The 283,743-nt window shown below is 51.9% G+C and overlaps 5 protein-coding genes across 17 annotated transcripts; 2 read left to right on the top strand and 3 right to left on the bottom strand.

Annotated features, from left to right (window-relative positions):
- Window positions 1-100,911: 100,911 nt before the first annotated feature.
- On the bottom strand, window positions 100,912-189,458 carry DYSF (dysferlin). 10 transcript variants are annotated; one of them, XM_030492314.1, is made up of 58 exons: window positions 189,334-189,458; window positions 183,807-183,862; window positions 182,806-182,897; window positions 180,024-180,129; window positions 179,815-179,929; window positions 178,887-179,080; window positions 178,630-178,758; window positions 178,252-178,314; window positions 177,897-177,947; window positions 177,777-177,807; window positions 176,818-176,933; window positions 176,496-176,622; window positions 175,721-175,824; window positions 173,669-173,737; window positions 173,545-173,588; window positions 173,333-173,415; window positions 171,407-171,448; window positions 170,587-170,702; window positions 170,166-170,279; window positions 168,993-169,170; window positions 168,143-168,267; window positions 167,504-167,610; window positions 166,669-166,861; window positions 165,939-166,094; window positions 164,775-164,906; window positions 164,230-164,396; window positions 163,609-163,723; window positions 163,383-163,488; window positions 162,579-162,721; window positions 161,219-161,392; window positions 159,260-159,353; window positions 158,714-158,791; window positions 154,446-154,627; window positions 153,353-153,493; window positions 152,258-152,287; window positions 151,668-151,694; window positions 150,823-150,864; window positions 147,479-147,580; window positions 146,848-147,009; window positions 145,960-146,125; window positions 145,588-145,661; window positions 142,066-142,128; window positions 137,090-137,101; window positions 135,736-135,834; window positions 134,931-135,059; window positions 134,446-134,601; window positions 132,524-132,615; window positions 130,735-130,905; window positions 129,925-130,067; window positions 127,186-127,325; window positions 125,368-125,456; window positions 124,923-125,018; window positions 120,507-120,648; window positions 110,746-110,845; window positions 109,263-109,441; window positions 108,417-108,526; window positions 107,806-107,953; window positions 100,912-101,192 (listed from the first exon to the last, which is right to left on the bottom strand). In XM_030492314.1, exons 1-58 carry the CDS (start codon window positions 189,419-189,421, stop codon window positions 101,154-101,156), a joined length of 6,342 nt encoding a protein of 2,113 aa, XP_030348174.1. In that variant the 5' UTR covers window positions 189,422-189,458; the 3' UTR covers window positions 100,912-101,153. The 10 variants fall into 10 exon arrangements, with proteins under 10 accessions (XP_030348174.1, XP_030348175.1, XP_030348177.1 ...); XM_030492315.1 differs by lacking the exons at window positions 150,823-150,864; window positions 189,334-189,458 and adding an exon at window positions 186,592-186,685; XM_030492317.1 differs by lacking the exons at window positions 137,090-137,101; window positions 150,823-150,864.
- Window positions 189,459-192,117: 2,659 nt separating this feature from the next.
- ZNF638 (zinc finger protein 638) lies at window positions 192,118-246,254 on the bottom strand. 2 transcript variants are annotated; one of them, XM_030492312.1, is made up of 26 exons: window positions 245,939-246,254; window positions 227,673-229,302; window positions 220,571-220,632; window positions 220,279-220,317; window positions 217,841-218,139; window positions 216,607-216,935; window positions 215,112-215,258; window positions 213,822-213,953; window positions 213,206-213,264; window positions 212,998-213,035; window positions 212,129-212,200; window positions 211,762-211,929; window positions 211,595-211,666; window positions 210,364-210,428; window positions 209,465-209,599; window positions 209,200-209,328; window positions 209,017-209,058; window positions 207,829-207,969; window positions 206,758-206,883; window positions 204,289-204,338; window positions 199,208-200,624; window positions 198,558-198,623; window positions 195,969-196,923; window positions 195,266-195,358; window positions 193,406-193,524; window positions 192,118-192,405 (listed from the first exon to the last, which is right to left on the bottom strand). In XM_030492312.1, the coding sequence occupies exons 1-26, from the start codon at window positions 246,034-246,036 to the stop codon at window positions 192,358-192,360; spliced, it is 6,531 nt and encodes a 2,176-aa protein (XP_030348172.1). In that variant the 5' UTR covers window positions 246,037-246,254; the 3' UTR covers window positions 192,118-192,357. The 2 variants fall into 2 exon arrangements, with proteins under 2 accessions (XP_030348172.1, XP_030348173.1); XM_030492313.1 differs by lacking the exon at window positions 245,939-246,254 and adding an exon at window positions 241,104-241,256.
- Window positions 246,255-246,982: 728 nt separating this feature from the next.
- On the top strand, window positions 246,983-257,973 carry PAIP2B (poly(A) binding protein interacting protein 2B). 3 transcript variants are annotated; one of them, XM_030492365.1, is made up of 4 exons: window positions 246,983-247,073; window positions 254,627-254,779; window positions 255,472-255,648; window positions 256,374-257,973. In XM_030492365.1, exons 2-4 carry the CDS (start codon window positions 254,633-254,635, stop codon window positions 256,428-256,430), a joined length of 381 nt encoding a protein of 126 aa, XP_030348225.1. In that variant the 5' UTR covers window positions 246,983-247,073; window positions 254,627-254,632; the 3' UTR covers window positions 256,431-257,973. The 3 variants fall into 3 exon arrangements, with proteins under 3 accessions (XP_030348225.1, XP_030348226.1, XP_030348227.1); XM_030492366.1 differs by having other exon boundaries at window positions 247,032-247,060; window positions 254,624-254,779; XM_030492367.1 differs by lacking the exons at window positions 246,983-247,073; window positions 254,627-254,779 and adding an exon at window positions 254,967-255,232.
- A 692-nt stretch (window positions 257,974-258,665) lies between these two features.
- Window positions 258,666-262,352, bottom strand: NAGK (N-acetylglucosamine kinase). Its single transcript, XM_030492351.1, is given in 11 exon segments — window positions 258,666-258,819; window positions 258,821-258,915; window positions 259,006-259,084; window positions 259,179-259,276; window positions 259,359-259,446; window positions 259,974-260,086; window positions 260,183-260,293; window positions 260,379-260,520; window positions 260,604-260,702; window positions 261,296-261,380; window positions 262,293-262,352. Coding segments are annotated over 11 exon segments (1,035 nt in total). The 5' UTR covers window positions 262,322-262,352; the 3' UTR covers window positions 258,666-258,723.
- Window positions 262,353-274,796: 12,444 nt separating this feature from the next.
- Window positions 274,797-281,436, top strand: TEX261 (testis expressed 261). The gene is made up of 6 exons (XM_030492361.1): window positions 274,797-274,990; window positions 275,884-275,963; window positions 276,236-276,389; window positions 279,018-279,085; window positions 280,025-280,127; window positions 280,918-281,436. The coding sequence occupies exons 1-6, from the start codon at window positions 274,921-274,923 to the stop codon at window positions 281,031-281,033; spliced, it is 591 nt and encodes a 196-aa protein (XP_030348221.1). The 5' UTR covers window positions 274,797-274,920; the 3' UTR covers window positions 281,034-281,436.
- Window positions 281,437-283,743: the final 2,307 nt, after the last annotated feature.

Genomic DNA, 283,743 nt, shown 5'->3' with positions numbered 1-283,743 from the left:
TATGACTTGCATATAACATGAAGTGAACCCATACTGAACCTTATTTGAGGTTTGTAAAAGTTTGAATAACCTTTTTCTGCTCAATATTTTCTTTGTGCCTTGATGTTTTCCAGCTCAGGACAGCATTGAGAGCATCTGTGCCAAAATTCTGGAGAATGAAAACAAGAAAAGAAACCCAACCAAAAAAGAAACCACCCACAGAAGAACCCTGTTCTCTCCTGGGCATTCCTGGACCAGCTGGAACTGAAAACACTGGCAATTTCACAGGGAATGAAAATCTACAGACCCAGGAGGTTAAATAAACACCATCCAGGTTCTTGTATGTCTAGTTGTTTGCCAAAGCCCAGAAAGAAACACAATGGAAGAGTTCATCTTTACTTTTTTTCTAGCTGTTTACCTAAGTCTAATGCTGCTACATTGTCCTTGTTCCTGGAAATATGTTATTTTACTACATATTTAGTAAGAGTGAGCATGGATCTGGCTTGTAAGGAAAGACTCACCTTAGGGACCATGGTTGCTGATAGTGTGGGCATCCTGTCTAAGCCATTTGTCTGGGCCTGTTAGTGAGAAAAGGTCATCTCCAAAGGGTGGTATTTCTAATTCACGGATGCCCGTGTAGCTGAGGTCAGAGAAGTTCATAGAATCATAGATTCATAGATTCATAGGATGGTTTGTGTAGTTCCAACCCCCTGCCATAAGCAGAGACACCTCCCGCTAGATCAGGTTGCTCTAGGCCCTGTCCAACCTGGCATTGACAGTCCAGCCTACTGGACATACTTCAACTGGCCTTGAAGTTGTCACTGTTGTCTGTAGGTAAATTGGAAATTGCTATGGAGAGCAGCTTCCTTGACAGAGGAACCTGACCCAGGTCTTGGTGACCTGACCCAAGAGCTCACAAGATCAAGATCAGGTCCTCCTTAGTTCAGGCATGAAATGCACTGCTCAACATCTCATGAGCTTCCTTGGTGCACTGCAATTCATCCATGTTCAAAGCGTGAATGCAAAGAGTTCAGTGCTAGGAGGAGCAGTAGGGCCCCCTACCCTCAGAGATGGAAATCCCATGTGTGAAGGATGTAACAAACAGGGCAAAACATGCTTGTGCCAGGCACAAGCAGGACAGCACCTTGGCAGTGACAAGCCACCCCACACTTGCCTTTGAGAGCACCAACTTCATGATGCCTTGGACTGGGGCAAGTGTTGCCCAGTGTACTGCTACCATTCGTAGAGTCATAGAATGGTTTGGGTTGGAAATGACCTTAAGCTCATCCCGTTCCAACCCCCTGCCCCGGGCAGGGACACCTTCCACTAGAGCAGGTTGCTCCAAGCCCCTGTGTCCAACCTGGCCTTGAACACTGCCAGGGATGGGGCAGCCACAGCTTCTCTGGGCACCCTGTGCCAGCGCCTCAGCACCTTCACAGGGAAGAACTTCTGCCTTAGATCTAACCTGAACTTCCCCTGTTTTAGTTTGAACCCATCACCCCTTCGCTCTTCAAACACACATCCTGCTCCTCCAGAAGTGGTGCTGGAGACAACAGGCCACTTTTTTCCTCATATCTGACCATTTTCTAGTTTACATTTCTTTTTCTTTCTGTTAGTATGGCTTTCCTTGTTATTTTCCACCCATGTTTGTCCTCCCCATGAGAAACAGCACCGCCTCTTCCCTACCCTGAAACACAGGCGAATTGGACACGCTGTTCCACAGCAAGCCCCGAGGGGCAGTGGGACATTATTTTAGTACTGTTTACTCTTGTGATCATCAGGCCCAGCAAACACCCACAGGCTGGAAACCCATCCTGATTGTTGTGACTTGTTCTGAGTTTTTTCCCCTGGTGGAAAAAATCTGTTAGTGATTAATCATCACCAAAGCCTTGGTTTTCAGCAGCGCTGAGATGTCTATATTGCATCCAGGGAGTCACAGACATTGTGAGAAGAGGCTGTACCATGGGGATGCAACTGAGAACCTGGCTCCAAGAGCTATTTAAGTAGCTCAGCTCCTTAAAGTGCCCTGCCACACTGTTGTCAATAGATAAAGTCACTTCTGACCATAATGGTCCCAATGGGGATATTTGCTTCAAACGTTCCAGCCCTCCAGAAAATTCCGAATTAGCTTCTCCTCATCCTGCCAAAATCCAGTAAAACAAAGGTATTATTTATAACACAATATAAACTGGAGACTAAGTAATAAAGCACTACTCTAGCCACTGATGCACTCAGATTCTGTCATCCTTTCTCATGAATGCCCCATCCCTGGCAGTGTTCAAGGCCAGGTTGGACACAGGGGCTTGGAGCAACCTGCTCTAGTGGAAGGTGTCCCTGCCTGTGGCAGGGGGTTGGAACTGGAAGAGCTTTAAGGTATTTTCCAACCCAAAGCAGTCTGTGATTCTATCTATCCATTCATCTATTTATTCATCCATTTCTGTACACACATTCTCTGTTATCATTGTGTACTTATCAGCCCAGGTCTATACATACTAATGCACACGCTGTTTATGTATGTCCTGCTAGCCTTTGGAACAGCAGTAGACCTGACTTGATTCAATGCCATCCATCCCCATTGGAAATATTCAACAATGCAGAAAACACTTAGCTGTTACACACTGGCAGCACTGCCCAGGCTGCCTTGCTGTAGCATATATGGAAAAGTAGAAGGATGTGGGACCTACTGTTGTTTTAAATGCATCACTGAACCCCTGAACTGCAGAAGAAGCTGGTTTTCAGAAGGAGCTGCAAAAATAGTCTGCTCCTCCAGTTGCAAATCTGGTCAGGCAGGGAAGTGAGGAAGATGCTTTTGGTCCTAAGGACACACAAAGCCAACACCAATGTATAGTCCCAAGCAGTTGGAGGACGGAGTATTGCTGGTGTGGGAAATGAGCTGTGGAGGCTGCTGCACCAAGCAATGGGTACAGCTACCTGTGACCAGCACCCTGCAAAGCAGGAGTGAATGCTGCATCCCTGGCAGTGTTCAAGGCCAGGTCAGATGGGGCTTGCAGCAACCTGCTCTAGTGGAAGGTGTCCCTGCCCGTGGCAGGGCATTAGAACTAGATGATCGTAAGGTCCTTTCCTACCCAAACCATTCTGTGATTCTATGATCTGCAAAATATGCCTGCATCCATCCTTAAGTCATTAAAAAAATCCATTCCTCCCTGTGGAGTACAAGTGGCCACACTCTGGTACTTCCAGCAGACACATCCTATCATCCTAAAGGGCCTCCAGCTGAAATATAGCTCTGTGTCTGAAAAAAGGCCCAAAGCCGCACAGCTCCATGCACTAAGCCCTGACACATTGCTGGAAAGGTCCTCCTCACTTCTCTTCCAAGAATAACAAACCTTTGCAGTGTGCTCTCATATATCATCAACAATTAAGGACAGTAACAATCCAAACAGCCATCTCTCCAGGGATCGAGGGAGGGAAAGAAGACTTATTAGGCCCTCGAAGAAATGTAAACCCAGCACCGTGCTGGCCTTGGAGTTTCTGCCTGGTTTTGAGAGGCTCCACGTGATTGGGACGCCCGTCTCCTCAATGGCAGCATGGCTCTTGAGGGGGATGGATAGTGTACCCCAAAGCTGCCAAGAACATCTCCTCCTTGGAGAGAGATGCTGAGACCAGAGTCTGTGGCACCTCATGCTTCCTCCCCTTCTATTTTTTGGACCTCAGGAGGCACTGATCTCCATCCAGCCCATGTTGTGGAGAAGGTGCGATCTGTGCACTAGACATGGAGCTCTTTGGTGCACCCGCTTGTTGGGCTGCAATTCCCCAAGCCCACAAGCCAGGTTCAGGGGCCAAGCATGTTGTGCAATTACTTAGAAGCAGCTAATTGTGCCCCAGAACAGCTGAATGGGTGCAACGATGGTTTTCCCAGGCCTTGCCAGCCCTGCTGTCCTGTGATGTGGTTTACGGGAACAAGGAGCCTACTGGGAACAGCTCTGTGGTGTTGGCTCATGGGCACTCCAGGAACAGAGCAGACAGACAGACTCTAGTTTTCAGCCATGCCTGAAGATCTGTCAGCTGCAAACAGGGCTGTCTGGATGGGGTTTTGGTGGAATTGCTCCCATGGTTCTCCTGGAACAAATGTTTCATCCCCACTGCATGGGCTGTAGCTTGCTCTCCTCCCTGTCCTAAGGACGGCTTGGCTGCTGCCACATGTGAAGACATAGGACATCAGGGCCATAGCCTGAGGGGTGTGAGAACAATCTCACATCTCCAAATCAGCCCTTCCATGTGGAAATAAGTGCAGAAAGCTCATAGCAATGGCTTGTCCCACCCAGCACCCCTGCTGCTTCTCCCTTCCCAAGCACCTTGGGAACGGCAGGAAATCCGTCTGATCTACTTATAAGTCTTCAGAGCAAAGGTGAGTGTTGGAGGTGGTTGCTCTGCTATTTCATGTGTCTATTAACCTACCCAGGCTCATGCACTGGGAAACGTTTTGAAACCCGTTATTAATCTCCAAAGGGAAAAGTTGGATTTAGACATCAAACACATAGGATACAGCTCTGCTAAGGGCTAAATACTCACCACTCCAAGCAACACCCTAGACCAATCCTTTACCCATTTACCCTATTGCTCCAAGGTATTTTTTTGCTCATTATTGCACAAATCCTGCCCCATCCTGTGCTGTTGTGTGCTGTGGGACCATACCCACCGTGATCACATTCATCAGGTAGTTCCTCGCCAACCACAGCTTCGCAGCTCTGCTCCACAATGAGCACTTGAGAAGAACAACCTCTGTTAACTTTGTGCTTTTTGGCACATCTTGGCTGACCAAGTGGTTCCATATTAATCACACTTCTCTCTTAGGTCCCCGTTGGGCTTCCACGTGAGGCCAGGATCAGGCCCCAGGTTTCTTAAACCTGGCTCGTTGCCTATATGTGCTGCTGGGCCAAGGCACATTCTGAGCAGGCCTGGCGGAAGATTTTGGATGGGACAATTTTCCATTGGCAAATGCTGCCTCAATGAAACCCAAATATTTTGCGGGTGTAGCTCAATTTCCATGAAATTCTTGAAAAAAATTCTCAAGCCCCTTTCCCCCCCTCACCCCATTGCTGCAACTTTGAATTTGCCATTTCCACTTTCTCCTTTCCTTTCAAATCGCCAACATGATTCATCTGATAAGGTGAAGCCCACTGTGTGTAGACATCGCTGCTTTGGAGAGCCTTGTTTTGACTTCTAGAAATTGCATTTGGTAACAGCTTTACTATTTCATAGCATGCTGCTATTTTGATGTAAAGCATTTTTGTCTTGTTGAAATGAAATCTGCCACGATGTCAAAATGAAGTGATCGTGTACTATCAAACAGAAACAATTCGACACTGCTGAAATGCAACGAGTCGATGTCATTGACAAGAAACATTTCAGTATTTCCCACTAGAGCTTTTTTGGAAGTGCCATTTCACAAGAAGTTTCAGATTTTCGCTTCAGCGTTCCAATTTGGAATAAAAACAGGAGTCGAAATGCTGGCATTTCCCTTGGGAAGGAAATCTGATTTTCCAAAAAGTTTTAGTAATAATCTGGGTTTGAGAGAGACATTTTAAAACCTGTTATTAAAAAATCATTGTTCAGCCAGTAAAAATGGTGTGAAAGGAATGGATTCAAATATAGATTTGCAGGTTTTTTATGTTTCCCCTCCGTAACTAACATATCTTTTTATAGATATATTTCACCTTCCTAACACTCCTTCTTTGTTACAAGTACCAGGCATTTGCACTCTTAGATGCTCCGATTGACCTGATCAACAACTGTGAGCAATTGTTCTTATACTTTCATTTTGCTGAGACAATTGGTGCTTTGATTTCAAAACTGAAAAGGAATTTGTGTGTGAAAGCTTTTTATTTTCAAAATACATCATTAGATTCAATAAAAAGTATTACCTCTTCCTCCAAGCCTTGCATAATTGTTAATCTAAAACAACTGATGCAAGAAAAATGCCTGTTGTTCCCAGTGTGTGCAGAAGTTATGCTGAGGTTGCATCACGTCCAGCTACAGCACTGGTTTGACACCATGATAACAGCCACATCGAGTCAAACTAAAGGTCTTACCCCATTTCTGACAGTGACCAGCCCCAGATCCATAGGAAAAGTGCCTAAAGAAAAAAGTGAGATTAGAGCAATCCTCTGGGATTGTGCTATCCCAGGCATGGGGAATCAATGATTTTGGAATTTACTAAGATTAAATTTACATCTGGGCTATCATGCTTTATAGCCGCGGATGGATTTATCCTCCCTAATTTATCTGAGATCTTTTCAATTCAGTGGGCTGGGATATGTTAAAATAATTCAATCTGAATTATAATTCCTGGTTCTTTTTGTTTTGAAAGTTCAGGGGGGAAAATGTTGCTCACAGTCTCATTTTAACTTTTTCACATTTTAAATGACTTTCCTTTTACCCCTTCTATCACAGCCCAGTGAGCTGCATTTTATACCAGACAAGACTGTATAGTCAATTTAGATGGATAACCAATGATTGGACGCTTCTTTTAACTCCTTAATGCTTCATAATAGACCTGGAAACACCTCTTAGAGGCAGACCTTCTTTTGGTCAGAACACTGTTGTTTCTAACCCCCACCAAATAGTGGATTTTATTCATCTTGTATGTCATAAGTGTGTTTGTGGGGGAGTCGATTTTGGAAGAGCAGTTTTCTGTTACGCTGATGAAGTGCACCTATCGCATCCTCTCTCATCAAGATAATGATGCAGAGAAGACAGCATGGAAAATAACATGGTATTTTGTGGATAAATTGCTCTGTTATTATGCGTAGTCATAAGTAAGGCTGAAAATTCAGGTTCCCAATCCCAAAGAAGTTGTTTAATTGAGAATAGACCTGTTAGAAAGGAGAATGTTTAGACCAGGAAAAGTTTCAATGAAGAGATGCAGATAAGGAGCTGGGGCAGGGGGGGAGATTCTTGGTGAGGAAGTGGTATCTAATTCGTCATCACAGGAAATCTAAAGCAAAAAAAGAACCGTGAACTGTAATTTAGATGAAATTATTTTAGCATGTTACAGGCAGCGTCAGATGTTTTTCTCTCCTGTTCATAAACTCAAGAGCAGTCACCATAAAATATGGGGACGGCTCTTTATTAACTATATGCGAAAATGAGTGCATGTAATCTCTAAGGGAAACTCCTGAGTCCGGGCTAGCACTCAAGCCCGGACCCTTAAATCTTAATAAACTAAGACATGACTTCTTCTGGATGGGGATCAGGAGGAATCAAAGCCAATCGTCTTCTTCCTGGCTTGGATCTTAAATGCAGAGCCAGCCTTTGCTTGGGGTTAGCAAGCTGATTGTCAAGCCTTAAGTAAAATAACCCATAAAGTTAACCCTGCAACACATACTTGTGTTGAGGGGAGGAGCAGGTTAATCGACGCATTTGTTTGTTTGCTTCTTTTTAATACAGACAGCTCCAGTAACCCAAATGCGTTCCAGATGTTGCTCAGTTGACCCCACAGGGGTTATTTTGCATTGACTTTGATAGAGTCATGCTGGGGTGAATTCATTTGCAGGCCTGCCACCTTCCATGAAACGCTTGCCAAACTTCCCTGCCAAAGGGAAATCTCCCTGCCTAGCTGAGCTGCCTGGCCCTTCCCATTGCTGCCTTTTCCCAGAAGAGTGAGTTGTTCAAAGGCTCTCTGTGCTGCTGCTCTCATGGACCATCTCTACACCAACATGGGCTGCACCCCATCCCACATCCATGCTCCTTCAGCTTCTGCACAGCTCACACTCAAGGTCACGCATGGCTATGGAATAGGTTCAAACTCTCTGGAGAGGCAGAGACTGACCATGCTTGGAATAAAACAGTGATTCGAGTCCTGTACAGATTATGCCTGAGCATCTCTTCTCCTGCGCAGAGGTTAGATACCTGGTTATGTCTATACTAGTAAGCGAGGTGTAAACAGGGTACAGTCTTGTGCACTAGCATATGATACTCCAGACATCTTTTTTCATGCTCTCTGGCCACCAGCACTTTTCCAGGCATTTCCATGCACAACTAAGAGGATAGTAATGTGTTAGATAGCTCCTAACACATAGAATCGCAGAATCATTTAGGTTGGAAAAGACCCTTAAGATTGAGACCAACCGTAAACCTAACACTGACAAGTCCACCACTAAACCATATCCTTAAGTGCCACATCTACACATCATTTAAACACCTCCAGGCATGGTGACTCCACCAGTTCCCTGGGCAGCCTGCTCCCATGCTTGATGGGACACATGAGGTCACCATCTTTGGAGGAACGAGAGTTTAGCTGTGTGGACCTAATCCTGGCTAAGCAGCTTCACATATATGTAGCTTTGGGACTGTGACACCACCAAGCTAACAGCCTGGACAGACATTCCATGGATCTGGGGCTCAGCACAGTTTGGTCTGACCCTGAACTTGCTCCTTCACCTGCAGTGCTGGTATCTCCATCGACCCACTGGATGAGGAGTCAAGCTGGAAGCCATTCTCGTAGAGTAAGAGAATGCTATATCTGTAAGGAGCTAAGAGGTTTTTCAAAGCTTGACAGCTATTGCACTCATTTTGGGGCTGGGTGTAGTCGTATCCAGGCTGGGTTCAGATCCCGTTCAACCCATCACAAAAATAAAACAAATGTTTTGTTACCAGAACAAACCAGTCAGGACCAACACCCATCAAACTCCGGCCTCAGTTCAAAACAGAGTGTTGAAATGCAAAATTAAAGCTATTGTTTTGTGACCATTTGTTTATTTTCTGACTTTAACACCAAAAATTCCCCCAGTGCTTTTTTTGTGTGTTGTCAAATAAACACAGGTTTTTTTAAGAGCACTTTGTTTAGTGAAATAAAACAACATCTAATACATCCTCTGTCACACTGCGTGTCTGCAACAGAATGATAAATCTGAGGGCTGAAAATGTTCTTTCAGCAGACGCTTGTGTTGCTGGAGCTGCCAGATCAACTTTTGCTCGTTGACACAGCTCTGGCATGGCATTTTTGTGCTATTCCCAGTAGATTAATACGTCTTTTTTTACCCTCATTGAGACATGGCTCATCTGCAAATGAATCAAAACTTGGCCCAGTCCTTTTGGGAGCTTTCCTTCTTTCATATATCTCTTCTTATTTAGAGATCTCACAAGCTCTAAGAAGACATTCCAGACCTTCATCTGATCTTTCAACTATCGACACAGCCAACACTGATTCTGTGACACTGTCTTCTGCTTCTGTGTGAAATATTTCCATCTGCCTACTGATATTAATGAAAAAGATACACATGAAAAAGAGATTCCCCCCCCCCTTTTTTCTCTCCTTGGTTGTAAGCAATTTTTCAAAGGAAAGCAGAAAAGTTTCATGTTTCTCATTGATACAAGGAAACACCCAGCACATAATTCAGCTTTCAGCAACCTTCAGATACTGAAAAATGTTTGTTTTCATCTGAGCCTTTCCAAAAGATGATGACACATTTAACGGATCTTTATCCTCTTCTGGCAGACAGAGGAGATGGTTTGAGACATCCATCAGCAGCAAAAGCTCCTGAGCTCCAGGGGTCATGCAAATGTGTCAGTAGTAGAGTGGAAGCTCCATCAGAAATAAAGGAAATACTATTAGCAAGGAGGGAAATTATAGCATATGAGAAAGGAACATGAGGCAAATGAATCAAAATTAGAGGCAGTGACAAAGATGGGCACAAGTATTTCTTAATGCTCTGTCAATAGAGAGGACGAGGAGACAGAAGACATGTTGTATAGGCAGGTGGCAACTTCTCCTGGATTGTACCATGCTACCTGGAGGCCTCTAAACCAAATCTTAGTCCTGTGCTAATAGAGCTCTTTCCTGTAATTCCAGTGGGAAAAGAGTTTATGTTTTAAGAAGAGAAGAAAGAAAAAATTATGTACTCCCCTCGATGTCAGTGGTGGGGCTTAAGTGAGCCAACATAAATGCATTTGGGCAACAGAGGCTTTATTGTTCCCATGGCCCTGCTATTTTCTTAAGTGAGTGAATGTATGCTTTGGAGAGGAAGGTTTTGACAGTGCTGGTTAAAGACATCATACGTTAAAGAGAGTTTGGATGTTACCTCCTTAGTCACCCCACCTGTCACTAGGTCACCCTGCTATTCGTCAAGAGGAAAAATCTGTGTTTGCTAGGAAGCGGTCATGAGTTTGAGACAACTCCTGCAAAACTGCTGTTTTGTTTTAATAGGGGAGGAAAAGGAGCTGTAGTTGCTGTTATGTCATCAACAGGACCCTTCCATCTCACAAAATCTGCTGGAACTTGCTCAAGACATACAATCACAGTGAGGCTTTCAAGAAGTGATCATCTGGTAGAATTTAGGGCAGCTTCCAGTGGTCTGGTTTCAGAGGAAGTGCTGTCTGGGTGCAAATAGGGAAGAGGGATCCTGTACAGACAGAAAGAGCTCCTAAATATTCCTTCCTTGGAGACACAGGACTAGTTACAGCCTCTTTCTCGTTACCTCTCATTATAAAACTGGAGGCTCCATCCTCTACAAAACACTTCGAGGTGCTGCAAACATACAATCAGAGGATTGATCAAACAGGGTGAAATTCCCCTTGAAAGGAGACATAACCCAAAACTCAGACCACATAAGAATGGGATTTCCATGGTCCTTCATGTTTGTGCCAGCTCCTTGGAATTCCTCTCAGTGGTGGCTGGACGTGCTGGGATACAGATGTGGTTCCTGTAGGCACAGCAGCCTGCCAGCCATGTGCCACACCAGATGGTGACTGCTCTTCATGTTAACACATCACTTTAGAGACCTCCACATCGTCTGCAAAGAGGGAGGACAGAAATGCAGAGGGAATGGTGCTGCAGTCACGACCTTCCCTTTGACAGATGTGCAGCTGCTTCTTCTCCATTGCAAATGATTCCCTTCATCTCTGCAGGAAAGAAGAAATGTGTCAACCCATTTGAAGGTGTCAGCCAAGGAAAATAACATATGACCTGGCTCCTAATTCTACTGCACATGAAAGTGGACGGGCTGCTCTACCTTGTCTGGACTATGGTGTGCTGCATACTGTAAAGATGTAAAACATAAACCTGATCTGTTCAGGGCTAGGTCAGAACTGGTGCTCAGTTAGGTATGAAAGAACATTTGTTATCCCAGGAAGCAGGAGGAATTAATGTAAATTGATTGTAACAATGGCATGTTCTCCTAGGGTTTGAAGCAAAACCAGTGTCGTGTGTACATAGGAATTCAGTGTAATCTGTTAACTATTTCCATCTATTAGGAAAATTCACACCGCTGCCACAATAAAGTAAGGACACCCTAGAGAAGATGCATACAAGCTTCTTGAGCACTTAAGAGATCAAAGGTAGGACACATGGTTAGGATCCACTATTCCATCCATCTACAGTGGTAGTGTTACACATCCATCACTTTCCTTATTCCTATGTTCTTGCCTCCTTGTACACATCAGAGTGATCTCACCTTTGTATTTACTTATTTAGCTGAAAGCCAGGGGTGGTATCAACACATAGACTCAAACTTATAACACATGTCTAGAGGCGAGCGGATATTTGACCTACCTTTCATGGTCAGCGAAGATCAACAGTATGATTCCTTTGCCTGTATGCAGGTGTCTTAGTGGTGTTTGAGAATTTCTGGTGTATTCAAGACACCCGTTTGGGGTTGACAAATGCAACACAGGACCAGTAAGAGATTCCAACCTCTCTGCAGTGACTGCTACAGGCAGGGAAGGATTTCCTAGGGTATCTCAAATGGGAATAAGTGTTTATGTTTAGCTACTGACAACTTGCTTACATAAAGACACTTTAATTTTGGTCTCAATCTGCATGCAGAATGATGCCTTGGCTCTTAATCATAAATAGCCATTTAAATAGAGATGTTGTAGAGCCACAAGCCTGCAGACAGCCTCATCCACCTCTGATACAGCTACCTTAGGATGGGATGAAGCACCTTCTGTAGCTACCTACTTCTTTCTATTGACCACAGACAGACCCAAGGCAATTGTCTCAGACTAGAAAACTGGCTGGAATTACATTTATTTATATCCAGCTTGGTTAAACTTAGATGAAACTCCATTCTCCATCTGCATATCAGCATCTCCATGCCAAGAAAGGCAGCAATATTTTCAGCATTTGCTTTGGAATTTGGTGTGAAGAAATGTCCCTTTTGAAGCAGAATTGGCACAAGAAACCCTTCCAGGAAAAAAAGGCACATAATCCTAGTGGGACTGATAAGTGTCAGAAATCCCCATCAGGAGCATGACATCAGTAGGAAAGGCCATGACAAAACCCTGATAGTGGCATTTCTGAGAGCCAGGGTGTGTAACTTAAAAGCACAGGAAAGCAGCCAAGCAACACAAGACAACAGTCCTAGCTCAGAAATATCTCCAGAAAGGGATGTTTTGGACAGAATCCAAGGGGAATGCATACAACTCCCATAAAACTGCCAGATTAGAAAAGGGTATTTCGCATCTAAGGCCTTGATGGGAACAGAGACAGAAAACAGCAAGTTACCCTGGAACTGCTGCCTGGATGGGACCTTTTGAGGCAGAAAAACACTGCTCAGCCCTCCAAGCAAAAGCAAAATGTGGGGTGAAGAATAGAGATAGCACCAGGAGATGCTCAGTGAACAGAATGTGAAGGAGCAAAGGCACAAAGGAAAGCTCATACAGATACACAGGTAGTATCTCAGGACACAAAAGAGTACACAGAGGAGTTCAGCTTCTTCCAGAGTAGCACTTAAGGATGGAAGGAAATCACTGGCCTTTGCCACCAGACACCAGAGATTTCATCATAACACAGAAACGGCTGCGCTGCGGAACTGAAACTAATCCCAAATTCACACCTCTGATGTCTGAGTTATTGAGACTGCAGTGTTTGACCTTACTGCCTCTTGGGGAACATTGGCAGGGAAAACACCAGGAAAACCTCCCCAGCAATTCTTCTCTTGTACAGTGCCAAAGTGCAAAGCCACGGGAAGATCCACAGGAATGTGCTATCGCTGTTACCAGCATCGGTAAATCCTTTATCAGAAATGAGCTCAGTGACGATACAGCCAGTCCTGTATTTTACTTACTTCTTTTCCTGAAGAAACAACAAAGTCCCAATGATCTGCATAAAACCACAAGTTCCGCTGGCACTTGGAGAAGTCTGGAAGGGAATGAATCCCAGAGCTGCTGTACAGTATCAGCTGTGCTAAAAGGGGACTGAGCAGCGAGTCCAAGGAATGTGCAGCCAGAAATTCTGAGAAAGAGTCAGGAGGGACACGATGTGCAATGAGAAGGATGGGAGGAAGCATATTTTATCAGCTTGAGTAAATCTGCAGGTTGGAGTGATGGTCTGGGTTGCTGCATAGAATCATAGAATGAATTGGGTTGGAAAGGGCCTTAAGATCATCCAGTTCCAACTCCTTGCCATGGGCAGGGACACCTTCCACTAGACCACGTTACTCAAGGTCCTGTCCAACCTGGCTTTGAACACTGCCATCAAATACTGCCCAAGGTCAGTGAAGATCGAAATCTTGCCTATCTTAAGGAACAGGTTGGTGGGCTGAAGGACACCAAAACTCTTGGAGATGTCATGCCAAGATGCAGGAATCAAGCCTGGAAAATGCCAGCATGAGGTATCTGTGCTGCCAGAAACATCCCAGGAGGAGTAACACAGGATGGCCATTGCTTATGGGAGTTATCAGCACCTGAGGACCACTCCGTGATGAGGTTGTGTCTACTCTTGGTGATACCACACCTGTATTTAAAAGCAGCAGCCAGCACTCCAGATGGGCTGTAGACGTGAAACCTGGATAAGCCTTCTCAATGCTGCTTGAAAGCATTTTTCCCTTGCCTTTTCCTTCGCACCTTTTACCCTACGAGGGCTCGCAGAGGGAGATACTCTAGAATGGGTGCAATCAACTCATGTCCCATCTGTCACAAAACGAAGGTCCTTACGCCACCCTTGACCATTGACTGCTGATGGGCAGAAGCTGCCATGCAGAGCTTCAAAGCAGCACAGAGACCATGCTTAAAAGGAAAGTTAACCCCAGCAGACAGCATGACTGCCCTTCCTCCATTTCCAGGCTCCTCCTTCCATTTCCAAGCTATCTCCACACTCAAGCGAGGCGATGTTACATGTTCCCTTTCCTTTCCCTTCTTCTATGCAGCAAGGTCACCAGCTGCTCCCCCCCAGTCTGACCAGTGCTGCCCCGCACAGACACTGATGTGGTTGTGGAAATGGAAGGTGTGAGAGATGCCAGAGTTGAAAGAAAACATAGAGGTCCCTGGGTTTGCCTATTTATAGCGGATAGTTCAGAGCCTGCCACTTAAATATACATTCCTGATAAGTGAATAATCTCTGGCAGGGCATAAAAATAGCTCTGTGGCTCCAACCATAATTACACGGTCATGGTTCAGCATCCTGGCCTGTATCAAATAGACTACAACTGTAGCTGATGGGGAAGAACAGAAGCACTGAGGAGAAGAAGGACAATTTAAAGTTCAGAGTAAAATACAGTGTTTTAAAAGCTAAATATATGACTGTAAAGCTGCAGGGACTGGGCTGAGGAATGGTGCAAGAAGTCCTCTTGATTTGGAGGCTGAGGAGAGGCAGAAAGAGGCTGGACACTTTACATCCTGCTGGGAGGAAAATAACCTGTTTCTCTCCCCATAGAAAACATTGAACCTTCTTGACCTCACATGGTTTAGGGACAGTTGGTGGAGGCATCAAATGCATCTCCTGGTAGCCCTGACTGGAAAGATTGGAAGGAGATGTCAAAACAGGTTAGTCCCAAGGTCCAATCTGCCCAATATCCTGCCTCCGACAGCTGTAGAACCTTAGTGGTTTTTTGAGGATGATGTAGGAAATCCAGAGAAGAGAGATGTGGAGCATCAGCCTTTTTGGTTTGGTTTTTCTCTTTCACCTGGGAACTGCCACAGGAGCTGGACGAGCCATGCACACACCACTTGTTATTACAGTACCTCCCAGCTTCTCACCCATCACTGCACAAACCCACTGACATATATTACCCAGAGAAACTCTATAAACTGAAGGAAGAGGAGAACTGAGCTCTACTTGGTGCTCTTTCAAACCACAGCATCTTAAGTGGCACAGGGCAACATCTTAGATGTCAGATCATTGGACCACATGATTTATATTAATCACTTGATTACACAGAAAACCTCTTTGCTTGCTTCCAAACTGTGCTTTAACACAGAGCTTTACAAAGTGTAAGTTTAGGGAGGTGTCTGGTAGGAGGCAGCTTCTATTTTCCTTCCCTAAAGAAGACCGGAGCCAAATCAAATATTCCACATGAGCCTTGCTTACGGTGTTTGATATTCTTAGGATTGTGTGACTTGGTGTGATCACCACCGAGATCCCAAATGGCACTTCGGATGGGTGAAGTGCTGCGCACTCCCTGTCACTGACTGCTAAGTGAGTTCATTGCTTGTTTTGCAATGAACAGTGAACCTTAAATGTCTCCTCCTTGCCTCACTTAAGCACAGGCATCCACAGCTGAGCTCCCATGAAACGTGGCTGTTCCTCCATCACCCATGCCTCTCCTGGAGGTTGTAAATCAGACCATGAATATCACAGCTTGGGTCCATCTATGGGTGGATATGAATCATCCAAATGATGCCAAAGGCTGTTTGTGTCCCTATTCTCATCCTACATCCAAGCAGAGTAAAGATGCTCTAAAGCAACCATTGCCCACCAGCCCTAGCTGACATCTGACCAAACCTCAACTCTGAGCTCCCCCGAGGGTATCTGAATGTCATTTTCCCCCCATGGACAGGTCTCCAAAGCTTATGGGGCCCTTCTCCAAGTAGGGAGAAGGGATGGCTTCCAACCTTTCTTTCTACCATGGTACAATAGGGTAGATGTTACCACTCACTGGCCATTGTAAGACACTTTGCCAGTGCAAAGCACTGCAGGAGAATAAAATATTTGAAGAGTTTTAAAGTCCAGAGACCTCAGCTGGTGCTCAGAATCATTGTCAGAGCCAGCACTTGACCAGCCACTCAGTTTATTAAAGGAAAAGCCTTTTATACTCGACTCCATCCTGCCTTAAATAAGTACTGGCTCGGTTGTGCCTCACTACAAAATCTTTACTCACATCTCGTGCCTATCCCCAAAGACACCACTTGTGCTGTGCATGGACACACGTAGACATTTGGCATAGACACCTGCTTACCCAGTCAATCGAGCTCCAGCACTGCCACCTCTTGGCAAAGCCCTTGAGATCTGGCTACCACTGGACCTGGCAAACAGCTATTTCAAGGGAAGAGGAAAAGTGCCAATGTTACAACTGGAATGAAGGCATTACATCAATTTTACCCATAAGCTGATGGTGTGAGCCCCCTGCCCCATAGCTTGAAGGAAAGCCACAATCTCCCATGCCTCCTTCACACATGCAAACTGAAACCTCTCCCGCTTGTTAACTCCCATTCACCGTCTCCTCTTCAGGGTTGCATCGACGTCGGCACTGGGGAATGTGTTTGTGTTTGTTTTGACTTTTGCCCTGAGCCACCACAAATCCTCAGGGCCAGATTTCAACTCGACACTCTGTTCTGAGGAAGGCAGCCTGTCATCAAGGCCTTTATTTTGTAGGAGGGGAAACTTGTACTTAGCATTAGCCCAGGAGGAGGAGGAGGGAGAGCAGGGCAGAGAGAAGCTGCTGTTCTTTTTTTTTTGCCTTCTAATTTGGGGCCCTTTGCTCTGTCCTTGGCCTCCTTCTTTCCAGGTTCCTCCTGGACATATCTCCTCTTTGCCTTCCCTCTGGAGTCAGCTTTAAAGCTGCTGCAGGCTGTGCCCAAGTCCCCCACCTATGGAGGAAATCACAGCACTGTGTGCCCTGCCCAGGTCCGTGGACAGCAGCATCCCAAGGACAAGCCTCTCCTCCAATGCTTCTTGCTGTGCCCAGCCGAGGAGCAGCCATCAAGAGCACCAGGTTGCTGTTTCCCACTAAAAAGGATTTTTTCTGTATTGATTAACTTGATTTCTTTCAAGATGATAATTTTTCTTTCCTTACTGCCAAAGCCACTGGAAGAGGTTTTGATCTGCCGACCTCCGCGCCAGGTGGGAAGTATAATGTCCATTGAGCCTGAGCCCATGCATGGCCCATGTATTCCCACTCCAGGACCCAAGTGCCCAACCCAACACAATGGATCTAAAGCTTGGCTCTGCAGAACAAACGTAGGCTGAGGTGCCAAGCATTTCTTGTCTTACTCTGAGCTCATTTAGTCTATAGCAAATAAAAGGCTGTTGGCAGATGAAGGTTTGTTTGCTTTTTCTCCTCCCTTACATCCAATGACACTGTCTTGACCTGCCAGCCAAAAACTGGAGAGCTCACTGTTGGCATGGCGAAGATGGCAAAGGAGAGCATCCTTAGTGACCCAGCTCAGCTCCCCATGACCCCGAGCACTGTGCTCCTCCTTTCAGCAGTGCTGTGCAAGTCTAACAAAGAACAGAGCTTGGCCTTGGACCTTCTCATTTCTAGATTGCCAATTTGTCTGTATTCAGCAGAGAGCTCTTTAATTTAGCAGACAACAGCTTAACAAGCTCCAATGGCTGGAAACCAAAGCCAGACAAATTCAATCTGGAATAAAGCACACTTCTTTCTCTTTCAATACGATAATTAACTACAGGAACAACTTACCTAAGGCTGGTGTGAGTTCTCCCTTTGAAATCAAGACAGGATGTCTTTCTCAAACACATGCATGAAGTCCCTTGCGAGTTACAGCGCAGTAACTCTGGGGCAGGCAGCAGGATTTATGTGGGAGGTCAGAGATCTTTCCATGTCTTACATTCGATGAATCTACCATTTGCTACAGGAGTTGGATCCTTTTACCCTTTGAAAGGCTGCATTTCAGGTGATTAACGTCCAGCAGGATTCCTTTAGTCTATCGATCCATTTCAGGTTTTCTTTGCTTTACTCTAAGCTCTTTCCTCACAGGTAGAGGAGACCACCACTGACTTCAGTGTCAGTTCAATGTCCTTTTCACCACACTGCTTTGTAACTCCTGCTTTGTCTTGTAGTAATCATGTTACATTTCTCTCTTTGAAGAACCAATTATTCTCTGGTCTCTTTTTCTGCTGCACCCTCTGAAGCATCCATCAACATGGAAGGAAGTGCTTTGATTCCTTTTACAATGGTGTGTGTAGTGAGGTATCTGACACATCTACTCTTTGGCAGAACCACCAACTACCACATGATTTCTAGCTGCAGGACCTCAGTGCCTTTCTTTATTCTTCCAGAGCAGCTAGGAATTCCTGCTCAGCTGCAGACATGTATGGATTTCAGCAAGCCTGCAAGAACAGAGCTAATTTTTTATCCTTGACAATCAGACCTATACATTGGTTTAGGGCCATTCCTTAGTCCTGGGGTACTGTAAATCTAAATCTAATGTCTCACTTCATTCTCCAGCTAAATTAAGTCTCGAAGAGAGAGGTGGGAGCAGCAGAAGTGTTTATAAGACATTTCCTTATTATTTTCATTACTAGTCCTGAACCTGTATTATTCCAGAGGTTGGCTCATACATCCCTGCTATGGGATAAAGCCAAGCATGGTGTGAGTAAAGCTCTGAGTGCTCCCGGCCCCAGCTCCACATGTCCATACTGCTGCTGAGAGGTAGCCTGCACCTCCAGCTGCCAATATTGGTACTATTTAAGAGAAAACACTGCTTAAAGACTAGATTCAGATTGCCTAGAGATCACATCAGCTGCTTCAGTAGGAAACATCTGGGCTTGTCTAGGGATGGCCTCAGGCATCTCACCTGCCTGGGGTTTGAGTGGTGGTAAGGCTGGTTACAAGCCATGGTTCCACACTCTTGGAGACTGCTCTGTCCAGCCAGAGTTTAAAAACCTTCTTCTAGCAAACCAACCTGCCTTCTAACTCCATAGAGAGAAAAATAACATGGGTGTTTGTGGGTTCATCAACATGTGATGCTCCATGGCAGGCACCCTCATACCAGAATCTTATTGAGAGGATCTTAGACTCACAGACTGGTTTGGGTTGGAAGCAACCTTAAAGCTCCTCCAGTTCCAACCCCTGCCACGGGCAGGGACACCTCCCACTAGAGCAGGTTGCTCCAAGCCCCTGTGTCCAACCTGGCCTTGAACACTGCCAGGGATGGGGCAGCCACAGCTTCTCTGGGCACCCTGTGCCAGCGCCTCAGCACCCTCACAGGGAAGAGCTTCTGCCTCAGAGCTCATCTCAATCTCCCATCTGGCAGGTTAAAGCCATTGCCCTTGTCCTGTCCCTGCAGGCCCTTGTCCAAAGTAAAAAGAAAACCATTACGCTGCTCCCTATCCTGCCATAGGGCAGGTTCCTGCCTTCTCCACATCCAAGCATGTGTCAGGCAAGAAGGTAGCCCAAGAGGCTGCAGCCAGAGCACACATACACAGTGCCAGACTGTGCACCCCCAACACTACAGCTCTGCCAGCCAGCAAACTGCTCCTTGGCTTCCAGGATAGGGAAGAACCTACAAAACTGGGTTGAGGAGGAGGAGCAAGGACACAGGACCCAGCTGGGTGAGTCTCTCACATCAAGCACATGATGTGACTGAAATTCAGGAACCTTCCATCCACATCAGAGCTGTGCTGAAAGGCTGAATCCTGGGATAAACCCAAATCAGTAGCAAAAGCTTTTAGCCTATTAAGGTATTTTGTTGTCTCTACTGTGCCCAGCTCTCCCAAATGCCTTCTGTTCTTCTCTGCTCCCCTTCCTAGCCATTCATCCCACCACCATCACTGACTCCATAAGCCTCAGCCAAGGATGTGGGGAGCAGCAGCAAAGGGGTATCACTAGGAACCCCACAAGCAGAAAGCTGTAGCGAGTCCCTGGGGCAGGAGGGGAGAGGGAAGGTGTTTCACACCATGAGTGATCACCTCAGGCTGGCCTGAAAGTAGGACAAGCTTTTGGATGGAAGTGGGAATCTCACAGGGTTGGGCCAGCCAGTCACAAGATGCCATGAAAACAGCCTTTCCTGGCATGGATTTCAGTCATCCCAGCCAGAACAAGGAAGCACAGAAAAACAGTGGAGGAAGAGGAGAGAAGCAACCAAGTGTCTCAAAGCACCCACAAAGGCAGGTCAGTGCAGGATGAGACGTGGCCTGAAGCACAGGGCCACCTCAGAACATCCCCACCTCCCTCCTGTCCATGCCCAAGGGACAGGGGGGACGTGCAGACTGCAAGGATCCAGCGCCTCGCTCGGCTTTGATGAAGGGGTTTTGCTGAGAGCCAGCTCCCAACCGCAGGTTTTAGCTGTTAGAACCTTCCTCCTTCCCCTCTCCAATGTTCCCACTCACATCTTCACATCCCTGGGCCCATGGCGGCTGCCACCCAAACCACAGCCTAATTTGATGTGTCAACATGTCCCGCAGAGGCGCATCCGCCTGATGGAAGTGTTTATAAAAAGAAATGTTCCTACTATAAATGCCTTGGGATGAAATAAGGTTGTAAGAGGAGAAGGGATGAGAAGGCCACATTCTCCTTTTTGGGGAGTATCTGGCATCTCATTGTAGAAACCATTTAACACCAGGGTTTCAGACCTTCACCCAACCTTCATCCAGCACTTCAGCCATTGCAGTAGCTATGAACGGTCCATACCTCACCCTAGGACATGCTTCATGGAGAGGTAGTATCCTTGGGGCTGCTCAGTAACGTTCAGCAACAAGGATGAAAGCCTGGGAGCAAAAAACACATACATATGTAAACACATATATAGATCTCTGCTGGTTTAACACAGTAGCTGGCCCCCGATCCCCTGGTCTCCCAGTTGCCTCATGCAAACGCAAACTCATCTCTCTCTGCCAGCTGGGTCAGACTTAGGACACCACAAGCAGCCAACCCTCAGGCCCCACAGCCTCCACAGTTTCTGGGCTGTGACCCATGGTGCCACTGATTCCTGGTCCTCTGACACCTTTTTCATAGACTCACAGACTGGTTTGTGTTGGAAGGAACCTCAAAACTCATCAGCTCTAGCCCCCTGCCACAGACAGGGATACCTTCAATTAGACAGGATACCTTCCATTAGACAGGATCCTCCAAGCCCCATTTAACCTGGCCTTGGTTTTTCATGCAGCCAGCCCCTTCTGTCCCCTTATCCCTCTGTTTTCCCCACACTTGCTTCTCCCCAAACCACCTTGATCCATATCATTGCCTATCTTTGGTTTCTCCCCTAAAAGTCACTTTATACCCTAAACTTTATACCTAAGTCTTACGCAATCCTGAAATGCTCTTCCTCTGCATCTCCTTGGTCTGAGAGGTGCTCTGGAGGCCACCTCACCTTGAATCATAGTGATGGATGTTACCCCATCCCCAGGGCCAGCTGGGACAGCCCTAGGGTTGGTTGGACCTGGATTCTCCTTTGTGTTTGTGGAGATGAGCCCTTATTCACATAATCTAACACCCACAGCCCCTTCTTTACCAAGGAAATGCCGTTCTCCTGCAGTTTCCAAGGGGCATACGCTTCGGAATTCAGCCTGGAAGCCTTCTGCAGGTGAATGCCAGAGCGTGCACACAGCATCAGCACCACACTTCAGCCCATCTCTGCACAGGGACATCCATCAAGCAGCCAGATATACTGAAGAAAATCTTCTTTTGTCTCCTCTTCCTTATGATAGACTTTATAACTTTAGATACAATTCCCTCCCTGCCAGTGCTTTGCACTCTCCAGTGTCTTTCAGCCCCAAAGCTCTCCTGCCATTTGGATGCCTTCTTTGCTGCTTAAATACTTAATCCAGCCCTAGGGGCTGCAATCAGTGGGACAAACTGCTATCAATCACAGCTGTCATATGATAGGAGCCTCTGACCACTTGCACCACAGCCGAGTTACAGCACACTCAAGGCACTGAATGTCTTTTGGCAGGGCAGAGGAGGATTCTTGAATCAAGGAGCTTGCCTGAGCTTTAATCATCAGACAGCAAGAGCTGGGAGAGGGGCACCATCCTGAGCCTTCCGTTTCCATGGTACGAACCCCAGAGCAGCTCCTGAGACAACCTGGACACCCCCAAGCAATCAGGTGTGAAGTGCTCTGTGCTCAGCACATCATTTTTGTGCTGTGGGGTTTGCAACCTTTTCAATGCACAACCATCCCCTTCTCCCAGTGCTGAGGCACCGTGCCCTGGAAGCCACCGTGCAGAGAGCAGTTAATATCACCTCAACTGGAATACACCAATTTGCTCATACTCGGAGCATATTCCTTTTCACTAAAGCCTTTCTGTGGTTTTGGCTGGGCGCCGGCCCCGAGCCCCAGAAGCTGCCAGGACCAGCGCACACATAGAAACACACAATTGAAGCGGTCCCAGCGCGAGGCTGCTGGATGACAGCGAAGAGCTTGTGAATTTACCGGCTAATTAGGAGACAGGCACATTTGGAAAGTGAGGTGGGAGGTGGTGGCGGCGGTGACTCAAGGGGTGGCAGGTTTCCATCTCCTGATGGACCGTCCTCGCTGTACTAGAGGGCGCTGAGCCGGCAAGAAGACAGAAAAAGGCTTTGTCCCAGCTCAGGCATTCAGGAGGCTCCGGCTTTCCTGTGCTTTGCTTTGGTTTTCTTTCCAGGGGAAAGGTGTTAACCTCCTCCTCGTCTTCATCCCTCCTGGAAGCTTTCCCACTAGGGTAAAGCACTCTGCCTTCTCTGCTCCCTCATCCTTGTGGCATTTCCACTCCACAGAGAACATCATATGCCTTGTTGTCCTTGTCACCCTGTCCATGGAGGTGCTCAAAGCTGGAAGTACCCAGTTATATACCTGCTGCTTAATGGTTAGACTTGATGGTCTTAAAGGTCTTTTCCAACCTAATTGATGCTATAATTCTTAATAACTTATGTCTGTTCTCAACCCTGAATATCTCACCTCTGCAGATCAAGAGGCACTTTCTTGCTCACAGATGCATAAGTAATGCCTGTCTGTAATCAGTAGCCAAAACCAACCATTCTCAGCTCACATTTGCAGTTCATAGAGATCATGAGTCTGGTTCCTCAGATGGGCTACAGCAGCCCCAAGAAGCCTCACCGTCACAGTGCTCCTCTTATGTTCTCTAGCAGCTCAGAGATGCAATAGTTGTGATGCCCACCTTCAAGAATGAAAGAAGAGGGAATTAACCTCCAAATTACAACTCTAAGATGGCACAGAGGTGGCATTTCTGCCTGGGAATGTTCATCTTTTAAAAGTTTGGGTTGGTTTGGGTTTTTTGTTTTGTTTGGATCAAAACAATTTAAGTTTCAGTTGAAACAGCCCAACCTGGGCTCAAAACATGAAGGATTTTTTTTTTCCCTTTTCCTAGAAATGTTCATTTTGCAATTTAAATTGTTGCTGGTGGTCATCTTGTTGCCAGAAGACTAATTCTGGGCCTGAAATCTGTGCTTCTCACTCTCCAAACACTCTTAGCCACAGGCTGTTAAGAGGAGCAAAGCCATTGCAGTGGCAATTCAGTGATGATCTCCAAGGAAGCTGTGAACACAACTCTTCAGTATTACAGCTGAGAAATTGGCATCAAGAGGAAGCTATGGACTTGCTCACAGTAAATCTCTCCATGGAGCCCTTTCCATGATGCGCAAGGCCTTAAGCAAATCCAGGAATTAATCCTCTTGGAGGTATCTCTTTGGCAAGTCTCAATACTGACCAGACTATAGGAAGAGAAAAAGTCTCAACTGCTTGTGTTTGCAATTCAAAATCCTGCTTCAGGATTTTCTCTGTGTAAAAGTCCACAAATGTTTCTAACATTTGTTCCCATTTAAAATGCTTATTTAGGTGCTTATTTGGGTTCTACCCCCACAAACACTGGTGCAGGCTTCCTGGGAGTCGAGGCAGCACTATGACTCCCAAAGGACTGGTGGACAGTGGCCTGGCAAAGATCATAACTGGAAGGATGTGGAGAAATAGGGACTTCAGTCTGACTAGTAGCAAACAAGTGTCCTGTAGTCACAGACTGGTTTGAGTAGAAGGGACCTTAAAGCTTGTCCCGTTCCAACCCCCTGCCACAGGCAGGGTCACCTTCCACTAGAGCAGGTTGCTCCAAGCCCCTGTGTCCAACCTGGCCTTGAACACTGCCAGGGATGGGGCAGCCACAGCTTCTCTGGGCACCCTGTGCCAGCGCCTCAGCGCCCTCACAGGGAAGAGCTTCTGCCTCAGAGCTCATCTCAATCTCCCCTCTGGCAGGTTAAAGCCATTCCCCTTGGCCTGTCCCTCCATCCCTTGTCCAAAGCCCCTCTCCAGGTTTCCTGGAGCCCCTTTAGGCACTGGAGCTGCTCTAAGGTCTCCCCTTCAGGAGCCTTCTCTTCTCCAGGCTGAACAAGCCCAGCTCTCAGCCTGTGTTCTGGCTGTTGAACCCTCAGTCCCTCTCCTGGTTGAACAACATACACAGACATAAGCCAAATAATACTTGCTATGTCTAAGAGCTTGTTTTCTTTAAAAAACACTAAGATAGGTCAGACAGGTGAGACCTGAGGAGTTATGGAAGAAGAAAGAGAAACCAGAACAATTCTATATTCAGTCAGCAACCCCAACTTGCCTGACAGCTGAACACTGACTAAAGAAGCAAATTTCAAGTGTCCTTTCTTGGCTCTGAAAGTCCAGGCAAGAAGAATCACAGTGCACTTGCAAAGTGCAATTATCTAACGTGCTAAGGAAAAGAAAGAGGTGATCAATGCATGACTGAGGAGTCCACTCCCAGGAGCACACAGATCCCACAAGTATCTCAATCCTACACACCGAAGGGAAGGTGTCCTTTTTTGAGAAAGACACCATGAAATGCTCATCACCAAAACTGGATGCAGACTCTTGATGTAGTCTAACAAGCACTGTTTAGATATAAGTAATTGTTTTCCTCAAGCTCCTGGCTGTGCTAGTGCCAGTACAGCCCAGGATGCTGTTGGACACCTTTGCTGCCAAGGCTTGTTTATCACCAGGATGACCAGATGCTCTTCAGCAAAGCTCCTCCCCAGGCAGACCCCCCTCCAGCCCCAGTTTTCTCCAAGTCCACTCTTTTATAAAGAGCCTTTAAGGTTCTCCAAGTATAAAGACTCTTAAAAAAAGAACGTCGCTGGTTCTCCACTGCTTTATCACATGAGAAATTCTACACACATCTAGCTTCCTCATTTGGGATGGTTATAAACATAATTTATCACATAGTTCTTGGGGGGGGGGGGGGATGCTTTTTGGCCCAAAATAGTCCAAGACCTCATAACTTTGACTGTTCTGCCTCACATCCACTGTGATTAAAATCAGCTACCAGGTATCAAAGTTCAGTAGAAATGCATAATCAGGCAGAAGGATGTGCACGCAAGGCATGGCCACCTAAGCTTTATTTCTTTAGAAGGTCAGGCCTAAAATCCAAACTGCATGCAATCCCTTGGGAAAGGGAGCAACAGAACACTGGATTTTGGTTAATTGGGATTTTAAGATATGGGATAGCCTGGAGGAAGATGCAGTTGCTTGCAGAGCGTATTTAGTACATAGAGCTGTCTGCTCAGCAAAGGAGACAGTTAGATCCAAAGCACGAGGTATTGCGTAGCTCTTGTTTTTAACCAATTCCCCTCCTTTTGGGCATGTATCCAATGAGTTTAAACACCCAATGGTTCTACCACAGGTATACAGCAAGTGTAGGAGCCTCTGAAGGTCTCCTAGTGACAGATCGAGGCTCCATACGTCTTGGGAAAGACACTGCAGAGTCTGGGATGAGCTCAGCCTTCCACCGCACGTCCACATAATTCCCAGGGCAAGGGCTGAGCAGTGCTTCTGTTTCTGATCTTTTTTTCTTCGCTGACTGCAAGGAAATTTGTCTCTTAGCCAAGCCATATTAGAGAGCAAGAGTGGCAGAGGCAGGAAAAAGGCGGATTTGGCATCGCGCTTTTGAGACTGTTCATTAGGTAGAGCGCAGACATTGGATAACGTTCATGGAGCCTCGACACATCATCCAATTTCCTCTTTCTGCCCCTGAATGTGAACACTTCATGGAGAAAGACTGAGAATTCAGGCAATGGCTGACAGGGAAAAGGTTTCATTTCAGAAAGCAAAGGGCAAGGACAGCTCTTTTCCCCCTGTCTTGATACATTCAAAGCTCTCAGTCTCCCCTAATTGCTGCTGATTTAAATTGTACTGAAAGACACACCCTGTGCTGTAAAACACAACCCTCAGGAGGTAGAATAGCAGCTCCTTTCTGACAAGCATCTGGAAGGTAGAAGAGGTTGTGTCAAATTCTGGGCCCTTGAAGTGCTCAAGCTGGAATAAATATGTTCAAAAGGATAGTTCTCAGAATGGAAAATCGTGGGAAATTAAAGAACAAAACACTCCTTGGATCTAAATTCTCATGAAGCTTAAGAGGTTTTCATCAGTATGAATCCGAGTGCTGTGAGACCCTGGGAAAAGTCACCCACCTGGCAAGCCAGACTTTGTCATTAAGCACCATTTGGAAGGGAGAAAAGCCATCATCTGCAAGGTCATGTAAGGAACTCCTAATTAGTGTCAATGGAGAATGTAATGTCTCCCAGCTGAGACACATGATTTGGTTTCAATCCTGACAACTCCAAACACATGGAACCTACAATTATTTCCACTCTACCTTTCCTCAGTGTCTCCATACACAGAAATCACTGTTTGCAGAAGACCTGCACATAAACAGCATTGGGGATTGTTTACACTCCTCTTTTGGTCTCTGGAAAGAGATCATAGAATCACAGAGTGGTTTGGATTGAAGGGAACTTAAAGCTCCTCCAGTTCCAATCCCCTGCCACGGGCAGGGACATCTTCCACTAGAGCAGGTTGCTCCAAGCCCCTGTGTCCGACCTGGCCTTGAACACTGCCAGGGATGGGGCAGCCACAGCTTCTCTGGGCACCCTGTGCCAGCGCCTCAGCACCCTCACAGGGAAGAGCTTCTGCCTCAGAGCTCATCTCAATCTCCCCTCTGGCAGGTTAAAGCCATTCCCCCTTGTCCTGTCCCTACAGGCCCTAGTCCAAAGCCCCTCTCCAGGTTTCTTGTAGCCCCTTTAGGCACTGGGAGCTGCTCTAAGGGTTCCCTATCCTGCATAGAAAGATTTTCATAAGAAGTCTGGAAAGAACAAAACCCCAAAAGCTGAAAATACAGACTCTCCCTTCGACTGCAGTCTTCCCAAACATCATACCTTCATCTTAGCAATCAAAAGCAGTGGGAAGTCTACAGCAAATATTTCAGCTGAAGCAAAATAGAGTTGAAATTCTCCACAACTCTTCTCAGTTGCTTCTTAATACATTGATTTCCAAATGTCCTCTGCATGGTATTTACCTCTAACTTGAAGATATCTACATTATCCTCAAATAACTGCCCGCATTTTTTTCGCAAGGAGCTAGGAAGAAAATGCAGTACTTCATTTGTATCTCAGTAAAACCAGGGTAAAATATCACATGGGCAAAGAAGCAGTTCTTTTTAGTCTCATGACTATTCTGGTATATCAAAGGAGTGCTACACATAAGAGATCCCAAAATTTCACAAGTAAACCCACCAGATTTTACAATCACCTCTCACCTACACAGGGTAATACACTCTTCATGAGGACTCTGCTGTCTTCTTCTATTTAGAGAAAGCAGATGGCAGGTTGCTCTTCTGTTCAAGCTCTCCGCAATTAAACTTTAAGTAAATTACATTGAAGAAGTCATCCCCTCCACACATAGACTTACTTGAAGCATTAACAGACAGTGGAACTAATCAGCAAGACAGTTGCAAAGGGCAAGAATATAGAAAGATCCAAAAAGCTAGCAAGATGCCAGATATGAGTTAAAGGAATATGAAGACCGGATGGAGATGCTAAATGTTGCAGATGGTTTAATTACCTGTTTGGAAGAGTTCTGGAACAGGTTCAAATCTCAAACCATGCCACATATTATTAACTTATTACTTCACAAATTAACCTGCACCAGCCCTGTTGAGATATTTCTGTATTGCTATTTGAAGCTTTCACTTTGGGTCACCAGCATAGACAGTACACACAGTGGAGCCCAGGACTAGTCTACAACCATCATTCTCTTATGATAGGAAAACTCAGTGATCATCATCTCCAAGGAGCAAGTGATGAAGATAAGGATGAGAAAGTTGGGGCTGTTCAGCCTGGAGAAGTTGCATGGAGACCTCAGAGCAGCCTCCAGTATCTGAAGGGGGCCTACAAGGATGCTGGAGAGGGACTCTTCATCAGGGACTGTAGCGATAGGGCAAGGGGGAATGGGTTTAAACTGAAACAGGGGAAGTTCAGGTTAGATATAAGGCAGAAGTTCTTCCCTGTGAGGGTGGTGAGGAGCTGGCACAGGGTGCCCAGATTAGTGGTAAATGCTCCATCCCTGGCAGTGTTCAAGGCCAGGCTGGACAGAGCCTTAGGCGACATGGTCTAGTGGAAGGCGTCCCTGCCCATGTCAGGGTGTTGGAACTAGATGATCTTCAAGCCGTTTCCAACCCAAACCATTCTACGACTCTAAGATGGGATCAGGCTCCCAGGCCCCAGCACTCGCATCCCTGGAAACGTTATTAGCTTTGGCTCATTGACTTCGCATTCATGACTTTCCAAGTCCTCCTACCCACCTCTTCCTCCAGGGACAGCCCCACCCTGGCGATGGCTTTTACTGCCGCCTGGCCCAGCAAGTGACAGAGTAAGTGAGAATCCAGGAGGGAGGAAACACTGGAGCCGAAGACATCTCCTCAACCAGAGCAGACATTGCTGACTCAAGAACCTCTGAGCATAAGCCAACTGCAGCCAAGGCTGGATGCGCTTGCGACACTTCCTAGCCCAGCCCAAGGTGCTGGATAACCCAGGGAAGGGAGGGAAAGATGGAGTAAAAGACTGAAAATAGGGGAGTTGTGGGGAAAACAGCTCACTGCTCAGCATGAACAAATACAGTGTGAGTGTGACAGGCTGTGAGGTGCTGCTAGGAGGATACTTCATGCTCCTATCCCTACAGCATCATCTCTGCCCCAGCATATGCAACAGGCTGGTCAGCAGCTCCTCCCAAGAACTGCAGATGCTTAATGGATCTTGAGAAACAGCCAGTCCTGGGATGGTGAACAGCACTAAGGAAACCATCTCTCAACACATAAACCCTTCAACTCCGTAAGGTAGGAGGTGCAGCTAGTGGGAACAACAAGATCTTTTAAAGAAAGTGCTTTGTATTTATTCTGTGATATTTACTTTACCTGGCTTCCAACCTCCATGTCAGTCATCCAACCTAAACTCACAGCCCGGGCTTCCTCTGCCAGGAGAAAGTAACATATCTCAATGGTTGCTCATCCCATTCCAAGCTGAATGTTGAGAAGGATGTCCTCAGAAGTACGGCTCTGTCTCCAGTGACAAGCCCATGCAACTGATTTAAACCAATACATCTAACAAAAGTTACTTCCTCTCCTCTGCCAAACCTTGCATTGCCTATAAGATGATCTTAAGGTCCTTTCAAACCCTAGCTATTCTATGATTCTATATCCTTAAAGTCATCATGGAAATCACAGGATATTACTTGTTAGACTAGAAAAGTCACAAATATTTAATTTAAGTCAAGTAGGAAAGATGGAACCCATGAGCAACACTAAACTTTATCTCTGCAGAATAACGAGACCTTTTAAAGCTAACAAGATATTCTGACGGAAAGAAAGGAAACACTAGGTCTGATGTGTTTCTCCACAGGACACAAAAGCTGAAGAGACAGTTAAATTTCTGTCATTTGACATCATATCTAACAAAAATCAAAAACCTTAAGAAAAAAAGACACTTGTTTGAAAAGTTGATTCCAACTTTTCTGATAACAGAACTTAGAGAAATCAATTTCATGCAGTATTTAGGATAGAAATGCACATTCTGAGAAGAGAGACTGTTACAGCATTTCTGAGTTACTCTATTATGTATAAATCCAGAGAAAAACATCAGCTCCAGCAACACTTCCCTGCAGAAAGGGCTCCTTGCCTACCTCTACCTATCAAACCGTTAGCATCAGCATCTTTACAATTTCAGTTGAAGTGGAGTTGCATGTCAATATAAAGCTCAAAGGCCAAGGGAGAGTTTAAATTATCATTTTCATCACCATTACCCAGAACATCTTCCAGGTTGCTTTTGCAGTGACGGTCATCCAAACACATGTTGGGAGCAACAGGACTTTTGCCATTATCAGGGGCTGCATCACATCCCTGCTTAAAACATGTTCACTGTTTTCTTTCGAGATTATACATTTAAATAGGTCAGGACCCCACAGATCTCTAAGTCAATACCTCTAGAACTAAGAGAGCTGGATCCTACCCTGTGAGTACGTTATTTAAGTCAGTCTGGAACAGATTAAGACAACCTTCCCCCATTTAGTACAAGTTCATCAATGAGCAATATGGCTTTGTTGTATTTCTGGACCTTCCCCAAACAACAGTTCAGAATAAGGATTGCTTGCTCCAAAACCCCTCTGGTTTTGATTTTGTGGGGGAAAGGATTGACTGATATTTACAAAACCAAACCAAGCCCAGTTTTCCCATTCTGCTTTCCGCAGGCCCAGTGGTTCTGCTAAAATAGCCATCCCTACAATATCCCACTCTTCTGCTTTTGATCTCAGCTGGAGCCAGGAAACACCAAAGAAGCCACAAAACAGGATGGGGGAGGGAGGAAGGGGGAAGACTGAGCAAGAGAAGTTAATTGGACTTTTCTGAACCACAGAAAATGTTCATGGGATGATCTCATTTTATGGGTCTATAATCTATGTGCCAGTCCCTCAATCATCTTTAAGGGCTGAAACACATCAACAGTTTTCCTTGGAATTTGGCAAACAAGGGAAGAGACCATGAAGTAGTGGGAGAAAGATACCTTTCATGCATTCAGGGTTGTAGAAACTGCAAGGATCAAAGCAGCATCCAAGAGTCTCTCTATCAGTGGTCTATTGAGCTACTTCTGACATTGCCAGCGGTCTGCAAGAAGAGATATTTCCCTCTTACATAAACAACCCAGGGTTATTTTAAGCACAGGTTTCTATAGACAAGGTGGATTTAAATTTTTTCCAGCTCCTCCCTCCATTAGCTGCTCTCTAGCTGTCCTGCGTTCAGCATGTCTTTTAAGTCTGGATCCAATATCATATGAGGGCTTAGCCAGTGTTTAGGTGCTTCAAAATGGCTCACAGCCATTTTCAGCATCTGCTGAGATGCAACTTCTATGAAGCAGGATGGACTTTCAGGGTTGTAGGATTATCAACCACTGTTGGTGTCAGCTGCTACAGTAAAAAGGATTTTTAGTAATCATAGGATGGTTTGGGTTGAAAGGACCTTAAAGCCCCTCCAGTTCCAACCCCCTGCCACAGGCAGGGACACCTTCCACTAGAGCAGGTTGCTTCAAGCCCCTGTGTCCAACCTGGCCTTGAACACTGCCAGGGATGGGGCAGCCACAGCTTCAACCTATTCCAATGTCCCACCACCCTTGTTAGTATAGAACTTCCTTGTATCTCATCCAACTCTGCCCTCTTCCAGTTGGAAGCCTCCTCATCCCATCCCTCCATCCCTTGTCCAAAGCCCCTCTCCAGGTTTCCTGGAGCCCCTTTAGGCACTGGAGCTGCTCTAAGGTGTCCCCTTCAGGAGCCTTCTCTTCTCCAGGCTGCCCCAGCCCAGCTCTCTCAGCCTGGCTCCAGAGCAGAGCTGCTCCAGCCCTCGCAGCAGCTCCGGGGCCTCCTCTGGCCTCGCTCCAACAGCTCCACGTCCCTCTTGTGCTGTTGCCCCAGAGCTGGATCAGGGCTGCAGGGGGGGTCTCCTCAGAGCACAGCAGAGGGGCAGAATCCCCTCCCTCGATCTGCTGCTCACGCTCTGGGGGTGCAGCCCAGCACCGAAGCTGGGTCATGGGGACCTTCTCATCAACTGTGCTGGAGAGAAGCTGCAGAAGGTGGTACAAGAGCAGGTACCTTATCTGCAGGGAAGAAACAAGAGTCAGAAGACCCACACTGAGCTCTGCAGGAGAGCCCAGGGAGAGCCAGAGGAGACATAGTAAAGACATCCCTGGAATTGCATGGTGCAGTAATGCATCAAGACCTGACCTGGGCAAAAATTCAACTAACCAGCCCAAATTCAGCTTACCCTTCACGAGCCATAAATCCAGACCAGTTCCATCAACTTCCCATCTAGATGACACCAGATTATTCCCAATTTAACCTTGCAAACCATCACTGTGTGCTGACAGGACTCACCCTGTATATCATACAGCAGTATTTGCTATGAGAGTCTTCTTCACCTTAGCATGATGTAAAAAAAAGCCTCCTAGGGGGAACCCCAGCTGTGTATCTTTTCAATGACTGTTCACTGTCTAATTCCTGAGCCTCATTTCTTCCCTTGCCACTGAGAAAACAAAAGGAGAAAAAGGGAAGAGAAAAATGAGTCTTACAAGCCAGCAATGGAAGTGATCATCATTGATTTTTCACAGTTGTTACTCAAAGGCCAGGATTACAAGTTCACGGGGAGGCCACTGGCACTAACCCCAGTCTGCAGCTAATGCGTTCCACCCAGAGACTCCCTTGCAAAAGCCATCCAGCTCCTCTGGATCTCAGTGATAAGTTGAAGCTACCCCAGCAGATAACGGGAAAAACATGTTCAAAATACAATGCACCTGCCCAATTACACAAAAGCATTACCAAAAGAGAGGGATGCAGAACGTATGTGTGCATAACCACTCACTGGATCCAACTGTCCTTCTACATAAAGCTGTCTCTCTGACCTTGGTATCATTGGCCTTTCAGGAAAGAATGAGGGTCCTTTCTGTTGTGATTATTTCCCCAACAAGAAGAAAGAGATGCTTTCATCTTCCTTAGGGACTGTAGTGGTAGGACAAGGGGTAATGGCTTCAAACTCAAACAGGGGAAGTTTAGATTAGATATAAGGAAGAAGTTCTTTACAGTGAGGGTGGTGAAGCGCTGGAATGGGTTGCCCAGGGAGGTTGTGGATGCTCCATCCCTGGCGGTGTTCAAGGCCAGGTTGGACAGAGCCTTGGGCGACATGGTTTAGTGCGAGGTGTCCCTGCCCATGGCAGGGGGGTTGGAACTAGATGATCTTAAGGTCCTTTCCAACCCTTACTATTCTATGATTCTATGATTCTGTCTGGAATGTAGGAGGAGCTGACATGTTGTGGGCTTTTTTCTTTCTCCCTCCTGTTGATGGTGCTGAAATCAGAGTTCAGTTGTTTCACTTGTACTCATCATCCCAAAATGTACTTATTTTGTATTAGAATTGACTCAAACATTTGCATCTGGAAAAGGGGAAAAAAAGGCAAAAATAAGAATTTCCAGTAGCCTGGTTTGGAAAGCTGCAGAATAAGATTTCCGCCAATTGCCTGCAGTAAAACCCTGCTTTAAAAATAAATAAGAGACCAAACACCTATTGGATCAACCCTTCCACTCTCCCAGCTAACATGGATACCTGCCCCTGGTTATATTGTCCATTTTAATACCAAAATCAGCAGCCAATGTGGCTTACACACATACACACCACCCACCTCCCCAAGGACAACTCCAAGCCAAACAGATTTCACTGATGGTCTAAATGATCGTCTTCATCTCATCCTATTACCTCATCATTATAACCTCATTAGACCACGCTAAGCAATACATAACCCTCCACAGTGTTGACATCTTCGTTATTGCTAAGCTATTATCATGTCCCAGATTTAGCTGGGATCTCCTTTCCAGCTCACATTCATCACAGGCCCCAGGACAGATGGTCCAGTGCAGGATGTTGCACTTTAAATCTTTCTTCTTAAAAGGAGTCCCATCAGCTCTTCAGTGACAGCTGTTTCTCTCAGCTCTCTCCAATTTGTCCACATATTTCTGGGCACATGTTGCACAGAAGTAAACACAGCAAGTCAAATTTACTGAAGTATTCACCCTGGTTTAGGCCAAGGCAGCTTCAAGGTGCCAAACCCTCCCCAGGAGACCAAAGACCAGATGGAACATCTGGTTTCTTCAAACAAGAACCCAGCTCCCTTCACCTAGCTTGGCTGGACCAACATATGGAGGTAAGGTATGTGCCCTAAGGTAATTCAACAAGCCATTTAACAGAGCAGCTGATGGGCAAGAGCAAGTCCAAAAGTGGGACACATCTGCTCAACTTCATGTTGCCTCCTTGACTTAGTTGCAGCTTTCATGGCTCTATAGCAAGACCTCATTCATTTCCTGCTCATTGCAGGGGGATTGGACCAGATGACCTTTGAAGGTCCCATCCAACCCAAACTATTCTATGATTCACATGGGGCAGCAGGCTGGAGGGATGAGGTCTTGCATGAGAATAATACAGTATAATGTATTTAGTGATAAGATAGCAAAGGAGGTCATACTGCTCCATCCTACAATTAGTTTTGGACCAGTTGATGAGAACATACATGTATACTCACAGATATATGTAGGTGTATCATGGATACACAGCCGGCAGAGGGCAAAAACCCTGTGTCAGCTACAACCTGCAGAAATCCTTCTGCAGAAACTGGTATGACCCAGCCAGAAATGCATGTCTGCTTCACTCTAGCAAACACAGCAGACAACAGTGTTTTGCTTTGCTGTCAATATACAATCATCTCAGGTTGGTCTAAAATACTTGGTTCTTACCAGGTTATTTTGCCTTTTCTTTCTTTTTGTTTTTAAATCTTAGAAAGCCACTTGCCCATGGAAAAGATGAAGGGCTTCAACTATGATTTTCTTTTCCCTTCCCTATCTCTCATTTCCACCTGAAATAATTCCACTGATTTCCAAAACAGCATTTTTCCGAATGGATTTGACTCTCCCCAGAATTATTGCCTAGCTTTATTCTTCTGAAGCTGTGGTTTTAGGCAACCTTGAAAACATTTAAATATGTAATTATCATAATTTACAATTCCCTCAACTACCCCCTAGACAGCAATTGCTAAACAATAGCCTTTCCCCTTTCTCCTACTATTCCCTAGCCCCTCTATAAGAGTGGGGGAAAACAGTGTACTGCAGAGCACAAATCATAATATCTAACAGATTTCTGGACCACAAGTCTTGTCAGACCCGCAGAAATATATCATATTAATTACGTCTAATATCAACTATTGCCTGTTAGATAACATTTTATGTGTACACACACTAGTTTTTTATAGAACCACAAAGATGACTGAAAGCCAACAGCACTAACGCTAAACTTTTGCCTGAAGAGCTCTTTTGCACGCATGTCACTCTGATTGAAAACAAACAACACTACTAGTGCAGTGAGCTCTCCCCCACCATAATTGCAATGGGGAAGCGATTATACTACATGCACATGCCTCTGCTGTGATCTCAAAAGGGAATCTGCTCTTGATCTAACATAACTCAACATTTTTACCGCTGATGTAAAAGAAAATATGAAATAATTGCTGTTAAAGATGACACAAAAAGGAGGTGAAAAAAATATATTGCGTTATTCTCCTGGCATTTTCCATATAAACTGGAAAAAGAATGTCTCCCACCACTTAATATCCAGTTTATATGTCTAAGGTAGTGGGTGCTGTTCCATTCTCACCTTCTCTGCTGCGTATGTGCTATTTTGGGTCACCCTTTTGCACAGCCAACAGACAAGGGAGTAAATGAGATTAATACTAATTAGGCTTGAAGGCACCTCAAGAGGTTTGTGGCTGCTCCAAATCAGAAACATACATGTGAAACCCACGTGAATAACTCAGAGTTGAGACCTCAGAGGGCTTGGCTGGGCTTTCTCCAGGAGCCTCTGGGTCACATCAAGCACTCATTTTCTGTCACAACCAAGGACTGGCTTTCCCCTCTTACAGGGCTGTGATTCCAGGAACAAGGAAACTAGGTCACATTCAGCAAGTACATTCCCAAAGAGTCTGAAATCCCAAGACACACCTGAGGTCACAGATGATGAGCTGGGACCCAGAGTTCACCCTTGGGTGCGTACACAAGCAATGAGAAGGAACATGGCATGTTCTTTATGTATGGTATTCATGAGACATGACCGGACAGATGGCCACGTTCTGGTGTCCACATTCCATAAAGGACATTGGGGGTGGGGAAATAATAATTGGAAATGGTTCAGGAAAGAGCTATAAGTGCAGTTTGAGGTCTGGGAAACCTGCCATAAGTACCTCAAGCTAATAGCATATCCAGGAGAAGGTTAAGAGGTGACTTGATCACAGCCCACAAATACCTGCATAGGGAAGAGATTTCTGATAGCAGACAGCTCTTTAATCAGCCAGCTGATGACTACATAATGAAAACCAAGAGTCAGAAGCCAAAAGGAGGCAAATTCAGGCCTGAAATGAAATTGAAATGTTCTGACAGTGGGGGGAATTAACTTATGGAAGTGCCTCCCTCAAGATTCCCTGAGCTTTTGGTTCCCTGAGGCTTTCAGTCAAACCACTTACCTTTCAAAACACTGGGTGGGATTCACAGCACCTCTTTCTGCAACTGCTAAGGAAGAGTCCAGGTATTTGGTTTAATAACCCCTAGAGAGGGGAAACTCCAGAGGACAGTTTGGCCCCTGCTTTTTACCTTTTCTTCTTTTAGAAAAAAGTATCTATCAGTGTTTTCCCTTCCTACAAGTTGCATTAATATAGGGAGATGTCAACAGTTTTTCCACCTCTCAGGAGGCAATGATCAGGTCATGGCATACATATGATTTACTCCTGAGAGCTGCTTGGCCCTATCTCAAATGTGAGGCCTTTAACCCATCTGGCTCATGGAACAACTGCATGTCCACATTGATCAGTTACTTGGGTTGAAGGCTACAGCTCCACTAGGCTTCCTGCCTTGCTGTCACTATGCCTCAGTGACGACAACCCAGAAGAGCTAAAGAACAAGAAGGGACCATTCCCTGGTGCTCCAGACATGTACGTAAGTACAGAAGCACACCTTCCCTGCTCCAGCACAAAGGCAATCTGGAAAACCTAAATCACTGCTGCTAGTTCTGGGAATTTCTACATGGTTTGCAATCCAAACTACATTTACGGGAAAGATCGAGCAATGGTAGCATCCAGCTCCTTGAAGACCTGCAAGCACACTCCAAGAAGGTGTCAGGGGAAGGCAGGAGTCTCAGTAGTTGGGATCATTTCCAAGCAAGGGTTGAAGCTTGGATACAATCGGTAGCTCAATGAACAGCATAAATATCCCTTGGGTGGAACCAGCATTCATCTACCATAGCCGATGGCTCTGCATGGTTGCTGAAGGATTCATTCCTTTAATTAGTGTTTGAGAGACACTCGAACACAGCAGCACCGAGGGCTGTAACAGCAGACAGATGAATGCTGGGAAGCATTGGTAAATGGTGTCAGGAGAACAAAACCCTGCCCTTTCCTGCTGAGCTTCTGGCTTTGCAAGTTTAGCCAGAGCAAGACAGTCTCCGCAGGCAGAGCCTGGGGTTGTTACAAACCAAACTGCAAAGAGAGACCATAAACTTGACTCCCTTTCATCTCCCTCACCCCAAATAAATCTTGGCCATTTACATTTAGTAGCCGGTGAGCTATTAGGAGACAGTAGACTTTCCAGGGCATGTTTCTGAACTGCAACACCAGACAGAGCAATTGTTGCTTGGGGACTCTTTAGAGTTTTTACAGTTTCCATAGAAAACTGTGAGGGTTTGTTGGGCCTTTAAGTTTGCTTTTTAGCTGAATTCCAGCCCAGTGTCTGTTCAGACCTGCCTCCAACATCTCTCCTTCCTTCTTTTTACTGTGCAATAACTTTAAGACAACCCAAGCTCACAGCTTGCTCAAATCTATCTCATTCTCACAAATTGCCTCTAAACTGCTTGATCTGGCAACAACTCACAGCTCCAGAGCAGGCACGTGTGTGCTGGCCTCAGCTCAGCTCCCCGGCCGAGCAAGGCTTCAGCACTCACAGCTCTCCCCACTTGCTTATTGATATCTGTAGGGACAAGTAGGAATAGGAGGGAGATACTGCAGCCACCTCTGGTCAGTATGGCTGGAGGATTACTGCAGTAGAAACCCATCATGGACTCTCTAAGGGCTTGGAACAGCACCAGAGAGTTTCAAGGAATTGGGAGACTAAGCAAAGCTAAAGCAGCCCATGCAAGCAACAGTTCCCATGGACTTCAGGAGAGCAAACCAGATTGGTTTGAAGGCCCTGGGGTGCTTAAGCAATAGTGTTAAACACCATCATGTAAGATGGCCAAATGACTCAGTTTCTAGTGATTTCTCACAGCCACATCCATCAGAAACAGAACCCCATTTTCTTGCTGCATGCTCATCCTATAAAGCTGGAGGGGTGGGATGAAACCATTCCTCAAGCATGTGCAAAACCCAAAGACTCCTGGACTGTGGAAGTTTACATTGGACTCTGAGTTACAGGACTGGACCCCAATCCAGTTTCAACATTAATCTACCAAAGAGCTCCTGTTTGGAGCTTCTTTCTCAGAGCAAAGTCCAGCTCAAGACAGTGACTCAACTGACCTTTTTAGTTGCTATATCAGACGGCATCTGCTGCCATGCAGGAAGAGTTGCTGTCTCACTGCGGAGCGGTAGATGCCAACACCAGACAAGACCAGCTTTTGGTTTTGTCATGATCCTGCTGGCACTGAGCAGAGCAACCAGTGCTGTTATTTTCTGCAGATCTGAGAAACTGGAAAAGAGATTTGCTTCAGGTCAGACCAAACCAGAAATACTTCAAGATCTTCAGCAAATCAGAGAGCCATAAAAGTGTCAATGTGGGGTCAAACACAGCCCATCACCAGGCTCAGAATGAAATGGCTTGTTTCCTCCTTGAGCTTATTAAAAGCTTTTATTAAAAATATAAATGAACATAAATTTTTAAAGAAAACTTCACTTCAAATCTAAAGTTGGAAGGTTTTGGTTAAAGACTGAAATCATAGAATTGTTTAGGTTGGAAAAGACCTTTAAGATGACAGAGCCCAACATTAACCCAGCACTGCCAAGGCCACCACTAAACCATGTCCCTAAGTGCTACATCTACATGTCTTTTAAATACTTCCGAGGATGGTAACTCCACCAGTGCCCTGGGCATCCTGTTCCAATGCCTGAGCACCCTTTGGGGAAGGAATTGTTTCTAATCTCCAGCCTAAACCTCCCCTGGCACAGCTTGAGGCCATTTCCTCTTGTCATAGAATGGTTTGGGTTGGAAAGGACCTTAAGATCATCCAGTTCCAACCCCCTGTCATAGGCAGGGACGCCTCACACTAGACCATGTCTCCCAAGGCTTTGTCCAACCTGGCCTTGAACACTGCCAGGGATGGGGCAGCCACAGCTTCTCTGGGAAAAGTCTGTGCCAGCGCCTCAGCACCCTCACAGGGAAGAGCTTCTGCCTCAGAGCTCATCTCAATCTCCCCTCTGGCAGGTTCAAGCCATTCCCCTTGGCCTGTCCCTACAGGCCCTTGTCCAAAGCCCCTCTCCAGGTTTCTGAAGCATCAAAACCACAAGCATCAATGCATTGGGAGCTATAGAAACCCCTCTCACACCCATGGTTAAAGAGCAGAGGTTGTATCCATAAGCAGGGCGTGCAGACAAGCTGTGGCATGAAGTTGCATTAATTAATATAATTACCCCCTGATATGGCACACAACTGGCAGCCCCATCCCAGGCTGTGGAGTTACAGCAGAGGAGTGACGCTGCACCAGTAACACCCAGTCCAGCAACCACTGCCAGGAGGAGAACTGCTGGACTCAGCTCCAGCCAAGCTGACTTTCCTGAAGCCATGTCAGTGCTTTAGCACAAGGAACAAGGAAAGTTTTCTGAATCCTCCCCAAAAACACTTAAGAGCAAAGCACAGTTAATGGGACTTGTGCTCCAAAGTCAGCTGGGGACATTTTAACATCTCTCCTTCTACCTAGGTGACAGACTAAGTCTCTGTTACAAAGCCAAGATGCTAAATTTAAGAAACGCTGATTTTTCCCCCGCCCCTTTAAGCAAATCCTGTGCAGCAGGATATTGTGAAAGCCAGACAGGGGCCACTGTTAAAATGAAATGCCACAAGCACAAAGGATAGAGCTTACAGCAGAGAGCCCGAGCGGCTCCATCCATTCTCCTACACTATCTGTACACACGCATTCTATAACTTTCCAACTGCTCTGATTCTCTGCCAGCCGCTGTAAATTTCACCTGGAGAAGGGGATCAAGTCCAGGCCTCATTAGGTTTTTATATCCTTTCTGATTGCTTTTGCAGGCCTCCAAACCTGCCTCCGAGGGACCCCAGGGTTCAAAGATCAAATAAATTGTCTGGCAGATTTATCAGGTCTCATGGTAGGTAGCCATGTAGTAAGCTTCCTTTGCTTCTCTCCCCTTCCCCCTCAATGCAACAGCAGGAAATACAAGGGACATTATGAAGATGATGGGATGGCATCGCCTACTTTGTCACCTCTCTGGTTGTAGGATGCTGAGAGCCTGATACCTTCTGTGCAGCCTTCACTGGCAGAAAGCAGTAGCAGCGCAGGAGGAGAGCAGGCAACAGCAGCACAGTCAAACAAGCCAGAAATAAAGCTGTTAGACTGAACATTAAGGATAAAACCCCCCAAAAAAGGCATTTGCAAAACCACCACACTCTTTCTCACGGAGCTTTCCTCTGAGTATGCACCCTGGAGTATTCCCGCAGAGGCTGTTGCAAGCAAGGTGTGAATCAGCGCTGCCAGATGCCTGCAAGCTGCTCTGGTCCCAGCAGATCATTAGGTCCAAGAACTGCTTTTACCCTCATTACACAGCTTCTAGCCCTGTGCTGGCATGCAGCTGACCAGGAGGAGTACAGGCAACTCATCCCCATATCTGCCTCCAAAAGACCATGTACACGCAGGGCTTGGGCTCTCCCCAGAGCTGTCATCCCCCACCTCCTGCTGCACTCCTGTAGCTAAAGCAGAGGGACAAGTTTTCTTTGTTCCCAATTTTCAGTGATTAACTGAAATCAAGAACAGACAGAATTGCTCTTAGGGTCTCTTTGACGAAATTTCATGTTACACGTTCTAAGCCTGCAGCACAGTCATTCCCATTCCTGGGGGATGGCATAGCCCAAAGGTCCTGGTTAGGAGGAATAAGCCTGAGAACTTGGGACAACACACAACTTCCAGGCAGTGATTAGGAAAAGCAAATGAGGGAAAACAGAGGGGTTTGAGGAGCAGCAGTGAGGTTTCAACTGTGATGGGCTGAGGATACAGGAGAGGCAGTGCTCAGATATGATCAGTTATGTGGGCTGGTGTTGGTCAGGAAGAGAAACTCTTGAAGCCTAAAGCATAGCCAAGGCAAGGGGGACATGGCTCTGAAGTCTGTCATTATGGACAAGGAGCCTTCGTACCACAACAGACCCTTTATGCCTAGGTCACCTCCAACAGACCCTTGTCCTGCCATTAGACAACCTCCATGAGATTTTTGAGTGTCAGGAAAGCAACATATATATTTACATCTACACCTCCCCATCATCCTTTCTGCCTAACAGCATCTTCTGCCAGCCAGCATGGGGTAATCTATGCAGACATCATCCTCAGCATTGCCTCCCATCAGCTCTTCACCCTAGAGCAGCAATACAGGGTAGAGCGTCACCTCTTAACATCAGCAGGGAAGCATGTGTCAAGAGGCATGGCTTTTGCACAAGGAAGACAGGAGCTCCAGTATTTAACATGAGGGTAAGCAGGTTGTAAAAGCAGATGAAAACCCCTCAGAGGCACAAACATGAGCAGCTCACAAGACCCAGGGATGTTCTTGCATCAAGCTTTGACCAGTCAATGTCATGATTTCCAGATTTATTGCTGCAATTAAGAGGGGTGAATGCACAGGGCCAGAGTTAGAGACGTTCATGTGCTGCCAGCAGAAATTTGGGGGGGGGGGGGAAATGCATCCAAGTATTTTGTTCAGATAGAGAGAGGTTTTGTACCACAGGACTCCCAAAGCAGACTGACAGCTCTCTTGACCAGTATTCACAAGACAAGCCAGGAAAGAAAAGCTTTCACACAGCAGCTGAGCCAGGAGCAGAAACAAGGTGGAGATGAGCAGAAACACAGGACTGGGCAAGACCAACTGCCCTTTTTTCCAAGGAATAATGGACTCGAGGGGGTCACTAAGTCCCACCCAATCCACCTACCAGGAGGGCAGCCCATACAAACGGGAACTCCCAAAGCTCCACTGATGCTTACTCAAAGTCAAAATGACTCCCTAGTATTAGCTCCATCCTTAGACTCCATGCACAGTTATTATATCTCATGGTGGCTAGTAAAGACATCCTGGAGGGACTCAATTTGAGGAACACCTTGGTCCCTAGCCAGCATACGCAGAAGGCAACACCAGAAGACCTCAAGAAGGAGCACTGACTCCTCCAAAGGGCTGCCTCCTGCCTGAATCAGCCACTTCAAGCCACATCTAGTGGCCTCCAATCCATCTGTTCAGCTCTGTGCAACTACAGAGTCTCCTGGAAGACCATCAGGGTCACCCACAAGTGCCAAACCATGGAGACTGTGCCAGGTTTGGCCTCAGCACCACATTAAGTAGTCTGTGGTCAGCCAGAGCCAGCTGGACTAAGCTTTGTCCTCTGCTAAGCCCTGAGATGGTAACGCTGAGCCCAGTTAATCAACTGTAGCGTTCCACCCCAGAGCTGGCTGCTCTTAGGGGAGGAGGGAAATGATTTCTATATATAGGTCAGTGAGTGCTCTGGGAATGAAAGATGCTTTATGAAAAGTCCTCCTCGACATACAGCATCAGCTGTGCTTCCCAGGAGGGGGTTGGGGGTTTTCTTCTCCCCCTTTTCAAATGATTTTTCCATGCACCAGCTGATCTGGAGTTATCGAAATGAATTTCCACAGGCATAAAGCTTAATCTGCTCTCCTTGCAGACTTCCATATATTTTTAATATGTCAAGCAGTGGAAATTTCTCAGAGCGAGTCAAGGGAGCTGTGAGGTTTATACTGCTCTGGAAGATCAGAAATAGCTTATCCATCTAACAGACTTGCATAGGAAAGCAGTGCATTTGAAATGGGATGTTTAAAAACAAGCAGGAGGTATAGAGCAGTCACCGAGATGGAGCTCCATAACAGTGTCCATGCAAAATTGAGGTTAAAGCAGGCAGAACATTTTCCATTGATTTTTGTAGTGTTTTTCCCCCTACTTTAGTAGGACTTTCCCCCTACTTTAGTGGGACTTGCACTAAAATACTAATTTGTTTTGATGAAAGCAGAATTCAAGTCCTAAATTGAAAGCTTCTTTTTTTCCCTAGCAGGCAGCCCATATTTCATCCTTCACATCCAGATTTCACACTGATGGTTGTTCATTTCCTGGCAATACCACTTGTGTTAAACTTTTGTGCACAGGTCTCACAGAGCAATAGCTCCTGCCTGAACAGGCTACAGAAAGGAGAGCTCAGGGAAAGATGAGGTGATGCATAAGGCACATAAGAACTGGGGTTTTCTTCTGGGCTTGCCTGTCCCATCTGCATTGGACCAGGCATGTCAGAACCTATGTTAGGACCTAGCATTTCTCCAAATGCCATTCCCACACTAAGAGCATCATTGAATAAGGCCATAGAGGTGTCATGAAGCCATACCTTAAAAAGGGAAAGGGCCATCTCACACGTCTATTACTGAGCAATGTGAGGATGCAGACCACTGCCTTGTGAGATGCAAGTGAACACGAAGGTCCCACAGGCTCGAGTTTGCAATGGCTATAAGGTCCCATGGCAGAGCTCATAACACAGCAGAGCTCATTCTCTCTCACTATGAGCAGCTTAAGTTTGGGTCCTAGAGTAATTCAGCAAATTCTTGCGCAAATGAATCCAGCCTGGTGTAAGGAAAAAGGGCTCCACTGTGAACCCTCGTCTCTCTTCTACTGTGCCTGGTAACTGACTTCCATTAGGGCCTCTACCACTACACCAGTGTGCTCCGTAGCTTGCAGGTCACTCTGTGTTCAGGAGATCTGATGAAGACTAGATACCCATGACATTAATGGTGAGAGTCCACTAAACCCTAATTCAGCATTGCGTTTTTAAACCTGGAGGAGAAAAACCTTCTCTTCCCCCAAAGCTTATAGGATGTAGGGTTCTCTTTGTCTACTCATTACAATCTTAAGTACAACTGTCTCCATTTCAGGTTGGAGGTCCAGTTTTATCTTTTTAATATTATTTCTTAAATAACCAATGGAAAGAAGTGCCTCCAGAGTGAGACTCATCTCATAAAGTAGAATCCCACCCTAAACCCTTTGGAACCTCTTTTGCCTTATGAAATCCTAGTGAAATGGCCCCAGAATTATTAGGGAGGGTGACAAAGAGACACTGTAATTGCATTAGAATCTCTGGCTAAGAAAACCCACTACAGAAAACAGAAGGGTGGAGTTTCTCTTCCACTGCCCAGGCCAATTTCAACACAGAGAAATCCCACCCATGCTCTTTTGCTCACACAGAAAGCTTGCAGTATGCCTGCTGCCTCTCCAGGAAGGAAAGTGGGTGGAAAAACTACATCACGATTAGTTTCTGCCCCCTTACCCTTTTATTTAAAGACATTTAATGCTAGAAAGTGGCCTTTACCCTTTTATTTAAAGGGATCTAATGCTAGAAAATGGAAGGAGCAGCCAGCATCATGGTTACAGACAGCAAGGAGATGACAGCAGGGGAAATCCATCCAGACAGCATTCAGTTGTTTCATTGTGCCTGCCATAATGAAGGCTTAGGGGCACCTCATCACGGTTTTCTAATACCTAAAGGGCAGCCACAAAGAGGATGGAGGTTCTCTCTTTGCAAGGAGGCACATGCACGGGACAAGGGGTGACAAGTACAAGTTGCAACACAGGAGGTTTTGATGTAATAGCACAGCCCAGAAAAATGAAGCCTTCCTTAAAATGAGAGCTGAATCCAGCTCAAAGTTTCTTCCACGGCTTCCCTGAAGACATGGAAACATAGAATAGTTTTGGTTGGAAGGGACCTTTTAAGGTCATCTAGTCCAAACCCCCTGCCACGGGCAGGGACACCTTCCACTAGAGCAGGTTGCTCCAAGCCCCTGTGTCCAACCTGGCCTTGAACACTGCCAGGGATGGGGCAGCCACAGCTTCTCTGGGCACCCTGTGCCAGCGCCTCAGCACCCTCACAGGGAAGAGCTTCTGCCTCAGAGCTCATCTCAGTCTCCCCTCTGGCAGGTTAAAGCCATTCCCCTTGGCCTGTCCCTCCAGGCCCTTGTCCAAAGCCCCTCTCCAGGTTTCCTGGAGCCCCTTTAGGCACTGGAGCTGCTCTAAGGTCTCCCCTTCAGGAGCCTTCTCTTCTCCAGGCTGCCCCAGCCCAGCTCTCTCAGCCTGGCTCCAGAGCAGCGCTGCTCCAGCCCTCGCAGCATCTCTGTGGCCTCCTCTGGACCTCATCATTAGGACACTCCTCAGGCAACATTTCCTTTTTCAAGTCTTTTCCCTATTCATCTCCTCATTTTTGGACTCCTATCTTCCAAAATTACCCTGGTGTCTGCCTGCTCTTCCTCCAAGCTGGTGGGCATTCACCTCCAAACCTCACAAACATGCAAGCAAACCTGCTAACAAATTAGCTTTCCATCATTCCTCCAGCCCAGCAATCAGAAGGAAAACACAATGTTTTCTGCATCAGGCACTTGAAAGAGCACAGATCACCTACAAGTATTTTTATTGAGGGAGTTTTGTTCTTGTTCCGAACTGTAAATACTTTATGTCTTCCAGGTGTTGGCTCCTCAGCTGGGGATGAAGTGTGTTTCAGCAGCACACATCTGGAACATGCAGGTGTGTGCAACTGGCAGCCAGCATGAAGCTAAACAGCTGTTGGACTGGGGGAAACTGGAAGTAATTCTCAGTCCTAATGAAGATGGTTTCTTATTAAACTCAGAGCCATGGCATGAAGTTCCACAGGCCTGGAGCACATTTGCATCTAGGAGCAATTCCCTCACAAACACTTTTGGAAGCTTAAATAATGGAAGACAGCAAGCAATTGGGGGTAGAGAAGTGACAGAAAGCAGCAGTGGAGAGTCTTTGCATGGTCAATAGACAGCAGCTTTCAGACACAACACAAAGCTTCTCCACGGATGGTGAAGGACTGGGAGGTCTCTGCAAGGGCAACGCAAGACATTAGACAGCACAAGGTCAGCACATTCCAGAAATCAGGATGAGGAAGGGAGAAGACTGTATCTACCTGTAGTTTTAAGAGGTATTTAGAGTGGCAGAAGTGTTCACTTGGGTTGGAAGAGAGGCCACACGCTAAATCACATAAAAGCACAGGATGATCCAACAGCCCACCCAGATAGTTGATTCCACCTCTCATACACTTGGTGATACCTCTCTGGTAGTTCAAATGCAGTCTTAAGACCCAGAATATCTTCAGGATAAAAAGACACCAGTTATCCTAGAAGACAGGATAATCTCCCAGTGGAAGTGGTGACTCCCCACCATTGGGCACTGTTAAGATTGGGTTGGACAGGGTGCTGGGACATCTAGTCTAGGCCATGCTGTGCTTAGAAAGATTGGACCAGATGATCCCTGAGGTCCCTTTCAACCTGAGATGCCATGATTCTATGAAGGCAGCAAAAAGATAAGTCAAGCACCAGGGCCAACTAGGAGCACATGGTGGGGATGGGGCAGGGATAAGGTCAGATACATCAGACTTAGTCCAGAGAAGAAGTTTAACAGCTAATAGCAGACAGCCAGAAAACCCTGATTTGTCTTTAACATTCCTTATATCCAAGTGGAAATTGGGCACCTTATTCTTCGCAGCAGGCAGCAAATGCCTTTTACACAGCTTCATATGTGGTTCAAGTCAACTGGGCAGCACTGCCACAGAATGGCATAGTTCTGGTTTCCCACCACCCCCAAGTATATTCACAGGGCCAGTTTCCCAGTCTGATTTACCACCCAGTGTTGGATATTTGTGCCATTAAAAAGGATCCAGCAGCCAGGGCAGGCAGTCCTGCTTCTTTTGGCTGTGGCCCTCGCTTAATCATTAGGTTAACTTACAGCACAGACCTTTCTTGGTAGTAAAAGTGAACCAATTCAAATTGCATGTAGAATTTTGAATACAGAAGAACTAACAGCAAACTTCCTTGCTGCCTGGAGTGGAGAGGCAGAAACTGGACCATTTGGTGAATGTGTCTTTGAAGCATGAGTTCATTTCCTAAGGAACAAATAATCACTCATTGCCCATGGGCAACTATCAGGTTAGAAGCTCTTTGCTGTGCATCTTAATCCTCAAATCCATAGGTAAGAGCTCTGAGCCTGTTCCTAGCAAAGCTAGAATGAAATCAGTGTATCAGGGAAAGATTTAATCACCTTCCAATAAAGATCTTTCTGCTTTTGAAAGGGAAATTACTTCTAAGAAAAGCCCAATCTGTTCAGTTTAAGAACGTGTGAAAACAAACCCTTGGCCTTAATCTTTAAATTTCCTGAACTTTAGGACTTTTTGCAGTGCTCTTAATTAAAATTGGTTGGGTTTATGTATATACATTGCAGCAATAAACCAAGCTTTAGGTGCCTCCTCTGTAGTGGAAAATGGGCTGTGGTGGAGAGGGAACATCTGCGGCCCCTGGGGTCATCCAAGGCCTGGCTGCACACGGTTATTAAGATGTCAGGCTTAAAAAGCAGCAAGCAGGTTAATTTCCAAAATTTCCCCTTTAATACTGGACAGGTTTGGACCATCTGAAGACAGAGGAGTTATCACATTCTTCTCCCTCACTGAGATTGTTTCCACCAGCTCCACAACACATGGACTGTGCATTCACCACTCCACACATCACCACCTAGCAGGTACATGGGGAAAGGTTCAGCTTTCCTGCTTTGCAATACATCATGTCTTAAGGTTAATTTCCAACCCTAACTATTCTATGATTCTGTCATTCAATGTTCTGTCTTGAGACTGTTTTACTGTAGGCTTGGGGGTTTTCACTAAAAACAGATCTCTATTTAAACTAAGGTCATATTTTCCACAAGAAGTACTGACTTATTAGAACAGGGACTCTAAAATGCTTTGAGCCAACTACCAACCCCTCAAATTTGTGTTTTTCTTTGCTAATCAACTGAATAGCAACTCAATCTCCCAAAGTTCATTATATGAGGAGAGACCCCAAAAGGGAGACAATCCTGTTGTAGGAAGGGCATGATCCTTCCTGGGCAATGCAGTCTGACCTGAGAAGGCAAACTATAGACAGACAGGACTGGAAAAGATGCCTGACAGATAGAAGTGGCAGCAGATGCTGAGGAGCACAGCAGCTACTACATCATCTTGTACCTCCAGCACAGGGTCCAACTCCATACATGCAGGTGTGCCTATATCAACAGGCCATTTCCAAACCATACCACAGTACAGATCGTGAAGTATCTAATCTATAGTCAGGACTCTGCTGTAACTAGCTTTTGCTTGAACTGAAGGGCAAAACTAGCTTCAAATAAAACCCACATCACCCTGACATTTGCAAACATATGGTATTGTTATGGCCCTCCGAAGCTGTGGCCTTTATTCTGTGCATCAAGTCATTACTAAGCTTTAATTAAACACGCAAATTCCACAAAGCAATGAGTTCTCAGTTGGGTCACACTGTAGTCTTAAACTCCAAAGATTTAACTTAATACATAGCTTACCATCAGGACTCATATTAGACAGAATCTAATGAGTGGAGAGAAGACAGCATTTCTGAAGGGTAACCCAGGGGACCTCAGTGAGATGCTTTGCCTCTTTCCAGCAACCCCACAGTGCTCTGGACTCCTGAAGGTACTTCAAGCCCCCAGAATGGGTGGTTTGAACACCAAAATCAAGGGTTTGTCTGCACAGACACCTCAGCCAAGCTTGCACAGTGAGCTGCACCCAAAAGCTGGGATAAAGCTCTCTGAGCACCAAGAGTAACTGCTGTTGGTGTCCAAAGGACGGCAGGAGCCAGCAGCAGCCATCAGTCCTTTTGCAACCCTGGGAGACCCAGACACAAGGCATTTCCCAGCTTGGAGATTAAACCATGTCATCTCAGCTCCCAGACACAAGGTGGAGCATCATAGCCATGAGCTTCCTGGGGCAGGAGCTGTTTCTTCATTACACACCTGAATATCACCCACACATGGGCTCCAATCCCCAGTTTTGGTTCTGGATGTAAAGCCATTTCCCCAGGGAGCTATGTCTGCCAAGAGGCATATTCGAGACCATACTTACCTCATACATGAAATGGGATCATATCAGCACAGGCTATTGTCTTAGATGGGTCACAGCAGCTTGAAAAGACAACATTTCAAGTGCACCCTTTGCCAAGCATGAGAAGCCGAGTTAGAAAGACCAGTCCTGAATTGTTTGAGCACATTATAATATATAGAAGAAGACAAAGTGTTTCATTTTATCACATTCACATAAAATGTTTAGGCAGATCTTTTTCCTCTATTTAACTTAATGGGTTAAAGTCTTTCAAAAAGCCCTTAGCATCTGATAATGAAGGCAAACAGTTCTTCAGCAGAAAGGAGACTTGCCCTGTAGGTCAGGCTTAAAAGGTGCTTCATATTTCTTCTCATTCCTCATCAGGCCAAGAGGTAAGCTCTGTTACTTGCAGTGTTCTCCTGGCAGGTCATTGTTTCTCATAATTGAGCACCCTGAACAGTTCCTTACATTTTAAACAGCCTTTTAACAATGGACTGAGAGCAGTTCTAGACCTCAAAAGTATGTTTCCAATATTCATCCTATTCATTTAGGATAATAACCTTAATAAATTTGAGCTCAATTTAAGGAGAAATTATTCCATTTTATTAAGTTACTGATTGATGACTCCAACATACTTCTGTTAGGATTCCGCTATTCAGTAGACTAGCTAGCTTTGACCTAAGGCAGCAGAGATAAATATAACCTTCCTCCAGGCTTTTCAAGCTGGGTCAGAAAGCTTTTACCCCCAAAATCACTCAGGGAACCTCACCAGGCTTCTCTTAGTCCCAAGAAAGCAGGAGAAGCCCACTGGGGCCAGGGGGTGCAGCATAACTCATAAGTAGCACCTGCCTCTGTGTAAGAGCTATAAGACATCTCTGTTCCTCCACAGACCACAACTTCATCCACAGCAAACCATTTCACCCCACACATCATCCCCATAACATCTACATGAAGATTTGTTGACATGTTGAAGAAGATGGATGCTGACCCTTAAGGTGTCCCTTAAAAACATTGAGCAGCTTCCTCTCCCATCACCTCCCATGGTCAAAGCTTGGACAAGACCACATGAACTTGTACAACCTCAGGAGCTACTCTCACTGCCAAGGCATGAGGTAGTGAGAGGACAATGAGCAAAGCACCAGCTACAGTGAACTGATATAGCTCATACTCCCTGCAAGACCCAGGATTACAGTGAGAAGGAAGGGGGACAGACACTAAGAAAAGGAAAAGGCAACCAAGGAAGCAATATCACAGCATAGAAGCAGCAAAGGAACCAGATTCCAGTAATGAGAGACTGAAAAAGGCAGGCAAAAGTTTAGGAGTTGCTGATATATGGGAGGGCAAATGGGTCCCTTTGCTACTGCAACCCAGTAGTTATCACCAGCAGGTAGCAGTAACCTCCCTGGAAAAGAGATTCAGTGTAAGATTCTACTCTAGGCAGCCAGAAAGTACACACATACACCTAAGATAGCCACCATAGACATTCACTCAAAAAAGACTGTTAAAGATAACTTCTCATTACATCTTGGCAAAGTAGCTAAAGCCTAAAACGCATCAACAAACTATTGCCCCAAGAACCAAGGTGAACCAGCCAGAAGAAAACACTCTTACCTCCCCATTACTCCTCAGAACTCTTCTATTACCTCTCTCCTACCTCTCACCCTTCTTTAAAAGTTATCATGGTCAGCCCTACCTTATATAGCCTCCACAGCCCTCCCATTTCCAGTCAAATCTGGGACCATTAAGGGCTTATTGGGCACAGCTGCTGGAAAGGGTTCTGTTCTTGTTGTATCTGTAAGTTGGTTTTTCTGTTCTTTCTCTGTTTCTTAGGGATGCTTGTATTTTGATGATCTTTAAAGTTGTCATTATTTAGCTGATGTAAGGCTGCTCTCTGAGACTTCCTTCCTCATCCTTATGCACTTTTAATACTGCTTAAGTGCTGTAGTGGAAACTGGGTGTAAAGGTAGGTCAGCCTATGCTATCCATTATATGTTCTCAGCTGGAGCCTATGCTGCTAGGGATGTTGCACACAAACAGAGCAGGGCTCAGTCCTGCCTTGGAATGCTAAGAGAGATTCTCCTTCTACCTGGAAATCCTAAGGCTTGAAGCAAAAGGTTGAAATATAAACCATCCTACTGCAATGGTGTCAAAGGAGGGCTCTATTCTGTTCCAGGGGCCTTTTTTGCTGAAGTGAAAGAGGGACTGAAGGTTTCTAGAACATGAACAAGGCCTTGAATCACTGGTGAGAGGTGAGGACACAGGAATTAACACTAACTATTAAACACTGCTTTTGTTCATTGCAATGTGCTAAAGATGCTTGGCACTTCATTTTGGACCAAATTGCCTTCATTTCTGTAGGAAATAAGAGGGGGAAATATACTGTGATAGTGATATTAAAAGACTATTTCATTTTTAAGCTATCTCTAACTGCCCTTCTTCTGAGCCACTGCAGCTTGGCTGCTGGCATGGGCAGAATGGGATGATGCTTAAATGGCAGTGAGTAGTGGTTTTGTAGGGACATGGGATCTGGTCCCTGAAAATGGATTATTAATGCAGGATTAGGAGGGAATTGGAGGCAGTGATTTGACACTGAACTGCAGGGGTCAGCATGTGGAGCTTCCCATGGGAGGCGGGGACAGGAGTGAAGGAGTCATTCCATGTTGGGTGAGTCTGGCCGAGTCAAGGGTAAAGAAAGGTACTCTGGCACAGGAGAGCCAGGAAGAAGCTTGAGGGTGGTTGAAAAAAGCAATGATCAAATGAGCTGAAAAGAAGGAAGAAATCACAGCTGAAAGGATGTGGGGTTGATGGAGGAGCAGGAGCTGGGCTAAATGAGAGAGGTAGTAATTAGAGCTGAAAGAGCAGAATGAAGGAGCCTCTTATGGTGCTTGAAGTCCTCCCACTGACTTCCTCAGATCTCCTTGAAAAGCAGCCTGTGGATAGGTGAGCTGAAGCAATTGAAAAGGTAAAACTCTGTAAGTAGCCTGTGTTAAAGGGGTTTTGTGTGTGGTTAAGAGCTCAGCATCATGTCTTTAGCCCAGAAGATCCCTGGTTAAAGATTTAGGGATTCCTTTGGAAAGCATTACCTATTTCAGTACCTAAAGGGTCTACAAGAAACCTGGAGAGGGGCTTTGGGCAAGGGCTTGTAGGGACAGGACAAGGGGGAATGGCTTTAACCTGCCAGAGGAGAGATTGAGATGAGCTCTTAGGCAGAAGTTGTTCCCTGTGACGGTGCTGAGGTGCTGGCACAGGGTGCCCAGAGAAGCTGTGGCTGCCCCATCCCTGGCAGTGTTCAAGGCCAGGTTGGACACAGGGGCTTGGAGCAACCTGTTCTAGTAGAAGGTGTCCCTGCCCATGGCAGGGGGTTGGAACTGGAGGATTTTAAGTTCCCTTCAACCCAAACCATTTCAGGATTCTATGATTTGATTTAAACCAGTCCACCTTGGTACCTAGCACTTGCTGGGCTTTAAGGAGGGATCACAAATGCAGGAAGATTGTGGTACCAGGGCAGTCGTTCAGCGAGAGCAGTGAATCCATGGGCATTCAGGAAGCAAGGTGGCAGGGCTGAAATGATAAAAAAGAGTTGTATTCCACCAGAAAGATTCCCAAGCTGTCTTAGGTAACTTTCCTCCACCCATAAGTTTAGTATTTCAGTCATCAAAGACTGATGAGCGTGGAGGCAAGTTAGATTTCTGCTTACTTCCTTCAGGAGATTACACCAGAGGGAACTGCACAAGTAGGACATGTTCTCCTGGTGATCCCTGGAGTCCATCCATGTCCCCAGCCTTGTCCCTAAGTGCCTTGTGCTCAAGCAGGAGGAGCACAGAGAGGGATGGAGATGGCAGAAAGTCACCAGATATTCTTTGTCCAGTTGTCCCTCTTGACTGCTGTTGGGAAAGGCTGTGTGCAGCATGGAGAACCCACAGAGGTTAGAATCAGATGCTACTGTGTGGCATTTGGACAGCTCCAGCACCTGCAATGCCCTTTCCAAGGAGATAAATTTGCTGACTTCCCTCCTGCCTATCCCAGGTTCCAGGAATTCCTCTGCTTTCAGCTGAGCTCCCACTCACCCCCTCCCCTGTTTCTCTGTCAACCCAATAAATAACCTGAATTGCTCCCCAAAAATACCCAGTGTTTCATCTGGCATTAAAAGAAATGATGCGCAAGAGAGGCTAGAAATGGCTTTAGATGCTGGAACTCTAGGTGTTAATGGGGAACATGCAGGCTGGCCAGCTGGGGTTTGAAGGCAGGTAGACCTATGAATGTGGTTTTTATCAACTCATCTAATTTCCGTGACAGATGTGGGGGGAAATAAAATCACTCCTTGATTTCTGCCTCCGAGCCAGACCTGGAGGATGAGAAATCTCAAGCTTTCAATAAATGTTTAACATGGACAAAAACTCTGTTTTGGGTTCTGCTGTGTAAAAACAAAAGAAAATGAATAACATTGTCCCTGCTGGAGTCAAGCTTTGTTTCTCCTCTGTAATTCTTTTTCCTTTCCATGCTGTGAAGGGAGCACGCCAGGGGTCAGGCACAGTTCAGGAATACATACAGTCCAGGCAGGGTTTTATGATTCCCCTCAGCAGGAAGATTGGTTCTTCCCTGACTCCCAGATCCACAAATGAAATGAATTTCTTCCGTAATAATGAAATCTGGCCTGTTCCAACACAGAAATGGCACCGGTACAAGGTAGAAATGAGTCCAAAGAAGATGGTCTTGAAATATCTGCTACTGCTTGTTCTTCGATTTCCTGCAAAAGCTACAATCTTCCATTAGGAGTTTTATATCAAGGAATAGCTTTGCCAGCAGTCGAGTAGAGCACAGTGAAATGCTCTAACCTGGCTCGCTTTCCCCTACAAGGGGATTAAAACAGATGAGTGAGTTCCTATAACGCTGAATAACTATGAGGAAAACAGCCTATGGAGGAATAGAGCAGCTCATGTGATGGACAGGAACATAGCAGGAAAGACAAACAAGTCTCAGTTTCATTATTCATCCCTCTCTGATTTGCTATTTCTATTCAGCCACCCATAAGAGAAAGTGGAAGAGCATCATCTAGACCTCAATAGTAGTTCCAGGACAAGAAAAGAGCCCAGGGGCACTTGGAGGAGAAGCATCTGGCCACAGGGCTGTACCAGGAGAGCTGCTGACAATGTGATAATGGAGGAAATCATAGAATCCATGAATCCCAGGTTGGGATGGACCTCAGGGATCATCTGGTCCAACCTTTCTAGGCAAAGCATCACCTAGACTAGATGTCCCAGCGCCCTGTCCAGCCAAATCTTAACAGTGCCCAGTGCTGGGGAGTCACCACTTCCCTGGGGAGATTATTCCAATGGCTGGTTATCCTCATTGGAAAAGATTTTCCTCTTGTGTCCAGTTGGAATCTCCACAGGAGTAACTTGTGCCCATCACTCCTCGGCTTTCCCATGGGGCTCCTTGTCCAAAAGGAGTCTCCATCTTCTTTGTAGCCACCCTTTAAATCCTGACACATGGTGACAAGGTGTCCCTGAGCCTTCTTTCTTCCAGGCTGAACAAGCCCTTTCCTCACACAGCTTCCCAGCCCTTGGATCCAATTTGTGGCCCTTCTCTGCATCCTCTCCAGCCTCTCCATATCTTTTTTTTTTGTGTATGATGGGGTATCTCCTTTTTCACCTCTGGATGGGAATGGAAAGAAATACCCCCTCCAGAATACCCATTTACTGGCAAGAATGGTTCTGTGCTGGCCACAACTGATTGTTGTGATGAGGGAAGACCCTTGGCTGAGGTTGGGAGAAAACCCTTGGGCAGCCTCAGTACTTCCCTTTGTGCATGGTCCAGGCTCTGCTTGCTGTGGAGGCTGGACACTAATCCTTCTCTCATTCCCTATTCTACATCATCCCATTTTTGGGGGGTGATGTGGGTACCAGCTCCCCACAACCTCCCTACCCCCCTTTACCTCTTGGAACAGGTACCACTAGTGTAGCCTGGAGGCATCCCAATAAAATAGGTGTAGCAGCAAGAAGGTGGAGAAATAGGATAATCCAGCCAACTAGCAATCCAGGACCGAGCCATGGCCCACCTACAGACTCCCCACTGTCCAGCATCCAGCCTTGGATCTCTTTCCAGCTGATACCATACTCAGGCAGTCTATTTAAGAGCTTGCCTTTGGATAGAGCCTGCTGGAATCTGTGCTGTTTTTTACTACTTCTTCAGGCCAGTTTTTCCTCAGTCTTGGCCAGCTCCCCTGATTTCCAGCCTTGTATCACACTCTAGTATCATTCCATTTTATTCTCAGCAGCTGCTTGAGCTTCCAGGCAGGATAGACTGGAACTGAGTCTTTTCTTGGAGAAACCTCTCGCTTCAGGGGTGGGTAGTGGTTGTGCAGCCAGCCTGAGTTTCATCAGGAACAAAGAAACTAAAACCTCACACCAAGTTCTGCATTGCTTCATCCTCAGGCTAGCCACCTGATGGGAAATAAGGGGGAAATGTGGTCTCCTGAAGCTAGTTCCTTTCTCTATCCTTCTTGCCTTATTTTCCTACCTCAAACAAGGTATTATACCTCCCTTTGCTACTGCTATCCATGAGGCTCTCCCTGGATGAGAGGGGATGTTGGTACCACATTAAGGAGCTGGCAGGGCTGTGTGTGCTGGGCATGCTGCCTGCATCTCCTGTTGGAAACCTGCCTTTCATAAGCCCTGCTGCTGCTTCAGTCCTCAGCTGGCAGCAGCACGAGCATCTCTGCTTGTGCTCTTTTTCCTAATGTCACCACACCTTGAGCATGCACTGTTCATGTGACAGTGTTCCTATGAACCACGAGGAAGCATTGTATCAGAACAGGACTCATCCTCTCCCAGGGAAGCTCAGGCTCCTTTATCCAGCCATTCGCTTGCTTAGTAGTCCAGCAATGAGCTTGTGTATGTGTGAAGAGGGACAGATTGAGACGAGCTCTTAGGCAGAAGCTCTTCCCTGTGAGGGTGCTGAGGCGCTGGCACAGGGTGCCCAGAGAAGCTGTGGCTGCCCCATCCCTGGCAGTGTTCAAGGCCAGGTTGGACACAGGGGCTTGGAGCAACCTGCTCTAGTGGAAGGTGTCCCTGCCCATGGCAGGGGTTGGAGCTGGATGAGCTTTAAGGTCCTTTCCAACCCAAACCGGTCTGGGATTCTATGAGAAAGGATGGCAGACCACTAGTTAATGGTCTCTCCATTTCAGTAGCATGTTGTTGTCTCCCCTGATCCATGATATATGATGCAGACATCGCTGCCAACCCCAGCACATGCAGAGGGAAACAATCTGAGGAAAATCCTGATCCCCCAGGAATGAAACATGGAAGCTGTGCTCAGGCAGTGCTTGGCTCTGTGCATCTACAGGAGAGCTCTAATCTTGGAAGCGAGAAGGGGAAAATGTTTCAATGACTGTCAGATAGAGAGACCAGCCTTCCTGCAAGACACAGTGCCTTGGGAATCTTCTGATTAACCTGCACTTTGGAGATAACTTCTGCATAACAGCAGTGGAGACTGAAAAGAAACTGCAGATCCAGTTGAATCTGAAGGGGAATTTGGTGCTTGGAGGATAAATATCCATTTTCATTTTGGAAAGAAGACCAGATCACCCACAGGCTCTGGCAGAAGCTCCATGGGAGCGGGGAAGGGGGTCAAGGCTTTGGTTTCACATTTTGATGGAAATATGGCACTCACCCCTCATTCCTTCCCCCGGCAACAGTTTGCTTCATCCTGGCACGGGGGAACGTCCCCTTTCAGGCCAGCCCCTGTTTTCCTGCAGCATTGCAGGTTCTCCAGGTTGGCTGCCCAAGAAGAGGCCAAATCTCTGCAGGGGCTGCTGAGAACACAGCTGCAGGTGGCAAGCCTTGCAGAGATAAAGGAACTTGCTGACAGAGTTCAATTAAAGAGGGGGTTTTGGCCTTCTTTTTTGGTGGTTGTTCCAGGTCCAAGGAACTCCCTGTTCTTTGCACTCCAGAAGCTTCTGGCATCATAAAATGTAGAGCCAAAAGCCATGCATGGGAGCTGGCAAACAGAGGAACAGCAAATCAGGTGGGGTCCTGCAGGTCTATTCCTTTACCTTCTGGAGAGAACGTTCATGTAGGGTCCTTGAGGGAGTTGCTGATGCTTGGACGTGAAGACAAGGCTGAGACACCATTAGAAGCTTTTTGCTGCAGCCTGAGAGAAGAAACCTTTTCCCTCGATCTGCTGCCATGAGCTATTCCCAGCATGGCTGAGCTGGACAGGCAGTCTGGGAGCAGGAGAAACCTGGAGTCATTGCTCCTGGAGCACGTCCGTGCCTGAGATGTGCTCCAGCAGACTTGGATAAAGCTTGCTCTGCTTCAGCTGCCACTGTGGATCAGGTTTTTGTGGTCAGGTCACACATTTTCTTCTCCAAACACATCTTGCTTCTATATAATCTATTTAAGTGCAAGGGGACGGTGCCATAAAGAAGTGATGTGTAACCCTTGCAATCAACAGGCTCCATAGCTTTGCGTGTGAGCTGAAAGACCTTCCTCTGTCAGGACACTTCTGAAGACCAATGCCTTCAGGAAGGCATGGAGACCAACTCATCATGCCCAAAGCTTGTCCTTCCCTGCAGCAAAGCATCTCTGAAAAGCAGCCCGTGTTGTTTTAGCCACCAAGCCAAAGCCAAAAGCTATAAAATGTTGTACAGTAGAACCTCAAGCTGGTGCCTGGTCAAAGTACAGAGGATGGGAACCTTATGAGGAGCATTTCATGCTTGTTTTCTATTTGTTTCACTGTTTTTCCAGATTGGGCAGAGCCTTGGGTGACATGGTCTAGTGTGAGGTGTCCCTGCCCATGGCAAGTGAGTTGGAACTGGATGATCTTAAGGTCCTTTATGGATGTGGCATGAGGCTATTTACCTTTCCCAGTTTCACCCTGGGTCCAGTCTGAGATGTTTTTGTGCGCCCCCATTTGTTCTGTTAAAATCTTGATCTAAAGTCCATTTCACATGTATTAATATGGATGATTTTAGAGAAGATCTGGAAAATAAATAGGATTGCAGCTTTTTATTATCACACCAACCTTTTATTATTGTCACATATAAATAGCACTTCCTTTGGGTCCTGTGAAGGTCATCGCTCTCTAATTTGGGTAACAATGTTCACTGAAAGCCCAAAACTGGATATTGAGCTTTCTTGTCTATAACTTCACTTCTTTACCTTTTCACTTGTTGAGAATTCCCAGGAAATCCAATAATTCAAATTTTCTTCTAAAAAATCCACAAAAGATGTTTGCTGACAAAGCCATTTATCTCCCAGCAAATGAAACCTGACCTAGCCCAGCCTGACGTGAAAGCAGCCTTTGACTCCGTAATGAAGACTAAAAGGGCTTTTGTTTAAAGAGCTGCTTTTTCAAAGTGGTCTCGAAGGCTCATATATCAGTAGATTGGCCTGAAAATTGCTGCAGTGCCTTTGTAGCTGAGGTGGGTCTCGTGGTGCAAATCTGGAGTCACTGTCTCTGGTGGATTGGGACAGATCCTTCCCCTGTCTACATATTTGGCATTTCTAGCCTCCAGATTTTACTAGTTCTTCTCTCAAGCTGTAGACAAAACAAAACAGGTGGGACTTGACCCAAAAAATGAGCTCATTGTCCTCCTCGGAGCCAGGGAACGGCATGGAGAGCATTCCCTGCTCGTGGCAGTGTGAGAGTTCCCCTCTGGTCCCGTCGGGCTGCTGCTGTGTCCAACATCTGGCTCGCAGCAATGGAGATATCTGAGCAGACGAAGCTCAGGTCTCTTCTTCAAAGCCACACGGCCAGAGAAGCTGAAGCCTTGGCTATAGCTGACATGAGCACCTCTCCAGGCCCTCTGGGTAAAACTGGATTCATGTCCCATGCTCACAGGGGAAGAGAAGCAATGCACAATATCTGCAGGGTGAAGTCCCACCTCCAGGACTGGGTTTTGACATCCCAGATCCCCACAGGCTGGGAGGAAACCTCGGGCAAGGGATGTCTAGGGATTCAGATGAGCCCAATTGTCTTCTTGAGAGGCCCTCCATCACAGCTGAGCTAATCTGTGGTCTTGTGACAGGAGGGGACTGAAGAGTTCAGGACACAAATCCCTCGTCGGACCTTCTCCAGAGAGGAAAGCTTTAGTTTAAATGATGACACTTCAGGAGTGGGAATGGGTAACAAGCCAGGCAATGGTTCAAACCAGTGGAGAACACTGTATGGGCCACCATTTTCCCCACTCTGTCCCAAGATGAAACCAAATAAATAAGGACAGAAACATCAATCTTGTCCTCCAGCAGGGATTGAGCCACCAGGATGCTGGGCCATGATGGGGACGGAGACACCATTCACCTCCAGGAAAGCTCATTTACCAGCAAGGTGTGTGTCTGCTTCGTGAGCACGGAGTAGCTTTGGCAGGATCTCCGCTCCTGACGGCTTTAAACAGAGCACAAAGAAAAGGCTGTTTAGGGGAAGAAAAAAAAAAAAAAAAGAAAGAAAGAAGAAAAAAGTCCTTATTTTAAGAAAAGCAAGAAGAAAAAATTGTTCACATTTAAAACTCTTTTTATTGCCCTCACTGCTTAAGATAGCGTTACCATAAATCGACTCGACCATAACAGTATTTGGAAACCAAAAGGATTACCACATCTATTAGAATATTTAAACCATATGTGTGGGGCTGGGAGCTCCCAGTCCCACAGAGCATGCACACACCGGCCAACACGGCTTCTGCTCCTGTTGGCAGGGAGCTCCTCACTGAGGGGAGGACTCTGTCCCTCCATTGATGTGGCAAATTGGGCATTTCTTTGTTCTTTGAAGGCAGCATTTAGCCAGGGCCATGTTGGAATTCATTGATAAGGTCAAAGCCACAGAACTCCAGCATCCCATTGGAGCCTGCTGCATCCCACAAGGTGAGTGACTCCAAATTAACAGGGGAGAGATCACACAAATTCATCTGGTTCCTCTAGGCTCCAGAGGAGACCTGAAGTGGACCATTCCCCAATGAACCCACTTGGAGCACTGTGTGCAGTTTGGTGTCCTCAACACAATGGAACAGTTGAAGCAAGTCCAGAGGAGGCCACAATGATGACCAGGGACTGGAGCACCTCCCCTGTGAAGACAGGCTGAGAAAGTTGGGGCTGTTCAGCCTGGAGAAGAGAAGCTGCGTGGAGTCCTCAGAGCAGCTTCCAGTATCTGAAAGGCGCTACAAGGATGCTGGAGAGGGACTCCTCATCAGGGACTGTAGCAGTAGGACAAGGGGTGATGGGTTTAACCTGCCAGAGGGGAGATTGAGGTGAGCTCTGAGGCAGAAGTTGTTCCCTGTGAGGGTGCTGAGGCGCTGGCACAGGGTGTCCAGAGAAGCTGTGGCTGCCCCATCCCTGGCAGTGTTCAAGGCCAGGTTGGACACAGGGGCTTGGAGCAACCTGCTCTAGTGGAAGGTGTCCCTGCCCAGGGCAGGGGGTTGGAGCTGGAGGAGCTTAAGGTCCTTTTCAACCCAAACCAATCCATGATTCTGTCTGTCTTCAGGAGTCCAGGTTGTGAACAAAGTGACTTGTCTTACAGGGACAACAAATTGGTTGTGAGTAGAAATCAGACAGATCTCTCAATGCCAGTTTCCCCATGAATAACATTACTTTTTTGTCTCAGAGCCAGTAACAATCCCCAAAACACCTCACCTTCTTCCATCCTTGGATGCAGTTCATGGTCAGCCAGGGATGTGTGGAGATCCTCCCAGCAGAACACGTGAATCTCAAGGAGACAGGGTCTGCATCTTCAGCATCTCTTTCTGCTGACACAGTGGGCTGTGAAGCTCCAGATCTTCACCCCTGCCTCTACAGGAGGATGATAAATAGCCATAAACCCTCTGCCCATCTGCGCTGGTTCTATATGGTGCCAGATTCAATGACAGTATGTAAAGAGCAGATTCTTTGAGAAAGAGCAAATCACTCTTGAAGTCTTTTTTCCACAGCTGGTGCAGAGAGGTGGCCACATTCAACTGGGATTTTTAGGCAGTGCTTTCAGCATGTCGTGCATATTTTAACCCATCCTCACTCAAAACTGGCTAAATGAATTATTTCACTTAAAAAATTTAAAAGATCTGCTTTCTTTTAGCAGTGTTGAGTTTAAACTACATTATTATAGACTGGCTTGAGACCATGCCCATACAAACACCTGAACTGACATAGCCAGGGTTGGGAGAGCAAGGATGGAGCCTCTGCAGCAGGCACAGAGGGTCCTCCCTAGTGAGGCTTGGTGAGGAAGGATTTGTGTTGTGGCACCCAGCCATGAAGTCTAACCCACTGTGAAAACCACGTGAAATGAAGCATCTTGTAGGATTCAAGTTATGATGATGTTCAGCAACACCTGGAGTGAAGATGACAAGACCAGAGAGCATGTAAGCAGTGGAAAGGCAGTGAAATAGCAGATTAGATGATCTGTAATTGACCTATAAGAATCGTACTACCATCTAAATGAGGTGAGTCATCACATCTCTTTCTAATGCTCTATTTCAATAGCTGACAAACTAGTTTTCAGACATGATGGTGCCATTTTTAATCTCTCTGTTCTGACCATTTTCCCATTGTGTCTCCCCAAAGCAGAGTTTTTCTAGTCAAGTTCCAGCAAAAGTGGTTCTATCATTTCTGAAAATGGCATTCACTAGAACTAGGCCATCTCACACACCAGGGAAAGCAAGAACTTACAGCAGTTTCACCAAGAAATTCCACCTGGAGTGAAACGACTTGAAGCCGGGTTCACCCCATTCATAGATACTTTCTGCTCTCCTAGTTTAAAAGTAATTCAGGATGGCTGAGCTATAAATCTCCCATTCACTCCTGCTTAAAGCTGATGTCCCACAAGGAGAGTGCTCCAAATCATGTCCATCATATCCTGCAGGGCTTCCCCATGTGGGGTTCCCCTGACCAGCGTTGTTCCCAACATCAGGAAGGACTATTTACATTCCCACCACCAAGGATGAACAGGTCAAGGGAAGACAGCTGGGTCTGAGGAGGGATGAAGTAGGCGATGAGTAGGGTTTGCAAGAGAAATAAAGGGACACTTGGAGAGGCTGGGAAAGGACGCTGGGACAGGGAACAGGAGAAGGGCATTAAAACAAGAGCAGGTGGAGCTTTCAGGCACAGAGATGAGAAAAGGGCTGGGTGGAAAGATCTTGGGATGGTCTCAAGGTGAAGGCAATCAAACATCATCCATGAAAAACAGATTCCTCTGATGGAAGAGATGGATCCACACATGCTTTAACAAACCTGTTTGGAGGGTTTGGCACATCTTAAACATACACGGAGTAAGAATGTCACACTGTAGTGCAAACAAGAGGGACTGGTCAGGTACCCCCCATCTTTCCCTCCCAAGGATGCTCTTTAAAAACACTTAGCAAAGTCCATGAAATGGTCCCCAGTGCTTGAGCATGTGGGAAAACTGACTCCATCCCGCTTTGTCCAGGTCCCAAAGTAGAACACAGGCATCTTCTTTCTCACTTAGATCTGTCTTCAGTTAGCATCTTGGAGGCAAAACAGTCTCATCTGCAAAGTACAAGTATCTGGATTTCTGTGCAATGAGGCCCAGAAAGGGAATCCTTGGAGAAGCTCTGAGGGGACAAAGGGTCTGCGTTCAACAGGATCACACTCAAATGCCTGTCCAGCACCCATGAGCTCTTCTCTGCCCTGATGTGGCATCTTCAAGGATGGCCACACACCCAGATCTCAGTAGGGGGTGGGAAATTGTGCATCTTGGCTCCATTTGTTACCTTAGGAGGATAATTTCCAGGGTTAACTGCAGGGGGTCTTCTCTCCAATCAGCCTCCGAGCCTTTTTCCAGTGTTCCCTCCAGCCTGGCAAGCAAACTGAGAGTGTCCTAGTGGGGTGGAAACTGCCTTGAGGGAGGGGAATGGAGAGGAGATGCTTGAACAGGCTGAGGTGGAGGGATTTTCCAGCCAAGATATAAGCTGGGGGTGGGGATAACATTATATCAGAGGCTGCCTCGTCCTCAGAATCTTGGTGCCAGGTTGGTCTGTCCAGTTCTTGTCAAAGGGACAGTTAATAGTGACACCCCTGGATGGGGCTGGGGGGGTCACTGTCCCAGTTCACACAGGCTGGAAAGAGCTGGAAAGTGAGACCAGGGCTGCAGACACTGAGGTTTAGCCTCCAGCTCCAGCCTGAGCCTGGTTCCTGCCTCATCTGCAATGGAAGGGCTCCCTCTAGTGCAACCAGGAATCCTCTCTGCCTCCCTGTTTTCCTCCTTTTCTTTTTCCTTCTTCAGGAAAGGCACCTTTGCTGCCACGTACGTGTCTGCTCCAGAAGGGAGGACAGGGCTCACTCACCACGTCCTCTTCTTCAGAGGCAAGAAAACACAATTCCTCATCCCCGCCATGCACCACTGGGATATCCTGCTCATCCATGGCCACCCCAGGAGAGACCAAAACACCAGGAAACCTTCGCCAGGGGAGCAGGGCAGTGATCACCCAAAGCCTCGTAGCCCTGTGCTTTGAAACCATCCAGTCACTTGTGGTTGTGTCCAGTGAGATGTGAGCCCAGGTTAAGAAATGTCCCGGTGCCTGGGTACCAAATCCAGCATCCTGCATTACTCCCGTTCTAGTCCTGTTTCTAACTGGAACTGGACCCTTTCCCTCTGCGTGAAGTGGGAAAAAGTGGGAAAAGCCTCAGGAGCTTTGGGATGGGGCAGGTTGCAGAGCTGCTTTATTATCCACGAGAGCTCTGTTAAGGCAATCTGCAGCTTGAGGTGTTGTTTTCCCACTGAATGAGCAGCTCTCCTGGACTTTTACAGGCTGGGAGGACAAGAAGTTCTTAAGAAGGACATGGAGCTGTTGGATCAAGTCCAGAGGAGGGCCATGAGGATGATGAGGGGCTGGAGCAGCTCTGCTCTGGAGCCAGGCTGAGAGAGCTGGGCTGGGGCAGCCTGGAGAAGAGAAGGCTCCTGAAGGGGACACCTTAGAGCAGCTCCAGTGCCTAAAGGGACTCCAGGAAACCTGGAGAGGGGCTTTGGACAAGGGCCTGTAGGGACAGGCCAAGGGGAATGGCTTTAACCTGCCAGAGGGGAGATTGAGATGAGCTCTGAGGCAGAAGCTCTTCCCTGTGAGGGTGCTGAGGCGCTGGCACAGGGTGCCCAGAGAAGCTGTGGCTGCCCCATCCCTGGCAGTGTTCAAGGCCAGGTTGGACACAGGGGCTTGGAGCAACCTGCTCTAGTGGAAGGTGTCCCTGCCCGTGGCAGGGCTTGGAGCTGGAGGAGCTTTAAGCTCCCTTCCAACCCAAACCAGTCTGGTATTCTAAGAGAAGGGTCTGAACTCTGCTTCTCTAGACCTGGCAAAAAGCCATCAAATAGATGTGGCCAGAAGATGCCACGGAGCTAGAAAGAGCCAGGAATAGACTTTCATCTCCACCAGCTCTGCACTGCTGCCTATCACCTTCCTTATCTGCTCCCAGACACCAAGTGAGGCAGGAACCAGCCCTCAACCTCTTCACCCATCCAAGGGCTCAATGCACTCAGTTCAGAGCCAAACACTTGCCTGCAGGTTTCCATCCTTCCAGGGTTTTGTATGTTCCCTCCTGCTCGCAGGCCCTCCCTTCCCTAGGAATCACTGTGCTGTTTTGCTGTAGCCAGGGGTGGCTGGAGAGTGGTGCTGAGCAAAACACATCCTCATGAAATAGCAGGGAAAGGGGCCTGCGAGGCAACAGGGATCAAAGGTGTGCTGCAATATAGCAGCTGCTGTCACGGATGTCTTACAGATGTGGAGGAGCACAGCTCCGTCCAGGGCTAATTTATCTTTCCCTCACAAAACCGATCTGGCAAGGGAGAATCTGAAAGTTCCCACATGATTTTTGTTGTTTGTTTCATCTTTGCCTCCTTTTTCTTATTTTTTCTCTTTTAATTAAGTTTCTCCTGATTGCAAAACCAAATGTAAGAACCTGCGAGGCTGGATGGCCCCAGGGAAATGAGCACTCACAAAGCTCTTGACAGAATTAGAATTCCTGCCTCGCTGGTGCACTGAGGGAATGTGCTGGATGTGAAGGAGTTGCACGTATTAATTATGGCCGTAGATGGCACCAGGATTTAAAAAGACAGGAAAGGGATAATTGCCGTTAATGTCATTGGAACGGAGCAAAGGTTTTGGAGGTGGAGCCCAATGCAGTCACAAGAGGAAGGAAGCTTATATAACCTTAATAATATTTAATAACTGTTTAATGAATTATTTAATAATTGTACATAGAAACATAAAATCATAAATGGTTTGGGTTAGAAAGGACCTTAAAGCTCATCCAGTTCCAACCCCCTGCCATAGGAAGGGACACCTTCCACTCTAGAGCAGGTTGCTCCAAGCCCCTGTGTCCAACCTGGCCTTGAACACTGCCAGGGATGGGGCAGCCACAGCTTCTCTGGGAAAAGTCTGTGCCAGCGCCTCAGCACCCTCACAGGGAAGAACTTCTGCCTTATATCCAACCTACATACATATTTTAACCTGGTTTTCTAACGAGATCAATCTTAGGCTGTAGCTTTGGCTAATTTTGCATAAGCTGACTAATTGCTGCATAGGCAGGGGTGTGAAAATACTGATTTCACTATAGATTAAGGTACAGCTGTCCCCCGCAAAGGGAAGGAAGGGAAAAGCCAGTTCAAGAGCCCTGTTGTGAAGTAGCTTGGCCTGGGAAGGACCTGGAGGGGCAAAGCAACCAGGGCTGGTGCCAGACTGAGGATGAGGATGACTGTGAGATACACATCTTTGTCCAAGAAAGCAAAAACTGAGTGGAACCAAAGGGCCAAGGATATTTTAGTGTTATCCTCCACACTCTGGCTAGTCCCTGCATGTGGATGAACATTGTGGTCTCCTTTTTGAAAAAGGACAAGCAAGTAACTCCAGCCTGGGCTGTCAGCTTGCCCAGTCCCCACACTGCATCCTAGCTCCATGCCCCTGTGTCTTCTCCTGGTCTGCACTCACTGTTTCCCTTGTTTCTAACCTTGGCAGGAAGAGCAGAGCTTGGCTGGGCCGTGGTGCATGAACCTCCTTATGGCTTGAATTCATCTCTCCAAAGCTACACGGGAAGGAAGCTGTGATGGGAGACCTGAAAGGGCGCTTGCTGTGCTCTGGCCAAGGGGAGAACTCCAGTTTGGCAGAGCTGCCAAATCCATAACCAAATGCATTGCAAAACAGCAGCAGCGAAAGGCCCAAAGCTCCCTCCAGCTTCTGAAGCTCCTTTCTTGACGGTATCCAGCCAGCTCAGCATCCTTCCTGGGGAAATGGGCTTTACATTCCAGCCACGCATCTCTGGCCTTAGGGTTTTCAGGCAGAGCTGTGCCTCTCCTGTTCTATGCAGCCCTTTCCTCCTACCCCTTCCCTCTCAGACCTTCTTCTTGCTGGAAAGGCCAATTTGCTGCAGGGAATGCAAACAGAAGCTCACCACAGAGGTGGGTGATGTGTTACACAGGGGCTTTGAAGTTTATTTCCTTTAACCATGGAAAACCAATCCCAAAGATGTCATAAAATGTGCCAGAATCCAGTATGGAACGGGCAGTGGAATAAGATCTAAATATGGAAAATATGGGTGTGTTCAGAGAAAGAAAGAAAGAGGGAGAGAGAGATATAGAATTAGAAAAAATAATGAAAGAATGAAAGAGAAAAAGAGACAAAGGAAAAGGAAAAAATAAAGAGAAAGGGAAAGGGAAAAGGAAAGGGAAAGGGAAAGGGAAAGGGAAAGGGAAAGGGAAAGGGAAAGGGAAAGGGAAAGGGAAAGGGAAAAAGAAAGGGAAAAGAAAAAAGAACATAGAGGGAGGGAGAAGGAAAATAGAAATAGAAGTAGAAACAGAAATAGGGAAAGGAAAGGAAAGGAAAGGAAAGGAAAGGAAAGGAAAGGAAAGGAAAGGAAAGGAAAGGAAAGGAAAGGAAAGGAAAGGAAAGGAAAGGAAAGGAAAGGAAAGGAAAGGAAAGGAAAGGAAAGGAAAGGAAAGGAAAGGAAAGGGAAAAGAAAAGGAAATAGATATAAGAGTAGAAGTTCTAATGAGACTGCAGTAGATTTTTAACAGGAGAGATTGTACATGCAATTATTATATGTTTGGGGACAATAAAAACACCCTGTGGGACCTCACATGGAATCACATTGGGGTTCAAAGGCTCAGATCTGTGCTGAGAAGCTCACAGGTGCAAGGCAAAAGGCATATGGCTCCCTGGCGCAGTGGTGGGCTGCTTTCCTTCCTACAGAAACAAGTGGCAAAGAGCTTGCATGGGGCCACCTCACCATCTCAGGGCAGCAGAACATGGTCTGGATGAAGCCACCATCACAAATGCCGTTTACCAAGGCAGGGAAGTGCAACCACCAGCCCCTGCAATACAACAGAAGAGCAGGTGGAGGCTTCTTGCAAGACAGAAAAGAGAATCTGGATTTGCTGAACCCCTTCATTCCTCCTCCTCAAAGCCCGCTGGGATTCATGTTAGTGAGGGCACAGGAAAAGTGAAGAGATTTAACCAAGAAACACTCAGGAAGTCAGCAGCAGAGAGTGAAAAAGCTGTCTGGGTTCTTCTGGTTTGCATCTTGCTGAAGTTGCTCCTTCTCTTCATTGAGTGTTCATTTTGAGCCATGAACATCGAGACGTGTCATCGGATCCCAAAGTCCAAATCTCAGCACACGAAAGAGGGGACTATGCACACCTAAGGGAATTATCTCAGCAGTTCTCAGACCTGGTTTCAGCTCTTAAAATAAGGTCAAACCAGGGTAAAAATCATACCCAGGTCCTCAAATGTAAAAATCATACTCAAGTCAGCGTTGGTCTCTGCATCCAGGCAGCAATGCACCACTGAATGATGCACTTTAACCAGCAGTGATCTAGAAGCCATCAAACAAACAGGCTCTATCTGAACCAGATCTTCTGCCCTTGGGATGTGTTTGATGCAAATGTCCAGAACTGGCATCAGCTTTGTTAAAAAGAGTAAAGAAAACAAATATAGATCCCAAGATCCTAAGTGTCAAGCTTTGGATCTTGATTTCTGTGGCAATTCAGGAGTTAAGCTCAGTCTATGGGGTAGGCAGGACCTTGAAGTATTTTTCCCTGTGCCGTGCACCTGGAATCATCTCCCATCACAAGTTTTACAGCTGACAGACCACTGGATTAACCTTTCTAAGGCAGCCGATAGCCCCCTGGAGACCTTGCACTCTGAAAGGTGTATCTGCCAAGAAGGCTTCCAGTTGGATCAAGCACAGGATACGACCACAGTCCTCAGAGCATCATGTTCTAATAGGTAATTGCTGTCGCCGCTGGAGAAATGAGAAGTGCTTTATTTCCACACCAGATTTGTGGTGGCTGCTTGTGACCAGACCGATCCAGCCGTGGCGTGTTTCTTCTCTTATTTATCTGTTTCACACTCGCTTTGAGAAACTTCATCTGGGCTGGGGCCCCACTGTGGTAGGCAGGCTATAAATCCAGCTCTCCACTGCTTAAAGCCAATTCTAACCACCCACCAGCCTGGATGGAAACTCCATGACCTGCTCCCTCACACCTGCAAAATTCCTCTGGCTTCGGAGCAGCCCGTCCTGATTTCAAACAGCCACAGGGACATCAGCTTCAAACGGGGACGCCTAAACCTTACATCCAACACCAGCCATGAAGAGGGGTGTCCTGTGAAGGAAGAGGTAAAAAGGGAGGAGGAAAAACAAGAGTCAGGTCAGTGGACGAAGCTGTGGTTCCTCCACACTTACCGGTTTTGCTCCATGTATTTCATTTATGGCTTGCTTTATTGACCAAAGGAAGCCCTGGAAACCTTGTTTTCCTTTACGCCGCGGTAACAGCAACCCGGTGAGACGTGGGACTGACCACAGGCACATCTGAGCGTAATTCACTACAAATTCCAGTAAATGTTTTTCTAGTATGAAAACTAATAGTAAGTAAGCAAACCCACCTCCCCCCGGGAGCAACTAACCTCGCTGTTACCCGAGAACATCCTGCTGAACTCCACCAGCTACTCTGCCTCTCAAGTGGCACCTCTGGGCTTTGCTGGGTTCAGGTTATTGTTGGCGTAGCAATAGGACAAGGGGTGATGGATTTAAACTGAAACAGGGGAGATTTAGCTTGGATATAAGGCAGAAGTTCTTCCCTGTGAGGATGCTGAGGCACTGGCACAGGGTGCCTGGAGAAACTGTGGCTGCCCCATCCCTGGCAGTGTTCAAGGCCAGGTTGGACACAGGGGCTTGGAGCAACCTGCTCTAGTGGAAGGTGTCCCTGCCCGTGGCAGGGAGTTGGAGCTGGATGAGCTTTAAGGCCCCTTCAACCCAAAACAGTCTGGGATTCTGTGATTCTATGATGTTTGGGTTTTCATCTGCCTCCCTGTAAGCATGGGACTCACTGGCTGCTGCTGGAGATAGGGAGGATTTTGGGGAGCAGCCACCCACCTTGGAGCTGGTGTCTCCATGGGTTTGTGGTGACCACGTCTCTGTGTGTTTTGGGTTTCCACGGGTGGAAAACAGCCACTCTGTGGTACTGTCTTCTGTGTGATTGAAGCCATGTGATTTCGGAGAAAGGCGAGTCTGCAGAGCTGCAGGGAAGAGGGAAGAGAGAGGCCAGATGAGATGGAAGAAGATGGTAAGGAGGGATGCTCCTGCTCTGCTTTCATGGGCCTTCGTAAGAGACATCAGTGCAACCCTGTGGAAGGGAAATAGGGGCAAAGAGGCCTCCAGTCCTTGTCTACAGTCAGTGAAACCCTACACAGAGCTGGAGCTGGGTGCAGCACCTTGAGCAGGACCTGTCCATCCCACTCCAGCCCAGGCTGATATGGAAGAAGCAGGGACTCTCTGCCTGTTGGGCAGTTTATCAGCAGAAACAAGGACTCAGCGAGGCATCCTCAGCATCACTTCTGCCCTACATGGCAAGAGGCATCCCTGGGCAGCAGAACCCTTCAGAGGGGTAAGTAGCTGGATTCAGACATACTCAAGAGACAGTTTTCAATGAGCTGTCCTTACTCATTTGGTTAAAAATAAATGCTGACTGCATTGTCAAAAAGCTCTCAGGAACTCAGAGGTGCTTGAGCCTTGTTGAAGCTTTCTGAAAATGGCTTCTTTTCTGTCTAATTAAAATAAGAATTAAAACAGGGCAAGAAACAGCTCTTGAACAAAAACCTCTGGCTGTGGAAGCATCCTGCTGTAGAGCATCCAACCCTTTGACAAAATATCACTCATTCGTAGCTTCTTCCCTTGTTTTCCCTCTTGATCCGTATAAAATGCATCTCCTGTTTCTTGTTTGCCAATGCATCAGGAAGGGAATTAGTACAAAGCCTTTTGAAATGATTTAGTTAAAAGGGTCATCTTGTTATCACAGACAATTCATTTAGAAGATGCTTCCTCCATGAGGCTCTTGAACTCATTAATTTGCTTAGCGAGGTGAGTCAGTTTGCAGGAAGGATGTACTCTCTCCTGTGGCATCTTCCAGCATGGGATGGATCTGGCAGCATCCTCTCCAAGGCAATGGCAGAGTCAACACTATGGGAAACTGCAGGGCTACAGAAATCTGTCCATCGACATCTTCCAGCTTTCAAAGTTGCTCCCACTTCATCACCTTCAAACTGAACCTTCTCAATGATTTTAGGTGGCTTTTTACCCAAAGCCTTCTTCTGAAATTCAGTATTTCAGAAGCAGAGTTTCAGAGTAGAAAATGTGGGAGTGTTTTGGCTTGGAAATTCCTGAAATAATAAGATTTCAGTAATCAGATTTCTTCCTCATGAAGTACAATTCTTCAGAGAAAAGGGGAAAATGCTCTCTTCTTGCCCCGATACAGATAAATCCTTGCTGAAAAAAAGCTGAACTTCAGTCTGTGTGGTGTTTTGCCATCAATAAGGAAGCAGTAGAAGAGAACAGAAGTCTACTGAGTTCTTCTACCATGCTTTTCCCCATTAGAAGGCAGAAATCATCCCTCACTCTTGGGAAAAGGTAAATCAAGGCAGGCGATGGAAATGTTTGCAACCCCAGGTCTATTCTGAGAAACTGCAATCATAGGAAAGAGGTTGCCCTGAAGCATTTGATTTTGATAGTTCTAGTAGTGGTCTTATTTGCTTAGAATCTTAAAAGATTGCATCCTCCCCTCAAAAAAAGAAAAGAGAAAAATCTCTATTTTTCCCCCTGTTCTTCCTCTCATAAGGAGAAAAATTTTTGTTAAGAATAGGCAGAACAAAGTTATTAAACCAGGGAGATTTATCATTGTTTATTACATAGACCAAACAAGTGTCAAAGCTTATGAGCAAGGACTCTACTGAGGAAGGGGCTGTGTGAGCACAAGACAAAAAGATGGGTTCCTGCACCAGAAAGCTTAAAATAAGAGTGATCAAGGAGTGGGAAATGGAGGTAGAAGGTGGGAATTGTGCTCATGGACAAGTTGGGGATGGGAAGATTCAATAGTGAAAGGAGGACAGAAGAAGAGGATGAAGGGTGGGTGGGATTCAGAGACTGGGGCAGGGAAAAAACAGAGACAGGGCTCACACCAGCTATCACAGCAGGCAGCGTCTGTGATGGATGGTTCCTGTCAGGGGGAAGGAACATGGTAAGTTTTAGCCTCTTTTCCTAAAGCAAGAAATGAAATCCAGCAGCACTTTCTGCCTCCTGGAGCTGTTGAACTCGTCCAAATTCAACCCAGTTTGCCGGAAGGGTGAAAGTCTCAAAACCAGCTTTGTTTTGGAAAAACTTACACAAATCAGTACCTGGGTAGAGGAGGAAAAGAGCCAAAGGGTGGTCCCAGTGAGGGAAGGATGAGGAAGGCGCTTCCATGCCAGGAAAGGGGAGCGGGAAGGATGTTCACGCTGGGTGGGAGCCCACTCAGGCAGCACCTTCCTCCGTTTTCCAGCCTTGCCATGTACTCCCCAGTGTCTGGTTTGTGTTGTGACACAGAAGCAGAGAGCATCTCGGCGAGGGTTTGCTATGTGTGCACAGCTCTGTGTGTGTGTTTGCATGTTCTTTTTCCATTCTAGAGGGGGGAAAGGTTAAAGCAGCTGTTTACATGGAAAGGAAAATCTTGGATTAAGATAATGGTCAGGAGGCAAAAATACTTGAGGTCCTGTGATTTGTTCTTCTGGTTCTCTAGTTCAGGACATTGCACATTAACTGCTTAGAAATTTGTGTCCTCCCTCATGTATTTGTGCAGAAGCTGTGGCTGCCCCATCCCTGGCAGTGTTCAAAGCCAGGTTGGACACAGGGGCTTGGAGCAACCTGCTCTAGTGGAAGGTGTCCCTGCCCATGGCAGGGGGTTGGAGCTGGATGAGCCTTAAGGTCCCTTCAACTCAAATTGTTCCATGATTACATGTGTGTGTGTGTGTGTGGATGTGTTTCCCACGTGTATATAAAGCATAAGACCCATGGTAAAAACACAACAAGAGGGCAGGGGGGCTGCAAAATCCTTTCACATTGTGGTCAATATTTCATGTGCTCTATTCGCCCCCCCAGAAAGGATGATAAATCAGGAGTGGTTTATAGTGGTGGGACCTGGCACCAGGAGAATCATAGAATCATAGAAGCAACTAGGTTGGAAAAGACCTTTGAGATCATCAAGTGTACTTTGCCTTGTTGAACCTCATACCAGTGAGGTTCAGTACAGGAGGGTCAATACAGAGCCATCGTACTCACCTGTAAGAGCCAAACCAGACCTTGACTGGTGAGGTCCATACACCAGAGACACAGACCTTTTTCCCTCAGATGGCAAGGAGAAACCAAGGAGCTGTGAGAAGAACTGAGTGCAAGCCAAGGAAGAGCAGCAATCATCTGGAAAATGTTGGCAGTTCCCTGTATCTGGGTTTCGAACCTCCTGCCTTTAAAACAGAGATCCAAGACCCACATGCTGGGAGAGTCACTGTTGTAGGACACCCAGCCGCTCTCCTGGTCCTTCTGGGTGTTCTTCTGGCCGTTCTTCTGGCCTCCATCACATTGGGTGGGAGTTGTTGTGTCCTGTTGGACATCCTCGTGTCAGCAGAGAAAAATAATCAGTGACATTGGCTGGAGCCACAGCCCAGATGCATCCAAATCCTTGGATTTTGGAAAGGCTCCTGTGGACAGGAGAAATCCCCCACAGCCATGAGTCACTGGCCAACAGCAGGAGATGTTGCCAGACATATGAAGTCCACATGAACCTCTGATGATGGCACGCAGACTCACTTAAACCAGATGCAGGCACCAAGACAAAGAGAGATGGAGCCAAACATCCGCTACCCCACAGGGAGTGAACCCCTTCAACTTGGCCCAGCATAGCGGGTGACAGCTCAGCCTCTCCATGCTCCTTCCCAGATGAAACTGGGATCATGACTGGAGCATCCCTGAATCCCTGGGTGAGATGAGACCCATTACGTGTCCATAGTTCTGTGGGATGGCAGGTTGTGGCTCACAAAACACCAACAGCTTGAAGGAGGATCAGAGGAGACAGGAAATAGGAGTGGGGAAATCAACTGGTTGTCCTTGATTAAGAGCTTAATCAAAGCCTTAAGGATATAATGACTAGAGTTTGGGGTTGACAATGTACTCAATGGAGTGGTAGGAAGATCCCTAAAGCCATGTTTTCCCTAGGCACTGAGAGGTGAGGTTTCACCAACCTCAGGAGGTTGCCCCTTGGGGACTCTCCACTTAAGGCTTGCTCAAGCCAGTGACCACAATCCTAATATCCCCCTCAGCACCAGCATGCATCCCATACTTGGGTCTCCATAGACTCTTAAGACTCTAAGCTAAGGCAGCTTGGATGGTGGAGGTCCACAGACTACAGCTGAAAGACATCATGAGATCAAGTCTCACTGAAGCTGAGCAGCAACATGGTGAGATGCTGCAAGCAGAGCTTTATACAGTTGGAAAGGCTGGATAGCCTTTGATTTAAGGCTACGGTGGGTCACCTTGGCCACAACCAACCCAACCCAACTCCAAACCTACAGCTGTGCTGTGAGGGCAAGATCTCACTGGGGGACACTCTGCTTTCTCTGAGCCTTTTAAACGGAGAACTGAGTTCCATGCAAAGTCATGGAAGGGATAAATCAGTGGCAGAGCTGAGGCTCTGGTTACTCCCAAGACATAATACCTCAACACATCAGCTCTCTGGGTGGGTTGGCACATTCCCAATGCAGATGACCTTTATATAGTGATCTCTAAAGGTCCCGTCCAACCCAAACTGTGACTCTACGGTGATTCTATATGCAGTGGATATTCATATGCATCACCATGGAGGAAAACTCAGGTCTCTCTGGAGCAATCTCTTCTTTTACAGTGGATTTTATTTTCCCTCTCTAAATTTCCCTATGCAGGCGGATGGGAGAGCTGAGGTGGGTTGGGAAGGAGAGGAAGAGGGAAGCTGACTTTTGTTATCCAAGAAAACGTGTGTAAAAGGGGATATTAACCAAGTTATAAATATAGAAATGAAAGCAAAAGTGTCACCTCCCTGAACAATGGGGGCATTTATGGGATAAAGTTACCGCAAATTAGGGGCTGGCACGAGCTGACTTGGGATCATAATTTATAGCGTAGCCTAAATCCTGGCTCACAGACAAGTGGGATAAAGTTGAGTTCATCATGAAAGCTTCTATTTCCATAGCACAGGCAGGGTGAGCCCAGCGAGCGGTGGAAGAGATGACTTGAGGGACCTGGGGGAGGCTGTGCCTACTTTGCAGTATTTTCTAGTCCTACCTAGAACCTTCCTTGTAAAGAGGGAAGCCCCAGGTTGAATTGAGGCTGGATGACCTTCCTGACCAGCTGGGATTTGAGGAATGTGGAGTGCCTCCATGCACCGGTTTTAACCCAAGGAATTGCATTTAGGAGCAAGGAACTTCTTACCTGTGCTGTCCAATGTGACAAATCTTCCTGGGAATGTTTATAGAATAGAATCATAGAATGGTTTGAGTTGGAAAGGACCTTAAGATCATCCAGTTCCAACTGCCTGCCCCGGGCAGGGACACCTTCCACTAGAGCAGGTTGCTCCAAGCCCCTGTGTCCAACCTGGCCTTGAACACTGCCAGGGATGGGGCAGCCACAGCTTCTCTGGGCACCCTGTGCCAGCGCCTCAGCACCCTCACAGGGAAGAACTTCTTCCTTATATCTAACCTGAACTTCCCCTGTTTAAGTTTAAACCCATCACCCCGTGTCCTGTCACTCCAGTCCTTGATGAAGAGTCCCTCTCCAGCCTCATCCAGCATCATGGTGACATCCTCCACAAAGGAAAGGATGGAAATGGGGCTGCAGGCTGAGCTCAACAGTGTTGCATGGATGTACAGCAAGAAACAAGAAACTGCTATTTCAGGTGGGAATTCGCTCAGCCCAAATTCCACCAGGACAATGGGGATGGGGCAGGATTGCTTGGCAAATACTACAGAGGAACTAGATGAACAAAACTCCTTCTCCAGGTGCTCCCACTGCCAATGTGAGATGATGGACAGGCTAAAGGAGGTGGCACATGGTCATGGATGAGGCCCCGTCGTGCTTGGTGCCATATAAAAGCTCTGCCCTGAAGACAGCTGAGTCTACATTTGAGATAAGAGATTTCAGCAAGGAGAGCAAAGACCATGGTGAAACAAGGAGAGTGCATTAGCCAGCATGAATAGCAGTTGCCCAGCAACCCATGGGCTTCCATAGGAAACACAAGGTTGACAGAGGGATTTTAGGGCATTAACTAGGGGAATTATTGGAGCTCCACCTCTGGGAAAGCTCCTCACACTCTCTCCTGTGTTCTCCACAGAGAACATTACCAGCTCCACCACTGATTTGATCAGCCCTTTGGCTTCAAGAGGGGTGCCCACTTCCTAAGTCTGCATCCCTTGGTAGCAGAGGTGGGCCATCACTTCTTCAAGGTGTAATGGGATTTCAGCCCATTTCAGGTTTAATAGGCTTGTGGGGCTGTAGCTATAAAATAACATCAGTGGTAGGAACATCAGTGCCTTTACATGTTCCCTCCTCATCCAAGGTACTGCCCTTGCCTCAGTTATCCCTGCCTGTGACAAGAGAAGTGGAGGGCAAGCACTGAGTCCTCTATGGCAGGTTCGGATACAGGTGCAAACAGCTCTCCACCCTGGTTCACAGTTATTGCCTTTACCCTCCAGAATAAATATGAGCAAAGGCTTTTATATTATATAAACCATAAAGCACTAATCAGAGCAATTTTGCGGCTTTGCTTTTCTTTTTTATAATGCAAAGGTAAAATCTTAGCACAGATTTGTAGCAGCCAGATGTGTGTGTGCAGGGCTTTTATTTAGCTTCAAATCAAGGCTGATTGAAGCATGGCCACTTGCCAGGGGTATTAAAAATCCTAAAGCCAAGCTCAGCTACTGGGCTCTAAAAATAGCATTTACTGATAAATTCCAAACTTAATACTAGCCTCCAAGGGGCTGTTTCTAGGCTGTTGTCTGCCTCAGGACAGGGTGTGTGGGGTTACCAGGCTGGTGAGGTGATGTCTCATGGTGTAGACTTCTCACTGAGCTCAAATGGCAACTTCAAAGGTGGGTCTGGACGTGGCTCCCAGCATTCCTGAGGGTGTCAGACACAACTCCTTCTGTTCACAACAGCAGAAGCCAGGGTAGAGTTACAGTAAGAACCATGTACCCCCAGGGGTGGTGGAGAAGGAGAAAAAGCAGATTGTGTCTGGAATCTGACCTCAAAGAACAATTATGGTTTGTCAAACTTCATGGATGTCCACTGCAGAGATAATGGGACTGGAGGTTGCTGTGGGAGCTGGGATTCTTAGGGAAACACTCCATCAGTTTCATCTCTTAATACTGCTTCAGGTTAGGAATTAAACAGGCTTGAAGGTCCCATGGTCCTGGGTAGAACTGTCCAGGAATTGCTGGTCAGGGCAAAGGAGGAGGAAAGAAGAGATGTTGTCTTCTGAAGACCTTCCCTTACTTGCTTTGCTAGCATAAGATCAGAGCTATAATGGTTTGGACCAAATGTTCACCTACCTGAGCATCCTCTTTCCTGCAGAGGCTAGAACAGATGCAAGCAGAGAGAATCGAAGAAGGTGGCATATATTGCATGGGTTTTCTTCTGGTTATGTCCTCCACCAACCTGGCTCTCAGCAGGTGAGGGATTTATGAAGCAAGAGTTTCCATTTAGACCATGGTCTTGTTGCCATCTTCATTCCATACAGAAAATCGGCCAGTTGACTGTTGGAAGTAGGAGGAAACTCAAAGTAAACCAAGGAAGTGGCCCTTTATATATGGTAGAGTCAAGAGGCAGAGTGGAGCTCTGAAAACCAGAAGGTTACATGGCTTCTGGGGATGACAGGATGAGCTCATGAGGACAAAAAACCATCAAGGTCTGTTAAATACAAAGCTGCAATCTCTCCCATAGGAATTCCCTGATTTTCAAATCGCTGGAGTCAAGGAGATTATTCTGCAGATATATTCCTCTGTGCTTACCCTGTTATTACCTTCATACTGGTTGGTCCAACCTAATACAGTTGCACTTTTGTCCGTAGGAAATGCCATTAAGCTTGGCAAATCAGCCCTCCCCATGTCTCATTCCCATGTGTCATCTCAGAGCTGTAACACTTCCCTGCCCAGGAACAGTGATTTATTGGGGACTCCAGAACAGGGCAATGACTCAAGGCTTGAGGAATGCACCTTGCATGGCCAGGAAATCAAACACCCAACCCTTTTCATTTAGTCAAGATGACTGGTGACTTTTCAGCTATTTTAAGGATCAAAAGTAGTCCAGATTAGCTGCCTGGCCTCCATCTATGGACAGTGGGAGAGATCAGCATCTCCAGAGGGCCAAGGGTTTAAACTAGATCTGCAGCTTTTGTTCCTACAGCTTCCAGACAAGAGGAACCAACTGTTGCATTGGGATGGCTCAGAGTCTGGTGGAGGTCAGCCCTCTCCTCCTGAGGTTTCCTACACCAAGCAATCCCTTCTGCAATGGATCTTTTCTAAATGATTTCAGGGTGGACAACTCGAAGCTCCATTTTGGGTTTGCAAACAAAATCAAGGTTTTCCAGCAGAGTTAGTTCCACAATCTGAAAAGAAAAGGGAACTTTTGGTTTCAAGTCAAACCCAAATGTTGTGTTACATTACACACACACACACACACACACACACACACACACACACACACACGGGTTTTCTTTTCCTGTTTTGTTTTGTTTTCCACACCAAAGATTCTTTGTTTTCCACACCAGAAAATCACATTTCCTCATCTACTCCAGGCCTCAAGTTTTCAGGTCATTTGCTGAAGAGAAAGATCCATTATTCACCTATCTCTGGGTGCTATAGATCAACTCCACCATTGCTTGGAAGAAAATGAACATTCTCAACCTGCTTCAGAATTGGGCATTTGCACAAACTCTTGCACACAACCTGTGTCCATGGCTGCTTCTCTCAGGAAGGCTGATTTTTCCCATTGTTGCTTGATTTGCAAGCAGGATACTCCAAGCTGGACCAGGCTCTCCCCTTACTAGGAGTGCACAGGCTAGTTTTAACCCCACAGCAGAAGGGAGAAGCCCTAGCTGCATACACCTAACCTGGGAGCACTGTGAACTCCTCTTGTTGCTCTTCACTGGCTGGGCAAATAAACCCACCCATGGCTGTGGCACCTACATGGAGTGGGAAGGAATGGTGGGAAACCACTGGAATGGCAGGGGAGGACCAGGGGGTGGAAGAAGATGCAGCGTTAGAAGCTAAGAGCTACAAAGATATGAAAGGTGGAGGTAAAGGAAGGGAAACAGCTCAGAAAATGCTTTCAACAGCATATGACAATCAAGTATTTGAAAAGAGAATAAAACTAAGAAAAGAATAAGAAATTAGAGGTTTGGCTGCTCTGTAATGTCAAATTTTGCCCTTTGTCTCTATTCAGAGCTCCCACTCAGACCAGAGCTGCTGTTCTGGCTGTCTGGAACCTCCAAGGCAATAAAGTTGGATAAACTCCTCAGCCAAAGTCCCTGGCTGGTAAACCAGAACTAAAACACCAAATAAAGAGGCAGAGGAGAAGGAAAAATGTTATTGGCGTTTTCTCAGCTGAAAGAAAGAGGTACAGTGAGCAGGAATGACAAAATTTTGGAATAATTTTGGCAGTCTAAAAGGTGGGCATTTAGATTGGATTGGAACTAGATGACCTGTGATGGTGTCTTCCAACCCACCTATTCTATGATTCCCAAAAGCAGCCCTGAATTCTGGGATCGTTGATCCCGTGGAACTGGGGACAGGATTATTTCAAGGACCACTGGACCCATCCAGTTGGGATCCTCTGGGGAATTAAGTCTTTCCAGCTTCTTCCTCCTGCCAAAATGACGGGAAGCACCTGATTCTGGCTCAGCATCCTTGTCCTATACCTCTGAGACAGTGCAAGGGGCTCCACAGATGTACACCAAGGTCATCAAGCCATGGTACCTGGGATGCATTCCTGCTTGCAATGGCATGTTTCCCATGGTGGCACACAGCCTTGTGCACAGCCTATTACCTTCACCACTGCATTACAACAGCCAGAGTCCAAAATGCTGTAGTGTAAATGCCAAACCCTCCAGAAATCATAGGCAGATGAAATGTGAAAAGGGCTGTGGTTAGACAGGAGATTCTTGGACGTATCAGTCACTCCAAAAAACCTATTCAAGATGCTGTAACAGCAGCAAATGATGGATTTTTCCTTCTTTTTTTTTTCCTCTCTTTCCTTAATCATAGCATTGAAAATTCCCTGCCTGAAAGCTTTCTGATGGCAGCATGACGGGAGCTGAACGTGCTCTTTATGTGACAATAATGGCTGTATTTCCACCGGATTAAGTGGCATTAAACTGGCTTATCCAGCCTTTTTGTTTAGCTGCAATGAACCTAAACAGTATGTTCCTTGCACGATAGGTCAGGAAAAGAGCAGGGATGGCAGAGCCAAGAGCTGAACCTAGCTCCCATTGAGGACAACCCGGAGCCTCTCTGATTTTGGATGATGGAAAACACCCTTCCAGGCTAAACTCTTGTGCAAAAGGAGAAGAGCTTTAGTGCCTGGAAGAAAGATTCCATGGGAAAAGCAGAGAAGGAGTAGGAGACAGAAGGAATTCATGCCTTTAACCCATGCTGGTTATCACCTACAGCTGGTCAGAGATGAGGTGGTCCGGGTGGCACAGAGCATCCCAGGCTCATCGCTCTCACACCAGAAAGGGCACAGTGCTCATAAAGCAGGTTAATCCCCAAATGTGGAGGCTTTGCCCCAAAATAACTCATGTTTTCCTTCCATTCACAAGTACACACCTTGCCTGTGTGCAGCACCAGCAAAGAAGCAAGTGGAAACATTTCGGCATCAACATCCCTTCCACATGGCCACGGGACATGAGACAAACAGAAGCCAGGCTCGGAGGTAAAGACTAAAACAGGCAGGGGGACTGTGGCCTATATGGCAACAAATGTTATTTGTTTACCTTCCCTGGCCATAAAATCCCACCATGGAAATAACGACTGGAGCTGGCAAATTAGGCACGAGAAATCACTTCACTCGTAAAAAATTATGAGCCCAGAAACAGAGGTTTGGAGAGGAAAAAGGTGAAAAAAGCCAGAGGAGCTCTTGTCTTCAGACAAAGTGCAATTAATGGGGGTCGTGTCAGGGCATAGAAACCATAGAAAACAGAGCAGAGAGGGTAAAACTCTTGCTGAGGAAGCCAAGATGAAGTGAAGTTGGATTTAGGTCAAGTAAGCATTAAAACACTGTCAAGAAACCCGCCTTTTTAGCCAAAAAATCAAATTCCAGATAGAAGCACAGATAGAAAGAGGTTCTGGTTTTTTAAAGGCAAAATGCAGCAGGAACAGACGATCCCCAACCATGGCTGTGCTATTGCAGGGCTATAAATAGCTTCCTTGTTAAACCTGTCTCAGATCTGGAGTTTTTCTTAAGCATTGCAAGACCGTTCATACGAAAGATCCTTAAGGAGAGGCTCACCTATGCTCTGCTCCTCTGTGCCTATTGCCCCAAGTGATTTGGGGGCATGATCTCTATCTTCAAGCATAATTTACATGCATGAGTACCTTAACGGTGTAGGAATGAGGTTGGAGCATGGCACTGAGCGCTGTTGGATTTCAGTTCCCTGGTGGCAAAGTCAGGGCCTAAAATGGGATGTGGATTCATGACTCATGCAGGGAGATGTGGAACACTGACTGTGCCTTCACGAAGGAAAGAGGTGGAATCATAGAACAATAGAATCATAGAATCACGGAGCGGTTTGTGTCGGAAGGGACCTTAAAGCTCATCCAGTTCCAACCCCTTGCCAGATGCAGGGACACCTTCCACTAGAGCAGGTTGTTTTCCAGCACTTCCATTTAATTTATTCTTTGAGGTTTGGGTTATTTTTTAAGGCAGGGGCAGTACAGGATGAAGCATTAATACACGAACACACAGACCTCAAAACCATCCTAAGCTCCATCAGTGATGAAGCCAGTCCTGAGCAAGCCTGCTTAACATGATGTTCCATGATGACTTAATATTTCACTCATTTTATTAGGAGAAAAGCTGGGGTTTTCTCTCTATTATTCTCTTACTTTTTTCCTTTTTCTTCCCCTTATTTCCTCTTTCCTCTTCCCAAAGGTCATGCTCAGGGCATGGGAAACAGCCTGAAGGTGGAAATTATCTCAACATGCCTCTTGAGCAAGTTTACCCCATAATTTACCTTGCAACAGGTATTTATGAAGCAGCAGGGAATGGCACCCAGGCTCCAAAATGGGCCGGATTACCATGGTATCCAACTGTGAGTATTCACAAGTTACAACCCTTCAGGGGAAAAGGAAAAGGAGCGAAGGGAAAAGGAACACATTTAAAACTCCATTACCATACACAATTAAAGATACCCATTGCCACAGGTTGTCTGGGCTGGATCTGGCCTTTCATATGAAATCACAATTACTTTGAGAGCACATTCTTCTCTTTTTCTGGGGGGATGAAGGGGGATAAAATTGCAAGCAGGCCTCCAAAGCTTGCTGCACCATGAGCCTGTTTTGAAACTTAAACCCTCTACACCAACAACTACCTACTGTACCCAGAGGCACAGATGCCTTATGGCTATGATTTAAATCAAAGCCAGGCATTGCTTTTCATTCCCATCTTCAAGCCCCTGCTGCAAATTGACAAACAATGGCCTTTGCCAACAGCTGCTAACAATGCTGCTAATGAACATTCATCAGGAAGGAATAAACAGAGGGAGATGAAAAAGCTTTGGGAGGGAAGAGAGGAGAGGGTGTTTGCTCTGGGGGTTCAGTTGCTTCTTGGCATCATTAGAGCTCATCATTTTAACTCCAAATCAGCAGCTCTCCTTTGCAAGAGCAAACTGGACAGAAAGTGTAGCTGTGCTGAGAAATCCTGGGGGCACTCAGTAGCCTTAAGCTCTTCCCCTGTTACAGGTAATGATGCCACCTTGCAGAGACTTCAGGTGGCTTCAAGGGGTTTTGCTGGGTCCCCTCTGCTCTCATGAGACCCCACTTGCAGCACTGCGTGCAGTTCCAGTGTCCTCAACATAAGAAGGACATGGAGCTGTTGGAGTAAGTCCAGAGGAGGCCATGAGTATGATCAGTGGCTGGAGCACCTCCTGTACGAAGACAAGCTGAGAAAGTTGGGGCTGTTCAGCCTGGAGAAGAGAAGCTGCATGGAGACCTCAGAGCAGCTTCCAGAGTCTGAAGGGGGCTACAAGGATGCTGGAGAGGGACCTTCATCAGGAACTGTAGTGATAGGACAAGGGGTGATGGGTTCAAACTGAAACGGGGGAAGTTCAGGTTGAATATAAGGCAGAAGCTCTTCCCTGTGAGGGTGCTGAGGCGCTGGCACAGGGTGCCCAGAGAAGCTGTGGCTGCCCCATCCCTGGCAGTGTTCAAGGCCCGGTTGGACACAGGGGCTTGGAGCAACCTGCTCTAGTGGAAGGTGTCCCTGCCCGTGGCAGGGGGTTGGAGGTGGATGATCTTAAGGTCCTTTCAAACCCAAACCATTCTACCATCCGATGTGAATATAAGTCTCCCGATGCTTTTAGAAAATGAGAAAACTGAAGCACTCCATGTAGTTGGATCAATATTCCAAAAGAATCCCTCGTACCTGAAGCCTCATTTTTTGGACACCAGGATCTGAAGCAACATAAAGGTAAGTGTGGATGTGTTTGTCAAACTGAATGTCTTTTAGTCCAGTATTTCGCCTTTCATTGTGACCAAAAGCAGATTGTAAGACCAGGGCTGATGTAAAGTGATGCCCCTGAGCAGACTCAAGGCCAGGCTGACATGAATTCCCTCCATGAGCAGCCTCAGAAGCCAGCTCTGGGCCTGCCCAGTTCATAAGGACGTCACACAGGGCTGATGTGAAGCAAAGAGTATGGTTATGGGTCCTTTCCAGAAGAAATCCCTGTATTATCCATTGGGATTTGATCAAAGCATCCCTTGCTCTGAGTTTAAAGGTACCCTACAAAGCATGAAAGCTTGTATCTGAAGACTGCTGTGGGATTTAGGCCATCAGATCCACGTTGGATCTGGTGAAAACAGCCTACGCAAACCCTGTGGATGTCCTAGAGGAACAGCAATGGAAGGACACTGGTCTCAGAAGGACCAGTGGTCTCTGCTATTTCAAGCACCACATCACAAAACCCCATTCCAGATGTATCAACCACTGGCTTTCTAGCATCCAGTCTGTGCTGCTTCATGTGTCCCTCAAAGGGTCTTCATTCCTGTGGCGTGGGCAGGTGAGGACCTGGAGGACCAAGCATCACAACCCAAAGGTTGTGTGGAAAGATACACTATCAGTCTTGTGATGCCTAAAAACACTTTCAGCGGGCTCATGGCAGATGATCTCTTTCAGAAGATACTATCACTTGGGAGGTCATTTGTTCAGAAGCTCTGAGAGGGATTGTCCCAAAGCCTGAAGAGCTGAAATGAGTCCCTGGATGAAACCCAGCTGGCAACAGCCAGATAGGGCTGGTTTTGTTGCTATGGTGTGTTCCACACTGTGCTTTACTGGGACTCCCAGTGAGTTACCAGTAAACCCATGGGCCTTGCCTGGGACATCTCCTCCCACAGCTCCTGCTTGTTCCATTCTGGTGAAATCTATCTCTAATCTTCTCTCAGGAGAGAAGGATTTCTCTCTGTGTGCCATTTTTCCCATTCCTCTGGCAGTATCTACCAAGCCACAGACTTTAAATGCTGGCTGGATTTTTGTGCTCGTTTCCAGAGGCAAAAAGATTTACAAGGAGCACTGAAGAACTGGTAATATCTCATCTGGGATGATAGCGATTTGAAAGGATGTTTCTCTTGTGCTGTCTCCAGCAGCCATGTAACTCTCAGCCCTTAGGGTAATGTAGGTTAGAGACTTTCTGCACAGTTTGATTTGCATTCCAATATCTATATAAAATCCACTTATCGAGGGTGATTTTGCGTTCCATCTCCATGGGTGAATGTGTTGGCAGGAACAGTTGAAGAACAGCTACTGGAAAGTCTTGTCTGCAATGAAATTTCTGGGGTTTCCTGTATTCCACCTAATCATGTTACAACCCCCTCACTAGAGAATGGATCTGTGTCCCCCTTGTGTTGTGGTGATGAACTTCCCTTACCGCGTAACCCATAAACCGAAACACTGAATTACTTGGACCCATAGGACTCGTGCCACAGAACTTGGGAAACGGGGAATATCTGAGCCTGAAAGAGGTCCCAGTCATATGTCATACCCTTGGTCTGGAAACTGTCTATGCCTGACCTGCATACAAGCCAGTCCTGACCATCCTGATCCATCTTCAAGACTATAAGTTGGGGTATGAAGAGCAACATCATCACAGAAGCAGCAGCAAAGGCTTGAAAAGATGCTCAGTATCATGTGGAGCAATTACACAGGGTCACCACGTAGAAGGTGCACCTGGGTCAGGCAACCCCTGCTATCAACACAGGCTGTTGGATGAAGGTTTTGAGATGAGAACTTGAGGGTACTGGGTGACAAGAAGCTCCCCATGACCTGGCTTCAGTGTGTGCTTGAGCCCAGAACCCCCCCATGTGCTGGGCTGCACCCCCAGAGCGTGAGCAGCAGCTCAGGGAGGGGATCCTGCCCCTCTGCTGCGCTCTGGGGAGAACCCCCTGCAGTCCTGATCCAGCTCTGGGGCAACAGCACAAGAGGGACGTGGAGCTGCTGGAGCGAGTCCAGTCCCCTGCTCCTAAAATGGTACTTGGGTACAAGTATGACTTAGGGAGCTGCTCCTGCGACTGAGGTGATGCTCAGGGCTTGCTGATGCTGTGGATCTGGTGAGCTTCATGTGATGGTGACTGGACTCTTCAATCACATCAGGATGCATCACCTCTGGAGTGATGGTTAGAGTGGCTGGAGGAGGAGCCCAGGGAACTAGTTCACATGGGACCATCTGCCCTGTAGATGTTTAAAACTGGGTGAAACGACCTATTTTTGGTGCTAAGGAGTCTGTGTCATGAGAAACCTGAGCAGTTTCCATCTTACAAATCGGCTATTTTGACATAAACCGAGTCTGGCTGCACAAACTAAGCTCCTCTTCTATATCTGCGCCATGTTCTGCTTGGCCACGTATCTGCTTTTGGGTGCCTGTCTCCCAGCTGTTGTACCAAGGAACTGCCAGCACCTCTCGAGCTGGCAGGGATGGGGTTTACACGGGGAAGCACAGTCTGTTCCCACCTCTTTCCCACAGCAACTTCTCCCATTCCGTGCTCCAAGAAGAGCAGATTTCCCTTCTTTCCCTTCAGCAAAGCCCTTGGAAGAGCCGCATGCAGCTCTTTTTACAGCATCTATTTTTAAGCCTCCTGGGGACCAGCCTGTGTAAGGAACTGAAGCCCAGCTGTAAGGGGAAACCAGGAGAGAAGGTGCCAAGCAGACTTTGGTCTCAAATTCATGCATAAGAATCCTTCAGAAATTGGTTCCAGATAAGGGGTGACCTACTGGGTTTGGTGGCTGCGCCTCAACCAGCTGCCACTGCACCAGCCCCAAGTGCATCCAGATGTGCCACCACCACCCCCCTACACACTGGAGCCAGAGCTGTGAAACTTTCCACCCTTACCGTGCTCCCCAGCGCCAAGAGGAGCTGGGACTAGATGTGCTAACATGATGGATGGTTTGCTGCTTCATCCCAGCCTCTGGGGAGGTGATATTTTTGGGTGTTGGGAATGACTTGACAGCTCAGTTCTCATTATCATGGTGTTAACGTCAGCTATCTGATTGCTGCAGAGGGAAACAGGCCAGGCGTTCAGAAGGCTTGCACCATCTTTGCTGCTAATTGTGCTGAATGACCACTGTCAAGTCCCCTTGCTCCTTATTGCCTTGGTTCTTCTCCTTCTGTCTCCTCTGGGTGGACCTGCAAGCTCTTTGAGGTCTGGATCTTGCACCAAGCACTTGGGAGAGCTTTGACTTGGGTTAGAGCATCTAAGAGCTCTAGAATAGAATAACATGAATGAACTCAACTGGAGGGCAACTACCATGCAGCAGTGGAAATAAGCCTGTGTTTAGGACATTACAAATATATTTGTGGTTAAAAATCAAATAAACACACCATAAAAGACAGCCCATCAAACAGTCATTGCTGGAGATTTCTGCCATCTAAGAAATGCTGCCTATTGCTGATCTGTCTCAAAATGCTGCCTCTTTCCTGAGATTTATTTCATTGAGAAGTGTATGAATTAAATGTATTGGCTTCAGGGCCACCCAGCACCAAATGTCACTAGAGCAAGAGCCTCTACAAGTTTGGAGGTGGAGCTCTTCTTCCCCAAATTGCAAATGGGTAGAGCATCTGAGTGGAGGAACAGCAGTCATAAGGGTAGCAGATACCAAAGGGAAGGTAAGCCATAGCTTGCAGCAAAGTACTTGAGCTATCAAAATCTTTGGCTTACAAATAGCAGTTTTCCTGATGCACGCTCTCAAGCCATTTCTACTCACACTCCAACCTGGCCTTGAACACTGCAGGGATGGGGCAGCCACAGCTTCTCTGGGCACCCTGTGCCAGCGCCTCAGCACCCTCACAGGGAAGAGCTTCTGCCTCAGAGCTCATCTCAGTCTCCCCTCTGGCAGGTTAAAGCCATTCCCCTTGGCCTGTCCCTACAGGCCCTTGTCCAAAGCCCCTCTCCAGGTTTCCTGGAGCCCCTTTAGGCACTGGAGCTGCTCTAAGGTCTCCCCTTCAGGAGCCTTCTCTTCTGCAGGCTGCCCCAGCCCAGCTCTCTCAGCCTGGCTCCAGAGCAGAGCTGCCACAGCCCTCGCAGCTTCTCCCTATATATAGATAACTCCCATTTCCCTACCCAGTGACTGGACTAAGAACATTTAAACTCTGTAGTTTGAGGACTTTCACATGCTTTAAAACTTCCCTGCCCACAGACTGTGCTACTTTTCGTGTTTCTTGCCCTCATGGTGGCAAATGTACCTTGAAAATGTGAGCTGGTGATTGTAAGCAGAGGGTGCAACAGCCCAGAAACAGGGGTTTAAGAGGTGTGAATGAACCCAGTGAAGCCTGTTCACAGCTTGCTCATACCCACTTTGTTACTGGTAGCTTGAGCAGAGAAGTCCAGCTCGTAGGTTTCCCATGAGATCTCAGGTTCTCTCCCACACCTTCTCAAAGGCCAAAACACACACCTTTTCCCATCTCCACAATATTCACACAGCATTCCCAATTAAAACCCAGAGACCGCGGCACGTTCCAGAATGATGTGTGAAATATGCTGACTTTAATATCACACTCACTAATACAGGGGCTGCTGGGCTGGTTCCTCCCATTCATAATCTACCCGTGGTGGGTGCAGAACTGAATTTCCCCTTGAGCATCCCCAAGGACCTCAGTGAGGACATTGGCTCCCACATCTGAGAGAGCCTAAGCTACAGCCTAAGATTGATCTCCTTAGAAAACCAGGTTAAAATATATATGTAGGTTGGATATAAGGCGGAAGTTCTTCCCTGTGAGGGTGCTGAGGTGCTGGCACAGGGTGCCCAGAGAAGCTGTGGCTGCCCCATCCCTGGCAGTGTTCACGGCCAGGTTGGACACAGGGGCTTGGAGCAACCTGCTCTAGTGGAAGGTGTCCCTGCCCGTGGCAGGGGGTTGGAGCTGGATGAGTTTTAAGGTCCCTTCAACCCAAACCAGTCTGGGATTCCTCTGCATCATTTTTAAAGCAATGGGGGGGAAAAGCGATGCTGGGGGATGGAGGGGGTCACCTCATCACAGGGCTCCCATCAAAACTGCTGGGGGAGATCAAAGAAACATTCCCTAATGTGCTATATGGTTGCATTGAATTCTGGAACATCCCCACTACCACACAGGCCAAAGCCAACGCCCCAGACCCATCAGTATGATACTGATGATTATTATTATTAGTTAGTGAATGGGATGGAAACGATTAACAGATTTTTAATCATGGATTAAAAACCTCAGGGTATTAGTAGTATTGTTACTATTACTACTACTACTATTACTATTACAATATAAGGAGGCAGGAGAGCAGAACGGACCCCCCCAAATTTCGGATGACACAGCTTGACCTCAGGGGTTTCTATTCACCCCAAAGAGCTGAAGAGCAAGATGCGCCAAGCAGCCTGGTGAGGACAGCAGGGCAATGCCTCACCTCCGAGCTTAATCCATGGATCAAAACCCTATATTCCCAGCTGATGTATTTAACAAGGATTTTGACAACATGAGCTCAAGTCCCAGCTCTGACAGTCGCTGGATGAATTGATTCATGTCCCTGGCCTGGGTTTTCCCACAGGGACAACAAGGCAAGTCAAACAAATAATGATTTTTCCAGTTCAGCAGCCCTTCTAAAACCCCCACTCTTTCAAATGAATTCTCCTAGAAATGAAATGTTTTCCTTTCAATCTCAGGACAGCTTTTTCTTCATTTCTTCTTTAGTGTTCTTAAAATAACTTGGAGGAAATTTCAAAACAGGGACTTGCTTCACATCAGGACATCAAAATGTTTTGTTCCCAAAAAGGTTGAAGCAAAGTGATTCCACATTTTCAACTGGGTTTCTTTGTCTTTTCTTGGTTCATTTTTAAGTAGTCTGGTGACACCAAACTCGATTCACAAAAAGTCTGTATTTTACCAAATTTTCAGTAAATTTGTTACCGAAAAAAAGGACGAAGAACCCAGAAAATCCCAGTGTTTTGCCTGGCAGTGGCTGAGGCTTTCCCTCCAGGAGGGATGGGGGGAATTCATCATTCGTGAGCCTGAGCTGCTCCAAGGAGCCATAAATGAGTTCAGAGACTTGGAGGCTCTTCTGCAAGCTGCCATTTACTCTTTGACCCCTCCAGTGAAGATATCCATGTGCTCCCAGCATGTTTCCAGTGGGAAACAGTGGGAATCCCATTTGTAGTGCTTGCGCTCAGTACCACAGCCCAGCCCATCAGGGAGGTGGTACCTCCATGGGTACCACACACAGAGCATGGGGATGGCTGGATCATGACAGCGAAGTACATTCCCAGCATGGTCAAGCCAGCAAGGGTGTTTTGTCATCTGTAGTGATGGATGGATTGTGTAGTCACATTCTGCATATTTGGGGTCAAGTCAAATCTGCTTTCAGAAGTATTTAAGAGCTGGAGACCAGACAAGGTGAGCTGTGTCCCTGTTAGACCCTGCTAGCTCCTGGTGATGAGCAGCTGAGAAGCTGCTGAGCTGCGTTTTGGCAGAACATGAGGTAACAGAGAGCCCTGGCATCCCACAGCAGTCAAGCTGTCACGATCACTCAGGCTATGAAATGTTTTCGTGCAGACCCGACAGACAGAACACCAACCCAGATGGTAAAATGGGCACAAAAAAATGAGCACAAACCCAGCAGTGGTTCACGTGTTCCAGACCACTCCCATGCTGAAAAGTGGACCATGATAGATGTGGAAAACAAAGCCAGTGGCCTGGTGAGGGTCTTGGAACTACCCTCCCTGGCATGACAACAGGTTTGCTCCATCCCCTGGATGAATCCTAGAATCATAGAATGGTTTGGGTTGGAAAGGACCTTAAGATCATCCAGTTCCAACCCCCTGCCATGGGCAGGGACGCCTTCCACTAGACCAGGTTGCTCCAAGCCCCGTCCGACCTGGTCTTGAACACTGAAGCAATGAAGAGAAGCAACAAGGCAAAGGGAAGAAGCCACCAGCGACAACCAGTGGTGCTGCAGTCCTGGGAAAGGTGAAGAACTGGCAGAAACATCTTCAGCACATCACCAAAGCTGTGGTCTTGTGCAATCACCGGGCCCCAGGAGCTTGAAAGAGCACTTTGCTCTGCGGGGCCTGACCCTCTGCCCATCACATTCTTCTTGAGTCTGGTCACCCATCCTGGTTCCCACAAACTGACCCAGAGCTGTTCTCTTTGGGCTACAGATGTTGGGAGAGGGTCTTTAAAAAGAGGGGAAGAGGAAAGGAAAAAGGAAAGGGGTGGGGAAGGTGAAAGGGAAAGGGAAAGAGAAGGGGAAAAGGAAAAAGGGGATTGGAAGGAGAAAGGTAAAAAGCAGAAGGAAAATGTGAAAGGGAAGAGGAAAGCAAAGAGGGATAAGAGAAAGTGAAGAAGGGGAAGGAGAAAGGGAAAAAGAGGAAGGGGAAAGGAAAAGAGGGGAAGGCAAAAGGGAAGGGAAAAGTGAAGGGAAGGGGAGGAAAGAAAGAAAACAAAGATGATTTTTGTTGGAAATTAAACCATACAGAAATGGATTTGTTCTTATTAGACCATGGAGCAGCTAATGGTAACCAGACACCCAACCTCTCATATCATTTCAGACTGGGGATGGGAGCGCTGAGCCAGGCCTTGTTCCTGCCCTAGGTGAGCATCCCAGGGGATTCTCCTCTCCCTGCTTCTTCTGCTGTCTCCTGTTGTTTCCACACCTCAGGTCATGGATCTCCACCTCCCAAACAAAGCTCAGACACTGGAGGGGCACAGACCACCTCCTGCTCCCTCCTGACCCAGTGGGAAGCACCACAAGGTCTTCCCAAGGCTGCAACCACCGCCTGCAGCAGCAGGGTCTGTCCTGGGTGGTATCTGCCCCTTTTTATCTTCCTCCAGCAATATTTTGCTCCTCTTCACAGTACCTTTTTGCTACCAAGGGAAAAAACCCTTTCCTCCACCAGCCCCTCAGCGGTTTCCCTCTTCTAGGTCCTCTTCCAGGAGCCAACAAGACGTGTGTGCGTGGCTTTCACATAGATCAAAGCGATGGGTATACGTTTTCTTTTCTTCATTAGGGAGTTCTATTGTTCCTGTAAAACACACCAGGGTTCAGGGCCCCCCAGCTCTCCTTTTGGAGGTCCGGGTGCCAGTTGTGTTGGCAGGCCATCAGCAGGAACATGGACCTCATAAAGGAGCTCAGCGCAGATCTTCATTCATGCATTAACTTGGCACACCATTCATGTAAACGCAGACCCAACTTCCATTACCCCAAATCCCAGCTGGAGCAACTGGACTCCTATCGTGGCAATTAGTCTTTTGTCCAAGTTGGCAACTCTCTTCCCGTCAAGGTTTGGATGATTTACTGTGCTGGAATGGGCTGGTGAGGAGGTGCTGGGAAGGTCTCAACTGTTTAACTCTGTCGGCAACAAACCTCCTCTTTCCTTGTCCATCCTCATCCCCTCCTTTGCTTTGTTCTCATTCTCTTGCTGCCAAAATTGACCAAGCTTTTCCCTTGCCATTGAGTCGACTGGGTGGTTCTGGTAGGAAAGTGGGAAGCAAGATTTGCAAGTCCACAGCTAGCCCATGCCCTCCTGCTCCACCAGGCTTATGGGATGGGGACAGAAGGACACCCTGAACTGGAGCTGAAGAGCAGATGAGCAGCAGGTTGAGGGAGGGGATTGTCCCCCTGTGTCCAGCTCTGAGGCAACAGCACAAGAGGGACGTGGAGCTGTTGGAGCGAGGCCAGAGGAGGCCACAGAGATGCTGCGAGGGCTGGAGCAGCTCTGCTCTGGAGCCAGGCTGAGAGAGCTGGGCTGGGGCAGCCTGGAGAAGAGAAGGCTCCTCAAGGGGACACCTTAGAGCAGCTCCAGTGCCTAAAGGAGCTCCAGGAAACCTGGAGAGGGGCTTTGGACAAGAGATGTAGGGACAGGACTAGGGGGAATGGCTTTAACTTGCCAGAGGAGATATTGAAATGAGAAGAGCTGTGGCTTCCCCTTGCCACCAAAGTGCTGTAGCATCATTCAATCAGTGCTGAATCCTCAGATATTACCCTAAATAATGCAGCCGGTCACAGCTTTGGCAAATGGGAACAGAGAAAGTAAAAATATTTTAACAAAAATTGAAACTTTCAACCATTTCCTTTTATTTCAGAATTTGCCTGCAAGCAATTTGTAAAGGGTTTTGAAACGTTTTGCTTAGAACATTACCATTTTGAGTTATCCCTGTTAAAGTTTATAATGGTTTAAAGAAGTTTAATCAAGTCTAAAGTTTAGCTGTGATTTTATTAAGTGGGAGTTTATCTTATTGTTATTTATTCTTTTCCAGTCAATCTGAATCTCCGGTATTTGAGGGGGTTTTCAATCCTGTTTTTCACTTCACTGAGAGAAATGTTGAGTTTACTGTTTGGCCAATGTGAAGTGAGGTTTAAAGTTCATATCCTTTGGGGTTTTTTTCTTGATGAAATAATTTCAGCTGCAGTTGGAAAAGCTGATCAAGTACCATACGAAGAGCAAGGACTGCCTGGGCAAGAGAGAGGTTTGGTCTGACTGCTTTATCCTCATTTTTCAGATGGAAAATATAGGAAAGAATATTAGTAGTTGCACTAATAATGATAACAATTATAATAACCATAATAATAATTATAATAATGAAATAATAATGTCAGTAGCATGTTTGATTTGGCTAAAATAAGAATAGCTGCAAACAGCTCTTATTCAGTTGCACATTTTCATTTTGAGGACACCCTAGAAACATAAAATCAACCAGGTTGGAAAAGACCTTTAAGCTCATCAAGTCCAACCATTCCCCAGCACTGCCAAGGCCGCCACTAACCCATGGCACTGAGGGAACCCTTCCAGGGCCGGTGACTCCAGCACTGCCCTGGGCAGCCTGTTCCAATGCCTGAGCACCCTTTGGGGAAGGAATTGTTCCTCAGCTCCATCTAAACCTGCCCTGGTGCAGCTTGAGGCCGTTTCCTCTTGTCCCATCCCTTGTTCCTTGGGAGCAGAGACCAGCCCCCTCCTGGCTCCATCCTCCTGTCAGGCAGTTGCAGAGAGCGATAAGGTCCCCCCTGAGCCTTCTCTTCTCGAGGCTAAACCCCTCCAAGTCCCTTAGTTCTCCATGGCCTTTCAGTTTGGGTGTAATAACGACAGTGGGGCTGGTCCCAGTGCAATCAGTCACAGCCACCTCAACCTCCCTGTGATGGTTTTCAGACTGGAAGGGTCCGATGGGTTCTGCTTTGCTAGAAGGAGGTGAGCACACAGTTAAATTTGCTTTTACTCAACCCTGTTGCATGCCTGGGACCGGATTTGTGGTGATTTATGGCGTCCATGTTCAGCAGAACATCTTCCCTTTGCAGTCATGAGCATCCAGGGACACTGAAAGGAAAACTGGCAGCTGGAGCTGTTGAGCAGCTAAAAAGCAGATCCTAGTACACTGGGTGAACCCAGCAGGAGCTGAGGGCTTTTACAGATCACAGCTGAGCCTCAAGCAGCAAACCTTTTGTGGTGGAAAGCCTGAGGCATGGGAAGATGAAGCATCACAGAGGAGGGTCCAACCTTGAGGGAAGGTCAAGACCCAATGAGACCTTAACTGATGCTTTAGATGCAGTAAGAGCCTGAATGTCTCCACAGTCATATTCTCTCTATTATATCTCTATGTTAACATTATCTTTTAGCTCTTCTCCTTGGTTGGGGTTTACTCCAGTCTGTTTTGTGGTTGTCAGACAGAGTCTTCTGAGTCTGCTTCTTGCTGAGCTAAACAAGCCTACATCTTCTAATCTCTTCCTACAAGGAGTCTCCATAGAATCATAGAATGGTTTGGGTTGAAAAGGACCTTAAGCTCATCCAGTTCCAACCCCCTGCCCCGGGCAGGGACACCTTCCACTAGAGCAGGTTGCTCCAAGCCCCTGTGTCCAACCTGGCCTTGAACACTGCCAGGGATGGGGCAGCCACAGCTTCTCTGGGCACCCTGTGCCAGCGCCTCAGCACCCTCACAGGGAAGAACTTCTTCCTTATATCCAACCTGAACTTCCCCTGTTTCAGTTTAAACCCATCACCCCTTGTCTTATCGCTACAGTCCCTGATAAAGAGTCCCTCTCAGGCATCCCTGTGGGCTGAGGTTGCCCAGAATGGCCTCTACACTTGGGACAGGTCCCCACTTTGTGCTAATTCCCCCCATCTCCTGGTTGAGATGGGTCGGAGAGGTAGGAGGGACGGGATTATCCTTTCAAGGTTTCATTCTTTACGAACCTTTTGAGATTTAGTAGAGGTCTCCAACATCACTGCATGGTTTCCTGTGGTCAAGCCATGAGGAAGGTGATACCAGCTGCCTCCATTGCCCATGACAGTTGTGTTTTCTGGTATTTCTTAACAAAGCTGGTGCTGGAGTTGAAGGAAATGTCAGAATGGCAATTCTCATGCAAAAATATTTATATTTTTAGGTTTTTTGCTGAAAATAAAATCTTGGAATTTCAAATCCCTGCTTACTCAGCCAGCCAGGAAAAGAAATGAAAAAAACCAGCTTTTATATTGTTCTTCTCTTTTCTTTTCTCCAGATTGCATAATTTCTAAAAAAGCAATGGTTTTGAGGCGCCTGGCTCCAGATTGCTCAAAGTCCCTGGGGGGATGAAGAAGGGATGGGCAGCTCCACCAGACCTTGGTGGCATCTCGCCCAGCTTCCAGCACTGAAGAGGTAGACCACAAAGCCACACCAATGACCTTCCTTGTCCCTCCAGAGCCATGGGGCAGCTCCACATCCCAGGACAGACCCATCCCACCACTCTGAGCCGGTGTCTTCAGCTGCAGTGACTCATCCCCACAGGTGCCAATTGTTCTCTGTTGACTATAGAGGAAGACAATCAATTCAGGCTTTGTTTTCCAGCCTACAGCCATCTACATTGCAAGCAGATGACTCTCCCCACTGTGTTTTCATTGGCAAACAGCAGTTGTAAATCTTGTGCTTGTTCAAGAGGGTTTTTTTCCCCTTTTCCATATCCACCAAATCCTATTTGTCTTTATTTGCTTCTGACAGAAGCACAACCTTGAGCATGCTCCAAAGGACAAAGCAAAAGGGGATAAAACGGCTGCTGCCTCCTCCAGCGCTACAGAGCCAGGCACTGGATCCAGTTTAAGTGCCCTGGCTTCATGCTTTTCATAAACATGGGATTATGCTGTTTCCAGAGAAAACCACCAAAAGGTCCCATCATCAGGAGGTAGGAGAAGAGATGAATTCCTTTCACACATGTTCTGAGGAGAAGGACGAAGAGGGAGAGGAAGGTTGGCTATGGAAGAGCTGGGGCTTTCCTAAGTGGTGAGGCTGTAATTCTCCACTTCTCCTGGGCTGGCAGTCCTTGATGAGGTCTGGGCACACACTGGTGGCAAACCACAAGTAGGAAAGGAGGTGAAGGTGGAGTAGAGAGGGGTAAAAGCGCAAAGAGTGAGGGAAAGCAAAGGGAAGGTAAAGTCTGGTTGCAGATGGCTTTGAGGAACACTTCTGTTGTCATCAACCAAATAGATCTGTGATTTGAAGGTGACCATATGGCCACAGCCCAGTGCACATCCCAGCACATGGTCCTTGAGACTCAGTGGGCAGACATTGCTGAAGACAAGGAGAGGAGATGCTATGGCAACCACAGTGAGACAGAGGTGGCTGAGACCTTTCTGTGCCTTAAAACCTTGTGATCTTGATGGAAAGATGGCACAAGGCACCTCTCCTTGTTTTGGTACTAATTTGGTTCAAAGCCTGGGACCTTCTCACAAGAGCCTGTAGGGCCAGGACAAGGGGAATGGCTTTAACCTGCCAGAGGGGAGATTGAGATGAGCTCTGAGGCAGAAGCTCTTCCCTGTGAGGGTGCTGAGGTGCTGGCACAGGGTGCCCAGAGAAGCTGTGGCTGCCCCATCGCTGGCAGTGTTCGAGGCCAGGTTGGACACAGGGGCTTGGAGCAACCTGCTCTAGTGGAAGGTGTCCCTGCCCGGGGCAGGGGGTGGAGCTGGATGAGCTTTAAGGTCCCTTCAAGCCAAACCAGTCTGGGATTCTATTATCCATGATTCTATGATTCTATAAGACACTGACTTCGCCTGGATAATATTAAACCAAGAAATTAGTTTTAGGTACCCAGTAATCACCTTGAGTAGTTCTGATCTGGATCTTTCCAGCTGAAAACCTTGTCAAGGTTCACTTCTCCCTCCTCACCCTATCAGGGACTTGTGCAGGACTCAAAGGCTTTGATAGAAACAGTCTCTAACACTCTAAACTTGAGGCCAGGGCAGAGTTAAGCCATCCGCAGCACAAGAGATGCTTGTTGTCACCTAGTGCCAAGGAGCTGAGCAGCCTGGAGGTCCCCCTGGAGTCAGCCCAAAGGCCAAAGCAGAGACCAAGTTGCACTCAAAGGTAAGAGAGAGTTTGCTGTGCTGCAGAGCGTGTTTAAAGCATTGGTTGTTTGAGGAGGCTGGGATGTGAATGGGAAAAGCAGACGGGGCAAGAAAAGCTCATTTTCCTTCTGGAAGCTAATGCGTGGTAGAGAGGAAGACACGGTAGTTTCACGCCCCATTGCTTGGGTGTCTCCATCCTCACTTGATGCAGAGCAGAGCCATGCACAGATCAACTCAAATCACCCCCTAAGTCCACGGAGTTTGGCTTGTCTGGGAGGAAGACAGGCTGCAGCACAGGGATGAGGCCGGTGGCTGTCCTGGCAGTGATGGCACGGGGCTATCCATGGAGGAGCTGATAGGAAGCTCAGGCAATCAGGCCAGGGGCTCCAGAGCCAATGGAGCAGCCTTTACACTCATCATAACCCTCTCTACCAGGAAGGACATTCCAGCAAACACCATTCTGCATCTGGGAGTGTTTTAAAGGGTCAGACCTCAAGTGAAGACTGAAATGAGTTGTGTCACTCCAGGCCAGGCCTATCCCCACCTTCCCACCTGAAGATTGATGGACTTGGGGGCCAGGAGGCCACAATGTTCTTCTTTACAGACCATCCTGTTAGGTCAGCTCCATGTACCAGACGTGTTCCCTTCCTGTCAGCAGGTAATGAGCAAAACCAACCGCAGGCCCCCTCCACAGGGGTTAAACCAACAAACACGGCTCCAAGCAGCTCCACAAAGCAGGTTTATGGCAGTGCCTTGACCCCGTTCCCACCCTCATCCCCCTCACCCTGCACCACCTCCCTCCCCTTGAACCGCTTCGCTGCAAGCTACCCTTTTGGGTGGAAACCTCTCGTTTCTGAGCAAATGAATAGAAAGCTGTCATTATTGAAGAGGAAAATCAGTGCAGCTCTTTTAGCTGGGCTTTGTTTTGCGTGAGGTTAAGGGAGTTCAGCCCCTCTGTGCGGTGGCAGAGTTCCAGCTCCTCTTCTCGCTGCCCTCCAGCTCGTGGGGCTGAGCCCAGGCGATGTGAAACACAACGGGGTGTTGTCAGGGTGTCCCCAAAGGAGCTCCCACACTTCATAACTCCAGCCTGAAGTTACACACAGCGTTGAGCTTGGAGGCTGAGGAATAATAGGAAAAACATCGCAGGAGTGTTCTGAGCAGGGAACATTTTGCTATTAACTTTTGTGCATCCCCATGCACAGGCAAGACCTGTCCCCTCATCCCCTCTGCCTGTTCCTCCTCAACAAGGAGGAACATGCCTTCGTGCTATGCTTGGTCCCCCTCTGGGGCTCCCCATTGATGTGTGGGTATGAGAGGCTGCAATGGGGCTGGGCAAATTGGGTTTGGACAATGCCAGCTCAGGGTGCCTGCTTGAACCCTCAAACGAAGCCCAGAACACTCAGGTCTCCTCATCGCCTGTGTCCTGATGCCAGGCACCATCCCAAAACATGAGGCAGTGGAGGGGGTCTCCTGGGCCAAAGCAATGGAAAGGCATTTGGGGATCCAAGCACAAACAGCCCCAATCCCGCCAGCAAATCTTTCTGCATAACTGGAGCATCCCCGGGACACAGCCTTTTGGTGTTGAACAGCTCCAAAAAGGTGTCAGAGAATTAATCCTGGGGTCACTCTGGGTGATGCCTGGATAAGACCTTCTCTTTAGGGAAGAAACAGACCCAGACCCAAAGGGGCTTGCTGCTCTTTGAGCCAAGTCCAGAAATCATAGAATCAGAATCAATCAGGTTGGAAAAGAGCTTTAAGCTCATCAAGTCCAACCATTCCCCAGCACTGCCAAGGCCACCACTAACCCATGGCACTGAGGGCCTCGTCTACATGGTTTTTGAGGAACAGAGACAAGCAGGGGAAGGGTCTTGCCCTCAGTTGAGAGCTGCCAGGGTCAAGTCCTGTGCAGCATCTGGACATTCACATTCCAGCAGCCCAGGACCATCCTAATGCACATCTGCACAGGGATGTGTGCACATGCACGGAGCAGAGGGATGGGGTGAACTCCTTCTGCCTTCCCCACTGCAGCAGGAGGGTAAAATCTGTGGGATCCTTGTCCTCTGTCCCATTCCCAGCCACCCACCTCCTCTCCAGCCACCCCTGGCTTTCAGTGGGTCCAGTTTGGGTGTTCATGTTTATAAATGAAATGGGCATCAACCTCTTCCAGGAAGATGCTGGAGGTTGGCTCCCCAAAGCCAAAGCCAGCACAAGCTTCCCATGCCTCCTTCACCCGTCCCACTTGCCTCACAGGATGCTCCAGATCATAGATCAGCCTTGCAAACCAGCATATGTGGTCAACCAGCTCATGGGATGAGATGTGACCCCACATAAATCCTTCACCATGTCCCAGGTCAGGGCATCGCTCACAAAGAGGGAAGGTGCCATAATTCCATCCACACAATAAAACACACCAGGGACAAGAAGGTTTCAGAGCGTTTCATTTGTAACCACAGTGCATTTTGCATTATTGTATATAAGGCAGAGAGAGGTGATACGGACATCTTTGAGCCATTTCAAACCCCAGAACAACAGGGAGCCACAGGGAATACTTCACCCAGGTCTTACCTCCTGGCTGGCTTTGGTGGAGAGACATAATCAAGCTATAGAAGGCCCACAGTCTGGCAAAGAGATGGATGTGGCTGTTCAATGCCAATGGGATTGAGTTGGTGTTTCCAGCCTGCTTTTACCCACCACAGTCCCATGGAGCCTTCTTGGCCCTGCAGCTGGACTGGGAGCACAGAGGATTGCACTGCATTTGGACTAGCTGAGCTTTGAAGGTCCCTTCCAACCCAAACTGTTCTATTCCTCATCCTTACAGAACTGGGTCCCCTGGATCCTATTCTCCCATGACGGATAATCGATTTGGTTTGTCAGGGGAGAGCTGTTGGTAAGTGCTGGGGAATAAGGTGCAGTTTCTCACTGGGAGAGGCTTGGAGAGGTAACACACAAATGTGTTTTGGGAGGGCTGCTTGTCTCAGCTGGCGTAGAGAGTGGTTGTTGTGATTGATAGGATGGGTGGTGAGCATCCAGACATAAGCAGTGTTGTGCATGGAAGCATGGGTCACTCACCTCTTTGGGGCTCTTGGCACCAGGATTTTGTTCCTGAAACAGGATGGGATCCCAGAGCAATAATGCCAGGATGGGAAATGTCGCAGTCTCTGCAAACCAAAGCAAGGAAGTGGAATAATGGGCCTGATTTCCCCCTGTGGATAGGAGAGCAAGGGATGCCAGTGCTCCCCAGCAGAGCTGGTCATCGTGGGAGATGTACAAGGATCAACCATGAACACCCCAACATTCATTAAGGAGCCAACACAGGCACCCTTTGTCCTCAACTCATCAGACCCTCAGGGGGAAAGCATTTAGGAAAAGCTTTACCAAAACCTGGTAGTTTGATAGTGGGTTTGATATATGGATGGGAATGAAGCATTTAACTGTGCAGGTCAAATGGAACACCCACCCTGGGGTGCACAAGCCCAGAACCAACTTCATCACTCAAGCTTTTGGGGTAGGGATACTTGAGCAGCCAGGCCTCAGCAGCAAGGACAGAGCTTTACAGCTGCATATTGTCCATATTCTATGATTCTATGGCTGTGAGCTGCCCTGTGCAAGCTGGGTGCTGTTACAGTACTGAGTAACAAGGGATTTCATGCTCAATGCAGGACATCCCAATCCAGCAAAGCAATTAGGCATGTGCCTGGCTTTTCTCCCTGCCTTCCACTAAGCCCAGGCTTAAGTGCCTTGCTGGAGCAGGGCAGGAGCTGACATTAGCACAGTTTGTCCTGAGAAACTCTGATCCCTCAGGATCACTTTCCACTGCTACTGCTCTCACATGTCATGCTGAGCAGCAACAGCTCCAGGAGCAAATGAAACCAAGGGAGATGTGTCTCATCCTGCTGAAGTGCAGGAGGGGAACACTTCAAGGAAGAAATCCTTTACCATGAGGGTGCTGAGGCGCTGGCCCAGGGTGCCCAGAGAAGCTGTGGCTGCCCCATCCCTGGCAGTGTTCAAGGCCAGGTTGGACACAGGGGCTTGGAGCAACCTGCTCCAGTGGAAGGTGTCCCTGCCCATGGCAGGGGGTTGGAACTGGATCAGCTTTAAGGTCCCTTCCAGATGAAACCATTCCATGATTTGTGATGCCAGCAGACATAAGGGAGCAGCTCAGAGCAGAGGGAGCAGCAGAGGGAAAACAGGCTCCAAAACCCACAAGCCAGAGTGTGAGGTCCTTCACAAGCACAGAATTCAATGAGAGTTTTGGTTTAGCAGTTCCCACCAGCTCCTGCCTGGGTTTTACATCTCGGCCTTTTCCCTGAGCCCTGTATCCCGTGATGTTCGCTCTCGCTTTGGAAAGGCAACGTGGCAGCCCAGGCTTTCGGGCTGTGCAGCATATCTTGTCTTCAATAGACTTTACACATCTATAAACCAGGCAATACGCATCGCACAGGGAAGGAAAACAGGGTGCAAAGGGAAGCGTGCTCAGAAGCTGAGAGGGTTTGGCTTGCACGTGCTGCTCACACCAGCAGCCCATGACTCGTCCTCTAAGGTCTGCAACGTGTCTCCATGCTCACAGACTGCATGTGAAAAGATCCCTTTGTCCCCCACCCTCTTCAGTTCTGCTTAACCAAAAACAACCCCAAAGAGACGACAGACAAGGAAGTAAAATAAGAAGTATTTGAGAGTAGGTATGGTTGGGATGAGCTTCCGAGGCGGGTGCTGGAGGTGGGATTCCTCATGCTGCATCAGCATCAGCTGGATTTTCATTTGGGCAGCAGCTTAGGGCCTGAGTGAAGCTGTTCCTTCTCCGTCTCCATCTGCAGATGGGATCCAGTGCAGAGCCACGGAGTCTTTCCAAACCACCCAGGCAGGCGCTGGACCTTGCAGGCATTTCTCAGCACAGTTTCAGTTGAAAGGCTTCACCAGTTTCATAGCAGCATAGTTCTGCAGGGATGGAAGAACAAGGGAGATGAGCTGGTTTGCATCAGGTACAGCAGGGTGGCTGTGGAGGTTAAAGCATCTTTAGGGGCACAGAAGTGCAGACTTAGTTGCCTTCAGGGCAGGAGTGATGCCAAGCTCCCAGCCCAGAGACAAGCAAGTAAAAGTGGATTCCTATGAGCGAAGATGGTAAAAAGCCTAAGACACAGGAGGGAAACAGGTCTTGCCTGCTCCTAATATAGGCTACTGATCACAAGCCCCGAGCAAAGAGCACCAGGAGTCATTCCTGGGTTTTGTTTGCTCCTTGCACCAGTTTTGAAGGTAAATTCCCACCTCTTCATCCCCTCATAAGAAATGTGGCACCTTCCCATCAGCTCCATCCCACTGCTCTCATGCTTTTCTTGCAGGTGAGGAGAGAGCATCCAGCTCTTTGTTGAGTTGCTCCTGGTGCCCATTCCACTCCACTGTCTATTTGTACTGCTCCCCCCAAACCCTGAGGCTCTGTTCTCTAGCCCAGCCTTGGCCTCATGTCCTTACAGCTCCTTCTCCCCATGATCCCCCCAAAATGGGTAACCTCATAGAATGGAATCCCAGACTGGTTTTTGTTGGAAGGGACCTTAAAGCTCCTCCAGCTCCAAGCCCCTGCCACGGGCAGGGACACCTTCCACTAGAGCAGGTTGCTCCAAGCCCCTGTGTCCAACCTGGCCTTGAACACTGCCAGGGATGGGGCAGCCACAGCTTCTCTGGGAAAAGTCTGTGCCAGCGCCTCAGCACCCTCACAGGGAAGAGCTTCTGCCTCAGAGCTCATCTCAATCTCCCCTCTGGCAGGTTAAAGCCATTCCCCTTGGCCTGTCCCTCCATCCCTTGTCCAAAGCCCCTCTCCAGGTTTCCTGGAGGCCCTTTAGGCACTGGAGCTGCTCTAAGGTCTCCCCTTCAGGAGCCTTCTCTTCTCCAGGCTGCCCCAGCCCAGCTCTCTCAGCCTGTCATCTCTCTCATCCTTTCTGCCTGTTGGGTTGGACCCTTTGGAAACAGGTCCCAGGCATCCATCACACCATGCCGTGATGTTTTCTGGAGAGTGCTGCTTTCCATGAGTCAAAACCTGCACCCAGGATCACACCACCTGGGTCAGAACATCAAGAGGATTGTTCTCAAGCTCTGCCCCATCCTGGTTTAGTATAGACCCAGCCTGCAGGTCCACGGACTATCTCCAAAGCATCTGCCAAAGGCAACCAAGAACAGCAAACCTATTGCTGAATCTTTGTTCTCTGCATCCCTCAATGCCTCAACCACCTCCTTCAGCATCAGCATTTGGTGTGGGGTTTGCTCCTCAGAGCAGACACCCCAGGCGAGACCTTCCTGTGCCTGTGTTCTGGGATCTACTGTCCGTGTTAGTGCACAGTGAAGTATGGGGCTCATGTCAAATGAGGTGTCACAGCATTTTAGCCTATGGAATGTGCAATTCCTTCCTTAAGAGAAGATGACAGCACTGGGAAAAGCATAAGCTGTGTAAACTCTTGCTTATCAAGACCACAATGAAATACAAAGACTCCGGCTTAGGTCATTTGGAAAGAGCTCTAGTTAAAGTAGCTCCAATTCAAAGCCCCACAACCACATACCAGCCAGTTTGGAAGTCCCTCCTCAGCATATTGAGTTTAATTGGTACAGGATGTTCTATCACCCTGTCACTTTAAAGCAAAACAAGTTTGGAAACAGCTCATAGTGCTTGTTACCCATAAGGTCTTTGGAGGAATGGGGGAAATAGAAGGGAAAAAACCCCCAAAACACAACAAAAGTCAAGTCTGACCAATGGCATCTTGATAAATTACAATGTGTAGCAAATGAGGAGGCAGTTTGCCAACAAGGATTTCTAATAATGCCATAAATCAAGCAAGCAACGTTAGGGCACTGTACCAGAAGGCATTAGAAAGGCCTCCAGTGACATATAACCTTCAAATTCATTATCCATCCATTTGTCTCTCAGAGCCTATCCTCCAAACCACTCCTCGTTGGATGCTTTGACTGGTGGTATAATGAAGGGTAGCAAGTTGTGTGTCCAGCTCAGGCTTTGTATTAAGAAAGTGCTGAAAGCCAAGCAGGATTATCCATCAACACAGGGAGAGGGCTGTAATTGGAATTGATGCCAACGGAAGCAAGGCTGGGCTGGCAGAACACAAACAGAGCTTTAGAAGGTAGTAAACATTCGCATGGTGCTGCAGAGCAGAGCTGGCTCCAGCTGGAAGGAGAAGTACATACTCTTATGGTGGTAGCCACTAACATCTTTACAATAAGCACTGCTTTGGGGACACAACTTTGCTGCCGTGTTCCTTGTGTGTTACAGAGGCAAAAACTGCTTCAAACTCAAACAGGGGAGGTTTAGGTGGGATATAAGGACAAGTTCTTCCCTGTGAGGGTGCTGAGGCACCGGCACAGGGTGCCCAGAGAAGCTGTGGCTGCCCCATCCCTGGCAGTGTTCAAGGCCAGGTTGGACACAGGGGCTTGGAGCAACCTGCTCTAGTGGAAGGTGTCCCTGCCCGTGGCAGGGGTTGGAGCTGGAGGAGCTTTAAGGTCCCTCCAACACAAACTGTGACTCTATGATTCTAAACACCCGAGTTTTACAACCTTTCCATCTGACCTTGTGTACACCAAGACTTTCACCCAACCATCCCCACAGCAGAAGGCAAAGCTCTTCTCAGCTATGGCAATGTTGGATGAAAAGTCCATCAAAGCCACTGTCCCTTCCCAAAAAGCCCCACAGCGTGCTGTAAATGAGCATTGCTGGACAGGAGCATAAAGTGGAACTGGAGCATATCTTGTAGGAGGACATTCAATCTCCATACGTGGACGCCTCGAGCAACGATGCATTAACCACAACCTTCAGCACATTGTTCCAATGGTTCATTAACCTTCATCTCCCAAATTAGCATCCTATTTCCACTGGAAGAATTCCCCTCACTTCAACATCCAGCTACTGGAGCTCATTAGACGTTCATCTGTTGTTTAAGGAGTGTTCTGATGTCAAGTTAAATCTAAGGATAAGGAAATCATATAGGAAATATCCAGGGAATGCTGTTCCAAGAGTCCTAGCTTGTATAGACCATAATGACAACCACTCTGCAAGGCAAACCAGGAGTAACCTGACACTAAGACTGGGTGGAAGAGCCCAAGTGAAAACATAAAGAACCTCAGAATATCAGATTTTCAACATTTTTTCCCATTTTTGTAAAACTAGACAACTAATTTTTTATGGAAATTCGCAATACCATGCAGTTTTCCACCCAAACCCAAAGGTTTTCCAGTTGGAAATGGCCTCTCACCAACTCAGAGGAGTTGCTCTGTCAACAGTTGTGCTAATGATGACTGATTTCTTATGGACTTGTGCCTAAGTTTCCCATACTGCTGTACTCCCAGCTCCCCACAGATCCTGATCACCTCCTCTTCGCCCCAAAGCACTTCCAGACCCTTCCCAACTCCTGCAGGTCTCCTCCTGCTCCCTCCAGGGACCCCAGATCCCACCAACGCAGCCAATGCACATTCCCTGGCTGGAAAACAACTGCTGGTTGCTCAGAGCTCTCCTGGGAAAGAGGCTTTGAAGAGGAGCTGAGATGAGGGATGGGAAGATCTTTATTCCAGCCCATGATCCATCACATGTACTCTGTGTCCTGAGGACAGCAGAAGCACAAAGGCACCACATTTTGAGAGGTTTCTGATTCCATGTAAAGGCTATTTTGGGAATATTCTGGAATACAGCCTTTAGCAAATACTTCCCTGGGGTGTAAAGCATCTCTTGGTGGGTAATTGAACAAGACCAAGACATCAGCTTCATCATTCACTGAAAAGCTGGAGCTTTTGGGGGGAATAAGTGGTTTTGAGAACCACAGAAGCCCTTTGCCATTCTGGGTGGAAGCACACAGCTTTCAAATGGGACATTTGCTCTTACTTTCTGACCACAAAGCTGGGTCTGTGGTCGGAAGCTTTCAGCACTGTATGCAGAATAGGAATGAATAATAATGAAATCCCATTTTTATACCAAAAGCCAAGGAAAATGCCCTGGGTTTGTGTTCAGGGGAGATTCCTGTCTGCTTGGGATGGAGGTGACCTATCCAGGGTTAGCTTAGCTCATGGTGCCCTCAGGCAGAGTCCAAACAGGACAAGGTTTGGAGCCAGATTTGGGACACAATGGTCCCTAGTGGAGCCTGTAGGCAGGCAGGGATTTGATCTGCAGCAGGGATTCGATCTGCAAGCAGGTCCTTGGCTTCCATGACTGGAAGGACCCTGGAGGTCACAGTGAAGATCCCAACAAGCAGAAAGCTCTTCATGTAATGCCGTAGGCAAAAAGGGCAACAGAAGCAGGAAAATAGTAACTTCACCTCTGTATGTGCCCCTTAGCATCACTGTATCCCTGTTCCTTGCCCTCTGCCTGCTCACACTGATGGTACACATGCCCTAACAGGATTCCCATGAGGTTTGCCTCCCACCACCCACCCCTTTGCCAGGATGAGAGGGGCAGGACACACACAGAACCCTCTACCTGCAGCGTGGGACCTCAAAACTGTGGAGTGGCAGGATTTACATATAAAAGCAGCAAGGTCCTTACTTTAAACAGGTTCTGGCGGTGCTCCTGCCACGCAGATCAAGAACAGAAGTGAGGAGGGTTTGGTTTTCCATGCCTTTAATCAGGGGTGTGATGGTGAGCCCTGCCAAAGGTCAGGATGCCAGGGGCATCCTTCATAGCAAAGCATCACCAGCGCAACAGCCAAGCTTAGTGCCTGATGGAATGGGAAAGGAATTAAATCTCCAAGTAAATGCAGAACCAGTGACCTCAAAAATCTAGGGAAAGCTGGCCAAATAGACATAAACCCAGGGAAATTCCATGAAACACGGCCTGACTTTGTCAGAACACAACTAAAACCTGACCTGACCAAACTGAAACTGAATAAAACAACATTGAGCTGGAAAAAGGGACTCATCCCAAGTGATAATGAGTGTAAATCAGGATTTAGAGTTTGCAAAGTTTTCTCCTCTCAACGTTGGTTTTATATGATCCCACTGGAATGGCTGCAAAGCCACTTGCATCTGCAGGGAAACACTGAGTTCTCGGTTGAAAAGGTTTGGTTTCTGCCACTTGACATGGAGGGAGTCTCCAGGAATGGCTCCAAGCACAGGGCATGCACAATTATTTCCTCCTTCATACTCCTTAGCACCTCCAGAATTGTTTCTACAGCACGAGTATCCAGCTTTTCCCGTGGATACAAGCATATAGAGGTGGGGAAAGCCTTGATCTAATCCCAACCCCTATTTTCTCAATGGGAACAATGGAACATGCACGACTTCAGATCATCTGAAAGTGATTATGATGGCGAGAAGAAATTCCACACCTCGCTCTTCGCTTGCACACTGCAAGCACACAAAGGCATCTGCAAAAGGCAGCCACGTTCTCTCACATGAAGTTATAAATTACCCCAATGAGTTCCTATGTAAAACAAAAAAATCCTATACTAGGAGGAGAATTTGTTAACTGCTGGAAGGAGAGAAACGGGTCATTTTTCTTATCAGTCTGAGAGGAGGGGAAATGGCATCCAAGAGCCAGCATGAATTATTCCAGTGCTGTAGAAACAGAGGAGGATATAAACCCCCATCCATGGCCAAAGTGGAAGGCAAAGGGCTCTGTTATTTATTTATTTAGGTTTGCCAGTTTCAGCAAGGCAAGAAAAAGCCACTTTAGTGATGAATGAGGTGAAAACCCTTCCCCTCGTTTCAGATATTACATTGGTGTAACGTGCTCCAAGCCTTGATAGTGAGAGACAGGGCTGCCCCAACACCTACAGACTCCCTGCATCTTTAAGCTCTTACTGACCAATGTGGGTTTTGCCACTGCTCAGCCCAGTAAAATGCTCAGTTTCATTCCTAATATATGAAAATAGCAATAAAACCTAATAATGCCAATACCTAAAGGGGCTACAGGAAACCTGGAGAGGGGCTTTGGACAAGGGTCTGTAGGGACAGGCCAAGGGGAATGGCTTTAACCTGCCAGAGGGGAGACTGAGATGAGCTCTGAGGCAGAAGCTCTTCCCTGTGAGGGTGCTGAGGCGCTGGCACAGGGTGCCCAGAGAAGCTGTGGCTGCCCCATCCCTGGCAGTGTTCAAGGCCAGGTTGGACACAGGGGCTTGGAGCAACCTGCTCTAGTGGAATGTGTCCCTGCCCGGGGCAGGGGGTGAAACTGGAGGAGCTTTAAGGTCCCTTCCGATCCAAACCAGTCTGGGATTCTGGGATTCTAATTAGGAATTAGGTTCATTCCTAATTAGGCTGCATGTTTGTCAGGGATTTTCGCACCAACTTGCACCACTTCCAGCATCAGCTGCTGGAACCTCTTTGAAGACCATCAATTAAACCTCAGCATCGTTACGCACAAATTGAAACATGGGCACAAAGAGGTGAGCACCTCACAGTGAGTCTGCAGCAAAGCACAGAAACACAAACTCTCTCTTTGACCCACCATGGTCCACCACATTGTCCCTCAGGGACCACCATGGCACTCTGCAGTCACCTGCACTAGGACCATCTCTGTCACCACAGAGCCAACCTTGGTCAACCCCCACATCCTCTCCCACACCCATCATACCGGGAAGGCGTAGATGAAGATTCCCAGGAAGAGCAGCAAGATGAAGAGGACGATGGCCAGGATAACCACCCACTTGTACCGCCGCCACAGGATGTACTTCAGGGTCTTGTATGGGGAGGTGAACCAGAGGAAGGAGGTTTCTGGGCGCCTGGAGTCAAAGTTGAGGTCACTTCTGAGTTTCACAGTACTTTCATCCTCCTGGATCCCCAACCCCACGAGCATGACCTGCTGTAATGGGCTGGCTGCTCATCCCAGAAACCCATACCCAAGGCCAGGTTGGACACAGGGGCTTGGAGCAACCTGCTCTAGTGGAAGGTGTCCCTGCCCGTGGCAGGGGGTTGGGACTGGATGATCTTTAAGCTCCCTTCTAACCCAACCATTCTATGATCCCTCTGGGTAGACTATGCCAAATGCCCTCCTTGGTGGTCCAAACCAGCCTCCCAGCCACCCTGGATTGTCTCAGTTCCTACAGTCTGAGCATCAGCAGTTCAGCAATGGAGCCTACACAGGAGCAAACCCATTGCAGACCCCAAACTGGGAACCCAGATTTTCAATTGCTCCTTGAGAAATCTGTGCCCTGGTGGTTACTTTCCCATTCAAGATGCTCTTACTTGGGGTCCTCCAGCTTGGGGTTCATATTTGGCTCATCCCGACCCATGCCAGCTGGCCGCTCCTCGTGCTCTTGTTCTGCCACAATTTCCAAAGTCATTTCCAATTTGCCCTGTGTGGGTTAAACAAAAACCAAACTTAGAAACAAAACCAAACCAAAAGAAAAGGGAGAGGTGAGAAATGAACCTATGATACAAAACACTGATTGGAGAAAGAAAAACTACCTTGAGCATAACCCATCCACCGCCAACAAGGATCATGAGGAACCCAGTAAAGTAGATTTCATACAGATGTCTCATTGCCCACTATAACGTTCTCAGATACTCTAGGACATCTCAAATATCACCAACACCCAAGTTCAGGCAACCAAGTCCAAGGTCTTATGTTGAATGACTTAACTCACTGCCTGGACTCCTTTACCTGCATTGAACAGTTGCCAAAGACTTGAACGGGAGCCCAGATACTTGCACTTAAATAGATCAGTTTGCCAGCTGGAACCTTTCCATGGTACTTGTCACAACACAATGTCATTAAGAATAGATGAGATACGGAGTCGAATTAGGTGGCATGTTCCAAAAACCACAGCAAAAAACCTACAGAAGAAATCATTTCTTCTGAGGCATTTGGATGGTGCTGGAAAAATCATTTCTTCTGAGGCATTTGGATGGTGCTGGACAAGTCCTGGAGAACATCCAAGTGCAAAAGCTGGTGCAGTCTGTAAAAGGTGCAGCCCAGCACTGTATTTCTTGTCCTGGCCATGGCATCCTGCATGTGCTTGGCCTGGCCACATACCTCCTCAGTGCTTTGAGTGAGTCCCCCCAAGAGAACATGTCAAGAAGCCACCTTACCGCCAGGATCTTCTTCTGATCCTGCTCAGCAACACAGGGCCACCATCCCTTGACTGTTTTCTGCTCAAACAGTGACACAAAGTGGCTTGAAGACCAAGTGTCATCTACTAGCTCCAAGGAGCACTTCTCAGCAGTCTTGGCAGGTTTGGGCATCCTGTTGAGATCCATCTGAATGGAGCCTGCAAGGAGGAAAACACTGGGTAGACATTTCTGTGCAACAAGTCCTTAAAATGTGGATTCTTTCCCAAAAGAAATATTCACTGTGGCACCCTCCTGACCTCAGGGAGCTTGGGCAGACCCCCACATAGCAAGGGGGAGAGAAGGCTTAAGTGTGGCTTGATTTCCAAGCATAGCGCTAGTTTTAGCTAGTGGCTCTTCCTAGGAATTCAGCACTTGGGATCACCAAGCCAAGTTGGGCTTGATCAGCCTGGAGAAGAGAAGGCTCCTCAAGGGGACACCTTAGAGCAGCTCCAGTGCCTAAAGGGGCTCCAGGAAACCTGGAGAGGGGCTTTGGACAAGGGCCTGTAGGGACAGGACAAGGGGAACGGCTTTAACCTGCCAGAGGGGAGATTGAGATGAGCTCTGAGGCAGAAGCTGTTCCCTGTGAGGGTGCTGAGGCGCTGGCACAGGGTGCCCAGAGAAGCTGTGGCTGCCCCATCCCTGGCAGTGTTCAAGGCCAGGTTGGACACAGGGGCTTGGAGCAACCTGCTCTAGTGGAAGGTGTCCCTGCCCATGGCAGGGATTTGGAACTGGAGGAGCTTTAAGGTCTTTGCCAACCCAAACCATTCCCTGATTCTATGTGCAGAGCCAGAATGGAAAACACACCTTGGAGAGGTTATTCCAGCGCTCAGCCTAGGTAGTTCATCAAGGACAGGATTTGAAAGGATCTTGATCACTTCCTTCCTCAGCGAAGCCTTTGATGTTTGAAGTTTTTTAATGGCAAAAAGAAAGGTAGAACAAGATCCAGCCAAAAACCACTCATAATGCTGGAGCCTGCAGCTTCTGCACAGATAACGTGCTGCATGGCTCTGCTGTCCTTGCTATTAGAGGGGTTTGGTTTATTCTCTCCTTGACCTAATCCTAGATCTCTGAGGATGATTACCAGCACTGAAAGGGGCAAGCATTGAACTGAGTTCTGTTCATGTCTAAACATCCAGGTGAGCACCACATCAATGATCCTCAAATCAGGTCAGTGGCCTCAGCTCAAACACACATAGCTCTGATGAGCACATTTCAGCATGGACTCAGACAAGTCACAGAAGAAGGTGCTGCAAGGTGATGGCTCTGTTGGATTCAATGATCCTCTCAACATTATGTCAGCCCAGGAACTTATCATCAGTCTTGAATTCATCCTGACACTGAATCCTGTTCAGTGGCTTAAACTGGTCTTGTTAAACTTCCTTCATATCCTGAGAGGACTCCATAATTTTTTCCTTCCTGTCTGCATCAATGGAGATGAAGCCAAAAAACATTCCCAACTTACCCAAATAATCATCAAAAGAGAACTTGTCGTTGTCCCAGATCTGGAAGATAAGCTGCGGTGGAATCTTGTTTTCTGTCTTGTCCAAGCTCCAGAAGTGCTCCTAAAATCACACCAGAGACGAAAACAAGGAAGAATAAAAGGCTTAACAGTAGAAGTGGGCAGAGCCTGGCTACTCCCATCCTACAGCAGTGGAAGACCTGTAGGATAATGCTGTTGTGGGTCTTGCTCCAGTTCTGCAGGACCAAAGCCACAGGGGGACAACATTGCCTCTGGCCAGTTCTTGGCCAAAGCTGCTCAGTGGAAAACTCAAGATGCTTCTGGAGGTGAGTTGGTACCAGTTTGTGCCTTAATTTAGTGACAATACTTGGGCAAACAGGCACCATGACCTTGCAAACAGGAGCTTTTGGAGTGAGAGCATCATATTCACATGATTTATATGAGGGTGACTCTTCAAGGTGGAGAGAGCAATGACTGCTGAGTGATAACACTGCCAACTTCGCCTTCCTCTGGAAACTATAGGAATAATACTTAAACTACACTTGTGGTAGGCAATTCAAATGCATCCCTTCCCTTCCTGCCCATCTCTCACCCCAGCTCTGCAAGCCAGAGCCCTGCACAAGTGTGGATCCACTTCTGCTCTGATCTGCTGCCAGGTCTATCATAGGCGGTTTGTGTGCAGTTGGTCAACTCTGGCCCAGCAAACACCTCTGCTACTTATAGTACCTGTGGCTCCAAGTTTACTTACTAAACATGAATATGTAATGAAAGAGAACAGTGTGTTCAAGGCCAGGTTGGACAGGGCCTGAGGCAACCTGCTCTAGTGGAAGGTGTCCCTGCTGGTGGCAGGGGGTTGGAACTGGATGAGTTTTAAGGTCCCTTCCAACACACACAAACCATTCCATGGTTCTATGATTCCTCAGTGCTCATCTTTTCAGCACATCCTCCAGGTTTTCATTCTCAGGACAGGTGAATGCCAGAGCTGGACATGATACCCAGTAAATCTGCTGCTAGTATTACCCTGGGTGCTGCCAGGCTGCACATGCTTGTCGTATTTACTACTACATCTACGTTCTAGAAAGGAGAGATTCAGAGCACCAGCAAGTCATGACTTTGGTCCAAGCAGTGGCACTGTGACGCTTGATTTCAGTCCTTTACCATGTGAGATCTGCCACTGTCTGTATACCCTTCTCATTTCTATTAAATGGGTAATTGTTTGTCTATAGACCTCTGTAGAGCTGCTGCGACAACCCATGGAAAGGTTTTGGAGCAGCCCCAGAAGCCTACTGGCAAAGTACCTGGAATGAAAATTACACCATGAGCATCCCCTCTGATTGTCATCATTGACCCAGCCGTTGTGCAGTGCAGGAGCTATCACCCATCCATTCTTCAACCCAGCCACAGTACTAAATAATAGTAATAATAATAGTAATAGTAATAATAATAATAGTAATAATAATAATAATCATCATCATCCAAAGCCCCTCTCTAGGTTTCCTGTAGCTCCTTTAGGCACTGAAGCTGCTCTAAGGTCTCCCCTTAAGGAGCCTAATAATAATAATTATTATAATTATTATTATTATCTGCTTGTGAGACAGCATCCATGTGGGAACTCAGCAATAGGATGAGGCAGCAATTTCTGCTTCCTGGAGAGAAGATGATTTACAGAACACCCATGAGAAGTCTGCAACTGCAGTAGCCTGGTTACTACGGTGAGTGGGTGAACAGCAGAGCAGATGCTCTGCCTTCTGGATGGTCACACCAACATTCCACAGAAAGCCAGTCAGGGGGGATTAAAAGTTAAACGTAGATTTAAATCAGACTTAGTCTAACAAGGAGGGTTGAAATCCCATCACTGTGACAATAAGTTTGTGGTCGCATTAATGTAATCTAGGGTGGATTTGTACCCATGCCACAACATTTGCTATTTCTGTGGTTGCAGGCAGTGACATTTCCCACCAGGATCTAACACCACTTTGGGGATGCCACAAGATGCCTGAGAGTTAGGGCTAAGAGGTGTGAGGACAGAAGGAGAGAGGCAGAGACACAAAGCCAAGGTCTTGTTATTCCTGGCTCCAGCCATGGCTTGCAAAGGGGAGGCAGAGGCACCACCAGTGTCCCCTGACACAGCTCAGAGGTGTGCCCTGCGGGCCATGGCTCCTGCCACACGGCACCATCATTAATGGAGCAGGTTTCATTAAACCCAGGAAATTCAGCATTATCCGCCACACATTCAGAGCTCCATAAATTCACTGTGGTGGCTGCAGGACTCTGATTCATTCTATCGTGCTATAGTCAATAAAAAAGGGGGAAAAGACTCTGTCACACCGCATAAGAACATAAATATCCGAGCAGGGAGGCTGTGGGCACTTAAAGCCCATTGAGACTGGGTTCACTTGAAGAGATCACCCTGGATGGTTGTATTTCATTTCAGCTCCATTCCCTGCCTTGCTTTGGAGAAACCTGCCAGCATTTTTGCAACAGAGCATTTTATTTATGCATTTTAGATATTTTATAAGCTAGAGAAAGAAAATCAAGTCAACGGAAACTTCCATCTCTCCCCCTCTGCTCATTGCAATGTATTAAAGTGTGTGTTTATGCAAAGGGGGGGATGATTTCCCAGGTAATAAGTCATTCTAAATTAAAACTGCTAAAAGGAGAAAGAGCTTGTGGTGGTTCTGTCCTTTCCCATGTGTTGGCTGGGTCCCGTGCTGCAGAAGGGTTGTTAGTCATCCAGAGCAGAAAGCCCCCAGGAACCATGTGCCCATGCCTAAAGAAGAAGCTGGTTGGATGACTCACCATTGGTTATCATAGAATCCCAGACTGGTTTGTGTTGGAAGGGACGTTAAAGCTCATCCAGCCCCAACCCTCTGCCATGGGCAGAGTGGGTTACTCAAGCCCCTGTGTCCAACCTGGCCTTGAACACTGCCAGGGATGGGGCAGCCACAGCTTCTCTGGGCACCCTGTGCCAGTGCCTCAGCACCCTCACAGGGAACAGCTTCTGCCTCAGAGCTCATCTCAATCTCCCCTCTGGCAGGTTAAAGCCATTCCCCTTGGCCTGTCCCTCCATCCCTTGTCCAAAGCCCCTCTCCAGGTTTCCTGGAGCCCCTTTAGGCACTGGAAGCTGCTCTAAGGTGTCCCCTTCAGGAGCCTTCTCTTCTCCAGGCTGCCCCAGCCCAGCTCTCTCAGCCTGGCTCCAGAGCAGAGCTGCTCCAGCCCTCGCAGCAGCTCCGGGGCCTCCTCTGGCCTCGCTCCAGCAGCTCCACGTCCCTCTTGTGCTGTTGCCCCAGAGCTGGATGCAGGACTGCAGGGGGGAAAGGTCTATCTAGGATCTGCGAGATGGAGGAAGACCCTTCTCCCATGGCGTGCACCGCAGTGAGACGCCATGGGCTCCTTCCAATTGCCCCTTACTTGGCAATTCAGGCAACCCCATCCATGCTCAGCTGGGGAAGGATGAAACATGTCCTCCAGGTGCTTCTTCCTCTCCAGTGATAACAAATGTCCCTGGATTAGAGGAAAGTTTAAACTTAAACATGGGATGTTCAGGTTAGATCTTAGGCAGAAGTTCTTCCCTGTGAGGGTGCTGAGGCGCTGGCACAGGGTGCCCAGAGAAGCTGTGGCTGCCCCATCCCTGGCAGTGTTCTAGGCCAGGTTGGACACAGGGGCTTGGAGCAACCTGCTCTAGTGGAAGGTGTCCCTGCCCGTGGCAGGGGGTTGGAACTGGAGCTTAAGGTCATTTCCAACCCAAACCATTCATGGGTATGATTCTATGAAGGCTGTGCCCTCACTCAAAGCAAACAAACTCCATGCCCTGGCCAAGCAGATGCTCCCTGCATCCCCTGGCCTCCCCAGCTCCACTGCTACCCTTGGAGCAACATCCCCTTGCTGGGGACCCCCTGCCCGATGCAGGATGACTCAGGCAGGATTCAACCCTTTCCAGGTGGCACCGTGGAACTTGCTGGCCTTCCTTGTGGAAAACCCCTCTACATGTGGTTTGGCTGGTGGTGAAGTTCCCTCCTCGGAGCCCCGGGGAGCTGGGGACAGGGCAGAGCTGGAAGGGCAGGCAGGGGAGGAGGAATTCGATGCTGAGCTAAGTTTATGGGTCCGTTTCAGGCAGTGTGAAATTGCCCTAAAGATTAAATCTGCCTTCAAGAGTTCACTATAAAAACAACCCAGGGCAAGGAATTTATTTCCCAGCCTTTTGTAAGGAATGGGAAGGAAGGGGCTTGAGTTATCGTTTGGGGGTTTGCTTTGCAGGGCTGGGGGGAGAGGGGAGGCTGGTGGATATTTTATGGTTGTGAATAATGCAGCAGGGGAGGCAGGGAAAAAACAAGCTCATGTCACTAGGAAGTGCTGACAGGGCTGCATTTCTCCTGGAATGCTGTGGAATACAAAGTAAGCAGCAACTCGGCTTTTCCGGGGAGGTGGGGAGGCCCCAGCGTGTTCACACCCAAGGAAACCTGTCCTATCCCATGGGCATGTGGAAGAGCATCAGGTCCCTCATCCCACAGCAACTGGGGAGCCCCAACCACACTGGATATCCCCTTCATAGGATGGCCAAGAAGAGCCTCCTCTCCTGCCAGAGCCAGAACAATCCTGCTGGGCCATCCTCTGGGGTATTGAGAAACTGCTCCTCTGACCCTCATTCCATTGGGATACTTCGTGTATTCATAACAAGCAGACAGTCTATAGCACTCACTATTGCACTTTTACTGCACTAACTCCCCTCTTTGATCTCCCTATGGTTGCCAACTCTGACAATGGCATCATAGGTCTCATGGCACTTGGACTTCTGCATCCTCCCATCATCAGGATGGCAGCTGAGCGAGGTCCCAAGTGTACAGCATGGGCTGAACATTCAGGCACAAGCTTGACAATACCTGCAGGAAGACTCCAGGCATCACCGCACCAGAAGAGTGAAATACTCATAATATTCACTTTGGGGCACATAGTCTCATTTCGGTCTCTGGGATCACTCACTGTAATGCTATGTTCTCAGCCTCCCATGCCTTCCTTGTGGCAGAGTTCATCAGCTTTGCCAGGGATGTAGAATCATGAAATGGTTTGTATTGGAAAGGACCTTAAAGCTCATCCAGTTCCAATCCCCTGCCATGGGCAGGGACACCTTCCACTAGAGCAGGTTGCTCCAAGCCCCTGTGTCCAACCTGGCCTTGAACACTGCCAGGGATGGGCAATCCCATTGCCATGTAGGGAGCTCCAAGCTCCCAGTCCTGGCCAGTTTATGAACCACACTGTTGGACCTTCAGTTCTCAAAACAGCCAAGCTTTGCTCACCCCTCTCCATACATACATTGGAAAGCAAAGTTCACATCAGTAACTCCTGCCTGAATATCACAGAGGTTGTCGGCACATCCCAGGCGACAACTGCTGCCTTGTCCTATTACAGAAGACATTATCTGCTTGTTGCAGTGCCATTAAAATATATAATACATGACAGCCATGTCTAACACTGACTTCCTCTGGAAAAAATACTTGGAGTCCATTCAAAACATTGCATTTTGGCTGAATGTGGAAGGAAAAGGAACATTTTGTGTTTCACTTTGCTTTCTGATGTCACCAAGGAAAACAGGGACAAAGGACAAGGCACGGGAGAGGGAAAAGTCCAACATTAAAAGACAATAACCTTTTCTTTTAGCTTTGTGACACCAAAGAGGAACGAATATTTCAATCTAATAAAACATGAACTGTTTTTAACAAAAATCAGTGCTTAATACTGAAGATTTCAAACTAAAACCAACTGGAGCACAGAGATTTCCTTGTACACCCCGGCCCACTGCAGGTCAGAACTGTCAGTACCAGGAAGATGTCAGGACACTGGAAGGACTTTGTAGACAGAGTAACCAGAATAGATGGAAGCAGATGGAGATGGGAAAGCTTCAGTGCAGGAAGGGGAAAGCTTATCCTCTGCTCAGCAATAGAACAAAACAAGCTGTGAGTTACAGCCCCTTCTTTTCCCTCATTAAATGCCTTTACACTTTTCTTTCTAGGTGGGTTTAAGACCCCAAACCTCCCTCTTTCTCATATCAAGACCTATCTCTAGTAGGATTTAGAAGTGGTAAATGCCCCATCCCTGGCAGTGTTCAAGGCCAGGTTGGACAGAGCCTTGGGCAACATGGCCTAGTGTGAGGTGTCCCTGCTCATGGCAGGGGATTGGAGCTGGCAGGTCCTTTCCAACCCAAACCATTCTATGATTCTATGATTTCTGAGATGCCACCAGTTGATCAGTTATAGAAAAACCCCTTCCAAATGTCAGGTTTGCTGTTATATTCAATGCCAGAGCCAGCAAACATGGAGACTTCAGCTCCACCTTGCAGAAACAGGGGCTCAGTTATTCAAAGAGATATGTGCAAGCATCACTGTGATATCTCACAGCCACATTCCAGGGATTAACCTATGGGACCACCTACTTCTAGCCATGCCAAATACCAGATATCCAAAGATCTCCAACTCAAAGTCAGTGTGGTTTTGTGTGCCCAGATAGGTTGCAATTCATCTGCTTGAAACTCAGATGGGCCCCCTTAGTTAAGAGCACCAAGTGGAAGAAATGAAATGAATATAAGAGCTCCTTGAAAAGAGTCTCACCACAACCACCCCAACCTTCCCACTGAATAAACCAGGCAGTTTCTTCTACAGTAGTGGGAAGGATCCTCTTCCAACAGCTCTCTTTGTCTCCACAAAACAGAGTATTTTGTGTTCTGGCATCAATACTTCATTTTCTTGTTGACACCTAACACCATAGTCTAGCAGCAGAACAAGCATGAAGACAACAGCTCTGTTCCTTGGTCTGTTTTCTGCCACTGCCATGGCATGACATGGGTTTGAAGTTGCCAACAAAGCTCCCATTTGAACTCATTATGTTCATCTCCTGGAATTTGTTTTAGGCAGCACTTCCCAGATGGTATCACATAAACAACCCGGCCAGGTCTTGGAAGCTCCAACCTCGTGGTTTCTTGCCAGGTCTGCTCAAGCACCACTAGTTTTTAACTTGTCTATTGAGATGCTCTTGAAATTCTACCCTGAATGTTCATTTCTGCAGATGGCATTTGCTCAGACATCCAGTGTTAGGCTTTTTCTGCCCCACAGGACAGCTAGAATGGGGCTTTGGCAGCTCCATCCAGCTACTGCTGCAACTGGCACTTGAAGCTGAACATTCCAAATGCAATTTCATGCATTTTCCACCACCACAGCACCCATGAGACACGAGAGCTGAGCACCTCTTGGACTGAGTGCCCAGCGAAACGTGATCCACATCCAGCCTGTCTTGGCATTGCTCTTGGTGGACCCTGGTTGGACCATGACCATCTGATAACGCTGTCTGCAAGTCAAGACATGCCAGGCTTAGACCTGGGGGTCTCAAGTTTAAACCCTGCTCTTCTCTCTGCTGGTTGGCAGCAGAGTATTGCACTCATCTGGGACCTGGACCTGCCTGTTCCTCCCCTACTTAAGTCAACATACAATGTCATGCAAACCATGACATACCCCAGATCCCCCTGTGAAATAAGAGCACTCCAACAGGCAACGTGGATTGACCCTGCCACCAGAATGACTGTGATTTGCAATCTGAGAACTGTGTTCTTGCAGGACTTGGCAAGCTGCAAGGGTGCTGTGGCCACATAAATGACATGGCTTGATTTGGCCATGGCTGCGAGACAAAGATGGCACAAGAAGAAGTGAGAACAGAAGGAGGAATAAATGCTGAGAGGGAGTGTTAAAGAATCATAGAATCATCATAGAATGGTTTGGGTAGAAGAGACCTTCAAGCTCCTCCAGTCCCAACCCCTGCCCCGGGCAGGGACACCTTCCAGTAGAGCAGGTTGCTCCAAGCCCCTGTGTCCAACCTGGCCTTGAACACTGCCAGGGATGGGGCAGCCACAGCGTCTCTGGGCACCCTGTGCCAGCGCCTCAGCACCCTCACAGGGAAGAACTTCTGCCTAAGAGCTCATCTAAACCAGGGGCATCCTCACTCTTCTGGGAGAGTATCTGCAGTCTGGGTTGGGGTGACCCGTTCCTGCAGTGCTAAAGGGAGCTCCCGGTTGCGAGGAGGTGAGTGGAGCAAACAAAGGAGAGCAAATGGAAGCTGCTGCAGGGAACTCCACTGGGTGCAGGTGGCTTTTAGCAGCTCAGCCTTTGCCTTCGGAGCGTTTTGATTTAAGCCCCACTTTTCCTCACTCGCGTTTTAAGTCGGGCGCATGGGCTTTTACAGCAGCAGTAATGAACCTGGAGTTCAAACAGCACATGGCGAGATCAAATATTGCCAGCAAGGAATGTGTCCCACAAACACAGAGCATGGCTTTCCCATTCATTAGTTTTGCCTTTACAGAGAGCTTTTACAAGCTGTTTATTTTCTGATACAGTGTTGGCAGACATGTGGTCGGAGGAGAAGCAATATCAGCACAGTGGGATGGATTTTCCTAAGCAGTTTATAGGGGGGTCTCTGCTTTTTCAAAGGGGGATAATTGAATGTAGTACACACTGTACTTTTGATTTGTTTAACATGAAGCGTGAAATGGGCCCAGCTCGGATCCTGTCCATCACTTTAACTACCCAGCCAGTCAGTTTGAAGCTAGCAGAGATCGTCTGGCTCAGGGGATGGGGAATTTGCTCAGCATCTTCCCTGCATATACCCCAGCTCCAACCCAGGCCATGCTGGGACTTTTCTGGCCCCATGAAACAATTGGGATGGGGGGCCCAGATGTGGCTGCAGATGGTCCCAATGCAATGAGGTGTCTTTGGGCACCCCGTATTCAATGAACATTGAATGTTCATGGTCATGTTCACAGCAGCAAGGCAGGGAGAAGGGATGAAGACTTGGGGTTGGGTGGCTGAAGGGGTTTTAGCTTGCAGGGAGCAGACTGTCCCTGCTGTGCACACAGACCCAATGATACTCCTCTTAATCTCCAGGTGATGAGCAGGAAATCTAAGTGACAAGATCTCCCTCCCCTAAAGCATTCCGTAAGAACCAGTCCAGTTTTCACCAGCATTATTCCATGGATGTACCCCACCTCCATCCCTGTTTCCTTCCCTCCGTGCATCTCCCAGTCCACATTTGATCACCACATGCACTAACTTATTTGAGGACACCAGAAGCAATAGCCAGCTTTTGTAGCCATCCTATAGATGTAGGAATGAGGGAGCCAATATCACACCCACTTTTAACTCCCCAACCAAGCACACAGCTCTCTTTTAAACCAAGGACACCTTCACCCTGAATCCCAAACTAAAGCTTTTCTTCACATCTCTGCATCAATGGCACACTCCTGCATGTCCCTCATCTAGGCACTTGGAGGCAGCTCCTTCCTTTCTCCCCTCTTTAGCCCTTTTATGAAGCTATTGTACAGCACGATTACCATTATGCCATGCTGGAGACCAGAGGTGCACACCCAACCATCCCCATGGAGATGCCATCTCCACTTTTGGAGTAACCCTGTTGTCGAGTTGGCATATTGGAAGTCCCATGCACCAACATTCAGCTGCCTCCAGCCCAGAGGAGTCTTTCATTGCAGGGTCAGTCTCCAGTCTCTTTACCCAAAGCCACCTCTAATTCTAACCCCACAAATGTTGCATTCAAAATGTGGACTTTTAAAACCCATTTCCCCATCAATCCACAACTTTGTGTTTCAAACAACACAACTGGAATGCTGAGCCTTGCACAGCTCTGATAGTTGTGCAGGTCTTGGATCATGCAGCACATTTCATTCCAGGGTTTCTATGAGAAGGTAGAAACATCTCTCCATGGACACTCACCTTTTTTGCAATGTAGCACATTTGCTCAGCAGGGAGATAGTCAAAGGGGAAGATGAATCTCCAGTTGAAGTTGCCCTCTCCTCCCATTGACCTGTAGTGCACATCTGTCTTCTGCTTGTTCTCCTCGTGGCCAACCAGCCATCTGCAAAGTGCAAACACGTTGCATGAAGAACTAGGACTACACCAAGGGGTTTGGAGCTCACTCAACATCACAGAGGCCATGAGCAGGCAATGAAATGTCTCTCATCCCTGTTGCTGATATCTGCAGGGGTAACCTGGAGCCCATAGGAGATGAGAGGGGATGCAACAGTCCCTGCAGTGTTGGGAGGTGAACCAGTGCTGGTGGTAGCAGCCTCAGAAGCTCTACAATGTCTTCTTCTCCCCTGAGTTTTATGGATGTTTTAAAGACTCAGCAGTGCCTTAACTGCTCAAAGTTGTCACTTACCATCCATAAGCCCACATCATCTTCTAACCTGCCTTGGTGGGAGCTCCTGTCCCCTTTGCACCCACCCAACAAACTGACCTTGTAGTTACCCCTAAAGCCAGCCCTGTTGAAGAGGCAACCACGCTAAAGGACCGAAGGGCCATTTTCCCCTTCTATTCTCTGCTGATTTCCCAAAGACTGTTATTTGAAAGTCCTAAATGGCCAAGAAGTTCTTCCCCAGGAACATCCCAGAGTGGCCAGACCCTGATGTGGCTATGGAGGTCCCCATCTGCTCCCACTGGAGACATCTCACAGCACAGCTTCCTTCCTGGTCTATAGGAACTTGCTGTGGTCACTCCACAACCATTCCAGGGGCAAACTGAGACCTTTCCATAACAACTCCTTTATTCCAGCTGTGAGTTTTGCAACTGCCAGCATTTCATTCTGCCCCATTCCCCTGTCCAAGATGTTTCAGTCTTCAGCAATCAACACAACTAAACACCAGAACACATCCCTTTGTGTATTTAGAGCCTTTCTGGAGGCAAGCCAGGAGATTCAGAGAGAAACTCTACTGAAAACCATTATCTTGTTTGATTGTTTGCCACTTAGATTGAAAACAAAGGGGTTTTTCCCAGCTCTACAAATGATTCCCTCTTCTCCAGTGCTTCAGAGGAGCAAATGTGTCATGGGAGGCAGGGAAGGGAGGTGTACTTAAGTTCATCCTAACGGGACGCATCCCATGCACATATGCTGCACAGACTTGGTGGCAGTGGGAATTGTGTGAGGAGGTTACACTAATCCTCAAATTGCTGCTGGATTGTGTGATTTGATGTGTTAGGATGTGAATGGGAGGGCTGTGTTCACCCACACCCTTCCAAGCCTAGCAAGAACCCCTGGAGGATGCGGTGTGAGCGCCCTCTCCTTGCAGCAAACACAGGGACAAAGACGTGGTTTGATTTAGACTCATGGAATCAACCAGGTCAGAAAAGACCTTCAAGATCATCAAGTCCAACCATTCCCCAGCACTGCCAAGGCCACCACTGACCCATGGCACTGAGGCCTCGGCTACACGGGGTGTGAACACTTGCAGGGACGGTGACTCCAGCCCTGCCCTGGGCAGCCTGTTCCAATGCCTGAGCACCCTCTGGGGAAGGAATTGTTCCTCAGCTCCATCTAAACCTGCCCTGGGGCAGCTTGAGGCCGTTTCCTCTTGTCCCATCCCTTGTTCCTTGGGAGCAGAGACCAGCCCCCTCCTGGCTCCATCCTCCTGTCAGGCAGTTGCAGAGAGCGATAAGGTCCCCCCTGAGCCTTCTCTTCTCCAGACTAAACCCCCCAGGTCCCTCAGCCGTTCCTCAACACACTTGTGCTCCAGGGCCTGCACCAGCTCCATTGCCCTTCTCTGGACCTGCTCCAGCACATTTGGAGACCTCTGGCATGTGTTGAGTTTTCACTGCAGAATTTGCTGCACCCTCCCCACCACAGGAAGGAGATGCCAGAAATCAAAAGTATTCAAGTCACAGTGCCCCAGAATCAAAAGCATAACATAGGAATGACCATGGTGACCAAGCAAAGGCCCATCTTGCCCAGCATCCTGCCTCTGAGCAGGACCATCAGCAGATGATATGTGAGATTAGGGCGAACACATCCCAGAACACCTCTCCAGCCTCCAATAATTCACAGCTCAGACATTTCCAGAACTATAGAAAATGTTTTGGTACTTAACAGAACTGGATGGACTTTTACCCATCACTTCATCCAGTACTTTTCCAATCCATGTGGCTTAAGCTGTCTGCAGTATCCAAAGGCAACATTAGGTTCTTGAATCTAAGAGGTGACTTTGTTCTCAAGACTCGCACACCTCCCTCTCTGCTCAGCACATTGTAAGGTTCTGGAGGACCTGGGTTTTATTTAGGAACCCAAAAGGGGATGCAGGTGACTTTTAAAGATGCCCCATAGTACCAGATGGATCTTAGTAGTCCTGGTTGGTTGGAAGGGGGCTCTGGAGACTTGCTCTGGAGCCAGGCTGAGAGAGCTGGGCTGGGGCAGCCTGGAGAAGAGAAGGCTCCTGAAGGGGAGACCTTAGAGCAGCTCCAGTGCCTAAAGGGGCTCCAGGAAACCTGGAGAGGGGCTTTGGACAAGGGATGGAGGGACAGGCCAAGGGGAATGGCTTTAACCTGCCAGAGGGGAGATTGAGATGAGCTCTGAGGCAGAAGCTCTTCCCTGTGAGGGTGCTGAGGCGCTGGCACAGGGTGCCCAGAGAAGCTGTGGCTGCCCCATCCCTGGCAGTGTTCAAGGCCAGGTTGGACACAGGGGCTTGGAGCAACCTGCTCTAGTGGAAGGTGTTGCTGCCCAGGGCAGGGGCTTGTAACTAGAGGAGCATTAAGGACCCTTCCAACCCAAACCAGCCTGGGATTCTATGATTCTGTAACTGAGTTCTGCCTCAGGCTTAATAGAAAAGCTCCTATTTCATTTACCTGCCTGATTCAATGATAATTCACATATGAGGTAGAAGATAATGTCCAAGAGGTTCCAGCCCTGGCATTGCCTAATGGGTGAAGTGAGAATAATCTGGCAATAGCCTCAGAGAAGCACTTCTGAAGGACAGCCAAAGGTAAAAGCTCCTTATCTATTGAGTTCACCCTAGAGCAGGCTCCAGCCCCTGCTCAGGAGGCAGCAGTGGATGGAAGAAGTGGTCCCCACCAAAGCAGCACCACACCATGGTGGTGAAGGTCACTTTGCCCACTGGATCCCCTGTCTGTAGGGCAGATGCTTGAGCACAAGAAGGGCTGTTTCCTCCTTCCCGATAGGATTATTGAAGCCTTATCTAGGGATGCTGATGATGCAGCCATTTGGTGGGAAGGTGAGGAAGTTGAGCAAGGTCTTTAACTCATTTCCAGCACTGTGAGGTTTGGTTGGTCATTGGGGATGCTGAGAGCCAGGAGAAGGACATTAGCAAGCGCTGGATGCTCTTGCTTTCCCCATAACAGCCTGCAAGCACTATTTCAGTGCCTGAAGTGCAGCTGAGCTGGAGCTGATAACAAGGCACTTGATGGGAATAGCAGGTAAGCAGTGCGCATGCTGGATTTACAGGAGGAAAATTGGGATTGTAAAAGAGGGATTTACAGTCTGTTTCAAAATCCTACCTCTTCCTGTCCATAAATCCAAGGAACGCACAAAATCAGTAATTCCCTTGGCTGGGATTGCAGCATTTTACACAAGATAAAACACAAATGGAGGCTGCAGAGAAGGGAATGTGCCAGACGAGGTACTGCTGGTTGCCACATTTTTGTGTGTTTCAAGGAATAAAAGGGAATTCCAATGAAAGGAGCTATGCAAACCAGCCAACCTCTGCATATGGAACGAGGCCATGGCTGTTCTGGGAGAGGAGGTGGGAAGGAGCTGGCACTGGAGATGCAGACTACGTGCTCCTCTTTCCCATGGTTATACTGCGTCCCCACATCCTATCTCTCTAAATGTGAATATCATCATGTGAGCCTCCTAGAGACGCAAAGAAACACTCAACATCATGAAGCAGTTGAGCCCAGCAGAGAGATGTCTGCCAAGATGCTGGATCCATAGTGGAGAGATGCAAACGGCCCCTTCATCCCAGGGGGTTCATGTAGGGCAAGGGGTGGTGGGTTTAAACTTAAACAGGGGAAGATCAGGTTAGATATAAGGAAGAAGCTTTTCCCTGTGCGGGTGCTGAGGCGCTGGGCAGGGCGCCCAGAGAAGCTGTGGCTGCCCCATCCCTGGCAGTGTTCAAGGCCAGGTTGGACACAGGGGCTTGGAGCAACCTGCTCTAGTGGAAGGTGTCCCTGCCCGTGGCAGGGGGTTGAGACTGGATGATCTTAAGGTCCTTTCTAACCCAAACCATTCTATGATTCTATGTCTACCACAGCAGTGTTGATGCAAGGGCCGTGTTAACTCCTTCACTGCTGCTCTGGCACCTTTGGGCTATGGTACCCGGAGGATGCAGAAGAGGGGTGGCTCACCCTTTGACGTAGATGTCACTCATCTTCTCCCCAGTGATGCTGAGGTCATCGAGGATGACGTCCTTGGTGTTCCAGATGATGCAGCGCAAGTAGAACCTGGATATAAGAAGGTGGAAACCTTCGTCTGGAGCCCACCTAGACAGCCTCGTTGTGCTACTCAGCTACTTAGCTGAAGGAGCTAAGACATGGGGCTTGAAGCAACCTGCTCTAGTGGAAGGTGTACCTGCCCGTGGCAGGGGGTTGGAACTGGATGAGCTTTAGGGTCCCTTCCAACACGAACCATTCTATGAGTTATCTTTCGCAGAAGATGAGCCCACAGAGATGTTTCTCATCTTGGTGAGTGAATCCCTCCCCATCTGACATCTCCAAGCCCTCTCCTCTCCCCTCCCAAACAGAAGGTGCTGGAACCAGCACCACAATGAGTAAGAAATGTGAAACACGTTACCTCTTGGCTTTGCGTGGTGTGATGTTGAATGGGGGGCCAGGCTGACCCAGGGATTTGGGAAACAGGTCCACCCACATCTGTAGCTTGCCCTGTATGGAAAGAAAAACACCCGAAGCCTCATGAGCCTCCTACTGGGTTAGTAAGTAAGACCTAATAGTGAAGAGAGAAAATACCAAGTGCTCCACTGTTCCCTAGTTGAAAACTAAGGTTTCCTTAATGGAAAAGTGTCATTAAATATTATATTGAACTTAGTTTAGTGATAGCTGGGTACATGTTCATGGTTTCCCAGTTGTCTGGATAAGCTGAAGGTGCGCTCCAGCTTTACGTTCCATGGTTGACTATCTTTGTGTAGAAACAGACTAAAGACTAGGTCCATGGGAGGTGTTGGAGAAGCCAACAGCTCTCTTGTTTCCCATGGTGCCAGCAGCTGGAACGCTGATTTATGGCTTTCTGACCATGGGATTAGAGGATGAGATGAGGAGAGGGGAATATAATTCCACTTTCCCAAAGTCCTTCCAAGGGAGGGAGCAGCAGAAACACAGCTGAAATCTCAGGGGGATGTTTTTAGGTGGTTTCCTTTAGCGTAAAACGCCATTAAAATATTTGATCGTGCAGTCTCAAGGGTTGAAAGAAGGAACAAGAGGCAAAAAAAGCCACCCTTTGCCAACCACCCACCACAAAGAGGTTTGTGCTTTGCTTGCCTTTGGCAAGAAAAGCTTCTATTTCAGCAGCAGGGCTGGAAAGCTCCTGAAGATCATCTAGTTCCAACCCCCTCCCATGGGCAGGGATGCCCCATGCTAGACCAGGTTGCCCAAGGCTCTGTCCAAGCTGGCCTTGGACACTGCCAGGGATGGGGCAGCCACAGCTTCTCTGGGCACCCTGTGCCAGCGCCTCAGCACCCTCACAGGGAAGAGCTTCTGCCTCAGAGCTCATCTCAATCTCCTCTGTTTCAGTTTGAACCCATCACCCCTTGTCCTACCACTACAGTCCCTGAAGAAGAGTCCTGGAGACTGTCAGTGGAGAGCAGCCACTTCCTGCCTCCCATCATCATTTTCACTGGGTCAATGAGCAGGAGAAGCTGTTAGAGGAGTTGCCAGTGCACCTACTTCTGCTGGCAGCTCTCCTGTGCCACCACTGGAGGTGATCTGCTTAAAAGTGAACCACAGAAGGGAAAGGGCTGAAGTGGTGCAGACCAGTGGAGCTGGGATCAGCCCAGCTGCAGAGCCAGCCTCTTGAAACTCCCTCTGAATGCAGCTGAACGTGTTTGACACATGATAATTCATCGCTTTGCTCTTCAGGAATCAGCAGTTTGTGATCCAAAGGCAAGTCCTTGTTAATCAAAGAGAAGGGGTTGGGCTAACCTGGGTTTTGACTGGCTTTGGATGGAAGCCCATTTAGCTTTCATTTGGCTTAAAACCATCCAGAACCAGCCAGTCTCCAACAGTACTAACACTTTACACCTCCAAGGGCGGGTTCATGCTGCAGAAATCATGCTGCTGCTTTGCCAAAGCAGCCCGTGGTGTCATTACCACTATAGGGGAATTCTGCATTAAGGCTTTGATATCACAAATGGATTTTCCCCCATCAAAAATAAGAAGAAATAAAAGATTGTGAGCAAATGCTGCTGGAAACAAGCCCAGGAGGCTGGAACTGACCTCCCCAACACCCTGAACAAATCATGGAGCTATGTGTGATGGCCAGTGCTCTGTCCCACAAGCTGACACCCTTCCATGGGAAAAGCCCATCCCCTGGGGCAGGTTAGTGTTGGATCAAGAGATGATGCTCTTGGACATGTCCTGGACAGATCATAGCACCCACCTGCTCGATCTCTGGCTGCAGAGGGCTGTAGAGAGGCCTGGTCTCCACGTGCTCTGGCACCAGCCCTTGTTTCCGCAGCACGTACAGGGCGAGCCGCTCCTCCACCGGCCCCAGGTGAGGGTTCGGGGCTTTGCCATCCTCTGCGCAGAGCATAGAGCAGTGTTACAGCGTGCCATGGGTGCGAGGGGCTGGATGCCACCCACCCCATGGGAGCAAACAGGAGCCCACCAGCCTCCATCTGCAAATCCAGCATCACCATAAACCCTCCTGGGCACTGGGCAACGCAGCGGGACATGTGGGCAAAGAACCATGCGATGGGATGAGTCCCCCGTGCAAGTCCCCCTCAAATCATGGAATCGTGGAATGGTTTGGGTTGGAAAGGACCTTAAAGCTCCTCCAGTTCCAACCCCCTGCCACGGGCAGGGACACCTTCCACTAGAGCAGGTTGCTCCAAGCCCCTGTGTCCAACCTGGCCTTGAACACTGCCAGGGATGGGGCAGCCACAGCTTCTCTGGGCACCCTGTGCCAGCGCCTCAGCACCCTCACAGGGAAGAGCTTCTGCCTAAGATCTAACCTGAATTTCCCCTGTTTCAGTTTGAACCCATCACCCCTTGTCCTGTCATACCCAGTGGGAGCAGTGAGAGGCTGCCCCATCCCTGGCAGTGTTCAAGGCCAGGTTGGACACAGGGGTTTGGAGCAACCTGCTCTAGTGGAAGGTGTCCCTGCCCGGGGCAGGGGGTTGGAACTGGAGGAGCTTTAAGGTCCCTTTGACCTAAACCAGTCTGGGATTCTATGTGTGGTATTTCATCAAAACAGGCCAGCACACAACAGCCACAGCAAACACTGAGCCATTCATGAGCAGACCTGAAACCATCTGCACCTCCTCACCCCCTCCACACCAAACCCCAGCCCCTATATAGATGGACCATATCAATAATGGATATTTCTGCCTCCTCTGCCCCAGTATTTGGGATCCCTTACATCCATCCAGGTATGGATCATGGCCAACTCAGCCTTGTCACAGCCTGCTCCTGCTCCCCACCCCACATGCCATGCTGGGGCTGGTGGAGGACATGCCCCCCAAGACAACCACAGCATTTCAAGGCCGTGTACCTTCGAGGACCTCTGAAATGAAATGTGCTCCATAAACATTATTACAGCTCGGCAGCGTTCAGGTGATATATCCCAGCTCCTTCCTTGGCAGTACCTTGAAGTGGTTAACTTCAGACATATGGGCTATTTCCCAGGCAGTGGAAACCTGGCTCTGTGTGTGTGTGTTTATGCACAGGAAGAAGAAAAAGCCCCTCTCAGAACACAGCAAATGTGGAGGTTATGGAATAATGGTCGGGTGCAGTGCTTGTAAAAGCCCTGCTCTCGTGTTTAATGGCTCCACTTTATATGGCCAGGTTCAGATCTGAGGTTGCTCTGTGAAGCAGCTGCTTTCCAGATCTCCTCCAGGTCAAGCATCAGGCTTTGTTCTGGGTTTGAACTGATTGCCATGAAAGCAGAGAAAGGTGAAAGGCAGGGGCTGGCAGAGGGGGGAGTATCCCGCTCCCCTTCACACCTTGCAGCCCCTCTCCCATAGCAACAGGCTGTAGAGGAGCTGTTGCTTCCCCATCCTCCTCCTCCTAGGGGAGAACCATGACTTTGTGCCTTGATTCCCAGGTGGAATCAAGGCTCAAATCAAAATCAAGGCCCAGGGATTTGATTCCCAAGGCCTTGATTCCCAGGGAGTGGGATCAGTCCCAGGTTGCACCTTGGGTCTTCCTCAATGCATCTGCAATATGGTAGTCACCTTAATAAATCAAACTGCAGCTCCTGAGCCATGTGCAAGGGGTTCACCTCCTCCTTGGACCATAACACCCCTCCCATGCTTTAAAGCAGAGTTCTCACTTAAAGGCAACTCCTGCCTCAGGGATGTTAGATGGGCCCGAGCTGATGCCCTGGATATTGGAGGCGGGTTCTGTGTGAACCAGAACGTGCCTCCCGGCACTGGAGGATGTTCTCTCCTCGCTGGCAGAAGCTGATTTGGGGTTTCCAGCTGGAGCTCACCTCACCCCCCCACAGTCCCCTCTCTTCGAGGCTGGGCACCTTGTGCATGATATTGTCTCCCTCTAGTGACTCCAGCCCCAAAACGCAGAGATGCAAACACACAAGTGCTCCTCCAGCAGCTGGAACATCAGGATGGAGCCTCTCAGCTGTGATGGACCCTGCTGCTCCCAGCCTGCATGGATCTCGTAGAATGGTTTGGGTTGGAAGGGACCTTAAAGCTCACCCAGTCCCAACCCCCTGCCACGGGCAGGGACACCTTCCACTAGAGCAGGTTGCTCCAAGCCCCATCCAACCTGGCCTTGAACACTGCCTTTTCTTCCATCCTTGCAGATGCTGGACCTCTATTTCTATCTTGCTTTGTTGTGGAGGTTTCACAGCATTTACAGCCTGATCTGGTGAAACCCACCTAAGAAAACCACCTGAACATAATGTGGAATAGGGCTTGGCCCTGTTTGTGCTGAAGCAGAACCCCCTACATCTAATCCCAGCTTGTCCGGAAGACCAAAGTCCTATTGACACATGGAGGCTGAGCACCAGGTATTCCTCCTTCCACTTTCCCTCATCCATTTGGTGCTTCCCAGCTCTGATGGACACCCTCATCTGAAAACATTATCTTTTGCCTTTTGTCACCTTTGTGGCCCTACTTCAAGGCAAACAACTCAACCCAAAGCAGCCCCATCACCTTACCCAGCTCAGAGAGGACGTATTCCTGCTCCCTGAAGATGACCCGGTCAGACTTGTAGGTGGGAGCCTTGTAGTTGTGCTGCAGGGAGAAGAGGTGGAGCAACTGGGAAGGACGGAGCTGGTCCCGCCACTGGTTGGGTCCAGAGCTGAAACCAAACAGGAGGGAAAGAGCAGCTCAACATGGGATGAAGCATCTTCCAGCCTCAACAAGGGGCAGCAGCAGTGCTAGGGCTTGGAGCAACCTGCTCTAGTGGAAGGTGTCCCTGCCCGAGGCAGGGGGTTGGAACTGGAGGAGCTTTAAGGTCCCTTCAACCCAAACTACTCTGGGATTCTGTGATACACTAAAATGGGTGGTGATGAAGGAGCAGCTCACCCTGGGTCTGTGTTCACTGGTGAATGGAGCTGCATGACCCACACTCACCCCACCTTGCAGGGCTGGGTTGCCCTGATAGCCCCCCCAGACCCACCACATCACCTTCCAGCTGGCCCTGTGCATGGGGGTGTCCTCACCATGGTGTGCCCAAGAGGCATCGGAGTGTAACAGGGTCTCCCCAAGGACATTTATGTTACTTGAAGCATTTCAGACTTCTGGAGGAGAGCCAAGGCTAAGGGAAAATCCTCAAATGTGGGGCCTCTCTGGTACGAATCTATTTCAAGACACATTATGAGGTGAAGTACAGCACTGCTTTGGTCGCCTGGGACAGCCCTGAGACAGAAGATGCCTGGGCTGAGACCCTGATCCCATGGCCATCTCAGCACCACAGAGTGCTGCAGTGTCAGAGACCCGCTGCCCAGGCCCACAGAGGTACCCACATGCAGTAGGTTTGGGGGAGGCCACAGCGTGCCCCATATTTTGACAGGAACCGGTTCTCCAGGTCTATGATGGTCTCCCCGATCTTCTCATCCTTTGAGAGGAGGTCGTAGTCGTAGAGTGTGATCTTCAGGTCCTTCTCCAGGGGCAGAGTGCAGCTCAGCTCGAACATCCTGCAAACAGGAGATGAGAAACATCCATGAGGTGGAGGTTCATGGTGCTGAGAGCCCCATGGGAAGCAGACCCACACCCCATCCCAGTGTGCACCCACTGCACGTCGCTGTCACACTGGTCCAGTAGTACCAGTGCTGTGTTGTACTGGCTTAGCGTGAGGAAGTGCAAAGCCTCCCTAAAGCAAAAATCATAGAATCATGGAATGGTTTGGGTTGGAAGGGACGTTAAAGCTCCTCCAGTTCCAAGCCCCTGCCACGGGCAGGGACACCTTCCACTAGAGCAGGTTGCTCCAAGCCCCTGTGTCCAACCTGGCCTTGAACACTGCCAGGGATGGGGCAGCCACAGCTTCTCTGGGCACCCTGTGCCAGCGCCTCAGCACCCTCACAGGGAAGAGCTTCTGCCTCAGAGCTCATCTCAATCTCCCCTCTGGCAGGTTAAAGCCATTCCCCTTGGCCTGTCCCTACAGGCCCTTGTCCAAAGCCCCTCTCCAGGTTTCTTGTAGGCAAATGTCCAAACCAAGAGTCAAGCCTGCCTGGGCCAAGCCTGTGGTCAGAGACTGACCCTCAAAGCCTCCTTGTGCTCTCCTCATGATCCTAAGCACCTTCCTCCTGTGCTGTCTCCTCTGCCATCATTATACCGCAGTCCCCACACTGACACAAACCAGAGGAAGAGCAAACCTTCCTCTTCCTCCTCAGATAAAGGACAGCAAGAGACAAAGCACCAGGACCCTGCCAAAACACAACACCCTGATCCAGACCAAGCTGGAGCTCATGGATGTTGGTGATGGGGAAGGTGGTACAACTGGGTGAGGAGGACGGTCCAGGTCTGAGCCAGCACCACCAGGAACCCACCTACCTGCTGCTGAGAGGCTGAGGAGAAGCACATCCCATTCCCACCACCAGCATCCACCCCAGGGCAGCTTAAGGAGGGGAAGTGAGCGATTATGCCACCGATGAGGAGAGCAGGAGGACTGAGATCAGCAGGAAGCAATGAGATGGAGATGGACAGTAGCCCTGGGAGCTGCTCCTGAAGCAGGAGTTTAAGAGCAGCCAGGACCTTGGGGTTCCATCCTGCTTGGAGCAGGATGTACAGCACATTGTCCAGATGGGCTCTGGACCCAAGCCAGGCTTGGCAAGGGAGGACTTCCCAGCCCAGCTGAGCTCAGAAGTGTCTGGTGGTGGGCTCTGAGACAGGGAACTAGGTCCCTGACTCACTGGATATCAGGGCTCCTTCATGCTACATGGGGATCAAACACTGCATTCACCATAGGAAAGGCAGAGCTGCCATCTCCAGTTGGCATTAGACGAGAGAAGGGCTTGTCTAATGCACAGTGCCCTCTGAGGTCTCACCAGTATCACCATCACCATCCTTCTCCCTTTTCCTCCATCCTTGCAGATCACAGAATCACAGAGTGGTTTGGGTTGAAGGGACCTTAAAGCTCATCCAGCTCCAACTCCCTGCCATGAGCAGGGACATCTTTAACTAGGCCAGGTCACTCAGAGCCCATCCAGCCTGGCCTTGAATGTAGGTTGGAACAGGAAGCTCTGGCTGGCCCAGCCCCATTCCCTCAAAATGACATAAAGAATCACACGGACACCAAAGCGAATCCAAACTTACTTCCCAAAGACAGGCTCCAGCGTACAGGGCAGGTAATTTTCTTGGTCATTTATGGATTTCTTCCCCACTGAAATCTTCACGTAGGGATCACACTAAAGATGGGCATGAAAACAAATGTAAGAGTCATTGCACAGCAATATTGGTGGCAAAGGAATAACTCTCATTCTCCTTGTCCCAGCAAGCAGCATCTTCCACCCTTAATGCCTGCTTTCAATGATAGAACCATTCTGACCATTAACTACAAGTCTGTGACCATCAGCAAGATCTACCTGCTTTACATTTCCCTTTTGAGGATGACCAAAGGACCAGTTAGCAGTGTGGGATGACAGTCCAAGCTCATCTGAGGTCAATGGGATGGAAAAGCAACAAACGAGCATGAAAAGAACATCTATTTATAGCTTCTTTGATGGATGAGCTTGCTCAGGATGTTCCTCAGGATGTTCCCCTTTTCATCTGATTCACTTATCTAGAGTTCCATTGAGGTCATCATTTATTCAAGTGTGAGGTCTACTCAAAAATAGACTTACAAATGCAGGGGACTAAAATATCAAAGGAAAACCATTTTGTTTCCAAAAGTGTGGCTCAAACCCATTTATTGCCAAGCGGCTGCAAGAAATTAATGGAAAACTAATGGAAGCAGTGTCACATAAAGCCTCATTGTGCATCTAAAACCTGTATCAGATACTTTTACATGTTTAGTAAGTTTTTAAGCTCCCCTCTCACAACTAAACCTATTCTGGGAAAGCTGCATTAACTTGAGAAGCTGTGAAATCCACTCGTGTCAGCATTTTCACGAGGGGAAGAAGAGAAATAACAACTTCACCTAAAAGCTGTCACTCAGCTTTGAGCCCAGCGCATAGAGGGACCCACCATCCCAGATGGCAAAGACAGTGGCCAGTTTTGCTCCCTGCAGAAACCACCCAGGCCAAGTTCCTCATCACTGTTCCTTCACCTGCAGATCTTTTTAAGAAGCAAAGGGTCATGGAATCATGGAATCAACCAGGTCGGAAAAGACCTTTGAGATCATCAAGTCCAACCATTCCCCAGCACTGCCGAGGCCACCACTGACCCATGGCACTGAGGCCTCGGCTACACGGGGTGTGAACACTTCCAGGGCCGGTGCCTCCAGCCCTGCCCTGGGCAGCCTGTTCCAATGCCTGAGCACCCTCTGGGGAAGGAATTGTTCCTCATCTCCATCTAAACCTCCCCTGGGGCAGCTTGAGGCCGTTTCCTCTTGTCCCATCCCTTGTTCCTTGGGAGCAGAGACCAGCCCCCTCCTGGCTCCATCCTCCTGTCAGGCAGTTGTAGAGAGCGATAAGGTCCTCCCTGAGCGTTATACTCTCCAAAAGGTGGAAAAGCAGTGCATGGGGAAGGTCTCCAGTGTGAGGATGAATGGGGCATCCAGGACTTGTTTTTTGTCTCCCCTTGACTGGGATGAGCTTCAGGAGACACCTCAGTGTTTTTCCACACCTTTTCTGAACTTCTCCCCTATTTTCCAGTGGAGTTAAGCAGGATTTTTCCCAGAGTTCTTTTTGCAAAGTGATACAAAAGGAACATTTTTCTTTCTGAATTGACACAATTTTCTTTTTTGCCCTGATTTTTCCTTCCAGACAGACAAAACTTTGCAAAAATCATGAGAAAGATGGAATTTTGTCTCCTTTGACACCAAAATGAATCAAACCCCCCTCATTTTGCTAGTTTAACTTGCCCTAACGAAAAGTCCTTCGGGATGAAGGAAGAGTTGGTTCCTGGGATTCCCAGATGTTAAGATGGAAGCAGAAAGATTTCCTCCTTTTCACTGTCACCATTGTCTCTAAATCTTAAGCCATCCATGCAAGTTTCAACCAATGAGGGCTGACCTGCTGAAAGAGCCCACCCCATGAGCCAGCACTGAGGTCCACAGAGCTTCCCCAGCAGGATACCTTCCCATTGGTGTCCTTGGGCTGCAGGCCGAAGGCTCGGATGATGTAGACCCTGACAAGACACTCCTGGGGTCCCCTGGCCGGCAGCTGATGGAACTGCCGCGGTGGCATTGGCACCCGCGGGTCATCTGGGAGAGGGTAGATCTTGAATGAACCCTGAAAGGACACAAAGTGTTGAGCTGTGAATGGGTGGTTGCATAGAATCATGGCATGGTTTGGGGTGAAGGGACCTTAAAGCTCATCCAGTCCCAACCCACTGCCATGGGCAGGGACACCTTCCACTAGAGCAGGTTCCTCCAAGCCCCTGTGTCCAACCTGGCCTTGAACACTGCCAGGGATGAGGAGATCAGGTTGTTCAGACTGGGGCCAGTGGTCTACTTCTATGGCCCATTTCTCACTGAAGTCCTACCCCAAAATAATGACTTGGCATCATCCCACTCAGCAGCGAGACCTTTCCACTTTAAGGCAGAAAGAGACCATCTCACCTTGAACTCCCCCACCACTGAGGGGTCATCATTCGAGTCCTGCGACCGGCCACGATAGAGCTTGAAGGTGTGGCAGAAGTCAGAGAGATGCTCAAAGTCCTCCACGTTCTCCAGCTCTGTCTCATAGACCTGGGGAGGGAGAGATGGGAGGTGAGGGCAGGGACCAGCAGCAGGTCCCCACCAAGGTGGGACAAAACCTGACCCAAGTTGCTTGGTCCTGGTGAAATACCACCCACAGGGATGGAGTCTGGGCCCTGTCACCCTTGTTTCCCCCTAGGACAGACAAAGGACAGACCTTTGGCAACCCTGCAATAAATAACAGCACATCATGGAAGACCCAGACTCCAAGGTCTCACAGAGGGGTTCTCATCAGCCAAAGAGACCTTCCTGCTGGGAACGTTTTCCTTAAGACCAAGCAAGGTCTTTCCCGTTTTAGTCCTATTTGGCCTCTGTGTTACTTTAGCACTTGTTGTAACAGGGTACCTAAATCTCCCCCTTCCCTAAGGAATATGGTTTTCCTTGTTGTTCCCAAACACATTTCAGTTCCCCATCTCCTCTGCCACTTAGAAAAGTGACAATTCCTGAAGGCTGTAGAGTGGGAAGTTACAAGATAGGATTTTGCAAAGAAAATTGAGTTTCAAAATAGTTATTTTTAAACAGAAATATCTGATTTCTGGGGAAAAAGATCAATTCTTTTTTACTTGGAAGGAAAAACAGCTTCAACACCCCCAAAAATTCCAAGCTTGTGGAAAAGCATCATGGAGAATGTGGGTCCAATGAGCCAGAACCGACCAACACCACTTACCTTGAGGGTGTCAAAGCCCTTCTCCAAATAGCAGCCACATTTCTCTCTCTCTCCTGTGGAAGCATAGAACTTGCTCCACCAGTCAATGAATTCTTCCTCCTGCAGCAGAAGACACCAATTACACATCTCCATGAGCAAACCCCAGTGATCAACCACAGCAGCATCTCCTCTATTTGATAGAGGTGAACTTCTGCCTTCTGCACCAACCCCATGGGTTTGGTGAGTGATGAAGCTATTGTGAACCCAACCCGCAGCTCCTCACTCCCTGGTTTCAAGGTGCTTTTGGGATGCTTCCAGCCCAAATCCAGCTATTCCAGCCACAGCAGCCCCATGGACCTGGACCCATCAGCAGAGAGGATGATGCTATGTGGGAGGATGAGGTAGAGCTCACAGAAGAGCAGCATTTTCAGGCCAGGAGCAGCTTTTGGCCATTTAGATGATGGTCTTTTGAGGACTTCAGTGCAGGACCCACACAGGGATGAGACAATTTAACCCTTGTGCTAAGATGGTCCTGACAGCCTGGAATTCAGGGAGGACGTGGAGGCTGCTTTTAAACTCATTCCCTGCTTTAGGCTTTGCCTGGAATGTTTGGAGGTTTCTGGGATGGGGATTGACTTTGTGGTTTGTGTCCCAGCACCATCCAACCTCCCCATCCAAACCAAGCACATGGAGAATGAATAAATGCATTAAATGCATGAACTTCCACCAAAAATGAGGTCCTTGGGTGCTGCCCCTCCCTCAGGAAGAACGAAACCCTCTTCTCATGGATGTTACACAAAGAAACAGGCAAATCTCACACACCCTCAACCTCACAACATCCCAATGCCACTGAGGAGCATTTCCTATTCAAACTGCACTTCTTGGGTGCTGGGAATAGCTCAGAGGACGCTATTCCAAGAGGAAAGCCAGAGGCTGGCTTCAGCAAGTGTATGTATTTTATAAGAGCCCCAGTTCTGCCATGGATGCAAGGGAAGATGAAGAGGCTTTGACTGTGATTCATGAAACATTCCTGAAAAATAATGATGTCTTATTTTAGAAGTCCACAGAATTCCATCGCACTGACCTCATGGAGGAATCATTACAGGGGTTTATTGGCTTTCTGTTCTAAGCCAACGGTGCAGCTTTAAATTGCTGTCTTGAAGAGACATTGGCTTGAAGAGAAATATGACAGGAATTAACTGGGAGGCCTCTGCTACCTCCTTGTTTTTTGAGGAAAACAGGAATAAAAGTTGCCTTTCATCACTTCCCTTGTGTTACGGTGTCAGAAGCTGCTCTCTGCCCATCATGGTTTCATTATGACATTCCACAGGTACTGCGTTACAAGGGAAGCATTGAAATTGAGCTGATGACTTACCCACAGTATCTTCTGCAGCCCCAAGACAAAGGATTTGGTTAGATTTTACTAATCTCTACTGATGTTACCAAAATAAAGGGGGATTAAAAAAGAAGGAGGCAAAGGGAGCAGCTGGAATGTTAATAGCAAAGGAATTAATCCGTTTGCCTGGAAATGGGAAAGCCAGGGAAAGCAATGGCTCCACCGCGTAAGCGCTTGGATTCAGGGATTTCGTTCTGCAATCAGGCAATAGATCAAATCACATCCAGTGTTTTATCTTGGGCATGGAAGGGAGGGTCCTAGGAGTTATGAGGTCCTTCAGCCCTGCCATGGATGGCTGAAGGACCTCCAGCATGCTGCATGTGCTCACCAACCTTCTGCATGGACCCTATGGAGCTCCAATGGGACGCATACCCCTGGGTGAGCATCACTCATGGATAAAGTCAACATCAACTGAATGAAGCCTCAAATTTCAGCTTGGAGAGAAGCTTACTCATGCTTATCAGGTTATCCACATGGAGGGAAGCTGCTGGCATGGGTATCAGAATGTTTGGCATGGGTATCAGGAGGTTTGCTGTCTCTCCATCACCGTTCATCCCTCTTCCCTCACAACCACTGCTCCCATAGAGCAGGACCCACCATAATGTGGTCTGGAACCACATCCTGAATGCCCTGAGACTTGAATCAGGATTCCAAACATTGCCCCATTCAGCCCTGAGACAAAGCCAAGAGCTCTCAAGCTCGGGGGTGTCCAGCTTTGGCAGTTTCTGCTAAAATGAGAAAGTCAACATCTAACTCAGGAGCAATGGAAAATGATCCAGGATCATTTCACCAGGCAAGAGCCTGAATGGGACCATTGCACCAGTTTTCCAGCAGATCCATAAGCATCCAGGGAAGGGGCAGTAGAAGACCCCCTTCCTCTTCAGAAGAGAGGAATGTCTTATGGCCAAAAGCTCTTTCCAAAAATAAAAGAATTCAGATTTATTTAAACAAATGCCTGAAACCCCAGAATTTCACCAGGAGGCTTCAACTTCCCACTTGGAACAATACTGGGATTAAGGCTTGGACACAGCAAAAGCACTCAGACACATGTTTAACTTCATGTGAAATCAATGAGGCTCTTCAGACACAGCCTTAAGGGCATTTTGGATCAGCAGAGCCAGCAGCCACTGCCTGCTTCCCCCTCTGGATAATAGGGAAGGAGCTGTAAGTTGTGCCTGATCTCCATGGAGGCCTTTTAGCCAGGGCTGTGCATGTTGCTGTTGAGGATATTGAAATTCTTCCCTTCCCTGGATCCCACCATCCAGACCTGTGTCACCCCAGAAGCTCTCAAGATACTTCCAATCCCATTTTGCTTTATCCAGGCGCAATACGCTGGTTTTAACCTCATTTTTGCCAGGGATTCTGAGCCAGAGTGAGGTTTTCCCCATCACCCAGTGTCTCCTGTGACTCCTAGCCCATCCCATTAGATGCATTCCCGGATGGGGATAGCAGGAATCTGGGCTTGTCCATATGTCAAACGGTCATTTCAGTCTGGAGCAAAAGGTGTGGAAACCTGAGAAATTCCCATGCAATGGATATATCAGCTTCTGGTGGAACTTAGTCCTTAGTCCTTAGTCTTGTGAGACCCCACTTGGAGTACTGCGTACAGTTCTGGTGTCCTCAACATAAAAAGGACATGGAGCTGTTGGAGCGAGTCCAGAGGAGGGCCACGAGGATGATAAGAGGGCTGGAGCACCTCCCATATGAAGACAGGCTGAGAAAGTTGGGGCTGTTCAGCCTGGAGAAGAGAAGGCTGCGTGGTGACCTCATAGCAGCCTTCCAGTATCTGAAGGGGGCTACAAGGATGCTGGGGAGGGACTCTTCCTTAGGGACTGTAGTGGTAGGACAAGGGGTAATGGGTTCAAACTTAAACAGGGGAAGTTTAGATTAGATATAAGGAAGAAGTTCTTTACAGTGAGGGTGGTGAAGCACTGGAATGGGTTGCCCAGGGAGGTTGTGGATGCTCCATCCCTGGCGGTGTTCAAGGCCAGGTTGGACAGAGCCTTGAGCCACATGGTTTAGGGCAAGGTGTCCCTGCCCATGGCAGGGGGGTTGGAACTAGATGATCTTAAGGTCCTTTCCAACCCTTACGATTCTATGATTCTATGATTCTATCATCACCTTCAAGATGAGGGAAACTGAGGCATGGACAGACAGCAAAGCCAGGAGCAGAGCAGGAGATGACTGGAGTCTTCATGCTTCTGCTTGCTCTCCTTATGATTACACACCATTCCCTGGGGGAATATAGATGCTAAATCCTGCCTCTAAAGAAGCTGAGCTGCTCAGTCCCAAACATACCCACACCTCACATCTGGGAGGCAGATTTCCTGCTGTGGAAAAGCTCTGCAGCCTGGATGAGAAGATCCCTCTGGAAACAGCTTGGACATTCATAGACACAACTGTTTGTTGCAGGAGACGACACCCTGTATCTCCTGGAGAGGGTGATGGTAGCATCCTCATCTGCTCAGAGCTGCCTGGTCAGCTCAGCTCAACACCCAAACTAACCCAGCCCAGCCCTGTCCTCCTGTGGGTGCAGAAAACTCCAGTGCAGAGGCCATAGCAAACAGCTGGGAACACAAAAATGGCTTTAAACAGCACAGCCGAGCTCCTTGGGGTTTTCCAACCACTTCCCAAATCCCTCTGTGGCTCTGAGCAGCATTGCTCCAAAGGTCAGCATGCCCAGGCAGGAAAGCGAGCTTGGTTTGGGATGGTTCTGTAAGGAATGGTTGTGACGAAGCCCAACAGCCACCCACCACCCAAGCAAGGTGCTGGCTACCCCCACTCTGGGAGCATTCCAGCCTTGGGTTCAGGTGGGAATGGGTTCAAACTGCCAGAGGGGAGATTGAGATGAGCTCTGAGGCAGAAGCTCTTCCCTGTGAGGGTGCTGAGGCGCTGGCACAGGGTGCCCAGAGAAGCTGTGGCTGCCCCATCCCTGGCAGTGTTCAAGGCCAGGTTGGACACAGGGGCTTGGAGCAACCTGCTCTAGTGGAAGGTGTCCCTGCCCAGGGCAGGGGTTGGAGCTGGAGGAGCTTTAAGGTCCCTTCAACCAAAACCAGGCTGGGATTCTATGTAAACCACTTGCATCCACACAGGGAGGCTGCAAGAGGACTTGGCTTATCCTTCCCTTAACCCTCAAGGTTCGAACTCTCAGATGTTCATAAAGAGAAATCATCTATTTATGGCTGTTTCACCCTTTTTTTCCACCCTACTGATAATTTTTCTCAGAAATTGACAAAACTGTTTGTATTTAGTGGGGTTTTGTCCATCCTGTTCAATCAGCCTTCACGTAGCCATGTCCACCCAAAGGCATCCCCTAGGCACCTTCTGGTCACCAGTTTTCCTGTATCATAGAATCAACCAGGTTGGAAAAGACCTTTACGATCATCAAGTCCAACCTTTTACCCCAGCACTGTGAAGGCCACCACTAACACGTCACTGCCTTGAATTCAGGGATGTTTTCCCCTGCAAACCTGGTGGGAAGCCAGCTTGCCATGTAGGCTGGTCAGGAAGGGCTTCCACCCATCACCCATGGCAGTGCCATGGACAATTCCCCAAGCATGGATAAACCACCAAGAGAAAACAAGCCATGAGAAACGTGCTGGGGGCAACACTGGGCTGCGGGGTGGCTTGGCCACCGTTGTCAGCAGGACATATCCAACACCAAGAGCTCTTCCAGCTCACAGTAACAGGATAAGTTGTAAAATCTGTGCTCTGATTTGAAAGCAGCAAACACAGCAAATAACCAATTACTCCAAACTGTTCACAGATTGTGACTTCTTGCTTTTGGCCTGGGCCAGCTCCTCTCACTTGTCGTTTGATGTGTTGTTTGTATTTCTTACAACCAAAGCATGGCTAGCCAAAATAATGGTATGAATAAGTGTGTAGATAGCACCTTATAGTGCTACTCAGGAGAGAATGGAGGCTTCTCACCACAGTTTAATAGCTCAGAGGTGTCTGAGGGCTCCTCATAAGCTCCTCTTCTCTGGGAGATGCTCCTAAGGAGCATCCTGAGGAGATCTTTCAGACCATTTCACACCTGGGAATGCAGGAGCTGTGTTGGCATTGACCATGGGGGGTCCTCAGCAAAGGGAGAGCTCTCCTAAAACCTGGATCCCTCCACTCCCACCCACTTTGGAGCTTTCTAAACCCAGGTTTTCACTCACCAGGACTTGAAAGCTCATTTGTGATCCTCAGGAGAAGGAGCCTGTCTGCCCCTTCAATCCGGAGCCTGAAGGGGATGACATGGACACAGACATGCTGCCAAAGGGGATGAGGGGCCTCAAAGCCCCTCAATGGCACACTAGTGCTTTGAAAAATGCAGAGTGTCATAGAATCACAAAATCAACCACGTTGGAAAAGACCTTTAAGCTCATCCAATCCAACCTTCCCAGCACTGCCAAGGCCACCACTAAGCCATGGCACTGAGGGAACACTTGCAGGGACGGTGACTCCAGCACTGCCCTGGGCAGCCTGTTCCAATGCCTGAGCACCCTCTGGGGAAGGAATTGTTCCTCAGCTCCATCTAAACCTGCCCTGGGGCAGCCTGAGGCCGTTTCCTCTTGTCCCATCCCTTGTTCCTTGGGAGCAGAGACCAGCCCCCTCCTGGCTCCATCCTCCTGCCAGGCAGTTGCAGAGAGCTGCATGCACAGAGAAGCAGAACCTCTCAGGAAGACAACTGACCTCCAGCACGTATGTAATTCTGCCAGCTCCACAAGCACAAGAGGGAGGAAACTTCCTCATCCCCATCCCAAAACCCACCTCATGTCTTTGGCATGAAGGCAAAGCGATGGCTGAAGTGCACATGGACCTGAGCAAGATGAAATTGCCATTTTCCAGGGGATCTTTCACAAAATGCCTCAATTTTAACAGACCTTTAAATATATATATATATGCACATTGATCATACATAAACACCATTAAGGAAGCAAGTAAGTTAGAACTTAAGCAATACATACATGAGGTTGGGCCCAAGAAGCTGCTGTGTTAATTAAAGCTGAGCTGGTCAGGCCTTCTGCAAGCTACAAATTCAAATGAGGGTTAGAGAAACAAATATTAAACATCAGCAAAAGCACAATTTAGGAGCAATCAAATGAATGAACCTGAGTGGTGCCACCTTCCCCCTCCCCTGGTTGTAAGGTTGAGGTTTCCCTGCACAAGGCATCCTTGAGAATGGGGTTTGGGTTGTCACTGATGTTCATCACGTGGGACGGGGTTTGAAGGGGTGCAGAGAATAAATGGGGTGTTAAAGGGAAACTGGAGTAAAACCCATGTTACAGAAGAGCTGTTGATAGACTGAGATGAGCTCTTAGGCAGAAGTTGTTCCCTGTGAGGGTGCTGAGGCGCTGGCACAGGGTGCCCAGAGAAGCTGTGGCTGCCCCATCCCTGGCAGTGCTCAAGGCCAGGTTGGACACAGGGGCTTGGAGCAACCTGCTCTAGTGGAAGGTGTCCCTGCCCTCTAGGACACCCATGTAACTTTTGGAGTGTTATGGAGACAGCTCCTCTGTGACTGGTTTATCAGGGAGCAGAAGGAACAAACATTTGCTCATTCCTTGGGCTGCTGATGCTTTTCCTTCCTCATCTGCTTCCCATGGGGATGAGGACCCACGAAAGACTATAGATAGCAAGGGGAGGCTATGGGGTATAAGGAATAAGGACTGATCCAGCAGCCTCTTGCATGTGCAAATCCCTATTCCAAGGGCATCTCCCAAAGAAGCAAACTAGAAGAGTTTAGTCAGGAGCTCTTGCTATAGGAAAATTGCTTTTCTATGAGTTCTAGGAGCTTCTTTCCTTCTCATACAGCACCCATGATGTTTCCATGGTTCATGTGCACATGGACTGGTTTTAAGCAGACCTCAGGCTGAACTTCTCACCCCACTTGGCCGCGATGGACAACACACTCAGCAACCCCAGAGCAGGGGGGGTTCATGTTTGTTTGTTTTCCCTGTTTCAGATGAGGACAACAAAGTGATCCTTTGTTCTAGTCACCCATCAGGGGAGGGACCCAAGCCAGGCTTGGCAAGGAGGGAGAAAGGCTTTGGAGCCACACAGTGAAACACACCCATGTGTACACGCATGGGCAGGAACAATCCTGGCTCCTGCTTCCAAGGTCACCATGCAGCACGGAGGCTGCGGCCCTGGGCATGGGCTCCTGGCCCTGCATCCATCCCTTTTCCCAAGGACAAGTAATAAGGCGGCCTTTGGAGACTGAGACTCCTCCTTCACCCTCAAACTTGGCTTCGGAGGGGAGCAGAGAGGGATGGAGGGCCCCTCACTAAGCAAAGCCCACCCCAACCCGTGTCCACCACCAGGAGAGGGTGGGCATGGGAGGAACAGCACTGAGCCAGGATGGAGAGGTTAGGGAGGGAGATGATGGGAATGTTGCTGTGGCTTTCCAGGAACACGCTCCCTCCTCTGCTCCCCACACAAAGCCCAGCAGTGAAAGGCAAACAACCAGAGAAGGCTGAATCTGGGGTCAGAGTGAAGAATTCCACCCATTGCAGGGTGTTCTGTTTGAGAAATGGTTGTTGCAGTCAAGAAATGGCCAAGTCTTCCCCTGTGGAACCTCTGCTGCAGGGCTCTGGCTCTGCCACGTCCCTCTCCCCCTTCCCACCTTTTCACCTCCCGCTTAAACTCTTCCCCCAGTTTAATCCAAGGATTGTAGGTGCAAACTGAGGGTCCCACCAGCCCCACAGAGCATGAACCTCCAGCACAGCCTTGGTCAGGCACCTTCAGCATCGGATCATAGGGGACCCCGGCTCCTCATCAGCCCCGAAACAGGGTCCCACAGTGGCCACATCCCCCTCTTTGCACCCAGCAGAACCTTCACTGGTGGCCTTTATAAAGGGAATTCATGGAAGGACATTTTCCTCCTATCACCTTCCCAAAAAGCAGCCCATGAATTCCCTTTATAAGCCCCTGTGTTCCCAGAAGGAATTGCACTTCCCTCTTGTCACCTGCATCAAAGTCATTGGAGAAGGAGCAGGAGCAACCCTGGAGCAGACATAGAAACATCAGGGGTGGGAAACGGTGCTGGGAGAGGAAGGATGGAGGAAAGCAACTGGTTTGGAAAAATCAGCTGTGTTTGACACATGGGTTTGCCATCAGAAAAGGCAGAGTAATAACGTGGGGATGGTCATTCTGATGCACTCAAAGAGCAAAACTGCACCTTGGAAGTGCTGAAGGTTGTTATTTTGCTGCAAAACACCAGTTTTACTGAAAATTGACCCCAAAGAAGCATAAAGGGGAAGAGTTTAAACTGTAAATTGGGGTTTGGAGCAACCTTCTCTAGTGGAAGGTGTCCCTGCCCATGGCAGGGGGTTGGGATTGGATGAGCTTTAAGGTCCCTTCCAACACAAACCATTCCATGATGATTCTATGAATATGCTCCCCAAAATATGTAGTCAAAGCCAACTGAAAGCTGGGTAGGTTCTTCTATGAACACATAAGAAATGATGCCCAATGCAGCCCTGGGGAGGCTCTGGGTGCCAACAGCTTCCTGGGTGCAGCAAAGGGACATCGCCTGCCCAGCATCACGCAGCTAATCAGAGGTAAAGGCAGGTCCTGCATCTCATCCCTCCTGTGCATGTTATTCCCTCACTTTTCTCCCAAGCTGCTTCTACACTAGACTGGGAAAAGGTTTTTTCCTTACTTGCAGAAGTGAAGGTGCCTGTTCCAAGCCTGGTTTCAGTGTGGTTTTCAGACATGCTCCAGTTACTTCACTGATAGAAGCTGAAGCACTATTGTAAATTATGAAGACAAATCCACCAATGCCAAGTGAACAGGAAGCCAAATGAGTCACCAGGAGGGGTTTCTTTCTGGAGTTGCTTTTTCCTTCCAATGACACTTGTTCACTTGCGCCAAGGTTTTCCAGCTCTACTCTCCAGTTCCTAATGGATCCTGAAGCATTCCAGACAAGATGCCAGGGAGCTGAGCTGAACATCCCACCTCTTGGCTGGTGGGGAACCAAAAAAGCCAGCCCATTCGATGTGCCTCACCATGGGGTGACCTTGCCTGGGAGCACCAACCTGGCTTTCATCAGTGTTTGGGATAGGGAGGCATGAGCAGGGCCAGCTGCAGTCACACCACAACAGGCTGAGTCCCACAGCCACAGCTCTAGCTGAGAACTGGCCAGAACCCTGGTTCTTCCTTAACCCAAAGCCTGAAAGCCTTGAGCTGGGCAGAGGTTGCAGCATCCAACACACACAGCATGTGTGTGAAGGGAAGAGCCTGGCATGGAGACGGTCTGTTGTCTCTCCCTATAAAAGCAAAGACATCTCATACTAACAGTAGAGGTGGAGGATGAGTTTGTGGTTGTTTGTTGTGACATGGTGGAGGAGAGGGGATGGAAACAGAGGTGGAAGCTGCAAAAGGAAGGTTGCAACCAGACATGGCCTCACATCTGCATCAACACAGTATAAGTTCCTTCATACCACATGAAGTAAGAAACCCACTTCCCACTGATGGGATATTCTCCATACCTGGACAGGAATAAGAGGCTCTTTGTCATCGATGTCAATGAGGACATCATCCCTGGGTGTGAGGCTCACATCATCTGCAACCAGAGCAAGCACAAGCATGACCAGGACATCCTGCTCTTAGACACCCCAAACCACCCTGGGATCAACCTGCACCTTGCCCAGAGCCTTCACCCCAGCCAGAGCTCATGTTCATGTGCATGGAGCCCATCTCACCAACCAACCCAGCGCTAAACTCCTCTTTGGCATCTCCTGGGCTTTCTGAACCAGATCTACAGCTGGGCTGAGCGAAAAGCACCACATACAGTGACCCACAGCTCCTCCTGGATGGTTCCACAGGTGTGCAACCAGCATGGTCCCCATGACAGCTCATACCTGTGTGTTCCTGGGGACCATGGGTGTCCTCCTGATAGGGATCACAGTAGAAGTCCCCCAGCGAGCGGATGGTGCACTGCCCCACCACGGGCCGGCGGCCGAACGGGCGGTTGTCAATGATTTTGACCATGATGGGGGGGCTGTACAGGCTCTCCTTGGGCAGACGCTGTGGGGAGAGGGCAGGGAACATGTCACTGCACAGGGCAGGGGCAGCAGCTGCTCTGCACAGCCCCAGAGGGAACCGAGGCTGAGCAGCACACAGCCAGCTTCAGCATAGAAACATGGGATCAACCAGGGTGGAAGAGCTTTAAGATCATCAAGCCCAGCCTTTACCCCAGCACTGCCAAGGCCACCACTGACCCATGGCACTGAGGCCTCGGCTACACGGTGTGTGAACACTTGCAGGGACGGTGACTCCAGCCCTGCCCTGGGCAGCCTGTTCCAATGCCTGAGCACCCTCTGGGGAAGGAATTGTTCCTCAGCTCCATCTAAACCTGCCCTGGGGCAGCTTGAGGCCGTTTCCTCTTGTCCCATCCCTTGTTCCTTGGGAGCAGAGCCCAGCCCCCTCCTGGCTCCATCCTCCTCTCAGGCAGTTGCAGAGAGCGAGAAGGTCCCCCCTGAGCCTTCTTTTCTCCAGACTAAACCCCCCCAGGTCCCTCAGCCGTTCCTCATCACACTTGTGCTCCAGGCCCTGCACCAGCTCCGGTGCCCTTCTCTGGCCCTGCTCCAGCACCTTAATATCTCTCTTGTAGTGAGGGGCCCAGAACTGACACAGGATTCGAGGTGCATCTCATGAGTGCATCTTCACCATAAGATGCATTTGCTATGGGCCCTCAGAGGTCCTTCCCAAGCAGCTCTGCTGTGACCCCATCACTGCAGGGCACTCACCACTTCCATGAAGAGCACGCAGACGTCGAAGTTGGGGTTCTTCTTGACGTTCTTGATGACACAGGACTGCACGAACTGGCCTCCACACTCCACCAGCAGGCTGGGCGAGGTGACACTGGCCAGCTGGTAGCTCTTGAGGTTCCTCAGCCCCCAGGCCAGGATCTGAGGGGAGCAGACAGCAAAAACTGACCCAGAGGTCCACCTCCAGATCTCTTATGGAGCTTTTCAGCAATGGAGGTAGACCCAACCATGAAGGAGACAGGAATCAACCATATAGGACGGTGATGCTGGGAGAAGCCAGGTCGCACGGTGTGTCTATGAATGCACCAATACACCAGGTCCACAAATGCTTATCTGTTAATGGAGCACCTCTGCTTTGGGCAAATATCACCCTGGTGAGGGGCAGACTGTCCTAAAAAGCAAGTGTGACCCAGGCCATAGAACTAGACTGTTTGAGACATCTCCTCAGTGAGATAACGTTGTTCTGACAGATAACCCATGAGTAGAACCAGCTCCCAGCACTGGTGGGACTCTGTATCTACAGTGTCTGGCCTGGATCCCACCTCCCCATCAGGGACACACGTTTGGGGGTTATTCCGTGAGGGGATAAGCTGTACTCCCCATCACTCACCTCGATGGCCGTGCGCTGCAGGACCGGTTTGATTCCTTGAGGGACCATGTAGATGTTGGGTTCTCGCTGGGGTGGGGGGTATGGCAGGTCTGAGTCCTCAGACTGCAGGAGCAGAGAGGCAAAGGACACATCAGGTCATGCCAGGGGACACCAACCCCATCCAGATGCTGTGTCCCACCACTCTCCTTCCCTGCAGAACTCATCTGCCCCCAGCAGTCCAGGACAGTTGGACAGGGGGAGATGAGGGTTGGGGGGTGAATGTGCTTCAAACAGCTTCTCTCCCTTTAATCTGACCCTGGAAACATCTACTGCTGAGAGCAACCCCTGAGCCCTTCCCAGGGAACCCAGATGGACCTGCCCTCCATCAGGGTTCAGCTCCTCTGGATGAGGAAGGGGTGGAACAACATCTATCCCACACCAGGACCACAGTGAGACAGGGACCAAGGGATGAGAAGGGAAGAAGCAGCAGCAGGGGGTGATCAGTGAAATACAGCTCCTTGAGTTGGACACAGTGAGATGCTGTGACCAGCTCCCCAAAAGCAGCGATTTAGTGTGGGCAGCACCATGGGATGGAGGGTGGGCATTGCCTCTGGATGCAGGAGGGGGTGTTGTTCAAACCACAGCTCAGCTATAAACCATAACTGGCAGCCACCAAGCTGATGGGCACAGAAGAGGGCTCAGATAAAGAATCCTGGAATGGTTTGCATTGAAGGAACCTTAAAGCTCCTCCAGCTCCAACCCCCTGCCACGGGCAGGGACACCTTCCACTAGAGCAGGTTGCTCCAAGCCCCTGTGTCCAACCTGGCCTTGAACACTGCCAGGGATGGGGCAGCCACAGCTTCTCTGGGCACCCTGTGCCAGCGCCTCAGCACCCTCACAGGGAAGAGCTTCTGCCTCAGAGCTCATCTCAGTCTCCCCTCTGGCAGGTTAAAGCCATTCCCCTTGTCCTGTCCCTCCAGGCCCTTGGCCAAAGCCCCTCTCCACGTTTCTTGTAGCCCACTGGGAGCTGCTCTGAGGTCTCCTGGAGCCTTCGCCAGCTGAACAAAGCTGTCTATGCACATGTGCACAGAAGGAGGTTTCCTTCAGGGTGAGCCCAAAGCTGGCCAGCAGGTAAGGGATTCACAATTCACCTTCACCTTGACCTGCATCTTCAAGTTGAGTCACCAAAAAGGCAGGAATGAAAGCAAAACCTCTAAGAATGCAGCCCTCAACCAAGGGCAGTTGGAACCAATTCAGGAACCAGCATTTTTTGTATCATTGCATTAAATCCAGTGTGTATACATATCCCAATTATGGGATTGGCTCAGGTTTGTACCTGTATGTACAGAAATGCTCTACAAAGGGATGTTTCATGGTGGCATGTTAGATATTCTAGATGCTAAGCTTAGATTTGCACTAGCAGTGGCTGCTGAATCAAGCTGCTTGGTAGCTGAAGGCTTTTGGTAACTGCCTTTCAGGGCAGGTATCTGGGTTCTCACACAGGGAAGATGATAAATGTGGGGCAGGGAATCCTCCCTCCCATGGTCCATATGCTCATGGAAATGGTTAGTGCCAGCAGGGAAAGGGGAATGTGGGAAGTGAGCACCTTAGGAGAAGAGAGAGGTGCAGAGCATCCCCAGCATCACTTGGGAGCTCAGCACTTCTCACATCCCACCTACTTACCCAGAGCCTTAATTTCAGGCTGTCAGACACTGCACCACCAACACTGATCCTTCCTTGGGGTAGAGGAATAGACCGAATGGCCCTTGAAGAGCTTTTGTTTGTGGCCCATAGCACTTAGAGTGCACCGAGCATGGACTGAACCAAGAAGAGCCTCAGTCTGTCCTTGTATAGTAACATATCTTCATTTCTCACTTTAAATGTGCTTAAGTTGTATTTAAGTTGCATAATAGAGATAAAGAATCATGGAGTGGTTTGCACTGAAGGGACCTTACAGCTCCTCCAGCTCCAACCCCTGCCCCGGGCAGGGACACCTTCCACTAGAGCAGGTTGCTCCAAGCCCCTGTGTCCAACCTGGCCTTGAACACTGCCAGGGATGGGGCAGCCACAGCTTCTCTGGGCACCCTGTGCCAGCGCCTCAGCACCCTCACAGGGAAGAGCTTCTGCCTCAGAGCTCATCTCAATCTCCCCTCTGGCAGGTTAAAGCCATTCCCCCTTGGCCTGTCCCTACAGGCCCTTGTCCAAAGCCCCATGGAGATGTCACCAACCCACCTCCCAGCTCCAAGGCAGGCTCAAACTCTGCACATCCCCTTGAGCTGCTGCATGGTCTGTTCCCAAAAAGGGATTTACATTCCCTAAATGTTCACTGATGCAAACATTATGTGTTGCATTTCCTTATAATCACTGGACTAAAGATCGTTTCAATCCTTCTATCCTCTGGCAAATCTCTGTGGGACAAGGGATAAACCTTGGGGACAGAGCTCCTGCCTCCATCCTCTCCAGGTTTAAGAGCAGCTTTGAGAGCCAACAGTGCACAATTGGCTCCTAACTGCAACATCTTCAGGTAGGACAAGCCACTTCTAAACCCTTCTCAATCCCTGCTACTCTCCTGGTTGCTTTGTCAACAACAGGACTCATTCCTCTGGGTCTGAGCTGAATGCACCAACATTAAATGTTTCACCAGATGGGACAGAAATGAGCAGTGAGACCTGGGATGAGGCAGGAGGAGGGAGGGTTCAGGGTGATTGGGGGGAACAAGCAATTCCCAGACACAGCTCTCAGCCCAGAGACAGCAGGTTGGATGGAGAAGCCATCCATGAGAAGACCTGTTGGGTCTGCTGGCAGCTGGAATGGTTTGGACAAGGACAAGTCAAAGGGAACGAGGGCAGAATGAGCGAGCTCTGGAGATCATCTAGTCCAACCCTGCCTTTGAAACAGGGTTGGAAGAGAGATGGGCAAAGTCAACACAGACCAGCTCAGTCAAAACAGGCTGGAAGCATCTCCCACTTTGAGTTCACAGTTGGGCCATGTTGTTTCAAGAGGGGCTCAAATCCCAGTGTTTGGAGGGGATGTAGCCCCAAAAGGCTACTTCTGCTTGCACCGAACAGAAAGGCAGGAGAAGGAAGTCTGGTGCCACCCTGTTCAGATGCATCATGGACCTGAATGATGTCTGTATGAACCAGATTCTCCACAAGGCTTCTTATTTACTGCTAAGGGCACGGAGACCTCAGGCTGGCATCACTCTCTGGGATGCAGCCTCTGTGGGTCAGTCTAGATGGGGTTCCTGCAGGGTAGGTGGGTTTGAGGGAGCTGGTCTCTCTGAGAGTCTCTGTTGGGACTTTGCTTGGCCCGTGGGCAAAGGCAGAGGAACAGAGGAGAGGGAAGTGTTTGGACATGGAAGGTACCCATTGGAGGAGCCCCTCGGAGAACAAGGCAGGGGTGCAGAGCTGTGGAGGGCCCCGTCCAGAATTGGCAGTGACAAGCAATGGAGGAGAAAGAGCAGAGAGATGGTTATGATTAAACGAGCTCATCCACCTCAGCCCACATGGAGCGCAAACATGAGCCCTGCACGGTCAGGAAAGGCTCCTTGGGTGGAAGAAACCCATCTGGCAAAAACCTGGTTATCCCACCCAACCCTCCATGGAATTGTGGCCAAGCTCTTTGCATGCCCCACATCCACCCCAGCTCATCTCCCAGACCTTGGGGCTAACTGGATCCTAGGACCAAGCCAACACTCACATAGATGTGCCCCTAGTTCAGCTCCCTGCCTACCCTGACATGGCTTGGTTCAGCCCATGACCTGCTCTATGGGATGCACAAGGTCTGGATAGCAGCTTTGATAGGTTGCCCAAGCATTGCCTTAGGATCCTGATGGGAGTATTTCCTTCAGAGCAGCTGGAACAGTCCCACACATGCCCCAATTCATGGTGAATTCCCCATGGAAAGCTAAAAACATTTCAACTGGGATTTTGTTTGAGGTCCAGCCAAAGGTCAGCCCAGCATTTTGGCTCTTGCATGCTCGGTTTGGAGGGGTTGAACACCAGGAAACCTCATGCACACACATCCCACAAAGGTTAAGCATTCCTGGGTTAGGCATGGAGCCCATCTGCCCTGTGCTGCTGGTGATCATCCACGCTGCTAAACACTGATGCTTGTTGGCTTGACTCATGTGAAAAGCAGAGGCTGCCCCATGGAGACACAATTTCCACAAGCTCCAAGAAGAAGAGACAATGAAACTTTGTAGACTCACCTCATCCAGGGCAGAGGACAGCTCATTCTGTAGAGGAGAAGGAGAGTAAAGCATTAGAGCAGTTCTTATCCATACTCCATCCTAGGGCCTATAACTGTAGCTGATAACTGAACACTAAAATGCTTTCCAAGCTCCTGCACACCAAAGCCCTGAGGCTGGAGAAGAAACCAGTGCAGGTGACTTTAACAACTATTTACAACCCAGCATCAGTTCATGCCTTTGCTCAGAAACACACTGGAGCTGTTGGGAAGCACAGCCCTTGTGATGGGGATGCTGACATGATCACAGGGCAGGAGGACAACGGTGTGTTTGACACCTGAGGAGTTACGTCTAGGGTGGGATACATTTACCCTGTCGCATGGGTTAAAAGTGAGCTGCCCCCTCACTGCAGCTCTCTACCATCAGCTGAAGGAAACTGGCATCTCTACACAGGGATTCCTTCATCCTAAAATAAATCCCTAAGACAGAATGGGTGGATGAGGGCTGCAGACAGAGATGGAGCTGATGGAGCTGGGACCCAGCAGGGGCAGGGGAGGGGATGGTTTGAAGGGTGCAGGGCCTGGGAGCTGCAGATAGGAGAAAGGCATTACCTCAAAGCCAGGGATGTGGTGCACAGCCGGCTGTGGAGAGAAAACACATGATGGTAACTCAGCTTTATCTGCCAGAGAAACATCAGTTCTCCCATCCTGGTTTGGGTTGAAGGGACCTTAATGCTCCCCCAGCTCCAACCCCTGCCCCGGGCAGGGACACCTCCCACTAGAGCAGGTTGCTCCAAGCCCCTGTGTCCAACCTGGCCTTGAACACTGCCAGGGATGGGGCAGCCACAGCTTCTCTGGGCACCCTGTGCCAGCGCCTCAGCACCCTCCCAGGGAAGAGCTTCTGCCTCAGAGCTCATCTCAATCTCTCCTCTGGCAGGTTAAAGCCATTCCCCTTGGCCTGTCCCTCCATCCCTTGTCCAAAGCCCCTCTCCAGGGTTCCTGTAGGCAGAATGAAATGAAATCCACCCGGCTGCCTCCTGCCAGGATCAAATACAGCCTTTAGAGGCCCCCCCAAGGTCTTTCCCACCCAGTTCAGTAGCTTCTGAGGGGGTGAGGAGGAAGAAGAGGCTGCATGCAGATGATTCAGTGCCACATCCCAGCAGCAGACATCCCTGGTGCCCACCCAACCCCTCACTGGTGCATCAAGGCTTCAATCCACCCCTAGCAGATGCAGCAGCACCATGCACAACATCCCTCCAGCAGCAGAGCTGGGACCTACATCAGAGAGACCAAGGAGGGAGCTGTGGGACCCTCATTCCCAATTAGCACCTCCCTGAGAGGGAGGAACGGGACACTGATTTTAGCATTCCAATGTTCCCTTTTTCCCTGGCACAGGAGCACATGGGGGCTGCAGCCAGGCACTGACCAGCAGAAAACCAGAGATGAAAGAGGAAAAGGGATGGTGTACGCAGGGGACAGGGAGGGTGGGGAAGCACATGAGAGCACATAGGGCATGATGAGGAGTCTCTCCTACCCAGGCTGGCTCCAAAGAGCATCACCCTTCATGTCTCCTTACATGGATGGCCAGCACTGGGTGCTGCAGGAGCAACCACCCACTTTGGGTCCCAAACCCCCTCCAGATACCAACTGTGAGCAAAGGGCAGCCACAGGCACCGAGTGGTGCAAAGGTGGCAGGTGGAAGCTCACCTTCTCCCTCTGAATCAGCTCGAAGGCAGCCAGCAGCTCCCCGACGTTCCTGTTTGCCTTGAGGACGGGGTACCAGGAGAGGCGCGGGGAGCGCGACACGCTGGGCTGGCAAATGCAGCTCCCCATGAACTCATCTGCTCCCTGGAAGGAAACACAGGAACAGGAGATTGCTCAGAGTCATGGCTTGGGTTGGAAGGGAGCTTAAAGCTCACCCAGTCCCAACCCCTGCCCCGGGCAGGGACACCTTCCACTAGAGCAGGTTGCTCCAAGCCCCTGTGTCCAACCTGGCCTTGAACACTGCCAGGGATGGGGCAGCCACAGCTTCTCTGGGCACCCTGTGCCAGCGCCTCAGCACCCTCACAGGGAAGAGCTTCTGCCTCAGAGCTCATCTCAATCTCCCCTCTGGCAGGTTAAAGCCATTCCCCTTGGCCTGTCCCTCCATCCCTTGTCCAAAGCTCCTCTCCAGGTTTCCTGCAGCCCCTTTAGGCACTGGAGCTGCTCTAAGGTGTCCCCTTCAGGAGCCTTCTCTTCTCCAGGCTGCCCCAGCCCAGCTCTCTCAGCCTGGCTCCAGAGCAGAGCTGCTCCAGCCCTCGCAGCAGCTCCATGGACTTGCTGGACTCTTGCAGCATCTCTGCTGGACTTGCTGCAGCAGCTCCACATCCCTCTTGTCTTGGGGACACCAGAACTGCACAAACTACCCAGGTGGGGTTATCTTATCACCCCCCAAACGCCATCACTACAAGGCACTTTGGATACCTTTGGGCAGCTGAGCACACAGCAGTGTCTGATCCCCTACTTGCATGACTGCTTTAAATCTCATCCCAAGCTTTTCCCATAAGAAAATAGGGCTAATTTGGCCACTCTGCAGAACACAATGTAGATGCAGCTTTGGTGACTAAAGCAGGGCCACCAAGGACATCACCAACAGAGCTGTTTGCTGAACTATTGTCTCCTAAGAGTCCAGCTCAGAATCTGAGCCACCCAGAGATATTACAGAGTTGCATTCCAGAGGGCAGGAATGGTGCCATGCGTTTGTCCCATCCACCCCAGCAAGCTCACACCATGAAGGTCCAGCTCATGCCAACACACTTACATAGGTGTCTTGGTCATATAGTTCCACCACGATGTTGGGAGGGGACTCAACCACATTCTGGGGGTCTCCAAAGATCTCTATCTCATAGAAGATGAGTGTCTGGTCCCAGGTGGGGTTCAAGGTGTTCTTCATAACCACTGTCTTCTGGCTTTGGTGGAGGAAGGAGACAATGGCGTAAGGATCTGCAAGGGATGTTGGACAAGAGGCAAAGGGTGAATTGGAGCCACCAGTCTAGGGAAGAGAAAGCATTTCATGGTCCTTCAAGGGCTGTGAACAGGCTGAAGGAGCCGGGGGTCTTTTAGAGACAGCAATGACATTCCCATCATGTCCCAGGCAACTCCAGCTGAGAAGAGGATGAGGCCAAGCTCTCCAACACTCCTATACACCAGTTATTCCGAGCTCAGGTACTTCCCAAGCTGGATGTGATGCCTGTATGTTCAGCAACCCTCCACGGGTTGTCTTCTGTCCATAGACAAGAAGGTGGGTTCTCCTGCCTGAACCCACCACATCCTCTGGTGAGGTCTCGGAAGCGTGTGAAGAACCAGCTCCTCATGGAGCTCTGCAGTACCCAGCTCCTTCCATCTCCCCATGAGCCCCCCAGTTGCATTAGGAGAGGAGGAGCAGTCCCCCCCTGCCAACTGACACTCACACTTGGGGTTCTGCGGGTTCCATCAAGCCAACCCTAGAACAGCTCTTTGTCAAGCTGAAGAGTCTCATCCTATGGAATTACTCCTCATATAGAGTCAAGGGCTGGGTGAGATGTTTGAACCATGCCATGGGATCACGTTATAAGGCCCCATGGAGACTGGACACCCTTCGTAACCTGGCAGCACCTATTGATCCTTGTCAGGGATGAGACCTCCACAACTGCCACATCCCACCCGACTGGTCCAGGTGAACCCCTGAGCTCCGGTTGCCTGCAAAGCCCAATCTCCATGGCTGGAGGCATCAAGGGCCATTATGGAAGGACACAGGCTACCTCCTGTACATGGCACCCAGAAAGACGTGCCACCATAAGACACAGGTACACCAGACAGTGTTTGGGGTACCACCTGCCTCACCCCAAATCCAGTTCCAAGAGTTCAAGGCCAGGTTGGACACAGGGGCTTGGAGCAACCTGCTCTAGTGGAAGGTGTCCCTGCCCGTGGCAGGGGATTGGATCTGGAGGAGCTTTAAGGTCCCTTCAACAAACCAGTCTGGGATTCTGTGACTCTTAGTGCTCAGTGCTGCTGCCAGAAGGTTCCCCCACCCCACAGAACAGCGTGTGCACCCCACCACCAGCACTGCCATGAGACTGGGAGCAAAAGGTGTTGGCCCTTGCCCACCCTGGGGCTTGAGGAACATCCCCCAAACACCCGAACATGGGGTTGGCTGAGTAGGGACACATCGCATCCCCATCCCTCTCCTCTCCCAGGGATAGGGAGATCCTTGGGGATGTATTTCCTCTCTGGGTATCTGGCCCTGCAGCAGACGTGTTTCATGAGGCTGACACTTGAGGTGGTGGCTGCAGGGAGCACTATTCACACTGGGAAGAACCTTTCCCACTGACGCGCGTTTTTCCAGGCAGAGCAAAGCAAAATGCATTACAATAAACAAGAAAAACAGGGATTTGGATGTGGAATTTTTGCCTTCCCCCCCGCCCTCCTTCTTCTTTTAAAGGAGGCCTCTATAAAGCCCCTTTGTTCAGACCCTGCTGTGCACAGAAGGTTTGTTTGTAGAACCGTGCAGAGCCCCCTTAATGAACTCCTTTATGCTTTGTTAAGGCACCGGAGATCACAATTCCACATTGTGGCACGGTGTTACTCATGTTGTCCTTGGCTGGCTTATTCCAAGGGAAGGGACTCCCCTCCCTGCTCCACTGATCGGAGCCATGAGATCACCCCAGTCCCACTGCACCCAACAACCAGCCCTTTGTGGAGGTGCAGAGGGGATGGGGCCCCGACGGGCGCAGACACTGGGGGAGTGTTGGGGTGCTCTGCACCTCCCCAGGGCATTTCTGCCCACCCCAAGGCCCTCTCCTTCCATGGGGAAGCAGGAGCTCCTTGGGACTGTGGTGCTGGTGCCCAGCAGGGTGATGCCCAACTGTGCCCATGTTCCTCACTGCAGGTCCCCATGCTGTACCTCTTTTGGGGGGCTGCCCCTGTATCCCATCTGAGATCCATCACTAGTGCCCAGGCCCAATGCAAATCCCCATGCAGGTGGGCAGTGACAGCCTTGGAGGGATGCGGGATGCATCCTGCTCATGGGCATCATCACTGCAGAGGGGTGTGGATGCTCCATGGATACCTGCCCACATCCCACCACACAGCAAGGCCAGGTTGGACAGAGCCTGGGGTGACATGGTCTAGGGTGACGTGCCCCTGCCCATGGCAGAGGGTTGGAACTGGATGATATTAAGGTCCTTTCCAACCCAAACTATTCTATGCTTCTGTGATGGGGTCTTTTTGCACTGCCCCAGCTCCAGCACCAGCTCAGACAACAACGTCCCCACTGTCCTGCTTTCCCACCTCAAAATGACATTGCAGAGCATTGATGAGGACCACATAACTGGGATGGGGAAGGGGATGCGGGACCCTCCAGCTGCCCTGCTCAGCTCGAAGACAAAAGGACCATTCCTGGCACATCCACAGCCACGCTTCAGCCTCTGCTGAAACAGAGTGATCCTAAACCCAACCCTCCTACACCCAAACACCTTCCAGCACCAACAGAGCTGCCCAACAGATAAAACCATCTATCTTACTCTGACTTCATTTCCTAAGCCAGAAAACATGAGCACAGCACGTCCCGACCACACCAGCTCAGGGATTGCAGTTCCAGAAGTGCCTGAAGCTGTGCTGGGGACGTGCTGGGCAGCAGCACACGGAAAGCTTCTCACTTATGGAACACCCAGGACACCCTTTTCTCCACCTGGGATCATGCTTTTAGCCATGAAGGGGCATTTCTTGCAGCTCAGTCTGAAGGATGCCTGGTTTTCCATCAAGGAAACCCCCCAGCCCCATTGCAGCATTCCCAGGATGGAAAGCAGAGGAGCAGCAGCTCTATTTAATGTTCAGTCATGCAAACAAGCACAAACTGGTTTATGGATCAGCCACTGTTGGGTATTTTCCTTCCCAACTGTATTTTCAATCAGTACTTCCATTCCTAACAAAAAGGGTTTCCCTTCTTCACCTTCCCCAAACCACAGGACAAATCCCATCTGCAAACCCCACACGCAGGAGGCTGCTGCCCCCATTCCCTACAAGGATTCAAGTAGCTGGATGCTGAGGGCACATAAAGCCACAAACATCATGAAATGCTGGAGAAGATGGTACCTGTGTGCTCTGAGGTCCTAATCCCACCTTTGAACCTTGAGCACATCTCAGGGAGGTTTCTCCCTGTGCTCCATCATCTTGGCACCAGCCCAGAGCCCTCCCTGTGATCCTGCTGCACAGGGGAGTGGTTTGGGGCAATGTGCCACTATAAACATCCCTGCCCTCTGCTCTGGTCTATTTGTCCTGCCCTGGACCTGTCTGTACCCAACCGTGCCACCCAGTATCACCTCCTGCCACCCAGAGTCACCTCCTGCCACCCAGAGTCACCTTGGGTCAGGGAGAAGGAGGTATGAGCAAAGCAAAATGCTCTGCCTCAGGGCTGACCTGGGTAACTGGTGGGTTCTGTTGGCTTCTCACATAAGAGTTCTTGAAACTGATGTGTTTTGGCTGATGGGAATTCCAGCTCCCAGGCTGGTGGCCTTGGGAAAGCCTCGTTCCAACATCTTCTGTTGCTTGGCTGCTGAACATCCCTCATCATTACGCATCAATACATCATAGAATCAGAGTGGTTTCGGCTGAAGGGACCTTAAAGCTCCTCCAGTTCCAACCCCTGCCCCGGGCAGGGACACCTTCCACTAGAGCAGGTTGCTCCAAGCCCCTGTGTCCAACCTGGCCTTGAACACTGCCAGGGATGGGGCAGCCACAGCTTCTCTGGGCACCCTGTGCCAGCGCCTCAGCACCCTCACAGGGAAGAGCTTCTGCCTCAGAGCTCATCTCAATCTCCCCTCTGGCAGGTTAAAGCCATTCCCCTTGGCCTGTCCCTACAGGCCCTTGCCCAAAGTCCCTCTCCAGGTTTCCTGGAGCCCCTTTAGGCCCTGGAGCTGCTCTAAGGTCTCTGCAGAGCCTCCTCCAGGCTGAAATACCCCCAGATTTGCTTTACAGAGCCCGCCACCCTCCAGCATTCGTTACCACACTCATTACAAGCACTGTCAAGTGGAAACGAGCATCTGGGCTTACCTGAGAAGCTGTCCTTGTCCATGGCGATCAGGTCCCGTGCTTGGTACATGTAGCAGCGGAGATGGTACCTGTTCCCACCTGCACAGAGAAGGAGAAACACTCAGAGATGAGTCCAAGGAGCAGTGCAGGGCATTGGGGGAATAGAATCATAGAATGGTTTGGGTTGGAAGGGACCTTAAAGCTCCTCCAGCTCCAACCCCTGCCCCGGACAGGGACACCTTCCACTAGAGCAGGTTGCTCCAAGCCCCTGTGTCCAACCTGGCCTTGAACACTGCCAGGGATGGAGCATTCAGCACTGGGGTTTAACCAGCCCCAGGCTTGTGTCTGAGCTTGGCTTCATCCTCCCTATGGCTTCCCAAGAGAGCATCAAGCCCTGAACATGTTGATGTTCCCACCAGGACAAGCCGTGCCCTTTCCTTTCCCACCCTCCCTTTCCATCCACCTGCTCTCAAGATGGGTGAGAGGAAGAGGATGGGGACACTCAGCTCTGGGGACCTCACTGCAGGGGAATTTTCCCCTCCCTCCCTCCAGCCCTTGGGGCCTTACAGTCAAATATGCAGGAAATGGTGGGTCTGTTGACACCGAAACTGAGGGTGGAGATGGATTTGCCATCATCACTCTTGTCATCTGTCACTCCCCCCTGCAAGAGGAAACAAGGAAGGTCAATTGTGCCAGGCCCACCATGGGATGGGGTCCTCCAGGGTATCATCCAAATGGGTGTCCAAGAGGATGTGGGGCTCCCAGTGCCTCCTGGAAGCCCATGGAGGCTTCCCCTCAGGCTCTTCTGCCCCAGGAAAGCAGAGAGGAGCCAGAGGGCAACAGAAGCAGCCCAAGGACCACATCCCAGCATCACACCAGTGTGGAAGAGTCTCTCCATAAAGTTCAACATTCTTCATCTTTGAATATTTTCCTATTATCACAGAGTCAACCAGGTTGGAAAAGACCTTCAAGATCAAGTCCAACCATTGCCCAGCACTGCCAAGGCCACCACAAAACCATGTCATTAAAGGCCTCATCTACACGGGGTGTGAACACAGTACTGCTCCGGGCAGCCTGTTCCAATGCCTGAGCACCCTTTCCTTCCCATGCCTTGGGGTCATACAGGAGCATCAGGGACATTCGGGGCAGTGTGTGCTGGGGAAGGGGGAGAGAAAAGCAAGGCATGGAAAGGCAAAACCAGGCACGGAAGGGTGGAAGGGGCAGCCCCTGGAAGCCTGCGGGGGGCAGGTTGGGGTTCAGCAGCTCATCAGTGACACCAGGGGATGCTTAAAGCAACCAGGACCCCCTGACACCATGTCAGCATCACCAGGAGCAAAGCACGGTGCCACATTGTTTTAATGGGGCTTTTTCTCCTCTTCCCTTTTGCTTCAGCCTCTGCTTCACACACATGGAAGGGATTTTCCTCCCCTGGGTCTCCCCACACCCCCTGGTACCCCCAGCACATGGGTCCAGCGGCAGCCAACTCACAAACCCATTTGGTAGGTGAAACAAAGGCACATCTGAGTCCCTTGGAAAAGTGTGTGACCAAGCAGAGACCCAAGAGAGCCCCATCAGACACCCCCCATCCACCTCCAGAGCCGGGGAAGGACATGGGGGGACCCAGCACAGCCCCACGGATGTGTGAACACACACGTGCATGGACACACACCCCATGTTATAGCTAAATCCTCCCTGATTTTCCCTGCTGAGATGCAAAGGGAGGAAGCATCTGGCTGAAGATCCCATCAATGGGCCCCAGGGGGAAAGGGGAGAAGATGGGGTCCCACTGGCAGCCCGGGGAGGGGGGGCAGCTGCTGGGACCCCCATCTCTGGGGCCAGCACGAGCTCAGAGCTGATGCTTGTGAACACCATGGAGCTGCTCGTGTCCCAGAGGAGCTGCTGGGTTCAAACACTGGACAGAGTTGAAGGACAGAGCAGAGGAGGAGGAAAATAAGCCAAATCGGGGGGGGGAGAACAAGAAATCCCATAATAGGGGCTTTGTGCTGCTGTGGTTGGTTCTCATTTAGTTATTGGAAAAGCCAAAGGATTATGAAATCCAGGGAATTAAGAAAGCCAGAATATTGGCTAAGCAAACAGCAGTGCAGGCAGCAGATAGCGATGGGCAGACAATGGGCTTTGGGGTCCCTCGGACCATCCCATCAGGATGCCCATGGGACCATCTCATCGGGGCTTCTTGGGAACCATCTCATCAGGTGTCCTTGGGGAACATCCCCATCAGGATATCCATGGGGAGCATCCCATCCAAGATCCCTGGGGACCATCCCATCAGGGGTCCTTGAGGATCATCCCATCAGCATGTCCCTGGGGACCATCCCATCCGAGTATCCCTAGGGACCATCATATTGGGAGTCCCTGGGACCATCCCACACAAGCTCCCTGGGGACCATCTCATCCAGGGTCCCTGGGGACCATCCCATCCGGGTGTCCCTGGGACCATCCCATTGGGGTGTCCCTGGGGACCATCCCATCCTATCCCCAGGAACTGGGGGGAAGGTGGGTACATACCAGGGCTCCCTCCAGGGCAAAGACAGCAGCAGCCCCGGTGCGCTCCAGGGGCTCCATCCTGCGCCTCCAGCGGCGGCGGCGGAAGGTGTCGGTGCGGCACTGCTTGAGGTGGAAGCGCCAGCCAAAGAGCGAGGCGTATTCCCAGCCCTCGCCCTCCAGCTCCTCCTGCTTGTGCTGCCAGGAACAAGGTGGGAAGCAGCAGGGATGAGTCCCAGCACCCCACACACGGTGACAGTGGTGGGACCCCAGCACAGCCAAAAGGAAAAGCTACTTGTGAATGGGGCTCTTCAGGGGTAAGTTTGAGCCCATTCAAACCTAGTCCAGCCTCTTCAAGTTGTTGCCTGCTATGGTTGTCCCACCCTATGTCCACCATCTCCATCTTAGAATTATAGAATCATTCAGTTGGAAGAGAATAATTTAGGTTGGAAAAGATCCTTAATATAGAATCATGGAATCCCAGACTGGTTTGTGTTGGAAGGGACCTTAAAGCTCATCCAGCTCCAGCCCCTGCCCCGGGCAGGGACACCTTCCACTAGAGCAGGTTGCTCCAAGCCCCTGTGTCCAACCTGGCCTTGAACACTGCCAGGGATGGGGCAGCCACAGCTTCTCTGGGCACCCTGTGCCAGCGCCTCAGCACCCTCACAGGGAAGAGCTTCTGCCTCAGAGCTCATCTCAGTCTCCCCTCTGGCAGGTTAAAGCCATTCCCCTTGGCCTGTCCCTCCATCCCTTGTCCAAAGCCCCTCTCCAGGTTTCCTGGAGCCCCTTTAGGCACTGGAGCTGCTCTAAGGTCTCCCCAGAGCGTTCTAGTCTGATCTTTCCTATGTCTGATCTCCCCCCAGGGCCACCATGGCTCTGCCACCATGGGACATCAGTCACAAACCCATGGAGGCTTTATCTCCTCAGAGCTGTGTCACCTCCCTGGCACTTGCATCCCTTGGGAAACAGGCTGGCAGCGGCTCCCTGTGCTTCCCAGCCACTATTCTCTGGAAAACTGCTGGAAAGGGAACCAGTGTCCCGGGGAACTGGCTGGGAGGGGGGGAAGAGCCCAGCGCTGCGGTGGCATTTGCAGTCCGATTGCACCACCTAGAGGGAAGCGGGGCCAGGACCAGGGACAGACTGGGAACCTCTGTGAGCTCCTGCACTAGCAGAGGTCCCCATCCCACCCCACAGCCCAGCCAAGCCCCCCTGGAGCAGTCTCCACCTCTGGGAGGTGTTGACCCCCATAGTGGAAACCAGAGGTTGCTGCCTGCTCCAGCACGAAGACGGAGGCCACCAGCAGCACAGCAAGTCCCTGCAGAGGGCCAAGTACCTCCACATGGAGAGGCATGGCCCTGACCCGCTCCCATGGCCCCCATCCTACCTTCCTCATGGTCTCCATCTGCGCCAGGTCCCGCCGGCGCAGCCGCACCCAGCGCCGGCGCCGGTTGGTGTGGTACATCTTCTCTGCCGGCACCCAGGCCTTGGGCTTGCGGTCCGGAGGGATGGTGATGCCGTATTCCCAGCCTTGGGGAGAGGGAAGCACCTGGTGAAGGCGGGAGAAGAGCCCCAGAACCTTCCTCCCATCGGGAACCTTCATCACGAATAGGATCATGGAATGGGTTGGGTTGGAAGGACTTTAAAGCTCATCAGTTCCAGCTCCCTGCCACAGGCAGGAACATCTGGACATATCCCAATTGGAACAGCTTCAATAGCAAAGGTTTGTCCAGACGCAACTCATTTTCCCAGTTTGATAATGACCTGCTCATGCTGCTGCCCAATGGAGGTGTCCCTCTGGAGATGCCGAGCTGATGGATTCATGGTGTCCCACCAGCCCTTGGCTCAAAGCCACAGCCTGGGGACTCTCCTCCCTGTCCCTCCTTCCTCAGACAGCCCCAACCCTTGTGTCCATGCTTGGATGCTCTCTGGCCTGATGCTTTCCATTCCCCTTTCACCTGAAGCCAGGTGAGATGCCTGGTGCTGCCCACCCCATAGCCCCAAAATCAGCCAGAGCAAGGGGGAGAAAGTACCCCCAGGGCTTGACCCCCTTCTCCTGAAGCCACCAGGGCGGTCACACAGCCACAAAAGGGGATGTTACCATCCCTGGTGCTGGATGGGACCATGGAAGGAAACACCACGATGAGCAAAGGGAATGAAAACAGGATGGAGCCAAAACTGATCGTGATACCTTTCTCATCCACAGCTCTGTTGAGGTCTGTGTCCCACTCCACATCTTCCCATTTCCAGCCCGGAGGACACTCGATCTCATCCTTATGTAGGACCTTCTCCCCGTTCTGTGGGACACAGGAGTGTTCTCCATCAAACAATGCCCAAACCTCCCCTGAGCCCATGGGGGCTTCCTACCACTGCAGCCTGTGGTGGTGACCACCCCAAGCTGCCCACTTCATCCTCACCACATCAGTGTAGGCATCGGTCATGTGGATCCATTGGCCTCCAGGCAGCCGGAGCTGGTTCTCAAACACCTCCTCCACGAAGCTCAGGTGCCCGGCGTCCACATCATGCAGCAACCTGCACCCCAGGGAGATGCACAGCGTCAGGAGCTCCATCCTGCCCCACAGGGACCCCAGCCTCGTGTCCTCCCTCCCATTGGGTCCTGAACTTCTTCTATCCCAAGCAAAGCTCCCATGAGACCCCATCCACCCAGCTCAGGTGAATCCCACCGCTAAATCCAATGCAAGAAGATGACAGAGCTGTGCTGAGCATCCACCTCAGTGCCCCACTGGCATCCCACCTCCAAAGCTCTTCAATGTGGGGTTTGCACAGGCACCCCAGTGAGCTGGGTGCTGGGACCACCATGACCATGAGCGGTGGTGATGGTGATCACTCAGCACAGAGAGGATCCATTTTGCACTAATGCTGCTGCCTCCCAAGGATGGGGTCAGCAGATGAGGAACCCCCATGGCACCCCAGGCCTCCATCCAGCTTTGTGGGTGACCTCACACAGCTCAGCATCACTTTTGGGGTGCCCAGGACAGCCCACCAGGCTCTGCTCATTGCAGAACACCATCACTCACGTCTTCTCTGGGCAGATGAACCAGTCCCCAGCCCAGGTCCACCCTGTGGAGGGGCGGAAGCTGTCCTTGGGCAGCTTGATCTTGCCGGTGACATCGGAGTACTTGGGGTAGGTGAGGCCAGTCGTGCCCCAGTTCCCCACCAGCGCCAGCTTGGTCTGGTTCTCATACTGGGGGAGCAAAGGCAGAAGATGGTTTCACATTGGAGGCACAAAGCCCCATCCCAGAGCAATCCCTTCCTTCCTGCAGAGCCCAACCTGAGGACAGACCTCTGGGGCAGACCCCCACCAGCCCCTTGCCCCCATGGGCACCCCCTCCAAAGCATGTAGAAGGAGATGTGAAGCCACGATGTGAAGCCACAATGTGAAGCCACCAACCTTCTCCCCAACCTTTTGGCTCTTTCTTCTCCCCTCTGGTAGGGACTGATGTGACCCTCACTTAGCAGTGGCATCACCCATGGTCCAGCCCATCCCATCCCCTCATGGTGGAGCTGCTGCTCCTACCAGAGAGAAGAAAACCCTCTATGATAGTCCCTGTTTGATGCTCACGGTTTCGGCAAAGACGGAGAGCTTCCCTTCAGCGAACTGGTTAAATTCCTTCTCATCCACCGAGAGCCCGAACCAGAGCTGGACCCGGATCTGGGCTGGGATCTTCGGGCCCATCACCTCCTCCTGGGGGTGCTATCAAAGGCAGAGCCACATTAATACCCCCGAGGAGGATATTAATGGGGGATGCTCAGGATGTGAGGCTGGAGTGGTGGGTAAAGCCCCCATAGCCCCAGACAGGAATTGGGACAACATCAACAGCATGAAGAGCACTTTGGGAATGAGCTTCAAAGCTCCTCAGGGAGAGGACACCAAGCCAAGAGAGGACACGTACTTAGAATCATAGAGTGGTTGGAAAGGACCTTAAGATCACTTAGTTCCAACCTTCAGCAAGAACAGAAAGAATAAAGAGGGAGATGTCTCACTGCCCTGTTTTCTCTGTCACTATTTTTCCCCTTCAAGTGATGCTGGTTTTCCATCCAGAGCTAAAGGACAGAAGAAATCCCAACATATTTTGGTTCCTTTTTTGCTGCCAGCTTGAGGTTTGGGGTTTATTCAGCTGATTTTATTTCACTTTAGGTTTTTAGAGCTGGTTCAGCACTGATTGCCTGCTCCCAAGCTGGCACAGAGGGAAAGGGCAAAGAAACCATCATTTGAGATGTGAGAAGCTCGGTAAAAGCCTGGCAAAGGAGGCCTCAGCTTGGATTTCCTGGGCTGGCAGAGGGGCAGGAATGTGAAAAGGCATAAAATAACATTAAAAAGTGAAAAATTAAACTAGATTTTGTTTCTAAAAGCACCATCTGGGACAAAGTGCACCAGCTTCAGTGCTTGGGACTTGCAGAAATTGGGGATTGGAACTAGATGATCTTTAGGTTCATTCCAACCCAAATCATTCTATGATTCTATGATATGGAGATATCCACAGGGATCTGCTGCAGGTCCGTGGAAACAGAGCTGAACTTCACCAGAAGCACCACCAGGATCTCACCATGCAGAAACCACCTTTCAAAGGGTCAAAACTGGGTCTGGGGGGTCCTTGGAGCCCCACGTGCTCATGGGCTGATGTTGTGTTGGGATTTCAGGTTTCCCTGCTCGGTTTTCTCTCTTCTTTTAGGGAAGAATGGTTTAAATCCATCACTCGTGCACACACATCAAGAGCCAGGGTACCTTCAGGAAGATGGTCTGCAGCTTCCCGCAGTTCTTGCCGCAGCAGTTGGAGATGTTCCTGGAGAAGAGGACCTCATGTGCGGGCACACGGGCATACGCCACACGCTTGTCCCCCTGCAGCATCCAGATCACGATGTCGGGGAGGCTGTTCTGGGGCTGGAAGACACCGAAATCATCATGTCCAACTGGGGGCTCTGATCCAGAGCATCAGCCATGGGGGGATGCAGGAGGCTGGAGAGCAGCAATGCCCCCAAGTCCTGCTGCCAGCCCAAGCCCATGGAGTGAGAACTGCTGACCCAAACCCCATCTCAGCAGCTCCAGATCCCATCTGGGTCTGACCAGGGGTGAGCAGCCCCATGTTTCCCTAAGACCTGCCCTCCACAAAAGCATTAGTTGAGGGTTTGCTGGGCCTCATGCTGCAAAGATCTGCCACTAACAAGGCTAAGCCTCAGTGGCTGGGGGCCAAACCTGGTGCCTTCCCAATGTTCACATCACGTCACTTTCCTTGGTTGACATAGAATCATAGAATCCCAGACTGATTTGGATTGGAAGGGACCTCAAAGCTCACCCAGTTCCAACCCCCTGCCACGGACCAGGACACCTTCTACTAGAGCAGGTTGCTCCAAGCCCCGTCCAACCTGGCCTTATATCATGGTGGTGGAGGGCTTGGGAAGACCATGACTCCCCACAAGGTGCAAAGCAGCTCCTGCCACCATCACAGCAGCATTACCTCCTCTGCCATGGCCTTCAGCCTGGAGAACCAGTCCTCTGCCTGCTCCAGGGCTGCCGAGAGGCTCGAGTCCTCGTGCTTGAGCTTCAGAGCTGTCTTCACTATCTGCTCCAGGTTGCTGGTGCGGAACCGGTACAGGTTCTGGTCCAGATGGGTGCTGGCTGGTTTCACCAGGACATCAGGCAGGGTCAGGCTGTGGGGATGGGCAGAGATCATAGAATCATACAATCCAGCACCTCAGCACCCTCACAGGGAAGAGCTTCTGCCTCAGAGCTCATCTCAATCTCCCCTCTGGCAGGTTAAAGCCATTCCCCTTGGCCTGTCCCTCCATCCCTTGTCCAAAGCCCCTCTCCAGGTTTCCTGGAGCCCCTTTAGGCCCTGGAGCTGCTCTAAGGTCTCCCCTTAAGGAACCTTCTCTTCTCCAGACTGAACATCCCCATCCCCTGGTCCATCCATCAGACACACAACACCCATGCACAGCCAAACAACCCCTTTGGGTGCTCTGTGTGGGTGCCTCCTACGCAGTGCACAGACTCAGCCAGGAAGCCCCATTGGTGCTCCTCACTCCACCAGCTCCAGCACCCCTCTGGCTGGGCTCCTGCCCCCACAGAATGCTGCTCATGAAGGTGAGCCACCTTTGCATGAAGGCTGGAAACTTATGACATGCCTCAAATGTCACTTTTTCAACTCAATGCCTTGGCTCAGCAGCTTTTGAAGCCAACATTGGCCAATGACCCGTGTTTTTCAGAGAGGAAAAAAGACCTTGTCCCTTCCTAGATAGACAAGTGCAACAAATGCCATGACAAGGCTGACTTTGAACCATGGCAGCACATACCTGCAGTCAGCGATGGTGTCATCCAGCAGCTGGGCACACAGGGTGTCCAGCTCACTTGGTGTGCAGTTGGCCTTGAGAGCGAGGTGGACCTTCTCCAGGTTTGCTTCCTGTGTGATAGGGAGGGAAGAGGAGCTGCTCACTAGGGAACCCACCATTCCTGGTCCACCTTGAGCAGGTCATCCAGGACCATGTCCAATTGGGTGGTGAGTATCTCTAAGGATGGAGACTCCACACCCTCCATGGACCTTCCCAGTGAGCACCTGGAGCTGCTCCCATGATCGGAAAGTCCACCAAGGCTCTGCACCTCTGGTTTTGCTCCTGTTGGAACTCCAGAGGGAAGCAACAGCAAGAAATCCCATCAATAGCTCAGGAGCTAAAAGAAGGTCCTTGTGTGCTGCACTTACATCAGTAGGCAACGCACTGCGTTCATACACCATTGTCACCCCATGGGGACAAGGGTGGTCCCTTCCCCTCCATCACTCCATGGGCAGAGCACAGCACCCAGGACACCGGCAGATTTACCCTCCACAGCACAAGAGTCATCCAACCAACCCTGACCCAGCCTGGAGGTGGCCTCTGTCCCCCCAGGTGGGATGCAGAATGGAGGTGGACAATGCTCCTCACCACCACAGCACTCACCAGCCTGTCTGCTGCATGGTGAAGAAGGTTCTGGGCATCAGTCCGATAGCTGATGTCCTCCCAGTAGGATGACAGCACCACCACGGGCTTCACGTTGCCCCAGGGCAGGTAGTAATACTGACAACCTGGAGGAGACAGCACACCACTGAGCTCCTGATACTGGGGTGGTGGGTTCCCCACTCCTCAGGGCTGAAGCAGAGGAGAAGGGGGTGATGCAGCATTTAAACATGGATAGAAACCCATTTCTGGAGCTCTTTTGGAGCTAGAGGATGGGAATTCTGTTTCTCAAAGCAACAGAGCAATGCACATCGAGGTCCAAAGGGATGTACATCAACCTCCATGCAGCAGCTCCTGCACAGCAGCAAGGCCAGAAACCAGCAGAACAACCCTAATGTGGTGAGGACATCTCACACCAGAGCAAGAGCCCCACAGGAGCCAGGGAAAGGCCATCCAAAAGCACTGGCTTTTCCTTGGAGACCAATAGGCACTCTTAGTGCTGAGGTGCTACCCAAGAACCACTTCAAGCCAACACAGACCCGAGAGTAGGCCTGGCTTCCCCACTCCTCCCCAGCCACATGTTCCCCCTTCACAGCCTGGTTGAGGTGGGCAAGAACCTTCGGAGATTATGTGATCCAACCCATGCTCAAGCACGGTCACCTTGAGCAGATTGTCCAGGACCACATAGAATCACAGACTAGTTTGGGTTGGAAAGGACCTTGAGATCATCCAGCTCTAATCCCTTGCCACGGGTTGCCCTCATCCAGTTGGGTGTTGAGTATCTCCAAGGATGGAGCCTCCACACCCTCCCTGAGCACCCCATGAAGTACTTGGTCACCCCGGCGCTGCTCACCATCGAAGACAGCCCGGCTGTACTGCGTGGTGGAGGCCAAGGGCAGGCACGTGGTGTCAAACTTGTTGCCGTAGTTGCCGATGCTGACCTCGAACTGGATGGCATCATCCACGTCCTGCAGCATGGTGGCAGAGTAGAAGGCAGCGAACAGGGAGTACTTCCGACGGCGCAGGTACTTCTGCAACAGGCAAAGGACCGTGTCCATAGAGGAGACACCACCAGGGCTCTCCAACACACACACCCTCCACTGTCCCAGCACACAGCAGCTCAGTGAGGCCTCCGAGATGGAAAAGTGTATTGCAGGGAAGGAAAACAGAGGTTAGAGAAAGGGAATTTGGGGCAAGATGTTCAGGAGGAACCTGACAGAGGAGAAGGGTAGAACTTCCCATGAGAAATGCAGCTTAAATGTGAAGAAACAAGCAAAAGGAGCAACGCATCTGTGATAGAGTCTGAGTTGAGGCACATCTCCCACCCTTCCATGGTGATCATAGAATGGTTTGTGTTGGAAGGGACCTTAAAGCTCCTCCAGTTCCAACCCCCTGCCACGGGCAGGGACACCTTCCACTAGAGCAGGTTGCTCCAAGCCCCTGTGTCCAACCTGGCCTTGAACACTGCCAGGGATGGGGCAGCCACAGCTTCTCTGGGAAAAGTCTGTGCCAGCGCCTCAGCACCCTCACAGGGAAGAGCTTCTGCCTTAGATCTAACCTGGACTTCCCCTGTTTCAGTTTGAACCCATCACCCCTTGTCCTATCACTACAGTCCCTGATGAAGAGTCCCTCTCCAGCATCCTTGTAGCCCCCTTCAGATACTGGAAGGCTGCTCTGAGGTCTCCACGCAGCTTCTCTTCTCCAGGCTGAACAGCCCCAATGTTCTCAGCCTGTCTCCATAGGGGAGGTGCTCCAGCCCCTCATTATCCTCGTGGCCTCCTCTGGACTTGCTCCAACAGCTCCATGTCCTTTTTGTGCTGAGGACACCGTGCTGTTCACCATGGTCTGCTCACTACCATGCAGCAGCTCAGGTGGGGTGTAAACACAGCAGAAGACAGCCTCCAAGAGCTCACTGATGCTCTACCACTCCTGGCACATCACCCACCCAGACCACCACCTTCCATAGAGCCCCATACACCACGCTGCTGCAGGGCTGACCCCAGACACCCCACAGAGACCCCATTACCTCCACGCGCAGGATGTCATCCGCAGAGATGTCCTCCACCTTCTGCTCCACGTGCTCCACCAGCTTGGTCTCCAGCTCCACCAGCATCCTGCCGCGATACGCAACGCCCTCGCCCTTGGGGTAGACCAGGGACAAGGTGTCAGGACCCCGGTGTCCCCTGCCCATAGGTGAGCTCTGCCTTTGCCTTCAAGGGGCTTCATTGCAGAGGAGCAAGACCAGGCAAAGTGTTGCTGCAAGAGCTTCCAAGGTGGAGTTGGGGCGGCAGAGCAATGTCAGGAGGTGTTTGGAGAGCGGGAAGAGCCAGGGCAGGAAACGCAGCACAAGCTCCTAATGACAAAGCCAGTCTGGGTTAGAAGCAGCTGCTTTGGGCAAGGAGGAGCAGAGGTTTAGCTGAGGTGGTGCTGGGAGAAGCCGAGGTCACCTTTCCCAGGTTGAGCGTCTCGTAAGGGTCAGGGAAGCCGGTGAATTCCCGGGGGCTGCCGTAGAGGTTGATGTAGCAGGGACCAAACGTTGGCAGGAACCCAAGGCCGTCATCCACTGCGGGGAAAGAGATGTTAGAGAGTCCTGAAGGCACCGCAGGGATGTGTCTCATGGGGCTTTGCTGCGTGCGGCTGGAGGCCACCAGAATCATGGACATGCTGCGAGGGCTGGAGCAGCTCTGCTCTGGAGCCAGGCTGAGAGAGCTGGGCTGGGGCAGCCTGGAGAAGAGAAGGCTCCTGAAGGGGAGACCTTAGAGCAGCTCCAGTGCCTAAAGGGGCTCCAGGAAACCTGGAGAGGGGCTTTGGAAAAGGGCCTGTAGGGCCAGGCCAAGGGGAATGGCTTTAACCTGCCAGAGGGGAGATTGAGATGAGCTCTGAGGCAGAAGCTCTTCCCTGTGAGGGTGCTGAGGCGCTGGCACAGACTTTTCCCAGAGAAGCTGTGGCTGCCCCATCCCTGGCAGTGTTCAAGGCCAGGTTGGACACAGGGGCTTGGAGCAACCTGCTCTAGTGGAAGGTGTCCCTGCCCGGGGCAGGGGTTGGAGCTGGAGGAGCTTTAAGGTCCCTTCCAACCCATTCTAGAGGAAGTCCCTTCTCCCACAGGGCAGGAGGAGGCTGAGCTGGAGCTGTCCCCTCCTCCCATTAATGTGCCCAGACACAACACAGCCAATGCTTCACTAACTCCATCCAGAGCCCTGGTGGCACCTGAACCAGCAAAGCCATTACCAAGCTCAACTGCAAACCCAAAGGCTAACGGGGACGTACAGTCTGAGGCTTTCAGAGGCTTCATGAGAGCAGGAAACTCATCTGAGGCACAAAGAAATGGAGAAAGGTCAGGAAAGGCAGCAGAGGAGCATGGAGGGATGGAGGGTTACGGGAGATGAGGGTGGATGTTCTCATGTGCTTTGGTGCCAACAGACACAAGAGAGACAGAGAGAGGAAGGGGAAAGTTGGGACATAGCCCTGTGACCCTTCCAGAGCTGTGGGACTGGTGTGAAACAGGCGGGTTTGAGCATCCCTGAAGAATGCTCCATGTGTTGCAAAAGCCGGATGGAGCCGCGCTTCCCCAGCCTGTCCTGGGTACCAAGCAGGTCTCAGTGGTGAGGTGGGATGTGCTGGTCCTGGGTAGACCCCTCAGAACCTCCTTTTCCTCCCTTCTGGCCTCTCTGTCTCTCTCCAGACCAGCCCAGGAGCTGCATTGTGACTGGGAAGAGGGGGACTGGACACACAAGCACCACGGTGGAGAACAGTGCTGCACCCAACTCCATGCCTGCATGCACGGCCAGGCAATGGGACACGGGGCTGCAGCTTCACACCATGCTTGTGTCTTGGCTCGTGTCCCCTGAGACATGGGGATGCTCATGATGGGACAGGGGTTTGCAGGGTCTCAGAGATGCCCAAAGCAAAGGGAACAGAGCAAGAGGAGCCCCGATGGGGTGGCAGATGCCACCAAGTTGTTAGCAGCAGGAGATGCTCGTGCAGGTTAGTGCAGTGTCTGCTCCTGGCTCTCAGCAGCCCCAAAACATGCCCCAGCTCCCTGCCCTGCTGCCCAGCAGTGACACACAGTCAGTGTCACCCATCCCTGCCAGTGCCTCTGTGGTGGCCCTTCACTTCAGAAACCCCCTGGGACTGGGAACAGCCCCCTGAGCATAAGCTGGACCTGAACCCACATCCCACCCTGTGACAGCCCCTAAATGTCACCTAAGGAAGAGCCACAAGTGGGGGCACACACGGGTGGGATGCGGCATCTTCAGGCATCCTGGCCTGGCTCAGCACCAGTGTGGCAGCAGGGCCAGGGCAGGGACTGTCCCCCTGTGCTGGGCACTGGTGAGGCTGCACCTCAAACCCTGGGTCAGTTCTGGGCCCCTCACTGCAAGAGAGACATTGAGGGGCTGGAGCGGGGCCAGAGAAGGGCACCGGAGCTGGTGCAGGGCCTGGAGCACAAGTGTGATGAGGAACAGCTGAGGGACCTGGGGGGGTTTAGTCTGGAGAAGAGAAGGCTCAGGGGGGACCTTCTCGCTCTCTGCAACTGCCTGACAGGAGGCTGGAGCCAGGAGGGGGCTGGTCTCTGCTCCCAAGGAACAAGGGATGGGACAAGAGGAAACAGCCTCAAGCTGCCCCAGGGGAGGTTTAGATGGAGCTGAGGAACAATTTCTTGCCCAGAGGGTGCTCAGGCATTGGAACAGGCTGCCCAGGGCAGGGCTGGAGTCACCGTCCCTGCAAGTGTTCACACACCGTGTAGCCGAGGCCTCAGTGCCAGGGGTTAGTGGTGGCCTTGGCAGTGCTGGGCAATGCTTGGACCTGATGAGCTTAAAGCTCTTTTCTAACCCAGTTGATTCTATGATCTCTGGCACCAGCGACACCAGCGCCTGTCACCAACCGCACAGGAGACTGCAGCCACCTCCGTACCTCAAAGCAAAGAGGAAGCAAAACCTCCAGCACACCATGGCCCTGCAGCCTCCTGCCCCAGCACCCCTGGGAGGACCTGAACATCTTCAGAACCACAAACCAGGAGGGACCAGGGCCATGCAGAAAACACACAGCAGCAACCTCCAGCACCCCATCACCAGCGACAGGACAGGGACCATCGCGTTGTGACATCCTCCAAGCAACCACCGACATCAGCCACGAGCATGCAGTGCTCCTCCATGGCCATGCATCCCAAATCCCATCCTTCTGCCCCCTCCTTACCCTCCAGCTCCCCGCCGGGGGCCGAGATCTTGGACATGCAGAGGTGAGCAGTGCCAATGACATCGTTGTGTGTCAGACGGTCCCTGCAACACAACCGGTGATGCCATCGCACCATGGACCAGCAGGGGCTGCCCATGGGGTCTCCCATTGCCCATCCCGCTCCTCCAGCTCAGTTTTCCCAATGGGAAGGCACAAGGCCTCTCCCCACTCACCAGTCAGTCACCCGGATCCTCATCTTCTCACACATGGAAGGGAACTGGGAAAAGAGGTATGGAGAGGAGCAGTGAGCAGTGGTGGGGCTGGGTGGGTAGGGGACCATGGGGCACCCGTGCTCACCATCACCGGCAGCGTCAGGCATTGGTTCCACTGCGGGTTGGCATTCTTCTCCAGGATCCTTGAGTAGAGCTGGAGGTGGGACATGGGGATGGAAGGTCAGTGCTGCTCGTGGCCCTGTGTGTTCCATGGAGCTGGAAGGGCCCCAAAACACTGACTCCATCCAATGGGTGGCCTCATGGGGCTCTGCATCGCATGGGTAAAACCTGCTGTGCAGGAGGCAGAGGATGGTGTGGGCTGCTCAGGGATCTTCCCCACCTTGGGACCACCAGAAACTGACCCCCTTCCTGCTGTGGTTGCTCAGAATCATAGAATCATAGAATCATAGAATCGTAAGGGTTGGAAAGGACCTTAAGATCATCTAGTTCCAACCCCCCTGCCATGGGCAGGGACACCTTGCCCTAAACCATGTGGCTCAAGGCTCTGTCCAACCTGGCCTTGAACACCGCCAGGGATGGAGCATCCACAACCTCCCTGGGCAACCCATTCCAGTGCTTCACCACCCTCACTGTAAAGAACTTCTTCCTTATATCTAATCTAAACTTCCTCTGTTTAAGTTTGAACCCATTACCCCTTGTCCTACCACTACAGTCCCTAAGGAAGAGTCCCTCCCCAGCATCCTTGTAGACCCCCTTCAGACACTGGAAGGCTGCTATGAGGTCACCACGCAGCCTTCTCTTCTCCAGGCTGAACAGCCCCAACTCTCTCAGCCTGTCTTCATACGGGAGGTGCTCCAGCCCTCTTATCATCCTCGTGGCCCTCCTCTGGACTCGCTCCAACAGCTCCATGTCCTTCTTATGTTGAGGACACCAGAACTGTACGCAGTACTCCAAGTGGGGTCTCACAAGAGCAGAGTAGAGGGGCAGGATCACCTCCTTCGACCTGCTGGTCACGCTTCTTTTGATGCAGCCCAGGATACGGTTGGCTTTCTGGGCTGCAAGCGCACACTGCCGGCTCATGTTAAGCTTCTCGTCAACCAACACCCCCAAGTCCTTTTCTGCAGGGCTGCTCTGAATCTCTTCTCTGCCCAGCCTGTAGCAGTGCCTGGGGTTGCCCCGACCCAGGTGTAGGACCTTGCACTTGGCTTGGTTAAACTTCATAAGGTTGGCATCGGCCCACCTCACAAGCGTGTCAAGGTCCCTCTGGATGGCATCCCTTCCCTCCAGCGTATCAACCGAACCACACAGCTTGGTGTCATCGGCAAACTTGCTGAGGGCGCACTCAATCCCACTGTCCATGTCGCCGACAAAGATGTTGAACAGGACCGGTCCCAACACCGATCCCTGAGGGACACCACTCGTTACAGGTTTCCAACTGGACATCGAGCCATTTACCACAACTCTTTGCGCGCGGCCATCGAGCCAGTTTTTTATCCACCGAGTGGTCCATCTATCAAATTGATGTCTCTCCAATTTAGAGACAAGGATGTCATGTGGGACAGTGTCGAATGCTTTGCACAAGTCCAGGTAGATGACATCAACTGCTCATAATAATGTCCCAAGGCTCTGTCCACCCCCAGGCACTGACCCCAGGGGAAGATCTATGGGCAGAGGAGACTTTCAGCCCTTCAGTGATGTTCAAAAGCCAAGTGACGGCTTGTTGACATGTTCCTTAGTGAAGGACTCAGCAGCAAAGGGAGCAGGATGGGGCTCTCCAAAGCCATGGAAGCCACCTCCACACCCTGGCTGGTCATGGGGAGACATCCAGTGTCATGGGGACAGATCTTGACTCACTTCAGGCAGCACCAAGAGGAGCAGCACAACCCTCTGCTGCTGCACTATCCCCTTCCCTGGAGCTCAGCTCCTCCGTCCCCATTCTTAATGCAACAGCACCACAAAGAGCTCACTGAAGAAATTACTCCAGTGCAGCCCAACATGTCGAGTCCAGTGCCACCACTCTGCTCCAAGCGTGCCACAGACATGGGGACAGGGCTGGGAACATCAGCAAAGCAAATGACCTAATAATCCTCATGCCAAGACCAATTTTCCCCTATGGAAAGCTGCCATCCCAGCCCTGGGGACCTGGAGGGGACCTGGCTCTGCTCTGGTCACTCACCGTCTTGCCAGCAAAGCTGACTTCCACGAAGGGATCCACCAGGTTCTTCTTATTGCTCTCAAAGCCAAAGATCTGCCTGACGTTGTCCATGACGGCGTCATCCACTGGGAGGAAAGGAGGTGCTGAAAGCTCATGGAAGAGCACAGCATCCCGGTGGTCCCGGCTTTCCACGCAGGGTGTCCCACCGAGCGGGATGCACATCTCCCTTGAGCCAGGTGGGTAAAATCAGTGTGAGCCAGTAAGAGGGAGGGCTTCAGGGAGACCTTAGAGCAGCTCCAGTGCCTAAAGGGGCTCCAGGAAACCTGGAGAGGGGCTTTGGACAAGGGATGGAGGGATGGGACAAGGGCAATGGCTTTAACCTGCCAGAGGGGAGACTGAGATGAGCTCTGAGGCAGAAGCTCTTCCCTGTGAGGGTGCTGAGGCGCTGGCACAGGGTGCCCAGAGAAGCTGTGGCTGCCCCATCCCTGGCAGTGTTCAAGGCCAGGTTGGACACAGGGGCTTGGAGCAACCTGCTCTAGTGGAAGGTGTCCCTGCCCAGGGCAGGGGGTTGGAACTGGAGGAGCTTTAAGGTCCTCCAGTTCCAACACAAACCACCCAGTGACTCCATGAGACTCATCTCCCAGTACATTACAGATCGGTATCTGCCAGATCTTTAGACCAAGGTTATAGATAAAGCTTCCTTATCTGTGGCCTTATTCCTCTCTGGCTCATTGCAACCCACTGCAATGCCAAGGGATGGATCTGGGATGCTCCAGCCCAGGAAGGAGCCACTTACTCTGGGGCAAATCTTCAGCTTTGAAGATCTTCAGGCAGAAGTGAGCCCCTCGCAGGGTGACCCCGGTGGGGCGCAGGAGGTTGCCCTCAATGTCTTCCTTGTCTTCAGAGACCTCCTTCTTCTCCAGCTGCAGGACAAGAGGAAAACACAACCAAGCTTCCCAAAAGTCCTGAAATGAGCAGCAGCACCCAACATCCAGCACCACAACAGAGGGAGACCAAAGCTGCAGCTTCCCTGGGAACAGGCCGGGGTTCGATGGACCAGGATGGTGGAACACCATGGTTGGAAGGTCCCCTTGTTGCAGCAGGGACTCGATACTCACCGGAGCTTCATCTCCAGGCCCCAGCACGAACAGGCTGACCTTCAGGTAGCCCTTGGCCCCCGCGGAGAAGTCCTCTGGGTCAGAGAGCAGCAGCCACTTCCTGAGGAAAGCATGTTCTAGGGGAGAAAAGAGATTGAGATCCAGGTGCTGCTCCTCAGCCATGCAGGGACATGGCTTCAAGGGTGTTGTTGGGTGGGGGGTTATGATAAATACTATTTCCTTTTAGATAGGATTAGAATAGAACTTGAAATTGGGAAGGAAAAGAAAGGGGGAAGGAAAGGGAAGGGGAAAGGAAAGGGAAGGGGGAAGGAAAGGGAAAGGGGAAGGAAAGGGAAGGGGGAAGGAAAGGGAAGGGGGAAGGAAAGGGAAGGGGGAAGGAAAGGGAAGGGGGAAGGAAAGGGAAGGGGGAAGGAAAGGGAAGGGGGAAGGAAAGAGAAGGGGGAAGGAAAGGGAAGGGGGAAAGAGTTGTAAGGGACCTCCAACAATCATCCAGTCCAACTGCCTGACCTCTTCAGGGCTGACCAAAAGCTAAAGCATGTTATCAAGGGATTTGCCTTGCAGTTCTTAACTCTTTACAGCCAAAATCACCAAGTTCCTTTCTGCAGTGCTTAGGGCAGGACAATCTTTATAAGCATCATTTTATCTTCTCTGAGATAAATCAATAGATTAAAGATAAAATAATGACCCAGAGTTAAGACAAAACACAATGAGCTGCGCTGTGCTGATGGGGTTTTCTACCAGTGAGATGGTGGCACGATGACTTGAAAGCCTCAAGGATGTACATCTTGGGAAAGGGAGGAGAAATGGGTGGTGGTGATGGATACGCCATGGAACGTATCTGGGTTCATGCAGGGAGAGCTGTGGGGTATGTGTTGCATTGCCCTGGTGTTTAGCCCCAAAAAGAGAGTTCCTAAAGCAGGAGGTGACCCTGGCCTGGACCCGACCGCTGCTGGGCTCACTTGGCTCGGAGTAAATGGTCTCAACGTCCATCTGTGCAATAGAACAGAGAAGAAATGTGAGTGTCCAGCCCATGGGTCAGTGTGGCAGGAACAGGGGGACAGGACACAGCATGGCCCTACCCGGAACTCCCCGATCACCGAATCCGTCCGGAACGACCGAGAGTCCACAACCTGCAGGTGAAAGTGAGGAGAAACAGTGAATCCAGCCCAAATCCAGCAGGATGGAGCACCCGCTGCGTGCCCAGGTGGGAAACAGGGACGTGATTCCCTGGGTGCTGCTGGGAGGGGGACAGGGTGATGGTCCCGGGTTGATGGGGCTTGGAGCAACCTGCTCTAGTGGAAGGTGTCCCTGCCTGTGGCAGGGGGTTGGAACTGGAGGAGCTTTAAGGTGCCTCCAACCCAAACCATTCCATGATCCTACGGTTCTATCTGCCCAACCTCCTGAGGAGCAGGACCAAGGTGTGCTGGAGCTCACCGTGATGAAGATGGGCAAGTCAAAGAGCTCAGATGGTGACTCGAAGACATTGAAGAAGAAGGTCTGTAGGAAGGAAGGGTGAGGATGCAAGGGATGGTCTGCCTCAGCCTCCCCCAGGGCACATCCAACCTCCCACATCCAACCTCCAAGCCTCTCCCATGCCCCCAACTCCACAGGCTGGAGTCTCCTCCCCTCCCATTAGGTGAGACCCAAGCCCATGAGCAGCAACATCCTTCCAAGGGGGCTGTGCAATCCCCATCACCACATCCTAAGCTCTGGACTTCACCAGGATTTCCATCACTCAGGATCCCAACCCATGACATTCCCAACCCTTTCCTGGTGCCCTCAGGCACGTTTGGAGCAGGGTCCCCATCTCACCTCATCAAAGAAGGGGCTGTTCCCTTTGCGTATCCTTGTCCTCTTGGTCTGCCCTGCGGCCGTCACCTTCACCACGGGCCTGATGTTGACCCCGGGGAGCTGTCGGGCCTCAATGACCCTCACCCTGATCTGGGATGAGAGGAAGGACAGGGCAGAGGGTGACCGGGTTGGTGCTGCCCTGACCTGGGCACCTCTGAAGTGATGAACCCCCCATAGGACATGCTGAGGGTTCCAGGAGAGCAGCTCATCCCACCAACCTGGAAGTCCTGTGGCTTGTTGGACAGAGGCTTTTTGGGTGAGCTCCTCCTCCGCTTCACCCCCTGGATGTGGTGCACTGGGGTCTTGTGGGGCAGTGAGGGGGGCTCGGAGCCGGGTGGCCCCGAGGATGAGGATGGCTCCATCTCATCCCCTGTTGCTCCTTGATCCTCCGTCTCCTCCTCTCCGGCTGTCTCTGGATGGGGTGAGGAAGGAGATGGAGGATATGGTTGATGGAGCTGAGCATCCTGGCCCGGCTCAGCACCAGTGTGGCAGCAGTACCAGGGCAGTGACTGTCCCCCTGTGCTGGGCACTGGTGAGGCTGCACCTCGAATCCTGTGTCAGTTCTGGGCCCCTCACTACAAGAGAGACATTGAGGTGCTGGAGCGGGGCCAGAGAAGGGCACCGGAGCTGGTGCAGGGCCTGGAGCACAAGTGTGATGAGGAACGGCTGAGGGACCTGGGGGGTTTAGTCTGGAGAAGAGAAGGCTCAGGGGGGACCTTCTCGCTCTCTGCAACTGCCTGACAGGAGGATGGAGCCAGGAGGGGGCTGGTCTCTGCTCCCAAGGAACAAGGGATGGGACAAGAGGAAATGGCCTCAAGCTGCACCAGGGCAGGTTTAGATGGAGCTGAGGAACAATTCCTTCCCCAAAGGGTGCTCAGGCATTGGAACAGGCTGCCCAGGGCAGGGCTGGAGGCACCGTCCCTGCAAGTGTTCACACACCGTGTAGCCGAGGCCTCAGTGCCATGAGTTAGTGGTGGCCTTGGCAGTGCTGGGCAATGGTTGGACCTGATGAGCTTAAAGCTCTTTTCCAACCTGGTTGATTCCATGGTTCTAAGGTGGGAACGCAGGGTGAGGGGTCAAAACGGGAAGAACGTGATCTATGGGGACACATCCCACCCCGGTGCTGCACAGAAGGGTTCTGGTTACCAGTGACCGTGTCGGGCTCAGCAGCAGCCGGTGCTGGCTCAGGGGGAGCTGGAGGAGGAAACAGGGGAGGAGCTCCCGGAGGGGGGATGTAGGAGACCTGCAGGATGAGGAAAGCCTGGAAGAAAGGAAATAAGGGTTACAGGGGTGTCCAGAAATGCCCTGGGCTCTAACTGGGAGCTGCAATGGGCAGGGACACTGCTCATACTCACCCCTGTGGTCTGCTTCTTGGTGTCCAGCAAGGGCAGGTTGTAGGAGGCGGCCAGGCTGGGCGAGGAGAGGACATCCCGCAGGGGCACCCGGGCTTCCCCCAGGAACCTGGTGTGAGGAGCAGGAGGAACTGAGCAGGGGAAGGGGCTGAGGAACGAACCCAGCACCAAGGACCCATCCATGGGCAGGGACACGCTGGGGACACTTTCAGCATCCCCAGTGAGCAGCTGCCAACAGGCATCGGGTGAGACCCAGCCCAAGTGGGACAACCAGGATGAGCATCTCTGGGGCTTTATCACTTTGTCATCAAGGGAAAGCACCTAAAAGTCCACACTGAGGAACCAGGAGCCCAAAACCAAAGTGCTGATGGAGACAACCAAGACACAAGGGGTTGGGGTGGCGCTGGAGGTGGGTGAGATCAGCTCCGTGTCCATGTGCCACCATCACTGAGGAGGACTTTAAACCACTGATTCTCCCCTATGGAGTTTCAGCATCTCAGCTTCTAGTTAAGCCTTCCTGCCCCAGCCAGCAGCACTGGCTCCCCCATGGACCAGGGCTGGCCAGGGAGCAGGTCCAGTGTGGCTGCCCAACACCCAAAGCCAAGAAAAGCCCTCGAACTGCTTCATGCTTGTTGGGATCGTGAAGGAGATCCTCCTGGAAGACATGTTGAACATATGGAATGCAGGGGGGTGATTGGAGACACCCAATGTGCCTTTGTGAGAGAAACAGGGTTCGTTTCGTGTATCAGGGATGGGGCTTTGCAATATTAAGGCTTTGCAACATTGGGCTTGGGCTCAGTTCCTAAGAGAACATAACAAAGGGTTTGAGATGTCATGACTTACAGAGACAAAGACAATGTGCTTAAAGACAATGTCATCTTTGGGTGACAGACACGCTCTGTGGTTACAAAGAATGCTATCATTGTACAACCTATGGAACTAAGCTGGTGCAAAGTGGTTCTGGAGTTAAACAGTAAGTTGGGACCTTCTGTGATGGATCGACTGCATCAGTGGACAACTGGAGAGCTAAAGATGTCCTCTGTGAGGACAACTGGACTTCTGTGAGGCCTTTGGTACAGTCTTCAACAACATTTATAACTCTAAATTGAAGAGAAAGGGGTTTGATGGATGGGCTGTTGGATAAGGAATTGGTTGGATGGTCTAAAGAGTTAGAGCCAACAGTGCCCAAGAAGAGAAGGCTCCTGAAGGGGAGACCTTAGAGCAGCTCCAGTGCCTAAAGGGGCTCCAGGAAACCTGGAGAGGGGCTTTGGACAAGGGCCTGTAGGGACAGGCCAAGGGGAATGGCTTTAACCTGCCAGAGGGGAGATGGTGATGGGATCTTAAGGTCCCTTCAACCCAAACCATTCCATGATTCCCGATGGCAGCAGCAGCCAGACGGGGCAATAACCACCAAGTCACTGCTCATTGCCCAGTTTGGGTGGGCTGGAATTTTCTCCCAAGGGAAGGAGAAGCAAAACTCCACCATCTTTGTGATGGAGAAGGGACAACTCCTGGTCCTGCAGGTCACAGAGGGGCAGCTCCTCCCCGTGGAGCAGTCAAACCTCCCGCACTGGGATCCGGTCCCTTTTCCCGTCCTCTCCGCACTATTTATAGACACTCCCAATGCCACTGAGCTGGAATAGACCCAAATTCCATCTCCTTTGGCCTGCAGCCCAGGAGCAAATCCAGGATCAGCTCCAGGCCTGGAAATGGGATCCTTCACGCCGGGGCCGTCCTGGCTGGAGCAGGACAGCAAGTTCCACCCTCCTCCAGCCAAAAATAAATGACTTCCTGTATTTTCCTCCCTGTGGAAGCAGCGATCCCGGTCAAAGGAGCCCTGCATGCAGACATGGATTGCTGGGGGTGGCCGGGATGGAGGTCCTGGGGCATCACCATCAGCTCTCACCCTCCTTCCTAATGCAACCACTGCAAAGAGGGAGACCCCAGGGACGGAGACCCAATCCCATGGGGAATCCATGAGGAGCTCTGGTGAGAAAGGAAGCGGCATTGAGCTGTTTGCTGTGTGAACGCCGCCCTTCCCGGCACTGGGAAGGAGCCTGGAGCCGCCTCACACCTCCCCGGCCAAGTGCCCATCACCAGGGCCCCACGGCGCTGGTGCTGCTGTGGTGGCACAGGACACAAGGGTCCGTGTGCTCCCTGAACACACGCCGGGTGTTCCTTGGCCATGGAGTGAGGCAGCCCAGGAATGCAGCTCTGGCCTCCCACCAGCCACCTCCGCTGCAAAGGGCAGCTGGTGCTGGGAAGAAATGCAGAGAGGCAGGGAAGAGGCTGAACCCTCCTTGTGTGGCTCATAGAACCCCAGCCTGGTTTGGGTTGAAGGGACCTTAAACCTGTTCCAACGCCCTGCCCCGGGCAGGGACACCTTCCACTAGAGCAGGTTGCTCCAAGCCCCTGTGTCCAACCTGGCCTTGAACACTGCCAGGGATGGGGCAGCCACAGCTTCTCTGGGCACCCTGTGCCAGCGCCTCAGCACCCTCACAGGGAAGAGCTTCTGCCTCAGAGCTCATCTCAATCTCCCCTCGGGCAGGTTAAAGCCATTCCCCTTGTGCTGTCCCTACATCCCTTGTCCAAAGCCCCTCTCCAGGTTTCCTGGAGCCCCTTTAGGCACTGGAGCTGCTCTAAGGTCTCCCCTTCAGGAGCCTTCTCTTCTCCAGGCTGCCCCAGCCCAGCTCTCTCAGCCTGGCTCCAGAGCAGAGCTGCTCCAGCCCCTCATCATCCTTGTGGCCTCCTCTGGCTCCTACCCAGCACTTGGTGCTTCTCCCACCTGTTTCTCCCCACGGTCTCATGGTCTTTCACGACGATGGTGAGCTCAGCACCGGGGTCCAGGGGAGCTCCCTTCAGGTCCCACTCGAAGCCCTGGAACAGAGGAGAAAGAAGCAGGATCAGTGCCTGGATGGGACCATGATGCTCATCAATAAGCTCTGGTACCACAGTGGGCTCTTAGAGGAGGAGAACCACAACCCAGACTCGCTTCACTATCACGGTTATACTTTACAGTGAGGGTGCTGAGGCGCTGGCACAGGGTGCCCAGAGAAGCTGTGGCTGCCCCATCCCTGGCAGTGTTCAAGGCCAGGTTGGACACAGGGGCTTGGAGCAACCTGCTCTAGTGGAAGGTGTCCCTGCCCGGGGCAGGGGGTTGGAGCTGGAGGAGCTGTAAGGTCCCTTCAACACAAACCATTCCATGGGTCTATCACAGCACTGACAGCACAAACATCAGCAATACTTCTCCTTAGCCCCACATGCCCTGGGAAAAACCCTTCCTCTCCTCAGGGATTAAAGCTGAAGGAGCTGCCGTGCAGCATTTCAGCACCAAAACAGTGTCTGTTTGCTCCTCAAAGCCTCTTTTCCTCCAATTCTGACCCATGGAAGCAGAGGTCAGGGTTGGGCGGAAGAAGGTGCTGGAAAAATCCCTTCCCCGCAGTGGGTTGATGGGTAAAACACTTGTTTTCCCCTGGAGCTGAGATGTATTTAAACAGCTTCTCCTAATGTGTGTGCTCGGCCCTGATAAGATCTTGATGGAAGGGGAAGAGGCGGGAGCAAAGGGCTGGAGCTGGCTCCATCCCATCCACTGCTGCTGGTGGAGCTGCCCGTGATGGGGCAGCCTCCATGGGTGCAGCCCCGGGGCATCACCGTGGGTTTGGGGTACCTGGTTGGGCTTGTACCATGTCCCACAGCATCATCCGGGACAGGGCTGCTCCCCTGGGGTGGGGATGGGATGGGAACGGGATGGAGAATGGGATGGGAATGGGATGAAGACACACTCACCTCGTTCCATACAGGGTTTACATTGTTCTTGATGACTTTAGTCCTCTTCTTGACCCCTGCAGGGAGCAACACACATGGGTCAGACCCACCAAACCATGGGGGCAAGACCCCAAAATCGAGCTCCATCCCCCACGGGAAGGGGTTGGGAGACTCCAGTGGTATCCACAGCTCCAGAAGCAGGATCAGGCCCTGCTCCTCACACATTGGCTGCGTCATGGTGTGCACAGTTGCGCTCCAGGACCCTGCTTAGAGCCCCGGCCCTGCTGGAAAACCCCGGGATGTCACCTCCATGGGTCGTGCCTCAGTTTCCCCATGAGCAGGGCAAAGAAGAGGCTCCCAAAGGTTCCTGGGTGGGTTTTCAGAGTGGAAGCTGCAATGGGGGACTCAGACATCGTTCTCCCTCCATCCAAACCTCAGCACAGCCTCAAAGGTGATCCAGAGCCCCTGTGACCAGCGTTTGGATGCTTGAACATGGAGTTGGCCAACTGATACCCCAATGGATGCGGATGGGGATGCGGATGGGGATGCGGATGCAGGGATGGGACCGCAGCCATCCCCGATGCCAGCCCAAAGCCTGGGTCCTGCAGTGCTGGGGCAGCCCCAGGACCCCCCAAGAGCAACACCCCAAAGCCACGACCCTCAGGTCACACCGAGCTCTGGCCATGAGCCCACCGGGGCTGCATCACGGGAGGGACCGGGGGGAAGAGGAAGAGGAAGAGGCGAACAATAGCAGTGACTCAGAGCCCAGGGACAGCGAGAGCCCGGCCGGGCCATGGCGGGATACAGGAGACAAGGAGACAGATACCGGGATACAGGAGACAGGAACAGATACAGGGAGAGAAGATGGGGAGATGATGTGATATAGAGAGAATTATGATATGATATGATATGATATGATATGATATGATATGGAGATCATAGAATCACAGGCTGGTTTAGGTTGGAGAGAACTTTAAGAGCATCCAGCTCCAACCCCCTGCCACAGGAAGGGACAACTTCCACAAGAGCAGGTTGCTCCAAGCCCCATCCAACTGGCCTTGAACACTGGGATCACTGCCAGGAATGGGGCAGAGAGGTGATATAGAGATACAGAGATGACACAGAGATATAGAGGATATAGAGAGACATGAGAGAGAAGAGATACGATAGATTGATACGATAGAGAGATAGAGAGGGATAGCGAAGGGGATGTATGGGTGCCCCAGGGTGTGGGTATGGCACATGGGGTGACACGAGCCCAAGCTGCCCGCTCACAGTATCCTCTCTCTGTTCGCTTCAGCATCACTGAATTCCTCTTTCCCCATTCCAGTTTTAAGGAATCTGCCAAACGTCCCGAGCTGAAGCAGCCGGAGCCGGGCTGGAGCTGGCGGGAGGCAGAGCTGCCATCGCCCGGGTACAGCACCTCTGACAGTGTCACTGAGCCCTGGCAGCAAAAACCCCCGTCCCGGGTGTGTTCCCTGCTTGTGGCTCATCGCCGTGGGATGCAGAGCCATGGAATTCCCCTCGGGATGTGCTTTGGGTGATGAGCCACTTTCTGCCTTGGCTGTGGGTGGGTGGGTGGATGGATGGAGGGATAGAGGGATGGAGAGAGGGAGAGATGGAGGGATGGAGGGAGGGAGGGAGGGATGGATGGATGGATGGATGGATGGATGGATGGATGGATGGATGGATGGATGGATGGAGAAAAGGTGAGATGGGGAGAAAGGCAGATAGATGAAGGGATAAGATGAATAAGATGAAGGGATGGAGGAACAGGCAGATGGATGGAGAGATGGAGGGAGAAGATGGAGAGATAGAGGGATGGATGGACAGAGGGAGGGATGGATGGATGGATGGATGGATGGATGGATGGATGGATGGATGGATGGAGAAGACGAAGGGATGAAGGGATGGGCAGATGGACGGAGGGATGGATGGATAAGATAAAGAAGATGAAGGGATGGAGGGACAGGCAGATGGATGGAGGGATGGAGGGAGAAGATGGAGAGATAGAGGGATGGATGGACAGATGGATGGATGGATGGATGGACAGACGGACGGATGGAGAAGATGAAGGGATGGAGAGACGGGCAGATGGATGGATGGATGCATGGATAGATGGATGGAGAAGATGGAAGGATGAAGGAAGAGGCAGATGGATGGAGAAGATGGAGGGACAGGCAGATGCAGAGATGGATGAAGAAGATGGAGGGATGAAGGGACAGGAAGATGAATGTATGGAGAGATGTATGGAGGGACATACAGAGGGACATATGGAGCCCACCCTGGACAAGAACCCAGCACCCACAGCAGGATGGACACACAAGAGATTCTGGCGCTGCAGCAGCAGCACCATTCCCACACCCTGCAGCACAGGAAAAGCCGGATCAGGAGCCACTCATCCCTTTCCTTCCCTTATTTTTATCCCTTAGGCTAAAAATGGCCATTTCCCACCACCAGGAAACGGCTGCTCCATCCCTGGCAGTGTTCAAGGCCAGGTTGGACACAGGGGCTTGGAGCAACCTGCTCTAGTGGAAGGTGTCCCAGCCCATGGCAGGGGTTGGAGCTGGAGGAGCTTTAAGGTCCCTTCAACCCAAATCATTCCATGATTCTATAAAAGGATTTTGTATGGATTTAGGATAAGGATGGAGCTTAGCAAAGCCTGGTTTCTGTGGGGTGTCCGGCCAGGACGTACGTCCTGGCCGGACACCCCACAGAAACCAGGCTTTGCTGGGAATGGGAGCAGCCAAACCCGTTCCAAAGCCCTAATCCTGCTCATCCCAACCCAAATCTGGGATGCCCTCACCTCGGAATGTCAAGCTGGCCACGGGATCGCTTTGCTTGTCCCGCTTCTCCAAGTTGGGGAGATGGGTGGCACGTTGGAGCAAGCAGCGCAGCATGGCTGGGCGATGGGAGCCAGGGCAAAGGGGAGGCTAAACAGAGCAGGATGTGGTCCCCATTGACGCCTCCCCATATCCCGGTCCATCCCACATCCACCCCCCGCTCTGCTTCCCAAGGAGGGAGGAGGAGCCGATGGGGAAGCGGCAAGAAGCGCCTCGATGCGGTTGCTGTTAGGGATGCAAGGATGGGATGCTGGAAGTCCTGGGAAGGGGGTGAAGAATCGGGATCCGGGATGCTGGGAGCTGCCGGGATGGTAAATGAAAGCGGTGGGATACGGGGATGCTGGGAGATCCCGGGGTGGTCAATAAAGAAGGTAGAACTAGGGGTGCTGCGAGATCTGGGGATGTCCCAGCACTGGGATCCAGGGATGCTGCGAGCACCGGGGATGAGGAATTAATTCACTGGGACACAGGAATGCTGCAAAGTTCAGGGATGCTCCAGCGCCAGGATATGGGGATGCTGCGAGCCCCAGGGATGCTCCAAGTCCCAAGGGTGGTAAATAAAGCACAAGGATATGGAGGTGCTGTGAGATCCAGGGATGGGAAATCAAATCACACGGACCTGGGGATGCTGCGAGCTCTGGGGATGCCCCAGCATCAGGATCCAGGGATGCTGTGAGCACCAACGATGCTCTCAGCCACAGGGATGGTAAATAAAGCAGTGGGATCCAGGGATACTGCGAGCCCCGGGATGGGAGATTAAGTCATTGGGACCAAGGAATGCTGCAACACCCAGGGATACCCAAGAACCAGGATCCAGGGATGCTGCAAACCCCCAGGGATACCCAAGAACCAGGATTCAGGGATGCTGCTGGGATGATAAATTAAATCATTGCAGACCAGGGATGCTGCGAGCTCTGAGAATGCCCAAGCACCAGGATCTAGGGATGCTGCAAGTTCCAGGGATGGGAAATGAAGTTGCTGGGACCTATGAATGCTACAAAGCTCAGGGATGCCCCAGCACCGGGATCTGGGAATGCTGCAAGACCCAGAGGTGGTAAATTAAATCACTTGGATCTGGGGATGCTGCAAGCTCTGGGGATGCCCAAACACCAGGATCCTGGGATGCTGCAAGCACCAGGGGTGGGAAATTCAGTCATCAGGACCCAGGGATGCTGCAAACCTCTAGGATGCCCCAGCACCAGGATCTAGGGATGCTGCGAGCCCCGGAGATAGGAAATTAAATCCATCCCAGACCTGGAGATGCTGCAAGCTCTGGGAATGCCCAAACACCAGGATCCAGGGATGCTGCAAGCACCAGGGGTGGGAAATTAAGTCATCAGGATGGTAAATTAAGTGGTAAATGAAGTCATCACAGGGATGTGAGCTCTGGGAATGCCCAGCACCAGAATCCAGAGATGCTGCAGGCTCCAAGGATGCCCAAGCACCAGGATCCAGGGCTGCTGCAAACCCCAGCACTGCAAATAACTCACCGGGATCTGGGAATGCTGCAGGCCCTGGGAATGATAAACAAATCCCCAGGCCTCAGGAATGCAATTAGGTCATTGGGACCCAGGAACGGTGTGAACCTGGAGGATGCCCCAGCACAGTAAATAAATCCCTGGGATCCAGGAATGCTGCAAGCCCCAGAGATGGGAAATTAAATCATCAGGGTGCAGGAATGTTGCAAACCCCGAGGATCAGGGGGATCAAACCCTGGGATGCTCCAGCACCAGGATCCAGGCATCAAGCCCTGGGATGGTCAACAACCCACCCGGATCTGGGAATGCTGCGAGCCCCAGCATGGTGAATAAATCCCTGGAATGCAGCAATGCTGCAGGCCCTGGGATGGTCAATAAACCACCGGGATCTGGGAATGCACCAGGGGCGGTGAATCAGCAGGAACAGGGATGCTGCAAGTCGGGGATGCCCCAGCACGGGGCCCAGGGATGCTGCGCTCCCAGGGGATGGAAAATCACCTGGAATCGGGGATGCTGCGAGCTCGGGGTGACCCCCCTGAGATGGGAGCCCCCAGAGCCGGGTTGGCCTCACTGTGAACCCCCCATGGGTGAGGAGCAGCAGCCCTGCTCCGAGCCCCCCCACCCCTGGGGACACTGATGGGGGGGCACATTGTCACCATTGGAGTCCCCATTGCCACGATCCCGGGGACACGTGTCCTGTCCCCCCTCTTCTCATGGGGGGGGACACTGCAGGGAGGGGTCCGGACCCCAACACGCCGCTCACCCCCCTAACGGGGGACACGGGGATGGGGGTGGCAGCGCCCCGGCCCCCCCCGGCGCGGCGCAGAGGCCACAAATAGGCTGGCAGCGGTGCGGTCACCGCTCAGCTATGTCCGTGCGTGTGTCTGTGCCCCCCCCAGCCCCGGCAAGGCCGCAACCGGGGCCGGGGACACCCCAAGCACCGCTCGGCGATGGGAATAACGGGACTCATGGAGGTGGAATTCCACGGACAACTCCCCGCCCGCTCCGCTCTCTGCTGCCGGTGCCCCCCCTCCGGTGCAAGCACCCCCGCCCCGCGGTACCCCCCCTATGGTACCCCCAGGACGGTGCAGCCCCCCCTCCTCCCGCAGTGCCCCATTTCCCCGCTATGGTCCGGTTTCCCCCCACCGATGAGCACCCCCCCCACACCGGTGCCGCCCCCCCCACCGGAGCCGGTCCCCGGGTACCCCCCGGTTCCCCCCCGCGCACCTCCGAAGGCGGCGGAGCAATACGCGTCGCTGATGTCCGCGTCCGACGTGCGGACATTCTCCGCGTGGAGGATGAAGACCCGGAGCATCGCCCCGGCCCGGCCCGGCCACCACCGCCCGCCCGAGACCCCCCCGGCCCGGCCCCGCCTCCCTTAAAGGGGAACGGCCCCGGGGCGGTGCGGGCCCGGAGGCTCCCCCCTACCGCAGCAAGGGGGGGGGTGAATGTGTATACCCCGATGGGGAGGGGGGGGACAGGTCTGTGCCCCCCATAGGGACCCCCCCCGGCACCTCAAGATGTGCTTTGCCGCACGCAGGGTGGTGTGGAGACCCCCCGGTCGGCCCCAGCCCATCACCGTGCAGCCGGGGCTGGGCTGGGTTGGGGGGTAACGCTGCTATAGGGTGGAATAATGGGGGTTTGGGGGGTTGAGCTCGGTGTGGGGTGAGCTATGGGCACCCATAAGTGAGGGTCACCCCCTGAGAGCTGGGTGCAGGCAGCGCCCCAACACCGGCTCCAATCCCAGGTGCTTCCCCTGCCTCAGTTTCCCCCCTGGGATGGGTCATGTCCCGTTTTGGCCGCACAGTGACAGCTGGGAACGACGGACACGGCCCCGGCTATTCCTGGGAAGTTATTTTTATTCCAGGCTTTCCCAGCAATCAGCTCAGCGAGGTCCCTCCTTCCATGATGTCAGCCAGGACCCACCACCCCAGCGCTCCCCATCCCACCCCTTTCACCCCCTTTGGCTTTATCCAAACCCGTTTCATAGAATCATGGAGCTCCAGGAAACCCGGAGAGGGGCTTTGGCCAAGGGATGGAGGGACAGGCCAAGGGGAATGGCTTTAACCTGCCAGAGGGTAGAATGAGATGAGCTCTGAGGCAGAAGCTCTTCTCTGTGAGGGTGCTGAGGTGCTGGCACAGGGTGCCCAGAGAAGCTGTGGCTGCCCCATCCCTGGCAGTGTTCAAGGCCAGGTTGGACACAGGGGCTTGGAGCAACCTGCTCTAGTGGAAGGTGTCCCTGCCGCATGGCAGGGGCTGGGGCTGGAGGAGCTTTAAGGTCCCTTCACCCCAAACCAGGCTGGGGTTCCATGATCCCTGTAGGAAAAGCTGCTTCTTTCCAAGCACAGAGGCTCAGGTTGATACAGGGGGTAGTTGTCACCCCAAAGCATCCAGAAGGGGAGCAAGGGGAGGATGAGCTTCTCCTGCTGCCCCACTGTCACCCCAGGAGCCCAGCCCCATTTGTGCACTGCTGGTGGACCCATGGAGCACAGCCCAGCACCCAGAGGCCCATCATCCCCAGGGTGCTCCCCTCCTCCTCAACTCTCCATGAACTCAAAGGTAAATCCAACTGGAGCTTGCAGGGAAGCAGCACAATTGTCTTCTCATCCTCTGCAGAGATAAAGCAAAGAGAAACCATGGCCCATCACCATCCTGATGCCACGGAGGGTGCTCAGTCTCTCTTCCACATGGATTTCGAGTAACCCCGTAGTAACTGGCAAGGGGAGTAGAAGTGATGAAGCAGTTAAATAACACCACAGGGAACCCGTGCACATGGGATGACACCGCCACCCATCAGTGAAGAGGAGGGTGATGGACCCCGGCCTCGTGCACGTTCTTCCCCTGACTCATCCTCCCCGGCTTGCCAAGAATGTGCTGGCCCAAATCCCACCCTCCAGAGGCCTCAGAGCAGCTCCCAGCGCCTAAAAGGGTGAGAAGAAAGCTGGAGAGGGGATGATGGTTTAGCAATGGAAGCACCTGCTTGTTCCTGGTGGGAAACATGGTCCTTGGTGGGAGCTGAACCCATGAAGTCCCTCGGAGGAACTGGCTGCTACAGAGCAAGTGTGTGCAGAAAGGTGCTTGTATGTCCTGTGCTGAAATAATCCTTGACTGATGGTGATGTGGTAAATGGCTTTAGATACCTGCCCCCCACCTGATGTCTGTGCTGTGTGTGTGCAGAGAGGGGACTTGGCTTTGGGCTCTCCATGGAGGTGGTGGAGCAGAGAGTGACAGGTTAAAGAGCTTTGTGAATTACCACAGAATGCTGGAGTGGTTTGGGGTGAAGGGACCTTAAAGCTCCTCCAGCTCCAACCTCTGCCACGGGCAGGGACACCTTCCACTAGAGCAGGTTGCTCCAAGCCCCTGTGTCCAACCTGGCCTTGAACACTGCCAGGGATGGGGCAGCCACAGCTTCTCTGGGCACCCTGTGCCAGCGCCTCAGCACCCTCACAGGGAAGAGCTTCTGCCTCAGAGCTCATCTCAGTCTCCCCTCTGGCAGGTTAAAGCCATTCCCCTTGGCCTGTCCCTACAGGCCCTTGTCCAAAGCCCCTCTCCAGGTTCCCTGGAGCCCCTTTAGGCACTGGAGCTGCTCTAAGGGCTCCCCTTCAGGAGCCTTCTCTTCTCCAGGCTGCCCCAGCCCAGCTCTCTCAGCCTGGCTCCAGAGCAGAGCTGCTCCAGCCCTCGCAGCAGCTCCGGGGCCTCCTCTGGCCTCGCTCCAGCAGCTCCACGTCCCTCTTGTGCTGCTGCCCCAGAGCTGGATCAGGGCTGCAGGGGGGGCTCCCCAGAGCGCAGCAGAGGGGCAGGATCCCCTCCCTGAGCTGCTGCTCACGCTCTGGGGGTGCAGCTCAGGACCCCACAACCCCGTCACTGCTCTGGAGCAGCAGATGCAGCACAAGGAATTCCACATGTGGAGAGCTCCATGAAGCGGCACCAGAGAGAGCTCTCTCATTGGATTTCCTCCTGTGCTCCAGGGTTAACAGAAGACAACAAATGAGAGCAGATGCACCCCTGGTGTCAACTATACAGTAAGAACATTTAATTCATGTTGATGCTGTTAAAGTCTCTCTCCAGGGGGGGATGTGATGGACAAACACAAGCCACCAGACAAGTTCTTTTTTTAGTCTCTATTGAGCTCAGATTTATACACCAGACCGAGTGTTGCTGAAAGGAAAATACAAACCAAACCATAGCAAAATACACAAAGTTCACTGGACCCTAAGTTTTATTCACCACAAGAGCTCTTCTTGCCTCTGATCACCTCGAGCTCCTCCGCTCCTGCCCAGGCTGCTTGGCCATGAATTTCTGTGGAAGTAAGGGGAGATAGTGAGAAGATATCACGTTATTCCTCAGTCCATGAGGAGATCATGCCCTAAAATCAGAGCAGGTCTCAGGAATGCAAACTTCAACCTACTTCTCACACTGCGAATGCATGATCCACACCAAAACCCACTGCAAAGTCTTGCTCCAAAGTGAAACACACACACACAGTGGCACCCAGTGGGGAAGGAGGGACATGGAGGTGATGGAGTGAGGCCAGAGGAGGCCACGGGGATGGACCAAGGGCTGGAGCAGCTCTGCTCCAGAGACAGGTTGAGAGAGCCGGGACTGTGCAGCTGGAGAAGAGAAGGTTCCTTAAGGGGAGACCTTGTCACCATGGGGCAGTGGTTAAAGGGTGGCTGCAGAGAAGATGGAGACTCCCTTTGGACAAGGAGTCCCATGGGAAAGCCGAGGGGTGATGGGCACAAGTTACTGCCGGGGAGATTCCAACCGGACACAAGAGGAAAATGTTTCCCAATGAGAACAACCAGAGACTGGAATAATCTCCCCAGGGAAGTGGTGACTCCCCAGTGCTGGGCACTGTTAAGGTTGGGCTGCACAGGGAGCTGGGCCACCCAGTCTTGTGCCTGGAAAGGTTGGAGCAGCTGATCCTGGAGCTCCCTTGCCCTGGGATTCATGGATTGCAGGATTCAGCAGGCTGGGGGGGGGCTGCCCAAAGAGCTTAGTTCTGCCTAACGTGGTGCTTGGCAACAAAACCCGGGCTGGAGGAGGAGCAACAGCGTGGCTTTGACTTCCAAGGTCTTGGCTTCTGAGCCTGGCTGAGCACCCCCCTGCTGTGGGAGGAGGGCACTGCTTGGCCTTGCCTTGCTCCGGGTTGTTATTAACAACGTCTGTGTCTGAGTTTAAAGCTAAAACCCCAGAAGTATTAACATGAGCTCCCGTTGCCACTAGGATGTTACAGCCCTTGTTAAAGCAAGAACCAGACTCCTCTCATCCCGCTGTGTCCCAGCAGCTCCAGCTTTACCTCCAGGTTCTGCCTGTGAAGTGGTGTCTTGCAGTGGTTTTTCACAGAGCTTTCATCTGCGTAGAACAACGAGCAGATCTGACAGAAGAAGCCAGCCTTGGGCACCAGGTAATCCAGGTCTGAGGAGACAGCACCCAACAGTCACAAATCAGAGCTTCAGAGCACCCAACAGTCACAAATCAGAGCTTCAGAGCACCCAACAGCCACAAATCAGAGCTTCAGAGCACCCAACAGTCACAAATCACAGCTTCAGAGCACCCAACAGTCACAAATTACAGCTTCAGAGCACCCAACAGTCACACACCACAGCTTCAGAGCACCCAACAGTCACACACCACATGGTGACGAAATGAATGACTAAAAATCACATTCCTGGAGCCAAATCTGTACGATTTGTTATTACTGGAAGGAATTCAGGTCTAGTTTATTGGTATTCAAAAAGGGAGGCTTCTAATCCGGGCTGCTCCATTACCCTGGATCAATGAAAGGAGGAGGGGAGGGAATGGATGTGAACAGAGGAACTGACCCCCCTGGATTTGAAGCTCCCTGACACCACCTCAGCACCTTCTGGCCCTTAAAGTATTGTAGATGGGTGGTGGGATGGAGCACCCCCAGCAGTTTGCTGATGACATGGAGCTGTGTGCTGTGACCCACACGTGGAGGCAGGGATGGGACCCAGAGGGAGCTGGACAGGCTGAGAGGTGGGACTGTGTGAACCCCATGGAGTTCAACCAGGCCAAGGGCAAGGTCCTGCACATGGGAGGGGACAATCCCCAGCACAAACACAGGCTGGGATGGAGCAGCTCCTGGAGCCCTTAGAGCAGCTCCAGTGCCTAAAGGGGCTCCAGGAAACCTGGAGAGGGGCTTTGGACAAGGGATGGAGGGACAGGCCAAGGGGAATGGCTTTAACCTGCCAGAGGGGAGATTGAGATGAGCTCTGAGGCAGAAGCTCTTCCCTGTGAGGGTGCTGAGGCGCTGGCACAGGGTGCCCAGAGAAGCTGTGGCTGCCCCATCCCTGGCAGTGTTCAAGGCCAGGTTGGACACAGGGGCTTGGAGCAACCTGCTCTAGTGGAAGGTGTCCCTGCCCGGGGCAGTGGTTGGAGCTGGAGGAGCTTTAAGGTCTCTTCCAACCCAAACCAGGCTGGGATCCATGTTTCTGTGAAACCCAACTGATTTGCTGTGTTTAACCCCTGTCCTGCAGGGTGTTAACACAAGCTTTCTGGAACACGACTATTACACAAGGCATTGAGCAAGAACCCACGTTTTCCTACAAACCTCTGTTACAGCTCACGTGTTATCAGCAGCTTTATGGGGAAGTATTTTAGAGGAGGATTTTGGGGGAAAAAAATATATATACACACATACAGAGCTTTCTGAAACAATGTCAACAGTTCCCTCACTTCTATACATTGAAGTTGGGAATAAACCATTGACAGGGTTAGAAGAGTAAGTACAGCACTGTGAAATATTATAACATATATATTTATATGCATAAATACATAAGCTATATATATTTATAGAGAGAAATTATCAATGTGTATTAATTATAAGTGTATTAACCTGTATTTGGAAACTATAAAGGAAAAAAGACCTTTTAACTTTGCTGCCACTATTAAGCCAACAGCAGAGACTTGTTAAACTTGGGTTGGAATTGGATGAGCCTCCAGGTCTCTTCCAACCCAACCCAGTCTGTGACTCTATGGAACATCCATTTGTAGAAGCCAAGATGAAAACACAGATTACGGGCCATGACTTTCAGGTTCAATGTGGTAATGGGGCAAAAAGGTGTTTCCAAATGGACAAGAAGCTGCTTCTCAGGGGAAGCAGCACGGAGCATGTGGTGGGTGGTTTTGGGGTTACCTTTAGGGGTACTCTGCGCCCTTGATACACCTGATGAAGGCAGTTTCTTCCTCTTAGAATCAGGTTCTTTCCCTCCTGATCCCAGGTGACCTACTGGGGGCAGAAACACACATTAAACACAGCTATTGCCTCAGTTAAAGGCACTTTATATTCAGCTGCAACAGCTCGGTGCTGCTTGACACAAACACCATTCACATGGCTTCGCTGTTGTCCACACGACTCAGCTTGGTCTGTCCAGAGAGCAGCTTTCCAGAATTCCCAGCATCGATCCTGCAGGCGGGACTGCCACATGCTGGATGAGTTTTAAGGCCAAGACCTTATCTAGAGCTCTCCCTTCATTAGGCTTCCTTAACCCTTTGCTCACTCCAGGCTAAAGATGCTCTACGTTTTCCCCTCTGGATCCTGCTTGGATCCATCCCTGTATCTCTGTGTCTGATTCCTCTCACTCACCTGTTTTAATGAAGTTGGACCCTGGAATTAAAGAGCACCAGTAATCTGCACAGTGTTAGGTAGTTTACCAAGCCTAAAGGCAAGAAAGAAATGATCTTCCCCAGTTTTAGTCACCATAAACCCCCCATGAAGACTTCATATCAACACACAGCTTGGTTTTACCTCGAAGAAAGATGCTTTGTAAAGTGCATTAATCATGATGACAAGCATCTTCTTGTCTCTTTCCCCTCTCGAACTGCAGGAGGTGCCTCACCTTTTGACTTGGAGACTGCAATGATTTCTTTCTCTGCAATCATATCTCCTTGAATTTCCATTTCTTCTGGTCCTGCAGCAGCAACGATATCCTCCTCCTCTGGTCCTGCAACAGCAACTATATCTTCATCGTCTTCACCCAGAGTTTTCTCTGGGAAAGTGTTTTCTTCTTCCTCATCCTCCTCTCCAACCTCGTCTACTGTGACGAAGTTTAGTTCCTCTTTCAGACGATTGAAGTCAGCCAGAAAATCATCTTCATCTTCGTTCACTTCATCCAAAGTCACCAGAGGGTTGTCCTCATTGTCCTCCTGGAGCTCATCAACCGTCACCAGCGCGCTAGGATCGTCGGGCACCGGAGGGGAAGCGCCATCCCTGGTGTCCTCAGCAGCCACCTCATCGTCCTCCCTGGCCACATCCTCCATGCTCAAGCCCGTCGGCTCGTTCAGAGGCAGCTCTTCCACTTCACCGATCTCATCCACAGTCACCAAGGGTTCAGCTTTCAAATCCTGCTCCTCAAAATCCAACCGTGGCATGTCCTTATGGGAACCAAGATCCTCCTGCTCGGAGATCTCATCCAAGGTAACAAGCGACTGCGGATCCTTCACTGCTTCCGAGAGAAGTTCCTCCTCCTCCATCACTTCATCCACTACAACCAGGCCCTGAGGGTCACTGAGTGCTTCTAAGGTAGCAACTGCCATGAGCGGGGCTGTCCCCTCCTCTTCCTCCCCAATCTCATCCAGAGTGACAAAGGAGAGTTCGCTCTCAGCGAGGTGAGCCATGGATCTCTTCCCTTTCCTCCTCTTGGAGCTGGGCGCGGATGAGGAGTTGGCTTTGGCACCAGCTTTTCTCTTCCCCCTCGGAGGTTTTCGCCGGGTTTTAACTGGAGACTCCACTTCCTCTACGACCTCATCCACGGTAACAAACTCATCCAGGTTAAATGGGAAGAGCTCTTCCTCCTGGGAAGCGGAAGGATGCGAATACAGCAAAGTTTAACACTCACCCAGCGACACAAACACCTCCAGCCACATCCCCGGGGTGCCTGAGCAAAAACCTACACACTGAAAGCGCTTCAAAGGGGGGGGGAAATGTCACTTGACTTCTCAAGGCCTTGAATCTCAAGAGGAAGAGTTTTCATTACCAGCATTTGTGTTGTGCAGCAGATTTAATTCAGGAAGCCAAAGTGGTTTTCAAACACACACCAGATGAATAGACGCAAATTATGTCTATTAGAAGAACTGGGCTGGTGCCATGGATACTGCTCTGTGTTTCTGCCCTCACTTGCAGGAAGACAGTGAAAATCTGAGCGTCTCCAGAGCATCTCCAGGCTGGGGGAGACTGGATGGAGCAGCCTGAGGAGAAGGACTTGGGGTGCTGGGTGAGGAGAAGCTCCCCATGACCCGGCTTCAGTGTGCGCTTGAGCCCAGAACCCCCCCGTGTGCTGGGCTGCACCCCCAGAGCGTGAGCAGCAGCTCAGGGAGGGGATCCTGCCCCTCTGCTGCGCTCTGGGGAGCCCCCCCTGCAGTCCTGATCCAGCTCTGGGGCAGCAGCACCAGAGGGACGTGGAGCTGCTGGAGCGAGGCCAGAGGAGGCCCCGGAGCTGCTGCGAGGGCTGGAGCAGCTCTGCTCTGGAGCCAGGCTGAGAGAGCTGGGCTGGGGCAGCCTGGACAAGAGAAGGCTCCTGAAGGGGAGACCTTAGAGCAGCTCCAGTGCCTAAAGGGGCTCCAGGAAACCTGGAGAGGGGCTTTGGACAAGGGATGGAGGGACAGGCCAAGGGGAATGGCTTTAACCTGCCAGAGGGGAGATTGAGATGAGCTCTGAGGCAGAAGCTCTTCCCTGTGAGGGTGCTGAGGCGCTGGCACAGGGTGCCCAGAGAAGCTGTGGCTGCCCCATCCCTGGCAGTGTTCAAGGCCAGCTTGGACACAGGGGCTTGGAGCAACCTGCTCTAGTGGAAGGTGTCCCTGCCCGGGGCAGGGGGTGGCAGATCTTTGGTTTGATCCCATAATGCTACTTCCACAAACTCATCCAGATGGATTTTTATTACTTTTATTAACTACTTTCTGCTTTTCTTCCCCAAAGCCCAAGCTATCTAAGAGGAAGGACCAGGTACCCCTTTCAGTGCAGGTTCAGCAGCTGAGCCTACAGCCTCCCAAGCTCTTCCTCAAACCACCACTGCCCCAAATCTGTACCATAACCCATCCTTGCTCTGCAGAACCCCACTGGAAATACCTCTGCATGTACATGGATGGGGATGTCCTGACTCCCTCCTGTTGGACAGAATCATTTCTAAAGAGCTGGAAGACAACAGCCTTCCTTCCTCTTCTCACAGCGTGATGACAAATAGAAATCTCATGCAGAGAGAATTAATTCTCTCTTTCTCCAAGAAATAGCATCCAAGACCCAAAAATAACTCCTTTTAGCACACATTTCTCGGATTCAGTTTCTCTTCCAAATGACTTGACTCTACAGCTTTATGCCCACAGTCTGTAACAAGAAATTCCCCAGGGATGGATGCTAAGGGCTCTTGGTACACACACATAGACACACTTTAAGACAGGCTGGACTCGAAGCCCAGCTGTGGTTATGTCCTTACCTCCTTTGGTTTTGCACTGCTGGTCGTGCCACTTTTTGAGGGTTTAGCATTGCCACCACCAGAAACCTGCAAGATCAGACAGAAGTTGCCATGAAACCAGCTCAGCCAAGCAGCCTGCCCTCAAGAGAAGAGTTACAAAGACACTCAGCTAGGGCTCTGTTCCCTTAAGGAACTTTTAAGTTGTCCAGATTGCTGCTCCTGATCCCATTCGTGGCAAATACACCACTAAGCCAAGCATCAGCGGTAGAGTCCAGGCACCAAGTCACAGGTTAACAGCCTCTTTTCAGTAACCAGGGTCTGTGCAGGGCTTGACAAAGCAAATACCAGCTCACAGAAGGACACACAGCTTATTAATTCCCATTAATCCAAGAACATAAAGTTATGACACTCAATGAAGGCTCATTCCAAAACCACCTTCCTCAACTTTTATCCAAGTAGCGTTCTCAAAGCAGTTACGTACCTGCATTGCTCACACGGCATCTAAAGGTTGGCCACCATCACGCTATTCCAGCTGGGCTGCTGGCCCACACCAGCTCCCTCATGGATTAGGGGAGGGGAACGTGCCCTCATGGGCCCAGCCTCAACGTCTGAGAGGAGCATGGAGTTAGTTACTCATGAGGCAACGGAACCGGCCTTCCTGCCCTCCTCACCTTAGTGCTGCTGTTGTCTTTCTTCATGCTGGAGGATCTACTCTCTCCCTCTTGAGTCTGTTTTGAACTAGCCCTAGATTCCACTCGGGACTCCTTCTCTTGCTGGGATGAATTCCTCCCATTGCCTCCCTTGCCATCCACAACAGAGCTTCTGTTCGCTTTAGCGCTGCTGCCATCTCCCAGGCTTGCTCTGTTGCTCTCAGGTTTGGGGGCATCCCCTTCTTTCGACGTGGTTTTCTTCTCCACCACCGCCGGGCTTTGGGGCTCAGGCTTCGAGGGGGGTTTCTGCTCCCCTCCTTTACACGAGGAAGGCTCGTTTCTCCATGCTGGAACCCTTGACTTGGCTATGTCTGGAAGAGACAGCACTGCCCTCAGGATCGTTTTAGCAGCAGAGGAACATTCCTTGACACATACAGGGGAGTTCAATGTAACAGCTTTGGGGGTTTCATCAGCTCTTGATGCTCCTGCCCCTTTATTTAGATGGGCTTTGACCAAACTTCCCTCATTCTTCTCACTGACAGCACTTGCAGCCTTCACCGTAACAGCCCCAACCTTGGCCACGGGTTGTTCCAGTTTCTTCTGCGTCTCTGCCCCAGTCTTGACCAAAAGCTTTCTGGGGTTCTCCTCCACAGCTCTTCCAGCTCTGAGTGCAGGCTCTTCTGCTTTCACCTCTCTGCCTGCTCCAGCTCCATCCAGCTTCTTCTCCACGGCTGCCCAAGCTTTAAGCACAGGTTTCTTCTCCGTTAGCAGAGCTGCAGACGTTTCAAGTTTGGGTTTCACCACATCAAACCCAGGTTTCTTTTCAGGAGCATCCAACCTGTTGGCTGTTCGTGTCACAGCAGATAACACCACCTGCACTGGTGCCAGGCCAGAGCTGGGGGGCATCACCTTGGGGACAACCACCACGGGTTCCCCTCCCGCCGGGGTCACAGCACAACCTGATGGCACATCTTCAGCCTTGCCCACATGGGACAGTTCTTCTGGTGGTTCAACAGCAGGAGAGGACAACCCTTCACCTTGCTCTTTAGCCTCCTTCTTTGGTGCGGGTACAACAGCAGGTTCAGGCAGCACTGGTTTGGTATCATCTTGAGCTGCCTCCTCTTTCTCCACGCTGGGTGGTGGTGGTGGCATCTCCTCCAACTTCACCTGGGGTGGCTCAGCACCAGCGGGTTTGATGGATGCTGCAGTAACTCCAGTGTCCACCTTCTCCACCGGCGCCTCCACCAGTCTCGCAGCAAAGTCCCTTCCTGCTCTTTCAAGGTGGGCCTCAGAGGGCTCCATGTGTCCTGCTGACACCTCTTCTTTGACATGAGAGATGGCAACGGCTCCTTTCTTTGCCACACTGGGCTCTACGGGAGGATTAGCAGCTGCTCTTTGCACCACTCCTGATCCCTCTGGATATTTTGTCAAGCCAGAGCTAAATGCATTTAAAAGAAACACAAGAAATCAAACCATGTTGGAGAATTCTACAGTTACCAGCAAGCTCTTGACGCCAATGGTGGGGGGGGTTCCTGCTGCATTTAGTGCTTGGAAATCTCCCCTCTGGGTGTTAAAATGCCTCATTTTAACCTGGAGGTGAATGCCTCATTGCGTTTATGCTTTGCTTTCATCCACCTCAAAGCCTCTGCTCCTGTGTTCCCTGCAGCCAGCTCTGACAGGAACAGCTAAACTTGAGATGCCCTGATGCAGGGCAGGCTGGGAAAGCACACACACAGTGAAAACAAAGCTTCATTCTCCCTGTTTAAGGAATTACTGGAGTTCTGTTGCGTTTGAGGACAGCAAACTCTGCAGTCACCAGCCTAGAGAACAATTCTACGTGCTGTAAAAGCCTCAAGGTTGGGGCTTTTGGTTCAGGTTCTGGGGGGAAGAATGGGTTGATTTGGGTTTAACTGCGTTAACCTCACCCAAAACATGCCCAGAGGCTGCTTTTGGGAGGCTCTGGTTGACTCCATAATCCCACCATGAGCTCCTGGGATAATAAAGCCCAGGGTGACAGCACAAGGATAGAGCTTTTCAGGGAACATCAGTTACAGCCAGTGCTTTCTTCTTCTCTGCAAGAAAGAATCCTCCACAGATGACTTGGGAAGCACTGGGATTAGAGATGTCTGTGTCCCTTTCCCTGCAGAAAACAAGTATCCCAGCACCTCACACATCCCGAGGTGGAAAAGAGCTGGAATGCCAACGCTGACAATGCCCCTAAGTGTTGAAACACAAGCAGCAAAGCCATCATCCACCAGTGCTTCACACACGGAGCTGCTGTGCTGGGGCTTCTCAGGACCTATGGGGATGAATAAAGGCTGCACGTTGGGATAAACCCTCCTGACAATAAAACCAGAGCAGAGCAGGCTGATATTTGGGTGCTATTCCCACCCAGCAGGATGCCAGTGAGGTAAAGGGAAGCCAGATCAGCTGGAACTCAGTGAGGATGAAGATGTTAAGTCCTGAAGTGGCCACATGGGGGATGAAGACACAATACATGGAGTCGATGGAAGGATGAGAACAGGCAAACTCGGTTAACAGCTCTGCTACCACCCAAACCCAAGCTCCAGGGTTTCCTCTGGACCAAGGGCACTGTCCTTCATGCTACAAAATGCAACAGAGAGAGAAGAAGGGATGTGAATCTGCACCAAAACCTCTCAAGACACCAGCTTAATGCTGGCAGAGATGTACTAGTCCTGACCTGGTGTCCAGTGGACACTCACAGCACGATTCAGACACTCCTGTCCTAGGGAAGTGGGATCCTGCAGCTTGGCCGGAGTGTGTGTGCTCCAGAACACGTTGGGAATGTCCCCCCGAGCCCGAGCAGCTCCACTCACAGTACCTGGAGCCTTAGGAAAGAAAAGCAGCCTCACTCATCCCAGTGTCTTAATCCCCAATGCGCTTCTTAAGACCTGGAATCAATCTAAACCCTCTGAGGCAGAAGCTCTTCCCTGTGAGGGTGCTGAGGCGCTGGCACAGGGTGCCCAGAGAAGCTGTGGCTGCCCCATCCCTGGCAGTGTTCAAGGCCAGGTTGGACGCAGGGGCTTGGAGCAACCTGCTCTAGTGGAAGGTGTCCCTGCCCGGGGCAGGGGCTGGAGGAGCTTTAAGGTCCTTTCCAACCCAAACCATTCCAGGATTCTATGTTAGTCTCTGAATCCTCAGGACTTTCTCCTTTCATGCCAGCACCCACCCTGTGCCTCCCAAAAAGTCCTGGCCAGCTCCATGGACAGATTCAAACCAGAGTGAAGTGGCTGAAGAAGAGCTCTGCAGAGGCAGCAACGTGCAGAGATGAAGATGATCAAGGAGCCTGAAGAAGCATCCAGGTGCTTGAAGTGACACTTAAAAGACCTGTCAAGCTTTGGGAAAGAAGTTTCATGGAGACCTTCAAGACATGTTTCCTGCACAGAAGTTAGTGCAAAGGGGAAACCAGCAGTACCTGGGCTTGGCTCCTGCACAAGACAGCCCTGCTCTAGCTGCTGTACACAGCCATTGAGATAGCAAGGGAAAGGCTTGGGATCAGCCCTGGAACCACCAGCACAGAGGCTGTGCCACAGCAGGGACACAACCTGCTTGCTACTGAGGACTGGAAGGAGCAGTGGGATGCTCCTTGAGTCTTCACCCGGCCAGGAAAAGCTTTAGCTGAGGAAAAGAGATGCCACCAAAATGCATGAGCATCCTTGACAAGAGCAGGTGAGTCCACGTGAACACATCAGCCACAAGGCTGGATGAACTCCCTGCTTGGCTGGACAACCACCGAGCTCCCAGCAGCATTCCAAGGTTTCTCAAGCTCATCTCCTCATCCTGGACAAGCAGGAGGGCAGCTCCTTCTGCTCCCCAAATTTACTACTCCTTCCCTCCCCAGAAACATGGGACAAGGTCTTTGTATCTCCATTATTAAAGATATTTTCTGCTTCTTATTAGATGTAACTACAATGAGTCAAGTCACAAAGGAGAAGAGCTGCCGCAGGCAAGGAGGCTGGGTGTAGGGATACTTGTAGGGAAAACTTGGATCGCCTGCTCCTCAACAGCCACTGCAGGATGCAGGGAAGAGGCTGGGATTCATGGAAGAGTTGCTTGTTTTGATGAATTCCAGCAGCAGCTGAAGCCTAAGGCTGGGATCAAGGAGGGTACCTGCACATCTGCCACCTGCGACTCGGAGACAGCTCCGAAACTAACAGCTTCCAACTGGATCTGAGGAGAGGTTTCCTCAAGTTAGGAATGATTTAACTCTGCTTTTATAAAGAACAGGGTTTGGAGATAGAGTAACAATCCATGACAGTAAAATGGCATCACTGGAAATGGAACTTTAGGATCATTATTGCACACTTTTGGTTTGATATAACTTAGGTAGAAATATGGATTTGAGTCACAGAAAGTGTTGGAAGTCATATTTGTTAACAAAAACTCTCATAATCATCTATCCAGGCATTAAAAAAACATAATCCAGACTCTAAAACCAACAGATATTCCACAATTAGGAATTTTACTACAAGCAAACAGTTGTAAATGGAACATACCAATCCCACCACTCCCCATGTGTAGGTTCTGATGTTAATACAGCACCTAAACATTGGTTTTGAATCAGGTCAGGGACCTGTATCACAGCATGAAGTGAATGTTAATCAGTTAAACAAGGAAGTTCCAGTTTATTTTTAGCATTTGGAAACAGAAACAGTGGAGCCAGATGCTCTGACAGAGGAAAGTGCTGGAGGACAAAAGAGAGCAAGTGCTTTTTGGTTCAATACAACAAAAACTGGGCTTACCAACACGTATATCCCAACATACTTCCCAGGACCTGGGGTAAAATCCTGGCCAAATGAGGAAAACAATAATAACTCAAGGCATTACAGAGAAAAGAGGGTTTCAGCCCATGTTCTCCCAAAGGAATCACAGACATCACAGCTCTGCGGCAACACGCGCCACGTCCCACACACAGGACACAGGAAGCTCAAAGCGGTGACAGAGGGAACAGATGATGGATCTCAGAGCAGGATTTTCACCAAGCTTAGCTAGAGATGGCTCAGAAAGTGCTTCCTCTTCCACAGGTAAGCACCAACACCACAGATACATTGACAGAAAGCTCAGACAGGGCAAAGGCATACCTGCCAAGGCTTGGCTCCTCCTGCTTCACTTCCTTCTTCACAGCTTCAGCCTGAAAGGCAAGAATCAGGGTCAGCATCTGAGACTTTCAGAAGCACCAGCACAGAACTTGTATAACCCAGCAAATAACTGAGCTCCCCATGACCCATCAGTGTGCTTGAGCCCAGTGTGCTGGGAGCACCCCCAGAGCGTGAGCAGCAGCTCAGGGAGGCGATCCTGCCCCTCTGCTGTGCTCTGGGGAGACCCCCCCTGCAGTCCTGGTCCAGCTCTGGGGCAGCAGCACCAGAGGGACGTGGAGCTGCTGGAGCGAGGCCAGAGGAGGCCCCGGAGCTGCTGCGAGGGCTGGAGCAGCTCTGCTCTGGAGCCAGGCTGAGAGAGCTGGGCTGGGGCAGCCTGGACAAGAGAAGGCTCCTGAAGGGGACACCTTAGAGCAGCTCCAGTGCCTAAAGGGGCTCCAGGAAACCTGGAGAGGGGCTTTGGCCAAGGGATGGAGGGACAGGCCAAGGGGAATGGCTTTAACCTGCCAGAGGGGAGACTGAGATGAGCTCTGAGGCAGAAGCTGTTCCCTGTGAGGGTGCTGAGGCGCTGGCACAGGGTGCCCAGAGAAGCTGTGGCTGCCCCATCCCTGCAGTGTTCAAGGCCGGGCTGGGGCTGGATGAGCTTTAAGGTCCCTTCACCCCAAACCATTCCATGAGTCTTTCCCAAGTGTCCTTCCCTGCGTTCCAGCACTCTCTCCCTGTTCAGCCAGGCTGGTCTCTTCCCTGCACACAGGGACCACCCGCTCCTTCCCCTTAAGGATTTCATTTCTGAAGAGCATCCAGCATTCCTGAACCCCTTTGTCCTTCAGTGACGCTTCCTAAGGAATTGTGCCAACCAGCACCCTAACCAGGCCAAAGGCAGCCCTCGGGAAGTGTAAGGTGGAGGTTTTGCTGACCTTCCTCCTGCCTTCTCCAAGGATGAACAATTCAATCATGTCAGGAGCGCTCTGCCCCAGACAGCCTCCAGCCCTCACATCACCCACCAGCTCTCCTCTTGAGCAGCAAACCCAGGCAGGCAGCTCCCCCAGAAGCTGATGTGCTGAACCTCAGCTCCTTTCCAAGAACACAGATTATAGCCCTGTGAGATGATGTCAGATGCATTTCTGGGTGTATCTTTTGTTAGACTGACTTGGCAGCTGAAGAAAATAGCCACATCTTCAGACTTACAAGCTTTTCTTCAAGTCTAGACCACAGAAATAAGCTCCTTTAGCACTGAAAAATGAGCTAGATGGCATTAAAGTGCTTGTGCTAAGGAATGCCTCTCAGGGATTCATTGTGGGAGCACTGTGACTCAAATCTGCTTGTTCCAGCAGTTCCCTGCATGTAGTGTAGCAACAGAATAACATGTCTTTGTCACTACAAATGTTGCATCAGGGTTCAATGCTAACAAAGGATGGCATTCACACTCTGCTTCCCAAATAGTGCTTCTTCCCAGCAGCACACAGTGGGTGACACAGGGTGCTGCTCCAGTCCAGGGGGGCTGAGCACCCTGATAGGGGCACAGTGGCAGTGGTAATGTCAGTGCTCACTTAACCCCGTCCTTGTTTTACTTCTGTAATATTGCTGATAATGTCCAAACTGAATCCTGCTGAAGATACTGGATGATCTTCAGGTCCTTTCCAACCCTAACTATCCAATGATTCTATGAAATAAGGAGAAGGAGGATGTGCAAGAGGAACACAGAACTGGCAGCAAGTGCTGGTGTTCCCATCTTTGTCAATGAGACTGTCACAGCTTCTGCACAGTCACAGAACCCCAGCCTGGTTTGGGCTGAGGGACCTTAAAGCTCCTCCAGCTCCAACCCCTGCCCCGGGCAGGGACACCTTCCACTAGAGCAGGTTGCTCCAAGCCCCTGTGTCCAACCTGGCCTTGAACACTGCCAGGGATGGGGCAGCCACAGCTTCTCTGGGCACCCTGTGCCAGCGCCTCAGCACCCTCACAGGGAAGAGCTTCTGCCTCAGAGCTCATCTCAGTCTCCCCTCTGGCAGGTTAAAGCCATTCCCCTTGGCCTGTCCCTACAGGCCCTTGTCCAAAGCCCCTCTCCAGAATCAAGAGGACTAAAGCAGATGAATCAAGCTAGATCAGATGAACTCTAAATTCACTCATCGATCCTTTTCCAACCAGTAATAAATCACTGCTTCCCTCCTTTCCTCCTTTTTCTCTTCATCCTTCATTAAGAAATACTTTCATAATGGAAAGAGTTTCCACATATGTAGGTAAAACACAGAGAAAGACAAAGGACACACAAACAGCCACCCCTACTCCCCCTCCTGTGCCACAAGGACCCAGTTCCCAGCTGTGACACAGGCTTCACTCTCCACAGTGACTGCAACCACTGCAGGAACTGCTGAGAGCAGCACCAGAAGCTGTTCTCCATGGGCAGGTGGCTCTAGTCCATAAGAACAAGGAAGTATGGAAGAGAAGGAGCCTCACCTCAGCAGCCTCTCCCTTGGGTGACAGCGTGCAGGTCAGGGTGTGCTCGCCCATGCTGTATGGGTACTGCCTCAGGAAGCTGAACATGGATCTGGCTGACTTGGGACTATCCAACTGCAGGATTGCCTAGAAGGAAAAGCAGCACAAGCTTCAGCTCACTGTTACCTCAGCTATTTCTGCACTGCAGGACAAGCCTAGTACATGGAGTTGGTACAGCATGTGATATCCAGTGTTCTTGAAGGGTTTCGCCTCCTCCACTTGAAATTCATTTGAAATGAGCAGCATTTTTGGATGGAATCCTGTTCTGGATACAGACACCACCAGACTCCTCTTCCTGAAAGGCTGAAGAGAGAAATCTCTCCATCTGGAATTATCTTTGGGACTAAATAAGGAACTCCATCACAAGCCAGTGGAGCCTGAAGCATCTACAAAGGCATCCCCAGCAGAGATAAAGATGTCATTGTCCCACTCTGCTCAGCACTGGTCAGGCCACCCCTGGAATACTGGGTTCAGGTTTGGTCCCTGCTGTACAAAGATGATGTGGAGGGGCTGGAGGGGTCCAGGGAAGGGCCACAAACATGATCCAAGGGCTGGGAAGCGTGTGAGGAAAGGCTGAGAGAGATGGGACTGTGTAGCTGGAGAAGAGAAGGCTCAGGGAGACCTTGTCACCATGGGGCAGTGGTTAAAGGGTGGCTGCAGAGAAGATGGAGACTCCCTTTGGACAAGGAGTCCCATGGGAAAGCCGAGGAGTGATGGGCACAAGTTGTTGCTGGGGAGATTCCAACCGGACACAAGAGGAAAATGTTTCCCAATGAGAACAACCAGAGACTGGAATAATCTCCCCGGGGAAGTGGTGACTCCCCAGTGCTGGACACTGTTAAGGCTGGGCTGCACAGGGAGCTGGGCATCCAGGCTAGGTCATGCTGTGCCTGGAAAGGTTGGAGCAGCTGATCCTGGAGCTCCCTTCCAACCTGGGATTTTAGGATTTTCTTGTTCAGGATGAGTGGGAAACAGTCCGAAAGTTTGTTCTCTCAAGAGCAGAACATTCTTGGCGCTGGGAGGTGACTTTACCTTGTTCTTGTTCTTCAGCACAACATAATGATCCACTTTTCCAAAGCGAAGTCCCACACAAACTACTTCGAGTTCTCTGTATCCATCATCAGGCAAGTTCCCCAGATGCACAAACTGGCTGTGAACAGTTTCACTATTCACCTAAAGAGCAGCAATGACAAAACTTGCTTTAACTTTGTAACAGCATTGAACTAGGTTAGAAAAGCCTCCCAGGAAACCCCCTTATCACTCACATCTCATGGAAAGGAGCATTCACACATATCAAACATTCCCCTTTCCACATTGACACCAGATTTAAGGTCCCTTCCAAGCCAAACCATTCTGGTTCTATCATTTTCCATTTTCTAAGCTGACTGTCAAAAGACCCAGCCGTGCTTCCCGGGAATGAAGAGCAAACCTAAAAGGATCAAGTTGTTTTATCTTACAGGAACATTGTGAGATCAGAGTCACAGAACCCCAGCCTGGTTTGGGGTGAAGGGACCTTAAAGCTCCTCCAGCTCCAACCCCTGCCCCGGGCAGGGACACCTTCCACTAGAGCAGGTTGCTCCAAGCCCCTGTGTCCAACCTGGCCTTGAACACTGCCAGGGATGGGGCAGCCACAGCTTCTCTGGGCACCCTGTGCCAGCGCCTCAGCACCCTCACAGGGAAGAGCTTCTGCCTCAGAGCTCATCTCAATCTCCCCTCTGGCAGGTTAAAGCCATTCCCCTTGGCCTGTCCCTACAGGCCCTTGTCCAAAGCCCCTCTCCAGGTTTCTTGTCAGCCCTTAGTGGAAGTGCAGTGCAGGAGGAGAGAGCCAAGAAGGGAGCCACACTACACTGAACAACCACAGAGGTGGTTTTGATCCTTAACCCATAATATCTGGCTAGAAAACACACAGGGAGAATGGGTGCTGTTACAAAGAGGCCAACACTGTGCACTGGCTGAGTTGCAGGTGCTATCAGAGCATGAAAGTACCCAAACAGAAGGAGATGGTCTCCCAGGACTCCTGTTAATATTTAATTCCTTGGGCTTTACGCATCATGGAGCTAAACTAAGTGAACATTTACTCCTGCCAGTCCCTGCCCATCCAGCCATGAAAACACAGAGCAGCATCTAATTGAAGAGAAAGCTGAGATAATATTTCAGCGTGAAGGATAGGAATTCTCATTTAAAACCATGTATTTGGATAGCAGGAGGAGTCAGACTTACCTTCGGGTCAGAATCCTTAATGAGAGCAGTGAAAAGTGCTTCCTGCAACAGAAAACAGCAAATACAGAGACATTAAGATGGGAACTGTAAAATACAGTATAAAAGTCAGCTCCAATACAAAATCCTGCTCCTTATCCAAATGCCATCCCATCTCCTGGAATTTCAACCCATTTGCTCACTTACTTCATCTCTGACACTCTGGCACTGAGGCAGCATGGTGATGCAGAGCTGGTTTCCATCCAGAGACATGGGAAAGCATGTGTAGAACTTCACCATGGAATCTGCACATTTCCTACTGATTTCAAGATATGCCTTTTGAAACAGAGAAAATGGACATTATTAAACACTTTAATCTCACATTGATGCTTCCTGAGCTACAGCAGCATGTGTGTGTGTGTTAGAAGCTGCTTCTTTAGGTGGAATTACTACTGACCACCACTCAAAATACCTTCTTATGAGATGAGAGGATCAGCACATCCCTCAGTCCCCCAAATGGCTTTGAGAGGTTGGAAACTTCCTCCACAGAAATCCCTTTCTCAGGCAGGTTTGAAATCAGGATCACACAGGAATCATCCGTCTCCTGCTGCAAGAGACAGTGAATGTTGCTGCTATTCCTTCATTCTACATCAGACCTGCTGCAGTTCTGAAGTGTGTTGGGTTTTACTACCTAAACCCACTGTTGACCCACAGTTGGGGCTTCAGACTTGTACCAGGAGATAAGGTTTAATAGTAAATAAATGTAAATTTACTTACTATTTACTTGATAATGGCAAGAAAATGAATAATAGAGCATGGACAGAGAAACCTCCAGTATAATCACTCCAGTTTCATCCCAAAGAGTTCATCTGGATGGGGCTGGGAGCAACCTGCTCTAGTGGAAGGTGTCCCTGTCCATGGCAGGGGTTGGAGCTGGAGGAGCTTTAAGGTCCCTTCCAACGCAAAGCATTCCATGATTCTATGATTCACTTTAAGTGTGGATGTATCTACCCCTTAGGGAATTCTGCACATACCTCAGGCTCCCTCCTTCACTAAACACCTATAATTATGCCACCACTTTATATCGTGACAAACCCACACATCAGACACTGCAGGAGTGGATGTGCCAAGGCTGCATCCAAGGAGCAGGAACCTGCAGCAGGACAGTGCCAAGGATCTGAGCACAAAGGAGCTTTGGGATCACCACCAACAGCCCCAGAGTGAGATGGTGGATGTCTGTGAAGCCACAACCAGCACGGGGAAACTAAACCCACTATTCCTCAAGGAGCTTAACAGGCTGGGGATGTAAATGGGAGGTTTTCATGCAGCACATGGGAATGGCACCTCTGTCCTCACAGCTTCCAGACTCACCTTTACACTGACCTGGCCTCCTGGGTCTGTGGGTTCTTCACTCTTTATTGTCATTATGGTGGCTTCTAGAATACAAGAGGTGGGAATAGTTTAGTACTTGAGGTTTCCTGACATCTACAGAGCTTTGAGAGCTTCTATCATTACATCTTAGCACCACTGCTGTTGTGAAAGGTGAACTATTCCTTCATGGAAGTTACAGTGACGAATGACATGGACTGGGTGAGGTAAATGCTTGCAGGAAGAACAGCTTTACGCAGGGATACAAAATGAATTAATATCCCTGGATTAACACACACACTCTGCTGACACTGAGACCTTATCAGTTCACAACTGAGACCTCAGAGCAGCACCAGTGCCTAAAGGGGCTCCAGGAAACCTGCAGAGGGGCTTTGGACAAGGGATGCAGGGACAGGCCAAGGGGAATGGCTTTAACCTGCCAGAGGGGAGACTGAGATGAGCTCTTGAGGCAGAAGCTCTTCCCTGTGAGGGTGCTGAGGCGCTGGCACAGGGTGCCCAGAGAAGCTGTGGCTGCCCCATCCCTGGCAGTGTTCAAGGCCAGGTTGGACACAGGGGCTTGGAGCAACCTGCTCTAGTGGAAGGTGTCCCTGCCCATGGCAGGGGTTGGGGCTGGAGGAGCTTTAAGGTCCCTTCACCTCAAACCAGTCTGATCCTGTGAAACACAGTAACATCAACCATATGGGACAGGAAGCACAGCTAAAGTAGAATCATTTTGACTGTAAAATATTTGTCTCTATCTCTGACAGGTTCAGAAACTACAACCTTGCCCTATCTCCACTGTCACAGAGTAAGTGAGAACTAACACACACTATGTGTAAAGCACAGTCTGTCATGAATCAGTTATAAAACATGGGGAAAACAGCATCTACAGAACCAGCTCCAGGCGGCAATGGGCAGCAATGAGCATCAGTGAGGGAGCTGCAAACAGGAGCTGCAGAAAGCCTGAACCCTTTGGCTCTGAGGAGCTGTAAATACAAGTCCCCTTGTCGCACTGAAAAGCTCAAGGTGAAAACATCATGTCTGCTGAAAGGTGAAAGCCACCTCAGCCAACACATGAGCTGCTGGTTCGTGGTCCAGCCAGTGACCCTTTATGAATAGATGTTTCCTGACACCCTGTGCCATTCGAGTTTCCTGGCCTCAGGAGCATTCCCATTTAGCTCACAAGATCAGGGAGCTTTAGGACAGACTAAAACCCTGCCCATGTGCAACTTACCTTGACCAATTAAAGCTTTATTTAACTCATTCAAGTCCACTGCTGCCTCCTGAGGCATTGGGGAGACTTTCTCTACGAAATAAATGAAGAGGACATCACCATGTGAAACCTCCCATCACTTACAGCAAGCAGAGTAAGTCAAAACCAGCACATGAGCTCAGAGTTACCCAGCAGAGCTGCAGGATTGGTGGCTCCTTGGGCCTGGGTCTCTGCTGCCTTCCCAGCCTCTGGATCTCTGTCCCCTTCTGTGATGTTCTGTGGCTCTGACAGCTTTGTCTCCTCAGCTTCCATTTCAGCTTCCGTCGGGATCTGAACATCTTCATCTAGAGATTTGGCTGGTGGGTTACAGCAGGAAGAAGCATCAGAAAGGTGCTTTTCCCTGTCTAACATCTCTTGTGGCCAGTACAGTGAAAGGTGGGAGAAGCACAGGCTAGAACTCAAATACTTGCTCTGGAAAGGGGACAGGGATAGGGAGATGGAAAAGCACCAGCTCATGGTTTCCTAACAAAGAGCAAGAGTTCTCACTTCCCTTACCTGCAGTGTTTGAAGTTTTCTTGATTTTACTCTCTCCTGTCAATGCTGATTTCTTAGTCTTCTCTTTTTTACCTACATAAAATAACCAAGTGTAAGAAGAAATGCTTATTACAGATTTACTTACAAAGAATATAAAAATACACACAAAACCAGTTTAAACTGCAGCAATTCAAGTGGTACTTTTACAACTGACTTTGGCCAAGGGATGTAGGGACAGGCCAAGGGGAATGGCTTTAACCTGCCAGAGGGGAGATTGAGATGAGCTCTGAGGCAGAAGCTCTTCCCTGTGAGGGTGCTGAGGCGCTGGCACAGGGTGCCCAGAGAAGCTGTGGCTGCCCCATCCCTGGCAGTGTTCAAGGCCAGGTTGGACACAGGGGCTTGGAGCAACCTGCTCTAGTGGAAGGTGTCCCTGCCCGGGGCAGGGGCTGGAGCTGGAGGAGCTTTAAGGTCCCTCCAACCCAAACCAGTTTTGGACCATACCAGGAACAGAAGACACTGAGGAGCACTGCCCTCACTGTGGGAGAGGGTGCTGAATACACTGAAGTCAACTTGAGGAATTACTTATTTCTGGAGCCCACGTTGCCACAATCATCTCCCAATGGTTGGGGCAAACGTAAAATTAGAGCATAAGCTCAGGGCAAGGTGAGGTTTTGTTGCTGCTGGAGGGTTGGGGTTTGAGGTGTTTTCTAAAGAGAGGACAACGAGGTGGAATGAAAAGGACAATATTTGAAAGCATGAACCAGGCATTTTCCAGCAGCTGCTGGACTTGTTCAGTCCCTGTGATGAAAATCACTCACATAAAAGAAATGGGAATAAAGAGGGAAGGGAATAACAGAGATAGCACCAGACGGAAGGTACCACAACCTCACCTGCAATGAACTTCTTCGTGGTGGCATTCGGATCTTTTCTATTATAAGGGGGGAAAGGAAAGAAAAATCACTTTGAAAGGTAAGCAACGAACATCGAAACAGCTGAAAAAGCTCCAAGCCAGTAAAACACAAGACACCAAACCAGGAGCACCCCATTTGGTTCCCAGTTGTTGTCACTAACACTGATGTGAGTAACAGCAACACTTACTTGGTGCCTGGTGCAGCCTTTCTAACATTCTGAGCCCGTTTCTTTATAGTCTTTTTGGCCTGGAAGGGACAGAAAGAAGAACTTTTAGTGCATCATTTATGCTTTATATATAAATGTGTGTATATATACATATATAAAATATATACATATAAAAAACATATAAAATAGTATTAATAGTTATTAATCCTAATTAAGTATATATATTAATATAGGTTGCATATAAAATAGTATTAATAGTTATTAATCCTAATTAAGTATATATATTAATATAGGTTGCATATAAAATAGTATTAATAGTTATTAATCCTAATTAAGTATATATATTAATATAGGCTGCATATAAAATAGTATTAATAGTTATTAATTCTAATTAAGTATATATTAATATAGGTTGCATCTTTCAGTGTTTGCTAAATGGGTGTTATTCACAAACACCAAATATACCCAAGAAAAGTGGAAATCTGGAGGTTTAGGAAGTGCCTCTGAACAATTCTCCAGCCTGTTCTTTATGACAATGATATTAAAAACATATTAAAAGCACTATTCTGGAGTCCCTCAGGTGATGGAGCACTAACCAAGCTCCCCCAGCGCCCTGCGGTGTGCCCACAGCACTCACCTGCCCGGGGGGAGCTCTGGGTTTCTCTGCTATGCTGATTTTCACCCTCTTGCCGTTCACCAGCACCGGCACCGTTTCACCGTACTTCACCGCCGCGATCACGGCTTCTTTGTAGTTCATCTCCAGGAAGGCCTGAAATCGATGGATAGTTCAGCCCTCAGCTTACAGACACCAGAGATAACCCACTGCAGGGTCTCCTCAGACAAATCTGCTCCTGACAGTGGGGGGACCCCAGCACAGCCAAAAGGAAAAGCCACTTGTGAATGGGGCTCTTCATGGGTAAGGCTGAGCCCACCCAAACCTGGTCCAGCCTCTTCAAGCTGTTGCCTGCTATGGTCGTCCCAGATGTCCACTATCTGCATCTTAGAATCAAAGAATCATTCAGATGGAAGAGAATAATTTGGGTTGGAAAAGATCCTTAATATAGAATCATGGAATCACAAACTGGTTTGTGTTGGAAGGGACCTTAAAGCTCCTCCAGCTCCAACCCCTGCCACGGGCAGGGACACCTTCCACTAGAGCAGGTTGCTCCAAGCCCCTGTGTCCAACCTGGCCTTGAACACTGCCAGGGATGGGGCAGCCACAGCTTCAATCTATTCCAATGTCCCACCACCCTTGTTAGTATAGAACTTCCTTGTATCTCATCCAACTCTGCCCTCTTCCAGTTGGAAGCCTCCTCATCCCATCCCTGCATCCCTTGTCCAAAGCCCCTCTCCAGGTTTCCTGGAGCCCCTTTAGGCACTGGAGCTGCTCTAAGGTCTCCCCTTCAGGAGCCTTCTCTTCTCCAGGCTGCCCCAGCCCAGCTCTCTCAGCCTGGCTCCAGAGCAGAGCTGCTCCAGCCCTCGCAGCAGCTCCGGGGCCTCCTCTGGCCTCGCTCCAGCAGCTCCACGTCCCTCTTGTGCTGCTGCCCCAGAGCTGGATGCAGGATGTCCTATTTACATGTCTGTTAAGTCTCTGCAGGGACGGTGACTCCACCACTGCCCCGGGCAGCCTGCTGCAGTGCTTGACAACAGTCTTGATGAAGAATACTTCCTAATATCCAATCTAACTGTCCCACAGGCATCCTACTTCCTCTAACAGTTACTAACTTGGGTAGCAAGATGGATTTGATTTATAAAATTAACACTTCCAGCTATTCCAAGACTCTGGATGTGAGCTTTAATGATGAACTGTCCAAGAAGCCTTACCCTATATCCACCTGCAGATCCAAACAGGACACTTTTTCCTTGCTAGAACAGGGGGGCTTTTTGCCATTCTGACCCAAAGGCACTGCACAGGAGGGAATCTCACCTCGTTCCTGGAGCGAAGCACAATGAGATCACTGACTTTGCCAAAAGGCTGCACGATTTTCTTGATGTCCTGATCAGAAAAGCCATCATCGGGTAAATCCGAGATCTGCAGCACGGTCCCACAGTTGAGCAGCTCCTCCCTCAGCAGCTGCAGACAGGAAACAGAACAGAAATAAGCCAATTTCCCATGTTCAGCCCAGTGAAAGGGAGAAAACGACCTGCCATGATGATGACTCCAAGGTAGACGCTTGGTTCACTGGGGTGTTGTCATAGAATCACAGGATGGTTTGGGTTGGAAGGGACCTTAAAGCTCTGTCGTGGTTAAACCCAACTGGCAACTGAAGTACCATGCAGCAGCTTCCTCACCCCTTCCTCCTAGCCCAGGCAGGACGGGGAGGAGAATGTAAAAGCCACACGTTGAGATAAGAACAGTTTAATAACTGAGGTACAATACAGTATAATACTAATGATGGTAATAATAAGGGAAATAATAAGGAGAGATATATAAAACTGGAAGGGGAATGGCAATAAAACCCCAGTGAAGAGCAGTGATGCACAAACCAGTTCTCACCACGGCTGAGCGCTGCCCGGCCCCAGCAGTGATCGGGGGCTCCCCCCAGTTTCTCTCCTGAGCCTGACGTGCTGTGGGATGGGATGGGATGTCTGGAATATCCCTTTGGGTGGTTGGGGTTCAGGTCTCCTGTCTCTGCTCCCTCCCGGCTTCTTGTGCCCCTTCCCTGAGCACGAGGCTGAACAGTCCCTGAGCAGGGCAAGTGCTGCTGAGCAACAACTGAACACCGGGTGTTATCAGCGCTGTGCTCACAGGGAAGCCAAAAGAGCCTTGGAGCAGTGAGCAGGGAGAGAATTAACTCTATCCCAGCTGGAACCAGCACAGAGGATCCCAAGAACCACAGAACCACAGCCTGGTTTGGGGTGAAGGCACCTTAAAGCTCCTCCAGCTCCAACCCCTGCCAGGGCAGGGACACCTTCCACTAGAGCAGGTTGCTCCTTCCAATACTACCCATTAGCTTCCAACAGCATTAGGCAACATACTCTCTGCTTACCATCTAAAGGCTTGAGACTACGAATGCATCCCATAACCAAAACACCATCTGCTTTATCGGTGGTGTTCCCAAGAGACCCAAGTGGTCAGGATGATGGACACTGGCTTAAGAGCCTTCTTACAGCAAGTTTCCCTGCTCCAAAGAGAGCCCATCACTCACCCTCAACCAAACCCCAGCAGAACAAGGAGCCACCTTTAAGGGACATTTCTTTGTGCTGTTGGAAAGCACCAGAGAGGTTTTGCTGCCCTTGTTGAAAGGCCCTTGCCATGGAGATGCCCAGACTTACCTGTAGCTGCAAGCCTCTGCATTAAGCTGGCACTATCTATTGCACGGAATCAGCAAACAGGATGGTTCATCTCGCCACATGATCCCCCAACAATGAGAAACCAACCCAATTCTTACCATCCCAGAGGAAAACAGGAAGAAACTCACCCTGTTGTAAGAAGTTGGACGAGGTGCACTGGTTCCTGTGGGTAAACCTTCCTCCCCCTCTTCTACCCCTTCACTCTGGGGCAAATCATCAACTTCAGCAGGTGAAGAACTTGACCCAGCTCCATCTTTGGAGGCCTTTGAAGAAACACTTGCTTTCAGTAGCTTCTTCAGGCTTCCAGACACCTTCTCTAGGAGTCCTTGAGAGCTGGAGGATCTTCCTGATCCTGAAGATCCTTGTCCAGCTGCTTGAAGTGACTTATGTTTATTGAATGCTGCTACAAAGCCAGGTCCCAGAGTTTTCATGACTGCCTCCAGGGCTGCCTTTCTGTCTGTGGGAGAAGGGAAACACCAGGCTGGGAGGGTTTGCTCTGAAAACTTACACTAAGTTCATGATAAGTTACAATAAGATAAACTGGGAGAGACAGGGATTTGATGGATGGACCACTGGGTGGATAAGGAATTGGCTGGATTGCACCCAAAGAGTTGTGGTCAATGGCTCAAGGACCAAGTAGAGACCAGTGAGGAGTGGTGTTCCTCAGGGGTTGGTGTTGGGACTGGGGATGTTCTACATCTGCCAGTGACATGGACACTGGGATGGAGTTTGCTGATGACACGGAGCTGTGTGCTGTGACCCACACGCTGGAGGGAAGGGCTGGGATCCAGAGGGAGCTGGACAGGTTGAGAGGTGGGACTGTGTGAACCCCATGGAGTTCAACCAGGCCAAGAGCAAGGTCCTGCACATGGGAGGGGACAATCCCCAGCACAAACACAGGCTGGGGGAGACTGGATGAAGCAGCTCCTGGAGACCTCAGAGCAGCTCCAGTGCCTAAAGGGGCTCCAGGAAACCTGGAGAGGGGCTTTGGCCAAGGGATGGAGGGACAGGCCAAGGGGAATGGCTTTAACCTGCCCGAGGGGAGATTGAGACGAGCTCTGAGGCAGAAGCTGTTCCCTGTGAGGGTGCTGAGGCGCTGGCACAGGGTGCCCAGAGAAGCTGTGGCTGCCCCATCCCTGGCAGTGTTCAAGGCCAGGTTGGACACAGGGGCTTGGAGCAACCTGCTCTAGTGGAAGGTGTCCCTGCCCGGGGCAGGGGTTGGAGCTGGAGGAGCTTTAAGGTCCTTGCACAGTGCCAGGGCTGGGGCAGCCACAGCTTCTTTGGGCACCTGAGCCAGTGCCCAGGGCCTGTTTGCAGGGATTAGAGGCAGTTTCCCTCTGGCCGGGGGCACCCACCCCTTACCTTGATACCGGCTCGACCTCCTCCATGACCAGTCATAGCTGGAAGATCTCTGGGGTCGTGAACTGGTTCTCAGAGGGTTTCTCGACCGCTGCGGAGACCTCGACCTGTACCTGGGGCTGAGCCGCCGCATCTGCCGCGGGCTCCGGCTTCGGGGCCTTGACCTGAAGCGTCCGGAGCTCCGGGAGCGGGACCTGCGCGGGGCATAGCTGGAGCTGGAGGCCCGCGACCGCCTGGGGCTGGGGCTGGACGAGCTGGAGCGGCGCTTCGGGGTCTGGTTCTCCTTCCTGTCACCAGCATTCCTAAAGGAACAAAGGCACGGAATGGGATTTGAGCCGGTGGGAAAGAAGGATTAACCTGAGTCAGTTCAAAGAGCCAAAAGTGATAAAGTCTAGAGCCTCATTTGTTAAAAATCACTCTTTACACACTGGTAACGTGTGGATTTAGGATACACAGAAGTGAAAAGAAGCAAGGAGGAGAGAACAACCTGCATGGAACAAGAAAGAAGAAAGGATTTAGGATAGATAGAACTGAAAAGAAGGGAATAGGAGAGAAAGAAGAAAGAAACAGCAAAGAAAACAGAAGTTATGAGCTGCAGTGCTATGAAGGAATAATAGGAGGAGGGAAAGGATACAGGAAGGAGCATAAGATACTCTAGAATCACAGAATCCCAGCCTGGTTTGGATGAGGACTGGATGAGGACAGCAGAACCACCTTCAGGTCTCCTAAAGGACGCTCCAACCTACCTCCCACACCAACACCTCACGGTGTTATTCAATTACCAAGATCCAAACACCATTAAAATCCATACAAATCCCATTATCCCTGTGCCCAATGAAAACATGTGGATGCACTAAGACACCAGGGCACTCCGCAGAAGGCAGAGCCATGCAGCCGGGTGGCAGCAGGAAGCTCACTGACCTTGCCCAGGGGTGGTCACCCAGAGCCTGCAGCTCCCTGCGGAGCCTCCCAGCTGCAGCTGTGCTGTCATGGGGAAGGCCTGAAGAAAGCAGCACCCTACAAACAGCTCCTGCTCCACCAGCGAGCCCCAAAGATCCCTCCCTCCCACCATTCAACACTTCTCCAACAGATCCAGCCAAGAGCAGCTTCCTTTACCTGGTTGTACGTAACATCCCCAGCCCTGACCAGCAGTTTCAAACTGAGGGTTTAAGACAGAATTATTCCCTCCTGAGAAGTTTATTTGCTTTATTAAGGCTCTTTGAAGTCTTCTTTCTGCCTGTTTGTAACATGGGGAGACCTCAGATGCACCGCACGAATTAACCTGACCCCCACAACACTGCTTTTGTGAATGAATTTGGTTTCTAAACTGATGTCAAACTGATTACTGCAGAGTCACAGGAAAATCCCAGTCCTCTCGTTCCTATTTGTGCACACATTGGAATATGTACAGAGATTGAAGCAGTAAAATGATCCAATCATAGAAACAGAGAATGAATCATAGAAGCAGGGAATGGTTTGGGTTAGAAGGGAGCTTAAAGCTCCCCCAGCTCCAACCCCTGCCACGGGCAGGGACACCTTCCACTAGAGCAGGTTGCTCCAAGCCCCTGTGTCCAACCTGGCCTTGAACACTGCCAGGGATGGGTTAAAGATGAAGATCCTGCTGAGATTTAAGCAGAATCAGCTCACGGGGTGTGTTTTAAAACACATAATACTAAAGAGCATCATTGATGAGCGATGAGTTCACGGATTCCAGTGTTTTCTCAGCTTGGGATCACGTAGCTCCCCAAGGGACCTGTGCACTGCAGGGGCTGGGAAAGCAGAGCCAGCCCTGGCTCCCCCAACAGGTTTCCAGCCAAAAACAAGAGTGGTTTGACTGGGAAAGAGATTAAGTGTAGAAGTCTGGAATCAGGGTTTGATCAGTGACCCAGCAGCGGTCAGACCCGCTCGGTCACTTCTGTCACAGGGGATAACTTATGGCTTGAGCATGGGCAGAAGAAAGGTTCAAGGTGAGGCTGCCAACAGGAGCAGTGCCCAGAATTCACACTTTACTCTTATTCTTATGGAAGAATTTTGGGTATTTTGCCACTTATTAATGGATCATAGCATCAGCAATGGTTTGGGTTGGAAGGGACCTTAAAGCTCATCCAGGTCCAACCCCTGCCACGGGCAGGGACACCTTCCACTAGAGCAGGTTGCTCCAAGCCCCTGTGTCCAACCTGGCCTTGAACACTGCCAGGGATGGGGCAGCCACAGCTTCTCTGGGCACCCTGTGCCAGCGCCTCAGCACCCTCACAGGGAACAGCTTCTGCCTTAGATCTCAATGAACTTAGGACAAAAGCCACAAAACCACCCCAGAGACTTCTATAACCAAACATGACACCACTAAGGAGCTGCCAGGAGCAGAGCAGGAAAATAACCATATTAATTAGCTATTTCTAACAGCAAAACATTGAATGAAGCTGTAATGAAAAAGCAGGTACCTCTTTGAGGAGTGAGACTCGGGGTTCCAGTCGGGGTATCTGTCAAACATGAAGAACACACCATCAGTGAAGCAGCTCAACCTGCCCCTGAAGACAAGGCTGTGCTTACATGCAGCTGGGTTTACAGACACACGGCCCCACGTTCAGCACTCCAGAAGCACCAAGCGTCAGCTCAGCTTTGACCCTGATGGGCTAAGTTTGGGATAGCACTTGGAGAAGGAAAGCCAAGGTGCTTCCCCAGACCACGTGTGCACAGCCAACACCAAGGGAACTTTGGAAAGAGATTCCTTACTGTTGACGTAACTGGCGGCAGCTCTCGATGTGAGAAGGGGTGTTCTGATGCAGAATCCAGTCCTGGGTGGAGAGAAGACATCCAGAGAGGTTTGGTTAGCACATAAAACGGCAGCATTGCACCTCAACTGGTGCTTAGGTGTGTGGGTATTTACCTTCCATCACGTTTTACCTTCATTACGTTTTACCTTCATCACATTTTACCTTCCATTACATTTTATCTTCATCCCATTTTATCTTCATCTCATTTTACCCTTCATCACATTTTACCCTTCATCACATTTTACCCTTCATCACATTTTACCTTCCATCATGTTTTACCTCCCATCACATTTACCTTCCAAATGATCTTGTGTCAAAGTCAGATTCCTCACTTGAAATTAAGACTCTTTATGCAAAGGACTTCTGGGTTATTAAAAGCTGTTAAAGAGCAGGAAGGAATCAAAGGGGAAGGTGAACAAATGCATCATGTTAAATGAACCTGTGACTTCCAGTGACACACTGGGTGTTGTAACCACACTTAGAACACAAGAGCATGACCCAACATCCAGAGATTAAAAGAAACAAAACTATTAGAGGTCTTCATGGCTTGTCAGCCTGGTGAACACATACAGAGCAAATTGAGCTGAAGCAATCACAGAACCTGACACAAGGCAGTATCTTTAAGTGTTATTTCTATAGAGGCACGACTGTGCATGTCTTCAGCTCAAGAATCACAGAGTTTGGGGTGAAGGGAGCTTAAAGCTGATCCATTTCCAACCCCCTGCCCCGGGCAGGGACACCTTCCACTAGAGCAGGTTGCTCCAAGCCCCTGTGTCCAACCTGGCCTTGAACACTGCCAGGGATGGGGCAGCCACAGCTTCTCTGGGCACCCTGTGCCAGCACTTCACCATATGAATCAGAATGGTTAGATCTAAGTAAGTTCACCATATAAATATATCTAAATTCCTACATAAATACATAGGATTTCAAATACATACATTGAAATAAATATATTTCAATATATTTAAATAAATAAGCAACAATAAATGTATGTAAATTCATATAAATCAATATAAACCAGGCAATGATGGCTGAATAAAGCAGCTGACAGCAAAGCTTCGTACCATAACTTGCAGTTGTGACATTCCCTGTTGCTCTTTCTAAGCACGAGCTGGTTTCCAACACAGGGGATGACAAAATACCAGCATCAAACCCTTTGGTTTCTTGCCCAAAAGGCTGAACCTTTGGTTAGCAGCAAAGCTCGGGATGGTTTCCTCACAGCCTGAGGGGGATGAGTTAATGTGAGCAGGACACGGTTAGTTTCGTGGCGTTTGGAAGCACACCGGGATGAAAGCAGCAGTTCCTCACACCCTACACACACACTGCAACGTGCTATGAGACACCTACTCAACCCTCCTTACTCCACCTATGCAACCCTGGGCTTTCAGAGAGATTAAAACACATTTTAAGCACAAAACTTACTGTCTCTTCCTCAAGAAACAGATACAACAGTTAAACCAAGCTCAGGAAGGCACTGACTGATTTTCTAGCTGTGCTCATGGAATTCTGCTCATCCCAGCTCTTCCCATAACATATTCCTTGGAAGACCCTTTGTGTTCCTCCCGCTAGTTGAACCAGAGCACATGAGGATTGAAGAGCAGGCTGACACCACAGCTGTGGAGCTGTGTCCCCCATGGATACACAGCAAGTGAAGAGCAAGGAATTCACTGGTGCACATTGGTTTTCCTAAAACATGGTGTTGTTGAGCAATCCCCTTCCTAGGAATGCTGTTTAACGCTGGTTTTCTAGTCTTAAAGTCAGGCAGGAAACGAAAGGCTATTGCCCAAGGGCTAAAAACAAATGGGAATTGGCTTTGAGCATCCCCTTCCATGGTGTCGGAGAATGAAAGCACCAGCACGGGTTCCCATTTTGCTTCCCAGTGTCCTCAGCCGCTGGTCCAAGGGGTGTTCATGGGGCCTGGCAGGATACAAAGAGACATTCTCCTCCCTCACAACAACACATTCTCTCTTCTTCAAGCCTTCATTATGCCAATGCCCTCTTGTGTTTCCTAGTATGACAGGACGCTCCATTCATGCATGTTCCTCCTCTGGGATTAACTCCTTGTCCTTCCCAGTCTGCAGGAATATTCCATTCCCTCTGGCAGGTCACACTGGCCAATCCCAATGGCAAACCTCCTGTTACTCATGGATCACCACCAGCAAGGTGTTTCCAGCCCTCAACTCACCTCTTCTGTCTCTAGGAAGGTAATTAGCACACCAGGACAGCACCCACACTTGTTTGTGCCGGTTTGGTGTAGAACAACAACCAGGAGGAAATGGGAGGCAGATCCCATGTTGTTCCCTTCAGCAAAGGGATTCCAAGTGCAATTCCCTGGGGAAAACACTGAGTCTCCAGGACTTTGTCCAATTTAAAGCCCCAGAATCACTCTCACTGTTCACCTATTCAAGCTAGAAAACAAAACTTGTCACTCCACTGTAAGTCCTGATCCCCCATGGTGACAGTACTGCAAATCCACTTGGTTCCCAAAGTGCCACGTGGCTGAAGACACAGGAATCACACTCCATTATCCCAATAAAGCCACAATTCCAACTGGAAATGAAGCTGCTCTGTGAAGTATCCATGGAACGCTTCAGTACGTTGGGGGATACTGTAAATACACTCACAGGAGAGCACACCAGGGTGAGATTCCATGGAACCAAGGGTAGAACTGGGTGCTATTCCCTAAAGAAGCGTTGCAGGACACAAATGCACAGGTATGAGAGGACACCTCCTGGATCAAAAAGCCCCCTCAGCAGCCATTAAGTTTCCAAATTCATTTTGTAGACCTCCAAAGCCCACCTACCTTTGCCTACAACACATATTGCACATAGCCACCTCCAACAAATCTTCCCAACACCAGGCGAAAGCAGGGACAAAGCTTCCATGTTCCTGACTCTGCTCCAACAACAACGAGCTTTCCAGTCCCTGGCAAGCATCATTTAGAACCATGGAATGGTTTGGGCTGGAAAGGACCTTAAAGCTCCTCCAGCTCCAACCCCTTGCCATGGGCAGGGACACCTTCCACTAGAGCAGGTTGCTCCAAGCCCCATCCACTCACCACAAACCCACATTTTAGGCAGGAAAGGGGCCTGTTAGAGCAGGTACCAGCCTGAGGGACCTCGAGCAGCCACGTTGCACCGTTGGTTCACAAAGCAGAGCTGCTCCAGAGCAAACCCCTTGGCACAAGCAAGACTCAAAGAGGGGGCTGAAGTCACCACCAAGCAATGGAGGAGCTCCACCTCTTGCTATAGATCCAGTGGGGAGAGGAAGACAAATGCTACATGGAGCATCTCCAAAGTCCATTGCATGAAAGAGCTGGAGTATTCTTCACCTTCCACCCTGGCCTGCCCGAAGCTTGTCATGGAGCTGCTGAGTCCCTGCACACCAGAACAGCCCCAGGCCTGACAACAAAGGGACAAAGGTGAATCAAACAATGTATTTTTCATGGACAGTTATGCCACAGAGATGGAAAATATCATAACCTCTGACTTCTGAATGGTGTAATAGCAAAAAACCACCTTTAAATGTACGTAAATCATTCTGTAGGAGAGATGGTGAGGATCCTTTTGAGATGATAAAACAGAACACATTTACTTGCTCCTCCATAAGACACTCAGAACCCTGGATTTAGGAAGACTACAGGCATCTCAAGGGCTTTCTTTGCTTTGATTCCATCAGACCTCAGCAAGTTGGACACTTTCGAACACAGACCTGCAGGGAGAGCTGAAGGGATGCTCTGGGGAGCAGCAGAAGGATTCCTTACTCCAAGCCAGTGTTTCACCACGGTTATGGGAGATCCAGGCTGGAAGAACAAGAGGAGACAGTTGAGATGACGCAGTTTCAGCCATCAATGGTCACTGCAGCTCCAGAGGGAGCTGACTGCCCAGGACCAGGAGCTGGGTCTCACATCCAGCTGGAATCCTGACCTTTTCATGTCCCAGCACCAGGTAACACTTCATTTCTCTTCCAAGTGGCAAAGCAGCTTCAGGCATGGCCAGGAAACAAATCCCAGAGGAGCTGGTACCTCGGTACAAGGCTGGATTAAGAGTCTATGACAAAGGACAGCTCACCATGACACACCTGAACTTGAAATCCATCATCTTAACACCATTGAACCTCTTGTTTTCAGCTATCCAGTATCCTCAAGCGTTGGATAAAGAGCAGCTTTTCCTCATGCAGCATCTTTCCTCATCTCCAGCCATTCCTGTCTCACGTTACCCACTTGGCTTCCCTGCTTTCCTTCCAGTCTGCCACATCACAGACACCTGCTCCCAGCACAGCACCTGTGAGCTGCTGTGAAACAGCCTGGGTTGGGTTGAGGGACCTTAAAGCTCCTCCAGCTCCAACCCCTGCCCCGGGCAGGGACACCTTCCACTAGAGCAGGTTGCTCCAAGCCCCTGTGTCCAACCTGGCCTTGAACACTGCCAGGGATGGGGCAGCCACAGCTTCTCTGGGCACCCTGTGCCAGCGCCTCAGCACCCTCACAGGGAACAGCTTCTGCCTCAGAGCTCATCTCAATCTCCCCTCTGGCAGGTTAAAGCCATTCCCCTTGGCCTGTCCCTACAGGCCCTTGGCCAAAGCCCCTCTCCAGGTTTCCTGGAGCCCCTTTAGGCACTGGAGCTGCTCTAAGGTGTCCCCTTCAGGAGCCTTCTCTTCTCCAGGCTGCCCCAGCCCAGCTCTCTCAGCCTGGCTCCAGAGCAGAGCTGCTCCAGCCCTCGCAGCAGCTCCGGGGCCTCCTCTGGCCTCGCTCCAGCAGCTCCACGTCCCTCTGGTGCTGCTGCCCCAGAGCTGGATCAGGGGTGCGGGGGGGGCTCCCCAGAGCGCAGCAGAGGGGGAGAACCAGGGGCAGGACCTGGTTGAACTCCATGGGGTTCACACAGTCCCACCTCTCCAGCCTGTCCAGGTTCCTGTGGGTCCCAGCCCTTCCCTCCAGCGTGTGGGTCACACCACACAGCTCTGTGCCACTGGCAAACTGCTGAGGATGCTCCATCCCAGTGTCCGTGTCACCAACAAACATGTTGAACAGGATCGGTCCCACCACCAATCCCTGAGGACCATCCTCACTGGTCTTCCCTTGCACCTTGAGCCATTGACTACAACACTCTGAGTGCACCCATCCAGCCAATTCCTTATCCACCGAGTGGTCCATCCATGAAATCCACGTCTCCCCAGCTCACACACAAGGATGTCAGGTGGGACATGCACAAGCCCTTAGTGCCACACACCAGAAACCACAACAACGAATCACTTCAACCTAAAACCCCTCTGAAGGTCCAGCCCACCTGCAGCTGTGCTGGGGAGACCAAAGGTCCATCCAGCCCACCCAGCACCTCCTCTCCCATGGCACGGAACAGGGAATGGCCGGGAGGAGCACAGCGACACAGAGCTGCTTCCCCAGAGCACACCTCCAGCCTTTGGCCATCAGGGACCTCCCTGCATGGCTTCTGGAGGATCTTCTTCATGAGCTTCTTATGTTTCAAGTAAGATTTCACAACACTGCAGCAGAGTATCTCTGCAACAACCATTTCTAGCGCAGGTCACACCACACACAACTGCTTCTGCTGTTCCATTTCCCCATCACGTCTAGTCTGAAGGTTTCAGGTGCTTCCTCCCTAACACTTCACCCCCAGAACATCTGGGTCACCTTTAACCACAGAACTGCCACAAAGACAACTTGGTTTGTAAACCCGGCTGTAAAGCTGAAAGAGGAGGAATTCTTCACCCTTTAGAGTTCACAAATACACCAGAGGAACATTTCTTGTACAAGCCTTTATTTTTTTGCAGCAAGAACCCAACTCATGTGGTTATTTGGCAACGCTGTTGGCTAAACACGGCTTAAACCGGGGGCTCCAACCAGGCTGAGCTGCCTACACAGCAGCAGCTCTACATGTAAGATACTACACAGAGTAAAGGTAACACACGCCCGAGCTAGGAGCAGCACAACAGGGAGGGAAGGCTGCAGTGGATGTCTGCAGAGCATGGACTGCGCTTGGTGCCACCAGGACCAGAAGTGCCACCCTTGCATCTCCCCAGCAAGCACCACAGCTGGTTCCTTGGTACTTCCAGTCACAACATTTACTCCATGTTGAAAAGCCCCGTGAGCAACCTATGGAATAACCCACATCCCAACACATGACACTTCTCCAAAGTGCTGTGACCATTTACGAACCCAAATGCATCACCCTGCTCAGCTGTATTTCACGTTAGACCTCCCCTGGGGTTCCCAAACCTGCCCAGCTCAGCCTTCAGGTGTAAAACCACCTAAAACCTCAGTTTTACTCTGCAGCTCTGTCACCCTCTCAACTATTCACCCTGGGTTTAACACAGAGCACAGAGCAGGCCAAGGAACCCTGCAGGGCTTTGCCACCTGCACCTAAACCCCCTCTGCCTTCCACGTTTGTAGCTTTTAATAGCTTAGACACAAAACTAAAACTGAATGATTGAGTTTGCTTTGTGACACTCAAGCCTAAGGCTTCCAGCACAATCCACAGCTTTCCAAAGGCTTTCCTCTCTCCCAGTATTCACCAGTTGCTTTTCTTCCTTCGGGAGCTGGAAGCGTTATTTGCTCCAGAGCCGAAGGCTCAGCTGAACGCGAGCGGTTTGTGTGGCCCCCCGAGCTGACCCACAGCCTCTGGAACAGCCCCGGAGCACATCTGGAGCTCAGGCTCTGGGACACAAACAGGCTGCTTTGTTTTGCAGGAGTCGGGGAACACACATCTCATCTACCCCTTTGGATACCCCCATTTTACTCACCCCGCTGGCGTTAGTGCTTTACTCCACCGAGACCAGGGCCTGGCCTTCAAAACCCACCACAGAAGCCCTAAATAAGGGAGCAACGGTTGAGCAGCTCCACATTCCTGGCAGCTCTGAGATGCCAGTTGGAAGCGAGCGGCTCACAATCACCTCCCAGCAGCGTTTCTAGCGCGTGGGACTACTCCAAGCGGAGAAGAGCAGCCCCACACAACTCATACAATGCACAGGGAGAACATTAGTGCCTACGACAGGGCAGCGGGTAAGATGGCGAGTACAAGTTTAGGCAAGAATCTGCGAAAGCCACTCACCTTCATATGAGTGCATTCAACGTTACACAGAGAACACATATGTGGGAATATTCTCGGAGATGTAGCATAGTAGTCATTCATCATTGATGGGGTGGGCAACCTTTTTATCTTCTGGGAATCAGCCTGCGGGAACACCGGCAGCCACGATGCCTTCACAATCCCAAAAGGAGACTTAATAGGCCCCTCAATCTGGGGCTGGAAGGGCTTTTGTCCCGCTCCGGTGCTGCTCTGGCCGCTGGATGAGCTCGTCCCGGCCTCGCGCTGAGTTCTTTCGTGCTGGCTGATGGCTGCGAGGAGCTCGGCAGAGAAGGGCGGCTGGGCCATGGGTGGCATCACGTGCTGGGGGAGGGACTGCTGCACCATGGGAGGCATCACCGGAGGCATCATGGGCTGAGCCAAGGGTGGCATCAGAGGTGGCATCATGGGTGGCATGACAGGCGGGATGGCAGGCTGGGATACGGGTTTCACCATGGGAAGCCCGGCGGGTGCCGCGCACAACCCGGACACCTTTCCCGCAGTCTCAGGTGGAAAAAAGGAGCGAGGATTGGAGGAATCGTTCTGGAATCCCGTCAGCTTTATTAAATCTTCCACCGGGAACACGGGGTTACACGTCACAGTGGCCGGGGGGACGCCCAGCGGCGCGTTCGGTGGCATGTTCTGCTCCCGTGGGAAGTCTTCCCTGTTCTCTCCGCTTGGTGCTTCGGGATTATAGACGCGTGCTTCCAGGGGATCCTCAGGGAGCACTTCGGGGTTGAACGCGTGCACATCGAGAGGATCCTCGATGTAACCGTATTTGCTCGCATGGCCATAATCAATCACTTTACTCTTGACACTGCTCGTGCCACCAACCGCGTCTTCTCCTCGGCTCTGAGCGTGCAACCCGGGCATGGAGGGACCCATCTTACGAACCCGGATTTCCCTCAGGATCCGCGGCATGTTCTCGGGAGTTAACTGATCGTCAGGATAACGGCTGAGCTCCTCCAGGTCTTCATTAGACAGCCCAAAACTCGCCAGGATACTGGAGGCGCTTTCGGGTGTGTAGCGGGTTTGGGCGTTGGAATTCTGCTCCGAGACCTGCGCGGGGGCCGGGGGCTTCTGTCCCGTTGTCCCGGCTGAGCAGGGGGTGTTCTCCCAGCGGCTCGTGCGGGGCTCTGCCTTCTGTTCCTGGTGGAGGTTTGTCTTCTCCTTCACCTTCCTGGGATCAGCCCTGTGCAGGGTGACCCGAACGTTGATCCTCTGCGAACCCGTCCACTGAATCGTTTCCTGGCCCGAGAATCTCTGCGGCGTTCCCGTCCCTTGAGGCGTTCCAGGAGCAGGCTTCCGGGGGAGACCTGAGGCACCTCCTCCCCGCAGGGATCCCGGAGCCTTTGTCCCAGACGGATTAGGTCCTCTCGGCCTCTGAGGTAAAGTTCCTCTGGGGCTAAACATGGTGCTTTTCGGAACTGCCTGGTTTAACCAAGCATAAGGAGGTGCCGAAGGGTTGGGAGCAACTGAGGTCAATTGCTGAAGAGCCAAGTGGGTCTTAATGTGAGCAAGCTGTAAAGGAGGAGGGCCCAACACAAGTGGGCTCCCAATGCCAAGGTTCAAGGAATTCACAAGTGGTGCGAAACTTTCCAAGAACAACACAAAGCTGCAAGTTAAAAGACAAGTATTAGATTATGGGCTCTTTTCACCTCCGTTCCACAGCGCCTTCTAGAACCGGTGAGAAAACAACCACCGGAGTCACCGACCAGCAGTGGAAGGGCAGTTTAAAGGGGATTTGGGAACTCAAAAGGTGGTCGAACAACATTGGCTTTCACTGCAGAGAATCTTAATACGCAGTGAAGAGAGAACACAATTAAATGAGCTTTACCCACCAAGTTCAGCATCACAGAGAACACTCCCAGCGATGACAATTCAAACAGCATTTTCTAACACTTCAGATCTTTATGACAACACAGTTTGGATTCAGTTACAATTAGAGCTATGTCATAAGCAATAAACCAAAGCATTAAACTCCTCTCCAGGTATATACGAGGTGCGAATAGTAACAGCAATAGGTAGAGAACTCAAAGTGGTTACAACTCAATGCGAAGTCGCTGTGAGGTTGGGGTGAGGACAGCACAGCTTCGGGAGGACACTGAGCTGCTGCGCCCCAAAAGCATTCAAAGGCTGTGGCAGTATCTGAATCCCGTGGTTAGAGAATTTCCATGTCCCAGATGTTAAAGGCAAGTTCTCATCTTGAACCAGCTTTAAACAGAACAGGGTAAGAACAGACAGAAACGGCAACCACCTACGTAGGAGCTTAAAAAGCACAATGGGAACAGGAACCTTTGATTTCGGCTGACACCGCCGAGAACTCCAGCCTGTAAAGCAGGAAGAGAACGTACAAAGAGAGGCAGAATGAGACAAAGTGGATAAATAACACAGGCCTGGGAATGTTCTTGTAGGACAGTGTCGTGGTGGAACCCCAGGCGCTCACTCAGCACCAGCAGCCGATCGCTCCCTCCCTCCCTCCCTCCCTTTCCCTCCCGCTCCCAGCGGGATGGGGAGGAGAAAGGAAGGAATGTAAATGCCACAGGTTGAGATAAGAACAGGCCAATATCTGAAGTATAACACAGAACTACTATTACTACTACTAAGGGAAGAGAATACAAAACTAGAAGGGGAAGGAAATCAAACACTAACCAGCAGCGATGCCCAATGCTATTGCTCAGCACCCGCCGACCGATCCCCAGCCTGACCCAGCAGCGATCTGCCCTTCAGGGTGCCTCCCCCCACTTTATATCCTGGCCATGACGTGCCGTGGGATGGGATACCCCTTTGGCTGGGTTGGCTCAGGTGTCCTGGCTCTGCTCCCTCCCAGCTTCTTGTGCCGCTCCTCGCTGGCACAGCATGGGGCTGGAAAGACCTTGATGGGGGTAAGCATCACTTAGCAACAACTAAACCATCGGTGTGTTAGGAGCGTTGTTCCCAGCCTCAAGCCCAAACCCAGCACGGCACCAGGTACAGGGCAGGAGAAAAATCATGGTTCCAGCTGAAGCCGGGACACACACACAAAGCAAAGGCCTCGTCTCCCCCAGGCAGCCCCTCGCTCCCACAGCCCTGCCGGAGGGATGGGGAGGAGTGTTGGGAGAGGGAAAAACCCACCAGAGGGATAAGAACTGGTTAATAATGGAAATAAAGTTAATAACAGTAATAATAATATTAATGAAAAGGAAAGGGGAAAGGAAAGAGAGGAATAAAGCCCAAGAGAGACAGGAGATGGACACCCAATTCTCACCACGGCTGAGCATGGCCCGGCCCCAGCAGCGACTGGGGGCTCCCCCCAGTTTCTCTCCTGAGCCTGACGTGCTGTGGGATGGGATGGGATGGTTTGGAATATCCCTTTGGGTGGTTGGGGTTCAGGTCTCCTGTCTCTGCTCCCTCCCGGCTTCTTGTGCCCCTTCCCTGAGCACGAGGCTGAACAGTCCCTGAGCAGGGCAAGTGCTGCTGAGCAACAACTGAACACCGGGTGTTATCAGCGCTGTGCTCAGAGGGAAGCCAGAAGAGCCTTGGAGCAGTGAGCAGGGAGAGAATTAACTCTATCCCAGCTGGAACCAGCACAGTCAGAGGATCCCAAGAACCACAGAACCACAGCCTGGTTTGGGGTGAAGGCACCTTAAAGCTCCTCCAGCCCCAACCCCTGCCCCGGGCAGGGACACCTTCCACTGGAGCAGGTTGCTCCGAGCCTTGTGGCAGTGGTTGAGGACACCGGTGTGGCACATACCTGGTCCCAGCACTGGTGCAGGATGGTCCACGCTGCCTGGAAATCTAACTGGATCCTAAGAATTCTCCCTGTGGGAGTTCTGGCTTGCTCCTGAGCACATCCCCTGGGAGATTGCTAATCCCCTGGGCTGAGGTTCAGCTCCAACCCAGCATGTTTGGTTTCAAGGGAGCCCTACAGGTATGTACATATTTGCTCCCAGTGGCTTTGGTGCTGGTCTCTCTCCAGCTACTTCCCAAATGAGGAGGGGATTTTAGCCTCCAGTGAGGAGAGTTCCAGAGAACAGCAGAACTGGGTGGCAGGGGGTGGAACTGGAGGAGCATCAAGGTCCGTTCCACCCCAAACCATCCCATGGTTCTGGGATGAAGCCACCCACCTCTGCAACCCTCCTGTCAGGGGTCACACACCATCAGCCTCAACGGAGATGGGCATCCAGGAGCCAGCGTAAATGGGGTGGAGGAAGAACAAGGAGAGTCTTGGCTTCTCCTTGGAGAAGGCTCCTTAAGGGGAGCCCTTAGAGCAGCTCCAGTGCCTAAAGGGGTCCAGGAAACCTGGAGAGGGGCTTCTACAACAGCGCGTAGGGATGGGATGAGGAGGAGGTTTCCAACTGGAAGAGAGAAGAGTTGGATGGGATAGAAGGAAGCTCTTTACTATGAGGGTGGTGCGACACTGGAAGGGGTTGAATGGAGAAGCTGTGGCTGCCCCATCCCTGGCAGTGTTCAAGGCCAGGTTGGACACAGGGGCTTGGAGCAACCTGCTCTAGGGGAAGGTGTCCCTGCCCATGGCAGGGGTTGGAACTGGATGATCTGAAGGTCACTTCCAAGCCAAACCATTCCATGAGTCTCTGATTCTCCAACTTCTTCCCACCTTCGTGCTGGCCTGGCTGGGGCAGAGTTAATTTTCTGCACAGCAGCAGCTCTGGGCTGTGTTTGGGAGTTGTGCTGGAAACTGTGTTGATAACAGAGATGTTTTCCTTATCGCTGAGCTGTGCTTACACACAGCCAAGGCCTTTGCTGCCCCTCACCCCACCGGAGAGAAGAACCACACGGAGCTGGGGGGGGACACAGTCAGGACATGCAACCCCAAGTGACCAGGGGACACCCCAGCCCATGCGGTGTCTACAGCACGTAAAGCTGGGGGAGAAGGAAGGGAGGGATGGTTGGAGTGATGGTGTTCCTCTTCCCAATCCATCACTGTGCTCTGCTGTCCTGGGGATGGCTCAACACCTGCCTGACCATGGAGGTGGGGAACGAATTCCTTGTTCTGCTTTACCTCTTAAACTGGCGTTATCCCATGTGTTTCCTCACTTTTACCCTTCCCATCCCACCGAGGGGGAATAAACGAGCGGCTGAGCTGGGCTCAGTGGCTGCCTGGGGTTAAACCACGACAGGTTTAGTGACCATAGACCAAAATGAACCAAAACCATCTTCTGTTTTGGATACTAAACCCATAAAAACGGCCTTTCCCAGTAGAACAAAGCTCCAACCTCCTGTGTCCACCAGTAACCAACATGCTGTAAGTTCATGGACTTTCTCCTTAGTCCTGAAGCCAAACAGCCTCAGAAGCTCCTCAACCAACAGGACCACCAGAGCCACCTCCTCAGGCACTGCAGTGCTGGAAGACACACACCAAACCCAGTCTCTCCAGTTGAACATGGCAGAGATGTGGCACCAGCATTTCAAACTACCCTCCTAGATCAGGAGAACTGAGACTGGGAGCTTCTCTCTCAAGCTAAAGCTGTAGGATCTCCATCACTGTTGAGGAAAGAGAGAAGATGTATTGGTGATTTCCACGATCTTCAGGCTGGTTCCTGAAGGAATTCCGAACACAAGTACAAAGTAGCCTTGAGGACAAGGTTTTGAGACATCCACATTGTGCTGTACAGCCCTTCATGACTCCAAACCCAGCTGCAGTGAAACACTGAGGACTTTACTCAGCCCCACCACACCACAAATGTATCAGAGCACATCTAAGGCTTTAGTTTCCTCCTGGCCTGGCCCCATCTACATCTGAAGTCACAGGAAACAGAGGCCAAACTGCATTAATCCCCATGGAAGTTGTGTGTTCTCAACAGTCTCCTGACATCCATCACATGAAGCCTTCATCAGCCGAGCCTCAGGGCTGACCTTTGCAGAAGAAAGGCTGGAAATGACACTTGAAAGATAAAGTGATGCCAAGAGTGAGGAAACAATGCTCTGGATGTTCCAGGCCGGGCTCTCACCTTCCTCTTCAGCAGAGGCTTTGTTTGGGGTGCGCTGGGATCCTGAGGCTGCTCTTCCTGCTGCACTGACAGCCTGCCTCCTCCTGGAGCACCTGCTGATGCTTCACTGGAGGTGAAGGAAAACCAGGGAATTCCCAGGCAGGGCAGTGCTGAACCACCTCCTGGGAACAGCAGTCTTGAAACGTCACATTGAGACTACCCCAGAAAGGCCAAACGATGCACTTCTTGCTTCCCCTCAACTCCATCCGTCTGTTTTCCCAAGCTTCCCAATAGGGATGGATAAAGAAGGACGTGGAGCTGCTGGAGCGAGGCCAGAGGAGGCCACGGAGCTGCTGCGAGGGCTGGAGCAGCTCTGCTCTGGAGCCAGGCTGAGAGAGCTGGGCTGGGGCAGCCTGGAGAAGAGAAGGCTCCTGAAGGGGACACCTTAGAGCAGCTCCAGTGCCTAAAGGGGCTCCAGGAAACCTGGAGAGGGGCTTTGGACAAGGGATGGAGGGACAGGCCAAGGGGAATGGCTTTAACCTGCCAGAGGGGAGATTGAGATGAGCTCTGAGGCAGAAGCTCTTCCCAAACCACTCTGTGATGATTCCATGAAAAGTTCCAGTACCTGCTTACCCACTGGAGAGCCTCCACAACTACACGTGCTCACACCAGGAGTACAGGATGGTGTTGCCCATTCCCTGGTTTAAGGATACAGCTGGAATATGCTTTTACCCTCTCCTTTTACCCTTCCTCCCTCCCCAGGGACCCAGCTGCCTGTGGCTCAAGGATCCCACACAGCCTTGGCCAGGCTGCTGTGCAACAGCAAGAGCTGCAGGGAAGAGTTGCAGAGAGTTAAACCAAGGGCAGGGGTGGGAGGATAACAAGCAGAGAGGTGCCATTTGCTGCTCAAGGATTCAATTAGGAGAAAACCCAGCTGAGGATGGTAAAAAAAGAACCCTGAAGAGCAAAGAGCACAAGGAGGAGGTGGTGATGGCTGCTGACAGCGAGCTGACAGCGCTGAGGAGCTGCGTCAGGGAGCAGCAAGGCCAAGAACCAGAAGTTCAAACCTCCTCCCTCTTGCAAGTACAGGATGTGACAGCCAAAGGCAGCAGAGCTGAAGCAAACATGAGAAGTTCTGCAAGGAGAGACGGGAAATGCAGCTCTCACCTGCAATACCACCGAGTTCTTAGTGGTGAAGGTGAAAGAAGAGGGTACCTCCATCCTGAGGGCAGTTCAGTGCTCATCTGTCTGTCAGCAACACCCCCATGTCAGCAGAGCAATAGGGAAATCAGTTAAAAGCACACAAAATGGGGCTGAAGTTGCAGGTTTGGCACCGAGAGCTGCTGAGAATGCGGAAGCTGCTTCCCCACTCACAAGGGAAGCCTTTATCTGCAGAGAGACTCAGGCAGCGCCACTGAAAGGACCATTTTCTGCTGGTTTGAGCCCAGAAATGGGTCTGGATTTTGTGGCCATGCGCTAATCCCGGAGCAGTCAGGCTGCATTTCAGCTCAGCACACTCGGGGGAGCCAAAATCATGGAATCCCAGAGCGGTTTGGGCTGAAGGGAGCTTAAAGCTCACCCAGCTCCAACCCCTCCCATGGGCAGGGACATCACCCACAGGCAGCCCCCTCAGGCCACAGGGAGGGAGCAATGGGGGGCCCAGCACCCTCTGCTGTGGTTTAACCCCCCCTGGCAACTTAATACCAGGCAGCTGCTGGCTCCATCCCCTCCTTGTGCCCCTTCCCTGAGCACGAGGCTGAACAGTCCCTGAGCAGGGCAAGTGCTGCTGAGCAACAACTGAACACCGGGTGTTATCAGCGCTGTGCTCAGAGGGAAGCCAAAAGAGCCTTGGAGCAGCGAGCAGGGAGAGAATTAACTCTATCCCAGCTGGAACCAGCATGGCTCCGAAACTGTGGGACCAGCACAGAGGATCCCAAGAATCCCAGCCTGGTTTGGGGTGAAGGGACCTTAAAGCTCCCCCAGCTCCAACCCCTGCCCCAGGCAGGGACACCTTCCACTAGAGCAGGTTGCTCCAAGCCCCTGTGTCCAACCTGGCCTTGAACACTGCCAGGGATGGGGCAGCCACAGCTTCTCTGGGCACCCTGTGCCAGCGCCTCAGCACCCTCACAGGGAAGAGCTTCTGCCTCAGAGCTCATCTCAATCTCCCCTCTGGCAGGTTAAAGCCATTCCCCTTGGCCTGTCCCTCCATCCCTTGTCCAAAGCCCCTCTCCAGGTTTCCTGGAGCCCCTTTAGGCACTGGAGCTGCTCTAAGGTCTCCCCTTCAGGAGCCTTCTCTTCTCCAGGCTGCCCCAGCCCAGCTCTCTCAGCCTGGCTCCAGAGCAGAGCTGCTCCAGCCCTCGCAGCAGCTCGTGGCCTTGCTCTGACTCACTGTTATCAATGTTATTGCCAGGCTGAAGCCAAACCACAGCCCTGCACCAGCAACCGGGGAGAACATGAACTCTGTCCCAGCTAAACCCAGACAGCAACAGAGCAAATTCAAGTCCAGGACTGCAGAGAGCTCAAGTGCTCCCTGGAATTCAATTTTCCTCTTTGGCAATAGCAGGAAAGAGATTCCTGGAGCTGGAGCACACCACTGGTAGAAAGAGGTTAGATCCGATGTGGATCACTGCCTGGCTCCAAAAGCACATCCTCAGTGCTCGCCTCCTTGCACCCAGTTGCACTTGTTCTCACTGCCCAGGCTCTGGGTATGAGTCTCTGAGGTGATTTACACACACGTCATGCACCAAATGAGCAGCTCTGTGAGCCAAATATAAGACTAATGTTACCAAGCCTGAGTGAGACACTGACAGAGACCATTATGTACCTGTCCCAAAGAGGAAAGCACCAAGAAAAACAACCAGGAGCTTCCCAAGCGTAAATCAAGCAGGATCTATATCCATGTGGGGGCTGATGGAGCACCCACACAGCCCCTGCTCGCTCCCCCTTGTTGCCAGACAGGGAGAGAAGAGCAGGAAAACCCAGAGCTTAAACTAAACACAGTTACAACAGGTCCTTCAACCCACACACAGGCACCAAACAACCCGGAGCAAGGCAAGGCCAAGCAGTGCCCTCCTCCCACGGCAGGGGGGTGCTCAGCCGGGCTCAGAAGCCAAGACCTTGGAAGTCAAAGCCACGCTGTTGCTCCTCCTCCAGCCCGGGTTTTGTTGCCAAGCACCACGTTAGGCAGAACTAAGCTCTTTGGGCAGCCCCCCCCCAGCCTGCTGAATCCTGCAATCCATGAATCCCAGGGGAAGGGAGCTCCAGGATCAGCTGCTCCAACCTTTCCAGGCACAGCATGACCTAGCCTGGATGCCCAGCTCCCTGTGCAGCCCAGCCTTAACAGTGTCCAGCACTGGGGAGTCACCACTTCCCCGGGGAGATTATTCCAGTCTCTGGTTGTTCTCATTGGGAAACATTCTCCTCTTGTGTCCAGTTGGAATCTCCCCAGCAGCAACTTGTTCCCATCACTCCTCGGCTTTCCCATGGGACTCCTTGTCCAAAGGGAGTCTCCATCTTCTCTGTAGCCACCCTTTAACCACTGCCCCATGGTGACAAGGTCTCCCTGAGCCTTCTCTTCTCCAGCTGGACAGTCCCGGCTCTCTCAGCCTTTCCTCAGTCCTTGGATCACCTTTATGGCCCTTCTCTGGACCCTCTCCAGCCCATCCACACCATCTTTGTACAGCAGGGACCAAACCTGAACCCAGAATTCCAGGGGTGGCCTGACCAGTGCTGAGCAGAGTGGGACAACGACACCTTCATCCATGCTGGGATGTTCCCAAGATCCCTGTTGGGTCTCTGCTGCAGCCACACACTGCTCACTCCTATGGAGCTTGTGTCCACCAGGTCCTTTCCCAGACCTGCTCCCAGCCTGGGCTGCACTCCTGGATTGTGCTTATCCAGGGCAAGACCCGACACTTGTCCTTGTTGGACTCTATGAGTGTCCTGTTATCCCACCCTTCCCCTCGCTTGGGGGGCACAGGAATAAAGCCCTGATGCTGCCCAAGCCCTGGCCACCAAGAGCCAACCCCTCAGTGTTTACCTACAGCACACGCTCCATCCCAGCCTGAGCCAGCACCACAGAGCAACACGATCCACTGGAACATTCCCAAAGTTCTCAGGTCTCCCCTGGGTTTTCCTGCTCAAGGTTCCCAGCTCGTGTTCCTCAGAGACCCACACACCAGGGAAGCAGCAATTCCTTTATTGTCAGCTGGTGAGGGCACGGATGTTACATTATGGACCATATCCCCAGGGATGTGATGATGTCCAGCCTTCCACTTCAGTCCCAGAAACTGGATCTCTTCTGCAGGTCCCTTTGCTTTATGGCAAAACCAGCCTTTGGAATGATCTTTCTTGAGGATTATTCCCTTCCTTTCTCAAACACTTTGTACTCCTGGTTGAAGCATTCCTTATCCAATTCCTGCCACAGCAGATCTTCACTGGGAGGAAGAGGAGAAGCATCCTCAGCCCTTGGGTATCACTCAACAGCTCTGGAGCAGGACCCCTCCTGGTGGGACCCTTTTTGGGTGCTGGACATCACCTGGACCTCTGCAGGTTGCTGCTGACCTCCACCACTTCCTGCAGGTGACAGACAAGGTGCTCCACTTGCCCCCCATCAACCAGACCCTCCTTGAGGGGACACCCCCCTTCAAGAGGAGGTGCCTGCACTGAGTCACTGCTTTAGCCACGGTGTCCACTGGTGGTATCCTCAGATCCAGCTCCTTTGAGGAACACAAAGCACAGGACAGATCCCAACCCAGCACGAGAGCTGAACGTGGATGAGGTGGCAGCACGTGTGCGGTGCTGGTGGCAGAGGGACACTTGTTACCGTTGCAAAGAGTCAAAACCAAACCCAGTTTCACACCTTTGGTTACTCCAGGACATTGGAGACACCGAGGAACCACCACGACACAGTTGGTAGATGAGTCCCAGAGGAGGAAAGGAGAAGAGGAGAAGGTGTAGTTGCTGTTGGTCTCCAGTGAATGGTTCCTGGAGGTCTGGGCTGATGGAATGAAGAAGCCAAACAGCAGAGCAGGCTCAAAGCACCACTTGTATCACAGGCTCCCCAGGGAACACAACCCAGCAGAGGCTGAAAGCTGCTGTTCCAGAGTAGCAGCTACACAGCAGTGAGTTAAATCTGGCACTCCACAACCAAACCTGCCCCATCACAAACCCCTCGCTGGGAGAGGAGAGGACCAAGATGTGCTGACCACAGAGGCACCAGCTCGCCCCACTGCCCAGCCAAGCAGGATGGGGGGGAAAGGGGGCACAAAGGCAAGGAAACACATGGGTCATGGTAAAGACAATCCAACACATGAAGGAAAAGGGCAAAAACTACCCCAGCAATGCAAAAGTGATTGTCACTGACCTTCCTCCACAGGCAAACCCATGCCCAGCCAAGCAGCAACCACCTTACAAGTCAAAACCACCTCTTGCTTCTTCCTCCGCCCCAGTTTTCACCCCCAAACGGGATGTTAGATGGGATGGAACATGCCTTTAGCTGGTCCAGGTCGGAGCTGAGCACCCTTCCAGCCTCCTGCCCACCCTCGGGGTGCAACTGAGCTTGTGCCAGCCCTGCTCAGCAGGAGCCAGGACACCGGTGGTGACCACCCCGAGCCCACCGAGCACTAACTCCAGCCCAGGCAGAGCCAGAGCCCTCGGTCACATCCTCCATGGGACACCCCAAAAAGCCTCTGTTCTGTTCCAGCACCCACAGGGTTCAATGCATCAGGGTTAGAGACACACACAAAGAGAAATCACAAGTCTTTCCACAAGTCAATCTTAAAACAAGCCCCAAAAGGGCATCTGAGTGCCTTCAAAAGGACATTTTGGCGCCTTCATGGCACGTCAGCAGCAGAAACCTAGTGGCTTTTCTCAGTTCTCACTTCCCATGTCAGGTTTAGAGCAGTCCAGATCCCACTCCCTGTTTCACAAGCACGTTATACCCCTCACACCTCCGAGCACATCGCAGACAAAGCAAACAGCAATATTTCCCCCTAAAACTCACTAAACCCCCCCAAACTCCATTCAGAACATTTCGCTGGATGGCAAACAAAGACCAAACCATTTTATTTACCTTCGGAAGTGAACCACAACAAAAAGCTCCCAATGTTCTGTTCCAGACAGCTCCTCGTCTGCTGAGGGCTGACACCAGCTCAGCCCCAAGCCAAACTGCAGGATACTTGGGAAGCAGGGAAAGGGAGGGAAGGAATCCAGTGTGGAACAGGGAGCAGCGAGTCTTGGAAGCGCTGGGAACCCCACCCTGGGATAAAGAGGTCTCAGTTGTATCAGTTGTCATAGAAGTTGGAGCTGAACCTCAGCGTAGTCCCTTCCATCCTCCACCCTTCAGTGTGGTTGTGCTGCCAGAGGGGTTATTTCTTTTAAATGGGGAATAAAATGCAATTAAAGACATTTCTTGTGCCCGAAAAGTGTCTTTTTCATAGGGAAAATAATTACCTCACCCTTACATCCACCCTCTGTTACATCCACCCTCCTCACGACCTCACATCACAGTTACAACATTTTAAATGTCTAATAAATAATCACATACCAGAGAGAAGAACACAACCCAAAAGTGAACACATGTTTCCACATCAGTTCTGGGCTGGAAACCAGGAGGGATGGTTGGGTTTGGGGTTGGGTTTTTTGTTGGTTGAGGGGTTTCAACAGCCACAATGCATTTGAAGCAGCTCCACACTGTTAAATAACCCTATAGATAAAGAAAACCTTAAACACTTAATGACTGCATTGAAACAACCACAACTGAGCCAAGCCACTAAAGCAGCACGTGCCTGAGTTGCAATCAGAGGTTAAATCACACACACGAGGTCCAGGGGTGACCACCACAACCCAGATCATGCTCCAGCGCTAAAGCCCTTTGCATTGAGAAGGGTTTTTGCTCCTATTCCAGTCACTTTGACCATCCCAGCTCAATTTCTCCCATCTTCCAAGCCCAGAAATGGGAAAACCACCTCTCCAGCCTGACCCCTGGGCTGTGGTGCTGGGAGATGTGTCCCATGGAGCTCCTCAGCGATCTTTACAGTGGACATGGGTGAATTTAATTGCATCCAGCGGCCGGTTTTGAACCCAAAACCTCTATTTCCACACCACCGAGGAGCTTTGTTTGGGGGAACGTGATGAATTTACGGGCTTTATTAGCCTGCGCTCCCAGCGGGGCGGCACCAGGCAGCCCTTCCCTATCTCCCCCAGCACATGAAAGCGGAGATTGAGCAAACACACGCCGCGTTATCAGCCCATTAACGCCGATACGAGCCACGGCTGCGGCCGCGCTGCCAACAGCAGCCCTTCACAACGCCGCTGCCGTCCGCGCTCACACCGCACCGGAACGAGCCGAACCCGCTCCCCGCTGCCGCAGGCCCCGCCGTGAGGGGCTGAGGGAAGGCGCCGGCCCCGCGGCGCCCTCCGCCGCCATTACGCGCGTCCCCTCAGCAGCACCGTGCGGGGGGGGGGGCCAGCACCGAGCTCCTACCTCCGGCGGGGCGCAGCCGGGCCGCCATCGGCCTCGCTCCCTCCGCTGCCCGCTCGCTGCCCCCCTCCCGCCGCCGCCGCTCGGGGCCGGGCCGGGCCGGGGGGAACCGCGGCCCTGAGGCGGGGCGCGGCGGGCCGGCCGGCTTCAGGGGCGGGGTCTGCGCATGCGCGAAGGGGCTGCCCGCGCTCGCCGCGAGGCATGGTGGGGGCTCTTCCCCGCCTATATAAGCGAGGCCCATCATGGCGGCGGCGGGCTGAGGTGGGGATGGAGGCGCCGTCTGGCAGGGTTGTTCTGTTCCCGCCATTGCACCCCTTGTGTCCATTATCGCTGCGTTATCCTGCTCCTTGTGTCTTTATTATACTGCTGGAGGTGTGTGCCACAGCCCTGTGGTGCAGCTGCTGGGCTGTGCTTCATAGAATCACAAAGTGGTTTGGGTTGAAGGGATCTTAAAGCTCCTCCAGCTCCAACCCCCTGCCACGGGCAGGGACACCTTCCACTAGAGCAGGTTGCTCCAAGCCCCTGTGTCCAACCTGGCCTTGAACACTGCCAGGGATGGGGCAGCCACAGCTTCTCTGGGCACCCTTCACCTCAGAGCTGGGCTGAGGGCACCTGCACCAGGGGAATGGGGAGACAGGAGGGTGCTGAGCAGCCTCCTTCCTCCTCCATCCTCCTCCTCTTCCCTTCCTGAACATCCCTCAGCACAAACACAAGCTGCTGGAATTCTCCTCTGCAGTGGCTCCACTTCGTGTCTCCCCAGTGTCTGCTCAGCCCCAGCTAAAGGCATGGATCCCTCTGCTCGGTTCTTCCCCAGGTGCCCTGGCTTTGACTGGGAGCCTGTGGCTGCCCCAGTTTATCCAGTTAGAACCAGCACGGAGCAGGAGAGCTGTGAGGCGCTGTCTCAGGGGGTTGTCCGTGCGCTGCCTGGAAGGAGCTTTGCTTTTGGAGCAGCGGTGTTAATACTGGTGCCTCCAACAGGCTTGTTTCCCTGTGGCACAGCGAGTCAGTGTCCTCAGACACAGGCTTCATGAGGACTAAAAAGCTCTGTCACCTCGGATGGCCCTGGCAGGTTTCAGCACTGCTGAGGCCACCACTGACCCATGGCACTGAGGCCTCGGCTACACGGTGTGTGAACACTTGCAGGGACGGTGACTCCAGCACTGCCCTGGGCAGCCTGTTCCAATGCCTGAGCACCCTTTGGGGAAGGAATTGTTCCTCAGCTCCATCTAAACCTCCCCTGGGGCAGCTTGAGGCCATTTCCTCTTGTCCCATCCCTTGTTCCTTGGGAGCAGAGACCAGCCCCCTCCTGGCTCCATCCTCCTGTCAGGCAGTTGCAGAGAGCGAGAAGGTCCCCCCTGAGCCTTCTCTTCTCCAGACTAAACCCCCCCAGGTCCCTCAGCCGTTCCTCATCACACTTGTGCTCCAGGCCCTGCACCAGCTCCATTGCCCTGCTCTGGCCCCGCTCCAGCCCCTCAATGTCTCTCTTGCAGTGAGGGGCCCAGAACCGACACAGGATTTGAGGTGCAGCCCCACCAGTGCCCAGCACAGGGGGACAACCACTGCCCTGGCCCTGGTGCTGAGCCAGGCCAGGATGCTGGTGGCTCCTTGTCTGCCTGGGCACAAGCTGCTCATGTTCAGCTCCATCAATCCAGCTCCTTTCCCATGAGCAGTTTCCAGCCGCTCTTCCCCAAGCCTGGAGCATTCCATGGGGTTGTTGTGCCCCAAGAGCAGCACCCAGCACTGAGCCTTGCTGAACCTCATCCCATTGCCCTCACCCCATGGCTCCAGCCTGCCCAGATCCCTTTGCAGATCCCCCACATTCCCACCCAACGTGTTGGGATTGGCTGTGCCCAGCTCTTTGCCTGGCTGCCGGCGCTGCGGAAGCTCTCGATGTGGCAGACAGCAGGAGCCCACGCAGCTGCCTTTTTAGCTCACTGGGAGTGGGCTGAGCAGCGCCCATCCGCTCGGATCCACACGGATCGCTCCAGCTTGGAAGCCACTTGGGTGTTTGTGCCTGGAGATCCCACACATACACCCAGCAAGTGCCTCCCTGGTGCTGGGGTTTGGGGCTGACACACACACAAGTCACTGCTCTCTGCCTCCAGGCGGGGATGAAGCTCCGCACTCACAAGGCGCTTTGGAAAGGAAGGTGTGTTGGAAACTAAAGGATGGGATCAGCTTTTAGGGGGAGATCATGGGATTCTGACGGCTTAAATGTGCGTTTAGGAGCATCCCAAGGGTGGGCTCTGCCTGCTTCCTGCTCTGGTGACTCTTTGGGACAGAAGCATTTGTATCAAAGAGAGGAATCTGGGAGTTGCAAAGGGATTGGAAGAAGAATCTTGTAGTTCTTAAGCGCTTCAGGCACTCAGGCCCTTGCTCCTGTGGAGAAATCCCCTTGGGATGGGGATTAGGCCCCTTAATGCAGCTCATTTTAGGTGTTTACAAGGTCTTTGCCAAACTCCGCATGTTCCTGACTCCTTTCCAAGCGGATGGAGGGTGCCCGGAGCCACAGCTGAGCTCTGGGACCTGCAAAGGGCAGGTCGCAAGTGGAGCAGCCCCAGGGCACGTTGCCAGGCTCATGGGAAGGGGTTGGATCCTTTTAATGGTAACATGAGCTGGATGACAAGGGTGTAAAACTTCATCCTGAATATGCGAACACGGATAAGGGATCTCAGAGTGGGAAAACAACAAGGGACCCGGCTTTTCCTGAGGGTGCTGAGTAATCCCAAACTGTCGTTACCCCTTTAGCTCTGACACACGCTGCTCCTGGGCAAAGTAAGGTCACAGAATCATGGAATGGGTTGGGAGGGACCTTAAAGCCCCTCCAGCCCCAACCCCTGCCCCGGGCAGGGACACCTTCCACTAGAGCAGGTTGCTCCAAGCCCCTGTGTCCAACCTGGCCTTGAACACTGCCAGGGATGGGGCAGCCACAGCTCCTCTGGGCATCCTGTGCCAGCGCCTCAGCACCCTCACAGGGAAGAGCTTCTGCCTCAGAGCTCATCTCAATCTCCCCTCTGGCAGGTTAAAGCCATTCCCCTTGGCCTGTCCCTACATCCCTTGTCCAAAGCCCCTCTCCAGGTTTCCTGGAGCCCCTTTAGGCACTGGAGCTGCTCTAAGGTGTCCCCTTCAGGAGCCTTCTCTTCTCCAGGCTGCCCCAGCCCAGCTCTCTCAGCCTGGCTCCAGAGCAGGGCTGCAGCAGTTTGGGACAAGGAGGGACGTTTTTGGGTCTGGAGTGGGGTTTTCCGGGTTTGGAACGGGGGGAAAACCAGAAAATATCTGAGGTTCTCCCCTCCCAGTCCAAAGGGGTTCCCGATTTCCTCCTCTGGCTCTTAAAGGGTCCCTGATGAGGCTTTTTGGGCGCTGCTTTGGCCACCAGGACCCCCAAACAGCCCAAATCCACCCAAACCAGCAGCGAGACGATGGGAAGGAGGGACGAGGAGCAGCGTGGGGGCACAGGGCTGGTCAATGCAGCAGCACCGGGACGTGCAGCCCCATGAGGGGCAGCAGAGGGGCCGTGCAGCACATCCCGGCCCCACAGGACACCGCGTCTGACCTTCCCCGCTGGCAGCGGGGCCGGGGCGCTGTGTGACAGCGCTGGGGACATTCCTGCGCTAACGCAGCCTCCCGGTGGCTCCTCTGACCTTGTGGGGCTGCCCTTGGCCCATCCCATTCCTGTTACCCCCCCCGCAGCCCGGGCTGGAGCTGGGGGCACAGCCCCATGTTGTCCCATCACCCGGGTCCTCTCAGACCCCAAAGTGAGCCAGGACCCCCCCCAAACCACTGTCCCCAGCAGCTCAGGTCCTCATCCTGCCCATACATGCCCATGGGGGGGTCCCTGCGCCCCCAAACCCAGCAAAGATCAGCAGGTCCAGGGGGGTCCAGCACCAAATCCATGGGGTTGCTCATGGTGGGATCATGGCGTGGGGACATCCAGACCCCCCCCCCCAGCATCTCCCACCCCTCAAAACGCACATGGGCAGGACCCAATGGCCCATCCCCTTGTGCCGGGGGGGGGATGCTCAGCACCCCCCAGGATCAGACCCTTTGGCCACGGGCTATTTATATCGTGGCTGGTGGCAGAGCCGGTCCTCAGCCATACAAGGAGCCATCTGCCACCCGGGGGGGGCAGTTGTCCCCAGGGTGCCACATTACAGGGCGTGAAAACAGGGGGGCTGTCACCACGCGCTCGTCTTACATCCCAAACAGGGCGCCGGGGACATCCCGGTGCCTTCGTGGGGACATTCCGTCATGTCTGTCCCATGATCCCGGGGCCCTGTGCCCCCAATCGGCACCCGGTTCCCTATGGATGAGGTGGGGAATAGATGGTGGCTTCGGCCACCAATAGGATCGTGGTGGCCATGGGGCTGCTGGAACCATCTATTGGGGTCCTAGACACCCCCCCTTTGCCCCCCCAGATTGCGCTTTACCCTATGGCATGTCCCCATCAAGCAGGACACCCATCCAGGACACTGGTGGCACTGACACCAGCACATCCAGACCCCAAAGTGGGGGTCTGGGCACCTAACCCCCCCCCCAAGCTTGTTGGGGGGCAATCCTGAAGGCTGGGGGTGGTCCTTGAACCACACAGCATCCCTTGGTGGACCCCCAAACCTGGGTCCCCCAGGATGGAGCCTCCTGCCACGGGTTTCTTACCCCCCCACCCACAGCATGGGGACCCCCCCAGTGTGCCATCACCCCCCCACTGGAGGGTGGGAGGGGTTTGGGGTCACCCCCTTTATGCCATGGGGGTGCACCCCCGTCCCATGGGCACCCATTGGACCCCGGGATCAGGGACGGGGGGGGGGGGGGACCGGGACCCCCGGGGCTTCGGCACTCACCGTCCGAGCGGGTCGAGGGGCAGCGAGCCGGGGTTCGGGGCGCGGGGGGGGCCCCGGTTGCGGGGCGCGGAGCCCCCGCCGCTGTCACCCGCCGGCATCGCGGGGGGCCGCAGCCGCTGCGTGCCCGCGGGCACCGCCCGTAGCGGGGCCGGATCGGGGCTGGCGGCCGGCCCGGGCTCGTCACGGAGCGGGGGGGGGCGGACGGAGGGACGGGGCCGGACACGGGACCGGGGGGGGGGACACACGAGACCGGGTGGGGACACGGGACCGGGGGGACCCGGGGTTCTCCCAACAGTGGGAGCGGGGCCGGGTGCCCCCCGGTGCCCCCCAAAACCCCGGTGCCCCCACTGACACCCCCCGGTCCCCCTCGCACCCGGTGACCACCCCCCCCCGCTGCCCCCTCTCCCGGTGCCCCCCCCATCATTTTGTGTTCCCCCCCACAGTGCCCCCCCGGTGACCCCCCCACCCGGTGTCGTCCCTCTCCCTTGACTCCCCCCTCCCCGGTTCTCACCTCCCCCTCGGGTGGCCCCCCCCACCCCGGAGCCACGCGCCCGCCACGTGACCGTGGGTACCCCCGCGGGAATCCCCCCCCCCCGGTGTGTTTACATCCACCCACCCAATCAGCGTCTCTGTAGCAGCGCTCCCCACGCGGCGGGGCGGGGGAGTGTTTGTGACGGCTCTACCCATTGGATATTGCTCCTGCCAATCAAGGTGTGGGAGAAGGGGGCGGGGTTAGGTGGTTATTTACATGGAGGGCTGGCTCCACCCACCACGCCTGCGTGACCCCACGTGGGCGACGCGTGCTCCCGACCAATCCGACCCTTCGCGATTAACCAATCCGGACGCTCGGAGGTGGAGCCAGGTAGCCAATGAGACAGCGGCAGGGGTGGGCGGGGCTAAACTTTTGATTGACAGAGGGCTGGTGGAATAGCAACGCGCTCTCCTCCCCTTTCTACCAATCACCTTCAGAGGAGCGCGGAGGGGGGGCGGGGACGCGTGTCGCGTTTAGCCAATGGGGTTGCCGGCTGCGGGTAGGGCGGGGCGGGCGGGCGTGGCCTCGCCACACGGGGCGGGCGGCGGCGACGGGAGCGGTGGGAGCGCGGCCCCGAGCGGCACCGGCCGGGCCCGGCCGCAGGTAATGGGGGTCGGGCCTCCCCGGGGGGGGGGCTCCGGAGGGCGCGCTGCCCCTCCGCCCCCAGCGGGCTGCGGTGGGGCGAGAGGAGGGGTGGCCGCCGGTGCGGGGATGGACGCGGTCAGCGCAGCCGTGGGGCGCGGGGAGGTGGGTCCCCTTGGACCCGCTCCCGCAGGCCCGGTGGTCCCGTCGCCCCGGCGGGACGCCAGGCCCGGAGGTGGGCACCCAGCGCGGCCGGCTGCGGTGCCTGGAACCCGGTTCGCCCCGTGTATCCCCCGAACCGGCGCTGCGGGGGGTGAGGATGCGGCACCCGGCGGGGATCAGGCTCGGAATGGGTGGTTGCGTCCCCCCCCCGCCCCTTCCTGCCGCGGTCCCAGAGGGTGGATGCGGCCCCAGCAGGTTCCCCGCGGAGCAGCCGGCTCCTGGCTCCTGCCCTTTGGGTGTTCGGTTACGTGCTGGTTCGTCAGGTTTCAGCCCCGGCGTGCGGGGACACGTCTGGCGCCGCTGGCCAGGTAGGAAACAGCTCCGTGGGACACACCATGGGCTCCGCTGCTCGTCCCTTCGGAGCCAAAGACACCGCAGGAAGGGCTGTGCAGAGCCTTTGGGGGGGTGAGTTTGGATCCTGATGGCTCGAGGTGGAAATACGTGTTATAAAATAGGATTGGAAGTGTCCACGCTTCCCCTCTGCGGATTCATGGAATCTGGTTTGGGTGGAAGGGACCTTAAAGCTCCTCCAGCTCCACCCCCCTGTCCCGTGCAGGGACACCTTCCACTAGAGCAGGTTGCTCCAAGCCCCTGTGTCCAACCTGGCCTTGAATACTGCCAGGGATGGGGCAGCCACAGCTTCTCTGGGCAATTCCAAGCCTTTATTCTGGAAGGGAGCAGCCGAGGAAGGACACAGGGCCCCGGGGACCACAACTGCACCAGGGCAGTGCCTGTCCCTTCTGCTGGTGTTAATCTGGTCCATGCTGGTGGCTGAAACCTGCTCTGGTTTGGGGTTCACAGGGTGAGTGTCATCAGGTTTTGGGGACATGGGGCACAGCACCAAGCCTGGTGGCCGTGACCATGCTATGGCAGCCACTGTGTGGCCAAGGGAAGGAGCAGCAGGAGCTGGTGCAGGTCTGAGCTCCCCAAAACACAGGTGGAATCCCCATGGGTGCCTTGTCCGCCTTGGCTGTGCCAGGCTTCCCGTCCCCAGCCCTGCCTGCAGGAGAAGCGATGGAGCGAAGGGATGAGGTGAATTCCCTACAGGGATCGCGGTGCCTCGGTGCAGGCAGAGGTAAAGCTGCTCCTGCGGATCTGCAGAGCCCTGGAGAAGTGTCTGGTTCCTGCTCTTGGTTCTCCCTGTCTTGCCCCACCACGGAGCTGTGTTGTGTGACCCACACGCTGGAGGCGGGGCTGGGATCCAGAGGGAGCTGGGCACGCTGGAGAGGTCAGAACCTCATGGAGTCCAACCAGGTCAAGGGCAAGGTCCTGCCCCTGGCTTGGGGCAGTCCCAGCACAGGCACAGGCTGGGATGGAGCAGCTCCAGGAGACTCAGAGCAGCTCCAGTGCCTAAAGGGGCTCCAGGAAACCTGGAGAGGGGCTTTGGCCAAGGGATGGAGGGACAGGCCAAGGGGAATGGCTTTAACCTGCCAGAGGGGAGACTGAGATGAGCTCTGAGGCAGAAGCTCTTCCCTGTGAGGGTGCTGAGGCGCTGGCACAGGGTGCCCAGAGAAGCTGTGGCTGCCCCATCCCTGGCAGTGTTCAAGGCCAGGTTGGACACAGGGGCTTGGAGCAACCTGCTCTGGTGGAAGGTGCCCCTGCCCGGGGCAGGGGCTGGGGCTGGAGGAGCTTTAAGGTCCCTTTGAGGCCTTTAACATGGGTGTTGTTAGTTCCCTTAAGGAAAGGACAGACTGTTGCTGCTCATGGTGCTGCTCAGCTCCGTCTCTGCTGCTGTAGCACAGGATTAGTCCTGGGTAGCAGCGGGATCCTGGTGACCATCAAGTGCAAACCTGTTGTTGTTGCCTGGGATTAAAAGCAGCTCCATGAAGAGGAGTGTTGAGGCTGGATGTGAAATCAGGTCTGTGAGTGTCTCCTGGCCACAGCTCCAGCAGCATTCCATGTTCCTGCAGCAGTGGGGAATCTCCCAGCGCTGAGGAAAGTGGGGATTGTTCCTGTGGATGTGGATTAAAATAGAGCAGGATGAGATTATCCCCCGGCTCGGGGATGGAAATAGGATCCAGTTCCTCAGCAACTGAGGGGGATCTGTATGGAAAGCTCCACATCTCCTGCAGCCCAGGGAGCAGCAAGAGGAATACCGGGAATCCAGCCCAACCGTACAAGTCCTGGAGGACCTGAGCTCCTCTCTTTGGAGGTGGTGGGAGCAGTGGGAGACTCCCAAGGTCCGCAGCAGGGCTCCAGCTCAGCGCTCCTGTGTTGCTGGTAGGAAATAAAACTTGAGGCACTGGAATAATGGGAAGGAGAAGCCTTGGAGCAGGGAATGAGCCATGAGAGCGGTGGCAGAGTGTGAGTCGCAGCCTGGCAGAAGAATGCAGACCTGGTCACATCGGGTTCCACAGCGAAACCCAGCTGGAAGTGGAGCAGGGAATGTCACAAGGGTGATGCGGAGCTGGGAATGCTGGAAAAGTGAGGGACCGGGAGGGAAAAGGTGCAGCTGGGATGGGAATTGCAGGGAGCTTATCTGCAAAGGGAGATCAGGGCATGGGAATGGCTGCAGGTGGGCAGAGGAGGAGCTGGAAGCGGTGCTGAACCGGACCAACCTGTGGAACATGAGGAGGAGGAGGGTGAGTGTGAGCTGACCCAGGAGAGCCCTGTCATTCCCTTGGGAAACGAGGCTGACGAGTTCCCTTCCCTCATGGCTGCGTGTGGGAGCGGAGGGATGGCCTGTGGGAAGGTCCAGCCCTCTCCTGCCCTCCTTCTCCCACTGATCCATCCCTCCTGGGCTCCAGGTTGGGGACCAGTTTGCTTCTGTTCCAGTTTGTCTCTGCTGAGGGGAGTGTTTCTGCGCTGGGAAGGGGATGGAAATTGGGTTTCTTCTTAGGAATTATCTACAAGTTGCGATGTGAGCGTTGCTGAAGGCACAGCGCTGCTGGGGAGAGGCTGAAGCTGAGCTCAAACCCAGCCAGGATCCTGCTGGGAGCTGTGAAAGCAACAGGGAAACGATCCTGGAATGGTTTGGGTTGGAAGGGACCTTAAAGCTCCTCCAGCTCCAACCCCTGCCCCGGGCAGGGACACCTTCCACTAGAGCAGGTTGCTCCAAGCCCCTGTGTCCAACCTGGCCTTGAACACTGCCAGGGATGGGGCAGCCACAGCTTCTCTGGGCACCCTGTGCCAGCGCCTCAGCACCCTCACAGGGAAGAGCTTCTGCCTCAGAGCTCATCTCAATCTCCCCTCTGGCAGGTTAAAGCCATTCCCCTTGTCCCATCCCTCCATCCCTTGTCCAAAGCCCCTCTCCAGGTTTCCTGGAGCCCCCTGAGGCCCCGTCCAGCCGGGCTCAGTGCTTTGGTCGGTGTTTTCCCTGCAGTCTGCGTTGCTCTGGGTGGGTTTTCCTGCTCTCTGCACACTCCCTGATTCCCAGAGCTATTTCTGGAGCCGGGAGCCCTGCCTGGGCAGTTTTCCCCATCTCGGAGCCTGCTGGAGCAGCCTCTGCTGAAGTTTTGGCTCTGGGAGGATGAGGAGGTGCAGATGGCCCTGCCGGAGCCAAGCACGCGGCTCTGCTCCTGCTCCCTGTTAACTCTTTGGGATACGGGCAGGGATGTGGCTCTTGCCATGCTTGGCATTGGGAAGGGATGCTCAGAGGGCTGAAACCAGCCCAAAGTGGGACCTGGGAAGAGTCTTTCCCTCGGGAATTCCTGGTTTGTTCTGCTGTGTTATCATGGAACGGTTTGGGTTGAAGGGACCTTAAAGCTCATCCAGTTCCACCCCCTGCCACGGGCAGGGACACCTTATCCTGCTGAATTAGATAAGGGAATGGTCTAATTCCTGCATGGAAAGAGGTGGACAACCAGATGTGTGATTCCGGACTCTCACCACGTTATCCAGGCTATTAATTACTCCTTCTCTGCATCGGGCTCTTGCAGCACAGCAGGTACCTACTGCACCTTTCACCTCCCATCCGCTCACACCCTTGTCACCCTTTGGGGTCACCTGCCCCCTTTGACCCCCCCCCGGGTGCTGCCTGCCCTGAGGAGCCCTCCCCACCTCCTGCAGGGTCGCTCCATGAAGCTTCTGCCCTTCTTGCATCTAAAGGGCAAGGTCCTGCCCCTGGGATGCAGCAGTTCCCGGAGCCCTCGGAGCAGCTCCAGAGCCTAAAGGGGCTGCAGGAAACCTGGAGAGGGGCTTTGGGCAAGGGATGGGACAAGGGGAATGGCTTTAACCTGCCCGAGGGGAGGCTGAGGTGGGACACAAGGAAGTTCTTCCCTGTGAGGGTGCTGGGACACTGAAAGGGGGTTGAATGGAGAAGCTGGGGCTGCCCCATCCCTGGCAGTGCTCAAGGCCAGGTTTGGAACCTGTAACCATGGAATGTTGTGCCTTTGAGCATCACCCAAACACCAAATGGAGGCAGAATTCCTGTTTCACGTTGTCCCGTACCTATCCCAAAGGACCCTCCCTCTGTGGCTGCTGTTCCAGCCCCGATGGGTGCAGGAGCATGGGAAGAGCAGGAGCAGTTTGTGCAGAGTGAGCAGGGACCTCCCCAGCCGCCTCCAGCCTTGTGGGCAGCAGCTCCATGGAGCTCCTTGGGATTTCCATGCTCCGGATGGGGATCTGCAGCTCCTGGGAGGTGCTTGGGGTGCTCTGGATGAGGATCCCGAGCTCTCACTCCCCACCTTGAACCTTCCTTTCCTTTATTTGTTATCATCGACTTCGTTTTCCAAGGGAAAGGAGGAAGAAATCCAAGAAACCTTCATTATAAGGCAGCAGATTCCTCCATTCCCGTCAGCTGGAATGTGGCGCCCCAGCACTCCAGCTGAATTCCCCTGGCTCCGTGTGTATTCCATGGAGCTGACTCAGAGAAATACCACCCAGGCCGGAACATCCATTGAGCCAGGCTGGAAAATGCACGTTGGGAAAGAGCTCCGAGCTCCCTGTTCGCTCGGGGCTGGTTGGAAGCCTCTGGCTGCAGCAGGAATGGCTCGGGAAGCTTGGGAATGGCTTAAATCTGGCAGAGGAGGTGGGGGATGAAGGCGGCAGGGAAAAACAAGTGATAACCACAGTGAAATGAGGAATGGGGGGGGTCTGAGTCTGCTGGGAGGGGGTTTGGACACAGATCATGGAATTCTGGAATGGTTTGGGTTGGAAGGGACCTTAAAGCTCCTCCAGCTCCAACCCCTGCCCCGGGCAGGGACACCTTCCACTAGAGCAGGTTGCTCCAAGCCCCTGTGTCCAACCTGGCCTTGAACACTGCCAGGGATGGGGCAGCCACAGCTTCTCTGGGCACCCTGTGCCAGCGCCTCAGCACCCTCACAGGGAAGAGCTTCTGCCTCAGAGCTCATCTCAATCTCCCCTCTGGCAGGTTAAAGCCATTCCCCTTGGCCTGTCCCTGCATCCCTTGTCCAAAGCCCCTCTCCAGGTTTCTGTTGCCCTCATGGATACACAGGGGGGTTTGGCTTTGGGGGACAGGGGAGGTTGGGGAGGCCACAAGTGATTCGGAGATTTAATGCCCTTTGCAGGGGACAAGCCTCTCCTGATGGTCCAGCTGTGGCTGGTGCTGCTTTAGGAACACAAAGACACATCATTGACCTCTCAGACTCTCCAGGAGCTCCTACACGGCCGCGAGAGGAGCAACATCCCACTGGATGGAGCCTGGGCTTTGCTTGTGGCAAAGCAAGCCAGAGGGTGCTGAGGAACATCAACATGGGCATCCCCATAGGGATGAAGGTGTCATTGCCCCACTCTGTCCCAATTCTGGGATCAGGTTTGGTCCCTGCTGTACAAAACAGATATAGACCGGCTGGAGGGGTCCAGAGAAGGGCCACAAGGATGATCCATTGGGAAGTGATGTGAGACCCTGCTCCTGTGGTGCTGGCTCTGGGCAGAGCTTGGCAGCTCTTCCTCAGCAGCAAAGGGGGGTTTCTCCCTGTGTTTAGTGTGGGTGACTCAGGACCCACAGCCGTGGGGTGCTGTGGGTGCTGCGGGAGGAGGGTGCTGTGCTTTGGGAGCAGAGACATGAAAGGGTTGAGGCAGGCTTGGCTCCGCATCCCTCCCGGCTCTGTAAGCGGGAGCAGGGCTTTCATCAGGGTTCCTCTTGCAGGACAGGTTCTTCAGGTGGATGGGGAGCAGCAGAGGTGGCACAAACAGGTCCTGATCCAGGGCCCAGCTTCCTGATTCCAGCGTCCACTGATCCCGAAGGGACCCTTGGGAAGGGACCCCAGTGCCACCAGCGCCGGGCACCATCTCCTGTGGTCCTGGCTGTGTACATGGAGCTGCTGCTCCCCCAAAATCAAGCATAGGAACCATTTGTATCTCCACATGGAATCCTGGAATGGTTTGGGTGGGAAAGGACCTTAACCCTGTTGGAGAAGCTGTGGCTGCCCCATCCCTGGCAGTGTTCAAGGCCAGGTTGGGCACAGGGGCTTGGAGCAACCTGCTCTAGTGGAAGGTGTCCCTGCCCGTGGCAGGGGGTTGGAGCTGGAGGAGCTTTAAGGTCCCTTCACCCCAAACCAGGCTGTGACTCCATGGTTCTGCACCTAAAGGCTGTTGGGGGGAGCTCCCCAGCTCTCACCCTCCTTGAGACCAAACCAACCCACTTTTTCCCCTGGGAATTCCTGTTTTCCAGCCCTTCCCATGCAGGATGCTCTCCAGTTCATCCCAGCTCCAGATAAATCCTTTACCAGGGAGGGTAAAACATACAGCTGGGATGTCCGAACGTGTTGTGTTGATGCCTTTCATCCACGTTGTGTTGGCCTTAGTTGGTGTTTGGCTATTCCATAGGATTTTCCTATGGAATTCCTGCCTCATTTCTCAGTCTGTGCATCCTTCCCTCTGGCTGCTCCCAGGAGCCTTCCAGAAACTGAGGTTTGGGGCTCCATAGGGTCTCTCTTGCTTCAAGCCATGGTACTGGGGCTCTGAAGACCTGCTTTAGGAAAAGGCCATCTCCATGTCACAGACCTAAGGGATTTGGGGAAATTCCCTCTTAAAACAAAGGAATTAGGGCAGAGATAAAGGGACGTGAGTGATGTTTTGCCCAAAACTGGAGTATTTTGGGGTAGGGAGCACTCTGCTGCTGTGGTGGTGGAGCGTTGGCTGAGGGACAACCCAGTTGTGGCCTTTCGGTGTGTTCTGTGGCAGATTTCAAGGGGATGTGATGCTGGACGTGTTTGGGATGCTGGTGCCTTCCCAAACCCTGGGCACAACTCTCCCTGCTGGGTGAAACCCATGAAGAAGAAGGGTTGTCAGGGGCTGTAGTGCTGCTTCCAGCACCATGGAGCTGGGAATAGCCTTGAGAACAGGAGCCTGGAAGCAGCTTGTTCGTGTGCTGTCACCCAGCAGCGTGGACATGGGTGCGGGACACCCATGAGGGCAGGTTCCTCACCCTCCTCTTCTCCTCCCCACAGTCCATAATGATGAATGGGTCTGAGCTCGGCAGCACCACGGGATCCAGTCCCAAATCCAAAGAGGACCAAGTAGTGAACGGCCACGATGAGAAGGAGAACAACCCCTTTGCAGAGTACATGTGGATGGAGAACGAAGAAGACTTCAACAGACAGGTAAGACCAGGAGGATGGTGCCAGCTCCGTGTTCCTGCTGCTGGAATGGAGCCGAGGACCAAAGGATTCCCTTGATGGACACCGTGGAGTGTGTCTGCAGGAGATGGTGGCTCAAGGGAAGAGTCATCCTGTTTGTGTCATAGAATCAACCAGGTTGGAAAAGAGCTTTAGGATCTTCCAACCAACCTTTACCCCAGCACTGCCAAGGCCACCACTAACCCAGGTCACTGAGGGCCTCACCTACACGGTGTTGGATCTGCCTGTGAGGACATGGGATGGATGAAGTTGGAATGAATCCCTCACCATGCCTTTGATCAGCTCGTTCTCAGGGGGATGGTGATGGCTCCAGCATCTTCTGATGGGCTTTGCTGGGGTAACCAAGACCTTCCCTTGGTGTGTGCTCAGCTGGAGGGAGAGGAGCAGCCTGACCACCAGTGCTTGGAGTTTGGGAGTGCTTGTAGCCTGGTTGTGTCAGCACTGAGCTCCTGCAGTGTGTGCCGCTTGATCCGGGTGGAAAACTCCATCCCAGTGAGACAGGAACGGGGCAATCCCAGCACAAACATGGGCTGAAGGAGAAGGTAAATCATAGAATCATGGAAGCCCAGCCTGGTTTGGGTTAAAGGGACCTTAAAGCCATTCCCCCTTGTCCAAAACCCCTTTCCAAGGTGTGAGTGCCGGCTCTGTCTGCGCAGGTGGAGGAGGAGCTGCAGGAGCAGGAGTTCCTCGACCGCTGCTTCCAGGAGATGCTGGAGGAGGAGGACCAGGACTGGTTCATCCCATCACGGGACCTGCCCCAGGGCATGGGGCAGCTGCAGCAGCAGCTCAACGGGCTCTCGGTGTGTGATGGCCACAGTTCAGAGGACATCCTGGTAAGGACCTTGGGGGACGTGCTGTGAGGTCGGTGATGAGCACAGGACCCGTCCTGGGTGCTGGGATGGGGTTCCTGTGTGGCAGTGGGGTGTCAGTGCAAGAGCTGGTGGTAACAGCCTTCCAATACCTAAAGGGGCCCCAGGAGACCTGGAGAGGGGCTTTGGACAAGGGATGGAGGGACAGGCCAAGGGGAATGGCTTTAACCTGCCAGAGGGGAGACTGAGATGAGCTCTGAGGCAGAAGCTCTTCCCTGTGAGGGTGCTGAGGCGCTGGCACAGGGTGCCCAGAGAAGCTGTGGCTGCCCCATCCCTGGCAGTGTTCAAGGCCAGGTTGGACACAGGGGCTTGGAGCAACCTGCTCTAGTGGAAGGTGTCCCTGCCCGGGGCAGGGGTTGGGGCTGGAGGAGCTTTAAGGTCCCTTCCAACCCAAACCATTCCAGGATTCCATGATAACACCCTGATCCCGGAGCAAACCCAGCCCTGTGCCAGAGCGAGAGCAGGGAGACACAGACACCACATCCTCACGTGTTTCCCACCCCAAAACCCACCCTGGGAGTAGATCCCTTGGGCCTGGCACTTGCTCAGCACCATCTCCATCTGCGTGAGGACACAAGGGCCAGGTCACATCCGTGGCTCCATCCTCAGCAGGTTGCCATGGAATGATGGTTGGTGTTGGGGAACCACCATTTGAACCACTGACGATCCCTCTCCCTCTTCTCTTCCAGAGCAAAAGCAACTTGAATCCAGATGCCAAGGAGTTTGTGCCCGGCGTGAAGTACTGAGCACCCCGGCAGGCTCTGGAAGGACTGTATCCCTGCTTTGGGAATGTGATGGGGATGGAGGGAGCGGAGCAGCCCCCGGCTGGACTTTGCACCATGCGGAGCTGCTACCATGTGCTGAATCTTCCTCTACGCTTCAAGTACCATTTTTTTCCCTCCTTATTTTCTTTTCTAACTCCTCCTTTGTATCATTTATCACCTTTTTGGGGCAGTTTTTTGCTTTCCAGGACTCGTGGCCTTTAGGTCTGTGCTGGAGTCCAGCTCTTCCCTCTGCTTCCCTTTTCCATGCGTGCTCCAAACCCGCTAGTGGGAAAGTCACATCTCCTTGTTTGAGTGGGGTTTAGAGGGGTCCCCCTGGCCCTCCCCAGAGGCAGCAGCCCCACGCCAGGAGCCACGTTGGCATTCCCTGCTCCTGTTCCATGGGATTTCTTTGGCTAACGGGAAGTGTGTGAACCCTGAGCCCATCCCGAACACTAACTCATGCTCTTCTCTGCTTCCTGCCTTGGGGAGCTCTGAGGGGAGGCCAGACCCATCGCTCCATCCATCCATCCCAAGGGAAGGGCAGCTCCTGGAAAACACACCTTCTCCTTAAAGATTCCAACCCCGCAAACGTGGAGCTTATCCAGCAGCTTGGATTGTAGCTTGGAAGTAAATCCCGGGAAGACCAGAAGGGAGCAGGAGGGAGCTGGTGTGGAGCTGCCTCCCTGGGAAAGCAGAGGGATCCTCTGGAAGCTGAGTCTTAGAATGGTTTGGCTTGGAAGGAACCTTAAAGCTCAGCCGGTTCCTCATCTGGGGCAGGACCTGGACAGGCTTCAGCTCCTCAACCCACTACCCCTGTGCTCCTAGTGCCTTAATCCATGGGCTCCTTTGGGAATCAGGAGCCTGGATGCAGAGAGCTCCTGGGCGAGGGGTGATGCGGAGTTCTGGCTTTACGAACCCAGGAGGAGCTCCTGCTCTCCCGTGCGGGTCTCACCTCCCAGCTAATTCCAGCATTCCCTGCACTGCACAGAGTGCTTAATGGAGCGGGATTGGGGATCCCCGCGGGATTCCGGGAGATGGAAGCTAATGGCCACTCCGCAGCCCACAGCCTGCTTCAGCTCCATTAGCTCCTGGTGGGAGGCCCCAGGGTCACTGGAGCACAACTACCAGCGAGTGGAGCTTTGAGCTGATGGAACTCACTGCTCCGGAGCTCCAGGCATGTCCCAGCTGCTCCCAAAACCAGCCCTGATCCCAGCCGGAGCTGCTGCCAGAACAAGGAGCTGTAGCAGTGGGTGCCCAGCTCAAACGCAGGGGTGTTTTGGGGTGAGTTCTGCCATTCCTGGTACAAACCTGTGCCTTCAGCTGCCGGAGGCTCCGGTTTGGAGCCTGCAGGGCTGGGATGGATGCAGGGAAGGGCGGCTCCTGGCTGGACACACTCCTGTAGCACCGTTTGCCCTCACCCTTTCTCTGGTTTCTGTTTGATTTAACCCCCCCCCAGGCCCCCCCCCTCTGCTGTGCTGTACATTTGGACAAGGCCTTGTTAGAAATAAACCTTTTTGGGAAGGGAGCAGAGCCCATGGTCAGTCCAGACAAGGGGAACGTCCCTGTTCAGCTCCATCTGATGGGGTGGTCTTGGCCATGACAGCAACAAACTCCATCCCCACGTGTGTTTGTGCCTGGTCGGAGCCTTGGAGCCAAGAGCATGGAATTGAAGATGTTAAAAGCCATCTGTGGGAGATGGACACCTAAAGGGGCTCCAGGAAACCTGGAGAGGGGCTTTGGACAAGGGATGGAGGGACAGGCCAAGGGGAATGGCTTGAACCTGCCAGAGGGGAGATTGAGATGAGCTCTGAGGCAGAAGCTCTTCCCTGTGAGGGTGCTGAGGCGCTGGCACAGGGTGCCCAGAGAAGCTGTGGCTGCCCCATCCCTGGCAGTGTTCAAGGCCAGGTTGGACACAGGGGCTTGGAGCAACCTGCTCTAGTGGAAGGTGTCCCTCACTGCGTCCATGTTCAATTCCCAGAGCATCCTCCTTCCTCCTCCTCTTCCTCCCCTTGGACCCACTTGCCCATGAGCACCAGCCCTGCTCTGGACCAGCGCCACCCCAGCCCCACAGCCACGGAGCCCATCCACCAAACCAGGAACCCCCATGTCCTGTTCTCCATTCTCCACCAGCCCCACGTGGCTCGGGGTGTTCCCATTCCCCCCCCCAACTTCCCCATTCCCCCCCCCGTCACTTCCCCATTTCCCAGCCCATTTCCCTTTGGATGTTGCAACCGTTTTATTGCCCAATCACACCCCCCCCGCCGCGGGGGGGGGGTCACTGGAAGCTGTGGCTGTAGAAGACATCCACGTTGCTGGCGTGGTCCAGGGGCAGAGCTGCTCCGATGCTGCGGGCCCCCAGCCGGGCCCCCCCCCAGCGCCGACGAGCGCTTCAGCTTCAGGAGGCTGAACCGGGAGAAGCCGCGTCCCGCAGCGCCCCCCCGCGCCTGTGTCAGCACCCGGATGAACCCTGGGGGGGGGGGGGGGGCACACACATCATGGGGGGCTATGGGGGGCAGCAGGACACCCCACCCCCAGCACCCCCTATCCCACCACTCACCCTCCTGCATCCTGTCCCAGCTCTTCCACACGGAGCCCACGCAGATGATGGGCAGCCCCAGCTCCCCCTGGAACAGGCTCTTTGGGGGGGGGGGGGGTACAGAGGTGAGAGGTGGCCCCGGGACCCCCCCACACCCCATGTGCCCCCCATCTCGGTCCCCCCCCAGCTCTCACCGTGTGCACCTTGGGCAGCACCGCGGCCACGTGCCGGGCCAGGACCTCGCCGGCCTTGTGGAAGAGGTGGCAGCAGAGCGGGTCCCCGGCCTGCGCGCCTGGGGACGCAATGGGGGGCAATGGGGTGATGGGGGACACGGGACCCCCCCAAACCCCCCCCCCCCGCCGGGGTGTCCGTACCCTCCGCCAGCCTCTGGCAGAACCCCGCGAACTTGGCCTTCTGGAAGGAGCGGTAGAGGTGGGGCAGGAGCCCCATCCTGTCCTGGATCTGCAGCGTGGGATGGGGGGGGATACACTGTGAAACACCCCCCCGAGACCCCCAAACCCCGTGTGCACACAGGAAACACCCCCCCAAGCACACAGCCCAGAGCCCAGCACAGAGCTCAGAACCCTGGAACCCCCCATGGACCCCCAGAACACAGCCAGGACACCCCCCCCGACCCAAGCATTGAGCTCAGATCCCCCCCGGACCCCAGCCTGCAGCCCCCTGGGACCCCCAGGACACAGCCCAGAGCCCCCCCTCGACCGTGACACACAGCCTGAAGCCCCCCAGATCCTGACATGCAGCTCAGAGCCCCCAAAGGACCCCCATCATGGAGCCTGGAGCTCCCCCTCCAGACCCCAGCACACAGCCTGGAGCCCCCCAGGACCAGCCCAGAGCCTCCCCCAGACCCCAGCACAAAGCTCAGAGCCCCCCAGAGCCCCAACATCCAGCCTGGAGCCCCACAAAACCCCCAACATCCAGCCTGGAGCCCCCCGGACCCCACCACACAGCCTGGAGCCCCCCGGCAGCACCTGGAAGTAGTCGAGCATGGCCTGCCTGACGTATCCCACGTCGTGGGGCGGCTCCTCCAGGTTGTCCATGCTGTCAAACACCACCTTGACCGCCCGGTGCGCGATCCAGAACGCTGCGGGGGGAGCCCAGCACAGCTGAGACCCCCCCCCCCCAGTGCCCCCCAACACCACCACCAGCGACCCCCCCCCGTCCCCCCCGGGGGCCTCACCTGAGCCCTCGTCCCCCATCATGTGGCCCCAGCCGCCGCAGCCCGTCTCCGACCCGTCGGGGTTGATGAGTTTGCAGTTGGAGCCGGTCCCCGAGATCAGGACGATGCCGCCTGCGAGGTCCAAGCAATGGTGACCCCCAATGTCCCCCCCTCAGTGTGTGTGTGTCCCCCCCCCCGCAAGCGCGCTGTCCCCTACCGTGGTCGGTGGCGGTGGCCATGGCGCCGATGGCATCGGTGGTGATGGAGAAGCTCTGGCTGAGGTGGGGGAAGCGCCGCTGCAGCTCCTCCACCAGCTTCCCGACGGCGTCCTTCTGGTCCCCCCCGCTCAGGGACAGCCCCTGCGCCGCACCGAGGGGCCCTGTCACCGCGGGGGGGGGGACACGGTGCTGGAGCACCCTCGGGGAGGGCGCTGGGGGCTCACCAGCGAGAGGAGGGGGACGTGAGGGTCAGCCCCAGCCTTGCTCTTGGCCTCGCTGACCATCCGCTCGATCCTCTCCAGGCACTGCTCGGAGCCGATGAGCTGAGACATGGGGGGGGACACAATGAACCCCCCAATCCCAGTCCCAAGCTCCATCCCTAAAGCTTCTCAGAGCTGATGAGCTGAGACACAAGGGGGGGACACATTGAACCCCCCAATCCCAATCCCAACCTCCATCCCTAAAGTTTATTGGAGCCAATGAGCTGAGAGAAACAAGGGGGGGACACGTTGAACCCCCGAATCCCAACCCCAAACTCCATCCCCAAAGCTTCTCAGAGCCAATGAGCTGAGAGAAACAAAGGGGACACACGTTGAACCCCCAATCCGAACCCCAAACTCCATCCCCAAAGCTTCTCAGAGCCAATGAGCTGAGAGATAAGGGGGGACACACTGAACCCCCCCGTCCCAAACTCCATCCCTAAAGCTTATCGGAGACAATGAGTTGAGAGACATGGGGGGGACACACTGAACCCCCCAATCCCAACCCCAACCTCCATCCCCAAAGCATCACCTCCATCCACGAGCTGTTGGCAACACCCCGACCCCTTCTCTGGTGGCTCCATCCCACCCGAGCGCCCTGGAGGCTTGGGGACACCCAGGGTCCCCCCCTCACCGTGTCCCCCCCCCCAGCTCACCCAGTGGTTGGTGCAGGGTCCATCTGTCTCAGCCAGGATCCGGCCATCTCCAGACACCACCACCACCGTGGAGTGGGTGCCCCCGCTGCAGAGAGAGCGGGGACACACTGCGGGTATCACCCCTGCACCCCCCAACCGGGCAGGGGGACCCGCTCAGCCCCATCGCTCCGGATCTGCACCATCCCAGGGACCCCCTGCACCCCCCCAGACCAGCCATTGGGGGTGCTGGGGGGGGGGACACAGACAGGACCAAGGTGTTCCTGGGGGAGTTGACCAGGAGGGGGTCGGGGGGGGAGGGAGCAGTAGGACCAGAATGGGATTCCTTTGGGTGGGACCAGGATGGGGGGTCCCTGGGGAGAGTGGGGACAGGGATGGGGCCCGGGGGGTGGTGGTGGGACCAGGATGGGGAAATGGGATCGGGATGGGGGCCCAGAGAGGGTGGGATCATTATGGGGTCCTGGCGAGGCGTGTTTGGACCAGCCCTTGGTGGTGCTGGCGGGAGGACACGACACCAGGGATGGGGCCCCTGGTGGGGGTGGGACCATGATGGGGGTCCCGGGGGGGAAACAGACCATGAGGAGGAGTATTGGGGTGGGGGTGGGAACCAGGATTTAGGGCCCTGTGGGGGATACACATCCCAGGACGGGGGTACCGGGTGGGGGGGGGAGCTCCTGACCTCCCCATCCCTCCCCACTGACCTCAGTCCCTGGCCCCACCCTGCACCGGGCACGAGGGGTTGGGGCAAGGGGTGCAGGAGCTGGTACCCCCAGCCCTGGGGGGGGCTGCGGGCGGGCTGAGGGCCCCCCCCGGACTGGTTCCTGCCCCCCAAAGACCGGTTCCTGTCCCACCCCTCCAGGCTGCCGGTACCGGGGCGGGGCGGGAGGGATCCGGGAGGGGCGGGCCTCGGCTGCAGCCCCTCTCCCCCGGCCGGGTCCGGGGGTGCCGGGGTCCGGGGGTACCGGGGTGCGGGGACCCCCACCCGCGGCGCGGCGCTCACCCCTCCACGCCGCCGAACAGCGCCGCCATCGCGGCCGGGCCACGCCCCCCGCCGAGGCCACGCCTCCCATAGGCCACGCCTCCCAGCCCGGCACGCCCAATGGAGGATGTGTCTCCCTGAGGCCACGCCCTCCCGCATCGGGTTCCGCCCCGCCCCGCCTTGCCCCGCCCCTCCGCCCGCCCCGGGTCCTTGTGCCGCCCCTCCGTGATCCCGGGGAGCCCCGGGAGTGGGGAAGGGATGGGATGGGATGGGCATGAGGATGGGGATCGGGGTGGGATGGGATAGGGATGGGAAAGGGATAGGGATAGGGATGGGGATGGGATGTGATGGGATGGAATGGAATAGGATGGGATGGGGTTGGTTGCGGATGGGGCTGAGATGGGAATGGTGATGGAATGGGGATAGGGATGGGATGGGGATAGGATGGGATGAGATGGGGATAGGATGAGATGGGGATGAGGATGGGATGGGAATAGGGATGGGGATGAGATAAGGTCGGGGATGGAATGGGATGGGGATGGGGATGGGGATGGGGATGAGGATGGGGATGAGGATGGGGATGGGGATGGGGATGGGGATGAGGGTGGGGATGGGGATGGGGATGGGGATGGGGATGAGGATGGGGATGGGATGGGGATGGGATGAGGATGGGGATGGGATGGGGATGGGGATGAGGGTGGGGATGGGGCCTGAGGCGTTGTTCCGCAGGAGCTGCAGGGTCTGGGATCAGGTGGGACACAGCCCGGCGGCGGGGGCAGGGACCGATGTTCCCACTGCTGGTGGCTGCCAGCGCCCATCGCGGCTGCGCCCCCCCCGGGCACCAAGAGCACGTCTGCGGGGGCCAGGCTGGGGCGCGATGGGGTGATGGGGGGGTTAGAGAGGAGAGGGAGGGAGCGATGGGAAGATGGAGGGTGGAGGGATAAAAAGGATACAGGGGTGGAGGGATGAGTGGATGGAGGCAGGAGACAGGCAGGTGAATGGACATGGAAGGAAGGAGGGGAAGGAAGGAAGGAAGGAAAGAAGGAAGGAAGGAAGGAAGAAAGGAAGAAAGGAGAGGATGATGGGGTTGCTGGAAAGGATGGATGGATGGATGGATGGATGGGTGGATGGATGGGTGGGTGGATGGATGGGTGGATGGATGGATGGATGGATGGGTGGATGGATGGATGGATGGATGGATGGATGGATGGATGAAAGGACATATAATGGAAAGAGGAGGTAAGGGAAGACAGTGCGGGCAGGAGGAGGTGAGAAAGGAGCGTAACGCAATGGGGTGACAGGACAGACATGGGCAGAGGTGTGCCCACATGGGGCTGGTTCCCATGGCAGCACAGACCAGGCGATCCCACGGTCCCTGGTCCTGGGGTGCCTTTTGATGGTGACACCATTGGAGCCAACAGCCCAGGATCGGGATCACCTTCCCCCCACCTTCATCCCCAGCTCTTGTGGGGCTCCCCTGCCCTGTGACATGGGTTGAGACGTGAGGCTAGGAAGGACCCTCTGCCCTGGGGGGACCCCCCTTCCCATGGCTGGGGGTACCCCATGGCCATGGAGTGCTGCAGAGGTACCCTCTGGGACGGTGCCTGTGGCCACCCCAGCTCAGGGGGCAACAATGCTCCAGGTGACCCACATCCTTCCCAAGTGCTTTATGGGGCGGGAGCCTGGGGGGCTGCATCTGGGACCCCCCAAAGCCAGTGCAGGGTGTGGGGAGCACCAGGGGCACAGGGAGCCCCCCAAAGAGCCCCAAACCACCCCAGAGGAGGGTGGAGGGGAGCGGCAGGGGAAGGGTTAAGCTGCACTGAGGGGGTGTGAGCAGCCCCTGAGCCCACCGCCCCTGTGCCCTCATTAAGCCCCGGTGGCACCAGCCTGTCTGGGGACAGCACCGGGGCCAGGAGCTGCACTGAGTGTGTCCCATAGGATGGGACAGCCATGTCCCCGCGGGCGCTGGATGCCACCCTCAGCGACAGGGACGCAGTGGGGTGATGCTGGGAGCACCCCAACTGCATCCCACCACCCCGCGCAGGGGTGGGGATGGGGGCTGAGGTCCCCAGGGCCTCCCAACGCTGTCCCCAAGCCCGTCCCCACCTTGGTGGTGGCTCCACTAACTTGGATCCAACCAGGACAAGCGGTGACACCGGCTGGAGCAGAGCCCGGGCGCATGGGAGGCGCTTGGGCTGGGGGTAAGACACAGCGATCCGGGGTGTGCGGGCAAACAGGCAGCAATTCCCACTCGGAGCATCCGCTGCGCCCTTCCACAGAGCCCCAGGAATGGGGTGTGGGAGCTGGGAATGCTCCAGGGACACCCAGATCCCACTGATACCGATGGATGGGTGATGGATACCGCTGGGACATCCAGCCCCGAAGCTGCTGTGGGTCCTGGACAGGCATGAGGAGGACATGGGGTGGAGGATGGACATGGGAGCACGGGAATGTGGGATGATCCCGGCCTCGTGAGCCCATCCAAGCCCGGTGTCACCAGCTCGAGCATCCATGGGCGCTGGGATGAAACCCACTGCAGGACCCCAGTGTGGGAGGCAGAGGAGGAAGAGGAGGGATGAAGGTTCCATCATGGTGCCCGGGAATGGGGTTATCCTGCTCTGCTGCCCTCGGTGCCGCCTGGAAGCTCCGATCCTGGAAGGGGTCAGATGTATTTCGGGGCTCCGGATCCATCCCGCTGCCGGCGGGTTGGGAATGGGAGCGGTGCTGAGCCGGGGACACCCTGCATGGAGGAGGAGGCTGGTGAGCAGCAGGATGGGGTCGGGCTGATGGTGGGATGGGGCTGGTGGCACAGAGGGGCTGGACGCTGCCTATGGATGGGAGCCCTTGGGATGGGTTTGGGGTGACCTGGGAGCTCCATCCTGAGCTTCCAACCCATTGCGGTCCATGTGGCACAGGACAGGGCCCGCTCTGTGCCATCGGCACCCAGCACAGTGGGATGAAGCACCAGCCAGGACCTCGTCTGCCCGTCCTTCCCGGCACCCGGCTGCATCCCTCTGGATCCATAACTCTTCATCGTTCCCAGAGACCATCCGAGCGGTAGGTGCTGTGTCTGTGCTGCTGGCCTCTTCCTGTGGATCCATCATCTGTTTGTCGTCGTCCATCCATCCATCCATCCATCCATCCCATCCATCCCATCCATCCATCCCATCCATCCATCCATCCATCCATCCATCCCATCCATCCATCCCATCCATCCACCCATCCATCCATCCATCCATCCCATCCATCCACCCATCCACCCATCCATCATCCATCCATCCATCCATCCATCCATCCATCCATCCATCCACCCACCCATCCATCCATCCATCCATCCATCCATCATCCATCCATCCATCCATCCATCCACCCCACCCATCCATCCATCCACCCATCCACCCATCCATCCATCCATCCACCCATCCATCCCATCCATCCATCCATCCATCCATCCATCCATCCATCCATCCATCCATCCATCCATCCATCCATCCATCCATCCATCCATCCATCCATCCATCCATCCACCCACCCATCCATCCATCCATCCATCCATCCATCCATCCATCCATCCACCCATCCATCCATCCATCCATCCATCCATTCATCCATCCAACCATCCATCCATCCACCCACCCATCCATCCATCCACCCATCCATCCATCCATCCATCCATCCATCCATCCATCCATCCATCCACCCACCCATCCATCCATCCACCCATCCACCCATCCATCCATCCATCCACCCATCCACCCATCCATCCATCCATCCATCCATCCATCCATCCATCCACCCATCCATCCATCCATCCATCCATCCATCCATCCATCCATCCATCCATCCATCCATCCATCCTTCTCTCTGTCTGCCCTTCCATCCCTCTGTCCATCCATCTCTTCTTCCATCCATCCTCCATTATTCCCCATCCCTCCATCCCTCCATCCCTCCATCCCTCCATCCACCCATCCATCCCTCCACCCATCCATCCATCCATCCACCCATCCATCCCACCACCCACCCACCCCCCATTTTTGCAGCCCCTCACGCTCAGCACAGGCTGTCTCAGGCTGCGCCCACCCCGGGATGAGAATCCCTGTCCCTGTTCCCATTGGAAGGGGATTGTTGGTGTCATTTTGGCCACCAGCTCTGTCACCTTCCTCCCAGGTGTCTGCAGAGGGTACAGGGAGGTGGCACAGGGGCTGTGGGGGGACATCGCATGGGGGGGGCTTTGGTCTCCAGGACCTCCCAACCCCATCCCTGTGCTGGTGGCGGTGGCTTTCCCCATCCCACATGCAACCGGGGCGAGAGGGATGGGGATGGGGATGGGGATGGGGATGGGATGGGGATGGGGATGGGGATGAGGATGGGATGGGGATGGGAATGGAACAGGGACGGGGACAGATCCTGGCTCCCCAGGCACGATGCCCTTCAATAACCGGGTGCTGAGCGGGTGCCCATCCCCATCCCCACCCCCAAACCCCTCCAGGCTCTTTTGCTGACTCAGCATTTCCCAGCCCGGCCCCCCCATTCCCCCCTTTCCCCGCCATGGGGGGGACCCTGTGCCGGGGGGGGGGGTGTCGGGGCCGCGGATGCAGCGCATTAACACGGGCAGAGCCCATTAGAGCTGATCGTGCATCACCAAGTGCTGTTATCACTGTGCAGGCCGAGGGGGGGGGGATCCCCCAGGCCAGGGACACCCCGAAGCCACCCCCTTTTTGCACATCCCGGCCCCCTTTGGGTGCCTTTAGCACCTCACCCGTGCCTCAGTTTCCCCACGTGTGTCCATGGGCACATGTGAGCACACGTGTGCAGAGCGCGCCCATGGCCGCGCACACGCGTGTGGGGCTGCACGTGGCAATGCAGCGGTGCTGGTGACCCCGTGTCCCCCCCCCGTGTCATGTCACCCCATGTGTCCCCCGCTGGCACTGGCTCATGTGTGACCTATTTAAGCTCCGGTGCGGCGCCGGCGCCGGGCTCTGACAGTGAGTTAATGAATTCCCAAAGGGATTTTATTCCAGGTCACAGGAGGGATTTGGAGCCGGGCTGGTGTCACCCGCCTGGCGTCGCCCTGGCGGTGTCCCCGGGCACACGGTGGCATCTGGGGGTCCCATGGGGCTGGTGGGGGGGGGGGGGGACATATGCACCCCCATATCCCTGCATCCATGGGGCTGCGCTGGGAATCTCCCAGTGCTCCCTGGGAATGGGGCTGAGGTCTCAGAGTGCAACATTGGGGTGCAGGGGGGTGTAACCTATAAAGCCCTTTCTCACCGCAATGGGTGCAGAGCCCGTGCGGGGTGAGCGGGGGGGGGGTGCTGAGCCATACAAGCCACCCGAGAATCTCCCCACCGCAGCAGGGAACCCCCAGCGTCTGGCATGGGGGAGGATGTGGGGTCGGCTGAGCAGGATGGAGCCCGCAGTGACGCCGGCTCTGCCACCCCACACACACACTTTGTGTCCCCCGCTGTGCCCCCGGGCACCCGGTGACGGCTCCGGGTGGCCTCAGGGGACTCTAAACCCGGCGTTAAGCGGGATCAGGCAGATCCCGGCCCCGGTAATCCCTGGATGAGGCAGGCGGAGCCCCCGGCACCCCGCAGCGCCCAGGGACGGGGATTGCCCACAGGGGTTCAGGGTCATGGGGTGGTCCCCTGGTCCCCCCGCAGCCCCCATGGCCATGGGGAGGAAGCCCAGGTTGTGCCCTTGTCCCCTTGGCACCCATGGGGTGGAGAGGGGCAGGGTGCTGGGGTGGCATCGGGTGCAGTGGGGTGCTATGGGATGCTGTGTGGGCAACGGGATGTCGCCCATGGGCAATGGGGGTGCCCTGGGGCCACACTCCCCCCATGGCACCCATGTCCCCCCACCCGCTGCAAGGAGTATTGTGGGTGCTGAGCCATGGGGAGGTGCAGGATGAGCCCCAGCACCCCTGACCCCCATTGGGGTCCCCGTGGGGAGCCGGTCCCGGTGCCAGCTCCAGAGTGGTGCCGGCGGTGGGTGTCCGGGTGTCCTGCCAAGGAGCCACCCGCGATCCCGCTGTGTCCCCACCAGCCTGAAACTAGAGGGCGATCCAAGCTCGGGAGAGCCGGGCGGGAGCGCGGTGCCACGTGTCCCCGCGGGGAGAGGGGACCCCAACCCCGGCCGGGGGGACAGCGGTGGGATGGGCACCCCCCAGTGATGGGAAAGGGGAGGGAGATGGGGCAGAGAGAGGGATGAAGGGATGGGGAGCACCCACAGCCACGGGGACCCGGGTCCATGGGGGGGGGCCCTTGCACCCCCCAACCGGTGGCTTGGGGTCCCCAGCACCCCACAGCACACACCGGGGGGTCCCAGCCCTGCCAGGCTCCAGCCACATCCTCTGCCCCCGGTGGGATCCTTCCAGTGGGAGCTTCCATGCGCTGGGGACCTTGGTGGCACTGGAAGGAGCCAGTGTGGGGCAGGAGGCTCTTGTGCCACCCCATGGGGATGTGCTGGGATCATCTAACACCTCATGGGGACAAGATGAGCTCCTCTATCACCCCATGGGGACACACTGGGCTCTCCCACCACCCTATGGGGACATGTTTGGCCCCTCTAACATCTCATGGGGACATGCTGGGTTCCTCTAGAACCCCCTAAGGACACGTTGGGCTTCTCTACCACCCCATGGTGACATGCTGGACTCCCCGAGAACCCCATAGGGATGCATTTGGCTCCTTTACCACCCCATAAGGGCACCCTGAGCTCCTCTACCACGCCATGGGGGTATGCTGAGCTCCCCTAGAACCTCATAGCGATGCATTTGGCTCCTCTACCACCCCATGGGCTCACACTGGCCACAACTGGAATGCCCTGAAGTGATGCTGGAGCAGGGGAGCTGCCTCACGACCATCCGATGGATGCTCTATCTCCCCATTCCCTATATCCCCCATAGCTCCCACACCTCCCCTTCCCACCAGTGCTCCCCCCACCGCTCCTCCTCACCCCATCCCATAGACATAGAGCGATGGGGAGGTCCCCCCCACCCGGGGGCGCCCCCCGCACCCTGCGCTGAGCCGCGCTGGCAGCGCCCCATGGCTCGGTCCCCGTTCACGGTTGGGGGAGCACATGAAGGCTGAGGGATGCTGACAGCCAGCCCTTCCCTGGGACAACCGGGAATATCAGCTCGGGCACGGCTGACCGGAGCGCGACCCGCGCCGCAACACGGAGCAGATTAACATCAACCGCAGCGCGGCCGCGGCCCCGGCGCAGCCGCTGTCAGCGCGCATCAGCGCCGGGATGCATAAGGAATGCGGCCCCCCCGCTTCCTGCCTGACCCCCAGAGCCGGGGGGCGCGGGGGGGGGGGAGGTGGGGAGGGCAAAAGGTAGGGATGGGGGTGGGGGAAGTTCCGTAAAGGGCGGGTTTGGGGATGAAATTCCAGCCATGGGGATGGTCAGGGTTTAGGGAAGCAAAATCGCATCAATGGGTATTATATGGGGTGGTTTATAGGGATATTTTCCATCCAGGGGAATGGGGGGGGAGGTGGGGGGCGAAAGTTAATCCATGGGGATGCTCAGGGCTTGGGGCAACATCCATCAATGGGGATGCATAAGGTTTAGGGGGGCAACATCCCGTCCATGGGGACGTGGAGAGTTTTGGGGGGCAACATCCCATCCATGGGGATGTGGAGGGTTTTGGGGGGCAACATCCCATCCATGGGGATGCATGAGGCTTGGGGGGTAAAATCCCATCCATCGAGATATGTGAGGCTTGGGGGCCAAAATCCCATCCAGAGGGATACATGGAATTTGGGGGCAAAATCCTGCCCAGGAGGATGTGGGGATTTGAGGGGCAAAATCCCATCCATGGGGATACATGGGTTTGAGGGGAGAAGGCGGGAGAAACCCCATCGATAAGGATGTATGCGGTTTGGGGGACAAAAATCCCATCCATGGGGATGTATGGGGCTTGGAACACAAAATCCCACCCACGGGGATGTTCAGGGCTGGGGGGCCAAATCCCCATCCATGTGGATGCAGAAGGCTGGGGAATGGATCCTGCTGTCAGGCAGGATCCATGGGGATCCATGGGGAGGACCCCTCCCTCTGATCCATGAGGATGCAGCGGGGCTGGTGGGGAGCAGGAACCCGGATACGCGGGGATGTGGGGGGGCGGCCGGGAGTCGGGGTGCCCCATTCCATGTGAGCCGGGAGCGGGGAGGTGGGAAAGGCGCTGGAAAAGGCGAGGCGGGGGTGGGAAGCAGCCCAAAGCTCCGGCGGGCGCAGCAGGAGCTGGGAAAGGGGCGGCGGAGCCGGTGGCTCCCGGCTCTCACACATTAACCGCGCCTCGGTGCCCCGGAGCGGCGGCTCCCGGCGGGACCGGGAGCCTCGCGGCCGCTTTGCTGCCGGGAAAAGAGGAAAGGTGGGAAAACCATCCCAAAATAGCGCCGGAGCAGCCCGGCCCCATGGACACCGCAGCACACGGAGGGGCCCCATAGCCATCACCGGGATGCGCAGGGAGCCTCCAAGCTGCATCCCGCACCCTCTGGTCCCCAGCATGGAGACAGCACCCCAATGAGCATCCCCCCATCGAGGCTGCAGGAGCCGGGATGGGGACAGCATGGCACAGGGGACCCCGGGATGGGGAGTGGGGTGACGGGGGTGCTGTGCTTGGGGGTGCAGTCTGGTTGTTCCCGGGTGTTAGGGGTGCAGGGGTAAGGACCAGGCTTCGGATGCTCAGGGTGCTTGGTCTACCTGGGGTGCCTGGAGTCCCTGGCGTGCTCAGGGTGCTGGGTTGCTTGGGGTGTCCAGGATGCCTGAGGAACATGGGGTGCTTGGGGTACCCAGGGTGCCCAGGATGCCTGGGGAACCCGGGATGCTTGGGGTGCTCAGACTGCCCAGGATGCATGGGGTGCCTGAGGAAATTGGGGTGCATGGGATGCTCGGGGTGCCCAGGGTGTTCAGGGTGCTTGGGACGCATGGTGGTACCCGGGGTGTTTGGGGTGCATGGGGTGCCTGAGGTACTTGGTGCTCCCAGGGTGCCCAGGGTGCTTGAGGTATTTGGGGTACCTGGGATGCTCAGGGTGCTCGGGGTGCTCAGGGGGTGGATGGGGTACTTGGGGTGCTCAGAGCTCTCAGGGTGCTCAGGGTGCTGGGATGCTTGGGGTGCCCGGGCCCCAGCAGCATGAAGGGATGCTGATGCTCACATTGGGGTGCAAAAGGCAAAACAGCCCCCCCTTAACCCGCTCCTTGCTCCAGCCGGAGCTTCCCCTGGTATCGGGCAGGGGCCACAACAGCAGCTCCCCAAAGGGGAGAGAAGGGGATTCACAGGGAAAACGGGAATCCTCGGGGCGGGGGGGCACAGGGAGAGGGGAAGGTCCCACCGCCGGCTCTGCCACCACCTCCCGGCATGAGCCCCCCCAAATCGGGGCCATCGTCTCCCCAGGGAGCTTCCCAACGGGTTTCAGCCACTGTTCTTCACCAGATGCTTCCAGAACCGGTTGGAACCTGGCTCTTCCCAGCAGATCACAGTGGCGGGGGGGTCCCTGCTCCCAGTTTGCAGCTACAGCCTGAGACGGCACAGACTGCCCCAGACCTGCAGGAGGATGGGGCAGGAGGATGGGGCAGGAGGATGGGGCAGCAGGATGGGGCAGGAGGATGGGGCAGCAGGATGGGGGCAGGAGGATGGGAGCAGGAGGATGGGGCAGCAGGATGGGAGCAGGAGGATGGGGCAGCAGGATGGGGGCAGGAGGATGGGACAGCAGGATGGGGCAGCAGGATGGAGCAGGAGGATGGAGCAGGAGGAAGGCATCAGGCAGGACACATCAGGCAGGACACAGCATGGAGCTTGTCCAGGGATGCTGGTGGGGGCCCAGGGATGCACCGATGGGAGAAGAGCAGCAGAAGGGGCTACCCGGGGGGGCACCCGCTTGCACCCACCCCTGTACCCACATCCTTGCACCCACCCCCCTGCACCCACATCCCTGCACCCGCACCCACAGGGCACCATCCCTCAGCCCCGCTCCCCCCGCAGCAGCCCCCGGGGTTGGGGGGTCCCGGCTGGAGCCCCCCCGGGTCAGCACGGCCCTGCCAGGCTGCACGGGCAGCGGTGGGGCTCAGAGCCTGGCGGGTACAGACATGTACATGCATGCACACACATGTACATGCGTGCACACACATGCACCCCTCATGCATAGACATGTCACACGCCCCCCTCCATGTGTGTACCCGCGGGTCTCGGTGGGGTGCGGGGGTCTGTAGAGGGGGGGATGCAGGAAGGATGTAGTGGGATGCAGGGGGGATGTAAGGGGGTGCAGGAGGGGTGTAGGGGGTGAAGGGGGTGCAAGAGGGATGCGGGGAAGTGCAGGGAGGTGCAGAGGGTGCAGGGGGCTGCAGGAATGATATAGGGGTGCAGAGGGGATGCAGATGTAAGTGGATGTGGGGGGTGCAGGGGGAGGCAGGAGGGATTCAGGAAGGATGCAGGGGGGATGTGGGGCAGATGTAGGGGGTACAGAAGGGAGGCGGGGGTGCAGGGCGTGCTGGAAGGATATAGGGAGTGCAGGGGGATGAAGTGGGGTGCAAAGGGAAGGCAGGGGGGATGCAGGGGGGATGCAGGGGGGATGCAGGAGGGATGCAGGGGTACAGGGGGGATTCAGAGGGGTACAGGGGGTTGCGGGGGGGGATGCAGGGGAATGCAGGGGGGTACAAGAGGGATGCAGGGGGATGCAGGGGGGTACAGGAGGGATGCAGGGAGGTGCAGGGGGGTGCAGGGGGTGCCAGGACCGTGCTGCGCTGCCTCATCACTGCAGTCCCAGGCAGGTGAGTGTGAACCGGCACTAAGAGCCCGCAGACCCCCAATCCTGTGCCTGCGCCACCCCCAGTGGGGACACCAGTGCAGCCCAGTGTACCCCCCCAGTGTACCCGCGGGAGGAGGCTGCGGCCTCACCGATGGCCAGGGTGACGAAGGCCACCTGTATGAGCGGGGACAGCCAGCTCAGCGCGTACATGAACCACATGGCGGGGCCGCGCCGGGGCCGCTCCCGCTCCTGATCCCGATCCCGCTCCCGGTCCCGGTCCCGGTCCCGATCCCGATCCCGATCCCGGGCCCGCTCCTGGGCCCGCTCCGGCGGCGGCGCTGAACACGCAGCGCCGGAAGAAGCGAGCTCACCCAGTGTATCCCCCCAGTACAACCCAGGGTATCTCTCCCTGTACAGCCCAGTGACACCCAGTGCAGCCCAGTGTATCCTCCCAGTACAGCCCAGGGTATCCCAGTGCAGCCCACTGTATCCCCCCCAGTACAGCCCAGTATATCCCAGTACAGCCCAGTGTATCCCCCCAGCGCAGCCCAGTGTATCCCAGTGCAGCCCAGTGTATCCCAGTATAGCCCAGTGTATCCCCCCAGTGCAGCCCAGTGTATCCCAGTATAGCCCAGTGTATCCCCCCAGTGCAGCCCAGTGTGTCCCAGTGCAGCCCAGTGTATCCCAGTATATCCCAGTGCAGCCCAGGGTATCCCAGTCCCTAGGGGCATATTGCGGTCCCTATAGGGGTGCAGAGGTTCCTACGGGGGCTATGGGGTCCCTATATGGGTGAAGGGATCCTTTATAGGGGTGTAGGGCTTCCTACAGGGGTTGTGAAATCCCTATAGGGGTGCAGGGGTTCCTATATGGGTGAAGGGAGTCTTTATATGGGTGCTGGGGTCCCTATACAGCCTCGGGGGTCTGCAGGGGTGCAGAGGGGGTGCCTATGGATGGGTGGGCTATATGGCTAGACAGGGTGTCCCTATTAGGAGCTGGGGACCCCTATACAGCTGCATGAGGTGTCCCTATACATGTAGAGGGGGTGTCTATATGGGGGGGTGTCTATATGGTTTCAGGGGGTCCCTACACAGGTTTAGGGGGGGTCATTGCAGAGTTTTGGGGGTCCTCGTGCAGTTTGGGGTTCCCGTATGGCTTGGGGAGTCTTTGTATGGTTCGGGAGATCCCTGTATAGTTTGGGGTACCTACACAGTATGGGGGTCTCTGTGTGATTTGGTGACCCTGTAAGGTTTTGGGGGTTCCTGTACAGTTGAGGTGTCCCTGTACGGTTTGGGGGTCCACGTACAGTTTGGGGGGGGTCCCTGACGGGTATGGAGAGGGGTCTTTGATAGTTCAGGGTCCTTATATAGTTGGGGTTCCCTGTATATTTCAGGGTCCTTGTACGGTTTGGGGGGTCCCATACGGTCCTGTACGGTATTGGCGTGGTCCCTATATAGTTCGGGGCCCCTGTACGGTTAGGGAGTCCCTGTACAGTTTGGGGTGTCCCTGCGTGGTCCAGAGCCCTGTGCAGTTTGGAGAGGTTCCATACGGTTTGGGGGGTCCCATACGGTTTGGGGAGTCCCTGTACAGTTCGGGGGGCCCCATCCAGTTTATGGGTGTTTCCATACCCCCCTATTCCAGGATCCCTCTGCCCTTTTAGTGGCGCCTCCACATCTCGTGTCCCCACAAATATGAGCGCCCCACACCCCCCAGGAGCCCTCCGCTCCTGCAGGGGGCGCTGTGGCGCCGTGCAGCGGCCGGGCCGCGCTGGGTCGGGTGAGCTCGCTTGTTCCGGCGCCGCGTGTTCAGCGCCGCCGCCGGAGCGGGCCCAGGAGCGGGCCCGGGATCGGGATCGGGACCGGGAGCGGGATCAGGAGCGGGAGCGGCCCCGGCGCGGCCCCGCCATGTGGTTCATGTACGCGCTGAGCTGGCTGTCCCTGCTCATACAGGTGGCCTTCGTCACCCTGGCCATCGGTGAGGCCGCAGCCTCCTCCCGCGGGCTGTCGCGATATGTCGGGGGGTTCCGGGGGGGGGGGCGGATCCGGGGAGGGGGCGCGGGTCCGTTACCCCCCGGGAGTCCTCCGGAGGTTGGGGGGTCCCTTGGTTGTTCCCCAGGCGTCAGCTCCTGACATTGGGGGTCCCGTGGGTGTCTCTAATGTCCCGTGGGTGCTACTGAGATTGGGGTTCCCCTGGGTGCCCCAAGAGCTTAGAGACCCCCTAAGGTTGGGGGCCCCTGGGTGCCACTGAGTCCTCAACCCCTGAGATTGGGGGTCCTCTGGGTGCCCCTCAGACCTTAGAGAGCGCCTGAGATTGGGGATCCCTTGGGGAGTTCTGAGATTGGGGGTCCCCTGGGTGCCCTGGACATTGGAGGTCCTGTTGGTGCCATTGATGTGCTGTGGGTGCCCCTGAGATTGGGGGTTCTCTGGGTGCCTCTGTTACCCCCCGGGTACCCCAGAGACTGGGGGTTCCTTGAGTGCCCCTGAGACCTCAGAGAGCCCCTGAGTTTGGGGGTTCCTCTGAGTATCCCGGAGGCCTCAGCCCCTGAGATTGGGGGTCCCGTCAGTGCCTCCGATGTCCCGTGGGTGCCCCAAAGATTGGGGGTCCCCTGGGTGCCCTCGAGGTCCCCTGGGTGCTCAGAGTGTTGCAGGGATGGGGTTCACCCCTGCCCTCAGTCTCTTACGGAGCGGGAGTCCCACGGCTGAAGGCAGCACCAGCGTTTGCCACATTCCCTCCTGTATCCCTGCTCCATCCCTGCTCATCCCGACCTCCATCCCTGCTCATCCCAACCCTCCATCCCTGCTCATCCCGACCCTCCATCCCTGCTCATCCCAGCCTCCATCCCTGCTCATCCCGACCTCTCCCCGCAGCGGCTGGGCTCTACTACCTGGCGGAGCTGATCGAGGAGTACACGGTTGTCACCAAGAGGATCATCAAGTACATGATCTGGGTGAGTCCCTGTGTGCACACATGGGGGGCTCCTCACCAGGGTCACCCCACGGCTGCCGCGGGGCTGGCACAGCACCCACAGCATGGGAAGCCCTTGGGAAGCTCCTGCTTCCCAACGCAGCGAGGTGGGATTCCATTTGGATCCTTCCCCAGGGGCTGGTGCTGGGCAGGAGGTGCAGGGGTTGATGTGGTGCTGGCAGAGAGCACTAAAAGCCACCTTGACCGTGACAAGGTGCTGCCTTCACCCCATCTTCACCCCACTTTCTCCCCCAGTTCTCCTCGGCCGTGCTGGTGGGGCTCTACCTCTTCGAACAGTTCCCTGGCTTCATGGTGGGAGTGGGGCTCTTCACCAACCTCGTCTACTTTGGGCTGCTGCAGACCTTCCCCTTCATCGTGCTCACCTCCTCCAACTTCATCCTGTCCTGTGGTGAGTGGGGCTCTCCCCTCCCCATGGGTACCAGTGTCACCCCGGCCCCGGGCGGGCTCTGGGTGGCAGCAGAGGTTTGGCTTTTGCTCCTGCAGCCTCTGTGGCTTCCAGAAGGACTTTGAGCTTTGTACAGGGCTTTGTCATGGTGGTTTATGGTGGGGTTGTGATAACCATGGGCTGGGTGATGGTGTGGGATGGAAACTGGGGCTTCCCAGCTCTGGTTCTGCTCCAGGCTTATGGAGCAGTGCTGTGGGAATGAGATCCCAATGGGTCCAAAGCTCAGCGCTGTGGGAATGAGATCCCAATGGGTCCAAAGCTCAGCGCTGTGGGAATGAGATCCCAATGGGTCCAAAGCTCAGCGCTGTGGGAATGAGATCCCAATGGCCCAAAGCTCAGCGCTGTGGGAATGAGATCCCAACAGGCCCAAAGCTCAGCGCTGTGGGAATGAGATCCCAGCGAGCCCAAAGCTCAGTGCTGTGGGAATGAGATCCCAATGGTCCAAAGCTCAGCGCTGTGGGAATGAGATCCCAATGGCCCAAAGCTCAGCGCTGTGGGAATGAGATCCCAATGGGCCAAAGCTCAGCGCTGTGGGAATGAGATCCCAATGGCCCAAAGCTCAGTGCTGTGGGAATGAGATCCCAATGGGTCCAAAGCTCAGTGCTGTGGGAATGAGATCCCAATGGCCCAAAGCTCAGTGCTGTGGGAATGAGATCCCAATGGCCCAAAGCTCAGTGCTGTGGGAATGAGATCCCAATGGCCCAAAGCTCAGTGTCCTCCCTGCAGAGCTCCTCTGGGTGGTCACTGGTCAAAGAGCAGGAGGGGTTTGAAGCCCACTGGGAGACGTGGTGGGTGTAAGTGCAGCCCCCGTGGCGCAATGGGCTGTGTGAGAGGGGGGGTTCTGCCAGCAGAAGGGGCTGATGGTTTGGAGGAGGAAGAGCTTTGAGACAAATGTCCATCGTTAATGTGGAGGAGCAGTTTCTGACACGTTCATCAGTTAATGATGAACCCCATGGAGTTCAACCAGGCAAAGGGCAAGGTCCTGCCCGTGGGTCAGGGCAATCCCAGCACAGACACAGGCTGGGATGGAGCAGCTCCAGGAGCCCTTAGAGCAGCTCCAGTGCCTAAAGGGGCTCCAGGAAACCTGGAGAGGGGCTTTGGACAAGGGCCTGGAGGGACAGGCCAAGGGGAATGGCTTTAACCTGCCAGAGGGGAGACTGAGATGAGCTCTGAGGCAGAAGCTCTTCCCTGTGAGGGTGCTGAGGCGCTGGCACAGGGTGCCCAGAGAAGCTGTGGCTGCCCCATCCCTGGCAGTGTTCAAGGCCAGGTTGGACACAGGGGCTTGGAGCAACCTGCTCTAGTGGAAGGTGTCCCTGCCCGTGGCAGGGGTTGGGGCTGGAGGAGCTTTAAGGTCCCTTCACCCCAAACCATCCCATGATTCTATGATTGTCCACCACGCTCGGCTGATGAACAGCCAAAGCCATGTCACAGGCTGACCCCAGAGGAGACCTGGGGTGCTGCACCACTATCTCTGCTGGTTAAACTGGTTTTTAGCTGCTCTGAGTAGGTCAAATGGTTTCATCCCCTGCGAGCTGCGGAGGCTCCTGCGTGTTTCCATGTCCTGTGCATGGATCTGACCTAAGCCTCTGCTCCGGGTGAGGTGTAGTGACACCCTCAGGAGCAAACAGGCAGAACCTTCCAGTGTGACTTTCTGGAGCCCTTATGCATATTTCAGAGCGTGGCTGTGTGCAGCTGGAGCACCTTTGCTGCTCACAGCACTCCTGTGGGCAGGATTTTATCCATGGAATGATTTGGATTGAAGGGACCTTAAAACTCCTCCAGCTCCAACCCCCTGCCATGGGCAGGGACACCTTCCACTAGAGCAGGTTGCTCCAAGCCCCTGTGTCCAACCTGGCCTTGAGCACTTTATCTGCTCTCCTGTGGTGTGTAGATCAAGGGATGTGTTTTCTGGAGCCATTCAGGGTCTGGATCTGGTGACAGATGAAGACAGGAGGATAAATCCATGTGGGAGCCAGTGCTGGGGCTGCCTCCTGCCTGCCCTGGAGCTCCCTACCTGGAGCTGCTGTCTTCTTGTCTTGGCTAAAAGGCAAAACCAAGTCCAGTTGCTGCCTCTTACGAGCTAAATGGTGTTTTCAGTGCTGAGGCCAGCGTTAAGCCCCGTGTCCTGCCTGCCTTTCAGCTTCACTTGCTTTACACATGGTAGCAGAGCTGCTCCCTGCAGCAGCTGCCGGGGACACGGGGGGCTCTGTGCTGCTCTCAGCCCTGGGCAGCATTAGCAAGTGTCAGGCTGGCTCCCCCAGGGCCGGGGGGGGGGGGAAAGCACCAGGGGGACAAGGGCTTTGGGGCTGAGCAGAGCGATGGGGCTCGTGCTGCTCACACCAGAGCTGTGAAAATCTTTTAGCAGCAGCAGCAGGATGCGGGTGCGAGGAGCTGGGCAAGGGGCTGAGCAGCACTGAGGGGCTGGGCTCACAGGGGCTCTGCTGCAGGAGCTGCTTCCTCCTCCTCCTCCTCCTCCTCCTCCTCCTCCTCCTCCTCCTGTGGGGCCTTTGGGATGAGGTGATGGTGTTTGTGCCTCGCCACACGCTGATTATGCTGTCTCCTCCTTTGCAGTGCTGGTTATATTCAATCACTACCTGGCCTTCCAGTACTTCGCTGAGGAGTATTACCTGTTCTCAGAGGTGAGAGGCCTTTGGGAGGGAGTCAATCCGTGTCCTTCCTGCCCACCTGGAGCTGCTGGAGGGTGGGAAATGCTGTTGTGCTCAGGCAGCAGCTCAGGATGTTCTCACAGACCTTCCCTGGGGGTTCCTGTGCCCTCAGCACTGGCAGGAGCTGTAGTTTCTGCTCTAGGATGGGGCTTGGGGCTTCCTCAGCCACTCAGAGGTGTTTAAAACATTATTAAGCACAGATTTCATTCTTCCGATGTGCTAAACCCAAGGAAAATAGAAAATAAGTTCATTTTAAATGTCTTTTGACCACATCACTTCCCTTCTGGAATTATCACTCACTATTTTTCTCTCTCTGATGCACTAATTCTGTGTCACCATCCTCATGTGAAGGTCCAAACTCACCAAAGGGGCTTGTCTGGCCCCAGAATAGCTGCCGCTTAGTGCGGATTCTAAAAACAAAGAGAAAATCTCCACCAAACTGATAAAACCACAAGGTTTTGTGCAGTTTAACCAGCATTTGGGTGCAGAGGAGGCCGATGCAGCAGCTCGGCTCTCCCCAGGCCCCAGTGTCCCACCCCAGGGCAGGAGGAGCCAACCCAGGGCTTGCCTCTTCCTTTTAGCCCCTGGAAGGTGTGAAGGGGGTTTCCTGGCTCAGAGCAGCACCACCAATGTCCTGCTTCCTCAATTCTCTTTAAAATGAAGGTTTCCAGGAGCCCAGGACAAGAGCAAAGGCTTCTCCTGCATCCCCTGTCCTTCCATGGGTGCTGCTGGATGCATTTTATCCCTTATCAGCTCCATGGTGTGACACTATCTCAGCACCTGAGGCTTGGGAGAGGTTGAGCTGCAGTTCTCCCCCTTCAGAGCCCTTTATCTCGAGGGGTTCAGGTGGAATGTTGGGGTGTGCTGCCTGCATTGTGGCTCTGCTCTCACTGCCTCTGTCTCTGCCTCCAGGTTCTTGCCTACTTCACCTTCTGCCTCTGGTTAATCCCTTTTGCTTTCTTCGTCTCCTTGTCAGCGGGAGAGAACGTCCTGCCCTCCACAGTGCAGCCTGGAGGTGAGTGATGGGCTTTCACAGGGGGCTGTGCCCAGCACAGCCCATCACACACCCCATTCCTGCCCCATGGAGCAGGGGCAGGCTGCAGCAGGTCGGGAGAACCCTTCCAAGGCCAGGGCAGGAAAAGGGTGAGGGATGAGTGAGCAGAGTGAGGGGTTCCTCCTGCTTCACACCCTGCAGCTCCCCAGCCCTGTTGCTTTCCATGAGCTCTCCCTACAGCTCAAAACAGGGAGCTCAGGATTCGGGCTCCCTGTCAGTGGCTTCTGGAAGCATCCAGGTACGGTAGATGGGAGCAAACCAGCAACTTCCATGCTTTAAATGGAGCTGGATGGGAGCAAACCAGTTACTTCCATGCTTTAAATGGATCTGGATGGGAGCAAACCAGTTACTTCCATGCTTTAGATGCAGGTAGATGTGATCAAACCAGCAACTTCCATGCTTTAAAGGCAGCTGGATGGGATCAAACCTACTTCCATGCTTTAAAGGGAGCTGGATGGGAGCAAACCAGCAACTTCCATGCTTTAAAGAGAGCTGGATGGGAACAGATGAGTAACTTCCATGCTTTAAAGGCACATAGATGGGATCAAACCTACTTCCATGCCTTAAAGGGAGCTGGATGGGAACAAACCAGTAACTTCCATACTTCAAATGCAGGTAGATGGCAGCAAACCAGTAACTCCAGTGCTATAAAGGCAGCTCATGCGTTTCAGGCCCCGAAACCAGACCCACCCCAGGGCTCCAGTGCCTGTCAGTGTGTTGGTGTTTGATTTTCCTCCCCTTCTCCCCACAGACGATGTGGTTTCCAACTACTTCACCAAAGGGAAGAGGGGGAAACGCTCTGGGATCCTCCTCATCTTCTCTTTCATCAAGGAGGCCATCCTGCCCAGCCGACAGAAGATCTACTGAGCAGGGATGCTGCACTGAAGGAGCGGGGCAGCCCCAGACTGTGCGGAGAGCTGTGGGGCAGCACCAGCCCCAGGCCTTGCTCCACTCCTCCTCCATGTATCCCAGCAGGATTTTCCTGGGAATTGTTGCTGGGAACGTTGGAACTGGGCACTGACTGGAGGTACCAGCCACACGGGGAAGGTTTCCTCCAGCTCCAGGGCTGTGTGCAAGAAGGATGTTTGGTTCCAGCTGAGCACAAGGAGAGTCCAGGCTCCCCCCCTGGCACTGCCCAACCTGGGAGACGTTGTCACCTCCCAGGGCTTTACAACCAGGAGCTGGCACGTGATGTAGTTTGGCTGCAGAACGTGCCTGACACTGAACTAAGGTTTACACAGAGCCATTCATTAAAGAAAGAATAAAGTGACCCAAGTGCCCAGCTCCTCATGGATTCCCACTGGGAAGCTGCCACCTCTGGAGGATGCTGGTGTCCCCCCATGCTCCGTGGCTGTGGGGAGGTGACCTGAAGCTCTCAACATGGTGGTTTGGGTGATTTTGGTGTTGGAAACAACCACTTCTCTCTTCTCTGGCCCTGGGAATGTGTTTCATGGGGAGCACAACACCGAGTGAGTCTCCTCAGCTTCCCTTGGGTGTCATCTCTCGGCATTCCCGGTGCTGCTGCACTCCCCAGGCCTCCCCCTTCCCAAAAGGGGGGAAAACATGGATTGTCATGCTGAGAAGGAGGTGAACCCTTGTTCTTGTTACTTATAACATAAGGAACCCCCCTTTTTCCCTCCTTTCACCTCCAGCCTATGCCAGGGTTGATGTCCTGCTGTTACCCCGCAGCCAGGGCTGGGGGATACTCCAGTTTCATGGCTTGGGAAGGCTTTTTGAGGAATTCCTTAGGAAAATGGCTCATTGTGGCCAGTTCTGGCTGATGGCAAAGGTGAGGCAGAGCCCCCGCTGCCCCTGGCTGTGGTTTGGTGGTGATTTGTGGTTTCTACTTGAGAGCTGCTCCTGCAATGAAGGTTATGGATGAGGTTCTTACCAGAGAGGCTGATGCAGCAGCATCCCTGCAGCTCACAGGTGCTGGGCTCCATCACCTGAGGACATCACCTTCTCCATGGTCATGGTTTGTTATGTTCATAGAGAAATAGAAGAGGAGGAGAGAGCTGTGAGGGGAGCTGGAGGCTGCAGGAGGTGCATCACGGAGCCTGGGGAGATGCGGGTTGGCAGGAGCTGGGTGTCTTCACCACAGAGCTCTTGTTGGGGCCTTGGGGAAGCGAAGGCAGAAGCCCTGAAAGCAAAGCAAGGCTGAGGAGCAGCTCCTGGACAAGCTGCTCCGGCTCTGGGGCTGCAGTTTTGCTCCAAGGCCACACGGGGGGGGGACAGTGGGTCTGGCCCCTGTGCCCTGCCCTGGCTCCGCTGCCTGGGTGAGCGGTGGGATAATCCCGATGCTTTTCCTCCCTTCCCTGAGGGACAGCGTTAAGCGTTCCTAGATCTTGGGAAGTTCTTCCCTGTGAGGAGGGTGAGGAGCCAGCACAGGCTGACCAAGGAAATCGGGAATGTTCCATCCCTGGCAGTGTTCACACAGGGGCTTGGAGCAACCTGCTCTAGTGGAAGGTGTCCCTGCCCGGGGCAGGGGTTGGAGCTGGAGGAGCTTTAAGCTCCCTTCCTTAAACCATTCCATGATTCCATGATCACATTTAAGCTGGGACACGCTGTTTCCAGGCCCGGAGGAGGGGATGGCACCGGGGGAGGCTGCAGGGATGCTCCTGGCTGTGTGTTCACAGCTCTGCTCCAAACTGTGCTTAACAGTTTCCATCGCCTCAGGCACAGGCAGACGGCCCAGGGCGGGTGAGAGCCCAAATCCGCTGGGGGGGGGCGGAGGAGAAGCCTTCGGTGGGGTTTAAACTTGGTTCCTTCTCTCTGAGCATCCTGCAGGAAGGAGGGAAAACTGCTGGAGCGCTGGGAGCAGAGAGCAGGGCACCACGGAGGGCTCTTCCTGCGGGATACAGAGCTCCAGGACTGCTCAACCAGTGGGTAGGATGTAAATGGGGAATGTTTAATGTCCCTCTTATGGGGTCTCTGGTCCTTGTTCCCATGCACTTAGAAAGTGCATCCCAGGAAGCCAGCGTGGATCGCTGTCCTTTTCCAGCCGACAAATCCCATTTTCCCTGGCTACAGCTTGTGACCATCGGGTGTTTGAGATGTTACTGACACCCATCTCCTTGAGCTGAGCCACATCCAGGTAAATCCTGTTCTCTGGCTGGTAGGAGTGAAACCCCAGGAATAGTTAAAGCTGGAACCCTGTGAGTGTTAAAAGGAGAGGATCAGGGAAGCCCCTCCACGGCTGTGGATGCAGGGGGAGAAGGTGAGGCCATGGGGGCTGTGAGGATCACGCTCATCTCCTGCCCGAAACTGAGAGGTTTGGGGCTGGATTTGGTCAAAACACCCCATTCCTTACCCTAAACCACAAGAATCCCAGGAAATCTGGTGGATAACATCTAAAATCTCCTGTTATTCCCAGGGCTGAGGCAAGGATGCTCCAGAATCCACCCATAAAGGGTTTGCAAAGAGCTCAGGTTTCTGCAGAAGTTGGACTTACTCCTTTGACTAAGGATTTGCAAGGTGTGTGTTAATACAGAGCTTCTGAAGCATCTCCTCCTGTGGAGGCTCCGGCGCAGCCTCGTCCCCATCCCATGGGAACGGAGCCCATTGATTTTCATGGGTG

The sequence above is a fragment of the Strigops habroptila genome, chromosome 7 (genome assembly GCF_004027225.2).
Source record: "Strigops habroptila isolate Jane chromosome 7, bStrHab1.2.pri, whole genome shotgun sequence".
NCBI classification, from domain to species: domain Eukaryota; kingdom Metazoa; phylum Chordata; class Aves; order Psittaciformes; family Psittacidae; genus Strigops; species Strigops habroptila.
This window is presented reverse-complemented; position numbering and strand designations above follow the sequence as displayed.

What these genes read in the sequence shown, in the direction of transcription:
- PAIP2B (XM_030492365.1), top strand. Translation starts at nt 254,633, where the DNA reads ATGATGAATGGGTCTGAGCTCGGCAGCACCACGGGATCCAGTCCCAAA. An exon ending in AAGAAGACTTCAACAGACAG is followed by an intron (nt 254,780 to 255,471) that starts GTAAGACCAGGA and finishes CTGTCTGCGCAG; the next exon opens with GTGGAGGAGGAGCTGCAGGA. An exon ending in ACAGTTCAGAGGACATCCTG is followed by an intron (nt 255,649 to 256,373) that starts GTAAGGACCTTG and finishes CTTCTCTTCCAG; the next exon opens with AGCAAAAGCAACTTGAATCC.
- ZNF638 (XM_030492312.1), bottom strand. Translation starts at nt 246,036, where the DNA reads ATGCCGGCGGGTGACAGCGGCGGGGGCTCCGCGCCCCGCAACCGGGGC. An exon ending in AAGGCTGCACCAGGCACCAA is followed by an intron (nt 213,036 to 213,205) that starts GTAAGTGTTGCT and finishes CCCTTATAATAG; the next exon opens with AAAAGATCCGAATGCCACCA. An exon ending in TGCAGTCTCCAAGTCAAAAG is followed by an intron (nt 195,359 to 195,968) that starts GTGAGGCACCTC and finishes TTCTGCCCCCAG; the next exon opens with TAGGTCACCTGGGATCAGGA.
- DYSF (XM_030492314.1), bottom strand. Translation starts at nt 189,421, where the DNA reads ATGCTCCGGGTCTTCATCCTCCACGCGGAGAATGTCCGCACGTCGGAC. An exon ending in CGGTGATCGGGGAGTTCCGG is followed by an intron (nt 177,808 to 177,896) that starts GTAGGGCCATGC and finishes TCTATTGCACAG; the next exon opens with ATGGACGTTGAGACCATTTA. An exon ending in TCTTCATCTACGCCTTCCCG is followed by an intron (nt 101,193 to 107,805) that starts GTATGATGGGTG and finishes CCATCCCTGCAG; the next exon opens with AACTATGCTGCTATGAAACT.
- TEX261 (XM_030492361.1), top strand. Translation starts at nt 274,921, where the DNA reads ATGTGGTTCATGTACGCGCTGAGCTGGCTGTCCCTGCTCATACAGGTG. An exon ending in CAACTTCATCCTGTCCTGTG is followed by an intron (nt 276,390 to 279,017) that starts GTGAGTGGGGCT and finishes CCTCCTTTGCAG; the next exon opens with TGCTGGTTATATTCAATCAC. An exon ending in CTCCACAGTGCAGCCTGGAG is followed by an intron (nt 280,128 to 280,917) that starts GTGAGTGATGGG and finishes TTCTCCCCACAG; the next exon opens with ACGATGTGGTTTCCAACTAC.